The 288,358-nt window shown below is 43.9% G+C and overlaps 2 protein-coding genes across 9 annotated transcripts; one reads left to right on the top strand and one right to left on the bottom strand.

Annotated features, from left to right (window-relative positions):
* Nucleotides 1-44,335: 44,335 nt before the first annotated feature.
* Nucleotides 44,336-73,457, top strand: TLE5 (TLE family member 5, transcriptional modulator). 2 transcript variants are annotated; one of them, XM_056518057.1, is made up of 7 exons: nucleotides 44,336-44,654; nucleotides 45,890-45,987; nucleotides 51,761-51,824; nucleotides 63,454-63,498; nucleotides 66,710-66,772; nucleotides 67,957-68,031; nucleotides 72,046-73,457. In XM_056518057.1, the coding sequence occupies exons 1-7, from the start codon at nucleotides 44,622-44,624 to the stop codon at nucleotides 72,262-72,264; spliced, it is 597 nt and encodes a 198-aa protein (XP_056374032.1). In that variant the 5' UTR covers nucleotides 44,336-44,621; the 3' UTR covers nucleotides 72,265-73,457. The 2 variants fall into 2 exon arrangements, with proteins under 2 accessions (XP_056374032.1, XP_056374033.1); XM_056518058.1 differs by having other exon boundaries at nucleotides 44,337-44,654; nucleotides 72,049-73,456.
* A 72,904-nt stretch (nucleotides 73,458-146,361) lies between these two features.
* Nucleotides 146,362-270,483, bottom strand: LOC130268744 (transducin-like enhancer protein 1). Of its 7 annotated transcripts, none has more exons than XM_056518055.1 (21): nucleotides 270,419-270,483; nucleotides 192,611-192,683; nucleotides 172,200-172,327; nucleotides 169,765-169,828; nucleotides 167,496-167,540; nucleotides 165,518-165,580; nucleotides 164,980-165,054; nucleotides 164,541-164,730; nucleotides 160,476-160,492; nucleotides 159,654-159,758; nucleotides 157,890-157,934; nucleotides 157,640-157,795; nucleotides 157,074-157,212; nucleotides 156,811-156,980; nucleotides 156,596-156,666; nucleotides 154,030-154,279; nucleotides 152,002-152,249; nucleotides 150,683-150,830; nucleotides 150,417-150,567; nucleotides 148,213-148,289; nucleotides 146,362-146,615 (listed from the first exon to the last, which is right to left on the bottom strand). In XM_056518055.1, the coding sequence occupies exons 2-21, from the start codon at nucleotides 192,632-192,634 to the stop codon at nucleotides 146,508-146,510; spliced, it is 2,274 nt and encodes a 757-aa protein (XP_056374030.1). In that variant the 5' UTR covers nucleotides 192,635-192,683; nucleotides 270,419-270,483; the 3' UTR covers nucleotides 146,362-146,507. The 7 variants fall into 7 exon arrangements, with proteins under 7 accessions (XP_056374030.1, XP_056374029.1, XP_056374031.1 ...); XM_056518054.1 differs by lacking the exon at nucleotides 270,419-270,483 and adding an exon at nucleotides 207,609-207,732; XM_056518056.1 differs by lacking the exon at nucleotides 270,419-270,483 and adding an exon at nucleotides 207,681-207,702.
* Between the last annotated feature and the right edge of the window lie 17,875 nt (nucleotides 270,484-288,358).

Here is a 288,358-nt window from a genome sequence, read left to right as displayed (position 1 = left end):
GAGTAATGAACTACAGCGAACGACGGGCCTTCTCACCCTGATCATGCCTGCAGACTCGACAGATCTCCGTAATAATTAAGGCTAAGGACTATCCTGCCTACAGACAGGCATCAACAGAACCACTGTGTCCGCAGACCTGACCGACCTCACTGTGACTATTGTACCTGTAGACTTTGACATTTCTCACCTGCCCTCGTGCCTGTGGATGTGACAGGCCTCTATGTGACTATCGTACCTGTAGATTCTGACAGGTCCCACATACCCTCGTGCCTGTGGATGTGACAGGTTTTTACGTGACCGCTGTGCCTGGAATGTAAATCTGACTCGAACCTCGTACCTGTAGACGGGACAGGTCTTTGAGTAGCCCTCGTGCCTGTGGAAGTGATAGCTGTTAGCGTGACGTTGACATAAGTGGACAAGACAGCTTAGTGAATGAAACAACCACCTATGAGTCGTGAAATTGTAACTCTATGACCTGTGTTAGGGAAACATTGACTAAGCCGTGAATCTCCCTGCAGGCGTTGCCGGTGGAGATGGAGTGCAACCCCTGAGACCATTTCTTTGTTATGGCAATGCGGGAGCGACTGGCAGCTGAGTGCCTGACATAATGTATGCATGGAGAAATGAGATGAGGCTAAGCGTATGCTGCTGCGCTGAAGAAGAGACAGAGCAGCACACGCAGGGCCCCCCACTGAAGAAGTGTCAGCCGGACAGTTGACCCACTGCCTGTGTGTATCGAGTCCTATTGCACTGAAGCAGAGTCAGGAACAACAGACTTTACCAAGACCCCGACTGAAGCGAGTCAGGCCTGAGGAACTTGGTGGGTGAGGGACGCGCGAGGCTCTGAAGACATGCCAGTAGCAGCATCAGTGTGTGAAGTGAGTGACTGTAGTAAGCTAACGAGAGTGGTGAAAGTAACATGGATCAGTTGATACGTGTTGAGAAGTACATACCTTGAGTGTACAGGCGCCCCCACTGAAGAAGTGTCAGCCAGACGGTTGACCTACTGCCTGTGTGTATCGAGTCATATTGCACTGAAGCGGAGTCAGGAACAACAGACTTTACCAAGACCCCGACTGAAGCGAGTCAGGACTGAGGAACTTGGTGGGTGAGGGACGTGCGAGGCTCTGAAGACATGTCAGTAGCAGCGTCAGTGTGTGGAGCGAGTAACTGTAGTAAGCTAACAAGAGTGGTGAAAGTAACATGGGTCAGTGGGTACATGTTGAGAAGTACATACATTTGAGTGTACAGGGGCCCCCACTGAAGAAGTGTCAGCCAGACGGTTGACCCACTGCCTATGTGTATCGAGTCATGTTGCAATGAAGCAGAGTCAGGAACAACAGACTTTACCAAGACCCCGACTGAAGCGAGTCAGGACTGAGGAATTTGGTGGGTGAGGGACGCGCGAGGCTCTGAGACATGTCAGTAGCAGCGTCAGTATGTGAAGCGGGTAACTGTAGTAAGCAAACAAGAGTGGTGAACGTCACATGGATCAGTGGGTACTTGTTGAGAAGTACATACATATGAGAGTCAGTAACAGCAACTACGCAGTGCTGCCTGCCTGCAGACATGGCAGGCATGGTGGGGAAACAACCACCTATGTGTCGTGGTGTTGTTATTCAGAAGACACGTCAGTAACGACAAATAGTAGCGCGTCTCCCTGCAGAATGTGGCAGGTGAAGTGGGTGTACGCCACCTGTGTCGCGGTATGCATGTGCAGAGTAACGTGTCAGCGACAACGACTTAGTGCATGCTGTAGGACGAGTTAGAAGATGATTGGTGAGCGTATAACAAGACACGGATGCTCAACCTCTGACTCCGCATTTACTATGGTAACGTGAGTGTGGTATGTCAGCTACGGGGACCAATAGCTGGTACCGAAGTGTGTGCAGGGTAACTACTCGTGATTGTGCCGTACAAGCTGAGAGTATCTGTACAGTAGAGCGTGTGTGTGGTATTCCGAGTAAGGTTATGCGTGTGACCAGTACTAGCTATAAGCATGTGTGCGGTAACACGGTGAGGAGCTAGATGCTACAACAGTTGAGAGCGTACGCTCAGTGCAACCCATATGCGCACATGTACGGATGCGGCGGCACACGTGAGTGCAGTATGACCAAGACGGGCACGGACGCGGAGCTAAAGGTATGAGCGTTCGGCACTATGACTGTACTCCCAGTATGTGGCGTGATGAGCGTACGCACTGTGTGCAAAATGGAACTGTACCCACTGCATGGAAACTATTGTCATATGAACTTTGCACAGTACTATAGCTAAATTCACTGCATACAACATTGTGAGCGAATGAGCTGTATATAGCAAATGACTAAACTACCTGTATGTAGGAGTATGAGTGTGTGTTCTGTGTGTGATACTGTAACTGTACCTACTGTGTGCAACACTGAGCGTGTGTATAGAACGCAGCGGCGAGCTGTACCCACCGTGAGTGACGCCAAGAGCGCACTTGCCGTGCACAATATCACAGCTGTGTCTACTATATGTGACACTGTGAGCGTGTATTCTATACAATGGCGTGACTGTGCTTGCTGTATGTGACCCTAAACATGTGTGTACTGTAAACGACGTGCTGAACCCACTGCACAAAACACCATGACGTGTGTACTCTATACAACACTGTAACTGTATGCCCGGCATGTGCCACTAAGAGCGTCTGTTATGCAGGATAAATATTATGAATGTTTATCGTGGTGTAAATGCTTGAGCGTGTGTGCAACATGGAGTGGTGAGCGGTATGGAACTGACATAATCGTAAGAGCAGTAAACGTTTAAGAGTGTATGTACCATATACGTGTTGCGTGCGGTGTGGAAGCCATGATCGTATGTATCGTGTGAAGCTACGTGTGGAATGCATACAATGAGTGACTGCATGGTATGAGTGCTAAGAGTAGCTGCATGGTGTGAACACTAGGAGAGTACACCGTATAGTGGTATGGGTGGCTGCACGGTGTCAGTGCCGAGCGACAGCACAGTACAAATTATATGAGTGACTGCGCAGTACGATGCTATGAGTGAGTATAATGCCTGGTATAATTGCTACGCGTTACTGCATGGTATAAATGCTGTGGGTGGCTGACGATATAAATGCTATGAGTGACTGCACGGCGTGAAGCTAAGAGTGGCTGCACAGTATGAACGTTATGGGTGACTGTATGGCACGAACGCTACTGGCTGTGAAATATGAACGCTGTGAGTGACTGCGCATTGTGAATGCTATGAGTGACTGCACAGTGAAGCTACAAGTGACTGCACTGTATGAAGCTAAGAGTGACTGCACGGTTTGAAACCTATGCGTGACCGCACGGTATGAAAGCTATGAGTGGCTGCACGGTATGAAAGCTATGCGTGACTGCACGGTATGAAAGCCATAAGTGACTGCATGGTGTAACGTTGTGGGTGACAGTATGGTATAATGCTGCGGGTGACTGCATGATATGAAAGCTATCATAGACTGTACGGTATGAAATGCTGTGCTGAGTGACTGTACGGTATAAATTCTGAATGACTGTGCAGTGTAAATGCTGCGTGACTGCACGGTATGAACGCCAAAATGACAGCACGGACTGACTAATGCATGAATTAACGCATGATATGAAATGTTCTGAACGACATCAGGAAACGCAGCAGGCAGTATAAGCTTGCCCTGTGCAGAGAGCGAGGCACAGCTGCAGGCAGAGCATGGACCTTGATGGTCCGAACACAGCTGGGGAGCTTGTTGCAGTGTGTCAGAACAGGAGTGAGGGAGTGTACTGCACATGGGGGAGGGGCGTGCCAGGTTGAGGCGAGCTACCCCCTGTGGTAATGTACCTGGCAACTACTAGTTAAACCCCACCAACCTGGGGCTTAGGGGCGGCATGCTAGGCGCCTGACAGTGTGCCTAGCCAGAAGTGTTTTTTTTTTGCTGCGGCTTCCTGTGCCTCCGTGCGTGTCATGTGACCCGGCGGCGCTGCCTCGGCCGCCGCGAGAGTGACGGGAAGCCGATGGGGAGGCCAGGAGACCACGTCCTCAGGAACCAGGGTGGGTTTGAGAGACCCGTGCCGCATCAGAGGCTAGGGAGCCCGGCCGCAAGTCCCGGTGCCTCACCTGGCCGGCTCGAGGAGCGGAGCCCGCGGGAGCCATTCGGTGAGTAACTCTGCCCCCAAGACAAATGATAAGAATACCTACTGCGGGGACCGGGTAGCGGCCGCAGATGCCGGCGGGACCCGTGTAACAGTGCACGGTAATATACCGGGATAACTCGGGCCTACCGTAAATCAAGCTGCTGCTGCTGCTGCTGCTACACGCCGTCCTCCTGAAACCACGCGCGCCACCTGTAAACCCCGTACGCCCCGCCTGTATGTAGCGGGGGCGTTTTATAGCGATGCCCCATGCATGGCCCTGCCTGTAGGTGCGGGGGGCCATGGGAATTCCCGCCCCCTCGCATAAATGCAGCCTGATAGGCTTCCCACGTGTACCAGCATGTAGCACCTTATCTTTATATGCACTTGATGCATGTACATTACCTGTATTGTGATCAACTTTGTTTTGACCGGTGCTTATGCATATTTATTCTGATTCCGAGAATGTTTTTTCGTGATATCTTAGAATATGTCACGAAAAAACATTCTCGGAATCAGAATGATAACTAAAAGCATTCCAGTGTTATTAATGTTTAAAGGGACAGTGGTCAGATGTGCAAAAACGCTCTGGTCCTAAGGTGTAAAATGGCCTGGTCCTTAAGGGGTTAATATCATTGAGGTGCTCCAGCGCTCTGACTTTCAGTTTGCAGGTAGTACAACCCACGTATTTAAGTTGGCACTGGACGCATTCAATGATGTATATCAGATTGGAGTGATTACAATTGATGTATTGTTTGATACCATAATTTTGGTTACCTGCTGCATTGGTAAAGGTAATGCATTCTTTGGCATGGGTACACGTACGACAAATCCTGCTGCCACATTTAAAAAATCCTTTCTAATTTAGCCAGCCTTGCTCAGTTTTGGATTTGGACAAGACTAAGCTGGGCGACAATATGTCACCCGAAGTTTTGGCCTTTAACATAGTGGTAAAATTTTGTGGTAACTTGCATCCTTTTGATGAAAAATTTTAAAATTTTGCATTTTTCTAACTTTGAAGCTCTCTGCTTGTAAGGAAAATGGATATTCAAAAAAAAAATTTTTTTATTCACATTTCCAATATGTCTACTTTATGTTTAAATCATAAAATTGACGTGTTTTTACTTTTGGAAGACATCAGAGGGCTTCAAAGTTCAGCAGCAATTTTCCAATTTTTCACAAAATTTTCAAACTCACTATTTTTCAGGGACCAGTTCAGGTTTGAAGTGGATTTGAAGGGTCTTCATATTAGAAATACCCCACAAATGACCCCATTATAAAAACTGCACCCCCCAAAGTATTCAAAATGACATTTAGTAAGTGTTTTAACCCTTTAGGTGTTTCACAGGAATAGCAGCAACATGAAGGAGAAAATTCACAATCTTCATTTTTTACACTTGCATGTTCTTGTAGACCCAATTTTTGCATTTTTATAAGGGGTAAAAGGAGAAAATGTATACTTATATTTGTAGCCCAATTTCTCTCGAGTAAGCATATACCTCATATGTCTATGTAAATTGTTCGGCGGGTGCAGTAGAGGGCTCAGAAGCGAAGGAGCGACAAGGGGATTTTGAAGAGTACCTTTTTCAGAAATGGTTTTTGGGGGGCATGTTGCATTTAGGAAGCCCCTATGGTGCCAGAACAGCAAAAAAAAACACATGGCATAGCATTTTGGAAACTAGACCCCTTGAGGAACGTAACAAGAAATAAAGTGAGCCTTCATACCCCACAGGTGTTTCACGACTTTTGCATATGTAAATTTGTTTTATTTTTTTCACTAAAATGTGTTTCCCCCCAAATTTCACATTTTTGCAAGGGTTAATAGCAGAAAATAGCCCCCAAAATGTGTAACCCCATCTCTTCTGAGTATGAAGGTACCCCATAAGTTGGCCTGAAGTGCACTATGGACGAACTACAATGCTCAGAAGAGAAGGAGTCATATTTGGCTTTTTGAGAGCAAATTTTGCTTGGGGGGCATGCCACATTTAGGAAGCCCCTATGGTGCCAGAACAGCAAAAAAAAACACATGGCATACCATTTTGGAAACTAGACCCCTTGAGGAACGTAACAAGGAATAAAGTGAGCCTTAATACCCCACAGGGGTTTCACGACTTTTGCATATGTAAAAAAAAAAAAAAATTTCACTTAAATGTGTTTCCCCCCAAATTTCACATTTTTGCAAGGGTTAATAGCAGAAAATACCCCCCCCCCAAATTTGTAACCCCCATCTCTTCTGAGTATGGAAATACCCCATAAGTTGACCTGAAGTGCACTATGGGCGAACTACAATGCTCAGAAGAGGAGGAGCACCATTGAGCTTTTGGAAAGAGAATTCATTTGGAATGGTAGTCAGGGGCCATGTGCATTTACAAAGCCCCCTGTGGTGCCAGAACAGTGGACCCCCCCACATGTGACCCTATTTTGGAAACTACACCCCTCACAGAATTTAATAAGTGGTGCAGTGAGCATTTACACCCCACTGGCATTTGACTGATCTTTGGAACAGTGGGCTGTGCAAATGGAAAATTAAATTTTTCATTTTCACGGATCACTGTTCCAAAAATCTGTCAGACACCTGTGGGGCATAAATGCTCACTGTACCCCTTATTACATTACATGAGGGGTTTAGTTTCCAAAATGGGGTCACATGTGGGGGGTATCCATTGTTCTGGTACCATGGGGCCTTTGTAAACACAAGTGGCCTTCAATTACGGACAAATTTTCTCTTCAAAATCCCAATGGCGCTCTTTCTCTTCTGAGCATTGTAGTGCACCCATAGAGCACTTTACATCCACATATGAGGAATGTTCTTACTCAAAAGAAATGGGGTTACAAATTTGGGGGGGCTTTTTTTTATTTTCCCTTGTGAAAATGAAAAATTTAGGGTGACACCAGCATTTTAGTGAAAAAACTTTTTTTTTTTTTCATTTTCCCATCCAACTTAAATGAAAATTTGTCAAACACCTGTGGGGTGTAAAGGCTCACTATACCCCTTTTCACGTTCCGTGAGGGGTGTGGTTTGCAAAATGGGGTCACATGTGGGTATTTATTTTTTTGGGTTTATGTCAGAACCGCTGTAAAATCAGCCACCCCTGTGCAAATCACCAATTTAGGCCTCAAATGTACATGGTGCACTCTCACTCCTGAGCCTTGTTGTGCGTCCGCAGAACATTTTACGCCCACATATGGGGTATTTCACGAAACTCAGGAGAAATTGCGTTACAAATTTTGGGGGTCTTTTTTTCCTTTTACCTCTCGTGAAAATAAAAAGTAAAGGACAACACCAGCATGTTAGTGTAAAAAAATTTTTTTTTTACACTAACAGGCTGGTGTAGACCCCAACTTTTCTTTTTCATAAGGGGTAAAATGTAAGAAAGCCCCCAATATTAGTAGTGCAATTTCTCCCGAGTACGGAGATACCCCATATGTGGCACTAAACTGTTTCCTTGAAATACGACAGGGCTCCGAAGTGAGAGAGCGCCATGCGCATTTGAGGACTAGATTAGGGATTGCACAGGGGTGGACATAGGGGTATTCTACGCCAGTGATTTCCAAACAGGGTGCCTCCAGCTGTTGCTAAACTCCCAGCATGCCTGGACAGTCAGTGGCTGTCCGGAAATGCTGTGAGTTGTTGTTTTGCTGGAGGCTCCGTTTTGGAAACACTGCCGTACAAAGCGTTTTTTATTTTTATTGGGGGGACAGTGTAAGGGGGTGTAAATGTAGTGTTTTACCCTTTATTATGTGTTAGTGTAGTGTAGTGTAGTGTTTTTAGGGTACGTTCACACTGGCAGAGGTTTGCAGTAAATTTACCGCTAGGAGTTTGCGCTGCGGCGAAAAATTTGCCGCAGCTCATACGTGAAGTAGTAAACTTACTGTAATCCCGCCAGTGTGAATGTACCCTGTACATTCACATGGGGGGGCAAACCTCCAACTGTTTCAAAACTACAACTCCCAGAATGTACTGACAGATCGTGCATGCTGGGAGTTGTACTTTTGGAACAGCTGAGGCACACTGGTTGGAAAACCTTCAGTTAGGTTCTGTTACCTAACTCAGTATTTTCCAACCAGTGTGCCTCCAGCTGTTCCAAAACTTCAACTCCCAGCATGTACTGATCGCTGAAAGGCATGCTGGGAGATGTAGTTATGCAACAGCTGGAGGTACACAACTACAACTCCCAGCATGCAGAGACAGCTGTTTGCGGTGTAGGCATGCTGGGAGTTGCAGTTTTGCAACATCTGGAGAGCTATAGTTTAGAGACCATTGCACAGTGGTCTCCAAACTGTGGACCTCCAGATGTTGCAAAACTACAACTCCCAGCATGCCCAGACAGCAAACTGCTGTGTGGGCATGCTATCAGTTGTAGTTTTGCAAGATCTGGAGATGCACAGTATAGAGATCACTGTGCAGTGGTCTCATACTGTAGACCTCCAGCTGTTGCAAACCTGCAACTCCCAGCATGCCTAAACAGCTCTCTGGGCATGCTGGGAGTTGTAGTTTTGCAACATCTGGAGGGTTACAGTTTAGAGACCACTATAGTGGTCTCAGACTGTAGCCCTCCAGATGTTGCTAAGTAACTCACCGACTTCCGTCGGATCCAGGGAGCTGCGTCGCCATCCTCTTCTTCTGCCGATCGTCGCCCGCTGCCGCCGCCGATCGTCGCCCGCTGCCGTCGCCGATGGGTAAGTGGATCTTCGGCGCCAGTCCCTGTCGGTTTCCCCGTCCTGTCCCGCCTATTGTGGGTGGGCAGAACGGGGAAACCGAAAGTAAACCCCTCCGCCCCCGATCTGCTATTGCTGGTCGCGTCTAGACCACCAATAGCAGAGATAGGAGGGGTGGCACCTCTGCCACCTCACTCCTATTGCTTCAAAGGGATCGTGGGTGTCTAGGACATCCGCGATCCCCTTTATTTTTCGGGTCACCGGGTCACTATAGACCCGTATGACCCAGAATAGCCGCAAATCGCATGTGTGAATTCACTTGCGATTTGCGGCGATCGCCGACATGGGGGGGTCTGATGACCCCCCTGGGCATTTGCGCAAGGTGTCTGCTGATAGATATCAGCAGTCACCCCGGCCCGGTCCCCGCCCGGCGTGCGGCGGGGAGCGAAATTCTCAAGGGCGTACAGGTACGCCCTTGGTCCTTAAGTACCAGGGAGCAAAGGCGTACCTGTACACCCTTGGTCCTTAAGGGGTTAAAAGCAATACTATACGTAATAGATCCGCTGCATCAATGCACTTTAAAACTGTACACAAAAATAACATCAGAAACTTCTGTATTTATGGAAACGAATGTGTTTTCATGGGGCCACACGGAGGATGCTTACAGAGAAAATTACTGGAACGTGAAGCTTTCTGGCAATTTAACCTAGACACTTGTTCACCACTGGGTTTAAACCTGCGTCATGAACTTTTGTTTCACTATTAATTTCATTGTAATATTCCTCCCCTTTTTATCCTTGCCTCCTCCCATCTTTTCTTTTCCCTCCATAGTGTAAATTCTTGTACGTTTATATTATTATGCAATATTTGACGCTTTAGCACATTTACTATAGGAGGATGTACAACAATTGTTAGCCATGGCATTAACATCATTGAATATGTGTCATTGTTTTAGCATTGCTTTACTTATCCTTACTTTCCATGTGTATTAAATAGTATCTGTACTGCCCCCTGCAGTCCTATGTATAATCCCTGGGAGTGCTGGAAGTGAGTATTCACCCCTCCCATCCCAGGCATTATTTAATGGACACCTGCACAGGGGGCAGGTATCACTGACGAAGGGCGTGCATGTGCCTGAAATGCGTTTGATGATATGCTGAAGGTTGCTGTACCTGATTTTACTGTGTCTTTAATAAAGCTGGATATCGTTTCTACATTGCTGGATTGATTTCTCTTTTCTTCTGAAAACATTGCATTGGGCGGAGTGCAGATCCGTGCAAGTTCATGCGGTGTGGTGAGCTGGACAACAGGACTTGAGGGCCACTGTTTGGACATCACTGCTCTATGGAGAGGCACTGCTCCTTAAACCATAAATGGAATGTTGGTAGCATATGTGTGGGGTGTTGTGTATAGTAATGGGAGAATAGGGGCATGTCTGGGGTCTGTGGTTAGGGGCATGGCTGTGCTAAGGGTTCTAGTCCCAGGTCTTTTGGAGACCTAGCAACACCCCTGGTTAAGATGCTAATCACTTTGCGCAGTGTGAAGTGAAACATCTGAGGCGTCCCGGTACCGTACTGCATACCGTACCTTGGTTAGGGGTCCCCAAAGTCAGAGTTCCTAGGAACTGTGGGGTTCCGCTTCTTTAGTCATCCCCTAGTCACCCCTCAAATAGTTAATATATTTCTAAAATAAATGTAAATACTATACAGAAAGAGTATACTTATCTTGCATAGCGTCACAGGACCTGCGGGTCATGTGACTGTGGTTTAGTCTCTATGGTAGGTAAAAGGAGCTTTGGAGGTTCTGGGTGATGTAATACCCACAATGCCTTGTAAAGCTGATTGATGGTGTGGACCAATCCTAAAACAGCCAGCCCCTGCCCATATAAGGGAGCTCCAGCCAATAGACGCTCTCTAGTTCCTGAAGCTGCAAAGCAAGCAGCCTGTCTCTTTGCTTGTGTGCTCTTGCTCCTGCACTGCCAAGCAAGCAGCATCTCTTCTGCTCTTGGGTTGCTGTCACTTCATGAGGAAAGACCTCCGCAACTTACAACGACTGCTACTAGGCCAAAGCCTGCCGGCCTCGGCCTGAAGCTAATCAGTGAGTTCTTACAAACATCCCCGCTTATGCTGGCGAGACCTCTGGACCTAAACATACCCCTAAATCCAGCGGATCTGCGCATACTAAATCCTACTAAGCTAAAGAACTTACAAAAGTCCAAACCATACGTCAATCTCAGCTAAGCTGTATATAGACTCTGTTATAAAGACTGTTCCTGTATTCGCATGTTACAGAAAATCTTCAGTAAAATTTACGCAAGTTTTCAGCAAAGCTCTGGTTGTGGACAATACTTTATTCTGCATTTACCAATCGTTCTTGGGAAGGGTGGCGATAGGCCAAGCCATACAGCATTTAACCCTCACCCTGGCGTCACGACTGACAAGAGTTAATTATAACCGTGATATACCTCACAGCAACACCCCAGCTGCCATCCACCCCCCCCCCCCACCCAAGGCACCACACATCATTTTAATCTGGTTCACCTGCACTTAAACCCTTTGCATTAGCTGAGGGTGAACCAGTTTCCCTTTTAATGCTGTGATCAATAGTGATTAGTGTTTTTCAACAGTTTTTGACATGCATCCCATGTGTCTATTGGTTTACTAGGCCTTGGTGATTGGCGTGACTTGGCTATTGATAGCAATAGAGCTCTGATCTAATAGATCAATGTAATAGATATGCTTTATATTGATTGATATGTGTTAAAAAAAAAAAAGGTTAAAAAAAAGGTTTTTAAAAGTATTAAAAAAAAATCTGTGCTTATAAAAATTCAAATCACCCCAATGAAATTTTTTTTTACATAGTAACATAGTTAATAAGGTGGAAAAAAGGACAAAAGTCCATTAAGTTCAACCTATATCCTTACTGTGTTGATTCAGAGGAAGGCAAAAAACCCTTATGAGGCTGATGCCTATTGCCCAATACAGGAATGGGGGTATATTTCTGTAAAAGAATAACATAGACATATTTGGTATTGCTGGGATCAGAATTGTCCAAACTATTTAATCCTCACATTCCTGCTCCTGCGTGGTCAACAGTGCAAACACCAAATTTCAAATGCCAAAAGTGTTAGTCACATCCCAGAAAAAAATACAATAAAAAGTCATTAAAACACAAAAGTGGTAAATACGAATGTTACGCCGAGCGCTCCGGGTCCCCGCTCCTCCCCGGAGCGCTCGCTACACTTCCCTCACTGCAGCGCCCCGGTCGGTTCCACGGACCCGGGGCGCTGCGTTACCACCTCCGGCCGGGATGCGATTCGCGATGCGGGTAGCGCCCGCTCGCGATGCGCACCCCGGCTCCCGTACCTTACTCGCTCCCCGTCAGTTCTGTCCCGGCGCGCGCGGCCCCGCTCCCTAGGGCGCGCGCGCGCCGGGTCTTTGCGATTTAAAGGGCCACTGCACCGCTGATTGGTGCAGTGGTTCCAATTAGTGTTTACACCTGTGCACTTCCCTATATCACCTCACTTCCCCTTCACTCCCTCGCCGGATCTTGTTGCCCTAGTGCCAGTGAAAGCGTTCCTTGTGTGTTCCTTGCCTGTGATTCCAGACCTTCTGCCGTTGCCCCTGACTACGATCCTTGCTGCCTGCCCCGACCTTCTGCTACGTCCGACCTTGCTTCTGTCTACTCCCTTGTACCGCGCCTATCTTCAGCAGCCAGAGAGGTTGAGCCGTTGCTAGGGGATACGACCTGGTCACTACCGCCGCAGCAAGACCATCCCGCTTTGCGGCGGGCTCTGGTGAAAACCAGTAGTGACTTAGAACCGATCCTCTAGCACGGTCCACGCCAATCCCTCTCTGGCACAGAGGATCCACCACCTGCCAGCCGGCATCGTGACAGTAGATCCGGCCATGGATCCCGCTGAAGTTCCTCTGCCAGTTGTCGCTGACCTCACCACGGTGGTCGCCCAGCAGTCACAACAGATTGCGCAACAAGGCCAACAGCTGTCTCAACTGACTGTTATGCTACAACAGTTACTACCACAGCTCCAGCAATCATCTCCTCCGCCAGCTCCTGTACCTCCTCCGCAGCGAGTGGCCGCTTCTGGAATACGACTATCCTTGCCGGATAAATTTGATGGGGACTCTAAGTTTTGCCGTGGCTTTCTTTCCCAATGTTCATTACACTTGGAGATGATGTCGGACCAGTTCCCCACTGAAAGGTCTAAGGTGGCTTTCGTAGTCAGCCTGCTGTCTGGAAAAGCCCTGGCTTGGGCCACACCGCTCTGGGACCGCAATGACCCCGTCACTGCCTCTGTACACTCCTTCTTCTCGGAAATTCGAAGTGTCTTTGAGGAACCTGCCCGAGCCTCTTCTGCTGAGACTGCCCTGTTGAACCTGGTCCAGGGTAATTCTTCCGTTGGCGAGTATGCCGTACAGTTCCGTACCCTTGCTTCAGAATTATCCTGGAATAATGAGGCACTCTGCGCGACCTTTAAAAAAGGCCTATCCAGCAACATTAAAGATGTTCTGGCCGCACGAGAAATCCCTGCTAACCTACATGAACTCATCCATCTTGCCACTCGCATTGACATGCGTTTTTCCGAACGGCGTCAGGAGCTCCGCCAGGATATGGACTCTGTTCGCACGAGGCGTTTCTTCTCCCCGGCTCCTCTCTCCTCTGGTCCCCTGCAATCTGTTCCTGTGCCTCCCGCCGTGGAGGCTATGCAGGTCGACCGGTCTCGCCTGACACCCCAAGAGAGGACACGACGCCGCATGGAGAATCTCTGCCTGTACTGTGCTAGTACCGAACACTTCCTGAAGGATTGTCCTATCCGTCCTCCCCGCCTGGAAAGACGTCCGCTGACTCCGCACAAAGGTGAGACAGTCCTTGATGTCTACTCTGCTTCTCCACGTCTTACTGTGCCTGTGCGGATGTCTGCCTCTGCCTTCTCCTTCTCTGCTGTGGCCTTCTTGGACTCTGGATCTGCAGGAAATTTTATCTTAGCCTCTCTCGTCAACAGGTTCAACATCCCGGTGACCAGTCTCGCCAGACCCCTCTACATCAATTGTGTAAACAATGAAAGATTGGACTGTACTATACGTTTCCGCACGGAGCCCCTTCTAATGTGCATCGGATCTCATCACGAGAGGATTGAACTGTTGGTCCTCCCCAATTGCACTTCTGAAATCCTTCTTGGACTTCCCTGGCTTCAACTCCATTCCCCAATCCTGGATTGGTCCACTGGGGAGATCAAGAGTTGGGGGCCCTCTTGTTCCAAGGACTGCCTAAAACCGGTTCCCAGTAAACCTTGCCGTGTCCCTGTGCTTCCTCATGTAACCGGTCTCCCTAAGGCCTATATGGACTTTGCGGACGTTTTTTGCAAAAAACAAGCTGAGACTCTACCTCCTCACAGGCCTTATGATTGTCCCATTGACCTCCTCCCGGGCACTACTCCACCCCGGGGCAGAATCTATCCTCTGTCCGTCCCAGAGACTCTTGCCATGTCTGAATACGTCCAAGAAAATTTAAAAAAGGGCTTTATCCGTAAATCCTCCTCTCCTGCCGGAGCCGGATTTTTCTTTGTGTCCAAAAAAGATGGCTCTCTACGTCCTTGCATTGACTACCGCGGTCTTAATAAAATCACGGTTAAGAACCGCTACCCCCTACCCCTCATCTCTGAACTCTTTGATCGTCTCCAAGGTGCCCATATTTTTACCAAACTGGACTTAAGAGGTGCTTATAATCTCATCCGCATCAGAGAGGGGGATGAATGGAAAACGGCATTTAACACCAGAGATGGACACTTTGAGTATCTGGTCATGCCCTTTGGTCTATGCAACGCCCCTGCCGTCTTCCAAGACTTTGTTAATGAAATTTTTCGTGATCTCCTATACTCCTGTGTTGTTGTATATCTGGACGATATCCTGATTTTTTCTGCCAATCTTGAAGAACACCGCCAGCATGTCCGTATGGTTCTTCAGAGACTTCGTGATAATCAACTCTATGCCAAAATAGAGAAATGTCTGTTTGAATGCCAATCTCTTCCTTTTCTAGGATACTTGGTCTCTGGCCAGGGACTACAAATGGACCCAGATAAACTCTCTGCCGTCTTAGATTGGCCACGCCCCTCCGGACTCCGTGCCATCCAACGTTTTTTGGGGTTCGCCAATTATTACAGGCAATTTATTCCACATTTTTCTACCATTGTGGCTCCTATTGTGGCTTTAACAAAAAAAAATGCCGATCCCAAGTCTTGGCCTCCTCAAGCGGAAGACGCCTTTAAACGACTCAAGTCTGCCTTTTCTTCGGCTCCCGTGCTCTCCAGACCTGACCCATCTAAACCCTTCCTATTGGAGGTTGATGCCTCCTCAGTGGGAGCTGGAGCTGTCCTTCTACAAAAAAACTCTTCCGGGCATGCTGTTACTTGTGGTTTTTTTTCCAGGACCTTCTCTCCGGCGGAGAGGAACTACTCCATCGGGGATCGAGAGCTTCTAGCCATTAAATTAGCACTTGAGGAATGGAGGCATCTGCTGGAGGGATCAAGATTTCCAGTTATTATTTACACCGATCACAAGAACCTCTCCTACCTCCAGTCTGCCCAACGGCTGAATCCTCGTCAGGCCAGGTGGTCTCTGTTCTTTGCCCGATTTAATTTTGAAATTCACTTTCGGCCTGCTGATAAGAACATTAGGGCCGATGCTCTCTCTCGTTCCTCAGATGCCTCTGAAATTGAACTCTCTCCTCAACACATCATTCCTCCTGACTGCCTGATTTCCACTTCTCCAGCCTCCATCAGGCAAACTCCTCCAGGAAAGACCTTTGTTTCTCCACGCCTACGCCTTGGGATCCTCAAATGGGGTCACTCCTCCCATCTCGCAGGTCATGCGGGCATCAAGAAATCTGTGCAACTCATCTCTCGCTTCTATTGGTGGCCGACTCTAGAGACTGATGTGGTGGACTTTGTGCGAGCCTGCACTATCTGTGCCCGGGATAAGACTCCTCGCCAGAAGCCCGCTGGTTTTCTTCATCCTCTACCTGTCCCCGAACAACCTTGGTCTCTGATTGGTATGGATTTTATTACTGACTTACCCCCATCCCATGGCAACACTGTTATTTGGGTGGTCGTTGATCGATTCTCCAAAATGGCACATTTCATCCCTCTTCCTGGTCTTCCTTCAGCGCCTCAGTTGGCTAAACAATTTTTTGTACACATTTTTCGTCTTCACGGGTTGCCTACACAGATCGTCTCGGATAGAGGCGTCCAATTTGTGTCTAAATTCTGGAGGGCTCTCTGTAAACAACTCAAGATTAAATTAAATTTTTCTTCTGCATACCATCCTCAATCCAATGGACAAGTAGAGAGAATTAACCAGATCTTGGGTGACTATTTGCGACATTTTGTTTCCTCCCGCCAGGATGACTGGGCAGATCTTCTACCTTGGGCCGAATTCTCGTATAATTTCAGAATCTCTGAATCTTCCTCCAAATCTCCGTTTTTCGTGGTGTACGGCCGTCACCCTCTTCCCCCCCTCCCTACCCCCTTGCCCTCTGGTCTGCCCGCTGTGGATGAAATTTCTCGTGATCTTTCCACCATATGGAAAGAGACCCAAAATTCTCTCTTACAGGCTTCTTCTCGCATGAAGAGATTCGCAGATAAGAAAAGAAGAGCTCCTCCCATTTTTTCCCCTGGAGACAAGGTATGGCTCTCCGCTAAATATGTCCGTTTCCGTGTCCCGAGCTATAAGTTGGGACCACGCTATCTTGGTCCTTTTAAAGTTTTGTGTCAAATTAATCCTGTCTCTTACAAACTTCTTCTTCCTCCTTCTCTTCGTATCCCTAATGCCTTTCACGTCTCTCTTCTTAAACCTCTCATCCTCAACCGTTTTTCTCCTAAATCTGTTCCTCCCACTCCTGTTTCCGGCTCCTCGGACATCTTCTCTGTCAAAGAGATCTTGGCCTCTAAAAAGGTCAGGGGAAGAACTTTTTTTTTAGTGGATTGGGAGGGTTGTGGTCCAGAAGAGAGGTCCTGGGAACCTGAGGACAATATCCTGGACAAAAGTCTGATCCTCAGGTTCTCAGGCCCCAAGAAGAGGGGGAGACCCAAGGGGGGGGGTACTGTTACGCCGAGCGCTCCGGGTCCCCGCTCCTCCCCGGAGCGCTCGCTACACTTCCCTCACTGCAGCGCCCCGGTCGGTTCCACGGACCCGGGGCGCTGCGTTACCACCTCCGGCCGGGATGCGATTCGCGATGCGGGTAGCGCCCGCTCGCGATGCGCACCCCGGCTCCCGTACCTTACTCGCTCCCCGTCAGTTCTGTCCCGGCGCGCGCGGCCCCGCTCCCTAGGGCGCGCGCGCGCCGGGTCTTTGCGATTTAAAGGGCCACTGCACCGCTGATTGGTGCAGTGGTTCCAATTAGTGTTTACACCTGTGCACTTCCCTATATCACCTCACTTCCCCTTCACTCCCTCGCCGGATCTTGTTGCCCTAGTGCCAGTGAAAGCGTTCCTTGTGTGTTCCTTGCCTGTGATTCCAGACCTTCTGCCGTTGCCCCTGACTACGATCCTTGCTGCCTGCCCCGACCTTCTGCTACGTCCGACCTTGCTTCTGTCTACTCCCTTGTACCGCGCCTATCTTCAGCAGCCAGAGAGGTTGAGCCGTTGCTAGGGGATACGACCTGGTCACTACCGCCGCAGCAAGACCATCCCGCTTTGCGGCGGGCTCTGGTGAAAACCAGTAGTGACTTAGAACCGATCCTCTAGCACGGTCCACGCCAATCCCTCTCTGGCACAGAGGATCCACCACCTGCCAGCCGGCATCGTGACAACGAAACAATGGTGATTCACAGTTTTTTTTTTTCAGTTTAACAAAACAAAAATTATCCAAATTTGTTTGTTAAAGTTTGAATTGTACTGACCCATAGAATAGTTGTATAATTATAGGAGGGCGGGAAACAGCGGCGGGAATGAAGGTAGGCGGGCTGACCCTGAATCACATGTGAGATGCGGCCTATCAGTGTTCACTGACCCCTGTGATGTCACAGCCCCTATATAATCGGCGGCCATCTTGCCTCTCTTCATTTCATCTATGCACTCAGATGGAGAGGACAGGACTGCGTGTGTGTGAATAGCTCATACCACAGCGTTACACTGCAACTGCTAGTCACATCAGCATTAGGGAAAGACAGGAGTGCAGAGTGCTGTGCTGTTACTCTGAGAAGGATCATTGGGGGACATTTACTAATCTAGTCTATTCTGGGTATGCTTATAGACCAGCGTATGTGGTAGTCTCCTGTCTATTGTGCTCCTAATTTATCAAAGGTCTCACAGTCCTTGATAAATTCTGTGCTCAGACTTCAGGGTCTACAGCTTAAACTGCATTTAGACCTGCTCCAACATGGTCTGACATTTCAGCGTATTTTGGGCAGATGCGACTTGTCGCACAAAAGTCGCATTTGATACATTCAGCACCAATGCATTTTCCAATGCATTTCCATCTAAAATAGAATTGCATGCATCATGTTCTAAAAATCCTCTACAGCAAAAGTCGCAGGAAAGTCGCACATATTTAGACTGCGACTTTCTGTGCGACAAATTTAGACAGGAAAAACCAGTCTAAATCCTTTGATAAATCTCCCCCATTGATAGCTAAACCTCCTATTCACGTTATTGAGCATTGCAGCAGAGAGGGGCAGATAGCTGTCAGCTGCCTCATACAGATCTCCAAGCTGCCTGAACTTTCTGAAGCATCTTATCTCCTCATTTTTCAGCCCAATTGCGTATATTTGTTTTGCTCCACAAATCTTCTGTTGCTCAGAATTGTGTGACAGAGTGCAATTTAGGGTTTAATCCCTGTATTTTTTTTTTGTGGTGCTGCACTGTTGGGTCCTCCTGCTGTTCAGAAATATGTGATTGTTCAGTGGACTGTAGTGCATTTGTACCATTTTGTACCTGTTAATCTGTCAAGGGGCTACATACTGTGCAAGTCCAAAAAATACTATTCACCGGCTGTTTTTTTTAAATAGTTTTTTCTGCGTATAGTTACGCATATATTACTGCCCTCATCAGTGCATACCGCATAGGTACATCCAAGTATTGTACCATTTAGTACCTGTTAAGCTGTCAAGGTGCTCCATACCGTCAAAGTCCAAACAATAGTATCCACCGGCTGGTGTTTTACAAAAATACAGATTTTTTCTGCGTATAGTTAGGCATATTACTACCCTCATCAGTGCATACTGCATACGTACATCCAAGTATTGTACCATTTAGTACCTGTTGAGCTGTCAAGGTGCTCCATACCATCAAAGTCCAAACAATAAAAAAAAATAGCTAGAGCAGAAAAAGGGGGTGGAAGTACGCAATCTATCGAGAGGAGTCCGAGAAATTAGCCAGAAGGTAGTATCCTCTGACCACAGTAGTAAATGATAAAAGTAGATAATTTGGCTGGTTCTCAAGGACTCTAAATCAGCAGTGAGAGAAACTGTATCTGATCTAGAAATGAAAATAAGGAAGCTAAGATAATGCAGACACAGTGTTATAGATGTATCAAGGAAAACAGTGTGGTGAATAATAATAATAGTATAGGTTTGTCGGTTATGTGTGGGAATGGTTAAGAATATGGTAGTAAAATATGTTGCAGATTGGATCAACTGTTGTATTGTTAAGTGTTGCAGGATAAGTATGGATACAATGTAATCAATGTATCAAGAAGAATGTGGTGAGTGATTGTAGCAGTATGAGTTTGTCAGTTGTAAGGGAGAATGGTTATCAGTGTGGTAGTATGATATGATGCAAAGTGATCTGTTACAATGATTAATGATGTAAAATAAATGGTCTAAATTCTATGTCCAAGGTATAACACTATTTTAATTGGTATAAATTAAATTAAAACATAAGTACAACAGTTTAAAATAGGAGTGCTGGATCCTAGCACTCCCCTATATTCTGCTGGTACCAAGATAATGTATAAAGTATACAAAATGTAAATGTAAATGAAATAAAATAAATAATAGCAGGTTGAGACTGATAGAGTGGGTGGGGGCGCCTGCAGTACACTTGCAGGCGCTGGAGACTCCCAGTTACGAGCCCACTCTTGATCCAAAAAAAGTTTAGATTACATGCAGAGGGCACCGGATTAGCCATTCTTATTCTGTATAGTTAATAGATCTTCGGCTATAGAAGACTGCCTCGGCGGCCATGTATCCCGGAGCAGCGTGGCGGCTGTCCGGGGGTAAAAGGAACAGCACGGCGGCTGTGACGAGATGCAAGGCACGGCGGCCGTTAAGAACAACAGAGTCCCGCTGGTACTGTGTACCTCTTACCCGGCAGTGGAGGATATGGCAGTCCTTTCCCACGGCAGAAGTAGATTCCTCTACGGTGGAGGGTATGGCAGCCATCTTCCTACGTGGTAGGTGAATCCTTTACAGTGTCCGGGTCTGCAGCGGTCCGGTCATGTTTAGCCAGAGATCGGGTATGGCGGCCTCCGGGATGTGGTGCGCACTGAAGTTGTGTGCGGTGGTACAGCGGTGATGGTCTCGGATGCTGGTCCAGAGATGGTCGGCATTGGTTCCGGAGATCAATACTATTTGTAGGGGTACAGTTCAGTCTAATTGTCTGCTACACAATGGATCAAATATGTTTCGGTCCACCTGGGACCTTCCTCAGTGATCCTCAGAGATCACTGAGGAAGGTCCCAGGTGGACGAAACGCGTCTCGAAACGCATCCTGTCACAGCCGCCGTGCTGTTCCTTTTACCCCGGACAGCCGCCACGCTGCTTAGGGATACACGGCCGCCGAGCCGTCTCCTACAGCCGAATATCTATTAACTATACAGAATAAGAACGGCTAATCCGGTGCCCTCTGCATGTAATCTAAACTTTTTTGCATCAAGAGTGGGCTCGTAACTGGGAGTCTCCAGCGCCTGCAAGTGTACTGCAGGCGCCCCCACCCACTCTATCAGTCTCAACCTGCTATTATTTATTTTATTTCATTTACATTTACATTTTGTATACTTTATACATTATCTTGGTACCAGCAGAATAAAGGGGAGTGCTAGGATCCAGCACTCCTAATTTAAACTGTTGTACTTATGTTTTAATTTAATTTATACCAATTAAAATAGTGTTATACCTTGGACATAGAATTTAGACCATTTATTTTACATCATTAATCATTGTAACAGATCACTTTGCATCATATCATACTACCACACTGATAACCATTCTCCCTTACAACTGACAAACTCATACTGCTACAATCACTCACCACATTCTTCTTGATACATTGATTACATTGTATCCATACTTATCCTGCAACACTTTACAATACAACAGTTGATCCAATCTGCAACATATTTTACTACCATATTCATAATCATTCCCACACATAACCGACAAACCTATACTATTATTATTCACCACACTTTTTTCCTTGATACATCTATAACACTGTGTCTGCATTATCTTAGCTTCCTTATTTTCATTTCTAGATCAGATACAGTTTCTCTCACTGCTGATTTAGAGTCCTTGAGAACCAGCCAAATTATCTACTTTTAAAGTCCAAACAATAGTATCCACCGGCTGATGTTTTTAAAAAATACAGAGTTTTTTCTGCCTATAGTTGCGCATATTACTGCCCTCATAAGTGCATACCACATAGGTACATCCAAGTATTGTACCATTTAGTGTGAATTCGAGTAAAAAAACAGACATGGTGCACATCTACAATCTTGTATAATGATCTGATTGCTTCTCAGCATAATATCAAAAACTAACAGGTTGTTAGTATACATTTTTGATCAAAATGTACCATTTAGTACCTGTTAAGCTGTCAAGGGCCTACAAACTGTGAAAGGACAGCCGTAAGTAATCACATGCTGCTGTTCTAGACAAATACTGTTTAAAGAGTAGTGTAGCGTATTGTAATACCCTCATAAGCGCACTATGTCAGGCAGAGAAGTGCCAGGACGTTCACAAAGGAGTGGCAGAGGCCTAAATACTTCAGGCAGAGTTGGCAGAAGACTTGGGGCTAGTGGCAGCAGGAGTCGCAGCTCCCATTATCAGCCAGCAGTTGTGTCTCCACCAGCAACCCATCTGCCGTCGTCGATTGGTTAACACGCTCATCCACATCATCATAAATGACATCTGACACCCCCAGTCAACAGTCGGTGGGTTCCTCAGACACAACCCTCAGTTGGCATGGCCTGGGAGCAGTCCCTGTCCTCCCATTGCCTTTGTCCTATGCTGTTCCCTCTCCTAAAGAAGTATCTTATGCTGTGGGTTCAGCTCCACTATTTACTGAGGACAATCTAATAGAGGACAGTCAGCAGCTACTGGACAGCCAAGAAGGGGAGGAGACATACGCCACTTGCTCCGCTAGACGTGGGTGGCGGTGTTGCAAGGGTTCAGGGTCCTGAAACAGACACTGTTAGGGAACCTGAGGAGGACATCAGTGACGTGCACACACCTGTGGATGAAGCCGATCGCAATTGGGAGCCGGGTGCAGAAGGGGCTTCATCATCATCAGGAGAAGAGAGTTGCAGGTTGCTCTTGAGGCAGCAAGGCGGTAGCATGGTTGGCAGTCAGCGTGGTGGCAGTAGTGGAAATTCAGGAGCCAAACGTGCCCGGGGGAGACCACCTGCTTCGCGGCAGCCTACCTTTCCGGGAGGTAGTGGAACAGGGGTTCCTGGAGATGGCGCCAGAAGCAGTCAACTAGTGCGGACTGCGGGTGGGAAAATCAGCTACTCGGCGGTGTGGAAGTTTTTCATAAGGCATCTGGAGGAGGTTCATGTAGCCACATGCAAGATCTGTCGGCAGAAGGGTCCCAATGTCGGGACCACGGCCCTGCGTCAACATATGCTTCGCCACCATAAAGCGGCCTGGGATAACCGTGGCTCCGATGTAGTGGTCCAGCCTGCTGCATCACCGAGTGGCCATCCGCTCCCTCCTTCATCCAGCCAAGGCTCCACCACCTCAGACGAAGGGAGCTGTGTGTCAAACCCTCCTTCTGTCACTCCTGCTTCTCCCGCTTTTAGTCAGCCATTCCGCCAACAATCCACCGGCGAAGCCATGTCCAAGAGACAACAGTATGCGCCCACTCATCCAACGGCACAGAAGTTGAATGTGCTCCTGTCCAAGTTGCTGGTGCTGCAGTCCCTCCCTTTTCAAGTGGTGGACTCTGCACCTTTCAGAGAATTGATGGCTTGTGCCGAGCCGAGGTGGAGAGTCCCAAGCCGTCATTTCTTTGCGAACAAGGCAGTACCAGCCCTGCATAAGTTTGTACAAGAGAAGGTGGGCCAGTCCTTGAGCCTGTTGGTGTGTTCAAAAGTGCACGGCAGCGCCGACGTGTGGAGCTGTAACTATGGACAGGGACAATACTTGTCTTTTACGGCCCACTGGGTAAATGTGGTTCCTGCACAGCCACAACAGCAACTTGGACAGGTCACACCGCTTCCTCCTCCACGCTCTCGCTCCCAGGCAGTTGGTCCTGTTACAGTGTGCAACGCCACCTCCTCATCCTCCACCGTGTCCTCGGCCTCCACTGCACGTCCAAATCTCGGTGGCCCTTCATCGTACCATGTGTGTAGGGCACGGTGGTGTCAAGCTGTTCTTCACATGGTTTGCCTTGGCGAACGGAGTCACACAGGGGAGGAACTGCTAAAGTTAATTCGTAAAGAAATCCGAGTATGGCTTACTCCATGAAATCTGGAAATGGGAACCATGGTGACCGACAACAGAAAGAACATTGTGTCCGCGCTGCGACAAGGAAGTGTGAAACATGCACCCTGCATGGCACATGTGTTGAATCTGGTTGTCAAGCACTTCCTCAAGTCTTCACCCCATTTGCAAAACATCCTGAAAATGACAAGGAAACTGTGCATGCACTTCAGCCACTCGTACACCGCCAAGAACACCTTCCTTGAGCTGCAGCGTAAGAACAGTATCCCACAACATAGTCTTATTTGTGACTTTGCCACATGTTGGAATTCCACCCTCCATATGTTGGACAGACTATATGAACAAGGAAAAGCCATCACCGATTTCTTGATGATCCAAGCAGATAGGAGTACTCCCCTGTGTAACTTCAATGTGAACCAGTGGCAGCTCATACGTGACACCTGCCGTTTGCTGAGGCCCTTTGAGGAAGCCACATTATTTGTGAGTCACCTGGATTACGCCATGAACGACGTAATTCCACTCCTACATTTCCTACAACAAATGATTGAAACCATGGCTGGTCACGGCAATGGAGACGTTGCGCCTACATCTCAAGGCTACATGAGCCCTGTGGGGGCTGAACTGGAGGAGGAGGATGATGAGGGGCAGAGCGGAGCACAATTTAGGTTGGATGAGATGGCCGGTGTTTCTAGTCATCGGACAGGAGAGGAGGAACAGGAGCAGGCAGAGGAGCTGGAGGGTTATGAGGAAGTTGAGACAGAGGACCCAGACACACCGTGGCAGTATGCAGTAGAGATGGAGGCAGGTAGTCCCTCCGAGTCACTAGTGCAAATGGCACGATGCATGCTCAGTTGCTTGCGTAGTGACCCCCGAATTGTCAAAATTCGTCAGCAGGATGACTTCTGGATCTCCACCTTATTAGACCCTCGCTACCGTCCCAAAATGGTGGCCATTATTACACCCACTGAGAGGGAGGACAAACTGACCTACTACAGAGAGATTCTACGTAGTCAGTTGGCTGATGCAGTACGGCCACATGGTCCATCCACTGGCAGGTCTGACTCGGGGGGCCCTCTGTGCTCACCTTCCACTGCCATGGCTGCTGGGGAGGGGAGGGGTGGCAGGAGCAGTACCAGCTCAATCAGCAGCAGCCTTAGTCTACAGACGCTGATGAGTAGCTTTCTTCACCCGCATAGTGAAGCAACTCCTCAGCAGTAGGTAGACATGGAGCAGGACCTGAACCAGCAGGTGGTGGCATACCTTTACATGGCCATGCCAACAACCATTGAAGATCCGCTGGACTTCTGGGCAGCCAAACTTGATTTATGGCCACAACGAGCAGAGTTTGCCCTGGAAAAGCTGTCCTGCCGGGCCAGTAGTGTGTCATCAGAGCGGGTGTTTAGTGCGGCCGGAGGCCATAGTCACCCCAAGGCGAACTCGTCTGTCCACTGAAAATGTGGAAAGACTGATGTTTGTGAAGATGAATCAGGGATGGATCAGCCAGGATTTCTAGCCACCAATGCCAGATGCCTCAGAGTAGATTGACTATGCTGCTACACAACATTTCCCAATTATGGTTGGTTATGAAACCCTCTTGGGTTATCAATTAGGGTTATGAAACCCTCTTTGGTACTGTGATTGCCTGCTCCTGGCTCATCCTGTGTCTTTCAGGAACCACTTGCCTCACTGACGCTTCTGGCCTTGGGCCTTTAATTTTTGGATTTTTAGCAGTAGCTAAATATATGCTTAATGCAAATGTCAACATTGATCTTTAAATGTAAGGGGTTATGAAACCCTCTTGGGTACTGCGAATGCCTGCTCCTGACTCATTCTGTGTCTTTCAGGAACTTCTTGCTTCCCTGATGCCTCAGGCCTTGGGCCTTTAATTTTTGGATGTTTAGCAGTAGCTAAATACATGCTTAATGCTAATTTCAACATTCATCTTTAAATGTAAGGGGTTGGTTATGAAACCCTCTTGGGTACTGCGAATGACTGCTCCTGACTCATTCTGTGTCTTTCAGGAACTACTTGCCTCCCTGATGCCTCAGGCCTTGGGCCTTCAATTTTTGGATGTTTAGCAGTAGCTAAATACATGCTTAATGCAAATTTCAACATTGATCTTTAAATGTAAGGGGTTGGTTATGAAACCCTCTTGGGTACTGCGAATGACTGCTCCTGACTCATTCTGTGTCTATCAGGAAATAATTGCCTCCCTGATGCCTCAGGCAGGGACTTAATGAACCCGAGCTTATGACCCGCGCTTTGTTGTGATTCTTCTTTCCTGGCAAATAATTGCAATCCCTGATCCCTATCGTGAACGGGGTTGAGCGGGTTACCCACACCTGTCGGTGAAAGATAGACACACGCTGGTCCGTTCAGTGTAGCGCGCGTGCAGCCCCGGACCTCTGAGGGCATAACACACCTGTTATTGCTCGATCTCGCCATTACACCATTACACCATTGATCAATTGTTGCGTGTGATTTTTTAAGTAAAATTTCCCAAAAAATACGCAGAGGGATGAACTCTGCTTCTTTATTTCATAAAAAATTATTTTATAGAAGAATGTCTTTTGGTGGTCCACCGTCCTGCATTATAGAGTCTTCTGGACTCTTGGATATGCGTTTGTTCTTAAACAAAGGTACAAAAACCAAAAATGGCCGGTCAGGGCTATGGAGACGTTGTGCCTACATCTTACGGCCACATGAGCCCTGTGGGTGCTTGTGAGATTAGGTCCTTTGTACCCACACAGCGGGGTCCGGGATACAAATTTGATTTAAATTTCAAATAAAAAAATCACACATTTCAATGGTCTTCTCATGCTGCAGCCAACTCCAGGCTGCGTCATTCTGGTAATATATAGAGAGCACTCGCTGTCCTAAATTTTCGTTAAAATTTTTCGTCAAAAATGTTTGTCTTTTTTATTAGGGAGTGTGAAGCTTTGGTGCATACTCATGCATCAGCCAACTACAGCCTGTGTCATTCAGCTGGGCCTGGGAATTTCAAATTTTCTCATAGGTAGCACCCGCTATCCAAAAGTCTTCTTCATAAATTTCTACAATTGTTGTGTTTTTTTGGAGGGATTGTGAAGCCCTAGTGTGTACTCATGCATCAGCCAACTCTAGGCTGTGTCATTCAGGCAATATATAGGTAGCACCCGCTGTCCTAAATATTCTTAAAATTTTTTTTTTAAATGGTTGTTTTTTCTTTAGGATTCTGAAGTCTTGGTGTGTACTCAATGCTGCTTCCTGCTACACTCTGTCAGCCCGTTGGTCCTGTGACAGTGTGCTACTCTGCCTCCACATCCTCCACTGTGTCTTAAGCCTCCACTGCCCGGACAAGTCTCAGTGGCCCTTCAGCATACCATGTGTGCAGGTCATGGCGGTGTCACGCTGTTCTTTACATGGTTTGCCTTGGCGAGAAGTCTTGGAAACAATGGCCGGTCAGGGCAATGGAGACGTTGCGCCTAAATCTCACGGCCACATGAGCCCTGTGGGGGCTTGTTGGATTTGGTCCTTCGTGCCCACACGCTGGGGTCCGGGACACGCAAAGGTTGTTTTAAATTTAAAATAAAAAAATGATGGAGCTGCTGGGCCTGGGTCTGGGAATTTCAAATTTTCTCATAGGTAGCACCCGCTATCCAAAATCTTTTTCAAAAATTTCTAAAATTGTGGTGTTTTTTGGGGGGGATTGTGAAGCCCTGGTGTGAACTCGTGCATCAGCCAACTCCAGGCTGTGTCATTCAGGCAATATATGGGTTACTAATGCCGCTGTGGGGCCTGGGTCTGGGAATTTCAAATTTTCTCATAGGCAGCACCCCGCTATCCAAAATCTTTTTCAACATTTTCTAAAATTGTGGTGTTTTTTGGGGTGGATTGTGAAGCCCTGCTGTGTACTCATGCATCAGCCAACTCCAGGCTGTGTCATTCAGGCAATATATGGGTTACCGATGCCGCTGTGGGGCCTGGGTCTGGGAATTTCAAATTTTCTCATAGGTAGCACCCGCTATCCAAAATCTTTTTCAAAAATTTCTAAAATTGTGGTGTTTTTTGGGGGGGATTGTGAAGCCCTGCTATGTACTCGTGCATCAGCCAACTCCAGGCTGTGTCATTCAGCCACTATATGGTGTCCTCATGCTTCAGCCTCAACCAAGCTGTGTCATTCAGCCACTATATGGTGTCCTCATGCTGCCAACGCCTCCACACTGTGCCATTCAGCCACTATATGGTGTCCTCATGCTGCCAACACCTCCACGCTGTGTCATTCAGCCACTATATTGTGTCCTCATGCTTTAGCCTCATCCAAGCTGTGTCATTCTGCCACTATATGGTGTCCTCGTGCTGCCAACACCTCCACACTGTGCCATTCAGCCACTAAATGGTCTCCTCATGCTGCCAACACCTCCACGCTATGTCATTCAGTCAATATATGGTCTCCTGACACTGATGCCACCACCAGGCTCTGTAATTGTGCTGCTGTGCAGCAGTGATTCTAAAAGTGATGCCGGTAATCTCCATGCTATTCTAAATAACAGTATTATTTCACTAACCCAGCACACTCCATATGCGTTTTAGAACACAGCAAAGTGTGCTATACCCCTATAGAGGCTGTATGTAGGCTATGTAGCCTTTTTTAATATAGATTAGCCGCGAAAAAATTTGGATCGAAACTAACTTTTTCGGAAAATTCGGCGAATCGGCCAAATCGAATTTTTGAAAAGTTCGCTCATCTCTAGTACTCACCCATATAATATTTGTAATAGTACTGAACCGTAGAATAAATGTAGCAACACAATATTGTGCAATTCCATTTTTCAATTTTCCCAACATATGCGTTTTTTTATGGCTCACAGGACAGGCGGAGGTCCCGTACCTAGCTCTATCCCATCTGACTGGTGCTCCAACAGTGCAGGCAGCTTTAGCAGCCTGTAGTAATGAAGCTCAGATAACACTGATCAGTGCTGTGCTATGGCATAGCTTTGTTTAGTGTATACAATTGAAAAAAAAGTAATAGTCCTCTATGGTAACTATAAAAAAAGTAATTAAACTGTAAAACAAAAAAGAAAAGTTAATAAATGTAAATTTACCCCATCCCTGATAAAATTTTGAATCCCCCCCCCTTCCCCCCCAATTTCTCATATTTTAAATAAATAATTTAAACGAAAATATAAATATATGTGATATTGCCACGTGCGGAAATGTCCAAACTAATAAATATAATGGTAAAATAAACTGCATAGTGAATGGCCTAAAAATAACAAAACAATTACCAAAGTCAGATTTTTGGTCACTTCATATACTATAAAAAATTTAGAAGAGATCATCAAATCTCATCAAAATAAAAATGGTACCAATAGATACTATAGATCACGGTGCAAAAAAGTGAACCCTCATACATCCCCGCATAGGGAAAAATAAAAGTTATAGGAATCAAAAGAGGCCAATTTTAACCCCTTAAGGACCAGGCCATTTTACACTTTAGGACCACAGCGTTTTTTGAACATCTGACCACTGTCACTTTAAACATTAATAACTCTGGAATGCGTTTAGTAATCATTCTGATTCCGAAATTGTTTTTTCGTGACATATTCTACTTTAACATGGTGGTAAATTTTTGTGGTAACTTGCATCCTTTCTTGGTGAAAAATCCCCAAATTTTATGAAAAAATTGAAAATTTTGCATTTTTCTAACTTTGAAGCTCTCTGCTTGTAAGGAAAATGGATATTCCAAATAATTTTTTTGATTCACATATACAATATGTCTACTTTATATTTGCATCATAAAATTGACAAGTTTTTACTTTTGGAAGACACCAGAGGGCTTCAAAGTTCAGCAGCAATTTTCCAATTTTTCACAAAATTTTCAAACTCACTATTTTTCAGGGACCAGTTCAAGTTTGAAGTGGATTTGAAGGGTCTTCATATTAGAAATACCCCACAAATGACCCCATTATAAAAAATGCATCCCCCAAAGTATTCAAAATGACATTCAGTCAGCGTTTTAACCCTTTAGGTGTTTCACAGGAATAGCAGCAAAGTGAAGGAGAAAATTCACAATCTTCATTTTTTACACTTGCATGTTCTTGTAGACCCAATTTTTGAATTTTTACAAGGGGTAAAAGGAGAAAATGTATACTTGTATTTGTAGCACAATTTCTCTCGAGTAAGCACATATCTCATATGTCTATGTAAAGTGTTCGGCGGGCGCAGTAGAGGGCTCGGAAGCAAAGGAGCGACAAGGGGATTTTGGAGAGTACGTTTTTCTGAAATGGTTTTTGGGGGGCATGTTGCATTTAGGAAGCCCCTATGGTGCCAGAACAGCAAAAAAAAAAAAAAAAACACATAGCATACTATTTTGGAAACTAGACCCCTTGAGGAATGTAATAAGGAATTAAGTGAGCCTTAATATCCCACAGGTGTTTCACGACTTTTGCATATGTAAAAAAAAATTTAAGAAATCACTAAAATGTGTGTTTCCCCCCAAATTTCACATTTTTGAAATGGTTAATAGCAGAAAATACCCCCCAAAATTTGTAACCCCATCTCTTCTGAATAAGGAGGTACCCCATAAGTTGACCTGAAGTGCACTACGGGCGAACTACAATGCTCAGAAGAGAAGGAGTCATATTTGGCTTTTTGAGAGCAAATTTTGGTCGGGGGGGCATGTCGCATTTAGGAAGCCCCTATGGTGCCAGAAAAGCAAAAAAAACACCACATGGCATACCCTTTTGGAAACTATATGAGAGGAAGAGAAAAAAAAGAGAGGTGCGCTCCTTGTGTAGGGATCTCAGATAAAGGTATGCCCCCAAAAGACAAATGCAGGCTTACCGAACGGTGTTGTGCTAAGAGCTCAACCTGTGCTGGCACGTAGAATCACTTGGCGGTCCGAGGTCAGCTGCTCCAGACTCCTTCCTGAACGATCTGGTCGATCAGCGGTGAGTAGGATAAGGGTATGGCGTATGGCTGCGCAAAAGGTGGACTTATCCAGGCGCTTCCCCCTCCAGGTGAATAATGATGACAATCCCGTTGAATGAGGATTCTTGGATTTTATTGCAACATAAAAGTTTTGAGTCCATCTGCCGGGCTCTTCATCAGGCATATAAAAACATACAATACAGCTCTATTTAAAAAGACCCGGTAATGAACTACCACCGGGTAAAAGGTTAACATGACGTCATACATTAAGTCGTGCATACATAATTAAACAAAATAAAACAACCGCTAAAACAATAGTATTGCACATATATATAACTACGATTGATGAACCTCAAACCATACTTTATAGGGGTCCCGGTTTTGCTACTCAGGCAGCGCTCAAACAGCGCTTTGATCAAAGTTAACCTTTTACCCGGTGGTAGTTCATTCCCGGGTCTTTTTAAATAGAGCTGTATTGTATATTTTTATATGCCTGATGAAGAGCCCGGCAAATGGGCTCAAAACTTTTATGTTGCAATAAAATCCAAGAATCCTCATTCAACCGGATTGTCAGCATTATTCACCTGGAAGGTAAGCTCCTGGATAAGTCCACCTTTTGCGTAGCCATACGCCATACGGATTTTGGAAACTATACCCCTTGAGGAATGTAACAAGGAATAAAGTGAGCCTTAATACCCCAGAGGGATTTCACGACTTTTGCATATGTAAAAAAAATTTTTTTTCAACTAAAATGTGTTTCCCCCCAAAATTCACATAAAATACCCCCAAAATTTGTAACGCCATCTCTTCTGAGTATGGAGGTACCCCATAAGTTGACCTGAAGTGCACTACGGGCGAACTACAATGCTCAGAAGAGAAGGAGTCTTATTTGGCTTTTTGAGAGCAAATTGTGGTCGGGGGGCATGTCGCATTTAAGAAGCCCCTATGGTGCCAGAACAGCAGAAACCCCCCCACATGGCATACCATTTTGGAAACTAGACCCCTTGAGGAACGTAACAAGGAATAAAGTGAGCCTTAATACCCCACAGGGGTTTCACGACTTTTGCATATGTAAAAAAAAAAAAAAAAACATTAAATGTGTTTCCCCCCAAATTTCACATTCCCCCCAAATAACCAAATTTCTTCTGAGTATGGAAAGACCCCATGTGTGGACGTCAAGTGCCCTGTGGTCGAACTACAATGCTAAGAAGAGGAGGAGAGCCATTGAGCTTTTGAAGAGTGAATTTGTTTGGAATGGTAGTCAGGGGCCATGTGCGTTTACAAAGCCCCCCGTGGTGCCAGAACTGTGGACCCCCCCACATGTGACACCATTTTGGAAACTACACCCCTCACAGAATTTAATAAGGGGTGCAGTGAGTATTTACACCACACTGGCATTTGACAGATCTTTGGAACAGTGGGCTGAGCAAATGAAAAAAAAAATTTTTCATTTTCACAGACCACTGTTCCAAAAATCTGTCAGACACCTGTGGGGTGTAAATGCTCACTGTACCCCTTATTACATTACATGAGGGGTGTAGTTTCCAAAATGGGGTCACATGTTGGGGGGTCCTTTGTTCTGGCACTATGGGGGCTTTGTAAACACACGTGGCCTTCAATTCCGGACACATTTTCTCTTCAAAATCCCAATGGCACTCCCTTTCTTCTGAGCATTGTAGTTCTCCCGCCGAGCACTTTACATCCACATTTGGGGTATTTTCTTACTCAGAAGAAATGGGGTTACAAATTTTGGGGGGCTTTTTTCCAATTTTCCCTTGTGAAAATGAAAAATTTATGGTAACACCAGCATTTTAGTGAAAATATTTTTTTTTTTCATTTTCCCATCCAACTTTAACGAAAATTTGTCAAACACCTGTGGGGTGTTAAGGCTCACTATACCCCTTGTCACGTTCCGTGAGGGGTGTAGTTTCCAAAATGGGTTCACAAGTCGGTATTTATTTTTTTGTGTTTATGTCAGAACCGCTGTAAAATTAGCCACCCCTGTGCAAATCACCAATTTAGGCTTCAAATGTACATGGTGCGCTCTCACTCCTGAGCCTTGTTGTACGTCCTCAGAGCATTTTACGCCCACATATGGGGTATTTCCATACTCAGGAGAAATTGCGTTACAAATTTTGTGGGTCTTTTTTTCCTTTTACCTCTTGTGAAAATAAAAAGTAAAGGGCAACACCAGCATGTTAGTGTAAAAATATGTATTTTTTTACACTAACAGGCTGGTGTAGACCCCAACTTTTCATTTTCATAAGGGGTAAAAGGAGAAAAAGCCACCCAAAATTTGTAGTGCAATTTCTCCCGAGTACGGAGATACCCCATATGTGGCCCTAAACTGTTTCCAGTGAAATACGACAGGGCTCCGAAGTGAGAGAGCGCCATGCGCATTTGAGGACTAAATTAGGGATTGCACAGGGTAGGACATACGGGTATTCTACGCCAGTGATTCCCAAACAGGGTGCCTCCAGCTGTTGCTAAACTCCCAGCATGCCTGGACAGTCAGTGGCTGTCCAGAAATGCTGGGAGTTGTTGTTTTGCAACAGCTGGATGCTCCATTTCGGAAACACTGCCGTACAATACGTTTTTAATTTTTATTGGGGGAGGGGGGGGGAACAGTGTAAGGGGGTGCATATGTAGTGTTTTACCCTTTATTATGTGTTAGTGTAGTGTAGTGTTTTTAGGGTACATTCACACTGGCAGAGGTTTACAGCGAGTTCCCTGCTAGGAGTTTGCGCTGCGGTGAAAAATTTGCCGCAGCTCATACTTGAAGCAGAAAACTTACTGTAAGCCTGCCCGTGTGAATGTACCCTGTACGTTCACATGGGAGGGGGGCAAACCTCCAGCTGTTTCAAAACTACAACTCCCAGCATGTACTGACAGACCATGCAGGCTGGGAGTTGTACTTTTGCAACAGCTGGAGGCACACTGGTTGGAAAACCTTCAGTTAGGTTCTGTTATCTAACTCAATATTTTTCAACCAGCGTGCCTCCAGCTGTTGCAAAACTACAACTCCCAGCATGTACTGATCACCGAAGGGCATGCTGGGAGATGTAGTTATGCAACAGCTGGAGGGATCGCAACCACAACTCCCAGCATGCTGGGATTTGCAGTTTTACAACATCTGGAGAGCTACAGTATAGAGACCACTGCAAACTGTGGCCCTCCAGATTCTGCAAAACTACAAATCCCAGCTTGCCCAGACAGCAAACAGTTGTGTGGGCATGCTAGGAATTGTAGTTTTGCAAGATCTGGAGGGCTATAGTTCAGAGACTACCATATAGTGGTCTCAAACTGTAGCCCTCCAGCTGTTGCAAAACTACAACTCCCAGCATGCCCAAATAGCTGTCTGGGCATGCTGGGAGTTGTAGTTTTGCAACATCTGGAGTGCTACAGTATAGAGACCACTATATAGTGGTCTCGGACTGCAGCCCTCCAGATGTTGCTAGGCAACTTACCGGTTTCCGTCGGATCCAGGGAGCCTGCTGCACGACATCGCCGCCCGCCGATCTCCGACCCCGATCGTCGCCTGCAGCCTCCGGATCGGTAAATGGGTCTTCGGCGCCGGTCCCTGTCGGGTTTCCCCGTCCTGCCCCGCCTGTTGAGGGTGGGACGGGGAAAACGAAAGTTAACCCCCCCCGCCCCCGATAGCAGGGATAGGAGGGGTGGCACCCCTGCCACCTCACTCCTATCTCTTCAGGGGGATCGTGGGTGTCTTAGACACCCGCGTTCCCCCTTATATTCCGGGTCAACGGGTCACCATAGACCCGTAATGACCCGGAATCGTGCAAATCCCAAGTGTGATGACCCCCTGGGCATTTGCGCGGGGTGCCTGCTGATAGATATCAGCAGTCGCACCGGTCCAGTGCCCGCCTGGCGCGCGGCGGGGACCGAAATTCCAACGGACGTATGAGTACGTGCCTAGTCCTTAAAGGGGTAGTCCAGTGGTGAAAAACTTATCCCCTATCCTAAGGATAGGGGATAAGTTTGAGATCGCGGGGAGTCCGACCGCTGGGGCCCCCTGCGATCTCTCTGTACGGGGCCCCGGCTCTCCGCCAAGATAGCGGGTGTCGACCCCCGCACGAGGCGGCGGCCGACACGCCCCCTCAATACATCTCTATGGCAGAGCCGGAGATAGCCGAAGGCAGCGCTTCGGCTCTGCCATAGAGTTGTATTGGAGGGGCGTGTCGACCGCCGCCTCGTGCGGAGGTCGACACGCCCCCTTCCCGCGGGCTGTCGGGGCTCCGTACAGGAGATCGCAGGGGGCCCCAGCGGTTGGACCCCCCGCGATCTGCAACTTATCCCCTATCCTTAGGATAGGGGATAAGTTGCTCACCACTGAATCACCACTGGACTACTCCTTTAAGATCCATGGTGCAGGGACATATTCATACGTGCCTGGTCCTTAAGAGGTTAAGCATACTTATTTTTGTACAAAGAGTTATAATTTTTTTTTAAGTTGGGTTTCGTTTTAATAATATGGACCTACAGAATAAAGATAAGGTGTCATTTGTACTGAAAAGTGCACGGTATAGAATCGGAAGCCCCCAAAATTTACAAAATGGCGTTTTGATTTGTTTGAATTTTGCCCCACAAATAGTTATTGATTTGTTTCACTGTAGACTTTGTGGTAAAATGATTGATGTCATTACAAAGATCAATTGATGGCGCAAAAAACAAGCCCTCATATGGGTCAGTAGATAAAAAACTGAAAGTGTTAGGCTAGAATTCCACTGAGGTTTTTTCCCCCCAGCAAAAACACCAGGAAAAACTGCCAGGAAAACTGCCACAGAGTTTTCCTGCATTTTGGCAGTTTTTCTGGCGTTTTTTCTGGCCACTCTGTGGGTCAGATGCTGAGCACCCGGTCCACAGAGTGTAAGGAGATGAGGAGTAATGTACAGCATCACTACTCACCTCCCCGGCTGTATAGCATACAGGGGGCATAGTGCACCCGTGTATACTATACAGGAGCCGGGAATCCTTTCACTATACTGACAGTACTCCCTGCTCCTATAGCCCTTTTGGCGGTATACAGCTATCTATAGATAGCTGTATATACTGTATACAGAACAGGAGGTCCACCTACCTTCCTCACTCCCTGTCCCCACCGGGTCCGTGTAGCTCCTCCCCTAGTGATTACGTGAGCCAGGCTAGTAAGACTGATGTCCATTTTGTATAATGTGAACAGACCCTTCTGGCAGTGTCTACCCAGACAGGGAGACTCCAGCTGTTGCTAAACTACAACTCCCAGCATGCCCATACAGCCAAAGGCATGTTGGGCATGTTGGGAGTTGTAGTTTTGCACCAATTGGAGGCTCCCTGTTTAGGAAGACATTGCATTATGGGTGCTCTCCCCAGTGGAGAGTGGCAAAAATGTACTAACCAATTTTTTGTGTTTTTTTTTGTCTTCTTGTTTCAGATCCGTGTATGCAGAGGATTACGACGGATCTGATGAATCATGGCGGATGAACTGTATTTTTTTCTTTTAATAAAATGGTTAACGAGGGCTGTGGGGGAGTGTTTTTTAAAATAAAATAATTTTTCCAATGTGTTTTTTTTTTTGAATTTTCAGGCTTAGTAGTGGAAGCCGGTCTTATTGACGGAATCCATTACTAAGCCAGGGCTTATCTTTAGCCACAAAAACAGCTAGCGCTAACCCCCAATTATTACCCCGGTACCCACCGCCACAGGGGTGCCGGGAAGAGCAGGTACCAACAGGCCTGGAGCATCAAAAATGGCGCTCCTGGGCCTAGGCGGTAACAGGCTGGTGTTATTTAGGCTGGGGAGGGCCAGTAACAATGGTCCTCGCCCACCCTGGTAACGTCAAGCTGTTGCTGCTTGGTTGGTATTGTGCTGAGAATGAAAATACGTGGAAACCTATGTGTTCTTTATTTTATTTATTTATAAAAAAAACGCATAGGATTCCCCGTATTTCCATTCTCAACACAATACCAACCAAGCAGCAACAGCCTGATGTTACTAGGGTGGGAAAGGACCATTGTTACTGGCCCTCCCCAGCCTAAATAACACCAGCCTGTTACCGCATAGGCCCAGGAGTGCCATTTTTGACGCTCTGGGCCTGTTGGTATCGGCTCTTCTCGGCACCCCTGTGGTGGTGGATGCCGGGGTAATAATTGGGGGTAAGCGCTAGCTGTTTTTGGGGCTAACGCTAAGCCCCGGCTTAGTAATTGTTTTCGTCTATTAGACAGCTTCCACTACTAAGCCTGAAAATTCAATAAAAAAAAAAAAACAGGACACATTGGAAAAATTCTTTTATTTTAAAAAACACTCCCACACAGCCCTCGTTAACCATTTTATTGAAATTTTAAAAAATCCAGTTCATCCGTCGTAATCCATCGAATCCACCGTAATCCTCTGCATACACGGATCTGAAATGAGAAGAAAAAAAATACACAAAAAAATGGGTTAGGACATTTTTTGCGCTCTCTGCAGGGGAGGCTTCCCAAACAGGGAGCCTCCAATTTGTGCAAAACTACAACTCCCAGCATGCCCAGACAGCCTTTGGCTGTCTGGGCATGCTGGGAGTTTAGTTTAGCAACAGCTGATGTCTCCCTGTCTGGTAAGACACTGGCAGAAGGGTCTGTTCACATTATCCAAAACGGACAATTTTAACAGAGCCTTATACCCTTACCAGCCTGGATCCCGTCTGTAGCTCCGCCCCTAATTATGTCATCACTAGGGGTGGAGCTACACGGACCCGTGGGGACTGGAGGGAGGTAAGGGGACTTCTTCATCTTCTGTATACACTATATACAGCTATGTATAGATAGCTGTATATATTGTACACTGCCCAAAGAGTTAACCTACACTGCCCAGCAGTGTAAGTTAACTCTTTCCTTGCCGGGCTGGCTTAGCGCACATCTCAGCAAGGGGTTAAGTGAGCCAGCAATGTGTATACTGTATACACATTGCAGGCTCTTTGTAAGTTCTTGCTGGGCAGTAGATATACGATGTATATATACTGCTCAGCATCAGCTGTTCTCCTCTGTAGCCTTGAGAACAGCTGATCCCGGCAGTTACTTCAGGAGGATCGCAGCAGGTGTCAGGAGGAGTAACATCCGCTGTGATCTGTCCCTTACTGCAGGTACTACTGTAGTACCTGCATTAATAGACAGATCGAATCGAGTGTAACTTCTGACACCCACTGTGATCCTCCTGTATAATGTATAGATGCGGGCGGATGCTCTTCTATGGTCCCCTGCACTGACGTATATATACACCTATTCATATTTCCCACAGAGTTGTGATTGGCTGGAACCATCTGACCAATCACAGCTCTCTGCGGGAAATATGAATAGATGTATAAATCCGGCAGTGCAGGAACCGTAGAAGAGCGGCCGCATCTATACATTATACAGGAGGATCGCAAAGGAGCGATCTGTCTATTAGTACAGGTAACTACTACTGCCATCATGGAACAGTGTGTTGTTCCATGCTGTGAGTAGTAGTACTACCTAAAAAAAAATGTAAAAAATAGTTAAAAACACACACACACACACACTACATTTTTATTATTGTCTGGTACATTTTTTATGTTCTGCCCACCCACATAAATTGATCCCTGTTTAAAAATTAATAAAAATGTTGTTCTAAAAAAGAAAAATTTCATTAAATACAATTTTTTCCATCACTACTATATCTACTCCCTGCTGCATCGGGCATTCATTTAGAGCGTCGGTTGCAGCACCAGAGGGTCGTGATGTCATGGCCACGCCCCCTCAATGCAAGTCTATGGGAGGGGGCGTGATGGATGTCACGCCCCCTCCGATAGACTTGCATTGAGGGTGCGTGGCCGTGACGTCATGGGCGGGGTGTGGCCGTGACATCACGAGCCTCCGCCCCGCATCAGCAGTCATCTGGCACCGGATGTCTGGGGTGCCGCAGCCGAGATCGCGGGGGTCACCAGCGGCGGGACCCTAGCAATCAAACATCTTATCCCCTATCTTTTGGATAGGGGATAAGATGTCTATGGGGGGAGTACACCTTTAAGGCTAGGTTCAAATAGCTGTCTGGCTCCGCTAAAGGGAGCTCAGTCAGTAAATCCGTCAAAACAATGGAAGTTTTTTTTTTTTTTTTGCTAAACTCCGGTGAACTACCAGATCCCTGTCAGACCCCATTCAAGTCAATAAGATCCGTTGGGACCTGGCCCCTTTCACACTACAGTTATGTTCCTGCATTCTGACATCTGTTATTCAGCAATAACGGGTCATAAAAAAAATTGATAAAATAACTGAATACAAAGGATGATAACTGATGACCAATTTAACGGACATTCTGTAAAAAAAAAGGACATGTGCCATATGTTATCACCCGTTATAGTCTGTTATTTTATGTCCGTTATTTTATTTCCTTGTGACTTCCTGGTTGTTATGCTGTACTGAGCATGCTCAGTACAAAAAACAGATCATAAAAAACGGACAATAACGGATAGTAATGTATGTTTTTTGTGAACATCCGTTTCCCATAGACTTCAATGTTAAATTTTAACGGGCGTTATTTCACCTTTATTATTGCCAGAACAAAAATTAGCGCATGCACAGTCTTTTGTGCTAACAAAAAAAAAGGAGATTAGTAAAAACTGACATACCTGATGCAAAATGATACGAGCATGTAGAAAGTGGTTCCTCTGAATGAAGGCGCCTCTCCCAGTAGATGTATGGTTAATATTTTATTGCAAAGCGTTTCAATCCCGAACCGGGATCTTCATCAGGAGCCTGATGAAGATCCAGTTCGGGATTGAAATGCGTTGCAGTAAAATATCAACCATACATCTACTGGGAGAGGCGCCTTCATTCAGAGGAACCACTTTCTACATGCTCGTATCATTTCCCTACACACCCCCGGGAGTTCCTCATGGCAGCCTTCCCGCATCTTTCTCTCCAGACGCTACTGTAGATGTTGTGCCCTGAGCACAACACCTAGGGGTAAGGACCCTATAGTTTCTTACGCTATTTCACTTTCATAACGGTCCTCACTAGGGGCGCACCCCGTGTTGTTGTTTCTTACTCCATTTATACCTGATTCAAAAGGATGGTCAAAAAATCCCATTCACATGAATTCAGGACTAATTGATGGGAGTAATGACGGAGGTTTTTACAGGATGATACCTGTAGTGTGAAAGGGGCCTTAGTTGTGCTTCATTCAGCCGTTCAGCGCAAAAAAAAAAGAGAGCCATAATAGGACAGAGCTCAACTGACTTCATTGGTACCGGCAGTAAAGTGAACCTAGTCTAAGGTTCTAAACATTTCTAAAAAGGCCTCTGAAAAATTAAAGAACTGATCTGATGGGTTGCTCTGGGCAACTGGTCCAATTTTCTCAAAACCTGACTAAATTGTATCAAAACATGTGAACAAATTTTAATCCGTATACGGTGGAAAGCCGTGTACGGTTTTAAAAATGATGTCCGGTTGCATCCGTTTTTTAAGAGAAAAAACTTACAAATGTTTAACTTTTCACTCCATTATGAATAAAGTTTCACTTGTTTGATTGAAATTCTAAGAAAAAAACTGTGCAAAGTCAAAAACCGTATGGTGAAAACCGGATGGAACCGTACACACATACGGTTCTGTACGATTTCCATTGACTCCCATGTTAAAAAAAAGTGTACAGTTCAAAAAAAAATAATTTTCACCTGGACTAAAAACCGTAGTTGGCTACGGATTTGGGAATGGGGAAAAAACTGACAGAACCGTACAGGATACAAAACGGACATATCTGGATGCATCTTTTGGCATACGGTTTTCTTATTTTTTTTTTTTTTTTTTTGGGGGGGGGAGATTTATCACTGTGTGTGGGTTTTTTTTATATATAATTTAACACTTTATTGTAATAGTAAAATTTCCAAAACTACAGTATACAATTCAGATATACATAGCAGCACCAGTCAAAAAGACCATATAACCAACTTATACTTGTTTACATCTAAAAAGTATACCAATTCATTATTATCACCCCCCCCCCCCTCCCCCCCACCCCACTCCCAGCTTCAGGCACAGAGGGAAGAAGAGAATAATAAAAAATAAAAATAAAAAATTAAAATAAGAATAAATTTAAGTCTACCATGCATTCCAGATCTTACTACATTCTCTTCGACCCTTCTTGCTCCTCATCCATCTAAACTCCTTATCTTTCATGATTTTTAACCCTTCTTTCCATTGCTCTACCTGCAGTTCTTTCGGGGATATCCAATTCCTTAGTATGGTCAATCTAGCAATACGGTTTTCAATGGAGAGTCAATGCATATGGTTTTCAATACGGTTACGTACAGTTTTCAAATTGAAAACATATATGGGAACTGTGTTGCAAAAACGTGGTGTGAACCCAGCCTTATTACAATTCTCCCTCATAGGCTGCATTCACATCTTGTTTTTGCAATACGATTCCCGTATCAGGTTTTTTAGTTAAAAAAAACGTATGTCTCAAAACTGGACCGAACCGTATACAACCGTGTACAACCGTATATACCTCTGTACGGTATTAAACCATATACGGTTTGAAAACGGATGTCCGGTTGCATACGGTTTAACACGTTTTTATGTTTGTCCGTAATTAAATACCGTAGTCAACCATGGTTTGAGGTCCGGTGGAAAACCGCATACTGGGCAAAAAATTAGCCGACCGGAGTCAACGTTTCACTCCGGTTGGCTCATTGAAATGAATTACATACAGGCCACATACGGCAGGGATATGGGAGCGGAAGGTTTTAGCTCCCCCCCAGCCGTATGCGGTCCCGTATTGGTAATAACGTGAGATGAACCCAGTGAATGCAGTCATTGTCAGGGTGCATGCACGCCACGTTTTTTGATATACAGTTCCTGTATACGGTTTCAAGTTAAAAACCGTACAGAACCGTATAGAAAACCATATGCATTGTAAACGTTGCAATGTGCGTTGAAATTTGTACAGACGTTTTGATACAGTTTAGGCTCCATTCACACTTCGTTTTTACATTACGGGTGCTGGATCAGGCTGGGGGAGGGGCAAACCGGGCTCTCCCGTACCCCAGCTGGACCAGTGCTGAACTCCATTTATTTTAATCAGCCGACCGGAGTCAAACGGTGACTCCAGTTGGCTAATTTTTGACCCGTATGCGGTTTCCTGACCTAAAACCGTAGTATACCGTAGTCACAAAACCAGATACGGGTCAAAAATGAGCCGAGCGGAGTCACCGTTTGATGGACTTCAGCCCTGGTCCAGCCGGATCCGGCACCCGTAATGTAAAAACGAAGAGTGAATGCAGCCTTAGGCTGCATTCACATCTCGTTTTTGCAACACGGTTCCTGTATCAGGTTTTTTGTAAAAAACGTATGTCTCAAAACTGGACCGAACCGTATACAACAGTGTACAACCGTATAGACCTCCCTATGGTTTTAAACCGTATATGCTTTGAAAACAGATGCCCGGTTGCACACGGTTTAATACATTTTTGGGAGAAAAAAAACGGATACGGTTTTATGTTTGTCGTTAATTAAATAAAGATCTTCTTGTTCTATTTGTGGGAAGAACTTTCGGCGTGCACTGCGCATGTGCAAACTGCAAAACCGTATTGTGCAAACCGGATGGAACCATATGCACATACAGTTCACTACGGTTCCCATAAACCACCATTTAAAAAAAAAAACGTATATGGGTTGTACCTGGTTTTTCACCCGGACATAAAACCGTAGTAGACTACGGTTTTGGAGATGGGAAAAAAACGGATAAAACCGTAAATGGTGCAAAACGTACACAACCAGATGCTACGGTTGGCATACGGTTTTCTATGAAATGTTTATACATAAGGTTTGCAATACATTCCATACGTTTTTTTCACTGAAACCGGACACGGGAACCGTATTGCAAAAACGACATGTGAATGCAGCCTTAGGGTGGGTTCACACCATGATTTTACTATACGGTTTCAGCATATGGTTTCGTAAAAAAAAATGTATGCAACCGTACAGAAAACCGTGCCCATAGACTTCCCATTCAAAACCGTATGCACCATAATGTATACGGTTGTCTCCGTTTTTCAAACCATTCGGTTTTTTCCTCTTTTTTTTACGGACAGAAAACCGTGGTCTACCACGGTTTTTGGTCCGGGTGAAAAACGGTATCAAACTGTATACTTTTTTTTTTTAACATGGGAGTCAATGGGAATCGTACAGAACCGTACGTGAGTACGCTTCCATCTGGTTTTAACCATACGGTTTTTGGCTTTGCACAGTTTTTTTCTTAGAATTTCAATCAAACAAATAAAACTTTATTCATAATGGAGTGAAAAGTTAAAAACGTATACGTTTTTTTCTTAAAACACGGATGCAACCAGACATCATTTTTCAAACCATATACAGATAAAAATTTGTACATACGTTTTGATACAATTAAGGGTGCATTCACACCACGTTTTTGCAACACAGTTCCCATATACGTTTTCAATGTGAAAACCGTACGGAACCATATTGGCAAACGTATGCATTGACTCTTCATTGAAAACCGTATGCCAAAAGATGCATCAGGTTGTGTCCGTTTTGCATCCTGTACGGTTTTGTCAGTTTTTTTCCTGTACCCAAAACTGTAGTCTACCACGGTTTTTGGTCCGAGTGAAAAACTGTATTAAACCGTATCCGTTTTTTTTTAAAATATGAGAGTCAATGGGAACTGTACAGAACTGTGTGTGCGTACGGTTCCATACGGTTTTCACCATACGGTTTTTGACTTTGCACAGTTTTTTTTCTTGGAATTTCAATCAAACAAGTGAAACTTTTTTCAAAATGGAGTGAAAAGTTAAAAACGTATACGTTTTTTTCTTACAAAACGGATGCAACTGGATATCATTTTGCAAACCGTATACGGTTTTTAACTGTATACAGGTTGAACTTTGTACACACGTTTTGATACAGTTTAGGGTGCTTTCACACCACGTTTTGTACTTACGGTTCCCAAATACGGCTGGGAGGAAGGGGGCGGGGCTTAATCGCGGCGCCCGCACTCAGCCGTATTCGGGAACCGTATTTAATGCATGTCTATTAGCCGACAAGAGTGAACCGCAGTCTCCGGTCGGCTGCGTTTTCGGCCGTATGCGGTTTCCCGACCGCAAGCAAAAACGTGGTCGACCACGTTTTTGCTTGCGGTCGGGAAACCGCATACGGCTGAAAAAGCAGCCGACCGGAGGCTTAGGTTCACTCCGGTCGGCTCGCGGGTGCCGCGATTAAGCCCCGCCCACCCCTCCTCCCAGCCGTATACGGAAACCATAATTACAAACCGTAGTGTGAACCCAGCCTTAGGCTGGGTTCACACTACGTTTTCTCCCATACGGGAGCGCATACGGCAGGGGGGAGCTGAAACCTTGCGCTCCCGTATGCCTTCGTATGCGCTCCCGTGTGTCCTTCATTTCAATGAGCCGGCCGGAGTGAAGCGTTCGGTCCAGTCGGCTCATTTTTGCGCCGTATGCGCTTTTCCCCCGGACCTAAAACTGTGGTCAACCACGGTTTGAGGTCCGGTCGTAAAAGCGCATACGGCGCAAAAATGAGCCGACCGGACCGAACGTTTCACTCCGGCCGGCTCATTGAAATGAATGACACACGGGAGCGCATACGGTTACATACGGGAGCGCAAGGTTTCAGCTCCCCCCTGCCGTATGCGCTCCCGTATGGGAGAAAACGTAGTGTGAACCCAGCCTTAGTCAGGTTTTGAGGAATCTGTTTTTCATCAAAAACCTGATACGGGAACAGTATTGCAAAAACGTGGTGTGAATGCACCCTGTCAGGTTTTGAGGAATCCGTTTTTCTTCAAAAACCTGATACGGAAACTGTATTGCAAAAACGTGGTGGACATTGGATTCACATCAGTACTCACAGACATCACTTGCTGTTTTTGGTAAAGTTTAGAAACACCAAATTGATGCCCGCAGTTCTGCGGCTGACCGGCAGAGGACGCCAGAGAACCATAAAGCTGCGGCCGCCATTAAACAAAAGGATCCTGATTAGATTGAGAGCTGGGATCAAGGCGCAGTACTGGGACAGGCCGGGGCCTGAGGGGAGGGGGTGAACCGGGTGAAAGAGCAGGGCAAAGCATCGGGGAGGTCGGGGGAAGCCATAAACCGTGCACGGCTGACCGAGTGGGAGACAAAGGGGAAGTGAGCTTCTGAAAGCCTACGCTGAGGACACTGATCCTTGGCAGACCAGCAGGAGAGGCTGGTGCTGGAGGCTCTGACACTGGGTGCAAGATCAACACAGACCGGGGCCACAGGGGGACATGATGTTTCCTCAAAGCAGCAGCCGCCACTCGGTGAGGATGGGCCATTGTATGCGAGCATGTGCGTGTGTGTGGCGACTGCATGTATGTGCTGTGTATGTGGAGCAGTGCCATGTTATTCTGTTCAGGGCCCAGGCAGGCTTCTCTGTAAGCTCTTACATTGAGCACCTTCTCTTCATGGCTGATGTTCTTCCTGTGTTTCCCTCAGGCACTGGTGTGCTCCTTAGCCCGATAACCTAAAGCTAGGAACCCTGGTTATTCATTGGTAGATTGTGGTGGTACGTGTAGCCAGAATGTGCGCCTACGGGGGCGGTGTGTCGTGAGAAATCATTGCTTTTGTATTTGGGATTCTTCTAGGATTGGGATACGTATGGATATGCCCTATGGGTAGAGTACGGAGGCACGCTGATGGCTTCCAGCTCCGTCATCTCACTTCTGGAGACTCCATGTGCTGCTGGCCAGGCTTCGCCGTGCCTATAGGCCTTAGACGGAGCTGAGCGCTTTGGCCCTATAGATGTCACTGTTGTAGTTAATAGTGGATGGTGCGATATTCATATACCTGCCTGGTTCACCATCCCAATGTATAAGGGAATCCTTGGAGCAATTCTTACGGAAAAATACAATATTTTCCGTCGTCGTTGCGCCAAAATAGCATGGGGATGACTGATTTCGTAACCTTTTTATGTATAGGCAGATTTGCTGAGTTTACCGTTCAGGAGAATGCATCTTGGCATTTCAGTTGACTGATGCCAGGAAGGATGCCATTGGCAACAGTGGGTTCAGTTCCGGTATCTGTTTCCCTTCAGGCTTTTTCTGTTACACCAGAGGGAAGCTTTGCCAGATAGATGGGACGTTATGTTAGATCAGTGGTCTCCAATCTGCGGAGCTCTAGCTGCTGCAAAACTACAACTCCCAGCATGCCCGGACAGCCGTTGGCTGTCCGGGCATGCTGGGAGTTGTAGTTTTGCAGCAGCTGGAGACCCCTGTATTAGGTTGTGTCATATGACAGCTCAGATCTACTGGGATATTCTGGTCTAAATAGGTAGTGATCCTGGTAACATTTAGAGAACTGCTATGTATGCATGATATTGATCGGGGGCTTCCATTCCCCCCCAATACCCATATTTATAGCATATGAGACGTATGTACCTAAATCTAGAGCGGTCCCCTGTGTGCAGTAGTCCCTGTTCCTGACAGTAAACCGTGCATCCTTGTGAAGACAGGGCTAGGACAATCCTTGACTGATGTTTTCTCTCTCTTATTCCCAGAGCTCCTCTCACCTGCCCCAGCAACTCAAGTTTACCACCTCGGATTCCTGTGATCGCATTAAAGATGAGTTCCAGTTGCTGCAGGCGCAGTATCACAGGTAGGTGAAAACCATGTTTCTTTGCTAGCTTGCTGTGCCACTCCTGCCCACATACTCGCCAGTCCCCTAGTCCTTCCTGTCAGCCGGCTTGTATAGTCCTCCAGTGCACATCCCACCCGCTTAGGCTGGGATTACATGTATCCGGCATACATAAACCCAGCCGAAATCTTGACGCAACTGATGACGACATGCATCTGTTGTGTAGTATCCGGCATCCATTGATTCTGGACATTGTACAGAGGAACGCAGAAAGATGCGTTCACCTGTGCGGTGCCTGTCCAAACTGAGATGCCGGTTGAATGTGGAATGAATGGGATCATTTTCCCGCCGGCGCATTTTCTACAGCACAGGAAGGAAAAGATGCCGAACATATGTAAAGTAGGCATTACCCAGGGCTGGGCGGTATGACCAAACATGTGTATCACGGTATTTTATTTTATTTTTTTTACTTACGGCGGTTCCACGGTATATAATGGTATTTTCACCCCCCCCCCCCCAAATCATGTGACCTGCCAACGCTGTTCTACCCCGCCCCAATCATGTGACCTGCCAGCACTGTTCTGCTCCCCCCAATTAATGATCAGCCCAACGGGGTACTACTCACAGATGTCACCTTCGAGCACTGCCCTCCTCCTCTTTGTTGGGGGCCGCCGGCAATGGAACTCACTGTACGCCAGTGGTCTCCAACCTGTGGACCTCCAGTTGTTGCAAAACTACAACTCCCAGCATGCCTGGACAGCCAATGGCTGTCCGGGCATGCTGGGAGTTGTAGATTTGCAACAGATGGAGGTCTGCAGGCTTGAGACCACTGCTGTACGCTGTGTCCCTATGCCCGGGCTGCAAAAGATACAGAAAATAGACTTTAACTCACCTACGTCGGCCACACGCTGTTCCTTAGGCTGACGGCTGTCCGACGTTCCAGTCCCATCACCGGCCGCAGCGATGTCCCTCCCCGGCCAGTGATAGGCTTAGCGTGCTGTCATGTAAGAAGCTGGCCAGAGCTCCTTACATGACAGTGGGCTCAGCCTATCACTGGCCGGGGCGGGACATCGCTCCGGACGGTGATAGGCTGATGGCTGTCCTATGTTCACATCCCCAGCGTGTGGCCGACGTGGGTGAGTTACAGTTTATTTTCTTTATCTTTTGCAGCCCGGGCATAGGGATACAGCGTACAGCAGTGGTCTCAAACCTGCGGACCTCCAGCTGTTGCAAAACTACAACTCCCAGCATGCCCGGACAGCCGTTTGCTGTCAATGCCTATGCACAGCATTCGGTATGAACCCGTATACCTCCCAGCCCTACCCAGGGTGATGGTGATGAACATATAGTCAGGGGAGAAATTACTATATTTCAGGCCTTTTTAGCCCTTTAAGGGCAAAGCCCATTTTGCCCTTAGATGGCAGCTGAATTCCTTTTTTTTGTGGTTTTTTTTTTCTTCCTTGCCAAAGAATAACTTTATTTTTCCATCCACATTCCAATATGAGGGCTTGTGCTTTCGTTTTTACCATTCAATATACGGTGCAACCCAAAAAAATATTTAATATCTGTTTTGTGTGGGTCGATATGATTAAAGGGGTAGTCCAGTGCTGAAAAACGTATCCCCTATCCTAAAGATACGGGATAAGTTTCAGATCGCGGGGGGTCCGACCGCTGGGGCCCCACGCGATCTCCTGTACGGGGCCCTGGCTCGCTGGCCAGATAGCGGGTGTTGACCACCGCACAAAGCGGTGGCTGAGACGCCCCTCAATACATCGCTATGGCAGAGTCGGAGATTGCCGAAAGCAGTGCTCCGGCTCTGCCATAGAGTTGTATTGAGGGGGCATGTCAGCCGCTACTTCGTGCGGTGGTCAACACCTGCTATCTGGCCAGCGAGCCGGGGCCCCGTACAGGAGATCGCGTGGGGCCCCAGCAGTCGGACCCCCCGCGATCTAAAACTTATCCCCTATCTTTGGGATAGGGGATACGTTTTTCAGCACTGGATATCTCCTTAATAGAGTAGCTCCCACCATCCTCTTTTTTTTTATTTTTTATTTTTTTTTCTGTCCCTGCCTATTGCCCATCTATCCCTAACCCCCTCCCTACCTTAAATTTTTTTTTTTACCATATTAAAAATGCCTTTTTGTCTGCCTGGTAGTGTGCTCACTTACCAGGCAGACTTCCGCAGCAGGCACGATGTCCCTGATGCCTGCTGGGGGGGCCAACTTCCACCCTTAGTTCACCTATACAGTGTACCTCCAGCTGTTTCACCACTACAACTCTGCTGCCGCACAACCCGTTTTTACAGTGTACTGCTCCTTTTTTTTATTATTATTTTTTTTCTCACATTTTTAGCAAAATAAGTATGTTTAAAATTGCACTATTCTGACCCCATTTATTTCTCATTTTTCCTCTAACTTCATGATTCTTTTTTCTCGGCCTTTTTTATTTTTTATTTTGAGCATTCACAATATATTTCAATAGTTTGTACATTTACACATTCGGCGATATCAAATATGTTTTACATTTTTTTTGTGTAAATTGGGAAAAATGGTGCAATTTAAATATCATTATTGGGGAGGGGCATATTAATAAAAAAAAAAAAACCTTCTTAATATTTTTTTAAGTCCCCATAGGGGACTATTTTTATAGCAATCTTTGGGTTGATTTTACTGTTCAGTGCTATGCATAGGCATTGATATCGATGATCTATTTGTATAGTCTTCCTCAGTGGACAGGCTATACACGAAGATACTGGGAGTGGTATGAAGCAGCTAAGCAAAGCTGAGGATGCGTTTTTTTTACTCATCAGACCCCTGCAATCATGCTGCAGGTGGTCCGATAAGTGAATAAACGCACTGAAACTACTTTTGATGCTGTGATCAGTATTGATCACTATACCCAATGTGTCAATGGCAGGTTTCTGCATGATCACTGATGTCTACCATTAGCGGCAAGGTCCTGGCTGCTTCATAGACCTACTGTCTATGATGTGTACACAGCTTCTGTGCTTTCTTCATAGTCGTAATGCCCTCTAGGACCTAAATGTCCTTCCTGGTATGTTAAGTAACAGGGCACCAGGACATACATTTATGTCTGACATTAAGGGGTTAAAGAAGTTCTGAAGGGTTTTGTAAATTACAGTATAGGTCATCCAGTCTTGATATTTTAGAATTAATTTATACAGCTTAATATGGCCCCATCCACATGGGGGGAGATTTATCAAAACCTGTCTAGAGGAAGTGTGGTGCAGTTTCACAGGTTTCTTTAAAAATGAAAGAAGCCATTTGATAGGTTGCCATGGGCAACTGCACCACTCTTCCGCTGCACAGTTTTTGATAAATCTCCTCACTAAAACTTTGTATGGGCTATGCTCTAGACATGTACAACATGGAGATCGTACAGAGGTGAAATCCTCATTTTGGTAAAATCTCTTTAATTCCATGAAAAGATTGTCCCCCTGATCATAGGTTATAACAGGGTATCCCAATTTACTGGTGCCATAAAGTCATACAGAATTGTATATTCTTAATACGTCAAAAGTAGAAAAGGGTGAACTTGCACTCGCCGTTCGCATAGTTCATTCCTTGACGGGACCTCCGTGTAGCAGGGAGACGTATAGATGAGAGTGCTCAGAGGCTAACAGCCGTTTTCGCACATTACTGTGCGCTTCTTCTGGCCTTGAAGCGCACAGTATTCTACTTTTGATGTATTAAGAAATTTTCTTCACTTTCTTTGGAACTTGGCACCCCGTTAGTAGCATCTTTATGGCAGTTTCGGTCACTGAACACTGAGACTGTGATTTACATGCTTATTGAATCTAGTCGCTATTTTAGACTGTGCTCTGTTTTTTTTCTATTTTTAGAATTGGAAATTACTTCTGTTTAAAAGTCTTAATCCTTCCATTACTTATCAGCGGCTGTATACTACAGAGGAAGTTCTTTTCTTTTTGAATTTCCTTTCTGTCTGACCACAGTGCTCTCTGCTGACACCTCTGTCCATGTCAGGAACTGTCTGGAGCAGGAGAGGTTTGTTATGGTTAATTGCTCATGCTCTGTAGTTTCTCTGTCCATGTCAGGAACTTTCCACAGCTTCCTCCAGGACATACAGCAGCTGATAGGTACTGGAAGAATTTATTATTTTTTAAATAGCTTTCCAGTTAATTTGACATTTGTTTTCCCTCTTTAAGCAAAATGTGTATTTAAAGGTTTTCCATAATTGGAGGAAATGGCATAATATAACATATATATTATGAGTCTACCACCTGGCTCCCCTCTGCTGGGTGGTGGTGGTGGTTTACCTAGATCTACCTGTACCCATGTCACCACTGCAGCCAGTCATTGGTGCAGCCCACATTAGGTGATATTTGTCAATTAATTTTATTATTTAAACCCTTTTAAAGGGAACCTGTCACATTGAAGACTCAGTAGAGTCTGCAGGCAGCATGGCATTAAGCAGCATGAGCTGATATAGTTTTGTGGGAACTTGTCACTTATTCATTAAATCTCTGCTCGTTCTGGGCTAGGTAGCCAGTCAGTCACTGAGCAGGACCATCTATTTGACTGCTTACTGCACAATAAGCAGAGATTTCCATGAATAAAAAGTTATCCTGAAACTATATATGGATCTATTCAGTTCCTTCTGGCCTATGCCATTATGACTGCACTGTGTTATCAGTGTTAAATATATCACAAAATGATATGTTCTTATTGATATAGTTTTGACTCTTGTAGTAATGCCATCCCTAGTGCCATTTATGCATACCAGGGCCTGCATCTGCCATTGGCTGAAGAGACCTATGCAAGGTGCAGAGACATGTTAATTGGTGGACACTGCTTTACACACTGATCGCTGTGGTTAGACATCTGACTGAAAAAATAAATGCATGTTTTATTACATCTGCTAAATGAAGTAATTAAGTTCTTTTTAATCTATGGTTTATCACAATCTGATGATCTCATTTGCATCCTAGTTCAAGGCTTGACAAATCTTGTTTTAAATCTAGAAACCAGCAAAATGTCAGCATGTCATGCAGCATGACGTAATATGATCAGTCAGTGTCTGCTCATCTTCTGTGTCCGCCATTAGTGTCCCCTTATCTCCCCCTGCCTCTGTTTCTGTGCTGATTTACCCCATCTAGCCGCGGAGTACCCCTTTAAGCTCAGATGCCATGACTTTGGTCAGAAGGCTGACCTCATGGAAGCCATGATCCTGAAAATGAAGTAACCACAGTGCTCGTTTACAGCTAACCCAGTTCACTTAAATGGTTGCTGTCATGGAAAAACTTTTGATCTTCATAGAGACATCTCTATAGTGGTGATCATTCGGGTGCTCTGTTCCATAGGCAGAACATCGAGAGAGAAGCACTTGGCTGCATGCTTCTCTCCCTGCTCGTTTTAGCGATTGGTTGGAGTCTAAACATTTTGACTGAGCAATAAAAACATTTGACATGACAGTTTAAATGGATCCATGCTGCAGTTCTCTGCCCCCCCATGTGGTCATGGTACCAATCGGTAGGGTAAATCAATGTACTGAATGTAGCAATAAAGTGGCGCTGCATCTCCTTTTAGTTTCAGGATCAATGGGCGTTCCAGATGTTCCTTACAGTCAGTTATAGCATGTCCTAGTAATGGCAATAAGCCTTTACATTAATATTTTAGTGTTTTTGTAAAGGCAGACCACAATTCATTTTATTAAGAGGTCCAACATTCTACATAAATGTCATCATGCAGCACTCGTAACGTCAATGTGACATATCAGCCTTATGTGATTCTAACAGATTATTTCTGTATTTTAGCCTTAAACTGGAATGTGACAAGTTGGCCAGTGAGAAATCGGAGATGCAGAGACACTACGTCATGGTGAGTAGTTAGAAGAAAGTACTGGACATTATGTTTGTATCATATGCCTTACATACAAAGAATATAAAGCATTGCAAAGGAAAGAAATTCAGCTGTGGCTTTTATGTCTGGCGTGCAGCAGCCTTAAAGAGAGCAAGTCAACTAAAAAGAAAAGATGTCTCCTTTTATGGGGCCTGCTTCTCTGATTGAATACCCGGCAGATTCTTGTGTAAGATCCCCCAATGTCATAAGTACAGGAGGGTTTTGCATCAGGGGTGCCCACACTGCCTCCAGTTGTAGCCCCTATCCTCCTGAACAGACAAGCAGCCAGTTTTATCCACTGTACGCCAGGCTATGCAAGAAGAATAAATATGTATCTTCTTAGTAAAGAAGGGCTCCTAGCTCACTGCTTTAAGCTGAAACTGTGTGACACATTTCAATAAATATCTACTGAGTACTACAGAGGAAACCCTCATTGGTTAATACAGGTGCCTGTTACACAGTCAGTCTGCTGTGGGAGAAGTTCTTGGAGCCTGCCTAAAGAGCAGAAAGGTCTCTAGTAAGCGACAGGCGCAGCATGAAGAGCTCTATTCAATTCTATGGGAGTCTGAACTTTCTCTTTTTGTTTTTTATGGGTGGAGGGGAGGTCATAGAGATCCTGATGCTGATGCCTGTTTTCTGTGCAGGCTGTGGCTCCAGTTGAGCACTTTTTATTTTAATGGCTCCTCTCGGCTCTTTCTTGTAGCCATTTTGTTTCTCCAGAGCTTCTGAAACTTACTCAGCCCTCACTAAGCGCCTACAAGTTGTTCCTACCGACCCACAGAGCTCCTGCCATCTTATATCACCCCCCCAATCTCTTACCTTGTTTCCTCTGTGCACCCCAAGAAAGCATGTGACATCTTGTCTATAGCCACATACTTCCCATTATTGAAACGAACCAGTCATATCATAGAAAAAAAATGCTTACATGTGTTACTCACTAGTTCATGCAGAAGCTTTACATTTGTGTCCAGCCTCTGTATTTGGCTCACACATCCCCATCACACATTTGTTCTGCTGCTCACTTATTCTGACATCCACTGCTCAGGAAGGGGCAGGTCCGAGGAAAGCACTGAGCTTGACCTCACTCACCATACATTCACTTTCTCCCTGCATGTGCTGTGCTGTATGTTTTTATCCAAACATTGCAGGCTGCTCTGTAACCCCCTCTCTGTTTTTAGACTGGAGTCTAATAGACAGGACAGGAGAGAGCACCGAAGAGAACTAGTCCCAGCCTGTGCATCAGCTGGGACAAAGATGATGATGTAGAACTACAGCATTATGTTCTGGATGGTTTGCAGACGCCTAGTTTTTTTCTTGCCAGCATTTATATAAAAATAAGAAACCTTTTTTTATGGAGTATACTAGAAAGATCAATGTTTTGCTAAGATGTACAACATATAAAAGTGTTTTGATTCTAACATTGCCTATTTAAAAGGATATTCTGATATCAATTTTTTTTTCTTTTTTTTGAATAAAACAATCACCCTTCGAATATAATTATTATATTTCTGGATCTTGTTTCTAAACTGCAGCTCTGCCCCTGAGGGATGTTATCTCTGACCTGCTCCTCAGCCTACGCCACCATATCCATGATAGAGATAGATATCTTTCTCTTTTATTGAGACCTTGAGGGAAGAATGAGGTGTGTTTACAGCATGGAGAGGAGCAGACCAAAAATCCTATTGTAGAATCAGCTGCAGAAATTCATTGTAAGCCACGTGTTTGTCAGGCCCAAGGCCTGATTATTAAAATCCTATATGTGTATTATAATTATAACTGTGTGATGTATTATCCAAGCCATGGGTGAGAGGTCATTCAGACTGTGGGTTTGTGTATTGCATTTTATTGGGGGTCTGGCTGTTTGTTTACATCTCTTTATGAAGTCAAAGGCTTTTTTGAAGTCATGCACTCTGGTCCCATCCTATAATCAAACAGATAAGGGGCCAGGAAGAGAGAAGACCCCCAGGGGGGGTGGAGTCTCCCTCCCAAGAAAGCAGATATGATATTTAAAACAATGCTAGACTCAGGGTGTTCAAGGCTGTGCCCAAAGCTGACAAGACCATCCTAAGAACAGCTGGACTCTCACTCTCATGGACTGATACCATCATGCTGTAAGAACTTCATCTTTTGTTTTCTGAACTGGTCTTGCAAAACTCTTTTATATATTTTTGTAACTGTATGTCATTTGTTTCTGTATTTTTATATAGTTAGCACTGTGATACCTTTTATCAGATTAAATGTTTAATTAATCAGCTCTGGTCTTTGATCTCTAAATATATGAGCTCACCTTTCTTAAGGCAGCTCTGGTGGAAACACGTTTATCTAAGGGTTAATTTGGTGACTTGCTGGGACTAGTAGTGGATACCCAGAGGTCTGGCGGCTTTAACCCTTGCACAATCACACTCTCTCTAGCGTCGTAGCTGGACCGATAGGGTGTGATCGTGACAACTAGTGGCAGCGTCGGGATATATTTAGAGATTTTTAGTGCTTGCTGGATTTTACCTGTAAGGAAATCTTAGCACTAAAAAAGAAAATGCATACATATTCTTGTGTGTAAATTCCAAAGACAGAGCTCAGTGCTGGTTTAAAAGACATACAAAAAGAGTGCAAGACAGTTGTCTTCCCCATCTCCTGTTTTACCTCCTCTGTCTCATCTCGGAAATATGGAGGCATATTGCAAGCAGTCCAAGCCTGCACTGGAGCTAATGTGCCAAGAAAAGGACATCCCTACTGCAGGAAAGAACAAGGAACAACTTATTGCTGATCTTGTGGAGTATGATGCCCGTGCAGAAGAGCTGAGTGACATGAGACAAAGTCCTACAGCTGGAACTGCCATCCAAGGACTGATATCTCCTGGGGAATACAACATTACTCCCAATCAGGACAGTACTCCACATGAGGCCTTGGACTCTTATATGCGGACTGCCTTACAACACTTTGGGAGTGTGGATGCCAATATGAAACTCCAACTGCTTCTCCAGTACCAAACTGCAGAGAGAGAGAGAGGGAGGCACATGCACGGGCTGCAGAGAGAGGCACAGATACGAGCTGCAGAGAGAGAGGCCCAGATAAGAGCTGCAGAGAGAGAGGCCGCAGAAAGAGAGGCCCAGCGAAGGCATGAACTGGAGATTCTGAAGCTGAGAGGGGATGCTTCATCCGCACGCAGTGATGTGCAGGATCAAGGAGACCACAAACCTCGCCTAGAACATTTCCCCATGTTGGAGAAAGATGGTGATCTGGATGTGTTCCTGAGGGGATTTGAAAAGGTTTGCCGGCAGTTCCATCTACCTAAGGAACAGTGGGGACGATATCTAACCCCACGGCTGCGAGGGAAAGCTCTGGATGTGTTTGCTTCGCTTCCCTCTGAAAGTGACCAGGACTATGAGGCAATAAAATCTGCCCTGCTAAAAAGTTTTAATCTGACTCCAGAGGCTTATCGGAAAAGATTTAGGACTTTGCAACAAAGCGCCACAGAAAGCTGCACTGAACATGCAGGTCAGCTAAGGACTGCATTCAGGCAATGGACTGGGGGCCTACAAGTCACTACCTATGAGGCCTTGGAGGACTTGATGGTCCTGGATCAGTTTCTCCAAACAGGGAGCTTCGAAGCCAGAGAGTGGATTTTGGACCGCAAGCCCAAGACAGCAATGGAAGCAGCAGAACTAGGAAATGACTGCCAATAACCGGGCGCCAGCAGCAAAGCGTGGATCTGCACAAGCTGGAGCAAGTACCTGGAGGGGAGCCACACACCCACAGAGCACCACCAGGTCAGCCAGGAAATTCTTGCCATCATCCCCAAAAGCAACAGGAGCCACATTGGGTCAGGGGGACACCCGCCGATGTTACAGATGCAACAATATTGGGCACCTGAGTGCCACTTGCCCTAACAAGAAGAATTCTCCACCGGCAGCTGGAGGTCACACAGCCGTTCTTCTGGTGTCTGGAGCGGTGGAGAAAAGAGGGGATAACCTACAGAGTGTAACTGTGGGTGACCGGGTGACAGTGGGGTTAAGAGATTCTGGAGCCTCATTTACCTTGGTGCGGCCTGAAGTGGTGGATACAGAGGACATCATCCCTGGAAGAACCATGGCCTTAAAAGGAATTGGAGGTGTGCGGCCTGCTGTGCCCATGGCCCGTGTATACCTGGATTGGGGTACAGGCAAAGGTTTGCAGGAGGTGGGGGTCTCTGAGGACATCCCTGTTAATGTTCTGCTGGGGAATGATTTGGGTTGGATGCTCTGTCATTATGCTCCAGAGGACACTACCTGCACACCGGATGGGCTAGGAGAGAGCCCTGTTCATTCTGAGGTACTGTGTGAGACTTTGGGAGACACTGTGAAATGGGAAAACTGGGAGGGAGTGCAGGGGATTGATAAATGTTTACCTGTGACTGAACCAGTAATGTTTTCCAAAAGTGAAATGGGGTGTATTGTAAAATGTGGTGACAATGAATTGCCAATGCCAAATCCTAGTGGAGATGGGCTAGGGGGAGGGGTTGGTGTGCCCCTGGTGACATGTAAGGATGAGGGACCAGCAGTGAGTGATATGTCCCAATCCTGTGAGCCTGAGGAGGAGGGAAGGAGTGATAGCCCTGTGTATGATGCCTGTATTGTTATGTCTGGAACTGAGAGAGAGGAAGGTAAACCCCAGGGTGGCATACCAATGGTGGCAGTGGTAACGCGTCAGCAGCATGCCAGGGCTGCAGCTTTAAAAAAGGGAGGATGGTGATGCAAGGGGCAAGCTGTGTGACATGCAAGCCACAGCAGAGGAAGATGGAGATGCTAGTTCACCTGGGGGAAATGTGCTCCCTGATACCACGAGATGGGGGGGAGGGAAATGAGCATTTCCGGGAAGCTCTGCGCAGTGACCCTTCCCTTGAAGGGGTGAGACAACGTGCTGAACATACAGGTGTTGACACAGATGGGCATCGGGTATATTGGGAAAACAATATCTTGTACTGGGAGTCCCTTTCCAAAGGCATGCTATGGGCCCAGGAGAGAGAAAGGCAGTTAGTGGTTCCTAGGCAGTACAGGAAAGAGCTGCTGAGGTTAGCCCATGAGACCCCCCCCCCCCCCCCCCCCCCGGCAGGACATTTGGGAGTGGCCAAGACAAAGTCCAGGTTGGCACACAATTTCTATTGGCCAGGTATGGGTTCTGCTGTTGCAAATTACTGTAGATCCTGTCATGTCTGACAAAGGGTGGGTAAGTCTGGGGATGTAACTCGTGTTCCCCTAGTGCCCCTACCAGTCATATCTGTACCTTTTGAACGAGTGGCAGTGAATATTGTGGGGCCTCTGGTTATACCCAGCAGCACAGGGAAACAATTTATTCTTACTGTTGTAGATTATGCAACCAGGTACCCTGAGGCTGTTGCCTCATCCTCCGTCCGAGCAGATAAGGTAGCAGATGCTCTGATCAGTATTTTCTGCAGGGTAGGGTTCCCCAGAGAAATGCTCACTGATCAGGGCACACAGTTCATGTCCAATCTCATGCAAAGTCTCTCTAAGAAGGTGAATATACAGCACTTGGTAGCAAGCCCATACCACCCCCAAACAAATGGTCTTTGTGAGAGGTTCAATGGGACCTTGAAACAAATGCTGAAAACCTTTGTAGAATCAGAGGGCAGAGACTGGGAAAAGTATTTACCCCATCTGTTATTCGCTTACAGGGAGGTGCCCCAAGAGTCTACAGGTTTCTCGCCCTTTGAATTATTGTATGGTCGCAAAGTGCGGGGACCCCTAGATTTAGTAAGAGGGGAATGGGAAGGGGGGCTACATGCCCCTGAGACTTCTGTGGTGGAGTATGTTCTGAGATTCAGGGAGAGGATGCAGACATTGACTGGGCTGGTACAGGACAACCTCACAGCAGCACAGTCCAGGCAGAAGTACTGGTATGATCGCAATGCAAGGGACTGGGTCTATGAAGTGGGACAGAAGGTAATGGTTCTGAACCCCATTAGGCAGAATAAGTTGCAGGCCACCTGGGAGGGTCCCTTCCCCATTCTGCAGCGCCTAGAACCCACCACATATGTAGTTGCTCTTGATGAGAAAGGTCAAAAAGCAGAGACAGTACCACATTAATATGCTAAAGGCATACTATGACCCTGAGGAGGTGGTACTCAGTGTATGCAGTGCACCAGAGGAAGGGCTGGGTAGTGATCCACTACTGGACCTAGTGGAGGAAGCTAAGAGCCATGGATCCCTTCAGGATGTGGAGATCAATCCATAGCTCTCAGAGGAAAGAAAGAGGTAGCTAAGTCAGGTACTAGGCCGCTTCAGTGCCACCTTTACTGGGAAGCCAGGGCGAACTACTCTAGCCACCCATCATGTTGATACGGGGGACCAGCCACCACTAAGACAGGTAGCCTACCGGGTATCCCCAGAGGTAAAGTCCCATATACACAAGGAGATTGAAGACATGTTGAAGTTAGGGGTAATTAAGAAGTCAAAAAGCCCTTGGGCCTCCCCAGTAGTTCTGGTGCCTAAAAAAGACAAATCTACTAGGTTCTGTGTGGATTACAGAAGGTTAAATGCTGTGACTACCTTTTGATGCTTACCCTATGCCCAGAATAGATGAACTACTTGATCAGCTAGCAGGTTCCCAATATGTGACTATCATGGATTTAAGCCGAGGGTACTGGCAGATCCCTATGACCCCAGAGGCCCAGGAGCGGTCAACCTTTATCACTCCCTTTGGGTTGTTTGAGTGCTGTCATGCTTTTTGGGATGAAAAATGCCCCAGCCACTTTCCAACGACTGGTCGATCAGCTGCTAGAGGGCCACAGGGAATACGCCGTGGCATACTTAGATGATATTGCCATATTCAGCAGGACCTGGGAGGAGCACCTGATTCACCTGGGCAAGGTGGTAAAGCAAATAGCTGAGGCAGGGCTTACCATAAAACCAGAAAAGTGTCAAGTTGGCATGACAGAAGTGCAGTATCTAGGACATAGGGAAGGAGGGGGGTCCCTACACCCTGAGCCCAGTAAGGTGGAGTCTATTATGGCCTGGCCAATTCCTAAGACCAAAAAACAGGTCATGTCCTTTTTGCAGGGTATTATCGTAGATTTGTCCCAGATTATAGTAAGATAGCAAAACCTCTCACAGACTTGACAAAAAAGGTGTCCAAGCAAATTACCTGGACTGAGGATTGTGATAAGTCCTTCATTGCCCTCAAGACTGCATTGTCCAACTCTCCGGTCCTCCAGGCCCCAGATTTCAGTAGGAGGTTTGTGGTACAAACAGATGCTTCCAATTTTGGTCTGGGGGCTGTTCTTAGCCAAGTAAACTCCAATGGAGAAGAACACCCCATTCTCTACCTGAGTAGGAAGCTATTGCCTAGAGAAGTGGCCTATGCGGTCATAGAGAAGGAATGTCTAGCTGTGGTCTGGGCTTTGCAAAAATTACAGCCATACCTGTATAGCAGGGATTTTGCTGTCATAACTGATCACAACCCTCTACATTGGTTGGACAATGGAGTGTCAGGTAACAATGGCAAACTGCTTCGCTGGAGTCTTATCCTCCAGCAATATAATTTCACTGTCCAACACAGAAAAGGAAGCCTGCATCAAAATGCAGATGGATTATCGCGTCAGGGAGAAATAGAGGAGTAATGGAGACAGATCGATTAGCCTGGAAAGGCAAGATCTCTCTGTCCCCATCTTAAGGGGGAGGTGTCAGGCCCAAGGCCTCATTATTAAAATCCTATATGTGTATTATAATTATAACTGTGTGATGTATTATCCAAGCCATGGGTGAGAGGTCATTCAGACTGTGGGTTTGTGTATTGCATTTTATTGGGGGTCTGGCTGTTTGTTTACATCTCTTTATGAAGTCAAAGGCTTTTTTGAAGTCATGCACTCTGGTCCCATCCTATAATCAAACAGATAAGGGGCCAGGAAGAGAGAAGACCCCCTCATGGGATCAGAGGGGAGGGGGGAATGGAGTCTCCCTCCCAAGAAAGCAGATATGATATTTAAAACAATGCTAGACTCAGGGTGTTCAAGGCTGTGCCCAAAGCTGACAAGACCATCCTAAGAACAGCTGGACTCTCATGGACTGATACCATCATGCTGTAAGAACTTCATCTTTTGTTTTCTGAACTTGTCTTGCAAAACTCTTTTATATATTTTTGTACCTGTATGTCATTTGTTCCTGTATCTTTATATAGTCAGCACTGTGATACCTTTTATCAGATTAAATGTTTAATCAGCTCTGGTCTTTGATCTCTAAATATGAGCTCACCTTTCTGAAGGCAGCTCTAGTGGAAACACGTTTATCTAAGGGTTAATTTGGTGACTTGCTGGGACTAGTAGTGGATACCCAGAGGTCTGGCGGCTTTAACCCTTGCACCATCACATTCTCTCTAGCGTCATAGCTGGACCGATAGGGTGTGATCGTGACAGTGTTTTTCACCACACTGTTCCTGGCACCTTGTCGCATGGCACTGCAACTGATGTCTTTGATGGTAGTCTAAGCGCAACCATTTGTCCATGTGCCCTATTACAGACACCCATAGAGGGGGTTCCTCCTTCTATTAAGCCTAGCAGAGGACTGGAAAGATACTCTATAGTACAATACACCCAGCCCCAAAAACTGGCACCAATCCTATGACAAAAATAATCTTTATTAGCATGTATTAAAATATGGTACAAAGTAGCAAAAAAGACAAACATGGTTAAAAAAATAAAAAATGCTCAAACCTACTAAATATGAGGGGGCAAATACTTCCATCCTTGAGCCTGCCCAGCCCATGTACGTATACATGAGGTAACATCTGCAACCATTTCATTGTACACTTTTCTGCTTTTATAAGAATTTTTGAATGGTTGCCATAGATAAATATTTTTTGCATGTGGGTTTGAGGCTTGGGACAGAGAGAGTACTATGTATTTTGTGTACATTTGCTCTCTTGAGGTTGGAAGTATTTGCCCCCTCATATTTAGTAGGAGATTGCTCAGGTTCGACCATTTTAATTGTTTTAACTCTGTCTTTTTTGTACCAGATTTTTGGCATATATTATTGTCATTTTTTAAAGGGTGTGCATTGTACTATAGAGTATCTGCTTTGTCTCATTGCTTGGAACTAGTTTCTCTGGATGCACAGCTTTGCACCGTATACATATAAATAGAACAGTTTGTTGATCTGTATTAGTTGAGCCCCCTTTCTTCTTTGTTTGGTTACATGGCTTCCCCTTGCAATCGATTTGGGGGTGGGGAAGTTTATTTAGGGATGGGGAATATCCTCTCAGGGAATGTGTGTAGAACCGTGACCCCCCCCCCAACCTATCCAGCTATTGTACCATGACAACTCCTTATTTCAGTTTTGCCACAGGTTGGGAAACGCTGTGACAGAAGGTTCGTGTAAAATGGACTTATATATAATTAAGATACAACAGATTTCAAGCTGCTTTTGGGTGGTCATTCCGGCAGACAGAACCCCCCCCCCCTGCTTTTACACTTCAGGGGGCTCCTTATACCCAGTAGAGCACAGCCTCTGTGTTTTACAAATGTATTTGACACAATTTGCATAATTTTATTCCCACTTAAGAGGCCAGCTTTGCATTCAAGGGTCCTTGCTAACGCCAAGTTTTTGTGACCAATTTCGGAGGCCTCCCTTATTCTCTCCCCTCGGAGAAGCTCTTTACTCTCTCAGTTCAGGGCAATTAAGTCTTTAATTATGTCTGCCAAGATGGAGCTGCAGATGTTCCAGCAGCCAGCAGCACTCCTGCTCTGCATTAACCCCTGAGGGCAATTACAGGAACCTTCCTGTTTTTATATGGGGTAATGATCCTTGCCTCCTAAAATCCACCTCAAGGGACCATAATACCTAGAAGTGTAAACAAACGGAGCTGTACCGTTGCATTCTAGTGTTTCTAGTTACCAAAACTGGGTTGTTGTTTCACTCCTGTGCTGGGAATGAAGGGGTTATATTGGATAGCCTGGACTTGGAAGCAGGACAAACCAGAGTTTGAGTAGTTTAGAGCTGGCTGCCAAAAACTAAATCCACCTCCCTCCTGACCCCCCTACTCTTCCCCTCTCAGCAGGTCTTCTGGCTTATCCCTCTCTTGTGGGGTTATGCCATTCATTCACTCTTCCAGACAGCTGCTTGTTACAGGACGGGGAGGGGAGAGGGCCAGGGCACAGTGTAAATCTGCCTAAAAATCTTTCTGGGACTTGTAAGACAAAGAGGTCAGACTTTGGAGAGGAGGTGAAGGGGGGCAGCTTCCCAGACAGATTTTTTATTTTATTTTTTTTTTAACTATTTCAAACCTTTATGTTCCCATTTGTAAACAATAACATGTCTGCATCTGTAAATCATTGCTCCTCCCAAAGTAGAAACATTTAGTCATATGACTAAACTGGCACCGTAATTATACACTCTGTTGCTAAACTAGCAGTGCCCGTCTGTATTAATCTACTAGGCATTCTTCCAATATCTACCTATGGATTAGGATGAACTCAAAGTGCAAATACTCACAGACCACTTTTAAATATCCAAAACTGCAAGTCTTCAGGAGCACTAAGAATGATCACTGTATGCCAGCAAACCTATGGGTCTAAAAGCAGTCAATTGGAATTGAATAGGAGGTTGCCATGCAAGACAGTATAGTAGTCAACAACATTTGGACTTTTCTTAAAGGGGTACTCCACTTGCCAGCATTCGAAAGTAAATGTTCCGAATGCTGTTTTTGCGCTGCAGCGGTCGTCCACGCCTCTTGTGACATCACTGCCACGCCCCCTCAATGCAAGTCTATAGGAGGGGGCGTGAATAGCTTGAATTATAACAATCTGGTTGGCTTCACATGTTGCGACTGTGCGGTGGTAGTGTATCATACACAAATGCACCGCAAAACTACACGCAATTATCTGCTTCACTTGTTCGTGTGAAAGCATGACAATTCACATGGGGGGCACATCAATTTATGTACGGACTCCTCAGAAAGAATAGACATGTCTATTCATTCTGCAGACTCCGGAATTAGGATTTCTGCCGTAGAAATTCTGCAGCATACACAGTGCAGCAGAATTCCAATGAAATCAATGGGACTCAGCTGCAGCAGAATGTCCGTGTGGAATTCTGCACAGAAATACCTTCGTGTGGACATGGCCTTACTGATCCTCTGGTGGAGCTGTATATAAAGGTTAATCTATGGTTACCTAGTCTAACATCTCAATCAATCATTTACAGAGATACTTTATAGTCTAAACCGGATTAGTGACAAACGCTTTAAAGCAAAAGGAGTCCTTGCTATTCCCCACAATAGATTAGCGGTTTATAGATTGTATTTTCTACTCTTAAGGGTCTATTCACACATACAGTATTCTTCACAGATTTGATGCGCAGGATTTCAAACTGTGTTCAGTTTACATTGAAATCTGCTGCAGAAAATCCTGCTCATCAAATCTGCGCAGAATACTGTACGTGTGAATAGACCATAAAGTGGTGTGTCATCACTAATGTGTATAAGGGGCTTCATATGGAGTCTAAACGGACATATGGAGTCTGACTGATATGCCCCCTATATATAAGCATCTTCTTTTCTTGTGACACAATTGTATTTATGTACATGTATATCCATGATGATTAAACAATTTTTCTCTTCTCAGTACTACGAAATGTCTTATGGATTGAACATTGAAATGCACAAACAGGTGAGTGCTTGTCCTAAGGGTTCTCGTGTCCCAAGTGAAGTAAATAATTTGCTCAGGACATGGTTTGGGTACTATACCTCGTTGCCCATGTGGTACCTTTACCCTAAAACCACAGCCAAAGCACCTCCAACAACCTATTACCATGTGTAAAAGTGCTTTATTTTCACATTGTGCAGCTTGGTGTGCACTACCCATGTCCTATCACTTTCCTGTAACAACCAGTGCTCACCATCACCTCCCCTGTTCACCACCCACATCAGAGTGTACACTTCTCCAAAAGAATATCCTCCCATCTGATTGGCCGGCAAAGCTCTTACCACACAAGTGCGGTTGTTATGCAGTCTGGAGTCAGCTAGGATCAACACGTTGCCCATGCTTACATAGCGCTCATTGGGAAACAATGTTCATAGCCAAGCCACCCCCCTGGGATGAAGGAACACCTGAAAATGAGCATTGGGGCATCTATGTGACAAATGGAGCACCTGAATGTTACTACTCAATAATACTGTACCTCACATAGGCTCCCCCTGTTTAATGTGGAGCTGTACTGCAGTCCATGCACTGTACAGGTCTTTGTCCTGCTGTATCCAGGAGCACTAATGCTAAGTTTCCACTTGGTATTTTTCTGGCAGTTTTTGGAAAACTGCCCCTTCAGTTTTAGAGCCAAAGCCAGAAATCGACCGATATCGTTTTTTTTTAGGGCCGATACCGATAATCGGTGGAGGTTAGGGCCGATAGCCTATAACTTATACCGATATTACGGTATAAGTTATCAGCTATTTATCCCCCCGTGACACCGCTGCAGATCATTGATTTAAAGCGGGCACTTTAAATCAATGAACTGCAGTGGCTTTTGCGGTGCCATTGACCGCCGCCGCTACCCGCTTCTCTCCCCCTGCCTGTCTCGGGGTCCTGAGTCCTATCACCGCCGCACCGCTCCCCTCCCACCGCCGCACCACTTCGCTCCGCGCCCCCTACCGCGCCGCATCGCACACCCCACTGCACCGCCCCGGACCCATTGCCTACCCCATCCCTGGTTTTATAATTACCTGTTCCCGGGGTCCACTCTATATCTGGCTCCGATGGCGTCCTCCTGAGCGGTCACTGTGCGCACTGACGTTGACGTCACTCGTCATTGCGCACTGCGTAACGCAGGACGCAGCAGGAGCCAGAAGTAGCGTGGGCCCCGGGAACAGGTAATTATAAAACCGGGGATGGGGGAGGCAATTGAGCCGAGGCGGGGGGGGGGGGGGCGATTGCGGTGCGGTGGGGGCGGTGTGGAGGGCGGGGCATTATCGGCTTATCGGCAGGGTAATTGCCGATAAAGCCCAAAATCGTGATTATCAGCCGATAATATCGGCCAAACCGATAATTGGTCAATCCCTACCAGAAATGTATTCAAAAGGAATGGGACATATAAAGGAAGGACTTACACTTCTCCTCCATTATGGATCCACTTCTGACTTTGGCTTAGAAACTGCAGTGGAAGTTTTCCAAAAAACTGCCAGAAAAAAAAAAGTGGAAACTTAACCTAAGACTTGCTCATTTTCTACTTTAATTCCCTAGTTTGTACTTTACCATTATTATTTTTCTTTTTGTTTAATTTTGTAGACCTATGTTGGACCTAGTGCTTTTATTTATATAATTTACTGTAATTTATACTCCTATTACAGGCATGTACGCCCAAATACACATTCTGTGGCCAGTTCCATGGGAAGCCAATAAACCTGCCAGAATGTTTGATGTCTGTGGGATAAACCACGAGACTCAACCCCTTGGCAGTAGCATTGTCAGTCAGTAGTGCTAACCTTGTCCATAAGGATGGCTTTCCACCCTATGTTTAGTAATGCAATGTCTGCCCTTAGTGCAGTGTTTCCCAACCAGGGTGCCTCCAGGTGTTGCAAAACTACAACTCCCAGCATGCCTGGACAGCCAAAGGCTGTCCAGGCATGCTGGGAGTCGTAGTTTTGCAACACCTGGTGGTTGGGAAACACTGCCTTAGTGTCTAGATCTTAATATAACCATCCCTGAAGTCTGAAGAGTTGTGAGCCGAGCACAAGCGCTAGCCACTGACTTCCCCACTAATAACAGGATAAGACCATACACTTCAGACTTGTTCTGTATTTCATATTAGAACACGTCTGTGCCAGCAGTCACTTGGTCGCTCACATCTGCAGTAAGCTGCTGTCTTAAGACCATTTGCTCTAAGTAAAGCAATGTATTAAAATAATGATATGCAGACGCCTTCATTCAGCCTAGGATTTGGCAAAAATCCTCCTTCATGTCTGTTGAATTTCGATTCGGTGCAGTTTGAGGCTGAATTACATGGAAAAGGTCTGCTAAAGTCTAAGGCCCAGCTTTATCAAACTGTGAGAGAAAATATAGATTGGTTTTTCCCTCAGCAACCAATCACAGCTCAGCTAACGAGCTGAGGTAAAGTGAAAGCTGAGCTGTGATTGGTGGTTGTGGGAAAATCACTCCATTTTTTTTCTCACACAGTTTGATAAATCTGGGCCTAAGTGTCTTATTTGAGCCTAACAGCACACTGTGCCTGAGAGCACCAACCCTCCTGGTCTTTATAAAGAACATACCGGTTTATAGTTTACTGATGTACTATAAGGGTGCGTTCAAACTGCGAAATCTCAGCTCGCTGAATTCCGTGAGCGCAGATTCCGCCTGGCAGCCACCACGGCCGTGGGTACTTCGGCGCTAGGGCCGCGGGGCACTGAGCCGTCACCATTGACGGCTATGCAGTGCTCGCGTAATCCGCGCAAAGAATGAACATGTTCTTTCTTTGTGCGGAACAATTTCAGCGGCTTAATTGTCCGCCGCTGAAATTCCGCAGTGTGAACGGGTCTCGCGGAGACCAATTCACACTAATGTTAAGTTCACACCGTTGAATTCCGCTCGTGGAATTCCACAGGAATTCCTTATTGTGAATGCACCCTAAGGAGCATGGGATGTGAATACAGGAGCTACAAGCCTATGATAGACCGATCTGCACAGCTCTGTATTTAGCCAACACAAGTCAGTCATTAAGAAGAAAAGCGCCGCACCGTGTTATTTAGGACTTGTGCTCACATGGTAGCCTGGTAATGCCACGGCGTGCTGAATTTATCTGCTTACATTGAGTTCTCTCTGTGGAATTGATCATTCTTGCTTTTTTTAGAAGTTAATCCATCTGTGGTGTCTCTTCTTTTCCTGTCTACAGGCTGAAATAGTCAAGAGGTTGAATGGAATCTGTGCACAGGTGTTGCCTTATCTCTCTCAGGAGGTATGTTTCTCCACCGTGGTGACACTAAATGTATAACCCTTTCCAGGCTCTGGATAGAAGACATTGTTGTGTCGTTTTAAAGGGGTATTCCAGGGAAAAACACTTTTCTTTTTAGATCAACTGGCTCCAGAAAGTTAAACAGATATGTAAATTACTTCTATTAAAAAATCTTAATCCTTTCAATAATGATCAGCTGCTGAAGTTGAGTTGTTCTTTTCTGTCTGGCAACAGTGCTCTCTGCTGACATCTCTGCTTGTCTCGGGAACTGCACAGAGTAGAGGAGGTTTGCTATGGGGATTTGCTTCTAAACTGGGCGGTTCCCGAGACAGGTGTCATCAGAGAACACTTAGAAAATAACAACTCAACTTCAGCAGCTCATTAGTACTGAAAGGATTTAGATTTTTTAATAGAAGTAATTCACAAATCTGTTTAACTTTCTGGAGCCAGTTGATATATAAAAAACATTTTTATATCCCCTTTAAGCCCCTTATTGCATTTGCATGTAATGCTATCATGGATACCTTTATTAGAAAGCTGCAATGTATTGCTTCTATCATTAATAAAAGGGGTAGTGTAGTAATCTCTGGCAACAAGCTGAAAGTAACCGTTCTGTAATGTCTAGTTATGTGGCTTCCTAGAATATAGCCAATGCAGATACCAGCATCTATAGTGAATAAATTGTTAAAAAGGAGAAGTTTTTCAGTGTTTTTCAGCCCAGTAGCCTAACATTAAATAAATTACCACCATGGCTTTTACAAGAAAAAGAGAGATTTTATATTTGGTAAAATAAAGTTAAATCTAATAAGAAGCTACCCCTATCAGCCTCTGCAACTGGCCATACACTAAAAGCACAGCATGAAGACCTTGCAAGCCCCCCCCAAAAAAAACATATAACAATATTTTTTTTAAGTTCCCAGAAAAAGTCCAGATTAGTCTTACATGATAGCGTGTTCATATGTTGACATTTTCCCTGTTGTATGTAGTACTCTTAAACATAAGTTGGTAGGCAGCAGTTAGCACCCCCCTTCCTCCCTTTTTGGGGGAATTAATTGATTAGTAGCAGTAAACAGTAGAAAAATAAAAGGAATAATATAATGTTTTTCTTATTCCAACGTTTTACCTGTATTGTACATACCTGGTTTACTTATGATGCATCTATCTAATTGTGAAAACTCTGCTTGCAGCACCAGCAACAGGTCCTTGGAGCTATTGAGCGGGCAAAGCAAGTGACTGCGCCAGAGTTGAACTCCATCATTCGTGTACGTCAAAATATGCTAAATTGTTAGAATGGTTGCTATATAAATAAATAAAGTGTGTGTATGTAATAATAAATATATATATACATACACACACACTCACTCTTTTTTTATTTATTTATTTTTATCAGGGGCAAGCTGTACAAAGTTTAATATATATATATATATATATATATATATATATATATATATATATATATATATATATATATATATATATACACATATACATGCACACATTTTTATATTTTTTTTTATAGAGTTTTGCCTTTAGTCTTGTTCTCTTTATTCTTCTGAGGCCCCATTCACACAATGGAATTTCCATGTATACACTCATGATAATATGTTGCAGTTTTGCGGGTTCTGCTCTGAATTTCTTGCACTCACAGATTCCAGATGGAATTTAGAGTCTCATTGACTCTGCTGCAGAATTCAGGAAAAAAGTATTGACATGTTCACTTTCCGCACAGCAATTCCGCCATGTGAATGGGGCCTTGTCTATCTCTGACAGTAGAGGATCTGACCTGCTCCTACTGTACATATACATACATACATACATTTACAGTGCATGGTCTCACACAAGTCCAGGTATTGTTGGCAACCTAGACAAGGCTTGATTTGCCAGGTTGGGTTGTAATCTCACCACCTCCCTTAACATTGAAGTAAAGTGTGCATTCAGGCATGTCAAATATTTAATAGGAGATTGATGCTTAGGAATGTTTGATATATATGGTCATCTTACGGCACTAAAGATGTTTCCACCCAAAATGTAAAACAGGGCGTATATGGATACCTAACTTCTAATATATGTATTGCTGACAAGAGTGCAGCCATATTGTTTATCATCCGTTTCTCAGACTCCAAAAATGAGTTATTTTGTGGACATTCATGCATTGCGACAATTTGTTGTGGTGAAAAAAAAATCGAAAAGGCTGCACTTCCTGTTGACAGTTTTTCATAAATGGCCATTACAACAGTGTAGAAAATTACCCATCCAATATCTCTTCAAGTGGAACAAATATTATACCCATACTGGCTTTAATTCTTCCTTCTGAAAGTGTGGGCATATTAACGTATGGGTGGCATTTTCTTTTAAATGTATCAGTTCTTAAAAAAAACTTGTCTCGAAATATTATTGTATTAAATATCAAAACCTGTGTAGAGGATGAATCGTGCATTTGCCTGTAGCACCCAATCATAGGGTGTATTTAAATTCGCAAAATGAAAGTAGCAATCTGTTGGGGACCTTTTTATTTATTTTTTTCCACCAAGTGAAGAGGAATTCCAAACTCTGTGAAAGCAACAGTTAACTCGGGAGACAACAAAAATGACCAGCTTTACATGCAATAACTATAGAAGAGGAGTTGAGATTATCATTGTTATTTTAAGGGCTGAAACAACTAATTGATTATGAAAATAGTTGTCAGCTAATCATTAGTTGATTAATCGGTTGGTGAATTAGTTGGTCAGACAATTTCTAAAGTTCACATACACTCAGCGATTATCACTATGTAAATAGGCACCTGTGGTCCTCGGCAGCCTGCTTAGTGAAGAGGGGACCAGCACACACCATCTTCTGCTTACTGTAGATCCTTACTGCAGCTATCGTGAGTCCCCGGTAGGGATGTCCCGATACTGGACACTGGATACCTAATTCGATACTTGCCGGTGGGACCCCCACCAGCAGGTATCACGGAGGTGCTGAACTATTCAGTGTGCCCAGCAGCTGAGCGCTTGTCATAGCCGGGAATTGAGGCTAATGTCGAACATCACCGATCACAGTGATGTCCGGCATTAAACTTTTCAACGCTGCAATCAAAGTTGATTGCGGCGTCTAAGAGTCCTGAAGTTAACTGCCGGTTAGCTCAGGGATGCTGATCGGGATCACCGCGGTGTTGTTGCTCCTTTACTGCTGCTAGCCATGGCAGGCAGTGGTAATGGAGCGCCGATAACACTGATCAATGCTATTAATAAAATTGATCAGTGTATGCAATTTACAGATTGCATGTAATAGAGCCCTCTGGGTACTAAAGAAAAAGTGTAAAAAAAAAAAAAAAAAAAATTATTATAATAATAATAAATGAATTAACCCCTTCCCTAATAAAAGTTTGAATCCCCCTCCCCTTTAAATAAAATATTTTTTTTAAATATAAAAAAAAAACTTTTTTCCATTAAAAGAAAAAAACCCTGTCACATAACATAGAAAAAGGTATCAGTAATTAGTATCGGAGAGCACTCGTTCTTAAAAAAAAATGGTATTGGGACATCCCTAGTCCCCTGCTAAAGGCCAGATTTACAATAGTTGCAGAGAGAAGATGCTGGAAGTGGAGGATTGTGTGTGTTGGCCCCCTCTTCACTAAGTAGGATAGAGAACCAGGGAATGTGTTGCCCCTCCAATCTGGCCCCAGGTAAGAAACGGGGGGGTGGAGGTATAGCAATTACAAGGAAAAAAGAAAGAAAATGATATTTGAAAAAATTATTTAACGTATTTAAATATAAAAAGCTACTTCACTCAGCCTCTGCAAAGTTCAACATCTAGCGAACCCACAAACTATCAACACACAATGCATCCCTTACCTAAAACACACAGAAGACCAGTCCCCTCCTGGCATGAACTCCCTCCCTAATAACTCACAAAGTATCACTATGGTTATTTTTATCAGATTAGTCGATTTAATCTAAACAATAATTGGTCAACTGATTCATTATGAAAATAATCGTTAGTTGCAGCCCTAGTTTTTATACTCCTCAGTATATGGTTACATTCTGTGTCAGAAAGTTCTTGCTAACTCTTATCTATTGAAAAACAATAACATTGCAATAAAAAGTGTTCTTCTCTCATGGTCTGTTTTGACCTCCGGCTTATCATTTGGCAATTTGCCTTTATTGCAAGGCATCCTGAGGCTGACATTCTAAAAAGCATAGAGGAGCAACATGGAGGATACAAAATTCCGGATTTACCAGAAAATGACTCTAACACAATCTGGTTGTCATGGGCATCTGCACCATTTAACCTATCCATAGGTTTTGATAAATCTCCCCTAAAAACTGCCAAATGTGTATAACTGTTCTGTTGGTGAGGCTTGTAGTTTTAAAGGGTGTTCAGTAATAGCCACAGTTTGACAGCAGATTGATGTGCAACGCCGCCTTTTCTGTAATGGGTTGGCAAAGTGTGTGCAATACAGGTAGTCACCAGGAACTATAGTAATATAATGGGAGCAGCATGCCATTGCAAACTGACTGTTTATGACGGGCTTTATAGCATCATAGCATTCAATGTGCCTGCCTCTGGCATAGAATGCAAAGTAGACATGATGGGTTTCTTCCCTGTATTTAAACGCTATGAACAATGATCTTATTGGAAGCCGTAGAAGATCTACGACTAGTTACATTAAGATTGTCTTAAGGTTTCCACACACTTTCTGTAGCTGTTGGCCACATACACATAAGCTTCAGCTTTGTCAAACATTCAGCTGAAATCCAACACCCTGATCCTTCTCTCCCCTTATGTCATCTGTCAGGGACAATAGGGAGGTCTTCATACTTTGGCCCACTTTTGACAAAGGATTATGTGGCAGACCCATAATGTCGACCATCAGGGTTAACCCAAAGGTTGGACTGTTACCGATCCTATTGTATCATTCCAAGTAAACATTACAGTGGTGTCTGGCAGCCAGTTATCGCTTTCTGTTTGGCATAACACACACATTCAGGAACAAATTTCCTGTTCCAATATGCGCCTTTCCTTGTGTACTCCAGCTTCATGTAGTGGATATGTTTTATAGTTCGTTTTTATAGACTGTGTCACCAAATCTGTATCAAAAAGGGCAGGTCAGTACTAAACCTCCTCTTTATCCCAAACAAATGTATGTTTTGAGAGCTAAAACTACAGTGTAGTTCTTATGTATAAACTGAGAATCTACAGCTTAGAAAAACATATTGGAGGTTTGTTGCTCTCTGGCAGTGAAGACTGTCCAGGCTGACATGTTTTTTTTAATTGGTTTTCCTTTCGTACAGCAGCAGCTTCAAGTCCATCAGCTGTCCCAACTTCAGGCACTTGCCCTCCCGCTCACACCACTACCTGTTGGACTACAGGGTCCCTCTCTGCCTGTCAGTGCCAGCAGTGGGCTTCTCTCCTTGTCTGCACTGGGCTCCCAAGGACACCTTCCCAAGGAAGACAAGAATGGTCACGACGGGGATCCTCGGCCTGATGATGACGGTGACAAATCAGATTAAATACATGGATGAAAATTAGATGGATAAAGGTGCAGCGCAGTAGTAACTCTAACACTGCCAGGCAGAGTTACATTGTAGAGCCTTATCCCATCATGCACTGGAACAGCTTCTTGTGTCCAAGGGTTTAGGAAAAGCAGGACACTGGCAGCCAAGGGGGTTAATGCATTTCTTGACACTGTATATGTATGTACATATATAGAATGTACTGCGAACTGTATTGTAAATTGGCTGATTTTACTTCTACTAAAAGCACAACCCCCATCTTTTCTACAGAGTTTACCTTTCCACGTTGATACATTAGTGTAGTGCTTATTTTAAATGCAGCTCTGGAGCACAACTCTTTGGAGGCTATTGTGAGGCTCCCTCCCAGAGGATTTCTTATAGATTGTGTGGAGAAGAGTTTAGCTGGCCCCTTTATTTACTGCTGTGTAATCGGCTTTCTTTCAACTTCACCCTTGTCGCATGGCATCAGAATGTAATCCACTATAGAAAGTATGGAGGCCATTTTAAAGTGCATCCATCCACTGCTCACAATATAGGAGGCTGTTCTTTGTGCTCTAAGTATTTTGGAAAATGCATTGAATTTATGAGAAGAAAATACCATCAGCAGTCCCTTGTTCTTCAAGGTTCGGGACAGACACACACAATCGTTTTTACTCATTTTTTAAATTAGATTATTAAATAAAAGAAGTTAATTTGGTTTTAATACAAAGTAGGACAACAAGTCAGCCATTGTTCTGGGGGAAGGCTATTTCCTCTGGACGTTGTATGTTCTTGTTTAGTTCTATTGGTTTTCTGCGCTTTTCTAACTTTTGGGTGACGGGAGCTTTTCAGATAGTCCTCCACCTTTTACTAAGTATTGCTCTTACTTCTACTGTTGGAAGATATTTTTGTAATTGCTGAAAGGTAGGATTATTTATTTTTATGGGAATAAAAACTGTCATTGTTTTAGTTTTCAGTGACTTGTTAAATGAAGAGAAATTATTGATGTTATCGACTCGTACATCCATAAGACATACATTTAATGTCAGACTAAAGCTGCTTCCAGCAGAGGCATGAAATGGCCAACTTTAAAGTCTATAGTGCCGACTAGAGATGAGCGAACTTACAGTAAATTCGATTCGTCAAAAACTTCTCGGCTCGGCAGTTGATTACTTATCCTGCATAAATTAGTTCAGCTTTCAGGTGCTCCGGTGGGCTGGAAAAGGTGGATACAGTCCTAGGAAAGATTCTCCTATGACTGTATCCACCTTTTCCAGCCCACGGGAGCACCTGAAAGCTGAACTCATTTATGCAGGATAAGTCAACTGCCGAGCCGAGAAGTTCGCGACGAATCGAATTTACGGTAAGTTCGCTCATCTCTAGTGCCGACAGGTTCAGTAATTCTGGGCTAGTAAGGGATGTTGTTTCCAATAAATCGAAGTAGGATGTCCGGTATTCTAAAACTGCTCATAACCCTGCTGGAACTTTATTTCCATTATGTAACAATTTGGTCTCCAAACTGAGCTCTCAAGGACCCTTTTTGTACAGACATGTTTATTTTCTATACCCTCTGGCATCCATACAGTAGCTGCTGTGGAAACCTACACACATGGTGAACTCTGTATACTAGTGCATCCTTATCCTTTACAATACTGAGGAGCAAACATGCCCGTACAACTGCAGTCCCCAGGATCTCTACACGGGGACCAAACGTTGACTGTAATGTAAATGACAGATTCAGCATTAGGCATTCACACCACGATTTGTGCCTTGAAGGCACAGATTTGTTGGAAAGATACGGACCCCTTTCAATTCAATGATCTGATCGTAGTCAGTCACTACAGTCGGGTCATTTTCCGAGCATATACAAGTTTTGCCTTGGACTGAGAAGCTTTTCAGTCCAAGGCAAAACCCTTAAGGCCTGGTTCACAATACAGAATCCATGGCCAGGAAATTTCTGGCTGGAGATTGAGTGCGGCCAGCACCCAATAGATGGCAATGTCTGTGGCGCAGGTTCAGTGTTCTTGTGGAATGTTTTTGATCAGGATTTTCTGACAGAAATTCAGCAGTGTGAATGGGTTAACAGAAAACACCTTCACCTGCATGTTACCTTCAAGCAGTGGAATTCTGATTGGAAATTCTGTATTGTGAACCTGGCCTAATACCTTTTGGAAAATGACCTGAGCATAGTCACTATGTTCAGCCATTGAATGGGGCCTATGCCTCTTCGTGCATGGATAAAGGTGTCATTTTTTTTACAGTATCCCGACATATTTGTGCTTTGGAGGAGAAATCGTGATGTGAACCTAGCCTTACTTTGATGCCATTGAGTAATATCAGAAAGAGCCTTAAGCTTTAAGTAACCCCCATTAGTAAATGAAAATTGTCAATTCTTTACCGTAGAAAGCATTACAAACTCACTCTGCAATACAGCGCTGCATCTTTAATCCCAATACAGGGAGGAGTAGAAGGAAGAGTTTAACTAAAACAACAATCACCCTCTGTTTGCCAAGAAATTGCATGGCATTGTAAGAGGTTACAAGTAATTAAAATAAAGAGTATATAACACCCTTCCATATATTTGTAAGGTAGCGTGTACCCAGACCAGGTGTGTGCTCTGTACATAGTCCTGTAGAAATGATCAAGCGCCTCCTTTATATTTTCTTATTTTCTGTAATTTTTTTCTTTTTTTTTTTATTATTCTTTGTGTCTGATCACTGACCATGTTGATATTCTGTGTGGAGGGTGTGACTGTGCCTTTTTCAATAAATTGTTTCAATGCCTGCTCAGATTGTATGCCTTTTATTACTTGTTGGGTTGAAGTATCTGAATAAATGAAGGAGTCCAATAAAAACAGTACATGGTTTAGAATGTTTCCCAGCATGCAGCTCTCCAGCTGTTGAAAAATGATGTCCGCTGTGAGATGCAGTTTTGCGACAGGTAGAAAGCCCCATGTTGGGAAACACTGGTCTAGAACATCTGCCATTGGTAAATTAGGAAGTGGCACTTAGATATGTGTGCATTGTACTGTAGTATGTAGAATCAGTGGACATTTAGATGATCATTACTAAGTTGCTTATAAGTATATAGAAATTCTGTTCTATAATAAAGCAGATGTAGGTGCCTCTTGGTGTTGAAGAAAAAAAAACAGGTTGACAATACCAGTGTGCCATCGGATTACCATATTGACTGTCGCTCGGCATACTTTATTTGTGTTGGAAACAGAAATAACTAAAAAAAAAAAAAAAAATAACAGTTCTAGGACTTCAGTTTTCAAAAAAAAACTACATACAGCTATCCGTGGCGATTTCTTTTCCATACATTTTTCCAACACTCTAGAGAGGCAAGCATGTGCATATTTAGACAATGTCCAGACTTCTAAAGCATGAGCCCAAACCTGGATCTTTCCTTGAAAATCTTCATACTGGATTCTACCTCTGGTGAATACAATCTTAGTTTCGGTCCATTTTTCTGATGTACTTCCATGAAGACCCTTTCCAGTACTGACACATTTAATAATTTCTATAAAATGTCCCTTTTCTCTGTTTTTAAAGGTAATCTGTCAGCTCTAGATCATGCTCAGGCTATAGACATGTGCAGATAGCTGATGGGGAGATAATACAAATTATACCTGTCTCAGCTAATGGATGTTTGCAAAAATGTTTTCCTTCTAAGCTAAAGTGTCATAGAGGCTGGGGCTGAACTGAAGCATGCATGCCTCCCCTACACCCTCTTCTTGGTTTTCAGTGCTGAACCTTGTACATCAGTCATCAAGGGAGAGGGAGGAGGCATTTATAATCCAGCTCAACAACACCGTTACAACTCTTGAACTTATAAGAAACATAATTTTATTACTTTGCAAACATTGGTCAGTTAAGACGAGTATCATTTGTTTTACCTCCCTTTCTGCCCATGCCTGCAGCATGATATAAAGCTGATAGATTCCCTTTTAAAGGGGTATTCTGGCCAAAGACTTCCTATTCAAAGCATAGGGGATAAGATGTCTGATCGCGGGGGTCCCGCCGCTGGGACCCTGGTGATCTTTGTGCAGTACCCGCATTCTATGTCGGGCTGCTGTTCCAGTTTCTGAAGCCTGTGTTCATGGGACTGGAGACTTAACGTCACGCCACACCCCCTCACACGGGTTTCCGAGACTGGAGCAGCAGCCCAGCATAGAATGGGGGAATCCCGCGAGCTGACATCTTATCTCCTATCCTTTGCATAGGGGATAAGATGTCTTTGGCTGGAATACTCCTTTAAAGACCTAAATCTATTTCCTATGAAAAATGTCTATTAACTCCTTGGGGACGGAGCCCATTATGACCCTAAGGACAGGAGTATTTTTTTCAAATCTGACCTCTATCACTTTAGGCATTAATAACTCTGGGATGCTTTTACTTATAAATTTGATTCCGAGATTTTTTTTCCCGGTACATATTCTACTCTGTTAGTGTAAAATTTTCGTTGATACTTGCATCATTTCTTCTTTCAGGAAAATTTTTAAGTTTTTTGCATTTTTCTAACTTTGAAGCTCTCTGCTTGTAAGGAAAAGGGACATGTCAAATAAATTACATATTGATTCACATATACAATATGTCTACTTTTGTGTTTGCATCATAAAGTTTACATGTTTTTACTTTTGAAGACATCAGAGGGTTTCAAATTTCCGCAGCAATTTTCCAATTTTTCCCTTAAATTTCAAAATCAGAATTTTTCAGGGACCAGTTAAGTTTAAGTGAATGAGTGTCTTTATGTTGGAAATCCCCTATAATGGGCCCCATTATGAAAACTGCACCCCTCAAAGTATTCAAAATTACATTAAAAAAGTTTGTTAGCCCTTTAGGTATTTCACAGGAATAGCAGCAAAATGGAGGAGAAAAATCAAAATCTCCATTTTTTTTTTACACTAACATGTTCTTGAAGCCCCATTGTTTTCATTTTTGCAAGGGGTAAAAGGAGAGAAATCTCCCCAAAACTTGTAACCAATTTTCTCTCGAGTAAGGAAATACCCCATATGTGGATGTAAAGTGCTCTGTGGGTGCACTAGAGGGCTCAGAAGGGAAACAAATTTAGCTGAAATGTTTTTTTTTTTTTTTTTTTTTGGGGGGGGGGGGCAGGGGGGGCATGTCACATTTAGGAAGCCCCCATGATGCCAGCAAAACAGCGAAAAAAAACGAAAAAAAACACATGATACACTATTGTGGAAACTACACCCCTCAAGGCACGTAACAAGGGGTACAGTGAGCCTTAACACCCCACAGGTGATTGACAAACTTTCGATAGAGTGGGACATGAAAATGAAAAAATTGATTTTTAACACTAAATTGCTGGTGTTACCCCAAACTTTTCATTTTCACTAGGAGTAATAGGAAAAAAATGCCCTCCAAAATTTGTAACCCCATTTCTCTCAAATAAAGAAATACTTCATATGTGGATGTAAAGGGCTCTGTGGGTGCACTAGAGGGCTCAGAAGGGAAGGAGCGACATTGGGCTTTTGGAAAGCGAATATTGCTGAAATGTTTTTGTTTGTTTTTTTTTTTTGGGGGGGGGGGCGTGTCACATTTAGGAAGCACCCATGATGCCAGAACAGTAAAAAAAAAAAAAAAAAAAAAAAACACATGGCCCATTATTTTGGAAACTACACCCCTCAAGGAATGTAACAAGGGGTAAAGTGAGCCTTTACACCCCACTGGTGACTTTCGTTAAAGTGGGACATAAAAATAAAAAAATAAAATGTTTTCAATAAAATGCTGGTCTTACCCCAAATTTTTCATTTTCACAAGGGGTAACAGAAGAAATGGGGTTACAAATTTTGGGGGGCTTTTTTTCTCCTGGGTATAGAAATACCTCATGTGGCTGTAAAGGGCTCTGCGGGCGAACTACAATGCTTTTGGAGATAGAATGGAAGTTGGGGGCCATGTGCGTTTACAACCCACACACACACACACGCACACACCCCCCCACACACACACACACGTGACCCCATTTTGGAAACTACACCCCTCACAGAATATAATAAGGGGTGCAGTGAGCATTTACACCCCACTGGTGTTTGACAGATCTTTGGAACAATGGACTGTGCAAATTAAGAAAAATGCAATCTTAAATTTTTACGAACTGTTCAAAAAATCCGTCAGACTCCTGTGGGGTGTAAATGCTCACTGTACCCCTGATAACTTTCCGTGAGTGGTGTAGTTTCCAAAATGGGGTCATGGGGGGGTCCACTGTTCTGGCTTTGTAAACCCACATGGCCTTCAATTCCACCCAATCTCTCTCTCTTCAAAAGCCCAATGGCGCTCCTTCTCTTCTAAGCCCTGTAGTGCACCAGCAGAGCAATTTACATCCAGATATGGGGTATTTCCTTACTCAGAAGAGATGGGGCTACAAATTTGGGGGGGGGGGGGGATTTTTTCCTATTATCCCTGGTTAAAATGAAAAAATTTGGGTAACAACCAGCATTTAATTACCTCCAACCAAGTCCAAATTTAACGAAAATTCGTCAAAGACCTGTGGGGTGTTAAGGCTCACTATACCCCTTGTTACATTCCCTGAGGGGTGTAGTTTCCCAAACTGGGTCACGTGGGTGGGTGTTTTTTTTTTTTTTTTGCGTTCATGTCAGAACTGCGGTAACGATCAGCCACCCCTGTGCAAATCACCAATTTGGGCCTCAAATGTACATGGCACTCTCTCTCACTCCTGAGCCATGTAGTTCGTCTGCAGAGCATTTAACGTCCACATATGGGGTATTTCCGTACTCAGAAGAAATTGCGTTAGAAATTTTGGGGGGATTTTTCTCCTTTTTACCTCTTGTGAAAATGAAAAGTATGGGGCAACACCAGCATGTTAGTGTAAAAATGTTAATTTTTTACACTAACATGCTGGTGTAGCCCCTAACTTTTCCTTTTTCATAAGGGGTAAAAGGAGAAAAATTCCCCCAAAATTTGTAACCCAAGTTCTCCTGAGTACAGAAATATCCCATATGTGATGCGCATTTGAGGCTTAAATGAGGAATTTGCTATAGGGGCGGACCCAGTTACAAGGATGGGGCTTGTCTCCACCAAAATCCTATGGCAGTGTTTCCCAAACAGGGTGCCTCTAGCTTTTGCAAAACTCCCAGCATGGCTGTCCGGCAATACTGGGAGTTGTTGTTTTGCAACAGCTGGAGGCTCAGTTTAGGAAACACTGCCGTATGAGACATTTTTCATTTTTATTGGGGGGGGAGAAGAGAGAGGCCTGGGCATGCTAGGAATTGTAGTTTTGCTACATCTGGAGGGCTACAGTTTGAAGACCACCGTATAGTGGTCTCCAAACTGTGCCACTTCAGATGTTGCAAAACAAACTCCCAGCATGCCCAGAGAGTCAGTGCATGGTGAAAGTTGTAGTTTTGCAACATCTGGAGGACCACAGTTTGGAGACCACTACACAGCCTTTGGTGCTCTGGGTATGCTGGGAGTTGTAGTTTTGCAACTTTTAGAAGGCCACAGTGAAGATCACTTACCAGCGATCTTCACTGTAGCCTCCTCCACCGCCGCACTTACCGGCTTTCCTCCTCCTGCCTCCTGATGTCCCTGCTGCCGCTCCGATGCCACCTGGTAAGCCGGCCAGGCTCAATTCCCCCCACCCCGCCTGGATTTCAATCGGTGGGTAGAGCGGGGGAAATGAACTTTAACACCCTGCCCCCATCTGCCATTGGTTGGTCAGTCTTGATCGACCAATGGCAGGGGATAGGAGAAGGCTCGTCTGCCACATCGCTCCTATCCTTTAGGATGATTGGAGCTGTCTGACAGCTCCGATCATTCTTATTTTCCGGAATCGCCATAACTCATTGGACTGAATTGACTGGCGACATCAGCAGTCATCCCGGTCCAATCACCACCCAGCGAGCGGTGGTGATCGTAAATATGGAGGGCAAACAGGTACCCCCTCCGTCCTTAAGTACCAGGACGTGAGGACATACCTGTACACCCCGTCCCCAACAGGTTAATGGTGTTTTGTAAGCCTTATGATTTACGCACAGCACTGGTACTGTATCTGTTGGTGAGTATATGCTGTGTATTTGATGCCAACTTATTGTCCTTTGTCTTCCCATATCAATCCCTACCTCTCTTCCTCTTCTCATCAGGTTCACAATTTTTTGGAGGGAGGAATTTAAATCCTGCCCAACTCACAGCCTTTGCTGGCAGAGTAGAACCATTATACTGTAAGATTGTGCCAAGGAATCCTCATAGGGCTGGCAGTGCCTTCCCAGACCGCCTGATTAAGCTTTGGCAGGAAGAGACAAATACCTTTAACCCTATAACTACTAAATGAAGGAAAGAAATTCTATCTTTACCGTCAATGCTTTTGGAGAATATTTTTGTATATTATATGCAGGAAATGCCCTTTTAAGAAATTGCACATAGAACTATTACATACTCTAGCCTACAGGAAAGCTCCACCCAGAACAGGCTTTCATATCAGCTGTATTAAATAATTATATGTAAAATTAGTGTAATTATTTCATCATAAAAGGACAACTGCATATGAAGTTGCTGTGTTGTCCCTTTTTGTTTATATTGCCACGCAGGTCACTGTGAATAGGACTTTAGTTGAACATGTTTTCCGCCCTATGGCTAGGTTCACACTACAGAATTCAGAGTGCGGCAAGCTAGGAACACGCAGACATTGCTGACCCCAAAGACTGTAATGTCTGCAGCGCGGATTCTGCCTAAACAATTGACAAGACCATTCCTTTGTGATGAAACATCTGCCGCTGAAATTCCGTAATGTGCACTGTGCAGCAGAATCCCATTACCAGCAATGGTCGGAAATTCAGTAGTGCCACCTACTCTTCTAATATTTATGGCCTATCCTGAACATAGGCCCTTAATAGTATATCAGTGGAGGGCCAACTCCTGGCACTCACACCAATCAGCTATTTAAGGGGGCTGTGGGGTGTTCATGGGGGTACCTCTGCCTTTTCAGTGTTAACTTCGACTTGACTTTGCATCAGGAAACAGAGTTGCCCTGCTCGTTTAAATAGGGCAGTGCTGTGTCCACTTTTAATAGCTAAATGCAATAACAAAATATAAAATAAATTCACTCAGTACCCAATAATAAGAATGTGAAAATAGAATTTTAGAAATTTGTGTAAATTAATAAGAAAATCTCGAACTAAAATTTTGCATAGACAAAATTATTCATACTCTTTCCAATGACACTTGAAATTTTTTTCTACACCTTGAGTGAAGTCACCTGTAGGAAATTCAATTGATTGGACATGATTCGGAAAAACACACCTCTTCTTTATAAGGTCTTTCAGCTGACAATGCATATCAGAGTGAAAATTAAGCCTTTTGGAGGAACTATACAACTTCCTGTGGGGAAAAAACATTTTTTAATCAACTGATGGCAGAAAGTTAAACAGATTTGTAAATTACTTCTATTTAAAAATCTTAATCCTTCCACTACTTATCAGCTGCTGTATGCTCCACAGGAAGTTGTATAGTTATTTTCTCTCACAACAGTGCTCTCTACTGACACCTCTGTCCATGTCAGGAACTGTCCAGAGAAGGATAGGTTTGCTATGGGGATTTTCTCCTGCTCTGGACAGTTCCTGACATGGACAGAGGTGTCAGCATCGAGCACTGTGGTCAGACAGAAAAGAACAACTCAACTTCCTCTGTAGCATACAGCAGCTGATAAGTACTGGATGAATTAATATTTTGAAATAGAAGTAATTTATAAATCACTTTAACTTTCTTGCACCAGTAGATAAAATAAAAAAAATAAAAAATGTTTTCCACCAGAGTACCCCTTTAAAGCTCAGACACAATTGTGTGGAGGTACAGATCTGGAAAAAGATACAAAAACATTTTTGCTGCATTGAAAGTTCCCAAGAGCACCTGACCTCCATAACTCTTAAATAAAAGAATAACCAGGACTCCTAGATCTTTCCACTCACCAAATTAAGTAGTTGGGGGTGAAGGGCCTCGGTAAGAGAGGGGACTAAGAACCCAGAGATCACTCTGGCTGAGCTCCAAAGACACATTAAAGCCTGCCTGAAGTTTGCAAGAAAAGAACAATCAAAACACCTAAAGGACTCCCAATTCGAGAAACAAGATTCTTTGGTCTGATAAAACCAAGATTAAACTTTTTGGCCTTAATTTTTTACAGTCATATTTGGAGGAAACCAGGCACTGCTCATCCCTTCACCTGCCCAATACCGGCCCTACAGTGAAGCATAGTGGTGGCAGCAGCATCATGCTGTGGCAGTGTTTTTCAGGGGCTGGGGCAGGGAGACTGGGCAGGGTTAAGAGAAAGCTGGAAGGGGAAAAGTACAAAGCCCTGATTTGAACCCAATCAAACATCTTTGGAGTGACCTGAAAATGGCTGTACATTGCCAGAGCTTGAGAGGGTCTGCAGAGAAGAATTACAGAAAATAACCAAATCCAGGTGTGTAAACCATGTGGCATCATACCCAAGAAGACTGGAGGCTGTAATCGCGGCCAAAGGTGCTTCAACTAAGTAGAGTGGTTTCCCAAAATACAATATTAATTTGTTCCGGATGTTGAATCCGTAACTCTATGAAAAACAGACAATTGGTTCTGGAGCCCCCGAAATGTTACCCCAAACATGGAGAATGAAAAATATGAGCACAAAAATAGTTCAGATAAACTGTCCTATTCTGCAAGGGGTATTCCAACACTCATAGAGCTGTCATTAGATTTGAGGGGAAGGGCCAGGGAAGTGTCATTGCACAGAGCTCTGAGCACATATAAAGGTTCCACCTCAAAGGCAATGCGATAGGGGTGCCCAAAACTCTACAAGATGCTTTTCTCTGTCATGCAGGTGGAACTGTAGGAATGATTTAACTCTTTTCATTGTCATCTCTCTGAAACTCTCTATATGAGGGATCAATCCTTCTTATAGATTCCCTTTAAAGGAAACCTGTCATCACTTTTCTATGCTGCCAGAGTTGTCAGGGTGGCTCTCGGCAGCTTCTCCCCATCCCACCAGCCTTGATTGATTCATCTCCCCCGTTGGGTATAAGGAGAGATTTATCAGACAGGGTTCCTTTACAGCATTCTATCAACATCCTTAATGTGGCCATGTTTTAGCATCCCTAGACTTACATGTGGAGAGATAACGAGTTAATCTACCTACTGTATTCTAAAAGACCCAAGCTTGTTTCCAGTTACAGGGAGAGCGGGCAGTGCGTGTAGAATCTGTGTTGAAATGAGTGGGAGAAACTAACAAATGGTGTCCGTAACCACCCCTAATTCTAATGGACAGCTACTGTACATGCTCGCCTATTTCCCTGGAAACAGCTTTGGCCCTTGTTTGGGATTGGTGGGGGTCCCAGTTGTCAGACTCCTGCTGATTTTGGAAATTCCATGTGAGGGCCATGCAGCCTTGTTGTATATTAGATAAGTAGGGTATATTGTGCAAAATAGACCACTGAGCATTCTGGGATCAGCCACATCTGCTGTTGACTAGTTATTTGCTTCTCCAAAATACGTTTCTTTACAGGCCACCTTACATGTTGACACTTTTCACACAGTACTCAATATGAACAATTTTCTTCAAATTTTATTTGATCAAAAAACAGTCAATTCCATAATGCCAATATGCTTCTACTGGCCAAAATTTGTGGAGACAGTCCTTGGTACATGGATCATATATTGACATGTAGCCATTCAATATGCAAGACTTCTTGATCATTCCCTTTCTTTTCTTTTTTTTCTATGTTGTAAATTACAACAGTTTAGAATCTGACTCCTAGGGTGTTCCCGGTGCTTTGGGATTCTACAGAGTTCCCTAGTGTGATAAGATGATACCTCTAATTACAACAATAATTACATGTAACACTAACAGATTAGACCTGTAGAACAAAGCACATATACGCCAATTACCTATCACAGAAAAACCACTGCTTAAAGGGGTTGTGCGCTGCCCTGACTTTCGGAGCTCCGCTCACAGCATCCGGAAGTTCATTACTCCGAACGCTGTGTGCGGGCTTCCGTGTTCGCGGCCGCCGGGCGTGACGTCATGCCCGGCCCCTCGCGACGTCTCGCCCGCCCCCTCAACGAAAGTCTATAGACTTTGGTAGAGGGGGCGGGCGGGCGAGACGTCACGAGGGGCCGGGCGTGATGTCACGCCCGGCGGCCGCGAACACGGAAGCCCGCACACAGCATTCGGAGTAATGAACTTCCAGACGCTGTGAGCGGAGCTCCGAAAGTTAGGGCAGCGCACAACCCCTTTAAAGGGGTACTCCATTGGAAAACTTTTTTTTTTTTTTTAAATCAACTGGTGCCAGAAAGTTAAACAGATTTGTAAATTACTTCTATTAAAAAAAATCTTAATCTTTCCAGTACTTTTTAGGGTCTGTATACTACAAAGGAAAAGTTTTTCTTTTTGGAACACAGAGTTCTCTGCTGACATCATGACCACAGTGCTCTCTGCTGACATCTCTGTCCATTTTAGGAACTGTCCAGAGCAGCATATGTTTGCTATGGGGATTTTCTCCTACTCTGGACAGTTCTTAAAATGGACAGAGATTTCAGCAGAGAGCTCTGTGTTCCAAAAAGAAAACCATTTCCTCTGTAGTATTCATCAGCTGATAAGTACTGGAAGGATTATGATTTTTTGATAGATTAATTTACAAATCTGTTTAACTTTCTGGCACCAGTTGATTTAAAAAAAAAAAAAAGTTTTCCACGGGAGTACCCCTTTAATATACTATAGATCCTCATTTGTGCCACCAAAACAGCTTTAACCCATCAGGCTCCAAGCGCTCTGAGGGTGTCCTTTTGTTATCTGGTATATCGTTGTTAGCAGCAAATTGATCTTTGTTAGTCCCATAGCTGTGAAAAGAATGGTGCCCACACAATCGCACTACAGCTCTATTCACATGGATACTTAGGGACTGCCAGGATTGTTGGGAATCCTCTTGTATCCTGTAAATAGGTGATAAATTATACTACTAGGAACATCCCTTTTAAAGGGGTATAGTGACTGTGTTTAAAGGGGTACTCCGGTGAAAACCTTTTTTCTTTTAAATCAACTGGTGGCAGAAAGTTACACATATTAGTAAATTACTTCTATTAAAAAATCTTAATCCTTCCTGTACTTATTAGCTGCTGAATACTACAGAGGAAATTCTTTTCTTTTTGGAATGCTCTCTGATGACATCACGAGCACAGTTCTCTCTGCTTACGTTATTATAATAATAACACTTTATTTATTGTGTTGATCTATTTACGTAGGGAGCATGAGTCCACAAAATTACATAAATGCCAGGACTCTGAACAGTCTAACTACACACCTACACCTTGGTATTATTATGCAAATTATATTTTTCTCATTTACCTAAATAATTGATGTAAATAACAGTCAGCATAATTCTTATGTTATCAAGTATTAAGAGTACAATTCAAATTTTATTGAACAAACCTCCTAATGATAAGAGTATTTTTTTTAAACACAAACTTACAATTCACTGTTCCAAATTATTACGCACAGTGGCCCAGATTTAGCAAAGAATGTCTACGGTAGAGCTATTTTCCCACGTTTATTTGGGAGGTGGGTTTGACTAGCGTGCATCTTATTTATCAAGAAGGTGCAGCAGGATGATGAATTTTGCGCAGCTCTGCTGTCGTGGGAAAAGCTCTACCACATACACTTTTTCTAGACACTTGTGAGGGAGGGAAGTAGACACTTTCCCGGGTCCTGAATTAGGCAAATTAGGTGTTTTTACTTACTTTCACAGAGCTGCCGAGACATTTTTACTTGCATTTTAGACGCTTCAATCAATTTTGATTGCGGTGTCTAAGGGGTTAAAGCCAGGCATCACCGTGGTCGGTGATGTCTGGCATTAGATATGACCCATACTCAGCTCCTGAGCTCGTGTCATACAAGGGGAGTGGGACGCTGTCGTCAACAAGAGTATAAAGGTTGAATTGTGTAAGGTAGAAGTGATTCTCACGCCTACTGGTAGGTAGTGTAGCTTTCCGCCTAAAAAAAGTACCAAATGTCGCAAATGACAAATACGTGACCACTGTATAGTCAAAAGGAAAAAGTTCTATGGGTAGGCAAAAAGAGTGAAACTGTCTATATCAAAAGACGCAAAAAAGTTGCTTAATATGCTGCTTGCGCCTGAACTGCGCCAAAACATAGGCAAAAAAATGCTCTAAAACAATGATAAATCTCCCCCAGTAAGTTTCAAAACACTATAGGTTATAAAGAACTGAAAATTGTCATTTGTTGTGTTTGCAGCATATTTACTGAAATCAAAAGCTATTTCAATCAAACTTTTAACAATATTTTTACTTTTTAAACATTTTAACAGGTCACGTTACATTTTAAAATTGGGCCCCTTATTTGATAGCAGCTTCACAAGTCTTGCATACATTGAACTTGTGAGTTTTTTGGACAGTTTCTGCTTGAATTTGTTTGCAAGATGTCAGAATAGCCTCCCAGAGCTGCTGTTTGGATGTAAACTGCCTCCCACCCTCATAGATCTTTTGCTTGAGGATGCTCCAAAGGTTCTTAATAGGATTGAGGTCAGGGGAGGATGGAGGCCACACCATGACTTTCTCTCCTTTTAACCCAATTGCATCCATTGATGCAGAGGTATTCTTTGCAGCATGAGATGGTGCATTGTCATGCATGAAGATGATTTTATTACGGAAAGTACAGTTCTTCCTTCTGTACCAGGAAAGAAGCTTCTTCCTTCTGTACCAGGCATCCAGGGTTGCACAGCACTCATCAGTGAACAGGACTGTTTGATAATTAGTCTTCATATATTTTTCTGCCCAATGCAGCCGTTTCTGCTTGTGAGCATTGGTTAGTGGTGGCCGAATAGGTTTATGCACAGTTGTAAGACTCTGGAGGACTATACACCTTGATGTCCGTGGGACTCCAGAGGCACCAGCAGCTTCAAATATCTGTTTTCTGCTATGTAATGGTATTTTAGCAGCTGTTCTCTTGATCTGATGCATGGATCTGGCAGAAATCTTCCTCAATGTGCCTTTATCTGCACGAACCTGTCTGTGCTCTGAATCAGCCACAAATCTCTTAACCCCTTAAGGACCAAGGACTTACCGGTACGTCCTTGGTCCTGCTCTTCCGATATAACGCGGGGTTACACAGTAACCCCGCGTCATATCATGGCGGGCCCGGCGTCATAGTGAAGCCGGGACCCGCCTCTAATAGCGCGCAGCGCCGATTGCGGCGCCGCGCGATATTAACCCTTTAGCCGCGCGCTCAAAGCTGAGCCGCGCGGCTAAAAGTGAAAGTGAAAGTTCCCGGCTAGCTCAGTCGAGCTGTTCGGGATAGCCGCGGCTAATCGCGGCATCCCGAACAGCTGACAGGACAGCGGGAGGGCCCCTTCCTGACTCCTCGCTGTCCGATCGCCGAATGACTGCTCAGTGCCTGAGATCCAGGCATGAGCAGTCATCCGGCAGATTCGTCGATCACTGGTTTCCTATGAGAAACCAGTGATCAACATAGAAGATCAGTGTGTGCAGTGTTATAGGTCCCTATGGGACCTATAACACTGCAAAAAAAAGTGAAAAAAAAAAGTGAATAAAGATCATTTAACTCCTCCCCTATTAAAAGTTTGAATCACCCCCCTTTTCCAATAAAAAAAAAAAACACAGTGTAAATAAAAATAAACATATGTGGTATCACCGCGTGCGGAAATGTCCGAATTATAAAAATATATCATTAATTAAACCGCTCGGTCAATGGCGTGCGCGCAAAAAAATTCCAAAGTCCAAAATAGTGCATTTTTGGTCACTTTTTATATCATTTAAAAATGAATAAAAAGTGATCAATAAGTCCTATCAATGCAAAAATGGTACCGTTAAAAACTTCAGATCACGGCGCAAAAAATGAGCCCCATACCGCCCCATACACGGAAAAATAAAAAAGTTATAGGGGTCAGAAGATGACAATTTTAAACGTATTAATTTTCCTGCATGTAGTTATGATTTTTTCCAGAAGTCCGACAAAATCAAACCTATATAAGTAGGGTATCATTTTAATCGTATGGACCTACAGAATACATATCAGGTGTCATTTTTACCGAAAAATGTACTACGTAGAAACGGAAGCCCCCAAAAGTTACAAAACAGCGTTTTTTTTTTCAATTTTGTCGCACAATGATTTTTTTTCCCGCTTCACCATAGATTTTTGGGCAAAATGACTGATGTCATTACAAAGTAGAATTGGTGGCGCAAAAAATAAGCCATCATATGGATTTTTAGGTGTAAATTTGAAAGAGTTATGATTTTTTAAAGGCAAGGAGCAAAAAACGAAAATGCAAAAACGGAAAAACCTCCGGTCCTTAAGGGGTTAATAGTGCGATGATCACGCTTAAGTTTTCGTGAAATATCTGATGTTTTCATACCTCGTCCAAGGCATTGAACTATTTCACTCTTTTCGGCAGCAGAGATATCCTTTTTCTTCCCCATATTGCTTAAAAATGGTGCTCTGAGGAATAAAGTGGAACACCCACCTTTAGTAGTTTTTTCTTAAATTGGGCTCACCTGGAAATCTAATTATCTCAGGTGTTTTCAGTGATCAAAAGAGCCCTGAGACACAATGCCATCCATGAGTTAAACTGAAAAACAAAATATTTAATCTTTGTGACACTTAAATACAATTTGCATAATAATTTGGAACAGGCTGTATATGGAGCAAGCTGTGATGTACTGTTTTGACACATTTCTACCTTTCATGGGATTGGATTAGACAGGTTAGCCTTTGCTCCCCACATGCATCAATAGCCATTGGGTGCCAATAACACTTAAATAGACAATATATCAGTTGTTCTCTCTTAGGGTCTTTTCACACAGGTGGAATTTCCGCAACAATTTCGCTTCCTTGGTTGTTTTCTGGCTTGTGAGGATCTTGTGTGGAATTTGTGCAGATATTCAGAAATGTGGAATCCCTTAGAAGTCTATTGGTTATTAGTTTATCCCAGCGTTTTTGTTTTTTTTAAAAAAAATTGGTGCTCAAGTACTTTTATTATTCAAAACATATGTAAACATTTTCATTCCAAAGATCTGTCATAAATATCCCCACCACCCCACCCTATCCCCCTTCCCCTATCCCCATATTATCTTCTTCTATTTGGGTGACAGGTACTCAGGGGGTCACAAAATTATTTTATTTTTATAATTTATATATTACATTTTATATTGTTGTTTTATACATTTATAACATATATCCATTCCATCACTCTCCAACCTCTTGCTATTAATCCAGGACCCCACATCATTTATATTTATATCTCGTGTCCCCCTGGTTTCCAGCCCCCTCACATTACCGAATTACCAACAAATACAGATAAACCCTCCCCCTGTCCCCTCCTCTCCAAAAAAAAACTAAATTTACATTATACCAAATCGGTGCCATATCTAGCACACCCTGCACCTTTATTTCCCCTTTACATTTTTCCCATGTCTTACAAAGTCCTCTAACCATAGTATTTTTTTCCCATTCTCTTCCTTTTAATTGTCCCGACTCTAGAACCTGAAATATGTTTTCATAATTTCCCTTAGTTTTCCCTATGATGTTTTTAAAAATACCAAATTTCCTCCACTCCACCAGATAATACTTCTGACTTGCCAGAAAGAATCCTTGGATATCAGGGAACTTTATTCCTCCCTCTCTTGACAGAGATAATCTATTTGTATCTGTGTTCTTTTCCTCCCCCATATGAGAGCATTGAACATGGCTATAATTTTACTGAAAACACCCCTCTCGCACCATGTTGGAGATGCCCCAAACACATACAAAAATTTTGGTAAGGTAACTGATCTAATAATGACTATCCTGTCTGCCCTTGATAATGTCAACTCATTCCAAACCCTCACCTTGTTTTCCATCTTTTTTTATCAGTGGCTTAGTGTTTATATTTGGATACCTAGATAAGTAAATTTTCCCCTCTTTCCAACACTTTTAGGTCCTGAACTGGATCAATCTCTCCTTTTCCAATGGGTAGTAGTGTTGATTTTGTCCAATTTATTGCTAAACCAGCAAATGCCCCGTATTCACCAATCACCTCCATCACCCTAAATAGTGATTTTCCAGGGTCTTCCAAGAAGACCAGGATATCATCTGCATATAAAGATATTTTGTCCCCTCTTCCCCTGCTTCAAAACCCTTTATCGACTCATCAGCTCTTATACGCGCCGCTAAGGGACCCCCTGTGATTTTTAATTACAAGTCATTTCATTCTTTCCCCATGTGACTCAAGGATTCTGATTGAGGAATTGGGGGAAAACACCAAAATACATGCACACATGGCATAGAAATCTAAGGGAAGAAGAAAAACGCCACAATGTCTGCAAATTTTTTTTTTAAATTCCATACCTATGATGCTGTGATTTTGAAAACCTACATCTAAACCTAGAAATGCCATGTGGGTTTTTGACTCCATCTGAGTGCAGCGTTTTTGCCCCCCCCCCCCCCCCCAAAAAAAAAAAGGCATGTGACAAATGTGGCATATACAAACGTAATGTGTCCGTTTTCAGCCTTTGACCACTTTTAGAAGGTACTGACCACTGCATACTGGAAAATCTCTACATTATTTGCTATTTAGGTCATCGAGCCATCATGATTTGATTTGCCCATCAAACTTGCCCATTTTTCCTACTTCTACCATTGACTGAGAATTGACTGTTTACTTGCTGCTTCATGTATCCCAACGTCTGAAAGATTCTTTTGCCACAGGATAATCCATGTTATTCATTTCCGCTGGTGTTAATGTTATGAGTGATCATTATATGACTTAATACATAGTGTTGAGCGGCATAGGCCATATTCGAATTCGCGAATATTCGCGAATATATGGACGAATATTCGTCATATATTCGCGAATATTCGCATATTCGTTATATTCTCGCTTTATTTTCGCATATACGAAAATTCGCGTATGCGAAAATTAACATATGTGAATCAACATGCGCGAAAATTCGCATATGCGGAAAGTTGCATATGCTAAATATTCGCATATGCGAATTTTCGCACGCCAGTCTCACACAGTAGTATTACAGCCTTCTTTACACCACACAAGCTGGAAGCAGAGAGGGGTGATCACTGTGATGTGTACTGTGAAAAAAAAAAAAAAAAAAAACGAATATTCGTAATTACGAATATATAGCGCTATATTCGCGAAATTCGCGAATATGCTATATTCGCGAATAATATTCGAATTGCGAATATTCATGAGCAACACTATTAATACACCCCTACTGTGTAATATCAATATAATAGTCACATAACCGATATAAAAGCTGTGGGCCTAGTGTGCATCTTTATTGCTATATCATACAGATAAAAGTACTAATTAAAAATATAGTGAATTGATATCAGTAATGATGCATAATGGATTATCATAAAGAAAGGGATATAATAATCTGAAGGGTTAATACACAGAGCAACATTTTAAACATGAACAGCAACTATAGACCTTACAGAGCCACATAAGTAACATGTAGAATGATTTAATAACATGCAGAGAGGTCCAGGCTCCTGCCATCTTTATTCCGCCCACGCTCTGCCCTTGCATCCGGCAGTAAACACGTTCATTCATAAAAGATGAGGCTGCATGAAATATTCAAAAGCTGCATCTCCAGGGAAAATCCTTGCCAGACAGCTCAGTGACTTAACCCTGTCAGAGCACATGCATGCAAGGGAATGTCTGCAGAGGCATCAGACCTATTTACAGCACAAAGGCCTCAATCATATATATATATATATATATATATTTCCTAGGTTTTATCTTTCATCATTTGGATCCTAAGAAGGTAGGGAAGGTAAGCAGCCACCTAGGGTGCCACAGTATTTATTGGGTAACAAATATTGAAATCAATTGTTGTGGCCCTGTGCCACTTATTCCTGCTGCTTCCACCCTTTATTATCACCAGTCACCACTTACTGACACTGTAGACATGACCGCCTGCCTGAGACAGTAGGGAATACCCGAAGAGGAGCCAGTGCTGCTGAAACTAGCCTGCGCCCCATCATCTTCCCGCTGACTGAAAATTATTATTTACAGTTCAATTTTTAGAAAACACATTTTAGACATTTTTTTGTAGAAAATTGTCCTATAGCTATAATGTGATAAAAATATACTTAATTATTATTGTTGTTTTTTTAATGTTTTTTCTTTAATTTAATCAAAACCTTAAGGGATATTTCAGCCAATCATGCATATCTCCTAACCACAGGATAGGGAATAAGTATATGTTTATAGGGGGTCTGACCGCTAGAAACCCATCACCCCTGGAATCTCAAGAACTGGGTCCTGAGTCTCCAGGAGGAGCAGTAGTTTCACATGTGTACTGCCACTTCAGTGATTGCCTATGGGAGCTGCCAAAATAAGCAAACACTGTATTGGGCATGACCACCACACCATTCCCTCAGAAGCCTCGGGACCCCTTTCTCATAATTGGAACTCCCAGAAATCATACACTTATCAACTATGGTGTGGGGTATTTCAGGCAATATCCCGTATCCCCTATGATAAGTGATATTGGCTGAAATACCCCTTAAATGGTTGTATGTAGGATATGGCTGGCTGTACATCACCAGTATACAAAAAGGTATTTTGTGGCAGGTTTACATTTGGGAAATGGACTACACACAGTCTCTAGAACGTTACTCTATTAATGTAAATGGACACGTTTACTTTATATGTATATGTCCTCATAACTCTTTTTGCCAGTATAACTCATAACTTTTTGCCAGTATCCTAAAATTTACTAGTGACATACTGCCTCAATTTGTTGTGAACCCAACCTTCAGATTCTTTACAGAGGCAAATCTCCACACAGACCTAACACTTCTCACAGCTGAGAGTTTGCTTCAGTTACATCTATGGTGAGCATCTCTCTTTGAGCTAAACAGCTTAGAGGGGTACTCCACTGGAAAACATTTTCTTTTAAATCAACTAGTGCCGGAAAGTTAAACAAATTTGTAAATTACTTTTATTTAAAAAAAAAAAAAAACAATCCTTCCAGTACTTATCAGCTGCTGTATAATACACAGGAAATTATTTTTGAATTTCTTTTCTGTCTGATCACAGTGCTCTCTGCTGACACCTCTGTCCATGTCAGGAACTGTCCAGAGTAGGAGCAAATCCCCATAGCAAACCTATCCTGCTCCGGACACTTCCTGACATGGACAGAGGTGTCAGCAGAGAGCACTGTGGTCAGACAGAAAGGAAATTTCAAAAAGAAAATAACTGTGTATTATACAGCAGCTGATAAGTACTGGAAGGATTTGAATTTTTTAATAGAAGTAATTAGCAAATTTGTTTAACTTTCTGGCACCAGTTGATCTAAAAGAAAATGTTTTCCATTGGAGTTACCCTTTAAAGTCAAGACAGGATATCTTTAATATATATATATATATATATATATATATATATATTCAGGGCACTCACTATACACCCCCATTAGGCCAGGTTCCCATGTGCGGAACTTCCGCACGGACATTCCGCTGCAGCATAGTCCCATTGATTTGTCTGCAAGGAAATGCATTGCCTTCTATGAGACAGCACATTTCCGAGTGGTTCTAGTGCCTGCTAGATGGGGCACATTTTCTGAACATGTGGACATGGCCTTAGGGTGATTCCACAAATGTCAGAATTTTTTCATGCATGTTATAAATATGAGCAAAAATAAGTTTGATGCCAATTTTGTTGCAGATTCAGGGTATGTTCACACATACTGCAGATTAGAAGCTGTGCTCAGTCATTTAGGCTAAGTTTCCGCTTGTTTTTTTCTGGCAGTTTTTGGATATCTGTCACTGCAGTTTTTGAGCCAAAATCAGAAGTGGATCCATAACGGAGGAGAAGTGTAAGTTCTTCCTTTATATGTCCTATTCCTTTTGAATACACTTCTGGCTTTGGCTCAAAAACTGCAGTGGCCGTATTCCAAAAACTGCCAGAAAAAAAAAATAATAAGTGGAAACTTAGCCTTAGTTTGCATTGACATCTGCAGCAGAAAATCCTGCGCATGAAATCTGCATACGTGTGAACGTACCTGTTACGCCGAGCGCTCCGGGTCCCCGCTCCTCCCCGGAGCGCTCGCTACACCTTCCTCACTGCAGCGCTCCGGTCGGTTCCACGGACCCGGGGCGCTGCGATACTGTCTCCGGCCGGGATGCGATCCGCGATGCGGGTAGCGCCCGCTCGCGATGCGCACCCCGGCTCCCGTACCTGACCCGCTCTCCGTCAGTTCTGTCCCGGCGCGCGCGGCCCCGCTCCCTAGGGCGCGCGCGCGCCGGGTCTTTGCGATTTAAAGGGCCACTGCGCCGCTGATTGGCGCAGTGGTTCCAATTAGTGTTTGCACCTGTGCACTTCCCTATATCACCTCACTTCCCCTTCACTCCCTCGCCGGATCTTGTTGCCTTAGTGCCAGTGAAAGCGTTCCTTGTGTGTTCCTTGCCTGTGATTCCAGACCTTCTGCCGTTGCCCCTGACTACGATCCTTGCTGCCTGCCCCGACCTTCTGCTACGTCCGACCTTGCTTTTGCCTACTCCCTTGTACCGCGCCTATCTTCAGCAGCCAGAGAGGTGAGCCGTTGCTAGTGGATACGACCTGGTCACTACCGCCGCAGCAAGACCATCCCGCTTTGCGGCGGGCTCTGGTGAAAACCAGTAGTGGCTTAGAACCGGTCCACTAGCACGGTCCACGCCAATCCCTCTCTGGCACAGAGGATCCACTACCTGCCAGCCGGCATCGTGACAGTAGATCCGGCCATGGATCCCGCTGAAGTTCCTCTGCCAGTTGTCGCTGACCTCACCACGGTGGTCGCCCAGCAGTCACAACAGATAGCGCAACAAGGCCAACAGCTGTCTCAACTGACCGTTATGCTACAACAGTTACTACCACAGCTTCAGCAGTCATCTCCTCCGCCAGCTCCTGCACCTCCTCCGCAGCGAGTGGCCGCTCCTGGGATACGCTTATCCTTGCCGGATAAATTTGATGGGGACTCTAAGTTTTGCCGTGGCTTTCTTTCCCAATGTTCCCTGCATCTGGAGATGATGTCGGACCTGTTTCCCACTGAAAGGTCTAAGGTGGCTTTCGTAGTCAGCCTTCTGTCCGGAAAAGCCCTGTCATGGGCCACACCGCTCTGGGACCGCAATGACCCCGTCACTGCCTCTGTACACTCCTTCTTCTCGGAAATCCGAAGTGTCTTTGAGGAACCTGCCCGAGCCTCTTCTGCTGAGACTGCCTTGTTGAACCTGGTCCAGGGTAATTCTTCCGTTGGCGAGTATGCCGTACAATTCCGTACTCTTGCTTCAGAATTGTCCTGGAATAATGAGGCCCTCTGCGCGACCTTCAAAAAAGGCCTATCCAGCAACATTAAAGATGTTCTGGCCGCACGAGAAATTCCTGCTAATCTACATGAACTTATTCACCTAGCCACTCGCATTGACATGCGTTTTTCCGAATGGCGTCAGGAACTCCGCCAAGATATGGACTCTGTTCGCACCAGGCGTTTCTTCTCCTCGGCTCCTCTCTCCTCTGGTCCCCTGCAATCTGTTCCTGTGCCTCCCGCCGTGGAGGCTATGCAGGTCGACCGGTCTCGCCTGACACCTCAAGAGAGGACACGACGCCGTATGGAGAACCTCTGCCTGTACTGTGCTAGTACCGAACACTTCCTGAGAGATTGTCCTATCCGTCCTCCCCGCCTGGAAAGACGTACGCTGACTCCGCACAAAGGTGAGACAGGCCTTGATGTCTACTCTGCTTCTCCACGTCTTACTGTGCCTGTGCGGATGTCTGCCTCTGCCTTCTCCTTCTCTACAGTGGCCTTCTTGGACTCTGGATCTGCAGGAAATTTTATTTTGGCCTCCCTCGTCAACAGGTTCAACATCCCGGTGACCAGTCTCGCCAGACCCCTCTACATCAATTGTGTAAATAATGAAAGATTGGACTGTACCATACGTTTCCGCACGGAGCCCCTTCTTATGAGCATCGGATCTCATCATGAGAGGATTGAACTTTTGGTCCTCCCCAATTGCACCTCGGAAATTCTCCTTGGACTTCCCTGGCTTCAACTTCATTCCCCTACCCTGGATTGGTCCACTGGGGAGATCAAGAGTTGGGGGTCCTCTTGTTCCAAGAACTGTCTAAAACCGGTTCCCAGTAACCCTTGCCGTAACCCTGTGGTTCCTCCAGTAACCGGTCTCCCTAAGGCCTATATGGACTTCGCGGATGTTTTCTGCAAAAAACAAGCTGAGACTCTACCTCCTCACAGGCCTTATGATTGCCCTATCGACCTTCTCCCGGGCACTACTCCACCCCGGGGCAGAATTTATCCTCTCTCTGCCCCAGAGACTCTTGCCATGTCCGAATACGTCCAGGAGAATCTAAAAAAGGGCTTTATCCGTAAATCCTCCTCTCCTGCCGGAGCCGGATTTTTCTTTGTGTCCAAAAAAGATGGCTCCCTACGTCCTTGCATTGACTACCGCGGTCTTAATAAAATCACGGTTAAGAACCGCTACCCCTTACCCCTCATCTCTGAACTCTTTGATCGCCTCCAAGGTGCCCACATCTTCACTAAATTGGACTTAAGAGGCGCCTATAACCTCATCCGCATCAGAGAGGGGGACGAGTGGAAAACGGCATTTAACACCAGAGATGGACACTTTGAGTATCTGGTCATGCCCTTTGGACTGTGCAACGCCCCTGCCGTCTTCCAAGACTTTGTCAATGAAATTTTTCGTGATCTGTTAAACTCCTGTGTTGTTGTATATCTGGACGATATCCTAATTTTTTCTGCCAATCTAGAAGAACACCGCCAGCATGTCCGTATGGTTCTTCAGAGACTTCGTGACAACCAACTCTATGCCAAAATTGAGAAATGTCTGTTTGAATGCCAATCTCTTCCTTTTCTAGGATATTTGGTCTCTGGCCAGGGACTACAGATGGATCCAGACAAACTCTCTGCCGTCTTAGATTGGCCACGCCCCTCCGGACTCCGTGCTATCCAACGCTTTTTGGGGTTCGCCAATTATTACAGGCAATTTATTCCACATTTTTCTACCATTGTGGCTCCTATCGTGGCTTTAACCAAAAAAAATGCTGATCCCAAGTCCTGGCCTCCTCAAGCAGAAGACGCCTTTAAACGACTCAAGTCTGCCTTTTCTTCGGCTCCCGTCCTCTCCAGACCTGACCCTTCCAAACCCTTCCTATTGGAGGTTGATGCCTCCTCAGTGGGAGCTGGAGCTGTTCTTCTACAAAAAAACTCTTCCGGGCATGCTGTCACTTGTGGTTTTTTCTCTAGGACCTTCTCTCCAGCGGAGAGGAACTACTCCATCGGGGATCGAGAGCTTCTAGCCATTAAATTAGCACTTGAGGAATGGAGGCATCTGCTGGAGGGATCAAGTTCTCCTGTTATTATCTACACCGACCACAAGAACCTCTCCTACCTCCAGTCTGCCCAACGGCTGAATCCTCGCCAGGCCCGGTGGTCTCTGTTCTTTGCCCGATTTAATTTTGAGATTCACTTTCGTCCTGCCGATAAGAACATTAGGGCCGATGCTCTCTCTCGTTCCTCGGATGCCTCAGAAGTTGAACTCTCTCCGCAACACATCATTCCACCTGACTGCCTGATCTCCACTTCTCCTGCCTCCATCAGGCAGACTCCTCCAGGAAAGACCTTTGTTTCTCCTCGCCAACGCCTCGGAATCCTCAAATGGGGTCACTCCTCCCATCTCGCAGGTCATGCGGGTATCAAGAAATCTGTGCAACTCATCTCCCGCTTCTATTGGTGGCCGACTCTGGAGACGGATGTTGTGGACTTTGTGCGAGCCTGCACTATCTGTGCCCGGGATAAGACTCCTCGCCAGAAGCCCGCTGGTTTTCTTCATCCTCTGCCTGTCCCCGATCAGCCTTGGTCTCTGATTGGTATGGATTTTATTACTGATTTACCCCCTTCCCGTGGCAACACTGTTATTTGGGTGGTCGTTGATCGATTCTCCAAAATGGCACATTTCATCCCTCTTCCTGGTCTTCCTTCTGCGCCTCAGTTGGCTAAACAATTTTTTGTACACATTTTTCGTCTTCACGGGTTGCCTACGCAGATTGTCTCGGATAGAGGCGTCCAATTCGTGTCTAAATTCTGGAGGGCTCTCTGTAAACAACTCAAGATTAAATTAAATTTTTCTTCTGCATATCATCCCCAGTCCAATGGACAAGTAGAAAGGATTAACCAGATCTTGGGTGATTATTTGCGACATTTTGTTTCCTCCCGCCAGGATGACTGGGCAGATCTCCTCCCATGGGCCGAATTCTCGTATAACTTCAGGGTCTCTGAGTCTTCCTCCAAATCCCCATTTTTCGTGGTGTACGGCCGTCACCCTCTTCCCCCCCTCCCTACTCCCTTGCCCTCTGGTCTGCCCGCTGTGGATGAAATTTCTCGTGACCTTTCCATCATATGGAGAGAGACCCAAAATTCTCTCTTACAGGCTTCTTCACGCATGAAGAAGTTCGCGGATAAGAAAAGAAGAGCTCCCCCCGTTTTTTCCCCTGGAGACAAGGTATGGCTCTCCGCTAAATATGTCCGCTTCCGTGTCCCTAGCTACAAGTTGGGACCACGCTATCTTGGTCCTTTCAAAATTTTGTGTCAAATTAATCCTGTCTCTTATAAACTTCTTCTTCCTCCCTCTCTTCGTATCCCTAATGCCTTTCACGTCTCTCTTCTCAAACCACTCATCCTCAACCGTTTTTCTCCCAAATCTGTTCCTCCCTCTCCTGTTTCCGGCTCCTCGGACATCTTCTCCGTCAAAGAAATTCTAGCATCTAAAAAGGTCAGAGGGAAAACCTTCTTTTTAGTGGATTGGGAGGGTTGTGGTCCAGAAGAGAGGTCCTGGGAACCTGAGGACAATATCCTGGACAAAAGTCTGATCCTCAGGTTCTCAGGCTCCAAGAAGAGGGGGAGACCCAAGGGGGGGGGTACTGTTACGCCGAGCGCTCCGGGTCCCCGCTCCTCCCCGGAGCGCTCGCTACACCTTCCTCACTGCAGCGCTCCGGTCGGTTCCACGGACCCGGGGCGCTGCGATACTGTCTCCGGCCGGGATGCGATCCGCGATGCGGGTAGCGCCCGCTCGCGATGCGCACCCCGGCTCCCGTACCTGACCCGCTCTCCGTCAGTTCTGTCCCGGCGCGCGCGGCCCCGCTCCCTAGGGCGCGCGCGCGCCGGGTCTTTGCGATTTAAAGGGCCACTGCGCCGCTGATTGGCGCAGTGGTTCCAATTAGTGTTTGCACCTGTGCACTTCCCTATATCACCTCACTTCCCCTTCACTCCCTCGCCGGATCTTGTTGCCTTAGTGCCAGTGAAAGCGTTCCTTGTGTGTTCCTTGCCTGTGATTCCAGACCTTCTGCCGTTGCCCCTGACTACGATCCTTGCTGCCTGCCCCGACCTTCTGCTACGTCCGACCTTGCTTTTGCCTACTCCCTTGTACCGCGCCTATCTTCAGCAGCCAGAGAGGTGAGCCGTTGCTAGTGGATACGACCTGGTCACTACCGCCGCAGCAAGACCATCCCGCTTTGCGGCGGGCTCTGGTGAAAACCAGTAGTGGCTTAGAACCGGTCCACTAGCACGGTCCACGCCAATCCCTCTCTGGCACAGAGGATCCACTACCTGCCAGCCGGCATCGTGACAGTACCCTCACTGTGGGTTGCACCCCCATGCACATAAAGTGGTCACATCAATCATAAATTTACAACATAATGAACTGCTGTGGCTGAAAATCTGCAGGTATATTTTGTAGCTATTCTGACCCATGTGGATTCAACCAAAGTGAGAAATGTCTTTTTCTTCAGGCCACAACATGGCAGCAGCAGCTACATCAAAAGTATTTATGTTTTTTTCTACTCACTGAAGTGCTGCCCCTACTCAACAGGTGCCCAATGGCAAATCCAGCTCAGTATAGAGTGATGCAACAACCCTGCAGGAGCGATTTGTGTGGTCTCTGCTTTGTATTTTGTGTATGGCAAAATGACTCACATAGAGAAAAAGCAACTATACACCGAATTCTCCATTACTGCCAGTGGGAAAACATATATATGTGTATATATGAGGCTCACTACAGGCTGTCATTAATGGTCTGTCTTTCCTGCTGTAAGTACAGACTGCACCTTTGCATACTACGGAAATTCTGCTCTGAATTATTCTAGGCGTAATTTAGCTTGCTGCAGAATTCAGTAGCGCAACTTCCAAGGTGGATCTGTATTATGTAGTGTAAAGAATATTTTGGTGGAATTCCGCCCTTTACTGTTTTACAGTCATAGAAACATAGAATGTGTCGGCAGATAAGAACCATTTGGCCCATCTAGTCTGCCCAATAATCTGAATCCTATCAATAGTCCCTGGCCCTATCTTATATGAAGGATAGTGTTATGCCTATCTCTATCTTATATGAAGGATAGCCTTATGCCTATCCCTATCTTATATGAAGGATAACCTTATGCCTATCTCTATCTTATATGAAGGATAGCCTTATGCCTATCTCTATCTTATATGAAGGATAGCCTTATGCCTATCCCTATCTTATATGAAGGATAGCCTTATGCCTATGCTTATCTTATATGAAGGATAGCTTTATACCTATCTTATATGAAGGATAGCCTTATGCCTATCTCTATCTTATATGAAGGATAGTCTTATGCCTATCCCTATCTTATATGAAGAATAGCCTTATGCCTATGCTTATCTTATATGAAGGATAGCTTTATACCTATCTTATATGAAGGATAGCCTTATGCCTATCTCTATCTTATATGAAGGATAGTCTTATGCCTATCCCTATCTTATATGAAGGATAGCCTTATGCCCATCTCTATCTTATATGAAGGATAGCCTTATGCCTATCTCTATCTTATATGAAGGATAGTCTTATGCCTATCCCTATCTTATATGAAGAATAGCCTTATGCCTATCCCTATCTTAGATGAAGGATAGCCTTATACCTATGCCTATCTTATATGAAGGATAGCCTTATGCCTATCCCTATCTTATATGAAGGATAGCCTTATGCCTATCTCTATCTTATATGAAGGATAGCCTTATACCTATCTCTATCTTATATGAAGGATAGCCTTATGCCTATCCCTCTCTTATATGAAGGATAGCCTTATGCCTATCCCTCTCTTATATGAAGGATAGCCTTATGCCTTTCCCTCTCTTATATGAAGGATAGCCTTATGCCTATCTCTATCTTATATAAAGGATAGCCTTATGCTTATCCCTATCTTATATGAAGGATAGCCTTATGCCTATCTTTATCTTATATGAAGGATAGCCTTATACCTATCTCTATCTTATATGAAGGATAGCCTTATGCCTATCCCTCTCTTATATGAAGGATAGCCTTATGCCTATCCCTCTCTTATATGAAGGATAGCCTTATGCCTTTCCCTCTCTTATATGAAGGATAGCCTTATGCCTATCTCTATCTTATATAAAGGATAGCCTTATGCTTATCCCTATCTTAGATGAAGGATAGCCTTATACCTATGCCTATCTTATATGAAGGATAGCCTTATGCCTATCCCTATCTTATATGAAGGATAGCCTTATGTCTATCTCTATCTTATATGAAGGATAGCCTTATACCTATCTCTATCTTATATGAAGGATAGCCTTATGCCTATCCCTCTCTTATATGAAGGATAGCCTTATGCCTATCCCTCTCTTATATGAAGGATAGCCTTATGCCTATCCCTCTCTTATATGAAGGATAGCCTTATGCCTTTCCCTCTCTTATATGAAGGATAGCCTTATGCCTATCCCTCTCTTATATGAAGGATAGCCTTATGCCTTTCCCTCTCTTATATGAAGGATAGCCTTATGCCTATCTCTATCTTATATAAAGGATAGCCTTATGCTTATCCCTATCTTATATGAAGGATAGCCTTATGCCTATCTTTATCTTATATGAAGGATAGCCTTATACCTATCTCTATCTTATATGAAGGATAGCCTTATGCCTATCCCTCTCTTATATGAAGGATAGCCTTATGCCTATCCCTCTCTTATATGAAGGATAGCCTTATGCCTTTCCCTCTCTTATATGAAGGATAGCCTTATGCCTATCTCTATCTTATATAAAGGATAGCCTTATGCTTATCCCTATCTTAGATGAAGGATAGCCTTATACCTATGCCTATCTTATATGAAGGATAGCCTTATGCCTATCCCTATCTTATATGAAGGATAGCCTTATGCCTATCTCTATCTTATATGAAGGATAGCCTTATACCTATCTCTATCTTATATGAAGGATAGCCTTATGCCTATCCCTCTCTTATATGAAGGATAGCCTTATGCCTATCCCTCTCTTATATGAAGGATAGCCTTATGCCTTTCCCTCTCTTATATGAAGGATAGCCTTATGCCTATCTCTATCTTATATAAAGGATAGCCTTATGCTTATCCCTATCTTATATGAAGGATAGCCTTATGCCTTTCCCTATCATATATGAAGGATAGCCTTATGCCTATCCCTATCTTATATGAAGGATAGCCTTATACCTATGCCTATCTTATATGAAGGATAGCCTTATGCCTATCCCTATCTTATATGAAGGATAGCCTTATGCCTATCTCTATCTTATATGAAGGATAGCCTTATGCCTATCCCTATCTTATATGAAGGATAGCCTTATGCCTATCTCTATCTTATATGAAGGATAGCCTTATGCCTATCTCTATCTTATATGAAGGATAGCCTTATGCCTATCCCTCTCTTATATGAAGGATAGCCTTATGCCTATCCCTCTCTTATATGAAGGATAGCCTTATGCCTTTCCCTCTCTTATATGAAGGATAGCCTTATGCCTTTCCCTCTCTTATATGAAAGATAGCCTTATGCCTGTCCCTATCTTATATGAAGGATAGCCTTATGCCTATCTCTATCTTATATGAAGGATAGCCTTATGCCTTTCCCTATCTTATATGAAGGATAGCCTTATGCTTAACCCATGCATGTTTAAACTCCTTCACTGTATTTGCAGCGACCACTTCTGCAGGAAGGCTATTCCATGCATCCACTACTCTCTCAGTAAAGTAATACTTTCTGATATTACTTTTAAACCTTTGCCCCTCTAATTTAAAACTATGTCCTCTTGTAGTAGTTTTTCTTCTTTTAAATATGCTCTCCTCCTTTACCATGTTGATTCCCTTTATGTATATAAAAGTCTCTATCATATCCCCTCTGTCTCTTCTTTCTTCCAAGCTATACATGTTAAGGTCCTTTAACCTTTCCTGGTAAGTTTTATCCTGCAATCCATGTACTAGTTTAGTATCTTCTCTGAACTCTCTCTAGAGTATCTATATCCTTCTGGAGATACGGCCTCCAGTACTGCGCACAATACTACAAGTGAGGCCTCACCAGTGTTCTGTACAGCAGCATGAGCACTTCTCTCTTTCTACTGCTTATACCTCTCCCTATACATCCAAGCATTCTGCTAGCGTTTCCTGTTGCTCTATTACATTGTCTTCCTACCTTTAAGTCTTCTGAAATAATTACTCCTAAATCCCTGATACTGAGGTCAGGACTGTGTCAAATATTCTATACTCTGCCCGAGGGTTTTTACGCCCCAGGTGCATTAACTTGCACTTATCCACATTAAATTTCAGTTGCCAGAGTTCTGACCATTCTTCTAGTTTTCCGATATCCTTTTCCATTTGGCGTATGTGACGGTGCTTAGTTGCCACATGGCCATTAAGCACAGATTCTGCTGTAGGCTGCTGCAAGTGGAGATTCAGAGCCCTAAGGCCGAATTCACACTACAGAATTTTTGACCAGAATTCCGCTCAGGAATTATGGTCGTAAATTCGTTGCATAAAGCTTAACATGCAGGCATTCACACTGTGGAATTTTGTGGTCGGAATTTCCGACAGAAAAGTCAGACCAAAATATTGATCAGATACGTGTCATCGGCAATTCCAATGTGTTTCTTTCAAAGACTCTACAGCAGAAATCTGAGGCTGACACCACTGTGCATATGCACTAAAATTATTTATATGTTCATGTTGATCTTTTACAGCACAGTGCAGAGATTGCCAATACTCATTCACCCTCACAATCTAATGCCCCTATGTAAAACACAGACACTAGGGCTAGTTTCATAGTTATCCAGTGAACCTATCAGGTTGTTTTTGGAGAGTTGTTGGAAACCAGGGTACCCAAAAAAAAAAAAAAGATAAACAATCAGACTCAAGACATGTGAATTTAATTCCACCGTGTAAACATAGCCTTAGAGGTTTGTTTAATATATAGGGGGAATGCCATGGTGGAGATCAGGGCCAGTGTCAGATGAGAGTAAAATGACCTATTTCTGCATCCATATTACAGCCATAAGTCCCAGTTCAACTGCAGGTCCAGTGTTTTGAACTGGCAGCATCATAGAATTCTAGACCTTGCAAGCTTAAAGGGGTATTTGTTTTTATTTGACTATGCAACAGGGGCTGTAAAGTTAGTTTAGTTCATAACATAGTGTCTGTACCTGTGTGTGATGGTGGTCTCGCAATTCTTCTGTGATTTTTGCCCCAAGGTTTATTTTTAACAGCATAAAAAATTACTGTCGTCTCAGGTTTTCCCAGGTTGCAGTGCAGTCCAAGACATGATATCACCAGTCAGGTGTTCAGAGGGAGCCTGTCCTTGCTTCAATGGGGGGAGCAGAATTGTATTTCTGCAACAGCTGTAGGCACATTGGTCAGAAAACACTGGTCTATTGCATTGAAGGGAGCACAGGGGTGTTTCAATGAGTGGGGTGGCTGATGTGTGGGAGGGAGAAAAGTGACCTTACAAATAAGGAATCATGGGATTTGTAGTTTAAGGCAATAAACTCTAACAGGAAATTGCCAGTTCACAAAAGCTAGGCACAGTATAATGGTAATCTCACACCATAGCCATTTAGCCCCAAGACAAGCACAGATCCTTCCTAAGCATGTCCATTACTGTCTGCCAGGTACTTACTAAAATCACCTTGTGGCGGAGAACCCCTTTAATAAAGTTCCAATAATGTGACCATATTACATTTATCTGAAACATGCTTATAAAAGACAGCTACCTCAAACCAAAGTACCTCCAATCTGGAAGTACACTTTATCAGATCAGCTGTAGTGGAGATCACATTTTTATACCAGGGTTGCTTACACGCATCCATGTTATATGTAAGAACGACACCAGCAAATTCAACACACTATGGCTCCAGTATTATAAACAGAACCAGTACTATTAATGGTTTATTTTTCTTCTTCCAGTGCAATGGTCTAGAGATGTCGCGAATTGTTCACCGGCGAACTTAGCATGTTCGCATCGCCGGGCGAACATATGTGAAGTTCGATTTGCCCCCTATACTTTAACATTGCGGTAAACTTTGACCCTGTGAGTCAGAGTCAGCAGACACATTACAGCCAATCAGCAGCAGTCCCTCCCTTCCAGACCCTCCTACCTCCTGCATGGACGCCATTTTACCTTCATTCGGCATGCTGCAGGCTTAGAAAATGGAGGGACAGAGAAGCTGCTCCTGCTGTAATAGGGAAAGCGATAGCTAGGTTGCTGCTAGGTGGTGTATTCAGGGTCCAGTTTACTCCTAAAGCACTAGTGTAACATCTGCTTTAAGGACAGCACCCAAAAAAGCCCTTTTTAGGGCTCAAATATCAGTCCGTGTGTCTTGCAACAGCTTGAGGCACCCTGGTTGGGAGGGAACCGCTGGTTAAAAGTGGTACTCCAGTGTAAAACTTAAGTTCCTTCAAGCAACTAACTACAGTATTAAAAGGGCTATAAGTTCAGTCCGTATGTCTTGCAACTGCTGGAGGCACCCTGGTTGGGGACCTCTGCTTAAAAGGGGAACTCCGCTGGCAACCTTTTTTGCTCATTGTCACACTAGTGCAAATCACATTTGGTGTGACAGTTGTTCAAATAAAAAAAAAAAAAAAAAAAACTTTTTTGGCTGTGAAATAAAACCAGTGCTGCCTAAAGGGGGGCTCTAACTATGTGCTGCCTAACATGGGGGAATCTATGTGCTGCCTAAAGGGGGGATCTAACTATGTGCTGCCTAAAGGGGGGATCTAAATATGTGCTGCCTAAAGGGGGGGATCTAACTATGTGCTGCCTAACATGGGGGGAATCTATGTGCTGCCTAAAGGGGGGGATCTAACTATGTGATGCCTAAAGGGGAATCTAACTATGTGCTGCCTAAAGGGGGAACTAAATATGTGCTGCCTAAAGGGGGGCTCTATGTGCTGCCTAAAGGGGGGCTCTAACTATGTGCTGCCTAAAGGGGGGCTCTAACTATGTGCTGCCTAATATGGGGGAATCTATGTGCTGCCTAAAGGGGGGAACTAACTATGTGATGCCTAAAGGGGGGCTCTATGTGCTGCCTAAAGGGGGCTAAAGCACGTTATTCCAAAGAATTTAGGAATAATAGGTGATTTATGCCCTTTATGAATTAAAACCAGACTCTGCATCAACTATGTAATTTTCCATGGGAGTTTTGCCATGGATTCCCCTCCGGCACGCCACAGTCCAGGTATTAGTCCCCTTGAAACAACTTTTAAATCACTATTGTGGCAAGAAAGAGTCCCTGTGGGTTTTAAAATTGGCCTGCCCATTGAAGTCAATGGCGGTTCGCCCGGTTCGCGAACATTTGCGGAAGTTCGTGTTCGCCGTTCGCGAACCGAAAATTTTATGTTCGCGACATCACTACAGTGGTCCTTGCAAAACATCGCTTTACTTCCTATTTAGGCCTTAGGAAACTGGAAGGCAATTGGCAGCCAGTGGATGCTCACCCTGATGCTCCTGGAACTGCTCTAGTTTGTGTACTGTCTGTGAATTATATCATTTTCCGACCCTAGAGTCACAAATTCCATAAGGTCAAAAGTTTTATTGATCCAGCTTATGACATCCAGACGTGTTCTTTGCTGCAGGCATCATCAGCACTCCTAAAGGTTTTCCCATTATGGATATTAATTATAATTCGGACATACATGTGACAGGTGAGTGCATGCTGTTTATAATGTATAGAAGCAGGGAGAGCCTGTGTATGAGCAGCCACCTTTTCACTGTAGACAAAGGGGAACAGACATAACGTCATGTGTGGCCCTGTGATGAAGTCATGGATCACATCTAAAGCCCCCATCATGTGCTAGGTTGACCACAACAATACAAGGGCCTCATTAACCCCTTAAAGGGGTACTCCGGTGGAAAACAATTTTTTTCACATCAACAGGCTCCAGAAAGTTAAACAGATTTGTAAATGACTTCTATTAAAAAATCTTAATCCTTTCAGTACTTATCAGCTGATGTATGTTTTAGAGAAAGTTGAGTTGTTCTTTTCAGTCTGACCACAGTGCTCTTTGCTGACACCTCTGTCCATGTCAGGAACTGTCTAGAGCAGTAGATGTTTGCTATGGGAATTTGCTCCTGCTCTGGACAGTTCCTGACATGGACAGAGGTGTCAGCAGAGAGCATTGTGCTCGGACAGAAATTACATTTAAAAAGAAAAGAACTTCCTGTGGAGTATACAGCAGCTGAAAAGTACTGGAAGGGTTAAGACTTTTTAATCAAAGTAATTTAAAAATCTGTTTAACTTTCTGGATCCAGTTTAATTTTCATAATTCAAAAAATTTTGCACCTACAGACCCATATGAGGGCTTGTTTTTTGTATCACCAATTGTACTTTTTAATGACAGCACTGTATGACAGTATGACAGCATCCATGATGGGAGTTATAGTCCTAAAAGTCCTGAAGCCAGGGGATGTGCAAGTGCCATCCCTCAGTGCTGCGGTACTACAACTACTCCCATCATGGGACAGACTCTGTCCCATGATGGGAGTAGTAGTCCAAGGGCAGAGGGACAGATCGAAAGGGGGTCTCACTCCTTAGACCCCCTGCGACCTTAACTGCTCCGCCCCTAGTGATGATGTAATTAGGGGCAGAGCTACACTGTCCAGTCCTGACTCTGTTCTCATTATGCGTTTTGCATAATGGGAACAGAGCATTTCTGGCAGTGTGTTTCCAAACAGGGAGACTCCAGCTGCTGCTTAACTACAGCCCCCATGATGGGAGTTGTAGTTTAGCAACAATTGGAGTCTCCCTGTTTAGGAACACTCTGCATTATGTGAGCTCTCACCAGGAGTACTAACCCATATTTCTTGTTTTTCTTTTATTCTCATTGCAGATACCTGAATGCAGAGGTCTACGTCAGATTCAGTGGACTGTGATGATGACCAGCGTTTTTTTTATTACAATAAAATGGTTACCAAGGGCTGTGGGAGAGTTTTTAAATAAAAAAAATTTTTCAATGTGTCGTGCTTTTTATAATTGAATTTTCAGGCTTAGTAATGGAAGCCAGTCTTATAGACGGAATCCATTACTAAGCCGGAGATTAGCGTTAGCCCCAAAATTAGCTAGCGCTAAACTCCTATTATTACTTCGGTACCCACCACCACAGGGGTGCCGGGAAGAGCCAGTATCAACAGGCCTAGAGCATCAAAAATGGCGCTCCTGGGCCTAGGCGGTAACAGGCTGGCGTTATTTAGGCTGGGGAGGGCCAGTAACAATGGTCCTCGCCCACCCTGGTAATGTCAGGCTGTTGGTATCTGGCTGATACTGAAAATAGGGGGAATCCTATGTGTTTTTTTTAAATAAATAAATAAAAAACGTGTGTGATTCTCCCATTTTTCAGTATCAGCCAGATACCAACCAAGCAGCAACAGCAACGTTACCATGCTGGGCGAGTTTTAAAAAAAACGTTCATCATCGCAATCTGACGTAGTCTTCTGCATTCACGTAGCTAAAATGAGAAGGAAAAAAAACAATAAAGCTGCGGTACTACAACTACTCCCATCATGGGACAGACTCTGCCCATGATGGGAGTTATAGTACAGGGGCTGAGGGGCAGATCGCAGCAGGTCATTCTCCAGAGACCCACTGCGATCCGCATTTATTAACTGTAAAAGCAGATGGAACATGCGGCTTCACTATAAACTGCTCATAATTCATAATCCCCCCCCCCCCCCCGCCGGGAGATGGCAGCTCTGATTGGTGAATAGCTATTCACCAATCAGAGCTCCCATCTCCCGGGCTGGGATTATGAAATGTGACAGCTGAATACAGGAGCCGGCGGGCAGCGCACTGTAGCCGCATGTTCCGCCGGCTTGTTAACTTAATAAATGAGGATCGCTGTGGGTCTCTGGAGAATGACCTGCTGCGATCTGCACCTCAGCCCCTAGACTATACCTCCCATCATGGATGGATTATATCCATGATGGGAGTAGTAGTGCTAAAAGTCCCACAGCCAGGGGATGTGCAAGTGCCAGCTCTCAGCGCTGCGGTACTACAACTATTCCCATCATGGGACAGACTCTGTCCATGATGGGAGTTATAGTGCAGGGGCTGAGGGGCAGGTCACAGCAGGTCATTGTCCAGAGACCCGCTGCGATCTGCATTTATTAACTGTACAAGCCGGCGGCACATGCGGCTACACTGGGCTCCCCGCCGGCTCCTGTATAGAACTCTCATAATTCATAATCCCCGCTGCTGGGAGCTCTGATTGGTGAATAGCTTTTCACCAATCAGAGCTCCTATCTCCCGGCAGCGGGGATTATGAATGATGACAGCGTATACAGTATTCCCCACCGGGAGCGCAGTGTAGCCGCATGTGCCGCTGGCTTTTACAGTTAATAAATGCGTATCGCAGCGGGTCTCTGGAGAATGAGCCGTGCAATCTGCCCCTCAGCCCCTGGACTATAACTCTCATCATGGGCAGAGTCTGTCCACGATGGAAGTAGTAGTCCTAACTGTCCCAAAATAGTTAATATATTATGTTTCCAAAATGCAAAGGGGAACACAAGTATTACATTCTCATGTAATTATGTCCTCCGAGGTGGTGTGTATTTGCGCAAGAAAAGTGCTTTTGCAAATTTTTTTGCATTTAGAAAAAAAAACACAGTTAATAAATTCGATTCTACAGTAGAAAGTGCTCTATGGTAAACTTAACCGTAGACATGGCTATGAAGAATTCATCAGATTTTGCACAGAAAACTAAAAAAAACACTTACAAAATACACAACAAAAAAAAGCTCTAAATACAATGATAAATTCCCCTCATTGACCTCATTAGCAATTCTTGATCCATGCACATCATCTTTTAGCAAAATTTCTATTCTTTTCACTTTTCGTGGTATTACAGGATCTTCATGTCACAAGGGGCACAAAGTGCCGTCATATGTGCACCCGGGTCCCCCGGTAAGGCCGGCCCAGTGTTTTAGGGGGCTCGTCGCCTTTTCAAAGGATTCTGACTGATTGACTGTATGTAGTCAGTCAATCAGTCAGCGCAGTGTACAGTGGCGGGCCCCCAGCTGTCACAGTCACTTACTGACAAGCTTAATAAAAATAAAATAGACAGGGACGGCCAGGCCTCCCTGAAGCTCCGGTCCCCTTACAGGTGTATGGGTTGTACCCCCCTGATGGTGGCCCTGATTACAATATGTACCTTCAGTCCGGAGATATGTCCCTCTGAAGATCCGCTTCCATCTTCTCTGAATTGCGTGCTGGACTTGGACCGCCAGTTCAATTTGAATATTCGTTGTTGCTGGTCACCTGAGCACTCAACTCAGTAGGCGCAAGAGCTCCCGTGACAATGAATATTCAATCTGAGCCGGCGGGCCTGCCCCCAGCGCACAATTCAGAGAAGATCGAAACAGATCTTTGGATGGACATGTCTCTGGATCGAAGGTATGTATTGTAGTCAGTGACCCCCTCATCGGTCTCCTGTTCACCCACATTATAACCCACTGTGTTATAGCCCCTGCCAATATCACAGCACCCCTTATCTTGTTGGGGCATTTAATAGTTGCCCTAATTTAAGGAGATAAGATTGAGGCCCGATTCTCTTTGATCCCCCTCTTAAGACAATGAGCCAGAGTGGTGAACCTAGACCTGGCCATCCATGCATTAGATGAACGACCATTCATTTGAATAGGCCCATATAATTCTACTTGAGAAATGAGTGGGAAAATGAGTCTTTACCTAGTGATAACAGTTTATTGCTGGAGGTTAGAGGATAGGTCTTTGACATGGGTAGTTGAAATAGCACAGTGTTTTGAAATGTCCTTCGTCACGTTTTAGAAAATTTCTTTTTGTAAGAGGTGTCTAAAAGCAGTCTTTAAAAAAAAAAAAAAAAGTATGCAGTCTTTAAAAATAAAAAAAAAAGTATATAAAAACCTACAAAAAAAAAACCCAACAACCTGATAAAACAATTCTAAATCCAGGCCACCATTTTCCTCCCCTGAAGCCAAAGTAATATATATATATATATATATATATATATATATATATATATATAAAAATCCATAGCTCACTTAAGCCATAGCTCACTTAAAGCATACCTGACAGATCCCCCCCCCCCCAAAAAAAATAAACTGTTGTATGTTGCTCAGAACCTCATCCTGATCATGTACATCAGGACATTTGTATGTGTCTACAGCCTATATTTCTCTCAGAATGAAGTTTATTTAATTGCAGTCCATGCTCAGTGAATTTTCTGTTCACTCTTCTCCTCACTGTGATGACTCCTCCCCCTCCCTAACTCTGCTCTGACTCACAGAGGGCTGAAAGCAAGCACAGCAGCTCTGGACCTACCTGCAGCCCTGTCAATCACTCATGGTGTCCATGTTGTGTCGATTACCACTGGACACTGCAGGTCTGGTATGTGTCCCAGGAGGCAGGGGGGGGGACCCCTAGTAGCCACTTTTTTGACTGTCTTTTTCAGTATGAAATACTGAAAATTTTCTGATGAAAGCTATTACAAAACATATTGTTTTTGCATGCTTTATAACATATCAAAAATTATTGTATCTGACAGTGCCCATTTAAAGTGTACATGTTATTGTAAGAAAAACAAAGAACTATTGGGGAGATTTATCAAAACCTGTGCAGGGGAAAAGTTGACCAGTTGCCCATACAACCAAATAGATCGCTTCTTTCATTCTTAACAAGACCTCTGAAAAATCAAAGAAGCGATCTGATTGGTTGTTATAGACAACTGGTCAACTTTTCCTGTCCACAGGTTTTGATAAATCTCCCCATATGTACTGGGGTCCTTTGCACATTCTCTCCTGGCTTTGTGCCATGTGGCCAGTATGGACTCATAATGTAAGTTTATGAGACTGTCTTGCTCAAATAGACTCAGTGTGGGGAAAGAAACGTGTGGCACCGTTGTTTTTTCCCTGCTTGTTTTACTGACCAGTCAGGGTTGAACACTCCCTAGGAAATGTCAAAAGTTTTTACTGCCACCACTGCCCTTCCAGTGCCATCCTGTGCCCACTCCAGGTCACTGCTGCAGCTTGTAATTGGCTGAGTAGGAATTTGTTGGAATTGAGACCAGGAATCGCTTATCAGTGAGGTCAGAATGGCACCTGTGGGGATCAGCAGTAGTTGATTACATGCTTTTTTACACCCTCCCCCACCCTGAGTACTTTCAAATATAAGAAAATATATCCAACCAACACCTTTAACACATCAATAACTTTATCCCTAAGGGTGGGTGATAGGATTATTCAGTCAACGATAGTGTCTGGTTGTGAAGGGGACATGCAAGAAATATTTACAGTTCGTGTAGAAATGATGTGATTTTGTGATTCGAGCCCCTCACCATAACATGGCTCAGCAGGTGGGGGGACATCTAAGGAGAGACGGTTTTCACAGTATGGCAATCCTTGTCAAGATCAATGAGTGATTGGATGTACACGCTACAATTATTAGATCCTAAAATCGAAATTTTTATTACGGCAGAAGATTTGCGATCATAGTTTGAGTATCAGAACCAGTCACATGGGAATGTTTACAGACAGCGATTTGTGAAAGTGATGACCGTAATAACTAGAATTGCATACCCTAAGGGCTACTTCACACAGTGTTCTTTTCTGGCGCTCTTTTATTGTAACAGGTGGGGATTTTTATTTAGAGTCATTCTGTACATGAATTTTTCCAGGAATTCTGCAAGTCCTACAGTCTATATATATATATATATATTTTTTTTTTTTTTTTGGTGTTTTGTTTTTTAAACTGACCAAAAGAAGCCACCAAACACCTTACGTGGTCCTGTGTGTGGCATCCATACCTGACCATGCTGCATTTTTAAAAACAAAAAATAAAGATTGCATTCCACTTCAGAGGTGAGTGTCCCTCATATATCCTTCTTTGATGTTTATACAGTCATTGGCCGTAAATGTTGGCACTAGGGATGTCCCGATTCTGGTATCGGTATCGGGGTCGATACTAGCCATTTGCATGGTAACGGGGACTCGTTTAATGTCCCTGATACCATGTCCGATACCTGCTGCCGTTCCACTGTCCCGTTCTCCCATCCGCATCAGAGTGTTCCATGGAGGAGCATGTGACACACACGTCACTCCACTTCCTCCCCTGCGCCCAGCGTAACGCTACGGAGGAAGCAGAGTGACATATATGTCACATGCTCCTCCATAGGACGCCATCAGGAGGACGGGTGAACGGGGCAGTGGAGCGGCAGCACCCGACATAGGACAGCCACAGGTGAGCTGTCTGCAAGGAGTGGGGCTGCTACTAATGTCTTCAGGGGGGGCTACTGTCTACAGGGGGCCTTGCTGTCTACAGGGGGAGGAGGGGGGCTGCTGTTTACAGGGGGGAGAGGGGCTGTTGTATACAGGGGGGGGCCCTGCTGTCTACGGGGGGGGGGCTGTTGTCTAAACGGGGGGCCCTGCTGCTGTCTAAATGGGGGCCCTGTTGTCTACAGGGGGGAGGGGGGGCTGCTGTGCAAACGGGGGGCCCTGCTGCTGTCTAAAGGGGAGCTCTTCTGTCTACAGGGGGGGGAGGGAGGGGGGCTGCTGTCTAAACGGGAGCCCTGCTGCTGCTTCTTTCTAAATGGGGGGCCCTGCAGCTGCTGTCTAAACAGGGGGCCCTGCTGCTGCTGTCTAAGGGGGGGGCCTGCTGCTGTCTAAAGGGGGGGGGCCCTGCTGTTGCTGTCTAAAGGGGCCCTGCTGCTGCTGTCTAAAGGGGGGCCCTGTTGCTGCTGTCTAAAGGGGGGCCCTGTTGCTGTCTAAAGGGGAGGCCCTGCTGCTGTCTAAAGGGGGGCCCTTCTGCTGCGGTCTAAAGGGGGGCCCTGCTGCTGCTGTCTAAAGGGGGAGCCCTGCTGCTGCTGTCTAAAGGGGGGGGCCTGCTGCTGCTGTCCAAAGGGGGGCCCTGCTGCCGCTGCTGTCTAAAGGGGGGGCCTGCTGTTGTTTAAATGGGGGCCCACTGTCTAAAGGGGGGCTGTGGTCTACAGGGGGGCTGCTACTAATGTCTACAAGGGGGGGCTGCAGTCTACAGGGGGGCTGCTGTTTACAAGGGGGGCTGCTGTCTACAGAGGGGGCTGCTACTAATAACTGCCGGGGGTCTGCTGCTAATGTCTGCAAGGAGATACTACCTACTATTAAAGGCATGTTGTCATCGGTCTCGCCGCCAATGCAAATTCCCTGTTCTGTCCAATGGAGAAGATCTTGGCTCATACTACAGCAGCCGCTTCCATTGTACACAACAAGGACCCACATATACGGTAAGCAGCACCAAAGACCGCGTCACCCTGGTGTCAGATTCCCTTTAAAATATGTGTACTCGTACATGGTATCGGCGAGTACTAGAATTAAAGTATCGGTACTCATACTCTGTCTTAAAAAAATGGTATCGGGACATCCCTAGTTGGCACCCCTGAAATTTTTCAAAAAAAATTAAGTATTTCTCACGGAAAAGGATTGCAGTAACACATGTTTTGCTATTCACATGTTTATTCCCTTTGTGAGTATTGGAACTAAACCAAAAAAGGGAGGATAAAAAGCAAATTGGACATAATGTCACACCAAACTCCAAAAATGGTCTGGACACAATTATTGGCACCCTTTCAAAATTGTGGAAAAATAAGATTGTTTCAAGCATGTGATGCTCCTTTAAACTTACCTGGGGCAAGTAACAGGTGTGGGCAATATAAAAATCTCACCTGAAAGCAGATAAAAAGGAGAGAAGTTCACTTAGTCTTTGCATTTTGTGTCAACAATCTCAAGGTTACAAGTCCATCTCCAGAGATCTAGATTTGCCTTTGTCCACTGTGCGCAACATTATCATAAAGTTTGCAACTCATGGCACTGTAGCTAATCTCCCTGGGCGTGGACAGAAGAGAAAAATTGATGAACGGTGTCAACGCAGGATAGTCCGGGTGGTGGCTAAGCAGCCCCAAACAAGTTCCAAAGATGTTCAAGCTGTCCTGCAGGCTCAGGGAGCTTGAGTGTCAGTGCGAGCTATCCATTGACATTTAAATGCAATGAAACTCTATGGCAGGAGACCCAGGAGGACCCCACTGCTGACACACAGACATAAAAAAGCAAGACTACATTTTGCCAAAATGAACTTGAGTAAGTCAAAATCCTTCTGGGAAAATATCTTGTGGACAGATGAGACCAAGATAGAGCTTTTTGATAAAGCACATCATTCTACTGTTTACTGAAAACGGAATGAGGCCTACAAAGAAAAGAACACAGTACCTACAGTGAAATATGATGGAGGTTCAATGATGTTTTGGGGTTGTTTTGCTGCCTCTGGCACTGGGTGCCTTGAATGTGTCCAGGATTACCAATGGATTTTGGTTCACACTGTACAACACAGTGTCAGAAAGCTGGGTTTGCGTCCGAGACCTTGGGTCTTCCAGCAGGACAATGACCCCAAACATAAGATAAAAAGCACCCAGAAATGGATAGCAACAAATCGCTGGAGAGTTCTGAAGTGGCCAGCAATGAGTCCAGATCTAAATCCCATTGAAAACCTGTGGAGAGATCTTGTTGGGAAAAGGTGCCTGTAGCAGTTTGCAAAGGAAGAGTGGTCCAACATTCCGGCAGAGAGGTGTAAGAAGCTTATTGATGGTTATAGGAAGTGACTGATTTCAGTTATTTTTTTCAAAGGGTGTGCAACCAAATATTAAGTTAAGGGGGCCAATAATTTTGTCCAGCCCATTTTTGGAGTTTGTGTGTATTGGAACTAAACCAAAAGAGGGAGGAAAAAAAAAAAATTGGACATAATGTCACACCAAAGGGAATAAACATGTGTATAGCAAAACATATGTTAGGCTGGGTCCACACTATGTTTTGTCCCATACGGGAGCGCATACGGCAGGGGGGAGCTAAAACCTCGCGCTCCCGTATGTGACCGTATGCGCTCCCGTATGTCATTCACTTCAATGAGCCGACCGGAGTGAAACGTTCGGTCCGGTCGGCTCATTTTTGCGCCGTATGCGCTTTTACAACCGGACCTAAAACCGTGGTCAACCACGGTTTTAGGTCCGGTTGTAAAAGCGCATACGGCGCAAAAATGAGCCGACCGGACCGAACGTTTCACTCCGGTCGGCTCATTGAAGTGAATGGCATACGGGAGCGCATACGGTCACATACGGGAGCGCGAGCTTTTAGCTCCCTCCTGCCGTATGCGCTCCCGTATGGGACAAAACGTAGTGTGGACCCAGCCTAACTGCAATCCTTTTCTGTGAGAAATACTTTATTTTCTTGAAAAAAATTCAGGGGTGCCAACATTTACGGCCACGACTGTATACATTGAGTTTTATATTGCACCTCAGGAAATGTAACTATCAGGGGCGTAACTATAGGTGGGGCAAAGGGAGAAGTTGTATTGGGGAGCCCTGGTGCCTAAGGACACCTTTGCCCTATAAGAAAACACCAGTATTACAAACGGCACACAGAAAACACAGGGCCCTGTTACAGATTTTGCATTGGGGCCCCAAAACTACAAGTTGCACCTCTAGTAACTGTCATTCTCTATGATGCGGTTTTTGGGGTCTTCTTTCCTAAAACAGTAGGGGAGATTTATCATTGCTTATACAGCACTTTTTTTTGCCTACATTGGGCGCTTAAAATGTCACACCTGCGCATTAGCACTTTTATCTGCAGCTTTTTGCAGTAAGCAGAAACCTGCAAATGACATTACAAAAGTCAATATCAGTTTTCACTTTGCAGTGGAAGCGAATTTATCGAGAGCAAATATCACACAAAAAGTAGTAAACCCCTTTCAAAAAACAGCAAATCTATCCTTTGGATAGGGGATAAGATGTGTAAGCACCGGAGAACCCCTTTATGCATTAATAACTCTGGGATGTTTTTACCTTTCATTCTGATTCTGAGATTGTTTTTTTCGTGACATATTCTACTTTATGGTAGTGGTAAATTTTCGTCCATACTTGCATCATTTCTTGGTGAAAAAATCCAAAATTTGATGAAAAAGTAGAAAATTTAGCATTTTTCGAACTTTGAAGCTCTCTGCTTGTAAGGAAATTAGACATTCCAAATAAATGATATATTGATTCACAAATACAATATGTCTACTTAATGTTTGCATCATAAAGTTGACATGTTTTTACTTTTGGAAGATATCAGAGGGCCTCAAAGTATAGCAGAAATTTTCAAATTTTTCACAAAATTTTCTAAATCTGAATTTTTCAGGGACCAGTTCAGTTTTGAAGTGGATTTGAAGGGCTTTCTTATTAGAAATACCCCATAAATTACCCCATTATAAAAACTGCACCCCTCAAAGTATTCAAAATGACATTCAGAAAGTTTGTTAACCCTTTAGGTGTTTCACAGGAATAGCAGCAAAGTGAAGGAGAAAATTCTAAATCTTCATTTTTTACACTGGCATGTTCTTGTAGACCCAGTTTTTGAATTTTTACAAGGGGTAATAGGAGAAAAAGCTCCCCAAAATGTGTAACTACATTTTTCTCTCGAGTAAGGAAATACCTCATATGTGTATGTCAAGTGTTCGGCGAGCGCAGTAGAGGGCTCAGAAGGGAAGGAGCAACAATGGGATTTTGGAGAGTGAATTTTTCTGAAATGGTTTTTGAGGGGCATGTCCCATTTAGAAACCCCCTATGTTCCTGAACAGCAATAAAAAGAAAAAAACACATGGCATACTATTTTGGAAACTACACCCCTCAAGGCACGTAACAAGGGGTCCAGGGAGCCTTAACACCTCACAGGTGTTTGACGACTTTTCATTAAAGTCGGATATGTAAATGAAAAAAAATTTTTTTTCACTAAAGTGCATTTTTTTCCCCAAAATTTACAATTTTTACAAAAGGTAATGGAAGAATATGCCCCCCAAAATTTGTAACCCCATCTCTTCCGAGTATGGAAATACCCCATGTTAGGGCGTAAAATGCTCTTCGGGCGAACTACAATGCTCAGAATTTTTTTTTTGCTTTCATGTCAGAACCGCTGTAATGATCAGCCACCCCTGTGCAAATCACCAATTTAGGCCTCAAATGTACATGGCGCTCTCTCACTTCTGAGCCATGTAGTTTGTCCGCAGAGCATTTTACGTACACATATGGGGTATTTCCGTACACGAAATTGTGTTACAAATTTTGGGGGTCATTTTCTCCTTTTACCTCTTGTGAAAATGAAAAGTATGGGGCAACACCAGCATGTTAGTGTAAAATTTTTTAATTTGTAGTGCAATTTCTCCCGAGAACGGAAATACCCCATATGTGGCCCTAAACTGTTGCCTTGAAATACGACAGGGCTCTGAAGTGAGAGAGCGCCATGCGCATTTGAGGCCTAAATAAGGAATTTGCAATAGGGGCGGACCCGGTTACCTACAGTAAAACCCTACAGCAGTGTTTCCCAAACAGGGTGCCTCCAGCTGTTGCAAGACTCCCAGCCTGCCAGGACAGTCAAAGGCTGTCTGGGCATGCGGGGAGTTGTAGTTTTGCAACATCTGGAGGGTCACAGTTTGGAGACCACTGTGTAGTGGTCTCTAAACTGTGAACCTCCAGATGTTGCAAAACTACAACTTTCAGCATGCACTGACTGTCTGGGCATGCTGGGGGTTGTAGTTTTGCAACATCTGAAGAGGCACAGTTTGGAGACCACTATAAGGTGGTCTCTAAACTGTAGCCCTCCAGATGTTGCAAAACTACAAAACTTCTGCAATATCTGGCCCTTCAGATGTGTGACCCCACTTTAAACACCGGGGCCCGGCGCAGGGCGTACAGGTACGCCCTGCGTCCTTAAGAGGTTAAAATCGCATCATGTTTTGGCTTTTTTTATTTTTTTAAAACACCATAAAAACTACAGGTGTACATTTGTGTTGGCATTTTTTCTGCCATTGAGGGAGATTCATCAAAACTTGTGCAGAGGAAAAGTCGACCAGTTGCCCATAGCAACCAATCAGATTGCTTATTTTATTTTTTAAAAGGCCTCTGAAAAATATAAGAAGCAATCTGATTGGTTGATATGGGCAACTGGTCAACTTTTCCTCCACACAGGTCTTGATGAATCTCCCCTTTGTCTCAATTTCTCAATAGAAAATCCTTGAGTCACATGATAAAATAATTACTTGTAATGAGGAAAAACAACAAATAAAAAAAAACGCCTGTACAATACATTAATTTCTACAAAAAACACTGCAAAAACTGCACCATGGAAGAAAAAAATGGCAGTTTTCTTGTATTTTGAGCCTCCAGAGGGGAGATAAAACGCCACAAACAAATCTCCATGTGGGTATGGCGTTTAATATCTCCCTTCTGACTCCCAACTCCGGCCTCAGCATTTTTAGACTCCAAAAAGTGTGTACGGATCTATCCTTACATATATATATCATATATATATATATATATATATATATATATATATATATATATATATATATATATACATATATAGACAGCTGCAAAACATTCCAATCTTTAGTCTCAGCACATAATAAAAAGGTGAAAATCAGGTCTGTCAGGGGGAGGAAAGGGTTAAGTATGGCGCTCATCGGCTGCGCACGGGTTAATGACGCCGAGAAGCTTCCCAGTAGAGCCGCGCGCCTCATTTAGAGCAGGGGGCGGAGAAAACCCCACGTTACTTTGATTGACAGCTCCAGGGAAATCCGCTCGCAAGGCGTTGTGGGATTCCTAATGTGACCAATTGCGGTCTCGTTATGCGGTTGGTAAATTAACCCCTTCGAAGCAGCGAGCTGGTAAGGCATACTGAGGACTGTGAGGTGTCTCGTGTTGGTCCTCAGCATATGTCCTTCGTCTGGTATATATATCATCGGCTCGTATCTCTGAATGAGCACGATTCATTTGCTCCATTCCTTATGGCCTTTTTTTTTTTAAGTTCCGTGTCCGTCAAGGAAGCGCAGGGGTTAACAGAACACGCCTGGCAGCAGTGTGCAATTGCAACTCCCATCAGCCCCTGCCGTGCTGTGGAAGCTTCAGCGCTGACGGCGCCTGATTGGCTCCCTCAATAATTGCGTCATTACCCCACGTGGGATGCTCACATATCATAGGTTCCTTAGCTTTGGCAGCTGCAACCAATTGTGCAGTGATTGAGGGGGAGATTTCTCACAGTAGTCCTGAGGTGGGGGTGAAGGGGGACCCGGGTGACTGTCAGGGTGTCACTAATTGTATAGATCGGCGATGGGAGGGGGCATGTGATGCCTGCAGATGAGGAGATGCTTCTGCTTAGTATATCTCAGGAGGGGGAGCTGGGTCCTGTATGTATGGAGCTCCTACAACCAGGCCCATGTTCAGCCCCTATGGCCCTTTGCCACAAGTCCTCTTCATGAGGAGTTTTCCATCTTATAAAGCGATAGTAAAAGCTAAGCCTATATGCACACACTGGGATTTTGGACTCTAAAACAGACCAAAATGGCTCTAAAACAGCAAATAACAATTCAGTGTTTTTCCATTGAGTTCTATTATCTTGGTAACAGAACACCCCCTAGTGCCCACACATAAAATGTAAGGGGTATTCTGGTATTAGAAAATGATATTAAAATGACACTATCACCCCAAGATGTATAATTCACTGACATAGTGTTATCACTGGTTGTACGATTCACTATGTGTTTGCTTGACTCCCCCTGACAGGAAGGCGCAGTCTTATTTTTAATGTGGCATTTTTTATAATTCCCTCCTTCTCTTCCAAGAAAAGACATCATCCTCTGCTGTTTCAGGAGCTCTAGCCCTGCCCCTTAAGTGATGTCATCACCTCTGACCAGTGATTATATACAGGACCATATAGAGGTGTATACCAGCTGTACACAGGATCTGTATACCATAAGTGATAAAGGGTATGATTGGATCAGACCACCATGATGACTTCTTCCAGCCAAAACTTCATCTCTTTGGCATCTACAGGACAAACATGTTAGACTCTACATTTTTCCAATGCCCTCCTCTACACAATCTCCCCATCCATAGGCCCCCACACTATAAAAGTGCCCCCTTGGTGTACCGCTCAGTAAAACTCCCAGAATACCTGGAAAGCCTCTGGCTATCTCGGCATGCTGGGAGTTGTTGTGTGGAGGCACATTGGTTCTGGAACACTTCCTTAGAAGCTACAGGCGGAGTAAAGATACCTGCGTTAAGTCCCAGATGGCAAAGGCATACCTGTACCTCCTCACCGCCATGTTTACTATAGAGAGGGAGCAGCTCCCAGTATAAGGGGACGTTCACACGTGCGCAGATTTGCTGCATAGGATTTTCTGCTACAGATTTCAATGTAAACTAAATGACTGAGCACAGCTTCTAATCTGCAGTTACAAATCCTGCACATAAAATCTGCGCAGGATCCTGTACATGTGAATGTACCCCCTAAGGCAGTGTTCCCCAACCAATGTACTTCAAGCTGTTACAAAAGTACAACTCTCAGCATGCCCAGGCCGCCTTTAGTAGTTTTGCAACATCTGCCTCAAGTCTTCCAAGGCAGTGTTCCCCAACCAAGGTGCCTCCAACTATTGCAAAACTACAACTCCCAGCAGGCCCAGTCTGGGCATGCTGAGAGCAGGCCCAGCGCTTCCATAAGGCAGACCAAGCGGTCGCTTAAGGGTGCACGGACCAGAGGGCGGAAAAATCAAGGACTTTTTTTTTATTTTTATTTTTTTAAAGCTGTGTTGCACCCCGCCACCCGCTGGGCTGTGTTGTTCGTGCCGTGTGTGTCGCTCGCTCATAGCCCACGGCAGCAGAACAGCTCAGGGCCGTCTTTAACATGGGGCAAAAGGGGCAGCTTCCCTGGGCCCTGTCATTCCTGGGGGCCCAAAGCAGATGCCCCTTTTGCCTTTCGTTAAAGACACCCACGAGGTTGTTCTTGCAGGAGGTGCGGGGTCCTGATGAAATGCAGGGAGCAGTGCGGGCTTTGAGGGGTCCAATTGGAGGAGGCCGTGATGGGGAGAGCCGTGTGCTAGTTTTGCAACATCTACAGAGGGACATAAGATGGTGGTGGGGAGATGGGGTCGTGGTGAGGCCCACACCTCTACCCCATCTCCTTACTGTAGGCAGTTAGTCTCCCCCAGGGCAAAGGCCTCTCCTCCAGGTGATGCTGCCGAACATATATGGAGGCCTCGCTCCCCCAGGCCAGCTCGCGTTGGATCCCGATACCTTCAGCTGCAGAAATGGCGACCGCATAATGACGTACAACATAGTGATGATGGCACTGTGATTGTGGGAATGTCATTACATGGCCACCGTATCTGTATGGCATCTGCAGCACTCGTTATCTGGGGGAGGTATCTGGTCTGCTACGTTTACTGCCTGGCATTTTAATAAATGAGATCCGGAGGCTCCGGCCCTGCTTCTCGGCAGTGCCAAACGGGAGCGGACCATCGTCTTCTGGCGTGCCACACGAAAGTGCAAAAATGGGAAAACCCTGAGTCCTTATGGGGTTAAAAAACTGAGGGTAAATGAGCAAAAAAGGACCTGCACCATACAAATAAGTAAAAAATAAGACAGGCAGAAACACTTTTTAACATTAAATGGCCACTCATTAAAACTAATTTTTTGCTATTGCAAAAAGTACTTTGTTTAAATAAATAAAGTTTTATATGTGTTTAAAAAAGCTGCCACTAGGTGTGTCCCTACTTGTACAGAGCACATTTCCTATCTTTTGCGCAGACTTTGGACTCCTGCTGGCCTAGCAGAAGTCCAAAAGCAGGAAATGCTGAGGGGGGGGGGGGGTGCAGCCTTTTACAATCATAGCTCATCTCACACTGAACTGCTCTGGGCTGTGTGCAGCAGAGTGAGGGAGGAAGTTCTCCCCTGTATGGCTTCAGATGATGTCACTCCTGCTGGGTAATGCCCCTTCCCAGTCTGTGAATCTGACTGAGACTGAGCAGAAAATACAGAACAATATCAATGTAGAAAACTAACAAATAGTAAAAATAAAGGCAAGGGGTGGATTATCATTATGGGGGCAGTGAACTGGGAGGATTCTAAAATTTAACAATCATGACAGGTACTCTTTAACCCCTTAACCTGTTCAGGCCGCCGCCCGTATGCATACGCCCTGCATCCCGAGTCCTTAAGGACATGGGGTGTATGCATACGCCCATGGGAATTCCGGTCCCCGCCGTTAGCCGGTTGGGGACCAGACCGGACCGGAATGCCTGCTGAAATCATTCAGCAGGCATCCCGGCACATCACCCAGGGGGGGGGGGGGGGGTCCCCCCCCCCCATGTCGGCGATCGCAGAAAATCGCATGTCAATTCAGACATGCGATTTTCTGCTATTCCGGGCTGATCGGGTCTCTGGTGACCCGATCAATCGGAAAATAGGGATGATCGGAGCTGTGAGTGACAGCCCCGATCATCCTGAGGGCTAGGAGTGAGGTTGCAGTGCTGCGATCTCCTCCTATCCCCTGCCATTGGTCAGAACTGATTCTGACCAATGGCAGAGCAGGACAGTGGGTTGCCATGGCAACCCCCCATTCTGCCCACCCCTGGATGTCGAGGGGAACATGGGGAGAAGATCGAGGCCGGTACCTGGAGGAGAAGATTCCCGGGGACCCCCGATCTTCGCTGGAGACAGGAGCAGGTAGGGAAACCACGTTTTTTTTTGGGGAGGGGGGGGGGGGGGGAATGAAAGTGAAAGTAAAGTGATCTTTACTGTGGCAACCACTAGGAAGGCCAAACTGCAACTCCTAGCAGTCTGGGCATGCTGGGAGTTGTAGTTTTGCAGCATCTGGAGGGTCACAGTTTGGAGACCACTGTTACCGTGGTGCCCAAATGGTAGCCCTCCAGTTATTGCCAAACTACAACTCTCAGCTTGCCTAGACTGCCCAGGCATGCTGGGAGTTGTAGTTCTGTAACATCTGTCCCTTTAGATTTTGCAATTTTCATGAAATGTTTGAAAATTGCTGCTCTACTTTGAAGCCCTCTAATTTTTTCAAAAAGCAAAAATATGTCCATTTTATGATGCCAACATAAAGTGGACATATTGTATTTGTGAAGAAAAATAAGATTTATTTGGAATATCCATTTTCCTTACAAGTAGAGAGCTTCAAATTTAGAAAAATGCTAAATGTTCAAAATTATCATGAAATTTTGGGATTTTTCACCAAGAAAGGATGCAAGTAATGCCGAAAATTTACCACCAAAATAAAGTAGAATATGTCACGAAAAAACAATCTCAGAATCAGAATATTGGGTAAAAGCGTTTTCGAGTTATTAATTCGTAAAGCGACGGTGGTCAGAATTGGGAAAAGGGCTCAGTCCTTAAGGTGAAAAAGGGCTGCGTCCTTAAGGGGTTAAGGACCGGGCCATTTGTCATTTTTGCATTTTTGTTTTTTCCTTATCACCTTCTAAAAATCACTTTACATTTTCCACCTACAGACCCATATGAGGGCTCTTTTTTTGCGCTACCAATTTTACTTTGTAATGACATCAATCATTTCACCACAAAATCTACAGCGAAACAAAAAATAATAATATTTTCCTCTGGACAGGTTTTGATAAATTTCCCCAAATATCATATTCTGTAGGTCCATACAGTCACAAGGAAACCTAATTTATGTAGGTTTTATTTTATTTTACTACTTTAAAAAAATTATAACTACATGCACCAAAATTAGTAAGTTTAAAATTGTCATTTTCTGACCCCTATAACTTTTTAATTTTTCCTCATATGGGGCTCATTTTTTGCGCTGTGATCTAAAGTTTTTATCAGTACCCTTTTTGTTTTGATGGGACTTTTTGAGCGCTTTTTGTAATTTTTTTTAGGGTATACAAAGTGACCAGAAATATGCAATTTTGGACTTTGGAATTGACCGTGCAGTTCAATTAACACTATATTTTTATAGTTCGGACATTTACACACACGGCGATACCACATATGTTTATTTTTGTTTACATTTTTTTATGGGGAAAGGGGGGTGATTGAAACTTTTATTAGGGAAGGGGTTCAATCACATTCATTAGCTTTTTTTTCCTTCTTTTCTACACTGATTCTGATTGCATACACTGTTCAATGCTATGTCATAGCATAGCATTGATCAGTGTTATCAGCGCTTTGCTGCTCCAGCCTGCTGAGCAGGCATGGAGCAGCAGATCGCAGATTGGACGGAGATGGAGGCAGGTAGGGACCCCCCCCCCCCCCCCCATCCTCTCAGCTGTTCGGGACACTGGAATTTCACTGCGGCGGTCCCAAACAGCCCAACTGAGCTGCCGGGAACGGTTTTAGACGCGGCAATCAACTTTGTTCGCTGCATCTCAGGGGTTAATGCCGGGCATCACCGTGATAGATGATGTCCAGCATTAGACACGGGTCCTGGCGGTTATCAGCCTGTGACCCCACGTCACTTGGTCCTTAAAGTGCCCTTGGTCCTTAAAGTGTTAAACACTTACAAGTAGGGCAACCTGCTATGACAGCACCTTCTGTGCCGAGCATACAGGTCTCCGGAGCACAGGCAACTCAGTCTGAGGGAAAACTAAAGTAAACTTCAAATTTGGTGGCTCACAGCCGTTTGTGAGGTGAATTTGCGCAATATTTATTAAAGTTTTGATAAATTCAGCACGTCAACAAAAAACTGTGCAAAAAAACCCAGTTTTTATAACGTTTGCATAATATTTTTTAGGCCTGCACGATATATCGCAATGTCTATATATATAGATATATAGCCATGTCTAAAAAAGTGCGATTATATACCTACTCCCCGGCCACTGCGGCTCTGTGACGGAGGCCCGACGGCAGGAGCTCTGGTGATGGCAGCAGGGGCTCATGTAGCGGGGCATGGGCTCCTGTGGTGGCGGCGAGGATTGGTGCAGCAGAAGCGCCTCACTGCACTCCCCTACCTTCATTGGCGGCGAGGATTGGCCCAGCAGTCCACGTGACTGCGCTCTCCTCCTTTGATTGGTGGCGTACATCAGGTGAGGAGGTTAACCCCACCATGGTCTGCCGCCATAAATAAATGGCGCAGCCGTGCAGCAAGTAAATGAAGCGAGCTCTAAGTTGATTGTGGCGTCCAAAATGCTGAAATGTTCAAAGTGCCGGTAGTTCAGTGGAGCTGATCGGGACACCCGCGGTAAAACCTGTGGTGTTCCAATCAGTTGAGAGGACGGGCAAGGTTCCCTACCTGCCTCCGGCTTGTCCGATCGGCGCTCTAATAATGCTGGAAGTGTCATCAGCCAGTAGTAATGGAGCGCTGATAACACTGATGAATGCTGTGCTATGGGCTCCTATGGCACAACATTATCCAGTGTCTGCAATCACAAGATTGCATCTAATAGTGCCCACGGCAGTGTTTTCCAAACACTGTGCCTCCAGCTGTTGCAAAACTACAACTCCCAGCATGCTGGACAGCCTTTGGCTGTCCTGGCATGCTGGGAGTGGTAGTTATGTAACAACTGGAGACACCCCTGGTTGGGAAACACTGCCCTATGGGGACTAATAAAATTATGAGAAAAAAAATGTAAAAACAAAAAGGTATTAAATGTTAATAAGCCCCTCCCATAATGTGAATCGCCCCCCTTTTCCCCCATTTTGAAATAAATTAATGTAAACAAAAATAAACATAACCATACGTGGTATTGCTGCGTGCGTAAATGTCAGAACTATTAAAATATAACCAAATTAAACTGCACGGTCATTGGCGTAAACGTAAAAAAAAACAAGAAAAAAAAACAGGATTGCAAATTTTTGGTCGCTTCATATACCAGAAAAAAATTACATGTATTAAAAAGTGACCAAAAAGTCAAAGCAATAATGGTACCGATAAAAACTACAGATCACAACGGAAAAAATTAGCCTCATACAGCCCGGTATATGGAAAAATAAGAGATATAGGGGTCAGAAGAGGACAATATTAATCATAGAAAGAAAAAACAAAAACCCCTCCTGACAACCCCCCTCTCGGTCCTTAAAGTGTAGCTCCCACCATCCATTTTTTCTTTCTTTCTGTCCCTGCCTATTGCCCATCTCTCCCTAACCCCCTCCCTCCCTTTACATTTTTTTTTTACTATATTAAAATCCCTTTTTGTCTGCCTGGTAGTGTGCTCACTACCAGGCAGACTTCCCCAGCAGGCACCACGTCACTGATGCCTGCTGGAGCCGGCACTTCCGCCCTTAGCTCACTATACAGGGTGCCTCCAGCTGTTTCACCACTACAACTCCCAGCTTGCCCTAACATCTACTGGCTGTCAGGGCATTCTGGGAGTTGTAGTGGTGAAAAAGCTGGAGGCACCCTGTGGTGAAAACAATAACTTTATTAGCGCAGCAGTGCTACTTCGGGAGCAGCAGCAGCGGCGGCGGTGGCGCTCTCCCTAACCCCGCTCCCCACCCCCATACCTCTAGTGCTGAGCGGCGGCACTCCCCCGAACCCCGCTTCCCCCACCCCATTCCTCCAGTGAGGAAGACTTACCAGAGGATCAATGAGCTGCCTCCGAACAGGGTAACGGCCTCCGGACAGGGTAACGGCCTCCGGACAGGGTAAGGGGGGGGGGCGGGGCCGCGGCCGCGCGCGAGGCCAGTGGAGCTGGCCAATGCGCGCAGCCCCAGCTATCAGCGTGCTCGCTCTCGCCTGTCTGATTGACAGGCGCGAGCGAGCACCGCAGTGACTGGATTTCGACTCATTTGCCAGGCTGAAATGAGTCGAAATCCAGTAGTGACGTCACTGCAGAATGCATTCGGCCACTAGGAGGGCGACCCCTAGTGGCCGAATTTCAAAGTGATTTTAAACTTGTTTAAAATCACTTTTTTTAATTAAAGTATATTAGAGATATGTTGTAGTACTTAAGTACTACAACATATCAATTTTTAGATTTCATGACAGTGCCCATTTAAGGGAATACACATACTCTCAGTGTTCCCTTCCCTGTGGCTACGCTGCACAATAGAGCAACACAACAACGCTGGAGAGGGTGGAGACTACACTATACCAGGCCAGGAGAGTGTGCGGACTACACTATAACAGGCCAGGAGAGTATGCGGACTACACTATACTAGGCCAGGAGAGTGTGCGGACTACACTATACTAGGCCAGGAGAGTGTGCGGACTACAGTATATCAGGCCAGGAGAGTATGCGGACTACACTATACTAGGCCAGGAGAGTGTGCGGACTACACTAAACCAAGCCAGGAGATTGTGCGGACTACATTATACCAGGCTAAGAGAATGTGCGGACTACACTATACCAGGCCAGGAGAGTACAGGGACTACACTATACCAGGCCAGGAGAGTACAGGGACTACACTACACCAGGCCAGGAGAGTGTGTGGACTACAGTATATCAGGCCAGGAGAGTATGCGGACTACATTATACCAGGCCAGGAGAGTATGCGGAATAAACTATACTAGGCCAGGAGAGTGTGCGGACTACACTATACCAGGCCAGGAGAGTGTGCGGACTACATTATACCAGGCCAGGAAAGTGTGCAGACTAGATTATAACAGGCCAGGAGAGTATGCGGACTACACTATACCAGGCCAGGAGAGTGTGCGGACAACATTATACCAGGCCAGGAGAGTGTGTGGACTACACTATACCAGGCTAGGAGAGTATGCGGACTACACTATACCAGGCTAGGAGAGTGTGCGGACTACACTATACCAGGCCAGGAGAGTACAGGGACTACACTTTACCAGGCCAGGAGAGTACAGGGACTACACTATACCAGGCCAGGAGAGTGTGCGGACTACACTTTACCAGGCCAGGTGAGTACGTGGACTACACTATACCAGGCCAGAAGAGTGTGCGGACTACACTATACTAGGCTTGGAGAGTATGCGGACTACACTATACCAGGCCAGGAGAGTATGCGGACTACACTATACCAGGCCAGGAGAGTATGCGGACTACATTATACCAGGCCAGGAGAGTATGCGGACTACATTATACCAGGCCAGGAGAGTATGCGGACTACACTATACCAGGCCAGGAGAGTATGCGGACTACACTATACCAGGCCAGGAGAGTACAGGGACTACACTATACCAGGCCAGGAGAGTGTGCGGACTACACTTTACCAGGCCAGGTGAGTACGTGGACTACACTATACCAGGCCAGAAGAGTGTGCGGACTACACTATACTAGGCTTGGAGAGTATGCGGACTACACTATACCAGGCCAGGAGAGTATGCGGACTACACTATACCAGGCCAGGAGAGTATGCGGACTACATTATACCAGGCCAGGAGAGTATGCGGACTACATTATACCAGGCCAGGAGAGTATGCGGACTACACTATACCAGGCCAGGAGAGTATGCGGACTACACTATACCAGGCCAGGAGAGTATGTGGACTACACTATACTAGGCCAGGAGAGTGTGCGGACTACACTATACCAGGCCAGGAGAGTATGCGGACTACACTATACTAGGTCAGGCACATGAAATGCGGAGGAGGAATTAAGCTAATTTCTCCCCATTTCATATCCAATCCCCTCCATTTTGTAGATAGGGGATAAGATGTCTGATTACAGGGGTGTAGCCGCTGGGGACCCCACAATCTCTAATGCAGACAACAACCTGTGTGAGCTGCACGCAGCGCTGGAGGCTCCGAGTCTGAAGCCTCACAACTACAGGGCCGGAGTATCGTGACATCACGACTCTGCCCACGTGTGCCAACACGTCCCGCCCCCTCAATGCAAATCTATAGAAGGGGGAGTGACGGCCGTCATGCCTCCTCCCATAGACTTGCCTTGAGGGGGCTGGGTATGACATCATACAGGGGCGGAGTTGTGACATCACGATACTCTGGCCCCATAGTCGTGAGGCTTCAGACTCGGAGCCTCCAGCGCTGCGTGCAGCTCACACAGGTGGGTGTCTGCATTAGAGATTGCGGGGGTCCCCAGCGGTGACACCCCTGTGATCAGACATCTTATCCCCTATCTATCTATCTATCTATCTAGTTATTACTATTCGGTGTATCAGTGTTTTTATCTGTTCTGTTTTCTGAGTTTCTAAGTTTTAAAGGATTCCTAATAATTGGGTAACTGTATGACATTATACAGTATATTGGTGATAGCAAATGACCTTTGTCAAAACCTGTCCAGAGGAAAAGTTGCTCAGAGCAACCAATCAGATCGCTTTCATTTCTCAGAGGCAGTTTGAAAAATGAAAGAAGTGATCTGATTGGTTGCTATGGGTAACTCAGCAACTTTTCCTCTAACCAGGTTTTGATAAATCTCCTCCAGAGAGCCCACTTTCCATTTAAGAACGTGTTGTGATCTAGACTGGGGGCTGTTTATCTTGTTTAAAAAAAAAAAAAGACGAAACGTTCTGTTCTTACAGTCTGATAATGTATTGGCGTGCAGGCCAAGAACTGACAACTATAGTACTGTTTACAGGATACTGCAAGTAGTAAATACATTGCAGAAGATTCATAAAGGTGTGGAATACTGCGCCTGCTGCTTTTATTGGCTATGTTGTCAATTCCTTATGCTAACACAATGGTAAAGGAGAGCGATCCCAAGTGGTGAAATGGGTCCCGGCCTCAACCACCTTGATGCCGGGATCCATTTTCCAGAACATTACATTGTTTCTGGTTTCATGCCTTTAATTGAAGTGCCATAGTGTAATTTCTTCTTCAGGTAAGTGACGTACAGGCATTCATCCTTCTACCTGGTGAAACATTATTAACCATATCAGGTCGCCTTTTTTTTTATTTTATTTTTTTTTTGTTATTGTTCCATGGTCCAATTTTAAAGCTTATGTGCCAAAAGTAGGCACTTTAAAGCTTACCAATTGTTTCCGGTTATTTTCCAGGATAAGCTGCTCTGTGTGTACATAAGGCACAGTTTCTGGACATTATATAATTTGTATATAGCATTTTTGGCTGTTTTTTGCTCTGCAAGACTTCTATAATTTTTATCTCCCAGAGCTGGTGAGTGGAGCCTAACCATGCATTTTACCATATAATGCCAATACAGCGGAGATTCTGCACTTCTATGTTTCTATACACAGCTTAACCCCTTAAGGACCCGGGCTTTTTCCGTTTTTTCATTTTCAATTTTTCCTCCTTAACTTTAAAAAATCATAACTCTTAAAAATTTTCACCTAAAATTATATATAATGGCTTAATTTTTGCATCACTAATTCTACTTTGTAATGACATTAGTCATTTTACCCAAAAATCTACGGTGAAACGGGAAAAAAAATCAATGTGCGACAAAATTGATGAAAAAAACACTATTTTGTAAGTTTTGGGGGCTTCTATTTTTACGCAGTACATTTTTTTGTCAAAAATGATACCTTATCTTTATTCTGTAGGTCCATACGGTTAAAATGATACCCTACTTGTATAGGTTTGAATTTGTATCACTTCCGAAAAAAATCATGAATACATGCAGGAAAATTTATACGTTTAAAATGGTCATCTTTTGACCCCTATAACTTTTTTATTTTTCTGTGTTCAGGGCGCTTTGAGGACTCATTTTTTGCGCCGTCATCTGAAGTTTTTAGCGGTACCATTTTTGTTCTGATCAGACTTTTTGATCACTTTTTATTAACTTTTTTGTGGTATAAAAAGTGATCAAAAATGCGCTATTTTGGACTTTGGAATTTTTTTGCGCGTACGCCATTGAACGAGCGGTTTAAAAAGCGGTATATTTTTATAAATCGGACATTTCCGCACGCGGCGATACCACATATGTTTATTTTTATTATTATTTACATAATGTTTTTTTTATTTTTGGAAATGCCGGGTGATTTAAACTTTTATTAGGGGAAGGGATAATTGAAAGGGTTAATGATTTTTTGACACTTTTCTTATGCAATATTATAGCTCCTATAGGGGGCTATAACATTGCATTTACTGATCTTTTACACTGATTGATCCATCTCCATAGGAATGGATCAATCAGTGTTTTCGGCGATTGAATGCTCAAGCCTGGATCTCAGGCTTGAAGCATTCATTCGGCGATCGGACAGCACAGGAGAAGGTAAGAAGACCTCCTCCTGTGCTACAGCTGTTCGGGATGCCGCGATTATACCACGGCGATCCCGAACAGCTCCCTGAGCTAGCCGGGCACTTTTACTTTCGTTTTTAGCCGCGCGGCTCAGCTTTGAGCGCACGGCTAAAGGGTTAATAGCGCGCGGCACAGCGATCAGTGCCGCGCGCTATTAGAGGCGGGTCCCGGCTTCACTATGACGCCGGGCCCGCCGCGATATGATGCGGGGTCACCGTGTGACCCCGCGTTATATCGCAGGACCGGGACCCATGACGTATGCATACGTCATGGGTCCTTAAGAGGTTAAGAGCAGCAGCAGGGATGTATAGTAGCAGTGAGCAGTCTAAATTGTGTTTAACCCCTTAAGGACTCAGGGTTTTTCAGTTTTTGCACTTTCGTTTTTTCCTCCTTACCTTTTAAAAATCATAACCCTTTCAATTTTCCACCTAAAAATCCATATTATGGCTTATTTTTTGTGTCACCAATTCTACTTTGCAGTGACATTAGTCATTTTACCCAAAAATTCACGGCAAAACGAAAAAAAAAATCATTGTGAGACAAAATCTAAGACAAAACGCCATTTTGTTACTTTTGGGGGCTTCCGTTTCTACGCAGTGCATATTTTGGTAAAAATGACACCTTATTATTCTGTAGGTCCATACGGTTAAAATGATACCCTACTTATATAGGTTTGATTTTGTCGCACTTCTGAAAAAAAATCATAACTACATGCAGGAAAATTTATACGTTTAAAAATGTCATCTTCTGACCCCTATAACTTTTTTATTTTTCCACGTACAGGGCGGTATGAGGACTAATTTTTTGCACCGTGATCTGAAGTTTTTATCGGTATGATTTTTGTTTTGATCGGACTTTTTGATCACTTTTTATTCATTTTTTAATGGTATAAAAAGTGACCAAAAATACGCTTTTTTTGCATGTACGCCATTGACCGTGCGGTTTAATTAATGATATATTTTTATAGTTCGGACATTTACGCACGTGGCGATACCACATGTTTTTTTGTTTTTTTTACACTGTTATTTTTTTTATGGGAAAAGGGGGGTGATTCAAACTTTTATTAGGGAAGGGGTTAAATGACCTTTATTAACACTTTTTTAAACCTTTTTTTGCAGTGTTATAGCTCCCATAGGGACCTATAACACTGCACACACTGATCTCTAATGCTGATCACTGGCGTGTATTAACACGCCTGTGATCAGCATTATCGGCGCTTGACTGCTCCTGTCTGGATCTCAGGCACGGAGCAGTCATTCGTCGATCGGACACCGAGGAGGCAGGTAAGGGTCCTCCCGGTATCCTGTAAGCTGTTCGGGACGCCGCGATTTCACTGCGGCAGTCCCGAACAGCCCGACTGAGCAGCCGGGTCACTTTCACTTTAGAAGCAGCGGTCAGCTTTGACCGCCGCTTCTAAAGGGTTAATACCGCACATCGCCGCGATCGGCGATGTGTGGTATTAGCCGCGGGTCCCGGCCGTTGATGAGTGCCGGGACCGACGCGATATGATGCGGGATCGCGGTGCAATCCCGCTTCATATCGCGGGAGCCAGCGCAGGATGTATATATACGTCCTGCGTTGTTAAGGGGTTAAACCCCTGGGTGAGAATTGTCTCTACTGTCTTTCTGTGTACTGTGTGTTCCCAGGCACTTTCCCCTCCCATCTCCCTCCTCCATAGACTTGTATTACTTGTTATTTGGTCCCTGAGTGCAATGGAATCCTCTATCACTTCTATATTCGGAGGGGTCTGGGAGCTGGCTTCATGGACTGGGGGGACCTGCCAGTAATGACGGACATCAGCGATTACAATTATAAGCAATATATAAGACCCTTCTTATTCAAGACTTCTTGGCCAAATCCTGACTGATTACAACCGATTCCTGCCTAACCAGTGCTTGGAGTTTATCACAATTTCAGTTTTTTTTGTATGTCCACCCAGTATTTGAGGATTGACCACAGGTTCTCAACAGGATTGAGATCTGGGGATTTTCAAGGCCATGGACCCAAAACTTCAATATTTTGTTTTCAGAGCCACTTCGTTATCACTTTTGCCTTGTAACGTGGTCTCCAGCAGCTGGAAAAAGCATTGTTCATCACCAAAGTACTCTTGCTGGGAGACGTTGCTCATGTAGGATGTTTAGATACCGTCAGTGTGGTGGAGCCCACTCCCTTGTGTGGGGTTTCTTTTCATCCATGAATGGTCTCAGGATTTGTTACTGTTAGCATGACAAGGCCCGTGGTAACACTTACTTTTTCTTCTTTCATTTTTCCAGATGTTCCAAACAGTGTGAAAACAATAAAAGAATATAACTTTAACAGAGTTTGCAGTGAAATCTGTCTTAGATGTTTTTCCCAGAGAGAAGTGGCTTTTTGCTGCCCTTCTTCACCCAGGCCAGCATCCCTGTGCACGCAGATGCACTGAAACTATCCTGCTGAAATTTAAGGTTCACGGCCTTGAAACTCCCCTGACCTTAAAGGGGCATTCCAGCCTTAGACATCTTATCCCCTATCCAAAGGGGGGAAAGATAAGAGAAAGGAGCCAAATGTTAGAGGGCTGGAATACCTCAGTGTTTCCCCTCCCATTCCTGTTTGATTGACAGTCAGGGCTCAGCTTCCAGCACTAGTTTCTTAAAGGGGTACTCCACCCCTAAACATATCCTATGGACAAGGGATAAGATGTCTGATCGCAGGGCTCCCGCAGCTGGGGACCCCCACGATCTCTGTGCAGCACCCGGCGTTCGTGGCGTCACGACCACGCCCCCTTGACATTATGCCACGCCCCATCAATGCAAGTCTATGGGAGGGGGTGTGGCGTGACGTCACGACCCCTGCCACCTGCTCCAAGCATTCTGAACAAAATGTTCCCAGCACTGGGGCAGCGAAGTACCTCTTTAATCTCACACTTGCGCAAAATTGGTATGCACAACACTGGGAACTGAGCCCTGACTGTCAATCAAACAGGGATGGGAAGGAAGCAAGGAAGTGTTCTAGTCCCCAGCAATTTAGGGACTTGGGTATGTCCCCGACACCTTCCGCCAGAGAATAAAAGCATTTTTCAACTTTATAGAAGTGCAAAAACATATGAATCTCCTTGCCCTATAACATATCTAACAAAGTCAGCAGTTTGGAACGGCATATGCAGCTGACCGATCCCCTTTGAATGTCTTGTGAAACTGACCTAAAATTGGTCTAAAGTTGCCATAAGCTTGAAAGGTCCTTGACTGGATTAGGTAGTACTATTATGTGAGCAAAGTGGGCTTGGATACACCATTACCTCATGTTTCCTTTTCCGTCCTCTCAATTAACAGTATAAAAGTAATAGACTGAACTAGATGGACATAAGTTTTTTTCAGCCTTTCCAGGCTTTGTTCACATGCCAAAATTTCTGTATGGAATTCTGCATTAATTTAGAGTCAATACACTTCAATGGGATTTTGCTGTCCCATTCACACAGCAGAATTTCCACTGCAGGAATTTCATTGAAGTGAAGGGAACAGACAAACCGCCCCTGGGTCACTGTTCTGGATTTCGATTGGTGCCTCAACCTTGGACCTCCACAGATCCAACACAATTACATAGTTACATAGTTACATAGTTAGTACGGTCGAAAAAAGACATATGTCCATCAAGTTCAACCAGGGAATTAAGGGGTAGGGGTGTGGCGCGATATTGGGGAAGGGATGGGATTTTATATTTCTTCATAAGCATTAATGTTATTTTGTTCCATAAATGTATCTAATCCTGTTTTAAAGCTGTTAATTGTTCCTACTGTGACCAGTTCCTGAGGTAGACCGTTCCATAAATTCACAGTCCTCACGGTAAAGAAGGCGTGTCGCCCCTTGAGACTAAACTTTTTCTTCTCCAGACGGAGGGAGTGTCCCCTCGTCCTTTGGGGGGGTTTAACCTGGAACAGTTTTTCTCCATATTTTTTGTATGGGCCATTAATATACTTATATACGTTTATCATATCCCCCCTTAAACGTCTCTTCTCAAGACTAAACAATTGTAACTCCTTTAATCGCTCCTCATAGCTAAGATGTTCCATGCCCCATATTAGTTTAGTCGCACGTCTCTGCACCATTTCCAACTCCGCAGTGTCCCTTTTATGGACAGGTGCCCAAAACTGAACAGCATATTCCAGGTGAGGCCGTACCAATGCTTTATAAAGGGGGAGTATTATGTCCCTGTCCCTTGAGTCCATGCCTCTTTTGATACATGACAATATCCTGCCGGCTTTGGAAGCAGCAGCCTGACATTGCATGCTATTCTGTAGTCTGTGATCTACAAGTACACCCAGATCCTTCTCTACCAGTGACTCTGCCAGTTTAATCCCCCCTAAGACATACGACGCATGCAGGTTATTAGTACCCAGATGCATAACTTTACATTTATCCACATTGAACCTCATTTGCCAAGTGGATGCCCAGACACTTAGTCTATCCAAGTCATCTTGTAACTTATGCACATCCTCTATAGACTGTACCGTGCTACAAAGCTTGGTGTCATCTGCAAAGATAGAAACAGAGCTGTTAATACCATCCACCATATCATAGATAAATAAATTAAACAACAGCGGGCCCAGTACTGAACCTTGGGGTACACCACTAATTACCGGGGACCAATCAGAGTACGAATCATTGACCACCACTCTCTGGGTACGATCCATGAGCCAGTGTTCAATCCAGTTGCAAACTAAAGTTTCCAAACCCAAAGACCTTAACTTACCTGTCAGACGTCTATGAGGGACAGTATCAAACACTTTAGCAAAATCCAGAAACACTATATCCACAGCCATTCCTCTGTCAAGGCTTCTACTCACCTCTTCATAAAAGCAAATTAGATTGGTTTGACAACTTCTATCCTTAGTAAACCCATGCTGGCTATCACTTATAATACAATTATCCCCTATGTATTCCTGTATGTAATCCCTTATAAGTCCTTCAAACAATTTACCCACAATGCACGTTAAACTTACCGGTCTATAGTTTCCTGGGGAAGACCTAGAGCCCTTTTTGAAGATTGGCACCACATTCGCCTTGCGCCAGTCCCTTGGCACAATACCAGACACCATAGAATCTCTAAATATCATGAACAGGGGTACAGATATTACTGAACTTACCTCTCTAAGAACTCTTGGGTGTAGTCCATCCGGCCCTGGGGATTTGCTTACATTTATATCACTTAACTTACCTTGTACCATCTCTACATTAAGCCAGTTCAGTACATTACATGATGTGTTACCAGCACTGACCTGGCCAATGTCAGCTCCTTCTTCCATAGTGTATACAGAACTAAAGAACCCATTCAGTAGCTCCGCCTTCTCTTGATTGCCCGTGACAACCTCCCCATTATCATTATTAAGGGGTCCTACATGCTCTGTCCTTTTTTTTTTTGCATTTATATATCTAAAAAAATATTTAGGATTAGTTTTGCTTTCTTTGGCCACCTGTCTCTCATTTTGAATTTTTGCTGTTTTTATTACATTTTTACAGATTTTATTAAGCTCTTTGTACTGTTTAAATGTTATCGCTGACCCATCAGATTTGTATTTTTTTAAGGCAATTTTTTTTGTTGTTTATTGCTCTTTTAACATCATGTGTCAGCCATGTAGGATTTAGTTTTAATCGTTTATATTTGTTCCCCTTTGGTATATATTTAGCTGTATAGTTATGTAGAGTTGATTTAAAGATGTCCCATTTACCTTCTGTATCAGTATTTGAGAACACCTCCCCCCAGTCTATGTCCTGTAGTGCAGCCCTCAGCCCAGGGAAGTTTGCCTTTTTAAAGTTATATGTTTTTGCCTTCCCCGTCTGTCTTTGTTTTCTACATTTTAAGTCAAAAGTAACTATATTGTGGTCGCTATTACCAAGGTTTTCCCGCACAGTTACATTACCAACCAGCTCTGCGTTGTTGGAAATGATCAGATCCAACAAGGCATCACTTCTTGTTGGGTCCTCCACAAACTGGCCCATAAAATTATCCTGCAATAAATTTAGGAATTGTCGCCCCTTTGTAGTTTTAGCCAACCCCGGACCCCAATCTATATCTGGATAGTTAAAATCTCCCATTATTACCACTGTACCTGCCCGGGCGGCCCTCTCTATTTGTTTATGAAGCCGAACATCTATCTCTTCAGTGATATTAGGGGGTCTGTAGATTACCCCAAATATTATTTTTTCAGTATTTCCCTCCTTTTGTAATTCTACCCACAGTGATTCCACCTCCTCAGAATCATCACACACTATGGCATCGTTCACACTGACTTTCATACCACTTCTTACATACAGACAGACTCCACCACCTTTTCTGTTCATTCTATCCTTGCGAAACAATGTAAACCCCTGCAGATTGACAGCCCAGTCATGCGAGGAGTCCAGCCATGTCTCAGTGACCCCAACTATATCAATATGTTCCTCCAGTATAAAGGCCTCAAGCTCCCCCATTTTATTTGCTAGGCTTCTGGCATTTGTGAACATACACTTTACATTTCCATCCTTTATGTTATTGGGGTTAATGGGATTCAAGGGTGTAAGTTTTATTTTCCTATGAAGCCTATTCCTATTAACTATTCTAACCCCTCCCTCCGCTCCACCCCCAGGTACATTTATAATTCCCACCTCTCTATCTACACTATCTTCCCCCTCTTTGCTGTAGGTTCCCTCCCCCCAAGTCCCTAGCCATCTTCTCCCTCCACCCTTCTAGCCATCTTCTCCCCAAGCAAAGCTGCACCCTCCCCATTGAGGTGCAGCCCGTCCCTACGGTAGAGCCGGTAACCGACAGCGAAGTCAGCCCAGTTCTCCATGAACCCAAACCCTTCCTTCCTACACCAGCTTCTGAGCCACTTGTTTACCTCCCTGATCTCCCGCTGCCTCTCTGGTGTGGCTCATGGTACAGGCAATATTTCAGAAAATATTACCTTGGAGGTCCTTGCCTTAAGCTTGCGGCCTAAGTCCCTGAAATCATTTTTAAAGGAGTAGTCCAGTGGTGATTCAGTGGTGAGCAACTTATCCCCTATCCTAAGGATAGGGGATAAGTTGCAGATCGCGGGGGGTCCGACCGTTGGGGCCCCCCGAGATCTCCTGTATGGAGCCCCGACAGCCGGCGGGAAGGGGGCGTGTCGACCTCCGCACGAGGCGGCGGCCGACACGCCCCCTCAATACAACTCTATGGCAGAGCCGAAGCGCTGCCTTCGGCAATCTCCGGCTCTGCCATAGAGATGTATTGAGGGGGCGTGTCGGCCGCCGCTTCGTGCGGGGGTCGACACCCGCTATCTCGGCGGAGAGCCGGGGCCCCGTACAGAGAGATCGCAGGGGGCCCCAGCGGTCGGACCCCCCGCGATCTCAAACTTATCCCCTATCCTTACGATAGGGGATAAGTTTTTCACCACTGGACTACCCCTTTAAGGACACTCCACCTACCTCTTACTTTGTCATTGGTGCCAATATGTACCATGACTGCTGGGTCCTCTCCAGCCCCGCCCAGCAACCTGTCAACCCGATCCGCGATGTGCCGAACTCGTGCGCCAGGCAGACAACACACTGTTCGGCGATCCCGGTCTTTGTGACAGATTGCCCTGTCTGTCCCCCTAATAATTGAGTCCCCCACCACTAGTACCTGTCTGGCCTGCCCTGTACTCCTCCCTCCCTCCTTACTGGAGCAGACACCCCCCTGGCGGTCAGAGGCGGTATCCTGCTGCAGTTCTGCTAGCTCTGTAATGGCATCCCCCTCATCTGCCAAGCGGGCAAACTTGTTGGGGTGTGCCAGTTCAGGACTAGCCTCCCTGACACTTTTTCCCCTACCCCTCTTTCTAACTGTAACCCAGCTAACTGCCTGACTGTCCTGCAACTCCGTCCCACTGTCCTCCCCCACCTCTATTCCCGAGAGTGCCTGCTCAGTGAGCACGAGACTCCTCTCCATGTTGTTAATGCTTCTCATTGTTGCCAGTCGCCCCTCTAGATCCAGGATCTGGGCTTCCAAACGGACAACTAGCACACATCTCGCACAACAATTTGCACCCTCAAACTGTTGTTCAAGGATTGCATACATTGAACAGGATGTACATTGGACTGCATTTTCCAACATGGAGGCCATCTAGTTATGGGGATTTCACAAATGTATAGGAAAAAACAGACAGTCAAAATTACACTTAACATTTTTTGTAGACCTTGTGGGTTCAGAAATTAACACTCACAGCGATCTCAACCTCCTGCTTTCAAACTCCTGTTTTTGTAACTCCTCTTTCACGCCCCCTCTTACACAGCAACACTCAGAAGAGCAATTACTTTTAAATGGAATACATGTGAGAGGGTACTTCTATGGTTGGGCTCTTACACTGTAGCTGCCACATTTGGTCTAAGCCATACACACGTAGCGGCCAATGGCCTCATGGCTTAACCAGTAACACCGCAGTGAGAAATCCCAGCATAAAACCAAAACATCAGATTCAGTCAACTTCTTTAGTCTCCTCTTTTTAATACGAGCTCCATGGGCAACAAAGACACACTTCAAATACCCCCACTGTATTGTAGGTCCTGTGGAATCTTGGCCATGGTGTCAGAACTCAAAGATAGCTTTGAAGAGGTCTGCCGCATAAGCCACAACATTCAGCAAATTGTCACTGGGCCTTCATTGTTCTCTAGGAAGAGATTAATAGCTTCCCAATGCCCCTAATGCTGAAACATGATCAAACCACAGAAATATGTGCATGGAACACTTTGGGGTCATGTCCAGCAGATGGTAGAAGTGAAATAGATGATCTATTCTAGAGTGGATGTTATGCACTGCTAAGTAAAAGCTGAGGTAAGCCTTCTTGGACAAGGTCCTCTGTACCAGCCTGTCACTCACAAAGTTCATGTTTATTGTACTTTCATGTACAGGCCTTGGAATTTATGGCCTCTTAAAAATGAAGAAGGGGGTGCACCAAGCACTCCTGTCAGAAGCTGGAAGACAAGGGGGGGGAGGGGGCTTATTGGTAAGTGAGGTTTTGTCTACCCCCCCCCCCCCCAACTACTAAAAAACCCTTTAACCCCTTCCTGCTATGGGACATATTCCTGCAGCTCATACATTCCCACAAGAGGACATACCCTAATGTTCAGATGTTCCACCTACACGAGTGTTACTTGATAGAATCAGAGAAGGCAGATGGAATATCTCTCGGCCATCATAGAAAACAAGTTACTCCTCTTCCAGAAGGTGTGGCAACCGTGGGACTTGTTTGACGATAGTCTGGCCTCAACATAGTTCTTGTGGGTTGAAGTGGGGCCATGCAGGCTCATGCTTTATCTTTCGTTCTCATATTTTTTTTTTTAATTTTTTTTTTACCTTTTTCTTGTTTCTATTTTTCTAAATATCTGTTTTATCTTAAGATCCAAGACAACCCATCTGACCCCGGAAGGTTAATTACTCATGTTAACTGATGGATGAGGCCAGCATGTACATAGGCGTGCGCAGCGTATTGCATTAGGGTGTGCACCTTAAAGCACAAACTCAAGCCGCACTTGTGCATAATATATATATACATACACACAAAGCAGTTTGCTCCCCCCTTTCCCCATAGGTATAGAGTCCAGCCCCCCCCCCTTTTCCCCATAGGTATAGAGTCCAGTCCCCCCCCTTCCCCATTAGGTATAGGCAGAGTTACCGCCCCCCTTCCCCATTAGGTATCGGTAGAGTTACCCACCCCCCCCCCTTCCCCATTACGTATAGGTTTCCGAAACTGGGGACGCAGCTCTGCATAGATTGCAGGCGGCTGCAGGGAGATCACAGGGGGATAAGATGTTTTTGCCCGGAATACCCCTTTAACCTATTTATTTAAGAAAAGTTCTCCAACACTTATTATGTAATAAGCTTAGAAATCTGCTTGAATATCCTGTCATGATTGTCCTCTACCAAAGGAATTCTTTTGTTGTGTTCGCTAAGGACACTACCTTGCTTAATTGTTTGGATGTTCATTTGTTTTATTAGCTTTCTTTTACTTTTCTACTGAATGTTTATTTCCGATTTCAGATGTGTATTAAACAGGTTTCCTCGTTTGTTGTATATTCTTGGAAAAAGAACTGGTAATTTTGGTCACCTTGCCTCCAAAAAAAAAAAAAAAAAAAAGCAGAATAAAAAATGTGTAGTTCTTTCTAGTCTGACCACAGTGCTCTCTGCTGCCACTTTGGGTCATGTCAGAAACTGTCCAGAGTAGGAGTAAATCCCCATAGGAAACCTCTCCTGCTGTGGACAGTTCCAGACAGAGACAGAGGTAGCAGCAGAGAGCACTGTGGTCAGACTGGAAAGAACTACAAAACCTTCTATGTAGTATACAGCAGCTAATAAGTACTGGAAAGATTAAGATTTTTAAATAGAAAGTAATTTACAAATCTGTATAACTTTCTGGCACCAGTTGATTTGAAAACATTTTTTTTCCCACCGGAGTACCCCTTTAATAATGTATGCCATCAGTCTGTTAAGCCAGCCAAAAGGTAGCATAAGAGAAGTGTCTGAATTTTACTAGAAATGTTAGACTGCAGTGATCCTTTATGTCAACTGCAGCCATTTATAATAGCAAAAATTACGTGATTAGTGCAGTGCAGACTTGTACCACACCAGTGCTGATACATGTACAACAAGACCTTAACTGGGCACTGTCAGATACAAAAACTTTTTATATGTTGTACATCTTGGCAAAACATTAAAGCGTACCCATAAGATCCAACAAGAACATTTTTTTTTAAATATATCACTCAGTACCTAATCCTGACCATGTACATCTAATTTTTATGTGTCTAGCACCTTTATTTTTTTATTACACTTTTAATTTAGCTCACTAGTCTGAATTCCTCTCAAAGGGAGGGGGCGTGGCCTCACTGTGTCTGTTCACATCTCCTCTGGCATTAGCAAAACTACAACTCCCAGCTTGTCCTCACTGACAGTAACGGGACACAAGCTGACAGTGGGAGGATTTTTCCTCTAGTTGTGAGCCCTGCACTCACAGCTGTCAATCAAGGAATTGTGTCCATGACATAGTTGATGACGCATGGACACAGCACAACTAGTATGTGTTCAAGCAGGCAGGGGGTGGCAGTAGCTTGACTGGCTTTTTCAGCATGAAATACTGAAAATTTTCTAATTAAAGCAATTGTGAAACCTATTGGTTCTGCATGCTTTACAACATATCAAGCATTTTTGTACCTGACAGTGCCCATTTAAACTTTCTAATATACTTCATAAAAGATGTTGACTTCCTTTTTATAGAAATGGCTTTTATTTTTTTATAAAACACTGAGGGCCGGGTCCCTAACAATCTAGAACATGATACGGTCCGGCTGCAGCAACATCTTTGTCCCAGCTGAAGCACAGGCTGGGACAAAGTCCAGTAAGTGAGGTCAGGACTAGCACTCCTCTGCACTCACTCCTGTCCTATCAGACTCCTGTCTGAACACAGAGCAGCGATTGAATGAAGAGACACAGCACAGCTGAGGAAGTGAATGCATGAGTGAGGGCAGGCTTAGTGCTTGCCTTGGACGCGCACCTTTCCTGAGCAGTGGATGTCAGAATGAGTGAGTAGCAGAGGGATTTGTGGGCCAAATACAGAAGTTATACACAAAAAAGACATGTAAATCATCTGCATGACCTAGTAATGAGTGACATATATATGAATTATTGTTTTCTGTGATTTGACGTACACTTTAAAACTCATGGTGTTCAAAACACCATGAGTTTTAAATGTGAATAAACATTCTTCTACCTGAGAACAGGACCTCATTTTGTCAAAGGAAAATTGTTCCCAAAAAATGTTTGAAAAATGCTTTTCTGCAATAATTAATAGATTCCAATCAATCTCTTTTGAAATGTCCAGCTCTAGAATGGAGCCACACTAGCATCAGCATTTGGAATCCAAAGCCAGAAGTGGGCCCATAACTCAGAAGATGTACAAGTCTTTATACCGTAGTTCATGTTCTGCTCCTAGTTCTTGCTTACAAACACTCATCAAGCCCCTTTCAATGCCAAGCTGCCTAATGATATTATAAAGTGGTTGGATAATAAATAATATATGTATGTATGAAGGAGTAAAGAAAACTAGTGGAGTTGCAAATCAGGTTTCTCGACAATTTGTGGAATTTGCTGAGATGAACAACAGCAAAAGTAATAAATCTACACGTCTCCTTGAACAACAATTTAGTACTGAGGCTGAGTAGGTTAGCACCTAAGGCCAAGTACATAAGTTAACACCTGTAACTGCATCCGATAAATCCTCGAGCACTTTTCACTCGTACTTTTTGGGGGGGGTTTACATGTAGATTTAAAATAATTGTGGATCAATATCCTTGGTCCAGTTATGTAAAGTCTAAACAGACATGGATGTGATGTTGTGTTCTGGTTCTTTTGGCTAACAGGTATAATATTAATTTTATTACTATGCATTTAGGAAAACTATTTCGAATCCTGTTTTTATTGTGTGCAAACATGGTTTGTCATACCACCTTATAGGGTCCTGTTATGGGCATACCCACATCCCAAAGTAGAAAGCTTTAGAAGTGAAGTGTCAAGCAACTGCAAGAGACGGAACCATGGACATAGCTTGTTTACAGATTTTTGTGATCTACCTGGCAATAGAAAGAGTTCAAACTGAAAACCAAATACAATGCAGTTTACCAGTGTTTGCTAGGCACTGAAGGCACGACTGGATGGGCAGTAGATTTGAACCCATTTTCTCCACTAGTGCTACTGCACTGATCTGCATAGAGTACAGCTATGATGTATTTTCATTGAGAAGAAAAAAAAAAAAGCCAAAGCCCGACAACTTTAGCAGCACAACATAGTAAGGCCATGCATGCTTCCAGAGACACCCAAAGATCACCCTATGAATGAGTGTACAATCTGTGGCTCCAAAGAATAGGCTCCTGTAGACCCACCAGTGAGCTCATTCACAAGCACTGATGGATATTGACTGGCTGCTGCAGGAACAAAAGCATTGCTACATGCTGCCCACTGGAGCGTCCAGCATTTAAAGCATACCAAGAAATTTACATACATATGTGGTGTCCCTCTACAATATAATTGTCCTTGTCGTGCATCTATAGAAAGGTTTGTGTTCTAATGACACTGGATGAATTATGTATGAAATAGTTTTAGTGGTCCCCGGAATATCTCACTGCAGTTTTACTAGGTTTGAGACATTTTCTGTTATAATCCCTTGTTGAAAATATATTTAAATTGTCTTGATGATGATTTTATAGAAACTTAAAAATTATGGATAGTAATCTAAAGGTCGTTTTAAATAAATCATAAGTAAAATACATCTGGATACCAGGAGATGGAACACATCTGAATGTCCCTTTTAACATCATTTGAACTAATTATGGTGCAAAAAATTTCTAATATTTTTTATTATTTTTTTTTACTTTTGCTTCTTCAACCCCTGCAACTTACTGTGAGGGGTCTATTTTTCTCTGTACTCGTTTCTCCGCTGCAGACTACCCTTTGCTCTTCTCTTTTCCTTCAGCCTTAACACCGCAGTATACCACGGTTTTAAAGCCCAGTCACAAAATGGATACAGGGCAAAAATGGGCCGACCTAAGCCACTATTTGACTTTGGCCGACTCATTTTAATGAATGAGATTTGTCGCCGGTCCGGCTGGGATAAGGAAGTGCCCAGTCATAGTGGCAAAACGTGATGTAAATGCAGCCTTACACTCAGCAGGCAGAAAATCTGGTTGACTTTCCATACATTGACTTTTTCAGAGTAGCAGCTAAATGGTAAGAAATTTTTTATGTAGATTATTTAGAAAGTCGCTTAATTAAAAAAAAAAAAAGAAAGCATATGGCCTTTAGAAATGCAGACCAACATGCATGAGAGACAACAAGCATTATTTTCTCCAGTTTTATTATTAAATACACGCTGGCCGATACTGATAAAATATACACCTAAAAACAGAACTAACCCAAAGGACAGATGATAACCCTTTGTGGGTTCTTGCAGTAGAAGGGGAATCCATATTGAAGCCTGAGGCCATCAGTAAATAACCTCATAAACTGTGGCTTTCTTGTCACCGGAACCTGTGACAATGAACTGGTCATCAGTGGAAACATCACAGCTCAAAACAGATGAAGATTCTTTCGACTGCAAAAAAACAAACAGTTATGGAAAACCAGAAAAAGACAAATGCCTAAGCAAACCCAGATGGGTTGTCTACATTTTCCTTAAAGTGGTACTCTGGGATATAAAAATTTAGGATTGGGGGATAAGTGTCAGATTGCGTACAGGGCCCCGGCGTGTATACCACCGTACAAAGCGGCGGCAGACGCGCCCCCTCAATGCAGCTCTATGGGAGAGTCGGTGATTGCTGATTGCAGCACTCCGGCTCTTCCATAGAGCTGCATTGAGAAGGGCTTTGTGCAGTGATCAAACGCCCCATTCAGGAGTAGTACCGGAGTGCCGTGCAGGAGACTGCAAGGGAGGAGGGGGCTAGATGCGGGTTAGACCACCTGCAATCTGACATCTATTCCCTACCCTTTGGATGGGGGATACGTTTTTGTACTCCTTTAATATGATATAAGAATTAGTGATACACCTTGATAGAATCCCCCCCAAAATCTGAAGTGAGCAATGTATCCATATAAGTTACATTCCTGCATCTGAATTGTCAAAGTTGGTTCATTAGTAAGAGAAGTGCCACCACATTTTAGCTACTTTACAAGTCAAACACGTATTTTACTTTATTACTTCTCCATTTATTTTCCTCTTTTACAAAAGATACACACAATTTCCCTCAAATCCCTACAAACCGTATAAAATCGATCTTTTATATCTAATAATGAAAAGTAAAGGTGTATGACCAGAGATTCCAAAGGACAAGTCATTCTCAAAATGAAGCTGTTCTGGTGTCAGCTGACCGCTTTGGTTTCTTTAAAACCATGGCAATTAGTTGATAACATTGGGGATGTGCAATACGTCTGCTCTTTTCCTTTAGAGGAGATATAGTGATAAAGGGATAGATAGCCCGGCAAAAAAAAAAAAAAATTTATCCCCTACAGAATCCCATTGTGGTACTAAAACAAGAAATTGATCTACAATTAGGTTTTTCCATTTTCTTCAGCGACTCAATCTGATGTTCATACAAAAACCGTTTAAGGGTACATGCACACCACGTTTTTGCTATACAGGTCCCGTATACGGTTTCAAGTTAAAAACCGTACGGAACAGTATAGAAAACCATATGCATTGACTTAACATTATAAACCGTATGTCAAACGCATCGTCCGGTTTAGTCCGTTTTATGTCTTATACGGTTTTGTCCGTTTTTTTTTTTACCCGTACCCCAAACTGTAATCTACCACGGTTTTTGGTCCAGGTGAAAAACCGTATTAAACCGTAAACGTTTTTTTTTTTTTAAACATGGGAGTGAATGGGAACCGTACAGAACCGTATGTGCATATGGTTCCATCCGGTTTTCGACTTTGCACAGTTTTATTTTCTTGGAAGTTCAATCAAACAAGTGAAACTTTATTTAAAATGGAATGAAAAGGACATCATTTTTCAAACCGTATACGGGTTGAAATTTGTACACGTTTTGAAACAGTTTGGTCAGGTTTTGAGGAAAGCGTTCTTCATCAAAAACCTGATACAGGAACTGTATTGCAAAAACGTGGTGTGGAAGCACCCTAACCCATACTGAATCCTTCTAAAGCAGTGTATTAAGCCATTACAGAACACTCACCTGGAATATGCTTGCTCCATAAGGTGTCCGCCAAGCATTTAACAAATTGTCCTTGCCAGTACTTACAAACCATTTACCTGCAGAGACATAAGCGCCTATTTTAAGTCACCCATGTAAACTAGAGTGCTTAGGCTATTGTGTAGAGATAAAAAAATAAAGCAGACGCTAATAAGGAATATTTCTTTAGTATACATTATCATCGTTTCTCGCCACTATCATCTCTCTTGGAGGACATGTCTAACAAGAGAAAACGGGGAAACCTTCATAATGTTGGGCCACTATGCATCCCTAGCTCTTCTATGCCGCACTGACATACAGTGTTCGTTAAAATCATTATGTGTACAAAGTTCAGGAACAAATGACACTGATAAGAAACTCTGACTGGCTGTTTCAGCTGGGATAGCGCTACAATTTGTTTCCATACCATAATAGAAAGCATGCCACTTCACTGCTCACTGTCCTTTAGGCCTTTAGGCATTGAACCTTGCTTATTTCGCAAAACGGCCTGTGACCGCTAGAACATTTATAAAAAGGACACAATGGCCTCCAACCCATTAAAAGGAATACATCATGAGATAATTACCTTAAAATGGTCAACATGTTTTCATACATTTATTTATATTCTAAAATATTCCTAAATTATTGCACTGCACTGTTCAGCCTGGCTACTAAGCTGAGACTTGCTGTTATGTACTGGTCTCCTCCTCATCATAGACAGGATTACAGTAAAAAGCAACACCAGTATACAGACACTTACAATAGGAGCCATCATAAAGGCTTGGCTTCACCCGCCAGCTCAGGCACAACTCAAAAGCGATAGACTTCAGAGGAAAAATCTAATAGCCAATACCACTTCAAGTTATATAATGGTCAGAAGAGCTATATGACTAAATGTACACACATCTTAGCCTAAAGAGTTACCGGGAACAAAAGCTACCCTTTACGTTTATTAGACTAAACCATTGAGAGCCATTGCTGCATTTATATGTCAGATCTTACGCCTTGAGATACAAAGCCATGTATATAGAAGATATAATCTGACTACAACAATCATTCTCCCAGTAACTTTCCTGCATGATAACTAAAGCTATCCATACACATATAAGATTGACTGTCAACCGCATATATATGGCTGAACCTTCCTACCCGACATGCCCATAAAGGGGTACTCCGGTGGAAAACTTTTTTTTAAATTAACTGGTGCCAGAAAGTTAAAGCGGTACTCCGCCACTAGATATCTTAGCCCCTATTCAAGGATAGGGGATAAGATGTCTGATCGCAGGGGTCCCGCTGCCGAGGACCCCCACGATCTCTCCTGCAGCCCCCCAAGTCATCAGCTCTCCGGAGCTACGTTTGCTCCGTGGGTGATGACTCACGATACAGGGAATGGAGGTTCCTGACGTCACGGCTCCACCCCTTCATGACGTCACACCTGGCCCCTTAATGCAAGTCTATGGGAGGAGGCGTGACTGTTTCCACGCCCCCCCCCCCCCCGTAGACTTGCATTAAGGGGCAGGGCGTGACGTCATGAAGGGGCAGAGCCATGACGTCACAAACTGCTGGCCCCTGTCATCAACCACGGAGCAAACCTAGCTCTGGAGAGCTGATGACTCTGGGGGCTGCAGGAGAGATCGCAGGGGTCCTTGGATAGGGGATAAGATGTCTAGGGGCAGAGTACCCCTTTAAACAGATTTGTAAATCACTTGTATTAAAAAATCTTTATCCTTCAGTACTTAGCAGCTGTATGCTACAGAGGAAATTCTTTGCTTTTTGAATTTCTTTTTTTGTCTTGTCCACAGTGCTCTCTGCTGACACTTCTGTCTGTGTCAGGAACTGTCCAGAGTAACATAGGTTTGCTATGAGGATTTTCTCCTGCTCTGGACGGTTCCTGATACGGGCATCAGGTGTCAGCAGAGGGCACTGTGGACAAGACATATAATTTCCTCTGTAGCATACAGCTGCTAAAAAGTACTGGAAGGATAAAGATTTTTTAATAGAAGTAATTTACAAATCTGTTTAACTTTCTGGCACCAGTTGATTTAAAAAAAAAAAAAAAGTGTTTTCCACCGGAGTACCCCTTTAAGCTGAATGTCCTTTTGTTTCAATAGGAAGGAGGAGAGAAAACACTTGCAGACACTACTGGCAACAGCCATGTTGAGTTAACGAGTGTTGTAACAAAAACCTGTATGTATCACAATACTCACCACAGGAAGCAAACTGTAAAGACAGGACACAACTTTCATGAAGATGCAGCTGGTACTTATCAGGCTTGGAAACATGTAATACTTCCACATTGCTGCTCTCCATCCCGACAGCCAGCCACTCGCCTGTAGGGCAGTAACCCAAGGAAAAGATCTATATAATGAGGGGAAAAAAGTAAAAGCTGTGCATCACTGTTGTAAGACCATGCACATAATGCTCTTTTCCTATAGACCCTCAGTTACTCATTTCTATTGCCTCCCTTCGGTACCTGAGAGTTGAAGTCATGCTGCTGGAGCTGTCTCCCTTCCCTTAGATCCCAACAACGAACTGTATTGTCCAGACCACCAGTCCATAGTTTGGTGCCATCATGAGAAATGTCTATACAGCTGGCACCATCTGTGTGTCCTTGGAACTGCCTATGAGAAGTAAACCAAACAGATGTTAATAAATTTAAGAGGTTTACTTCTATAATAAAAATTATCATCAAGCCTTCCAATACTTATCAGCTGCTGTAGAGGAAGTTATGTAGTCTTTCCAATCAGACCACAGTGCCACATGCCATTTAAGGAGAGGCCCTTTAACCACTTAACGACCAAGCAAATTTTGAAATTAGCATTTTTGTTTTTTCCTCCTCACTTTCTAAGAGCTATAACTTCTATTTCCATCCTCAGACCCAAATAAAAGAGCTTAATTTTTGCGCAACCAATTGTACTTTGTAATAACATCACTAAGTTTTACCATAAAATGTACAGCAAAACCAAACAATATTGTTTTTGTGGGGAAATTGAAAAGAATTGCAAAATTTTGGAGGGTTTGTTTTCACGCTGTTCTTTATCCTAAGGGACAATACGATAACACAAAAAAATACCCATGTTTACATGCTTTCCTATGATTGTACTGCTTTTAGGAGATCTCAAACTTTTTTTTTTTTTTACAAAAAATTATGTTAAAAATACCCTATTCTGACCCTATACCTTTCTCATTTTTTGCACCACTTTTCTGACTTTTTAATCGGTTTTTGATGATTTTTTTTTTTTTTTTAATGTTTCCGTCATTCACCGCACATGTTCATTAACATTATTTTTTGATAGTTCAGGCATTTATGCTCACGCCAATACCAAATTGTTTACTAATTTTTATTGTTTTATTTTTATTTATTGTAATTTATTTTTTTTAACACTATTTTGGGGTAGGGGCTTATTAACATTTCTTTAAAACTTTTTATAACCATTGCACAATTTGTATGTCCCCATAGGGGACTTTTTGTAGCAATCATTAGATTGCCAATACTGTTCAGTGCTATGTATAGGTATAGTTCTGATCAGTATTATCGGCGACTTGCTTCTTTGGTATGCTAAAATGCAGACCAGAGAAGAAGATCCCGTAAGAGCAGCCGGAGGCAGGCATGGAGACCCCTGTTTGCCATCATGGCTGTTCTGATCCCCGCAGTTGTGCTGCGAGTTATCAAATCGGCCATCAGAATTGCCACATTGCTGCAGATGCAGTGATCAGTACTGAAGAGTTAATGGCAGGATTCAGTGCAATCACTGATGTCCACAAATGATCACTGCTGGTAACATGTCTTACCTAACAAGTGTCTGGTTCTGTAAGTCCCACACTACAATGTTGCCATCAGAGCAGCAAGAGAAACAGACTTTGGCATCTGGACTAATGGCAAGAGCATAGCAAGCAGGAGCAGAAGAGGTGAGCTCTGCTTTTATCCTTGGAGTGGGTGATGCCAAGTCCCATATAGACAAAGTGCTGGCCTCTCCCCCAACAATAAGACTGCGACCATCTGGAAGGAGTTTGCAGGAGCGAATATAGTTATCCCGATTCTGTACAGGAGTAAAACAAAAATTATTAAGAAACGTTCAGTACAACACTTGGCTCATGCTGCAAAAAAAAAATTTTTTTTCTTTAATGGGTCTAACAAATGCAGTTTCAATGGGTAAACTACATCCATGTGACTTCTGTTTTTATGTGACATGGATTTCAAATTACTTGCCATGGATTGCTACAGAATATTAAACAAACCCGTGTGAATATGTCCTAAAGGCCATCACAAGACCTGGTGGATCCGCAATATGCACACCACACATTTTCAGAACAAATTTTTTTTTATAAAAAAACATGAACAAATCAACAACAAATGAGAAGGGTGAGTTTTCTCACAAAACATAAAAGTAAAAAAAAAAAAAAAAAAAAAAAGCCGAATTGTACTATGGCTATATAGGAATAAAGACAAGGGTCCCAAATTTTAAGAGAAACAGTCTAGTTAAGAAAAGGCAGTATATGTTGTTTAGGCTGTGTTCACAAGTTGCAGTACTGCAGCATTTGTACTGTGAATATGCAGTCCTGTGACTGTACTGCAATAACACTGTAATGTGTGAACAAAACCTTAATAGTAATACCTGGATTTGCATATCCCCAACATGTCTGGCAGCTGTGCAAATTCACATATAGTAGGTTGGCCCATGTCTACCAAATGAAGCCAATGAGTAATCGAGGGTTTCTTACACCTAGTACAAGTGTTACTAGTAAGTTTGTGTAACAGCCTCACCAGTGTCCGATATACTGTATGTATATCTACGTATGTAATTTTGTATAAGCTGATCTCGGATAACTCTATTTCCTTGCCAACCACTTAAAGGGGTACTCCGCCCCTAGACATCTTATCCCCTATCCAAAGGATAGGGGATAAGATGTCAGATTGCCGGGGTCCCGCTGCTGGGGACCCCGGGGATCGCTGCTGCAGCACCCGCTATCATTACTGCGCAGAGCGAGTTCACTATGCACGTAATGACGAGCAATACAGGGGCCGGAGCATCGTTACGTCATGGCTCCGCCCCTCGTGACATCACGGCCCGCCCCCGTCAATACAAGTCTATGGGAGGGGGCGTGGCGGTTGTCACACCCCCTGCCATAGACTTGCATTAAGGGGATGGGCCGTTATGTCATGAGGGGCGGAGCCATGACGTAACGATGCTGCGGCCCCTGTATCGCCCCCGTCATTACGTGCAGAGTGAACTCGCTCTGTGCAGTAATGATGGCGGGGTGCCGCAGCGGCGATCCCCGGGGTCCCCAGCAGCGGGGCCTCGGCAATCTAACATCTTATCCCCTATCCTTTGGATAGGGGATAAGATGCCAGGGGCGGAGTACCCCTTTAAGTGTACCTGTTATGTTTTTAGGATTATTGTACACAGAAATTTGAACAAGACACATCATATTGTAACGGACATTGTGGAGAGTAGAAAGCCTCTTCACCTACTGCGCGGCATGGAGTGGGGACAACAATGTCTCCGTGAAGGGTTATTGGTTAAAGTTATTGGACTTTTCTTCATCCTGACCAACTATTAGCAATCACATGCCACAATACTATCCTGCATCTCACTGTCAAGTATGCCTTTATGTGGATTTTTACTCATGTAACATACAGCTGCAAAAAATTCTAAATATACAGATATAGGACAGTATTCAGCTGCACAAATCAGTGTTTTCACCTTATTTAGTACCCCACTGATGAACAGGGTTCAACTTGTAATAAACTGACTGCTCAGAAGTCTTAACTATACAAGATATTTTCAGAAGAACAAGCATGATACAGCAGAGCCTTACCAAGCAATCAAGTTGTGCCACAGGAGTCTTAGTGCCAGGCTGCCCAACATCCCACACTTTTACACAGCCTTTGCCTCCAGTGTAGACATGACGTGTGGAGTTACTTATAGTCACTGCACAGACTACTTCTCCATGGTTTAATGTATGGAGTTGGCGAGCATGACGGGGAATTCCAGAACCTATTAGAGCATCTGGAGGAAATGGGACTGGCTGCATCTGCCCATCTGCACTGACATGGAAGGAGTAAGCTCTGCAAAGGAAATCATGAATACCTCAATACAACTGTCAAAAATAAAGAAAATAAATAGGTTTTGTAAAAAAAAAAAAAAAATTCACATAAATCATATGACATCACTTTAAAATATACACATTGTGGCATACTTAAAAGAAAAACTTGAATTTACTGTAGGGAGGACCAAATTCTGTAATAAGTCACCCCTTAAGTGTCTGTGGCTTATGAGTCATTTAGTGCATAGATAAGACGAGAAACTGTGGCATCATCAAAAACCTACTCATCTGAAATACACTGCTCAAAAAAAAATAAAGGGAACACTAACATAACACATCCTAGATCTGAATGAATGAACTAATCATATGAAATACTTTCGTCTTTACATAGCTGAATGTACTGACAACAAAATCACACACAAATTATCAATGGAAATCAAATTTATCAACCCATGGAGGTCTGGATATGGAGTCTCACTCAAAATCAAAGTGGAAAACCACACTGCAGGGTGATCCAACTTTGATGTAATGTCCTTAAAACAAGTCAAAATGAGACTCAGTAGTGTGTGGCCTCCACGTGCCCGTATGATCTCCCTACAACGCCTGGGCATGCTCCTGATGAGGTGGCAGATGGTCTCCTGAGGGATGTCCTCCCAGACCTGGACTAAAGCATCCGCCAACTCCTGGACAGTCTGTGTTGCAAAGTGACGTTGGTGGATGGAGTGAGACATGATGTCCCAGATGTGCTCACTCGGTTTCAGGTCTGCGGGCCAGTCCATAGCATCAATGTCTTCCTCTTACTGGAACTGCTGACACACTCCAGCCACACGAGGTCTAGCATTGTCTTGCATTAGGAGGAACCCAGGGCCAACCGCACCAGCATATGGTCTCACAAGGGGTCTAAGGATCTCATCTTGGTACCTAATGGCAGTCAGGCAAGCTTTTGGCAAGCACATGGAGGGCTTTACGGCCCAACAAAGAAATGCCACCCCACACCATTACTAACCCACCACCAAACCGGTCATGCTGGAAGATGTTGCAGGCAGCAGAACGTTCTCCACGGCATCTCCAGACTCTTTCACGTCTGTCACATGTGCTCAGTGTGAACCTGCTTTCATCTGGCGAATTTTGCTATCTGTGTTCTCTGGCAGATGCCAAACGTCCTGCATGGTGTTTGGCTGTAAGCACAACCCCCACATGTGGACTTCGGGCCCTGATACCACCTTCATGGAGTCTATTTCTGTCCGTTTGAGTGGACACATGCACATTTGTGGCCTGCTGGAGGTCATTTTCAGGGCTCTGGCAGTGCTCCTCCTTGCACAAATGCTGCTGGGTTGTTGCCCTCCTACGGCCTCCTCCACATCTCCTGATGTACTGTCCTGCCTCCTGGCAGCGCCTTCCATGCTCTGGACAATATGCTGACAGACACAGCAAACCTTCTTGCCACAGCTCGCATTGATGTGCCATCCTGGATGAGCTGGACTACCTGAGCCACTGGTGTGGGTTGTGGACTCCGTCTCATGCTACCACTAGAGCGAAAGCACCGCCGGCATTCAAAAGTGACCAAAACATCAGTCAGGAAGCATAGGAACTGAGAAGTGGTCTGTGGTCACTACCTACAGAACCACTCCTTTATTGTGGGTGTCTTGCTAATTGCCTACAATTTCCACCTGTTTGTTCCATTTGCACAACAGCATGTGAAATTGATTGTCAATCAGTGTTGCTTCCTGATTGGACAGTGTGATTTCACAGAAGTGTGATTGACTTGGAGTTACATTGTGTTGTTTAAGTGTTCCCTTAATTTTTTTGAGCAGTGTAGCTGTTTTTGTCTTAAGACCCCAAGAAAGTGATTCTGGAGAAAAAAAAGTGTGAATTTTCGGAACAATTTTATCGATATCTTCCTCCCTCGTCTAGACCTAGTCATTATGCTGCCCACACAGCACTATGTATTCAACACACTTAATCCAGGAGAGCATGTTGCTAAGCTGACACAAGTATAGCACAATGGTATGAAAGCTGCATGTATAAACAATAGGGATGTAATGTAATTTGTGTACTATTAAAGCACCTTTTATTACATTAAGAAACTGCATTATGTCATGTCCTTATACATTCTATGGAGGTTTAAAAAAAAATAATAATTTAAAAGTATAAATAAATATTCAAATACTAATATAATGCAATATAAATATGAAGTATTTCATACAAGCTACTGTCTGGCCACATTACAACCCTGCATGATTGGTCAGCATCTGGTCCCAGTGTATTGTGCAGTATTGAAAAACCGAAAAAGAAAAAAGAAGGGGAATAGAACAATCCAGAAATCCCTAGCACTCACGGTTTTCCAGATGCAGCTCCTGGAATAGTAGCCCCCAAACCTCGCATGTGTGCATGAGGGTCATAACCAACCTACAAGGATATTGGAACAGTGAATAATATTACACAAAGGTCCAAAGTAAGGGGAAATAAACCACTTTAACACGCAATGCAAGAGCAAAAGAGAACAGCAACTCATCTAATGCATAACCAAAGGCCAACAGTTTAGTCACTTACTAAAGAGGATCTGCCATACGTTCCAGCAGCAGCTGCCCCATTGATCTGGGGAGACATGAGGTGAAGACCAGCATAGGCCCCAGCTGCTTCAGCATTCACAGCAGAATGAGCAATACTAAACGCAGCCGGATAACCACCTTGTGTTCCCAAGGGGGCGCGAAGCCCCAGGGCTGTGAAATAATTTTAGATAAAAATTGCATTAACCACCAAGACAGATAGAGATGACATTAATCTTCCCTACCCAATACCCTCTCTCTACTCACCTAGGGGGTCAATAGCAGGTTTACTGGAGAGAGGTCGGAACTGAGATGCACTAGCCCCACTAGGGCCAGGTGTGCTCATATCACTCTGAGAATTCGGAGTACTAGACTTTAGGCCTGGAGTCCCAGCCTTTTCTACTTGCTGCAAAAAAAAAAAAAAATAAATATCATCTACAGAACACAAAGAGCTTATCTACCATGGACTTCATCAACGGCCCAAATTTAGTAAAATGGTTTCATTCCTATTGTGTACTTCATCAAAGAATGCACCATATTAATCACAGTGGCCCAGGCTGCTTGATAAATTTGGAGCATTTTAGGATTGTTTTTTACTATACTACTAAGAATTTGGTTGGTGTACCTTCCACTATTTTTTGCGCCACATTTCACAATACGCCACTTTTCAACTAAGCCACACCCCTTGTCAGGCAAGGAGCAAAAACACATAAATGGGGCACAAGGCAGCTTGTTAGTGTGTTAACAATATCTGGGACACTGTATTTATGTGCTTGTTGCAAAACACTAAACATATGCTACCCCTTGTACAACAGGTGTGAGAATTAAAATACCGTTGGAAGATCTTTGCTTCTGGAGGGGGATACGCTGCTAGATGAAGTCATAGAGTTTGGACTTGCTGGAGGAGGATCCTTTCTTTGTAGGTTGGTTTTATCAACACCATTTTCTCTCGAGGAGTAGGAGTGGACACTGTGAGGTGAAGCAGGATCCTGGGACGACAAATCACACTTACTGGAACTTATGTCCAATTCGCATCAATTTGTTCAGTGATGCTGGAGGATTTTTAGAACAAAAGTAACTTACCTCATCCACCACAAGATTGTCTTCACTACGGTCTGCATCGCTACCCTAAAAAACAGCAAATTTTTTTCTAAATCTAATGGGTCACCAGAAAAGCTACAGAATTCCTTTTTTGGGAACAAGCTAGTCTTCTCATTTCATGACATACATTCATATAAATCAAAACCATAAATTAATACCTCCTTACACAGGGCCCTTGTGGGGAGGTAATATGAAATAATAAAACAATAAAAACATTAAAATCCGCTTATATAGGGAAATCTTCCGCTAATCCAGCATTGTGTAAACCGGCATAGTTCACTTTTTATAAAGTGATATATGTTGTGGAATTTCAAGATTTTAAAATCTTGAAATTCCACAACATATATGAATACAGAGTGCACTTTATAAAAAGTGAACTATGCCGGTTTACACAATGCTGGATTAGCGGAAGATTTCCCTATATAAGCGGATTTTAATGTTTTTATTGTTTTATATTATTTCATATTACCTCCCCACAAGGGCCGGTGTAAGGAGGTATTAATTTACAGTTTTGATTTATATGAATGTCTCATTTAATTATTTTATAATAAATTATTTTTCATCATTTAAAGTGAAGCACAGTCCGACTCAATTTTTCTGTAACTAACCATCATGTACCATTTATGGTATTAGTGTAGAGGCTTTTTGGTACCTTTTTCTTTTTACAAATTAATTTATATTTGTACTTTTTTGGTGTAAGTACATTCCATATAGCCTCGACTAATTTATTCTGTGAGCTGCACATACCCCAATTTTTCTATTTAGTTCCAAAGATATTCAAGCTGTCCTGCAGGCTCAGGGAGCATAAGTGTCAGCGCGAACTATCCATTGACATTTAAATGAAATGAAACGTTATGGCAGGAGACCCAGGAGGACCCCACTGCTGACACAGAGACATATAAAAGCAAGACTACATTTTACCAAAATGAACTTGTGTAAGCCAAAATCCTTCTGGGAAAACATCTTGTGGACAGATGAGACCAAGATAGAACTTTTTGGTAAAGCACATCCTTCTACTGTTTACCAAAAACAGAATGAGGCCTACATAGAAAATAACAGTACCTACAGTGAAATATGGTGGAGGTTCAATGATGTTTTGGGGTTGTTTTGCTGCCTCTGGCACTGGGTGCTGTGAATGTGTGCAAGGCATCATGAACTCTGAGGATTACCAATTGATTTTGGGTCGTACAGCCCAGTGTCAGAAAGCTGGGTTTGCGTCCGAGATCTTGGGTCTTCCATAAGGACAATTACCCCAAACATTCGTCAAAAAGCACCCAGAAATAAATGGCAACAAAACACTGGAGAGTTCTGAAGTTACCAGCAATGAGACCTGGAGCAGTTTGCAAAGGAAGAATGGTCCAACATTCCGGCTGAGAGGTGTAAGAAGCTTATTGATGGTTATAGGAAGCGACTGATTTCAGTAATTTTTTTTGCCAAAGGGTGTGCAACCAAATATTAAGTTAAGGGTAACAATTTTGTCCAGCCTATTTTTGTGGTTTGGTGTGACATTATGTCAAACTTGCTTTTTCCTCCCTTTTTTGGTTTAGTTCCAATACACACAAAGGGAATAAACATGTGTATAGCAAAACATGTTACTGCAATTCTTTTCTGTGAGAAATATTTCATTTTCTAGAAAAATCTCAGGGGTGCCAACATTTACAGCCATGACTAACATCTAAGCTACCATCAGCATTGTGGGTTTTCCTGTAGACCTTATAGGACCTACAATGAAGAATAAGGACTTACATAATCTGTTCCAAAGTCTTTTTCCTCTGTTTTGCGTTTTTTGTTGCTGTTCAGGTAATCTGCTAAAGTTCGCACCCGCTCCCCATTTGGAAGAGTAAGACAGCTCTGTTATGGGCAAAAGGAAGAAATAGGCTGAAGGAAAGCAAGCACGATCTCACCAAAAACATTACTGGTGGTAACTGAAGACATCTGAAAGAATCTGCCGTATTACAATATATTCTTTTTGGAGTATGCAGACAAATGACAGGGGCTTTTTCTATCCATTAAGTAGACTGCATTTTGCATTTATGTGGTGGAGCTTGTAAACTTGTTCAGCAAGGACTGTGCTAACCACATCCACCGTATTATTTCTCTAAACGCTAAGGAAGCTGAAAAAGTAGCCAGATACCCAATTCATGACATTTCAATGACATTCACCAAGGTCTGCAATGTCCGTAAACTACAGAGAATAACCTTGCCATAGTACAACTGCATATTTTATCATTCATCAAGGACAGGATTAAATGTAGAAAACTAAATTCTGGTGACAGATGCTCTTGAACATCACCAGTAGACTGGCAGAGTGACCGGCACAAGTAATCACATATACCATGCAGAGATCTACAGATAAAGCCAGTAAAGGGCTCTAACCTGTGCCCTCCACTATTCAGAATTGCCATTTATTCCACATAAACCTCATCCCTTGTGCAGTCACAGCTTAATAAGAAGCCTAAAATTCAGCACCATGTGCTCAGGGTGAGGATTCAGATCTAAGGAAGACAATATTCTCCACATCCCCTCACACAGACACAAGAAGCCCACACAGTACACAGTTATACTTACAGGCCCTGGGTCTCTGTCTGTCTCCATGGAAACACACAAGAAGAGAAAAGGGAAAGATCTGGTTAATTTTAGTCAAGATTATTAATTTATCATCTTTTTTTCCCCACTGAGAAATCTCACTCTTCCTTACAGATCTAGATCTCCCCATTTCTCCTGCAGTCAACCCCCAGCCCCCTCTGCAATAAACTGTACCAGTCAAAAAAAATCCCCCTCTGCATCTACAGATTCTTTTGTGTTGTGTTTTCCTGACAGAAATTTCTGCACTGTACATTAACATTTCACTATCTGATTTGAAGGTCCATGGTGCTTGATCTGTATACATGCAATGGCACTAAGGTTATATACTTTCTATAGAGGGGGGAGGGGTCAGGATTATAAGCATAGGTATGTCTTCTGCTTAGAAACAGTGCCATTCTTGTCCAAATCCATAAAAGGGGTTATCCCAAGGTTACAACTTATCACCTATCCACAAGAAAGGTGATAAGTTCCTGACTGATGGGGAGGTCCAACCTCTGGAACCCCTACTAATCACGAGAATGCGTATCCCAGGTCTCTCCATTTGAATGAAAGGATGGTTATGCATGTGCACTGCCATTCCATTCACTCACCAAAACCAGTCACTAGTCAAGATAGGTTAGACTAACTAGACGTACATCATAGAAGGAGCTAAGGGCATGTTTTCAGTAGTACAAGAGGACAAAGACTAACATTACTGCATGTCAATTTACAAGTTATATTTGACCCAAAACCGGCACACCACAAGAATCTTTAAACAGGCACTGTCATTTGAACAAACTTTGTACAGCTCAACAGTACAAGCAAATATAAGAAACTTTGTAATATATCTGATTAGACAAAAGTGCTTCTTTCTTCTGTTACCTCTCTCCCCCCCCCCCCCCCCAAACTCTTCCACTGAAGGTTTCATCGTGCGTCTGCAAAACAAGCACAAGTCTATAAAGCCAGGAGAAGGGAGCTCTGCCCACCAGCTCTGAGAGAACTGAAAATTAGAGATGAAGCTTGCAGAGGAGAAAACTGCTTCAAATTGTGAAATAGTCCTGGTTCTATGAATCAAACACAGGGCAGCTTATCCTGAAAAGTCACTTGAAAGGACAGGTACTCTTTAACCCCTTACGGACTGTTTTTTCAGTTTTTGCACTTTCATTTTTCCTCCTTACCTATTAAAAATCATAACCCTTACAATTTTGCACCTAAAAATCAATATGATTGTTTATTTTTTGCACCACCAATTCTACGTTGTAAGGATATCAGTCATTTTACCCAAAAATTTACGGCGAAACAGAAAAAAAATGTATTCCGTGACAAAATTGAAGAAAAAACACCATTTTGTAATTTTGGGGGCTTCCGTTCCTACGCAGTACATCTTTCGGTAAAAATTACACCTTATCTTTATTCTCTAGGTCCATATGATTAAAATGATACCCTACTTATATAGGTTTGATTTTGTCGTACTTCTGGAAAAAATCATAACTACATGCAGGATAATGTATACGTTAAAAATTGTCATCTTCTGACCCCCTAGAACTTTTATTTTTCTGCGTACGGGGCGGTGTGAGGGCTCTTTTTTTGCGCTATGATCTGCAGTTTTTATTGGTACCATTTTTGTTTTGATCTTACTTTTTGATTGCCTTTTATACACTTTTATTGTATAAAAAGTGACCAATAATGCGCTATTTTGGACTTTGGAATTTTTCTGCGCGTACGCCATTGACAGTGCGGTTTAACGATATATTTTTATAAATGAATATATGATCTTGGTGCTTCCTTGTCTGTGGGTGTAAACTGCACTAGTTTTGTGATTCTGCTGCCGGGTATACACTATGGGTCCCTGTCTACCATAGATGTGTACCGAGTACTAGTAAAATCAATAAATAAACATATATCAGCACTGAAAAGGTTAAAAACCTGTTGAATGCTGTAATCTGCAGATAGTGGTAATAATCCTCAATGGTCTAGATAAAAATAAAATGAATACGTGTATAATGAGCTGTAGTGCCTGGGTATACCTACAAGTAGATCTACAATGTAATGCACTTACACAACGTTGTGCTCACCTCCATGTATGAATAGATGTGTAACTGTCCCTCATGCGAGGTGGCAGTGTGTGGTAGAGAGCATGATATCCTGGATAAATAAAAGGGTTAAGTATAAAAGCACGAGAATGGGACTTGCATTGCAAGTTATTCGCTTGGTAAATAGTCCGTACCCCTTAAATATTGATGACAGTCGTAGTGCAGGGTAGTTGTAGAGCTATCATTGTTGTGCAATGTGCTGCAGATTCGGACCTACAATAAAGTGCCTGGTGCAATGTTCTGCTGAGAGATTTCTGCTTTACTGGCCCTATTACATATGAGAGAGGTGCGTGCTATTCAATAATTTTTGTGATTCCTTTTGCCTCCTTCGCTGGTGAGTGATGTCACTACAGGACACGATTGAGACCAGAAAACTTCAGATGCATTTTGGAAAACACTATTCCCTTCATCTGGGAGTCAGATGAAGGAAATAGTGTTTTCCGAAATAGTGTTTTCCGAAATAGTGTTTTCCGAAATAGTGTTTTCCGAAATAGTGTTTTCCGAAATAGTGTTTTCCGAAATAGTGTTTTCCGAAATAGTGTTTTCCGAAATAGTGTTTTCCGAAATAGTGTTTTCCGAAATAGTGTTTTCCTCTGGTCGAGACACCACCGGCTGGGTTAATCTCCCAGACCGTTCCTAACCACCAAGGACACCGGAATACAGCGAAACAGAGGAGCTGACATAACTGGAATATACTCCCTTCCACCGATAAGGTACGGTCTAGCTTTAGTGAAGGAGGCAAAAGGAATCACAACTCATTGAACAGCACGCACCTCTCTCCTATGGAATAGAGCCAGTAAAGCAGAAATCTCTCAGCAGAACATTGCACCAAGCACTTTATTGTAGGTCCGAATCTGCAGCACATTGCACTGCAACGATAATTCTACAACTACCCTGCACTGCGACTATCATCAATATTTAAGGGGTACGGACTATTTACCAAGCGAATAACTTGCAAGTCCCATTCTTGGGCTTTTATACTTAACCTTTTCATTTATTTATCCAGGATATCATGCTCTCTACCACACACTGCCACCTCGCATGAGGGACAGTTACACATCTATTCATACATGGAGGTGAGCACAACGTTGTGTAAGTGCATTACATTGTAGATCTACTTGTAGGTATACCCGGGCACTACAGCTCATTATACACGTATTCATTTTATTTTTATCTAGACCATTGACACATTGAGGATTATTACCACTATCTGCAGCTTACATCAGCTTTCAACAATAAAAGTATCTATTTTTTAACCCTTTCAGCGCTGGTATGTTTATTTATTGATATATTTTTATAGTTCGGACATTTCCGCACGCGGAGATACCACATGTTTATTTATTTGTATTTTCACTTTTTTTTTTATGGGAAAAGGGAGGTGAATCTGACTTATTAGGGGAGGGGTTTAAATGATCTTTATTAACTTTTTTACTTCTTTTTATGCAGTGTTATAGCCCCCTCTAGGAGCTATAACACTTCACACACTGATCTCTTACACTGATCATTGTTATCCCATAGAATAATATTGATCAGTGATTCTGCCGCTTGACTGCTCCTGCCTGGATCTCAGGCACGGCGCAGTCATTTGGTGATCGGACATGCAGGAGGCAGGTAAGGGACCCTCCTGATGCATCTAGCTGATCGGGACATCGTGGTTTCCCCAACTGAGCTGCCGGGGTGAATTTTTAAAACTTTAAATGCGGCGATCAACTTTGAATGCCGTGTCTAAAGGGTTAATAGCCCGCGGCACCACTATCAGTGGTATTAGCCGGGCCCAACCCGTTGTGACGTGGGGTCACAGCGTGACCCCGCCATATAGATAGGGAGCGAACTCAGGGCATACATGTACGCCCTTGGTCCTTAAGGGGTTAAAAGTACAACTAAAGTACGTAAAACCAAAGAAGGGCAATTTATGCCAATTAAAGCATGGTGCATATGGTAGTGTACAGGTATTATGGCAGTAAGCTAGAATTACCTCTGTGCTCTGAATCAGTCAGTCCCTCTTTTGCTGCCAGCTGAGACTGCAGGCCAAGGACACCAGAAAGGGCCAGTAGACTGGAGGCACTGGTGGCAGCAGCCAGGTTAGGAGGCTGCAAACTAGATGGGTGAGGCGTTAGTGGAATAGGAGGAGCGTGGTGTGAGAGGTGCTGAGCTTGTAACTGGTGCTGTTATTCAGTCAGTGGTTTGCACATGGATAGAGGAGATAACGTGACACGAAGGGGGAAAAAAACAGGTACAATTAGATCTGGAATTCAATATATACATTAAAATGTTAACATGAGTTAGTTCGGTTCAAAACCCTCCCAACTAAGGTTAAAAACATTTAACTATTGGCCAGTCCCAGGGTAACTGCATCTAACAAGCATGCTCTGAGCCTAGCAGGACAACTATTCAGAAGCAGATATAAAACGTACCCCAATGGCTGCATTCAGCTCCCCCATAGTTACTTGTTTAGCTCGTTCAACTGCCTGGACCACTTGCTGTTGATGCTGAATTTTGATAAAAAAAAGCAAGTATAAGGCTATGTTCCAAATTAGCTTAAACACGGTTTCTTTTTTTGCCGAGACTGAAGAAAAGTCTATTTTACAGGCAAAAAAAGTCGGATTTATTTTTCAGCTATCTTACATTTGCATTGCTTTTTTAACTTTTTTTTTTAAAGGATTTCTTTAATGACTTTAGCCTACAAAAACAATTACAATCATAAATAAATACATACTAAAAATATCCCAAAAATATCCCAGAGTCCATTTTATTTAATTTTACATCCATAACAATTGCGGAACGAAGATATTTTCCCAATGAATTTAAAGACTGCAGGTTTTTGGGCCATTTTATATCTTTAAGGCAACCCAAAAAAAACTGTGAAGCAAACGCAGCCTTAAAGGCCACGTTGACGCCACCACAACTTAAGAACAACTCTGCCCAGTGGAAAAAAAACAAAAAAGAACTCACCTCTTGAGACAGAAATGGTACCAACTGGGCACATATAACATTCAGACGTTTGGCAATTTCAGTCTAGAAAAGAATACAATACTAATCTATAATATTTCATGATCACAGCCTGGATAAAACAAGAATTGTAAGGCTGGTGGAGAAACCATAAGCATAATAAATAATACACTTTGCAACAAGAATATTAAAACAATTACAGAAATTTCAAAATACCACCTCACTACTACAAACCAATCGCTTTAGATACAGTCAATACATGCACCTAGATGCAAATACGTTGCTTTTATGCACAAGTATATACTTCATAGGGAACACGTTTGTGAAGTCATTCTTATTCCTCTAAGGTTGGGTTCACACCACGTTTTTGCAACACAGTTCCCGTATATGTTTTCAATGTGAAAACCGTACGGAACCGTATTGAAAACCGTATGCATTGACTCTCCATTGAAAACCGTATGCCAAAAGATGCATCCGGTTGTGTCCATTTTGCATCCTGTACGGTTTTGTCAGTTTTTTCCCCAAAACCGTAGTCTACCACGGTTTTTTGGTACGGGTGAAAAACTGTATTGAAAAGTATACTTTTATTTATTTATTTTTAACAAGGGAGTCAATGGGAACCCTACAGAACTGTATGTAGAACTGTATGTGCGTACGGTTCCATCAGGTTTTCTAACAAGTGAAACTTTATTCATAATGGAGTAAAAAGTTCAAGACATACTTTAAAAAAAAAAAAAATAACTAAAACGGATGCAACCGGACATCATTTTTCAAACCGTTTATGGTTTTTAACCGTATACGGATTAGAATTTGTACACACGTTTTGATACAGTTTGGTCAGGTTTTGAGGAATCTGTTTTTTTTTTAATCAAAAACCTGATACGGGAACTGTATTGCAAAAATGTGGTGTGAACCCAGCCTTAATCTATGGCTGCTCAACATAAGATCTGCACATAGCTTCCCTTTTTTTGTTGGTGTGAGCAGCCACTGGTTAGTCGATTTATGTAGTAAGGTCAGTGCAGTGAAAAGAGCAAGATATTTTTTTTTTTCAAAATACAGATATTAGAATAAAGAAATCCAAAAAGGGGAGGGAGTGGGAGCAGCGATATAGGGTATATACGATTGACGTCTGTTGCACAAGACATTAGAGGTCAAACTGATTTAGGGTACGTTCACACATACAGAATCATGCGCAGATTTGATGCGCAGGATTTGTAACTGCAGATTAGAAGCTGTGCTCAATCATTCAGGTTACATTGAAATCTGCAGCAGAAAATCCTGTGCAGCAAATTCTGCACATTAAATCTGCATACGTGTGAACGTACCCTTATACAACATGATGCTATTAGTCTGTAGGAATCGAAGTTATACAGTGATATCAGACAAAGCTGCACATATTAGGTCAAGCATGTGCCCATTCTACGCATATTAATCTCCACATTAGGGTACTAATCACACAGACTCATTCAGATCACAGCAGAATTTTCATTTGAGAAAGGGGGGGGGGGGAATAAGGAGGGGTGGAGGGACACATAGCCGAGTGAGCGATGAATTATGCGAAGGACATAGGAGAGGACACCACAAGACACAAACGTCTTTCCCTGTTGTCTTAATGGTACCGCTGCCAGAACTGAGTGAGTACGGCAGGGAAGAAGCTGCCTCGAGGGGATGTGATGGATTGTACTTCCTTGCAGAGAGAGGAGGGCCGCGCTCATTAATGTGCAATTTACTGCTACTTTAACTCACCCAGCATGAGGAATGAGTAAGCCGCTACCACAGCGAGGAAAGGACATGAAGTAGGAAAAGTGGGCGGAAAAGACAACACAAACAAACAGGTGTGGTTCACAGTAAGGGGAAACGGCAGGTACAAAAGAAACAAACCAGTGGAGGATTGCAGAATAAAACAGTCAAGAAAAATGGCTTAAAGCCAGAGTTGAGGCATCAAGTAACACTGAAGTCATAAGGGTGATCTGGGATTTACCTGTTTGTGCATTTCAATATTCAGCCCATAGGACATTTCATAATACTGTGGGAAATAAGTGGGAAATATCAATAGAAAAGTAACAAGACATAGCTCAGTGCTGTCCAGCATTTCAGCTTTAGGCTAGGGCTACATGGCAATACTAGTCCCATGACAGCAAAGTGCATCAAGTTGGGTGATCAAAACGTGACTCTCTTTGATTTGTGATTTGGCTATTTAAAATAAATAAATAAAATCACAAAAAAGTCGCACATGACATTGAGTTTAATGAAAAAACAGGTTTGGCTTATTTATGACTGGACCATCGTGATGGCATCAGGCCAGGTCAACCACATTAACAGCAGACATCTTTGAGTGCTTAGAAAGTTGCTATGTAGCCCTAGCCTAAAAAAACACATGCAACAATCTAATGGTACACATCTTCACGGCATACAATCTCACAAAGCTAATCTAGTGGGTAACTAAGATGTCTATCGGCAGCCCAGTGCTGGCCACAATTCCCAAGAGACTGGACACTTTTTTCACAGTAGCCAGGGCTTTGGGGTAGTGTGCCATCTGGCAGTTCATCCAGCCTTCAAGAATGGCCAAAAGAGGTCTGAGAGAGAAGGGGCTTACACTGTTAGCAGTTGCCAACATTTTGGGTAGCTATTTTGAGGGTAGAATTGTTCCTACAAAGTCATCATACTGAGAAAATAGAGACAGGCTCCATTTAACAAACTCAAAGGGGAAGGGGGGGTGCGGTGGGCTGTAAAACTGCAAGTGTAGAGAAGCCATGCTGGGATTTGCTTTCTCGTCCCCAGTCATAATAAGCAGCTTAGTCATTCCTAGAGAACTGTGGCCTGTGCTTCTCAATACAGCCTGTAGTGCAAAGTCAAGAGAACAAGCAGTACACACTCATGCACTCTATAGTAAAATCACAGAAGGAGATTTATCATTCTTTTCAAAACATATGGCTTTTATATGACAATTTTTATTTTTTACTTACTTTTGCTTACATGCGATCTATTTATCAAATAGTCACACGACTTTGATAAATAAATTGCACATAAGCAAAACCCGGGAAACCGTTTACAAAAGCATTTATTAAAGCACAAAAGTTTTCCCTTATGTTAATAGCCAAAGTTCTTTATCTACCCTTTATTACCAGTAGTGTTGCTAGAGAGTGACGGGGAGGGGGAGGGGGCGTACCGCATCGGGTGACACCCTGACTGGCCTGCCTGGCACTAAATAGCTGCACTCCAACTATCCTGCAGCAACCAATTCACCCTCCTCAGAAATAAAAAAATATTAAAAACATACTGTGCCGCACCATGAATATCCGTACTCTGGAGGAGTCTTTGTTTAATTTTGAGCCCGCATTTTGTGACGTTGGGGGGCGGAGTCTTGCGTCGCTGCGCTGAGGCCGGAGTTTATGTCAGGAAGGAAGACAGCGCAGCACCAACAGGCACATAAACAATAGTGAAGCCACAAAAAAATAAAATAAAAATTGCTCGGTACGTTACCCACCCCAAAATATGCATGAAGCTGTATTACTATGGATGTTTCTTTTTTAAGGAAAAATTTTAGTGCCACATATAGGTTATTTACGTAGTCTTTAAAAATCATTTTGTGCCTTATTCTATTTTAACACAACATTTATTTTAAAATTTAGTGGGTACGCCAGCATGTACGTGTCCTAAAATTAACCAGGTGTGCAGTGTACATTTTCAACCTTAAAATTAAAAGTTGTTATATAATTATTTTTTTCTATCATTAATATTAGCATTAATGTAGTAGCTTTGTTTCATGATGCAGAACAAGAACAGTTGTTATAGTGGGTGTAAATGTCCTATTCTGCAGATGTATGCACTTTCTGTAAGCCAGGTTGGACCTGGAATACAGATGCAACTTAAATGGAGAGGAGACTTTTTTTCTTCATAAATCGCGACTATCGCATGTGATAAATACATTACCACTGCTAAGTAAAAAGATAAATAAATAAATTATAATTACGTGAGCAGATTTCAGAAATGTGCTTTGGAATAAGCAAAAATCAAAAATTCGCAGCATGTATAGAAAAGTTGCATGTGTGCAAGTACGTGCAACTTTTTTACGCAAAAAAAAAAATCTACTACAGAGCTTGATAAATCTCCTTCACAGTGGTTGTGTTCAGAAAAATGTCATAGTCCTGCTGTTGTGCGTTCAATCTATAGACCAGGGCACTACCTACCTATTATACTGAGACAGCACCTATAAGAGGTGTGTGTTACACCTTCTCATGATAACTCACCATGACGTAGTGCCTCTGGATCTCTGTCTTCTCTGTTGCTAGCTTCTCACACTCCATCTTTAAACTTCAGAAAATAAGAGAAGACCCATCAGTGAAGAGCATTTATAGCTTGATTTCAGAGAAATGGTAATAAAATTACGAAGTGTTACAGTAAGATCCTCTTCTAAGTTCTACTTTGCCTAGCTTGGGTGACCAAACTGCTCTATAGTAATCTATGTAGAACTGGCTGTGTAGGCCATAGCCCAGAGTATTTAAAGGGGTATTCGGACTATATATATTAGATAGATTGCGGGGGTCCCCAGCGGCGGGACCCCTGCGAATATATGTAATAATCACAGGGGTCCCGCCGCTGGGGACCCCCGCAATCTCGGTGCAGCCCCCGGCATTCTGTGCCGGGTGCTGTATCAGAGATGGGGACAAGATGTCACGTCCATGCCCACTAGTGACACTCCGCCCCCTCCATGTCATCACGCCCCCTCTCATAGACCTGAATGGAGGGGATGTGGCATGACGTCACTAGGGGGTGTGGCTGTGACATCACTTCCTCGTCTCGGAGGCAGCACCCAGCACAGAATGCCAGGGTCTACACAGAGATCCCAGGGGTCCCCAGTGGCAGGACCCCTGCGAACATGCATCTTATCCCCTATTCTTTGGATAGGGGATAAGATGTATAAAGTCGGAATATCCCTTTTAATGCAGCTAAAAGTACTGCAGTGTAAAGCCTGTCTAATACACAAAGATTTTCTTCTAAGCAAGGCTCTTATCAAACCACATTTTCTGGAGTCCAGCAGGTACCGTATATACTCGAGTATAAGCCGACCCGAGTATAAGCCGAGACCCCTAATTTCAACCCAAAATCCCAGGAAAAAAAGTTATTGACTTGAGTATAAGCCTAGGGTGGGAAATACATCATCCCCCCCTGTCATCATCCAGACCCGTCATTAACATCCTCATCATCATCACCGCCTGTCATCATCCAGACCCTCATCATCATCACCTGTCATCATCCCCTTATCATCCCACACATCCCCCCTTCATCATCCCCTTGTCATCATCCCCACCCCCCTTCATCATCCCCTTGTAATCATCCCACACCCCCCCCCTTCATCATCCCCTTGTCATCATCCCTACCCCCCTTCATCATCCCACACCCCCCTTCATCATCCTCTTGTCATCATCCCACACACCCCCTTCATCATCCTCCGCCCTCAGTGGTCTTCAACCTGCGGACCTCCAGAGGTTTCAAAACTACAACTCCCAGCAAGCCCGGGCAGCCATCGGCTGTCCGGGCTTGCTGGGAGTTGTAGTTTTGAAACCTCCGGAGGTCCGCAGGTTGAAGACCACTGCGGCCTTCGACATCATCCAGCCCCCTCATACCCCCCTTTAGTTCTGTACAGTACTCACCTCCGCTCGGCGCTGGTCCGGTGCTGCAGGGCTGTCCGGTGAGTAGGTCGTCCGGTGGGATAGTGGTTCCGGGCTGCTATCTTCACTGGGGGCGCCTCTTCTCCGCGCTTCCGGCCCGGAATAGAGGCGTTGCCTTGACAATGACGCAGCAGTACGTTGGTAATGAACGTACCTCTGCGTCGTTGTCAAGGCAACGTGACTATTCTGGGGCCGGGCCAGAAGCGCTTAGAAGAGGCCTCCCCGGTGAAGATAGCAGCCGGGAAACCACTATCCCACCGGACGACCTACTCACCGGACAGTCCTGCAGCACCGGACCAGCGCCGAGCGGAGGAGAGTACTGTACAGAACTAAAGGGGGGTGAGAGGGGGCTGGATGATGTCGAAGGCCGCAGTGGTCTTCAACCTGCGGACCTCCGGAGGTTTCAAAACTACAACTCCCAGCAAGCCCGGACAGCCGATGGCTGCCCGGGCTTGCTGGGAGTTGTAGTTTTGAAACCTCTGGAGGTCCGCAGGTTGAAGACCACTGCGGGTGGAGAGTTCACTCGAGTATAAGCCGAGGGGGGTGTTTTCAGCACAAAAAATCGTGCTGAAAAACTCGGCTTATACTCGAGTATATACGGTATATGTGTTGAGGGATTCCCTGACACATCTCAGCAACATATCTAGATACAAGGTGGTAACCATTATTTTTATTTATTTTTCTTTACTGGATTTTGCTCTATGGAACAGCGCTGGGAGATTTCCCAACACATATGGAAAACTGACACCAAAAACTCAATGGAGTCATTTTGACAAGGTATTCAGAACACAGAATCTTCTCAATAATATACAACATTCTATGGCTAAAACCCAGTAACTTTATACATTTTAAATACATTAAAAGTATTCTACACCTATGTCTAACCCTGGATTCAGAAGTCTAATAGTTTCCAGTTACTATTGTAGGAGTTGACAGGTAGAGAGAACCGTAAAACTGGAGTTGGCACTGTGCTTTAGGAACATTAAAGACAATATTTGAATGCAGTAACTCACCTGTGGTACTGACTTTGCAGGAACTGAAACTCCTCCTTGATCCGATCCAATGTCTCAGGATAAGTGAGTTTGAGGCTTTGAGGAGGGCCTGATGCTGCTGCAGCTGCCACTGATGCTTGTAGGTGTGTCTGGAGAAAAGAAAGAACAGGTTCTATACACACTGCTTACAGTTAGAAGTCTAACAACCAGAAAAGCCCAACTTACTGCACCCTTTAGAAGTTAGTATCCTGCTCTAGATGCCAGACAATATAAACTTCCATCGATGGCAACAGAAAACACAAAATAATATGTGCCAGCAGAACTTAAAAGCTTAAATTACCAGTCTTTAGGTCTGCTTGCTGACAATGTACCAACAATTTTCTAAGGCTGGGTTTACACTAAAAAGGAACCTACCACTTGTTGAATATGTCGGAAAACCAGTTGGCTAGTATGCTGATTCATACCACACAACGTACAGGCGCGGAATCTATTTCGATGTGCCGATATAGACTAAAAGACTAATAGACTGCTCTCCACACTTAAGTTCTGCAAGAAAACATTATCTACTCACAAGTGTGGTGGAACAATAAAATAGGCCTGCAAAGAGACAGTATACACTCCCAATCGTGAGAAAATGTGTAAACTACTATATGTACACCAAGATGCAGAATGTGCATGTTTGTGACAGACTTTTGAACAGAAATGTACTGTAAACCTTGCATAGACCAATGTAATGTTATTATGGGGTGCTCTGTGTGGTAAAGCAAAGAAGTTCTATTAAAGAAAGTTCCACATGAATGGGTCAGAGAGTTCTTTAGTGTCTTTTGCCTCTAAAGGACTCTGTTCTTCATGAAGAAGGTTGTTGAACAAGTGGACTTTGATTAAATGTCCCCATATACCTTAGGCATGTTTCGGCCCAAACTGCTGATTTTGGTTGGACTAGTTAGCCATCTAATGTGTATGCCAGCCTACAGACATATAATGCTGGGAGACAGGTGGGATGGGGGTTTATGAATCCCTTGGTTCTTCAGAAGATAAGCCACCACCAGAGGAACCCAGTAGGTGCTTACCTACCTCTGTCAATCTCCATTCAGAACACATGAATGCATGGCTGAGCCTTCCTTCGTATGAGGGTGGGGGGAATCGGAAGAGAGACATTGCCCCAAAAAGCTTTCAATGACAGCTATCATAGATGTTAGGCTAGCTTTAGGGTTTGTTCACACATTCAAGCTTTTAGTGGCAATTATTGACCACAAAGCCAAGAATGGATTTTAAAAGGGGGGGGGGGGGGGTTATGGACGAATCCATCAATGATTTGTTCCTGCATTCAGATGTAAGAAAAAGCTAACTTTTAAAGACTTTTGGAGATTTCTATACTGCGCTCACCAACTTTAAAACAAATAGAATGGGCTTACCTAAAAGGGGGGTAGAGCCTTTCACACCCACCAGATTAAATGGTGTAAATGGAAATTTATGTCAACTCAGAGAAGGCATCGATTTCAGAGCCTGCTGCAAGGAATAGCCACAGCAGCAATGTATTAATTGCGAGTAGAGTCCCTCTTAATAAATCTGATGCTGCTTACAGGGGCAGGATTTTACATAAGACTGGTGTATGTAATGCCAGGCTTAGTACATTTCCCCCCTTTGTCTTTCCTCTATAGGGGTCCTCCATTTATGATCCATTCCTGGTTTTGTATTTAATAATTGTAATTAAAAACCTGAATGTGTGAACACACCTTTTCATTGTAACAAAAATGTATACAAAATGTACAGCCAGGAACTTACGGTTCCGATGCGGGCATCTGAGGAGTGCTGAGCTGGAGCTCCCGCACCCTGGAGCCCATAGCCGCGCCGTACAGAGCACACGGAGGGTTTCTTACCTGCCCACCCAGCTGACTGAGGCTCCGGAGCACACAGGAGGAGCGGAGATCCTGATTTTCCTGCACCAGCAGCTGCAGAGACTGCAACCTCCAGCTGAGTCCGTGCAGACTGCAGGACAGGGCCGCCCTCTTCTTCTGGCCAGCAGAGTGAGGCGGAGGAAGTTCCTGTGCGCCCATCCGCACCATTCAGGTATATAGCAGAGCAGCTGCAGGAGACCGCATCAGCACTCAGGACTAAAGCAGCCCCGGGACCTATAAGGGGCTACCACCCTGCCTTGACCTGCTACCTAAGTAAAGGGGCCACATGTGTGGGGTCACCAAGTGGCACCTCCCTCTATAACTGCTCAGATGTTTGCTACTTTATCTGACCCAGCAACCTCCAAGAGCACACAGCCCAAACAGGTTGCCATGGACGTTGCAGACAGCCAGCCGCTGTTCACATCTAAAGAGGGGGCACAGGTGCCTCCTGTACCCCTGCAAACACACCCCCCCCTTAGTGGGGCCTTAGAGGTCTCCTTTTTCTTCTCCCATCGATCTCCAGACATTGACGGCAACCTTGGTTAAGCTTGGTTACTCCCATGCGCTCATGCTCTCCACATTAACACAGCTACAGACTGATCTGGGTGCTCAATCAGGCCATCTGGATGAGGCGCAACAATGCATTATCGCTCTGTAAGACAAAAATAGTGGACTTGCTACCAGACATCGCCAAACTGAAACGGATCTTATAAGCGAAAAATTGGAAGACCTGGAAAACAAATAACGTCGTAATAACTTGCATATTGTGGGGGTCAGTGAATCCCTCCTTCCTTCTGATCTCCAGGACTTTTGCAAAAGTGATCTGCCAAAAGCTCTGGGACTCATGCACAAACAAATGCCGGTTGGAGAGGGCCCATCGAGTTGGATGGCCACAGACGTCACCTTCTCATTCTCGGCAGTCCAAAGAAACCCGTCCCCGACAAGTTATCTTCAAATTATTGGATTACAATGACAAAGTGTAACTCCTGAGGGCTTATAGAAAGCGCTCTTCCCCGCTTACTTTCTGCAACAAGAAGCTGTTGATCTTTGAGGACTTCTCTGCTGATGTTTCTAAGCGGCGGAGGGCTTATGGTAAAGTCTGCACTGAACTGTTCAAAGCGAAGAAACATTTCCAGCTCCAGTATCTAGCTTCTTTGAAAGTGTTCTGTCCGGATGGATCCTTCTCTTCCCATCAGACTCCGGGCATGGCGGATGTTGCCCTGCAGGAACTCCTGAGAGACTCATCTCGCCTTACCGCTCTCCCTCTCATCACTCTCCACCACCCAGAGACTGGGGTGACATCTCATCTCTCTTCATGACCCAGAAGCAGCCGTACGAGATCTCCGGGCAACTCCAGGAAAAAGCGGAAGTCAGCGGGAAAGTGTGGCAGAAGCAGACGATCATCCTCTCCAGACTGAGTATCGTTTTGGCTTTTTCTCCATGTCTTCCTTCATCTCATGCAGTCATTTATTACTATGTTCTTAATATCATGAGGGAGGGTGCCGTTTTATACCTAGAAGGATTACGGTCATCTGCTGTTTAGTATAATGACCCTTTACTGTTCTGCTGCTATACTGTTGCACTGTTCTTGTGTACAATTTAACCTAATGTTACTCCGTTTCTGCTTTCTTTTCTTCAACGATGCGATTGCAGATTTCATGTCAAACACCACACAGCATAGCTCACATGTCTCTCTATATTACTGGTCGAGCTTTCTCAACACGTCAGGTGGGGTGTGGTCCAGCTGCTTTTCCTTTGCCAGCAGTCTCCCAGCGGCTCTCACAGGGTTCCTTTCACACCTTTTGCTGTCCTGCTCTTGTTATTGTATTAGTTACTGTTTCCCTCTGACAGCCCTTTTTTCCTTTATCTTTTTACTGCACTAAACCCTGGCCTGTTGGACAGTCCGGGGTGGAACTTCTGGCTACCCACATGCCTGAAAAAAGTGGAGTCCATCACCCAATTCACAACTACCCTTATTCTAATTCTGGGGATCGGTCTATCTAGGGGTTTTTCTGTTTCTGTTCTATTTTTGGTTACCTGTATTGCCCCCCCCCCCCCTCCCCACAGCTCTCTCATGGCCTATGGTCCGCTTTTGTTCTAGTCCTCTGGGAATGACCGGTCGCCTCGGCTGGCTCTTCCTATTCTTGCTTTCCCTGTTCTTATACCAATTCCATCCCCTCCTCAACATTTTTTTTGTCTACCCCTTGTCTGGCCTGCTCCTCCTCTCTACCCTTGGGAGGGTTTTTCTTTCAACATTGTAAGATTGTGACGTGGAATGTTAAGGGCCTGTGCTCTCCACAGAAGCGCATGAAAATTCAGCGTTTTCTGAAACGCCTGCGTCCGGATATAGTTCTCCAGGAGACTCATCTAATGGAACAGGATTTTCAGAGAATGCAGAAGTTGTGGGTGGGTAAGGTAATGGGCAGTCCAGCGATAGAAGGCAAATCTGGAGTGTTAACGTTGATTAATAAGTCCTACCCTCACCACATACTCTCACATGACAGATTATGAAGGGCGCTTCTCACATATGCAACTAGTTCATAATGGTACCAATGTACCACATTTATCATGTCTATGCTCCTAATTGTGATAATCTTCCTTCTTCCACTCTTTAGCAACCACTGTTAACAGCACTAATGGACCGCTCACCATCCAGGGAGGGGAGTTGAACACAGTAGTTGACCCGCTAGTGGATCGTAGACTATAAGTTCACACATCTACAGCTCCCCTACACTCTACACCCAGATGGTCGTGAGTACACACACTTCTCACATATACATGGCTCGTGGTCTCGCATTGATCATTTCATGGTTAGTCCGCTGCTATGCTCTCGTTTGGGAGTGGTGGATAAGGAATCTGGTAATTTCAGATCATGCACCGGTGACTGGAGCTCCTGCCATCATGCCCCAAAGGTTCTGATTTCTTGTGGCAGTTTCCGTTTAACCCCTTAAGGACTCAGGGTTTTTCCGTTTTTGCACTTTAGTTTTTTCCTCCTTACCTTTTAAAAATCAACCTTTCAATTTTCCACCTAAAAATCCATATTATGGCTTATTTTTTGCGTCGCCAATTCTACTTTGCAGTGAGTCATTTTACCCAAAAATGCACGGCGAAACGGAAAAAAAAATCATTGTGCGACAAAATCGAGAAAAAAACGCCATTTTGTAACTTTTGGGGGCTTCAGTTTCTACGCAGTGCATATTTCGGTAAAAATTACACCTTATTATTCTGTAGGTCCATATGGTTAAAATGATACCCTACTTATATAGGTTTGATTTTGTCGCACTTCTGGAAAAAATCATAACTACATGCAGGAAAATTTATACGTTTAAAAATGGTCATCTTCTGACCCCTATAACTTTTTTATTTTTCCACATACAGGGCGGTATGAGGACTCATTTTTTGCGCCGTGATCTGAAGTTTTTATCGGTATGATTTTTGTTTTGATTGGACTTTTTGATCACTTTTTATTCATTTTTTAATGGTATAAAAAGTGACCAAAATACGCTTTTTTGGACTTTGGAATTTTTTTGCGCGTACGCCATTGACCGTGCGGTTTAATTAATGATATATTTTTATAGTTTGGACATTTACGCACGCGGCGATACCACATATGTTTATTTTTTTATTTTTTTACACTGTTATTTTTTTTATGGGAAAAGGGGGGTGATTCAAACTTTTATTAGGGAAGGGGTTAAATGACCTTTAACAACACTTTTTTTTAACATTTTTTTTTGCAGTGTTATAGGTCCCATAGGGACCTATAACACTGCACACACTGATCTCTCATCCTGATCACAGGCGTGTATTAACACGCCTGTGATCAGTGTTATCGGCGCTTGACTGCTCCTGCCTGGATCTCAGGCACGGAGCAGTCATTCGTCGATCGGACACCGAGGAGGCAGGTAAGGGCCCTCCCGGTGTCCGGTCAGCTGTTCGGGACGCCGCAATTTCACCGCGGCGGTCCCGAACAGCCCGACTGAGCGCCGGGTCACTTTCACTTTAGAAGCGGCGGTCAGCTTTGACCGCCGCTTCTAAAGGGTTAATACCGCACATCGCCGCGATCGGCAATGTGTGGTATTAGCCGCGGGTCCCGGCCGTTGATGAGCGCCGGGACCGACGCGATATGATGCGGGATCGCGGCGCGATCCCGCTTCATATCGCGGGAGCCGGCGCAGGACGTAAATATACGTCCTGCGTCGTTAAGGGTTTAATCTAATGAAAGATGAATCCTTCCTGGGCCTTAAGAGGTGGTGGCTGGAATTCCAGATGGACAGCACATCCCATGTAGACAATCCCTCCCTTTACTGGGAAACAGCAAAAGTTGTGCTTCGGGGTAAGATTATGTCTTATAGCAACACAGTTAAATGTAAAGCCTTTCGCGGAGGCGTATTCCCATTTCCTAGAGTCTCCCACCGCAGAACACAAACTCAAATGTCTTCGTATGTGCTCTAGTTAGATAGGAAAGAGGGTCTATCAGTCTCACTTCAAGGCTGATCTCTTTAGACAGGGTAATAAAGCAGGACGTCTACTGGCGCAAATAGCGAAAGGATCCCAAGCGCTAGCACACGTTCTAGCCTTGCACGATCCCACAGAAAACATAACGGACGACCCACATTCCATTAACAATATCTTGGGCTCCTATTACGCTGCTTTTTACACTGCTTTTTATTCCTTTCCTCCCACTCCTACTGATCAGGGAACGAGGTTCTTGGAGGGATCATCATTACCGTCCCTATCTGATGAACAGCATAAGGAACTCCATGCAGATGTAACTTCGGAGGAAGTAGCAAATTGTATACGCTCCCGGGCAGACAGAAAGGCACCGGGACCTGATGGCTATCCTGGCGAATTCTACAAGCACCTTAACTGTGGGACTTCCCTTAACTGCATATTTTACCAAAGTATTACGCACAGGCGTATTCTCGCCAGCTGCGAAATTGGCTTACATAAAAGTACTCCCCAAACCTGACAAGGACCCCATGGAGCCGGGTTCCTATCGCCCCATCTCTTTGATAAACCAGGATGTGAAGTTGCTTACCAAAATCATGGCTGATCGCCTGGCCGGGTTTTTACCCTCTCTTGTTGGTGACCATCAGGTGGAATTTGTGAAAACCCGCTCGACATTCACGAATATTAGAAAAGTGCTGGCAGTGATGGATAATGTTCGGGGCCAGTCCCGGACAGCCACCCAACCAGCTTTTCTCACTTTAGATGCCGAAAAGGCTATTGATAATGTGCGTTAGGACTGGCTGAGACTGTTCCTGTCCAAATTTGGGATTGCGGGACGGTTTAGCTCCTTCACAGATGGCCTTTATGAGGATGGTCTTACAGGTGCATACGCCTGGAATCCTGTCCATCCCCCTTAAATTAGCACTTCATATGCTAAGCTTCCGGCGGGGGATCAAGGGATCAGCGCTCCTACGTGTTACAGTAGTGACTTGGAAGGAGGGGCGGAAGGTCTTTGGCCTCCAGTTTCTTTTATCCAAAGAATGCCTCTGCTCGTCCATCCAGAATTCCCACAGGTTAGATCCCCCCTTGGCTGCGTCTGTGGGTTTCTAAAGGGGTCCTGATGGTGCTACGACTGTTCCATAGCGATGACTGTAGGTGACTCACACCGGCAGAGATGCTGAACACGTTTGATCTTCCCCGGTCACACACACTATATGCCAATCAGGTCCACGCATTCTGCTCCTCTATATTATGTGACCAGTCGAGGAAAGCCCCGATCCACATTTTGGACAACGTTATAGGTAGAGAGCCACAGAGATGTTCAATATCCGACTTATATGCAGTGTTCCGTAACTGTTTTCTAAAACTTTATCCCTAACGTGTGTTCCATACATGGGAGCGGTGGACTGGAGACCCTGACATTATTGACATAATTCTACATGGGTGCACAGCTGTTTTGAAATTTTTTTATCAATGAGCGGTGGAGGGAAACTTATTTCAAGGTCGCCCAAGCAGCTTTATATGGTTTTAACATATTGCCCTATCCTTCCTTCCCAGATAGGATAGTTCACCGGCCAAAGTGCAAGACACCGCTCACTAACATGCATCATGGGGTCTGGTAGTGCCCTCACACAGTTGACTACTGGCACCTCATACAGTCGTACATATGGGACCATTGGAGTGTGGGTCCGTTTACACCACAATCCTTATTTCACCAATTGGGCCCACCTGAGGGAGGAGGGGAGGAGAGGTTCCAGCGGTTTATTCATGTAATCCTTGTTGTGGCACTACATTGCCTTTTTGCCAAATGGTTGGATCCCATCACTCCATATTTTCCAATGCTAATCGCCCAATTGAAATGCTTCTTAGAGATTGATCGATTAGATGCCGAATGACACTCTGAATAAGGCACCAAATGCTTTTTTCTGAAATGGAAATCCTTTATTGTTACTCACTGACCCTCAGGGGATTGCCGAGATTGTACGACAAGATACACCACTTGGTATAGTGTGGAATTCCTGAAAGGTTCCCTAGGTTACCGGATACTTAATCTAGCCCACGTATTCTTTGTCGAACACGATTGTTCCTCTTTTAGATCCCCTGGCCTGGGAGTCAGAAGAGCGGCCGCTGGAACCGACAGCGGCTCCCTGTGTGTGGGGGGTGTCGGGGAAGCGTTCGGTATTCATTTACCTCATATGGGGCCTAGATGGCACTATTAAAATATCTCCTACTCTTCGTTGACCATGAGTAGGTTTCTCTGACTGCTTATTTTGAGGCGATCACAGACATTGACTTTTCAAGCACCGCCTCTTGCTTTACATGGTTGATAAGTGACTGCTTTCTTATTGAGGGGGGAGGGGGTTTGTTACCGTTACAGTATTGGGCCCATTGACTGTTGGAGGATATATTTTGCACTATTTGCATGGTAATCGTTTGTACTTTTGTCCTCACGGATCTTGCCTTTCTGTATTATTATCTTATTTTTTTGTTTATTGCAAAAATGTTTAATAATATATATAAAAAAATGTACAGCCAGACACTTCCTAAATATTAAAAATAATGGAAAAAAAATATCAAGTATGGCATATTTCTTCATCGTACCAATTTGTAGTCTTATGACAGACGCCCTACTACACATCCACATCTCTAGAGAAACAGAAGTCTTAATGTTGTCTAAGAGACCATCAACCATCTCATGTGTCATCACTCAGTCACTGGCTGCCTGCCAAGCCATGTCAGGCAATGCTTCACTAGGGACAGTGAACTATGACCAGTCACCCAGAACCACTGCTGCACCAGCACTTGATATTCTGCTCCACTTTCTGTAATGGCTAGCCCCCTCTGGGGACAGCTATACTAGCTGTTATCAAGCTAGATAAAGTAGTTGATCGGTCAAAGGGACAGCAGTTGTATAGAGAGGGGTCATGGTTTAAAGGAGCTGGAGAAAAAGAAGAAAGCCCATCATTAAAGTTGGATCCCCTTTCTTAATAGATATGACCCCTAAACTATAATTTATACTCCCAATACAACAAACTTCACGTGGAAAAAAAAAAACCGAGAAGGGCAAGCATTCATAGTCACTGGTCTTAAAGGCGTATTCCCATCTAAGAATGATGGCACCCTGGCACCGTCCAGCCTGCTGGAGGTGGTCATGAAACTATAAAAAAATAAAAATAAATCGCTGAGCAAGCTTAAAATGGATTTTCTATGGAAAAATAAAATTTTGTTATATGCCTCCTTGGGCCCACACACTTATCTGCTGCTGTAGTAAAGTCTCTCTCTTTCCAGTGTTTTGTGCCTCCTAAGCTAAACACTGGGCTGAGTGAACAGTTCTGAAATACCCTTGGAAAGAGGAAGAAGAGGCCTGCAGCAAAGACAGAGAGAGTGGGGGAGGAGAGTATGTGGTTTTTTTTTTATCTTGAGTGCACAGGGAGGCAAATAAATATGTTTCAGTGAAAGAAAGTATGGGATGCAGTTACAACTTCTTTTATTCACAGAAAATCCAAGGGGACACGTCCAGCATAATGGAAGACAGGGAGTGCAGGACGCTGCAGACGATGAGGGGTTACAACCATTTCACCCACGCATGTGGACTTCATCAGACCACACCTGTCTGTGATACTATAGAGCGATTTGTGCACTACCTTGGGATGGCACCACTATACATACAGTAATCCACGCTGGAAATTGTATGCAATCCAGAGTTATTGGGCAGCCATAAACAGGAAGGCAAACAAGATGTTGTACAGCGGCAGTGCCAAACGTACCTGTTTCTATGATGTTGTAAATATATTTATTGTTTTTTTGTGTGTGTTTTCTGGCCACACCCAGCCACTGAAGGCAGGCTAGAGGGGTCGGGGTGCTCTCAATTTTGGGCCAGGGGTCAGTCCTTAAAGTGGGACCTACATCTATTAGACATTCAAGCCATAGCCTGTGGATATGCCCTAAATATTGAGATGGGAATACCCCTTTATATAGGGCCATATTGTAGTTTCCTGCTTAGGAGGGTGGCTGGGTAGCAGTTTTGCTGTAAAAACACAGTGAAAGGAACACAGCACAACAGTCACCTTCAATCTACTAATTAGTGGTGATCCAAAAGATCCTAGGAAAACATAACACTCAGCATAAAAATAAAGGGGGATTCCACTTCATTTGTAAATATTCAAAAGGAATTTGTATTGGTTCTATTGGCCCTATTTTTTTTTTTTAAACCTAGCATTGGTTCACATTGGCAAAAAGCATCCATGTGAAGCACCATGGGAACATATCCTTAATCCCTTAAGGACTCAGCCCATTTTGGCCTTAAGGACTCAGACAATTTAAATTTTTACGTTTTCATTTTTTCCTCTTCGCCTTCTAAAAATCATAACTTATATTTTCATCCACAGACTAGTATGAGGGCTTGTTTTTTGCGCGACCAGTTGTCCTTTGTAATGACATCACTCATTATATCATAAAATGTATGGCGCAACCAAAAAACACTATTTTTGTGGGGAAATTAAAACGAAAAATGCAATTTTGCTAATTTTGGAAGGTTTCGTTTTCACGCCGTACAATTTATGGAAAAAATGACGTGTGTTCTTTATTCTGAGGGTCAATACGATTAAAATGATACCCATTATTACATACTTTTATATTATTGTTGCGCTTAAAAAAAAATCACAAACTTTTTAACCAAATTAGTACGTTTATAATCCCTTTATTTTGATGACCTCTAACTTTTTTATTTTTCCGTATAAGCGGCGGTATGGGGGCTCATTTTTTGCGCCATGATCTGTACTTTTTTTTTATACCACATTTGCATATAAAAAACTTAATACATTTTTTTTATATATTTTTTTTAAATAAAATGTATTAAAAAAGTAGGAATTTTGGACTTTTTTTTTTTTCGTTCACGCCGTTCACCGTACGGGATCATTAACATTTTATTTTAATAGTTCGGACATTTACGCACGCGGCGATACCAAATATGTCTATAACAAAAAAAATTGCGCTTTTTGGGGGTAAAATAGGAAAAACGGACGTTTTACTTTTTTATTGGGGGAGGGGATTTTTCACTTTTTTTTACTTTTACTTTTTTTTACACTTGAATAGTCCCCATAGGGGACTGTTCATAGCAATACCATGATTGCTAATACTGATCTGTTCTATGTATAGGACATAGAACAGATCAGTGTTTTCGGTCATCTTCTGCTCTGGTCTGCTCGATCACAGACCAGAGCAGGAGACGCCGGGAGCCGGACGGAGGAAGGAGAGGGGACCTCCGTGCGGCGTTATGAATGATCGGATCCACGCAGCAGTGCTGCGGGCGATCCGATCATTCATTCAAATCGCGCACTGCCGCAGATGCCGGGATCTGTATTGATCCCGGCACCTGAGGGGTTAATGGCGGACGCCCGCGAGATCGCGGGCGTCTGCCATTGCCGGCGGGTCCCTGGCTGCGATCAGCCGCGCATGACACGGGCATCGCTCCGATGCCCGCGGTTATGCACAGGACGTAAATGTACGTCCTGGTGCGTTAAGTACCACCTCACCAGGACGTACATTTACGTCCTGCGTCGTTAAGGGGTTAAAGGGGTACTCCGGTGGAATTTTTTTTAAACTAACTCGTGCCACAAAGTTAAACAGATTTGTAAATGAGAGAAAAAGGGGCTTGAGTGCAGCTCACAATAAATTAGCTGAGGTTCAATATGCTTGAACACCTACACCTTAGGTGTAAAATATATTTGAAAAAGAATAACCATAACCTCAAGGCCAAAATCAGATTGCCTGATACATGATAAAAAATGTATGATTAAAAATTAAAAAGGAACCGTGCTTCAAATGTATGATGAAAGCATTATAAATTTATAAAAAAATATATGTAACATAAATTGTATTGTAGAACCTCCTTTCACACGGCCCTTGTGAGGAGGAAAATAATAAATACATTTTAAAACATAAAACAGCACCACTGTGTGCATATATTGAAAATACAGTCCAATAGTCCGGCATTTGTTAGTTCAAAATGCAAGTTTTTCTCAGTCCGCAAATATAGATGTTAATATGTGTAGACTCTAGTCCATATGTTGGACAGGAATATAGTATAATTACTTCTACTGAGGAAAGGGTCATCATTATAGAGTACCCTGAAACTAACGCACCACTGGCATTTGAATCATCCATCAGCGAACTTCATCGCTACAGCAAACGGTCACAGCCTCTATCCATTCAGCCCAGCCCACCTACCTGGCTGACGTCAGACGCAAAGTTCTTCCATGAGGTTCGTCCATCGGATGTCTACACTGTGCTCCATTCCACCATCACTAGTGGCTTCCATCACATCGGGTCTGTGGCAGGCAGACCAGCCGCAGGAGCGCACGCCAGCGCCCGTATCCAGCACACTCAGACCCCGCTCCGGACGGGTGCTTGCCGGCACCAACCCTTTGGTAAGTCTCATCTGGCTGGTAAATATATTCTATATTGCTGTCCAACATATGGACTAGAGTCTACACATATTAACATCTATGTTTGCGGACTAAGAAAAACTTGCATTTTGAACTAACAAATGCTGGACTAACGGACTTTACTTTCAATATATGCACAGTGGTGCTGTTTTAGGTTTTAACATTTATTTATTATTTTCCTCCTCACAAGGGCCCTGTGAAAAGAGGTTCTACAATACAATTTATTTGTTACATGTATTTTTAATAAATGTATAATGCTTTCATCATACATTTAAAGCACGGTTCCTTTTTAATGTTTCATAATTCATCAGGCCATCTGATTTTGGCCTTGAGGTTATGGTTATAATTTTTTTTTTGGGGGATTTGTAAATTACTTATTAGCTGTATACTACAGAGGAAATTCTCTTTTTTGGATTACTTTTCTGTCATGACCACTGCTCTCTGATAACACCTCTGTCCATTTTAGGAACTGTCCAGAGCAGCTTATGTTTGCTATGGGGATTTTATCCTGCTCTGGACAGTTCCTGACATGGACAGAGGTGTCAGCAGAGAGCACTATGGTCGTGACAAAAGAAATCCCAAAAGAAAATAATTTCCTCTGTAGTATACAGCCGCTAATAAGTACTGGAAGGATTAATTTTTTTTTTTATAGAAGTAATTTACAAATCTGTTGATTTAAAGGGGTATTCCGAAAGGATAGGGGATAAGATGTCTGATCGCGGGGGGCCCGCCGCTGGGACCCCCCCGCGATCTCCCTGCAGCAGCCCACATTCTATGCGTAGCTGCGTCTGAAGTTTTGGAAACCTCCGGGCTTCCGAGACGGGGACGTGACGTCACGCCCCCTCCATTCATGTCTATGGGAGAGGGCGTTGCGGCCGTTACGCCTCCTCCCATAGAAATGAATGGAGGGGGCAGGACGTGGCGTGACATCACGTCCCCGTCTCAGAAGCCCGGAGGTTTCCGAAACTTCAGACGCAGCTATGCATAGAATGCGGGCTACTGCAGGGAGATGGCGGGGGGTCCCAGCGGTGGGGCCCCCGCGATCAGACATCTTATACCCTATCCTTTCGATGGGGGATAAGGTGTTTTTGCCCAGAATACCACTTTAAATAAAAAATAAAGTTTTCCACCGGAGTACCCTTTTAAAAGCATGTTGATTTAGAACAAGGTTGTATCGAAACCATGTAAAAATCTGACATGTTTCATAACCAAGGAGAATCAGTTCCACGTGGAGAAAAAGGTTTTCCTATAGCTATGCAATTAAGCTAGACATACACAACATGTACTTAAGTGTGTCCTGGGAAATTCAACCCCAATCTAAGGGACCATGGACATCACTGTACTCCAGCTCCACACAACCATGAAGCCATTTAAAAAATAAATAAATAAATTCTAATATTATATATATATATATATATATATATATATATATATATATATATATTGCTGTGCTATAGAAATATTCCCCCCCCAGAAGGGCAAATTATATCTGTAACATTGTATCATACAAAAGGTTCTATATGGCGGCACAGAGTATAGATATATGGCTCTGAAGTATAGATACTCAGGGTCTGCGCACCCCCATCTAATAGGGTGTGCTGTCAGCATGATGTCTAATTTGCCAGAACCCAGCTAAGTTAGATTTGGCTAGATCAGTGTTTCCCAACCAGGGTGCCTCCAGGTGTTTCCAAACTACAACTCCCAGAATGACTGGACAAAGGCAGCCAAAGGCTGTCCAGGCTTGCTGGGAGTTGCAGTTTTGCAACATCTGGAGTCACCCTGGTTGGGAAACACAGTGCTAGATTTTAACCTATTAAGTCCCTGATGTGTCAGAATTATCTCCCCGATGTTTATTTCTAGAGATGAACGAACTTACAGTAAATTCGATTCATCACGAACTTCTCGGCTCGGCAGTTGATGACTTATCCTGCGTCAATTAGTTCAGCCTTCAGGTGCTCCGGTGGGCTGGAAAAGGTGGATACATTCCTAGGAAAGTCTCCTAGGACTGTATCCACCTTTTCCAGCCCACCGGAGCACCTGAAAGCTGAACTAATTTATGCAGGAAAAGTTATCAACTGCCGAGCCGAGAAGTTCGTGACTAATCGAATTTACTCTAAGTTCGCTCATCTCTATTTATTTCCCTACTTTTACAGGGAATTATCTCTGTACAGCCAGCATAGTGATAAACCTATGAAATGCACTTTATGGGACAGAACTGGCAAATCTTAACCAATTCAAAAAAGGCTACATATATTAAAAAGGGTATCAATACTAAGGAAAATTGCAGGTTCAAGATATGAGCATATTGTACCCTAAGCAGCATACAAATGCTAGGGCTCTCCTATATTGAATTTTCCATGAACTCCTGCCAGTATTAATCTGGCAGCCATTAATGCCTTTAAATTGACACAACTAAGATTTCAATGCAGTTTGGGAAAATGTACATTTCATGTGCTATTAGCTGTAGAGATCCTGAATAACTACTACTGAAAGTTACATCTATTGCTCTCTCCACACACACATCCAACACATGATAAGGTCAGGTTATCACTATATTTAGGGTCAGAAATATCACATAGTTGTGATGCATTGCCAAAACAACAGGTCACAGGAATAATGGGAACCATCCATTAGTTGCACAACTCAAAAGGGAGAGTGTAAAAAAACATTCAGATGACATGGGAATGTTACAATGTTACATAGTAAGCACAACAAAGATTTGTTGCAAGATTAAAGCAAACAAAAGCAAACAGCCAAAGTATGTGGCATCCTCTCCATAGTAGGTAGTACCCTACAGAACATTGTGACCCCCTACTCCGTTATCTCCAGAACTATGATGACAGTCTGTGTCTCACACTAAAGGCAAAGAGAGACCTGGCATTTAACCAAATTGGAATCAAGACATGGTAGCCCAGGCTAAAGAGTACATAATGCCCATGTTCTGGATCACTCAACTACACAACCACTGCAGTCAGCCTGTATCTGAACACTGGCATCACCATCATGGGACCATTTGATCATCACAAAATCCAAAAGGGGATGATAGCCCTAGGCACACTGCAGAGCCACCTACACAAAGCTTGTGTGACAAAAAATAAATAAAAAAAGAAGCCTTTTCTGTCCCATGAAAATTCATTTTGCCTGCCCCCATTTGGCACTGCACTATAGATGTATTTTCTCACACAAGCAATGGCTTTCAATTTCCGTATATACAGCATCTGTAGATTTTTGTTACAATTTTTTTCTCTCAAATTTTGTATTTAAGATGAAAACAACAAACCTGCTGGGAGAAACCAAAAGCACACAGAGGTATAGCATTATCCTATACACCCCTTTTATTATGGTCCTGCAAAACTCTACACTTGTACATAGCTGTAATGCAGACCTGTAAATGAGGTATTAACATTTTGATTGCATTATAGTGGTATTCCAGCGTTAGTGAAAAAGTCATATACTGCTGGGGCCGTGCAAAATCAGAAAACAAAAGCTATATTTACCTAGTCTTGGGCCCCTGCTGCTCCCCCCGCAGCTCCGGTTTGGCACCATCTAGTCCCGTCTTATTCCTGCTTTGGAAAGGAGAGCAATGGAGTAGAACCTGCCGGCTAAGCCAATCAGAAAACTGCTGCAGTCAGTCATTAGCAGGATCTACTCTGTGCTCTAGCCTTAGAAGCAGGTAGACTGAAGCTGGGGGACCGGACGCAGCTGACCAGACTAGGTAAGTATAGCTTTTTATTCTATTTTTGCATGACCACAGCAGCATAGGAATTTTTCCTAAATGCTGGAATATCCCTTTAAATTGTGCAAACTGTAAGACCCAACGCATTCTAATGTGCACTTCGGAGTAAAACTGGCATGACAGAAATACTATAAATTCAGCCAGAAGCTGGTGTAAATGCTACCAGAAATCAATTAAATATGTGGATAACAGACTGTAAAAATTTGCTTAACATTTATTAAGAGGCGAGTGTTTTAAATTTGGCACATCTTGTTGGGCACTTTCCCTGTAGAACAGCTTAGGACCCCTGCCGCAGGAACCCAACGTTCTAGAAATACTGTTTAGAATGCCGGGTGCTTCAAGCCGCTGGGACCCCGCAATCAGACATCTTATCCCCTATTCTTTGGATATGGGATAAGATGTTTAGGGACAGAGAACCCCTTTAAGGTGCTTTCTGAATAGCTAGTGGTAGCTAGTCTGCCAATCCTAAATCTTAAATAAATAAGAGTAACTGTATACTATAGGTGTTATCAACAGTACCACTCCCAGTTTTTGTATATTTCTCCTCCACAAGGAACAGAGAAGTTGGGCCTCAATCTATACCTAGAGAAGAGATGTTATACCAAAAGCATAAGGCCTACTTCACATCTGCGTAGGAGGCTCCATTTGGGGAGTTTTTTTTTTTAACCTACCCATGTCCTTCTAATCAAATGGGTTCTATGATAGAGCTCCAACACTGATGTCAACATAGCCCAAGACATGGTGGTCATTACACTATAGCAACAGAAGCGTTGATATACCACGTGTATGACATACATGGTCAACGAATTCCATCCCAATAGAAAAGCTGATCTATCGCATGTATAAGAAGTGATGGTCCTTACACTAAAGCTATAGAAGAGCTGATATACAGCGGGGATCAAAAGTTTGGGCACCCCAGGTAAAAATTTGTATTAATGTGCATAAAGAAGCCAAGGAAAGATGGAAAAATCTCCAAAAGGCATCAAATTACAGATTAGACATTCTTATAATATGTCAACAAAAGTTAGATTTTATTTCCATCATTTACACTTTCAAAATAACAGAAAACAAAAAAATGGCGTCTGCAAAAGTTCTGGCACCCGGCAGAGATAATATCTTGTACTGCCCCCTTTGGCAAGTATCACCGCTTTCTAAATGCTTTTTGTAGCCAGCCAAGAGTCTTTCAATTCTTGTTTGAGGTATCTTTGCCCATTCTTCCTAACAAAAGTCTTCCAGTTCTTTGAGACTTCTGGGCTGTCTGTCACACACTGCTCTTTTAAAGGTCTATCCATAGTTTTTCAATTATGTTGAGGTCAGGAGATTGTGAATGCCATGGCAAAACCTTCAGTTTACGCCTCTTGATGTAATCCCCCATGGATTTCGAGGTGTGTTTAGAATCATTATCCATTTGCAGAAGCCATACTCTCTAACTTCAGCTTTTTCACAGATCACATCAAGTTAGCATCTAAAATTTGCTGAAATTTTATTGAATACATTTTTTCCTTCTACTTGTGAGATGTTCCCTGTGCCACTGGCTGCAATACTACCCCAAAGCATGATTGATCCACCCCCATGCTTAACAGTTGGACAGAGGTTCTTTTCATTAAATTCTGTTCCCCTTCTCCAAACGTACCTTTGTTCATTCCGGCCAAAAAATTCAATTTTAACCTCATCGGTCCACAGAACTTGTTTCCAAAATGCAACAGCCTTGTCTATATGTTCATTTGCAAAGTTCAAACACTGATTTTTGTGGTGAGGACATAGAAGAGGTTTTCTTCTGATGACTCTTCCATGAAGACCATATTTGTACAAGTATCTCTTTATAGTGGAATAGTGTACCACAACTCCAGTGTCTGCCAGATCTTTCTGGAAGGATTATGCAATCAAATGCGGGTTTTGAATAGTTTTTCTCACAATCCTTGGAGCTGTTCTGTCTGATATTTTTCTTGGTCTTCCAGATCTTGTTTTAACTTCTACTTTTCCCGATGACTGCCATTTCTTAATTACATTCCGAACAGAGGATATTGACAGTTGAAAACGTTTTGCTATCTTCTTATAGCCTTCTCCAGTTTTGTGAGCATCAACTATTTTCAGTTTCAGATTTCTAGACAACTGCTTAGAAGAACCCATGGTGCTGATTGTTGGGGCAAGGTCAGATGAGTCTGGGCATTTAAAACCTTTGAGATTGACATCACCTGATCTTCCCAGATGATAGAGAATAATCCATGACACTGGCAGGTCTCAGCTTTGCAAAGGGGGCAGTGCATGCTATAAATTCTGCAGGGTGTCCAAACTTTTGCAGACGCCATTTTTTTGTTTTCTGTTATTTTGAAAGTGTAAATGATGGAAATAAAATCTAACTTTTGTTGACATATTATAAGAATGTCTAATCTGTAATTTAATGCCTTTGGAGATTTTTCCATCTTTCCTTGGCTTCTTTATGCACATTAATGCATATTTTTACCTGGGGTGCCCAAACCCACTGTACAACATGCATAAGAAGTGATGTGCCTACACTAAAGCTATAGAAGAGCTGATATACAACATGTATAAGATGTGATGGTCCTTAGACTAAAAGCTATAGAAGAGATGATATATACTGCATGTATAATATATATCCTATCCAGTCCTTGATGTGTCAGAATGATGTCCTAGATGTTTATTTCCCTACTGTTTACAGGGAAGATTATTTCTGTACAGCCAGCATAGTGGTAATCCTATCAAATACACTTTATGAGAAAGAGCTGGACAATATTAACAGATTTAACAAGAGGCTTCATATATTAATAAGGGTTTCAATACTGATATTCTATACCTACAGAAGAGCTGATATACAACATGTATAATAAACAGTGGTCGCACCTGTCAAGTAAACAGTATAATACCAGATAAATTGTACCAAGAATATGAAGTTTACAGATATGCATCCAAGGCAGATGGAGAATTCAATACAGAATACAGAAAAAGGTTTCATGGAGATTTCGATACATTAAAGGGGTACTCTGCTAGAAATTTTTTTTTGCTGGTGCTAGAACATTATACAGATTTGTTAATTACTTCTATTTATAATCTTAGCATTTCTTTTCTGTCTGACCACAGTGCTCTCTGCTGACACCTCTGTCCGTGTCAGGAACTGTCCAGAGTAGGAGCAAATCCCCATAACAAACCTCTCCTGCTCTGGACAGTTCCTGACATGGACAGAGGTGTATATGCAGTTTGAATTTAGAGGTTCAGTTGCATCAGTTATTGTCATAGAAAACTTACACTTTTTTGGTTAACACTTTAGTGCAATAAAGTTCCAATTGTTTTATTGAAATTCCAAGGAAAGTAGGTGTGGCTAGCCATGTACAAGAAAAAAAAATAAAAATACATATCCCAAAAACCGTATGGCACTGTAAACACATCTGTTTTTCATTGACTTCAAGATTTAAAAACCCTATACATTTATTTTTTTTTTTTTAACAGGACACAACACCGTAGTAGACAGCAGTTTTGTGTATGGTCAAAAAAAAATTAAAAAAGGATGCATCTTGTTGCATGGGATGTCTATATATACAGTTTTCCTATACAAAACAGTATATGAAAACTATATAGCAAAATCGCGATGTGAATGCACCCTAACTTTCTAGCACCATAAAAAAATCGTTTTCCATCGAAGTACCCCTCTAAGAACTTCCATATAATTTGTGACTAAACCTGTTATTCTGAACTCTTTTTAGGTATTTTTTTCTAGTGACCGCTGTGTCATTGCTCTGCTGTCACTCAAATGACCTTTGGCCAAAAGAGTTCTACCAAGCACACATCAGGATTTGGGGATAACATGCAAGCAGCACCCTCCACAGAGTAGCTACCAAACATCATCTATTCCTTCACGAATAACTGGAGCACCACAAAAGAACTTACCGGTGGTCTGTTCTGTGGAAACATCTTCACAGGAGGTAGTAGAACTTGTCTCAGACTGAATGAAGGACCTCTCCTGCAAAAGAAAAGAAAGACTTTCAGAACATACATTCAGCTACTGAGACATGAAGAATGCAGCAACACATGCAGAAAAACGCTGCCTGACTACATCAATGAATGTGCACATTTAAAGGGGTGCTCCGCTGCTCAGCGCCGGGAGCTCATGATGTCACACCCTGCCCCCCTCAATGCAAGTCTATGGGAGGGGGCGTGACGGCAGTCACGCCCCCTCCCATAGACTTGCATTGAGGGGGGCGGGACGTGATGTAATGAGGGGGCGGGGCTATGACGTTACGAGCTCCCGGCTCCAGCATTCGGAACAGTTTGTTATACATACTGAGCAGCAGAGTACCCCTTTAAGCTATTCAGGTGATAGGTATGGAAACAAAGGGTGGGGTGCACATGTGCAGGTACACAGGTATATGTACAAGGAGGAAGGTGCTTACACCCTGGGGAGTAAAGGGGGAAGACCTATCAGGCCATCCTCTGGTAGAAGGATTGTCATGACAGGTTTTGGGAGAAGTTCAGACAGATCTGTTGGGAATGATACATTAGAGCCTGGCACCAATGCAAATCCATGGTGGCAGCAGCCCAGAGAGAGTGCAAAGCCATGGTGGCAAGTATCCAGAAGCAAAATCATCATGAAATATACAACTACTGAATATATTCACTCTATAGGATTGGGATACATAAGTTGTGTATACATGATACATTTATAGTACAGTAGTTTGGGGACACTCCCTCAGTAGCAGACTGTGGCCATCCTAGAACGCATACTCATGTAAAGTATTCTGTACATTACAAGACCCCCCATCTTATTCTGCTTATAATACATGACCCCCCCCCCACCTTACATGACGATACTACGCCTATAATACATGACCCCCCCACCTTACATGACGATACTACGCCTATAATACATGACCCCCCCACCTTACATGACGATACTACGCCTATAATACATGACCCCCATCTTACACAATGATAGTATGCCTCCAACATCATTATGTAACTCATTATAAACTTCAGTGGGTCAGAAGTTTACATACACCATGTTGATTGTGCCTTTAAATAGCTTGAGAAATTCCAAAAATGTTGTCATGGCTTTGGAAGCATCTGATAGGCTAAATGACATAATATGAGTTCATTTGTGGGATTTTAAGGCCTACTTTAAGTTTAACATGCCGCTCTGCTAGAGGCGCTCCACAAGTCTGGTACCGTCTTAGGAGAAATTCCGAAAACACCAGATTTCTCGGTTCAAATGACAATATGCAATGGGACTTCAGAGCTATCATACTTTTCAGGAAGGAGACTACTTGTGGCTTTTAAAGATGAATGAACTTTGGTACAAAAAAAAAAAATAATAATAATCAAATCAAGTTAAGAACAGCAATAGACCTTGGAAGATGCTGGATGCGACAGATACAAAAGTGTCTATATCTACAGTAAAACAAGGAAGATGCCTCTACTCCAAAACACAAAAAAACATACTGGGTTGGGTCTGATGAAACTCTTTGGCCAAAATGACAATGGTTAGGTATGGAGAGAGAAAAAAAAAAAAAGGAGGAGTCTTGCAAGCCAATGGAAGCCATGCCACTATAAAACAGGTGAGTGGAAGCATCATGTTAGGGGTTCACATGACTAATTCACTTTTCATGATAGATTATCAACATGAGGTACAAAATTATGAGGAGGAAACTAAGTTAAAGGGTTAAAGGGGTACTCCGGTGTGAAAATGTTTCAAAATCAACTGGTGCCAGAAATTAAACAGATTTGTAAATTACTTCTATTAAAAAATCTTAATCCTTCTAGTACTTAGCTGCTATATGCTCCAGAGGACGTTGTATAGTTCTTTTCTGTCTGACCACAGTGCTCTCTGCTGACACCTCTGTCCATGTCAGGAATTGTCCAGAGCAGGAGCAAATCCACACAGCAAACCTATCTTGCTCTGTCCAGAGGTGTCAGTAGAGTGCACTGTGGTCAGACAGAAGCAGCTGAAAAGTACTAGAAGGATTAAGATTTTTAAATAGAAGTAATTTACAAATCTGTTTAATTTCTAGCACCAGGTGATTTAAAAAAACAAATTCCACCGAAGTTCCCCTTTAAAGCTTCAGCAAAATGACAGTCACCCCAAGCATACTACATATCTAATGGGCACTGTCGTAACAGTCAGGAGAAATGAATCAAAATCCCAGCAACTTACAGTAAGAAAGGTGACCCATAACGTGTGACCCAAGTTCTAATGCTACCAGATACTAGCCATGTGTAAGTAAACTTCAGAGAAACTGGGAATGTGATGAAAGGAATTGCCTCTAGTATTATTCTGACATTTCACATTCTTGAAATATAGTAGTGATCTGAAACGACCTAAGAGTGGGAGAGTGCACGTCAGGGATGGTGAAAAATGGAGCTTTAATGAACGTGACCAATGTGCATGCAAACTTATGACCACCTGTATGATAAACAGAGAATTGATACGTAGTCATGTATGATATGCAGAATATATCAGTGAGGCTGGGTTCACATATGTCCGGCTAAGTGAAGGAAACCTAAAGCTCCCTGCAACTGATGCCACAACTGATGACATAGGTGCATCAGTTGTCCAGCATCAGGCGGCTATTAATTGCGCAGGCTGGACAGGGGAAAGCAGCAAGATACGTTCCTCAGGCTGGCATGTTCAACCATCTGGCAACAAACTTGAGATGCTGGTCGAATGTGAACTGTCCCATTCAAATGAATTGGACCAGTTCTATCAATAGTTTCCCTCTGGCGATCTGATGTAATCTCCTCCCCCCGTAGGGATCACGCGTGAGGGCATCTCCTCCCATCTCCTCGCCCCCCCCCCCGGTAGGGATCACGCGTGAGGGCATCTCCTCCCATCTCCTCGCCCCCCCCCCGGTAGGGATCATGCACGAGGGCATCTCCTCGCCCCCCCCCCCCGTAGGGATCACGCACGAGGGCATCTCCTCCTCGCCCCCCCCGTAGGGATCACGCACGAGGGCATCTCCTCCTCGCCCCCCCCCCCCCCCCGTAGGGATCACGCACGAGGGCATCTCCTCCTCGCCCCCCCCCCCCCCGTAGGGATCACGCACGAGGGCATCTCCTCCTCGCCCCCCCCCCCCCGTAGGGATCACGCACGAGGGCATCTCCTCGCCCCCCCCCCCGTAGGGATCACGCACGAGGGCATCTCCTCCTCGCCCCCCCCCCCCGTAGGGATCACGCACGAGGGCATCTCCTCCTCGCCCCCCCCCCCCGTAGGGATCACGCACGAGGGCATCTCCTCCTCGCCCCCCCCCCCCGTAGGGATCACGCACGAGGGCATCTCCTCCTCGCCCCCCCCCCCCGTAGGGATCACGCACGAGGGCATCTCCTCCCCCCCCGTAGGGATCAGGCACGAGGGCATCTCCTCCCCCCCCCCGTAGGGATCAGGCACGAGGGCATCTCCTCCCCCCCCCCGTAGGGATCAGGCACGAGGGCATCTCCTCCCCCCCCCCGTAGGGATCAGGCACGAGGGCATCTCCTCCCCCCCCCGTAGGGATCAGGCACGAGGGCATCTCCTCCCCCCCCCCGTAGGGATCAGGCACGAGGGCATCTCCTCCCCCCCCCCGTAGGGATCACGCACGAGGGCATCTCCTCCCCCCCCCCCCCCGTAGGGATCACGCACGAGGGCATCTCCTCCCCCCCCCCCGTAGGGATCACGCACGAGGGCATCTCCTCCCCCCCCCCGTAGGGATCACGCACGAGGGCATCTCCTCCCCCCCCCCCGTAGGGATCAGGCATGAGGGCATCTCCTTCCCCCTTAGGGATCAGGCATGAGGGCATCTCCTCCCCCCCGTAGGGATCAGGCATGAGGGCATCTCCTCCCTCCCGTAGGGATCAGGCAGGAGGGCATCTCCTCCACTAGGGAACACACACACACACACACACACACACACACGAGAATCCATACAGCTCCCCAATAATACAGTCAGCCCCCCTCACCCATGATGGCCAGATCCCATCCCCACACATTGCCCTGTAAGGACAGGATGCGTTTCCCCAGGATCCCAGGCACCAGACATGTGTCGTCCTTTCCAGCCCCGGCCTCCTAGCCCCCTCCCCCTCCCGGTGTTTACCCCAGCCTCCCTACTCTCCTCCCGCAAGCTCCCCAATGGACTCCCCTCCTGATGCCTCCATGGCCCTCTCCCCAGCCCCCATAGAGACCACCTCACCCCTATCTCCCCACATTACCTTTCATCCCATTCCCTGCGTCCTCCTCTCCAGCAGAGCCCTCCCTCGACCACCACAGGCCTCTCTTTCCCTATGTATCCCAGCCACACACCAAGAGCGAACCCTCAGCCCCAGATGCCCCCCCGTTCTCACCGGGCCCCGAGGTAGGAGGAGCCAGTGTCCGGTCGGGCCCAGTCTCCCGGTGCTCGGTGCAGCCCCTCCCTCCAGCTCAATCAGCAGCCGCCAGCTCCACGTGGGTCCAGGCTCCTGCAGGCTGCCCAAGCCACCTCCAACCAATCATAGTTCGCCTCACCCCACGTGGGCCTCGCTTCTTTTTCTTCAATTGGCTACCTGTAACAGACCTGCCAATCAAGCAAACCACAGAATCTTAGATGCTTAACTCTTGAGGTTCCTGAGCAAATCGAATGCTTTCAGGTTTTAACCCCTTACTATTCTCGATCCTACCGCTGGGGACATTTTTTATCCGACTTTGGTCTTAGTCTCCAAAAACAAAGAATAGAAATACATTTCATATACAGAGCAACATTGCAGGAGAACTATTTTATCATCATCACCATGTGATCACTGTCTGAAGAACTACATGATATATTAAAGGGGAACTCTGTATTTCACTCCAAATGTTGCACCACTACATAGGGGTGATGAATAACTAATTCTCAGGACAGTGTATAGTTGATATGTCATAATCATTAGATACTATGTATTATGGACGATAGATAGATATTAGAAAGATGGATAGATAGATAGATATTAGAAAGATAGATAGATAAATAGATAGATAGATATGAGAGAGATAGATATGAGAGAGATAGATATGATATAGATATTAGATAGATAGATATGAGAAAGATAGATAGATATGAGATAGATATGAGGAAGATAGATAAATAGATAGATACTGTAGATAGATAGATATATACAATAGATACTGTAGGTAGATATATAGGATAGATAGATACTGTAGGTAGATATATAGGATATATAGATACTGTAGATAGATATATACGACAGATACTGTAGGTAGATATATAGGATAGATTGATACTGTAGGTATATATATATACACGATAGAAAGATACTGTAGGTAGATATATAGGATAGATAGATACTGTAGGTATATATATATACGATAGATAGATACTGTAGGTAGATATATAGGATAGATAGATACTGTAGGTAGATATATAGGATAGATAGATACTGTAGATAGATAGATACGACATACTGTAGGTAGATATATAGGATAGATAGATACTGTAGGTATATATATATACGATAGATAGATAGATACTGTGGGTAGATATATAGGATAGATAGATACTGTAGGTAGATATATACGGTAGATAGATACTGTAGGTAGATATATACGCTAAATAGATACTGTAGGTAGATATATACTGTCGGTAGATATAAAGGATAGATAGATACTGTAGGTAGATATATGCGATAGATAGATACTGTAGGTAGATATATACGATAGATACTGTAGGTAGATATATAGGATAGATAGATACTGTAGGCAGATATATAGGATAGATAAATACTGTAGGTAGATATATACGATAGATAGATACTGTAGGTAGATATATACGATAGATACTGTAGGTATATATGCAATAGATAGTTATATATATAGATAGATAGATACTGTAGGTAGATATATACGATAGATAAATACTGTAGGTAGATATATACGATAGATAGATACTGTAGGTAAATATATACAATAGATAAATACTGTAGGTAGATATATATGATAGATAGATAGATACTGTAGGTAGATATATACGATAGATAGATACTGTAGATAGACAGACAGCTAGACAGACAGACAGCTAAATATGGGATAGACCGATAGATAGGAAAGGTATATAGATATAACATAAGTAGATAATAAATTGTAGGAGATAGATAGATAGATTGATAAATATACAAAAAAGAAGCTCTCCCACTATCTTATAAGGTGCTGGATGTTCCAGACCTTACAAGCCTGGTAACTGATTGCACAGAGGCACATTCACAGTGTAGGGTCCATCCCAATGAGGTCACCTTATCGGGGTGGGATGGTCCAAGCTATTTGCCCAAATGGTGAGCAAAGTACCTAAATGTTTTCATTTTTGCATTGTAGCAATATAGCATTTCATGTTTTATCTGTATTTTTGTGCTAGCAGTGTGCTGCTGTATTCTCCTGTTTGTAAATAGATAGATAGATAGATAGGCAGACAGATAGTAATGGTGTACCATATAGTGATCCCAACATATAGATATATACATATGAGATAGATAGATAGATAGATAGATAGATATGAGATAGATAGATATGAGATAGATATGAGAAAGATAGATAGATAGACATGAAATAAATAGATAGATATGATATAGATATATATGAGATAGATAGATATGATAGATAGATAGATAGATAGATATGAGATAGATAGATAGACATGAAATATATATATATAGATAGATATGATATAGATAGATATGAGATAGATAGATAGATATGAGATAGATAAATAGATATGAGATAGATAGATATGATATAGATAGATATGAGATAGATAGATATTAGATAGATAAATAGATATGAGATAGATACATATGAGATAGATAGATATGAGATAGATAGATAGATAGATAATGAGATAGATATATAGATAGATAGATAGATATGAGATAGATAAATAGATATGAGATAGATAGATATGATATAGATAGATATGAGATAGATAAATAGATATGAGATAGATACATATGAGATAGATAGATATGAGATAGATAGATAGATAATGAGATAGATATATAGATAGATAGATAGATATGAGATATAGATAGATAGATAAATAGATAGATAGATATGAGATATAGATAGATAGATATGAGATAGATAGATAAATAGATAGATAATGAGATAGATAGATAGATATGAGATAGATAGATAACTAGATAGATATGCGATAGATAGATAGATAGATATATAGATAGATAGATATGAGATAGATAGATAAATAGATAGATAGATAATGAGATAGATATATAGATAGATATGAGATAGATAGATAGATAGATAACTAGATAGATATACGATAGATAGATATATAGATAGATAATGATAGATCTATAGACAGATAGATAGATATGAGATATAGATAGATAGATAGATAGATAGATATGAGATATAGATAGATAGATATGAGATAGATAGATAAATAGATAGATAATGAGATAGATAGATAGATAGATAGATATGAGATAGATAGATAGATAATGAGAGATATATAGATAGATAGTAATGGTATACCACCTAGTGATCCCAACAAAGTGGGAAAATCCTATGACAGATTTGGCCTCCACTTTAATTTGTAAGAAATGTATGAAATCTTCTAAAACCAATCTAAGAAATGTCCCAGAAGCCCACTGCAATGAGAAGCATGGGGTAGTAAACGAGATGCTATTGATATGTGACCCCCTATGTCTCTATTTGGTAGCCGCCTGTCCCTGAATGTCTTACTCAGAGGCTTGGCTGGTGGTAGCAGCGGCTGGCTAGATGGGTCAGTGAGTGTTCTATGGAGAGGGGAGGTGCTGGTACCCAGGCAGGGTGGTGAGGATGCTGCATCTCCTGTATCCAGACCTGGTATCTCCAGCCCCCCTCCTATACTCTGGAGACTGCTAACAGGAGAGAGAGAAAGGGGGGCTGTTCTTTTTATTGCTCTCCCCTAATCCTTCATCTCTCCTCCTCTCATCCATCTTTTCCTGAATCTGCTCATCTCCCCTCCCCTCACATACCTTCTTGTTTGCATGGAATGCTCATGGGGATGGGGGTTAACCCTGAAGAAGGATAAACAAGATTAATACAATAGAGACCCTCCCTCCCCTCCCTCTGCCTATTCTAGCCACCTTCCCCCTCCTCCCTTCCCTCTATCCCCCCCTTTCCTTCCTTTTCTCTTCCCTTTTGTTTCCTTTTTCTTGGCCTCTGCCCCCCTCCTCCTCTTTATAACAAGGTCCCTCTAATTACATCCTAAGGGTGCCTTGCTGTTAACCCTTTCCTCAGATCTCTGCCTCCTGTGAGATCACTCTGCATACTCCATTTGGCTCCATGGATCAGCAGAGGTTTTTCCTACCATACTAGAAAGCTAAATGTCTGCTGACTTATCTGGATCACACACTTGTCAGGTTCTTAATTGTGAGGCAATTCCTTCTTTCTGTTATATTTACGCACCATAAGACAGCTGTCATATTCCTCCTGAAAAGCACATCTGCTCTGGAGAGCAACATTTCTTTGGATAGAATATTGGCCTATAATATTAATATGTCAACACCATATACCAGTGGTCTTCAACCTGCGGACCGCCAGATGTTGCAAAACTACAACTCCTAGCATGCCCGGACAGCCAACGGCTGTCCGGGCATGCTGGGAGTTGTAGTTTTGCAACATCTGGAGGTCCGCAGGTTGGAGACCACTGCCATATACCATAACATACATGAAGAGAAGGTGTGTGTGTGTGTGTGTGTGTGTGTGGGGGGGGGGGGGGGTTCTTCCACTTCTTATATGTTTTGATGTCTTTTTTCTTACTTCCTTTAATACCTAGAGTCTTCTGTCTTAGGCCCCGTTCACACTACGGAATTCCCACGGAATTTCAGGGCGGAATTCTGCGGTGTGAAGTTTAACATTAGTGTGAACGGGTTTCCGCGAGACCCGTTCACACTGCGGAATTTCAGCAGCGGAAATGTCCGCGCACAGAAAGAACATGTTCATTCTTTGCGCGGATTCCGTGAGCACTGCATAGCCGTCAATGGTGACGGCTCAGTGCCCCGCGGCCCTAGCGCCGAAACACCATCAGCGGCGGCCGCCAGGCGGAAGCTCCGCTCGCGGAATTCATCCGCGAGAATTCCGACGTTTGAACGCACCCTTACTGAAGCCTTGAGACAGTGGGGCCCCTGCCAGTGGTGTAATGTTCCAAATCTTTAACCAGACCCCTGAACATCATGTGGCGTCTTTCTAATACTGGTGTTCTCTTATGTCAGTGGGATTTAGATGGATGAAGGGGGGACTCCAACCTTTGCCCCCTCTGGAGTGACATGCCTGGCTCTGGTAAGATTGGTCCTTTCTGTTTTTTCTATAACACTTGAACAGGGCTCATCCTCTTCATGGATAAACCAAGACAATGGAGGGAGGAGATACGCAATCATTTCTAGTGACTAGGGATAAGGGTCTATGGAGACATCAACCAGCAACATTATTATTTGTTAGACCCCAGTCCGAAATATTGGGAGGTTTAGGCCAAAGTTCACAAAATGTCCTCATGTTGTCCTATGTTCCATTCTATAAGACAGCCCGATCAGTTGTTTCATAAATTTATAAAGTTACCCATACATTGCCCAATACTGATCTGATGGCACAGTCCAAAATTGGGCCTTTTAACACTACTGACCACCACAAGTGCAATATAACAATGGCACGTGGGCAGGCATCACATGCTGCGCTTGTTTCTAGTTCTGTGCCTTGTACACGTATCCTGAGCTGTTTCCCTGATTTATGTATAGTGTTTGTTTATTTGTATTGAACATTGTTACGCCCTGCACTTTTTTTTAGTAATTAGGTAATTAGGGACTGGCATCATGGTTGGGCCATCCTATTTAGGAAGGTCATATAATCCATCCTCTCTGTCCATATATGTGCAACAATACCTTACTACTACTTACAGGTTTTACCTTTACGTTTTTGTTAGGGTTAATCTGTTGAGGCAACGGAGTGGGTTAATTAGTGTGGACTTTGTCCTGACTCCTCCTTTCCCCTGATAGATGCCCGTATATAACCTGTCTTTGTAGTGAATTACAATGTGCTGAGACAAAGGGTGTATACCCGAAACGCGTCCATACTGAATATTGGTTGTTGTTTGCCTGGCTGAGGCCCGCTTGCATGCGATTTTATGGGATCCGAATAAACAGTTTTTTCATCGTACCACTGGCTACCTATTTCTGTTCCTTTGTTTATTTGTATTGAACATTGTTACGCCCTGCACTTTTTTTTTAGTAATTAGGTAATTAGGGACTGGCATCATGGTTGGGCCATCCTATTTAGGAAGGTCATATAATCCTCCTCTCTGTCCATATGGGTGCTCTGTGTCCCAAAGGCTAGCCTTATCCACAACATGCGCCCAAGGTAAAGAGGCGGCACCCCAAATCATCCATCTAGTATACAAGCACACCTGTATCCTTTATGGGTGGATAAAAAGACAGAGGTGGTACCCCAAAAGGCAGGGATAGAGGTCTAGGCACTTATCCCTGCCCAACAAGACATGCAAGTTGTGAAAAACCAAAAATGTAAACATATTGAGTGATGCAACTGATTTTTCCATCTCGACAAAAAAGCGGGATGGTGCATGGACCCTTTTAGATGGACTGACATTAACCCAGTATCCATTCTTTAAATCAACTCTCATCTAAGAGTCCATGGCTTGACTATGGTGGGGGCAGGGCCACATGAAAGGGGTCACTATTATATGGAGAGATGTGCAGGATTTCCTAACCTGCTAAAAGAATACAATCAGTCATCGAATTAGTGTTTTCTGGGCCTACTTCACAGACGGGTCGGCTGATAATTGCCCCATGTAATAGGGCTATGTCAGCCTTTTGGATCTGCCCTGTACAGCTTAGCAGGTCTAGAAAACCTTGAGAAAAAAAGCATAGTGGGCTCTCAAGTTCCAATATTAATTGGGTGCAAAACAACCATTGTAAGTCCAAAACGTCACCCCAAAATAAGGAAAAAATATATAGGCAAAACAGATTGGAAAGAAGAGGCACTTCTTCAGAATCCTGTGCAGAACACACACTGTACCAGAACATGAAGCAGCTCATCCCAGCACAGGTAAAAACTAGTACAGTACTGGACTGGACTGTAGGGAGGCGCTACTAGGCATCCAATGAGTGCATGCCCTTCAGTAATTCAGAGATTTGTCAGTCAAATGCCGACTGTGACTGGTCAGTTTTCAATGGTCCAGGAAAGACTATTTTATATTATGTGAATAGACAAATTATTCAAATGAATTTCTACGTTTAGCATAGTACATCCATTAGTAATATATTCTGAACCATATGGGGATCAGAAATGAAATGTGTCATCAGAAAATGACCGATTGTTTAACTCCTTAAAGGGGGACTCCAGTGGAAACAAGTAGAAAACAAAGGTTTTCAAATCAACTGGTGCCTAAAAGTTAAACAGATTTGTAAATTAATTCTATTAAAAAATCTTAATCCTTCCAGTACTTATCAGATGGTGAATAAAACAGAGACATTTGTGAATTTCTTTTCTGTCTGACAACAGTGCTCTCTGCTGACACCTGTCCAGATTAGAATCATATCCCCATGGAAAACCTCTCCTGCTCTGGACAGTCCCTGACACGGACAGAGGTGTCAGCAGAGAGCACTGTTGTTAGGCTGGAAAGAACTTCACATATTTCTCTGTAGTATATTTGTAGTATACAGCAGCTGATAAGTACTAGAAGGGTTAAAGGGTACCTCTCATCAAAAAAACGTTTGATATATTATTGATTAATGTATGCAGAATAACTTTACAATTGCATGTTATTAAAAAATATGCTTCTTTCTATTTAATTTTCCACTTTGAAGAAATGACCACTAGGGGTCTCCCTACCCGTCCTGGCAGCAAGCATTTCAGACTCATGCTGGAGTCCTAAACACTATGAGCTGCCAGTCTGCTTTGTTTACAAAGGAGAACACTCAGAGCTGCCAGCCTGCTTTGTTCACAGCCTGTTTGTCTGTGAACAAAGCAGGCTGGCAGCTCTGAGTGTTTAGGACTCCAGCATGAGTCAGAAATGCTTGCTGACAGGACTGATCGGGAAAAATACAATAGAAAGAAGAGTATTTTTCATTAACATGCTATTGGAAAGTTATTCAACATTCATTAATCTAAAATATATCAAAAGTTTATTTGATGAGAGGTACCCTTTAAGATTTTTAAATAGAATTTATTTACAAATCTGTTTAACTTTCTTGCACCAGTTGATTTTTTTTCACTGGCGTTCCCCTTTAAGGACAATAGACATAAATGTACATCCTGATGTGCTGGTACTTCGCTCACCAGGACGTACATTTACGTCCTGTACATGACCTGAGCACCGGAGTGGTAATTGCGTAATGCACGGCAGGACCCGGCTGCTAAAAGCAGCCTCGGACTCACCGGTAATGGCAGACAACATCGCACTGATATCCGCCATTAACCCCTCAGATGCCGTGATCTATACAGATCACAGCATCTGCGGCAGTGCGGCTATTGTAATGGCTGATCTGATCGCCCATGGTGCCCGGGGATCAGATCAGCCAAGGTGGCAGACATATACACAAAAGGGATACTAAAATAAAACTACAGGTCATGGCACAAAAATCAGCCCTCATAGAGCCCGTATGAGGAAAAATGTGAAAGTTATAGGTGGTTAAAATATGGCAATTTTAAACATACTGATTTTGTAAAAAGAAGTTTGAGATTTTTTAAAAACAATACAATAATAGAAAAGTATAGAAACTTGTTTTAACCATTTTGACTGACAGAATAAAGAACACATGTCATTTTTACCGTAAAGCGTACAGTGTGAAAAAAAAAAACCTCCAAAATTTGCTAAATTTGGGTTTTTATTTAAATTTCCTCACACAAATAATTTTTTGGGGGGTTTGCCGTACATTTTATGGTATAATAAGAGGGGATGATTACGAATAACAATTGGTGACAGAAAAAACAAGCCCTCATATGGGTCTGTGGATGGAAATAGAGCTATGGATTTTAGAAGGCGAGGAGGAAAAAACGAAAATGTAAAAATAAAATTGTCCTGGTCCTTAACCCCTTAAGGACCAAGGACGTACTGGTACGTCCTTGGTCCTGCTCTCCTGATATAACGCGGGGCTACACAGTAACCCCGCGTCATATCACGGCGGGCCCGGCGTCATAGTGAAGCCGGGACCCGCCTCTAATAGTGCGCAGCGCCGATCGCGGCGCCCCGCGCTATTAACCCTTTAGCCACGTGCTCAGAGCTGAGCCGCGTGGCTAAAAGTGAAAGTTGCCGGCTAGCTCAGTCGGGCTGTTCGGGATAGCCTCAGCTAATCGCGGCATCCCGAACAGCTTACAGGACAGAGACGGTGATCGGACAGAGACTACCTGCCTCCTCGCTGTCCGATCACTGAATGACTGCTCAGTGCCTGAGATCCAGGCATGAGCAGTCATGCGGCAGAATCATCGATCACTGGTTTCCTATGAGAAACCAGTGATCAATGATGAAGATCAGTGTGTGCAGTGTTATAGGTCCCTATGGGAGCTATAACACTGCAAAAAAAAAGGGAAAAAAAAAAGTGAATAAAGATCATTTAACTCCTCCCCTATTAAAAGTTTGAATCACCCCCATTTTCCAATAAAAAAAAAACACAGTGTAAATAAAAATAAACATATATGGTATCACCGCATGCGGAAATGTCTGAATTATAAAAATATATCATTAATTAAACCGCACGGTCAATGGCTTGCGCGCAAAAAGATTCCAAAGTCCAAAATAGTGCATTTTTGGTCACTTTTCATATCATTTAAAAATGAATAAAAAGCGATCAATAAGTCCTATCAATGCAAAAATGGTACCGTTAAAAACTTCAGATCACGGCGCAAAAATGACCCCTCATACCGCCCCATACACGGAAAAATAAAAAAGTTATAGGGGTCAGAAGATGACAATTTTAAACGTATTAATTTTCCTGCATGTAGTTATGATTTTTTCCAGAAGTCCGAAAAAATCAAACCTATATAAGTAGGGTATCATTTTAATCGTATGGACCTACAGAATAAAAATAAGGTGGCATTTTTACAGAAAAATGTACTGCGTAGAAACGGAAGCCCCCAAAATTTACAAAACTGCGTTTTTTTTTTTCAATTTTGTCGCACAATGATTTATTTTTTTTGTTTCACTGTAGATTTTTTGGCAAAATGACTGACGTCATTACAAAGTAGAATTGGTGGCGCAAAAAATAAGCCATCATATGGATTTTTAGGTGCAAAATTGAAAGAGTTATGATTTTTTAAAGGCAAGGAGCAAAAAACGAAAATGCAAAAACGGAAAAAACCCCGGTCCTTAAGGGGTTAAGTGGTTAAATCAAGTTTTATGTTGACCAATTTTTTTTAAAGAACTGTCAACTGTCAACCAGCCAGCCGAGTATCCTTAGCATACAAGTCCACATTATACTGAAACCTCTGCCTACCACATCAGCATCCCCCTCCCTGTAGAATGGTCACAGAGAATGCCCAATAGACAATAAATAATGGGAGGCTGCTGCAGTGGAATTTATGAACAGAATTTCTCAGCTTGGAAATTCTTCCATGTGGATGGGCCCTAAGAGTTTTACCTGGGGAAAGTCCACACAGTAATATACACTAGATGTGTGGTCTGTCACAGAGGGAGATTTATCAAAACCTGTCCAGAGGAAAAGTTGCTGAGTTGCCCATAGCAACCAATCAGATCGCTTCTTTCATTTCTCAGAGGCCTTTCCAGAAATGAAAGAAGCGATCTGATTGGTTGCTATGGGCAACTTAGTGACTTTTCCTCTAGACAAGTTTTGATAAATCTTCCCCTGTCTGTTCAGGGATCTAAACTTGGCTCTAGGTGCTCTGTTTTCTCTCTACAGGAGTCAATGTGATTCTCCTCCACAAACTGACCTTTGTGTGCTTTCCCCAGCTACAGCCTATGTTGGCTGCCCTCTGTGGATGCAACCACCCCCCATCACTCACTATCTGATGATAGATGTATGCTAGGTGAAGGAGTTACATAGGGGGAGCTTCATCAAAACCTGCGCAGAGGAAGAGTGGTGCAGTTACCCATAGCAACCAATCAGATGGCTTCTTTCATTTTTAAAGAGGCCTGTGAAAAAGTAAAGAAGTGATTTGATTGGTTGCTTTGGGCAACTGCACCACTTTCCCTCTGCACAGGTTTTAATACATTTTCCCCATAGACTCCACAACAACAAAATGGTAGAAAAGCTTGCCCTAGTGGCATGTTAGTTTATTATACTAATAGTATAGTGTTCTTCATATTCCTCAATATTCTACACACTGGAGGAATACAGTTAAGGCTTAAAGAAACACAAACCTTAGAAATAAAAATAAGTGATGATATAGGGGGAGATTTATCAAAACCTGTGCAGAGGAAAACTTGCCCAGTTGCCCATAGCAACCAATCAGATTGCTTCTTTCATTTTTCACAGGCCTTCATAAAAATGAAAGAAGCAAGCTGATTGGTTGCTATGGGCAACTGGGCAAGTTTTCCTCTGCACAGGTTTTGATAAATCTCCCCCATAATGTTTAGTAGCATGCACAGTTTTCTGCAAGTTCCTGAAACAGTCTTCTTGCTGATCTCTTTCAATTTTTTTCAACTGGCAGCTTCTCCACTCACACTAAACCCAATACATTGGGTTATAGTGTGGGTGAACAGGAGTCCAACGATGGGTCACTTACATATGTCCAGAAGGCCCTGAGATATGCCCCCCAGAAGATGCTAAATTCGGTGAATTGCACAGAGGGGTGGGGCTTTGCCAGCTCAATTTACATATTTATTCTCTTTGACTCCACTTCACTAGGATGAGAAGTCAGAAAATGAACATGTAAATTGAGTGGGCGGAGCCCTGCCCCCCCCCCCCCCCCCCCCCCCCCCCCGTGGGTTTAGTGTGGGTGAACAGGCTGACAGTTTTCCTTTAAAGTGGGGTTGCCCTAGCAGCTTACAGCTTTCTCTTCTCCTCTGCCTGTTTGCAGTGGCCAGAGGTGGTTGGGAAAGCCAAAAGTGGGGGGACTCCCACAATGGGGGGAATTCAACAATCCTGTGTATGTTTTTAACCTTTAGTTTTGGGCTTCCTTTTTGGTTGTCCAGGTTCAAATTCATCATAAGGTGTACGTTCTTTGATGAATCTGGTATCATGTGGTATAATGCGTTCATCCATATCTTTTTTTTTTCCCACCTGGTATTCCATCAACCAAACAGCTGTCTGGGCATGCTGGGATTTATAGTTTAGCAAAATCTGGAGGGCCACAGTTGGGATATCACTGTATAGTGATCTCCAAACTGCGACCGACATGTGGACTAACATGACCGCTGCCACCGCTACACGACTCACATGACCACCACCGCTACAGGACTCACATGACCACCACCACTACAGGACTCACATGACCACCACCGCTACAGGACTCACATGACCACCACCGCTACAGGACTCACATGACCACCACCACTACAGGACTCACATGACCACCACCGCTACAGGACTCACATGACCACCACCGCTACAGGACTCACATGACCACCACCGCTACAGGACTCACATGACCACCACCGTTACAGGACTCACATGACCACCACCGCTACAGGACTCACATGACCACCACCGCTACAGGACTCACATGACCACCACCACTACAGGACTCACATGACCGCCACTGCTACAGGACTCACATGACCACCACCGCTACAGGACTCACATGACCACCACCACTACAGGACTCACATGACCGCCACTGCTACAGGACTCACATGACCGCCACTGCTACAGGACTCACATGACCACCACCGCTACAGGACTCACATGACCGCCACCGCTACAGGACTCACATGACCACCACCGCTACAGGACTCACATGACCACCACCGCTACAGGACTCACATGACCACTACCACTACAGGACTCACATGACCGCCACTGCTACAGGACTCACATGACCACCACCGCTACAGGACTCACATGACCACCACCACTACAGGACTCACATGACCGCCACTGCTACAGGACTCACATGACCACCACCGCTACAGGACTCACATGACCACCACCACTACAGGGCTCACATGACCGCCATTGCTACAGGACTCACATGACTGCCGCTGCTGCTGCTACAGGACTCACATAACCTCCGCTAGAGGATTCACATAACCACCACTGCTACAGGACTCACATGACCACCATGACCACCACTGCTACAGGACTCACATGACTGCCGCCGCTGCCGCTATAGGACTCACATGACCGCCGCTACAGGACTCACATGACCACCACCGCTACAGGACTCACATGACCACCACCGCTACAGGACTCACATGACCACCACCACTACAGGACTCACATGACCGCCACTGCTACAGGACTCACATGACCACCACCGCTACAGGACTCACATGACCGCCACTACAGGACTCACGTGACCGCCACCTCCACTTCAGGACTCACATGACCGCCACCGCTAAAGGAGTCACATGATCGCCGCTGCTATAGGACTCACATGACCTCCGCCACTGCTACAGGATTCACATGACCGCTGCTGCTACAGGACTCACACTATCACCGCTGCCAGACCCGCCCCGCACCAACAGGTTAATAGATCAAATAACGAAAATTTAGAAAGTAGCCATGGACAGCGTTTTTTATACACCAGAAAAGACCTGGTGTATAATTGCGCCTAATTAATGTAGGATGCGACATAACATGCAACCTGTCGCACGTGAGGAATTTGTGACCACTGCAAATAATAACAAATAGTAAAGTCGGGAACGGAAAACTGTATAAATGTGTCGCAGTCAGGGACAAGCGACAATAAAAGCGACAAATATAGACTAAAAAAAAGAGGGTAAACACCTTGATGAATTCCCCCCAATATGTATAACTCCTGTAGACTTTAATAGGAGTTGCGACAGTGGCGTCGCCCAGCAGGATACCTAACTCCAGGATTTATTAAATTATTTTGTACATTATTATGGGGGCAGCTATCTTGCCTGAGCCTTTTTTTTAATATGCATTTAGAGATATGCTTTACAGCAAGCCCCGTGGACATAAGCAACAATAAAGTGGAGCTGATCCATGGCATTAATGCCTAAAGAGAAGGACAGCACATTGGCCGGCATTTATCATTATAGGTGTAAGTGGAGCATTATTTTTAACACCCTTTTTTTTTTGGTATGCTGGTAATGTGAAGGAGCACTGTCACGATGTCGGCTGGCAGGTAGTGGATCCTCTGTGCCAGAGAGGGATTGGCGTGGACCGTGCTAGTGGACCGGTTCTAAGCCACTACTGGTTTTCACCAGAGCCCGCCGCAAAGCGGGATGGTCTTGCTGCGGCGGTAGTGACCAGGTCGTATCCACTAGCAACGGCTCACCTCTCTGGCTGCTGAAGATAGGCGCGGTACAAGGGAGTAGGCAAAAGCAAGGTCGGACGTAGCAGAAGGTCGGGGCAGGCAGCAAGGATCGTAGTCAGGGGCAACGGCAGAAGGTCTGGAAACACAGGCAAGGAACACACAAGGAACGCTTTCACTGGCACTAAGGCAACAAGATCCGGCAAGGGAGTGCAGGGGAAGTGAGGTGATATAGGGAAGTGCACAGGTGAACACACTGATTGGAACCACTGCGCCAATCAGCGGCGCAGTGGCCCTTTAAATCGCAGAGACCCGGCGCGCACGTGCCCTAGGGAGCGGGGCCGCGCGTGCCGGGACAGAACAGACGGAGAGCGAGTCAGGTAGGGGAGCCGGGGTGCGCATCGCGAGCGGGCGCTACCCGCATCGCGAATCGCATCCCGGCTGGCAGCGGAATCGCAGCGCCCCGGGTCAGAGGACGTGACCGGAGCGCTGCCGCGGGGAGAGTGAAGCGAGCGCTCCGGGGAGGAGCGGGGACCCGGAGCGCTCGGCGTAACAGTACCCCCCCCTTGGGTCTCCCCCTCTTCTTAGAGCCTGAGAACCTGAGGAGCAGACTTTTGTCTAGGATGTTGTCCTCAGGTTCCCAGGATCTCTCTTCAGGACCACAACCCTCCCAGTCCACTAAAAAAAAATTTTTTCCTCTGACCTTTTTGGCAGCTAAAATTTCTTTGACCGAGAAGATGTCCGAGGAGCCGGAAACAGGAGTGGGAGGAACAGATTTGGGAGAAAAACGGTTGAGGATGAGTGGTTTGAGAAGAGAGACGTGAAAGGCATTAGGGATACGAAGAGAGGGAGGAAGAAGAAGTTTATAAGAGACAGGATTAATTTGACACAAAATTTTGAAAGGACCAAGATAGCGTGGTCCCAACTTGTAGCTCGGGACACGGAAGCGGACATATTTAGCGGAGAGCCATACCTTGTCTCCAGGGGAAAAAACGGGGGGGGCTCTTCTTTTCTTATCCGCGAACTTCTTCATGCGTGATGAAGCCTGTAAGAGAGAATTTTGGGTCTCTCTCCATATGATGGAAAGGTCACGAGAAATTTCATCCACAGCGGGCAGACCAGAGGGCAAGGGAGTAGGGAGGGGGGGAAGAAGGTGACGGCCGTACACCACGAAAAATGGGAATTTGGAGGAAGACTCAGAGACCCTGAAGTTATACGAGAATTCGGCCCATGGGAGGAGATCTGCCCAGTCATCCTGGCGGGAGGAAACAAAATGTCGCAAATAATCACCCAAGATCTGGTTAATCCTTTCTACTTGTCCATTGGACTGGGGATGATATGCAGAAGAAAAATTTAATTTAATCTTGAGTTGTTTACAGAGAGCCCTCCAGAATTTAGACACGAATTGGACGCCTCTATCCGAGACAATCTGCGTAGGCAACCCGTGAAGACGAAAAATGTGTACAAAAAATTGTTTAGCCAACTGAGGCGCAGAAGGAAGACCAGGAAGAGGGATGAAATGTGCCATTTTGGAGAATCGATCAACGACCACCCAAATAACAGTGTTGCCACGGGAAGGGGGTAAATCAGTAATAAAATCCATACCAATCAGAGACCAAGGCTGTTCGGGGACAGGCAGAGGATGAAGAAAACCAGCGGGCTTCTGGCGAGGAGTCTTATCCCGGGCACAGATAGTGCAGGCTCGTACAAAGTCCACAACATCCGTCTCCAGAGTCGGCCACCAATAGAAGCGGGAGATGAGTTGCACAGATTTCTTGATACCCGCATGACCTGCAAGATGGGAGGAGTGACCCCATTTGAGGATTCCGAGGCGTTGGCGAGGAGAAACAAAGGTCTTTCCTGGAGGAGTCTGCCTGATGGAGGCAGGAGAAGTGGAGATCAGGCAGTCAGGTGGAATGATGTGTTGCGGAGAGAGTTCAATTTCTGAGGCATCCGAGGAACGAGAGAGAGCATCGGCCCTAATGTTCTTATCGGCAGGACGAAAGTGAATCTCAAAATTAAATCGGGCAAAGAACAGAGACCACCGGGCCTGGCGAGGATTCAGCCGTTGGGCAGACTGGAGGTAGGAGAGGTTCTTGTGGTCGGTGTAGATAATAACAGGAGAACTTGATCCCTCCAGCAGATGCCTCCATTCCTCTAGTGCTAATTTAATGGCTAGAAGCTCTCGATCCCCGATGGAGTAGTTCCTCTCCGCTGGAGAGAAGGTCCTAGAGAAAAAACCACAAGTGACAGCATGCCCGGAAGAATTTTTTTGTAGAAGAACAGCTCCAGCTCCCACTGAGGAGGCATCAACCTCCAATAGGAAGGGTTTGGAAGGGTCAGGTCTGGAGAGGACGGGAGCCGAAGAAAAGGCAGACTTGAGTCGTTTAAAGGCGTCTTCTGCTTGAGGGGGCCAGGACTTGGGATCAGCATTTTTTTTGGTTAAAGCCACGATAGGAGCCACAATGGTAGAAAAATGTGGAATAAATTGCCTGTAATAATTGGCGAACCCCAAAAAGCGTTGGATAGCACGGAGTCCGGAGGGGCGTGGCCAATCTAAGACGGCAGAGAGTTTGTCTGGATCCATCTGTAGTCCCTGGCCAGAGACCAAATATCCTAGAAAAGGAAGAGATTGGCATTCAAACAGACATTTCTCAATTTTGGCATAGAGTTGGTTGTCACGAAGCCTCTGAAGAACCATACGGACATGCTGGCGGTGTTCTTCTAGATTGGCAGAAAAAATTAGGATATCGTCCAGATATACAACAACACAGGAGTATAACAGATCACGAAAAATTTCATTGACAAAGTCTTGGAAGACGGCAGGGGCGTTGCACAGTCCAAAGGGCATGACCAGATACTCAAAGTGTCCATCTCTGGTGTTAAATGCCGTTTTCCACTCGTCCCCCTCTCTGATGCGGATGAGGTTATAGGCGCCTCTTAAGTCCAATTTAGTGAAGATGTGGGCACCTTGGAGGCGATCAAAGAGTTCAGAGATGAGGGGTAAGGGGTAGCGGTTCTTAACCGTGATTTTATTAAGACCGCGGTAGTCAATGCATGGACGTAGGGAGCCATCTTTTTTGGACACAAAGAAAAATCCGGCTCCGGCAGGAGAGGAGGATTTACGGATAAAGCCCTTTTTTAGATTCTCCTGGACGTATTCGGACATGGCAAGAGTCTCTGGGGCAGAGAGAGGATAAATTCTGCCCCGGGGTGGAGTAGTGCCCGGGAGGAGGTCGATAGGGCAATCATAAGGCCTGTGAGGAGGTAGAGTCTCAGCTTGTTTTTTGCAGAAAACATCCGCGAAGTCCATATAGGCCTTAGGGAGACCGGTTACTGGAGGAACCACAGAGTTACGGCAAGGGTTACTGGGAACCGGTTTTAGACAGTTCTTGGAACAAGAGGACCCCCAACTCTTGATCTCCCCAGTGGACCAATCCAGGGTAGGGGAATGAAGTTGAAGCCAGGGAAGTCCAAGGAGAATTTCCGAGGTGCAATTGGGGAGGACCAAAAGTTCAATCCTCTCATGATGAGATCCGATGCTCATAAGAAGGGGCTCCGTGCGGAAACGTATGGTACAGTCCAATCTTTCATTATTTACACAATTGATGTAGAGGGGTCTGGCGAGACTGGTCACCGGAATGTTGAACCTGTTGACGAGAGAGGCCAAAATAAAATTTCCTGCAGATCCAGAGTCCAAGAAGGCCACTGTAGAGAAGGAGAAGGCAGAGGCAGACATCCGCACAGGCACAGTAAGACGTGGAGAAGCAGAGTAGACATCAAGGACTGTCTCATCTTTGTGCGGAGTCAGCGTACGTCTTTCCAGGCGGGGAGGACGGATAGGACAATCTCTCAGGAAGTGTTCGGTACTAGCACAGTACAGGCAGAGGTTCTCCATACGGCGTTGTGTCCTCTCTTGAGGTGTCAGGCGAGACCGGTCGACCTGCATAGCCTCCACGGCGGGAGGCACAGGAACAGATTGCAGGGGACCAGAGGAGAGAGGAGCCGAGGAGAAGAAACGCCTCGTGCGAACAGAGTCCATATCTTGGCGGAGTTCCTGACGCCTTTCGGAAAAACGCATGTCAATGCGAGTGGCTAGGTGAATAAGTTCATGTAGATTAGCAGGAATTTCTCGTGCGGCCAGAACATCTTTAATGTTGCTGGATAGGCCTTTTTTGAAGGTCGCGCAGAGGGCCTCATTATTCCAGGACAATTCTGAAGCAAGAGTACGGAATTGTACGGCATACTCGCCAACGGAAGAATTACCCTGGACCAGGTTCAGCAGGGCAGTCTCAGCAGAAGAGGCTCGGGCAGGTTCCTCAAAGACACTTCGGATTTCCGAGAAGAAGGAGTGTACAGAGGCAGTGACGGGGTCATTGCGGTCCCAGAGCGGTGTGGCCCATGACAGGGCTTTTCCGGACAGAAGGCTGACTACGAAAGCCACCTTAGACCTTTCAGTGGGAAACAGGTCCGACATCATCTCCAGATGCAGGGAACATTGGGAAAGAAAGCCACGGCAAAACTTAGAGTCCCCATCAAATTTATCCGGCAAGGATAAGCGTATCCCAGGAGCGGCCACTCGCTGCGGAGGAGGTGCAGGAGCTGGCGGAGGAGATGACTGCTGAAGCTGTGGTAGTAACTGTTGTAGCATAACGGTCAGTTGAGACAGCTGTTGGCCTTGTTGCGCTATCTGTTGTGACTGCTGGGCGACCACCGTGGTGAGGTCAGCGACAACTGGCAGAGGAACTTCAGCGGGATCCATGGCCGGATCTACTGTCACGATGCCGGCTGGCAGGTAGTGGATCCTCTGTGCCAGAGAGGGATTGGCGTGGACCGTGCTAGTGGACCGGTTCTAAGCCACTACTGGTTTTCACCAGAGCCCGCCGCAAAGCGGGATGGTCTTGCTGCGGCGGTAGTGACCAGGTCGTATCCACTAGCAACGGCTCACCTCTCTGGCTGCTGAAGATAGGCGCGGTACAAGGGAGTAGGCAAAAGCAAGGTCGGACGTAGCAGAAGGTCGGGGCAGGCAGCAAGGATCGTAGTCAGGGGCAACGGCAGAAGGTCTGGAAACACAGGCAAGGAACACACAAGGAACGCTTTCACTGGCACTAAGGCAACAAGATCCGGCAAGGGAGTGCAGGGGAAGTGAGGTGATATAGGGAAGTGCACAGGTGAACACACTGATTGGAACCACTGCGCCAATCAGCGGCGCAGTGGCCCTTTAAATCGCAGAGACCCGGCGCGCGCGCGCCCTAGGGAGCGGGGCCGCGCGCGCCGGGACAGAACAGACGGAGAGCGAGTCAGGTAGGGGAGCCGGGGTGCGCATCGCGAGCGGGCGCTACCCGCATCGCGAATCGCATCCCGGCTGGCAGCGGAATCGCAGCGCCCCGGGTCAGAGGACGTGACCGGAGCGCTGCCGCGGGGAGAGTGAAGCGAGCGCTCCGGGGAGGAGCGGGGACCCGGAGCGCTCGGCGTAACAAGCACCACATTTCTTAAATGGTCACAGAGCATTTGATAAATTTAGTGCAGGTCACATTTTCAGAAATTTCTCTCTTCACATACACCAAAAAGCTAAGTTTGGGCTGGTGTAGTTTAGAGAATTTTCAGTGGCTTTGCGCCTTTTTTGCGCCTTTTCACAAAAAGGTGCAGTTCATAAAACCCTTCCACATCATGTGTATTGTAAAAATCTGAGGATTACAACTCAAAATCATCAGAAATGTGTAAACCAAAAGGCACAAATAAACCCTGCTTGCACCTTTTTTTGCACCTTTTGTAGACACAAAAAACAGCCTAAAGACAATGATAAATGTCAGCCATTGTGTAATAACTTTAGTGAATGGAGAGCAACCCTTTAGTTGGGACGTCTCAAATGTCTAGCAGCTCATCTTAGAGTGTTAATAATATGCATATCATCCTCCTTGATGTTATGGATGACCCCAGGAGATAGGTGCTGCCAGGTGGTTCCTGTATGAAGAGTTCCAGTGGACCTGTGATGAATCTGTAGTGTACATTCATGGCCGTAAATGTTGGCACCCCTGAAATTTTTCAAGAAAAATAAGTATTTCTCACAGAAAAAAAAAATGTCTCACATAAAAGGATTGCAATTACATGCTTTGCTATACACGTTTATTCCCTTTGTGTGTATTGGAACTAAACCAAAAAAGGGAGGAGAAAAGGAAAATTGGCCATAATGTCACACCAAACTCCAAAAATGGGTGGACAAAATTATTGGCACCCTTAACTTAATATTTGGTTGCACACCCTTTGGAAAAAATTACTGAAATCAGTCGCTTCCTATAACCATCAATAAGCTTCTTACACCTCTCAGCCGGAATGTTGGACCACTTTTCCTTTGCAAACTGCTCCAGGTCTCTCTTATTGGAAGGCGCCTTTTCCCAACAGCAATTTTAGGATCTCTCCACAGGTGTACAATGGGATTTAGATCTGGACTCATTGCTGCCACTTCAGAACTCTCCAGCGCTTTGTTGCCATCCATTTCTGGGTGCTTTTTGACGTATGTTTGGGGTCATTGTCCTGCTGGAAGACCCAAGATCTCGGACACAAACCCAGCTTTCTGAGACTGGGCTGTACAGTGCGACCCAAAATCCTTTGGTAATCCTCAGATTTCATGATGCCTTGCACACATTCAAGGCACCCAGTGATAGAGGCAGCAAAACAACCCAAAAACATCATTGGACCTCCACCATATTTCACTGTAAGTACTGTGTTCTTTTGTTTGTAGGCCTCATTCTGTTTTCAGTAAACAGTAGAATGATGTGCTTTACCAAAAAGCTCTATCTTGGTCTCATCTGTCCACAAGACGTTTTCTCAGAAGGTTTTTGGCTTACTCAAGTTCATTTTGGCAAAATGTAGTCTTGCTTTTTTATGTCTCTGTGTCAGCAATGGGGTCCTCCTGGGTCTCCTGCCATAGCGTTTCATTTCATTTAAATGTTGACGGATAGTTTGCACTGACACTGATGCTCCCTGAGCCTACAGGACAGCTTGAATTTCTTTGGAACTTGTTTGGGGCTGCTTATCCACCATCCGGACTATCCTGCGTTTTCTCTACCTTGCCCAGTGAGATTAGCTACAGTGTCATGGGTTGCAAACTTCTTGATAATGTTGCGCACTGTGGACAAAGGCAAATCTAGATCTCTGGAGATGGACTTGTAACCTTCAGATTGTTGATATTTTTCCACAATTTTGGTTCTCAAGTTCTCTTCTCCTCTTTCTGTTGTCCATGCTTAGTGTGGCACACACAGACATACAATGCAAATACTAAGTGAACTTCTCTCCTTTTTATTGGCTTTCAGGTGTGATTTTTATATTGCCCACACCTGTTACTTGCCCCAGGTGAGTTTAAAGGAGCATCACATGCTTGAAACAATCTTATTTTTCCACAATTTTGAAAGGGTGCCAATAATTTATCCCGACAATTTTTGGGGTTTGGTGTGACATGTGTTATATGTCCAATTCGCTTTTTCCCTCCCTTTTTTGGTTTAGTTCCAATACACACAAAGGGAATAAACATGTGTATAGCAAAACATGTGTTACTGCAATCCTTTTCTGTGAGACATTTACGGCCATGACTGTATATCAAAACACACTGTGGAATTCCAGCGGAATTCCGAGAGCAAAATTCCGCAAATGGAATTCCGCGCAGTGAACAGTACCATCAGTGTGAATGGGTCTTCCGCGAGACCCGTTCACACTGCGGAATTTCAGTGGCGGAATTGTCCGCCGCTGAAATTGTTCTGCGCAAAGAAAGAACATGTTCCTTCTTTGCGCTGAATTCCGCGAGTACTGCCTAGCCGTCAATGATGACGGCGTAGTGCCCTGCGGTCCTACCTCAAAGTATTTTCGCCAACGGCCACCTGACTGAATCTCCACAGCGTGAATGTACCCTTAGTGGCGCTCTACTCCTGAAAAAGAAGTTTAAGGCACTATGGAATTTCCGCCTGCAATTCCGCTTTGAAATTGCAGGCGGAAATTCCGCTTACTTAAATGTATAGTATAGTGAATGGGTTTCCGTTCACAAATTCACACTTTGGAATTTGTGAAGCGGAATTTGTGAACGGAAAATCCGCTTGAAATTTCCGCCTGAAGAATGGCGTTGCTTATTCTTCAGGCGGAAATACTCGCGGAACACATTGCAGAAATTTTTCTAGACTTTACATTTTCTGCTCGTACGATAAATAGTAATATTGCACCAAATTAATGATTAATTCACATCTTCAATATGTCTACTTTATGTTCCCATCATTTGATAAACATTCTTTAAGGGTACGTTCCCACACGGCGTATTTTGCTGCGTATTTGCTGCGTATTTGGTGCTGCGTATTTTCCTACCCATTGACTTCAACACAGAAAATAAAATACGCAGCAGCAAATACGCAGCAAATACGCCGTGTGGGAATGTACCCTTAGGGTGCATTCCCACCTGGCGTATTTTGCTGCGTATTTGCTGCCTATTTGCTACTGCGTATTTTATTTCCCATTGAAGTCAATGGGTTAAAAAATATGCAGCAGCAAATACGCAGCAAAATACGCCAGGTGGGAACGTACCCTTACATTTTTAGTATGTTTGAAGGTTTATAAGTTTAGCAGCAATTTTTCAGATTTTCAAGAAAATGTCAAAATCAGATTTTTCAGGGACCAGTTCAGTTCTGAAGTAGAATTGAGGGGCCTCTATGTTACCCTCCATAAATCACCCCATTTTATAAACTGCACCCCTTAAAGTAGTCAGAATGTCATTAAAGAAGTTTATTAACCCTTTAGGCGTTCCACAGAAATGAAAGCAAAGTGGAGGCTGAATAAAAAAATTTTGCAGATTTTTCATTTTAACCCCTTCCCGATATAGGACGTATGCATACGTTCGAGCATCCGTGTCGGAACTGGACGTATGCATACGTCCTAGCGATCTCCGGCACTGCCGCGGGCAGCGCAGGAGATTAAGGAAGGGACCCGGCTGTTAATCACAGCCGGAGTCCCGCTGCAGCTACCGGAGCCGCGATGGCGCCGGTCCCGGCAGCATTAACCCCCTAGATGCCATGATCAATACTGATCATGGCATCTATGGTGTTGACAGGGGGAGCGCTCTCCCCCTGTTCACCAACGCTGGCGCCACGATACGATTGCGGGTCACCGTTGGTTGCTATGGCAGCAGGAGGTCAAATCAGGACCTCCTGTCTGTCTGCTACGGAAGCCTGTGAGATCGCACAGGCTGTAGTGTGTGCAGCTCATCAGGTCATACTGTGTTGCAGTAGAGATGTATTGCAGCCTAGTATAACCTGTAAAAAGTGTAAAAAAATTAAATAAAAAGTTCTTCAATAAAAGTATGAAGTGTAAAAAAAGTTAATAAAAAAATGCCCCTTTCCCAATAAAAGCCCTGTATTATCACCAAAAAAGATCACAAACACAAATCATATACATAATAGGTATTGCCACGTCCGTAATGACATGTACTATAAAACTATAATATAATAAATTCACCAATTTTGGTACAAATGGCGGAATAAAAATGATCAAAAGGTAGAACGTAGTACAAAAATGATACCAATAAAAAGTACAGCTCATCCCGCTAAAAATAAGCCCTTACTCAATGGTGTTGAACGAAAAATAAAAAAGTTACGGCAGTTGGAAAATGAATGGCAGAAAAATAATTTTGTTCAGAAAAGGAAAAAGAACATAGAAAGCTATATAAAATGGGTATCGCCATAAGCGTACGGACCCACAGAATAAATATAACATCACTTTTACCACACAGTGTACACCATAAAAAAAAACTCCAGAAATTTTCCAGTTTTTCACAATATTTTGAAGTTTTTCACAAAAAATGCTGCATGTGTCAACAAAAATGCACCACTTATATAAAGTACAATATGACATGAAAAAACAATCTCAGAATCATTCTGCTCAGAAAAAGCGTTCTAAAGTTATTACCGTTTAAAGAGATACATGTCAAATAAAAAAAAGAGCCTGGTCATTGAGGTTAAAAAATTGGTCCGTCCTTAAGGGGTTAATCCATTTTTTTTTTTTCTGAAACACAGTAGGCGTTGACAAAGAAATACAAATCAAGATTTATTCCCTGAATTCTGACGTATTTAGAAATATCCCATATATGGCCTTATGCGCTACGTATTTCTCACACAGGCCTCAGAGTCATGCTGTATGGATTTTAGGGTGTCCTTTTAGTTTTGAATATTTTGTTAGCATCATATAAAGTCTCAGAGGCCTTGGGGTGCAAAAATATTTTTGGGAGACAAGTTGACGCTTTCATTGGTACCATTCTGGGGTACATGTGACACTCTGATCGTTTTTTATTTTATTTTTTATGAGGCAGTATACATAAAAGATCCATTCTGCGGTTGTTTTTTATAAAAAAATGTTTAGGTCCTACGTCATGCGGCATAATTGACATGTTAACTTTACTCTGCAGGTTGATACGGTTATGGCGATACCAAATTTCTATACTTTTATTTATATTTTAGTTAATTTATAGCATAAAAACTATTTTTGTAAAAAAAAATCACGTTTGTAAGTCGCCGTATTCTGTGAGCCATAACTTTTTTTTTTTCACTGACGCAATTGAGGACTCTTTTTTTGCGGGACATGTTGATGTTTTTGGGTGGACTAATTTTGGGTGTGTTTTGGGGTGTATTATATATATATATATATATATATATAGTAGAAAGCAGAAGCGGCACTCCAAAGTATCAATAAAGCGTGGATTTATTCACACATCTGTGCAAAAAGCTTTCTACTTGGGAATTGGTCTGTTCCTGAAGCCGAGCACCCAGACGGATATGGAATCCTTGAGCACGGTGCTCCCCTTTATCTACATTGCTTATATATATATATATATATATATATAATGTATTTTATTATATTTTCACTTTCTTAATTTTTTTTCAAATTTATTTTCAAATTTTAATTTTTTTCACTTTTTTAAATAAAATTTTCACTTTTTTCACATTTTTTTTTTTTTTTTTACTATTATACACATTCAATGGAGGTAAAGAGTGATCTGTTGCCATGACAACAAAGGCCACTGTCAGTCCTCCGGTTGCCATGGCAACAATCAGCGCTCTGCTTTCACATTGCAGAGCACCGATCGGTGACAGAGGGAGCTCCCTCCCTCTGTTACCCTAATAGACGCTGCGGTCACAATGACCACAGCGTCTACAGGGTTAACTCAGGTTCGGAACTGCGTTCCGATCCTGAGTGCTGCTGGTGGCCCCCCCCAGATGGGGCCCCCCTCACCACCGATCGCTTCACTGTGTGAAGCAACGGAGGAGAGGAGGAAGTAGGAGACCCCCGCCAGATCCCTGCTATTGGTCCGTCTGCACTGACGGACCAATAGGAGCGTTCGCCGGCGGGGGACCACTGCGATTGGTCCCTGGCCGGCTTCAGGGAGGCCCAACTATACAGCACAGCCGAGCTCAATAAACTGTCACAGCGCGCGGCGGTGCTGTGACAGTTTATTTCCATCAAGAACATGCACCTGATGTTATGGGAAGTCACTGCTAATCATCAGGTACATGTACCTGATTTAGCATAAACAGGTTAAGAGATGTCTTGTGCATGTGCCCCCTACAGGGTGTGCCAGCAACTGTAGCCGCCTGTGACTGTACAGAGGAGGTTGTTTGTAGCTTCCGTGGGAAGAGAGGGCTGAGCATGCTTGGCTAAGGTAAGCAGCGGAATGTGCCACATGCAGGTTGCTGCTATAAGCTGGTGTAACACTTCTACCTGCCTTGGAACCTCTTTGTCTGGAGTGCAGAGCCAAAAAAGGTGTTTCTATGTACTATGGATTGACATGCTCTGTGACCTTTGCATAGCTCATTCCTCAGGGAGAGGAAGGCTGAGCTCTGAACATCATCTATTGTCTTATCTATCTATTGGTGTTGCCTTTTACTGTAATCCTTTATGTGATGATAAAGAGGAGCCTGCTTATTAGGCTTAGAGATCAGTATAAAAACTGCAAGATAGTACAACAGAAAATTAGAAAAAAAACACCAAAAATTCAAAAATGTTTAACATTAAAGGGGTACTCTGCCCCTAGACATCTTATTCTCTATCCAAAGGATAGGGGATAAGATGTCAGATTGCCACGGTCCCGCTGCTGGGGACCCCCGGGATTGCCGCTGCAGCACTTCGCTGTCATTACTGCACAGAGCGAGTTCGCTCTGCACGTAATGACGGGCAGTACAGGGGCCGGAGCATCATTACTACACGGCCCCGCCCCTCGTGACGTCACGGCCCGCCCCCCTCAATACGAGTCTATGGGAGGTGCCGCAGCGGCAATCCCGGGGGTCCCCAGCAGCGGGACCGCAGCGATCTGACATCTTATCCCCTATTCTTTGGATAGAGGATAAGATGTCTAGGGGCGGAGTACCCCTTTAATTCTTGATTTAAACAAAAGGTCATTTTCTATGGACACATTCCATATAGGATGTGGCCTTAGCTAAGAATAATGTTGGGGGACAGGTCTTCTAGTCCCCTGGAGGCTGAAAGATATAGAAGAGATTTTCATGGATAAGTAAACATATTTTTTACTTGGTAATAGTGACCAAAGCATAATGTGTTTTTATGTATCCTATAAGAGGATGTCTTCTAGTGGAGCTACATTGTTAAAAGCATCCTAAATATATCTTGTCAACAATATATACTCTACAGGAATAAATGTGTTAAAAATAGAAGAAAAAAAAAACTATTTGGCTAACCAAGACTGTAAGGGATGGGAAAAATGATAAGAGAAAAGCATTTAGGCTACTGAAACAAGGAGGTAGTGGGGAGGCCTTAAAAATTATAAAGAAAATAATACATTCTGTAAACAAGAAATTAAATTAGCAAAAAGTGTAGCAGAGAGAAGTATTGCCAAAGAAAGTAAAATATTCTTCACCTACATAAAAAATAAGGAATTTAAAACGGAAAATGTTGGTACCCTGAGAAATAATCTGGGTGTAATAGCGAGGGATGATGAGGAAAAGGCCCATCAACTTAATGCCATCTTCTCTACTGTAGTTACACCGGAAAATCCAATGTCAGATAACAGAGGAAGGGAGAAGGTAAATTCTCAAGAAAATCTCGCCTGTTTAACCCAACACGAAGTGCAGTGCAGCCTTATTAATGTTAAGGGCAGGGTGAAACATGCCGTATTTTGCTGTATATTTCTCTTCCATATTTTTCATTAAAGTCAATGGTTAGCAAAATCTGCGCAGCAAAATACACAACAAAATATGGCACATGTGAACCTACCCTAAAACACACAAATCCATGGGCCCAGATGGCATCCATCCCAGGGATTTGCGGGAATTAAGTACAGTGCAAGACAGACCCTTATTTCTTACATTTAAAGATTCTTTAATGACAGGGATTGTTCCACAGGACTGGCGCTTAGCAAATGTGGTACCAATATTCAAAAAAGGGTCAAAAAGGGATCCTTGGAACTATAGGCCTGTAAGTTTAACATCTGTAGTGGGTAAGATTTTTTAGGGATTTCTGAGAGATGCTATTCGGGAGTATCTCAATGAAAGTAACCTAATAACAAAGCAACAACATGGGTTTATGCGGACGCGGTCCTGTCAGACTAATCTGATCAGCTTCTAAAAGGAGGTCAGCTATAAATTGGACCGGGGTGAAGCTGTGGATGTTATATATCTGGGCTTTTCTAAGAAGTTTGATACTGTGTCGCATAAAAGGTTAGTACATAAAATGAGGAGGCTAGGACTAGGAGAGAATATATGTAAATGGGTAAGCAACTGGCTCATTGATAGGAAGCAGAGGGTGGGTATCAATGGAACTTACTCTGGTTGGGTACCAGCTACTTGGGTACCACGGGGTAAGTACTGGGTCCACTTCTTTTCAATCTTTATTAATGACCTTGTTGATTTCAGAGTAGAATTTCAATATTAGCAAATTACACTAAACTGGATAAGGTGATCACTATAGAGGATGATAACATAATATTACAGAGGGATCTGGAAAAGCTGGAGGCTTGGGCACAGACATGGCAAATTAAGTTTAATGTGCATAAATGTAAGGTTATCACCTTAAAGGAAAACTGTGAGATTGCTCCCCCCGCACTAACCACAGTCTGTTCCATGTTGGGAGTAGTAGTACAGAGGCTGAGGGACTGATCACACTGGGTCTTACTCCTGAGACCCGCTGCGATCCTAACTTATAGGTCGGTGAAGCAGGTGGTATGCTCTGCATCCCAGCTGGCCGGTGATGTGAAGAATAGAAAATCTGTGTACTGTAACTTCATGTTCTCCGCCGGGAGTTCTGATTGGCTGGCGCCATCTCTGTTCCAGTAGTGTGAGTAGTAGTAGGAGGGGCGGCTACTTCCGGGGAAGTGGGCGGCATCGCACTCTGCTCCCCGGCTGACCGGCTCCCAATAATATGAAATCACATCACTGTAACTTCATATTCCCAGCCGGGAGCTCTGATTGGTTGGCAATGACTCTGTTCCATGATGTGAGTAGTAGTAGGATGGGTGACTCCTACCGGGGAAGCGGGCGGCATTGCGCTCTGCTCCCTGGCTGACCAGCTCCCAGTAATATGAAATCACATCAGTGTAACTTCATATTCCCCGCCGAGACCCATGATTGGCTAACTGGTGCCGGCCAATCGGGGTCCCAACGGGGAATATGAAGTGGCAGTGCAGAGATTTTCTATTCCTTACATCACCAGCATGCCGCTGCTTTACGAGCTAATAAGTTAGGATCACACCGGTTCTCAGGAGTGAGGCAAAGTGCAATTGGTCCCTCAGCCCCATCTACTACTACTCCCATCATGGAAACAACTCTGTTCCATGATGGGAGTACTAGTACAAGTGCTTAGCTGCAGCAGTCCCATATGGCTGTGGAGGAAGTTTAAAAAATAGGACAGAACCGTGCACAAAACAGTGGTTGACCACCGTTTTGTGCACGGGAAAAAAAGCACAAAACCATACAAGTACAAGAACTTACATTAACAAATACATATAGTTGTGTAAGTTTCTGTATTGGTGGTAAATGAATACAGTTTACTATACGGTTGTATATGGTTTCCAAAAACATGATGTGAATGCACCCTTATCTGCTATCCCCTCCTCTGATCTGCCAGAATGCAGTCCAGAGGAGAACATCGCAGAAGCCAGCAGGGACCAGGTATGCAGAGCTCTGGTGGCCATCTTTATTCATCAGACCCCAGCATTCGCACTGCTGGTGGTCTAATGAATACCCGCGAGCCCCATAGATGCTTCAGATGCCATGATGCAGTACTTATCACGGCATCTGAAGGGTTAATGGTGGACATCAGTGTGATTGATGTCCACCATTATTCATCAGATATGAGTCCGGGCAGCCGCAGAGGCTTATGTAAACACAGAGGTGTACCTAGTGGCCCTTGCACCCCTAGCAAGGTGCTGTGTCAGCAACTTTGACAGTGGCATCTAAGCAGTTAATAGCCGTGAGTGACGATTGCCACATGAATACTACAAGCATTGGCCTCTGGCTGCTAAAATCAGCCGGGGGCCACCAGGTATGGAGCAGACTTAAGTCCTAAACCTTAAAGGGGTACTCCAGTGGAAAACTATTTTTTTTTTTTATCAACTAGTGCCAGAAAGATAAACAGATTTGTAAATTACGTCTATTTAAAAATCTTTAAGAAGTAATTTATAAATCTTTTTAACTTTCTGACACCAGTTGATTTAAAAAATTGTTTTTGCACCAGAGTACCCCTTTAATGGCCCCATGACACATCAGATCCATCAAGGGGTCATTTAATCATCATGGGTTGAGAAGGGGTTATGTAACAGAAATGAGGGTTATCAAACCAGGCTGTGGAAATAGATGTCAGCCATATCACACAGCTGACACCCACTGCACATTAAGTATGTTAGTATGTTCACACTAATTGTCACTAATTGGTGAAGAATTGACTAGAAACATTTTGGTCAAGAAATTCTGCAATCTGCTGCTTGGAGCAGAATTAGAGCAGAATTGGCACAGAATTAAATGGGCACTCTCATTAAAACTAATTTTTGCTATTGCACTCCTTATGGTAAATAAAAAATATTTCTAATATACTTTGGTTAAAAATAAATGAAGTTTTCTATGTTTTATTTGGGCTTAAAAAAGCTCAATAGCACGTTTTCCCCCATCTTATACACAGACTTTGGACCGGGGGTGTCCAACTAACAGCATATGGCAGTTAAGTGTGAGAGGAGCTATGATTGGATGAGGTTGGACACACCCCCCTCAGCACTCCAGGCTGCACTTTCTGTGTTTGGACTTTGGTCCCAAGTCTGTGTATGAGATGGGGAAAATGTGCTCTTGAGCTTTTTTAAGCACAAATAAAACATAGAAAACTAAATTTTTTTTAAACAAAGTATATTAGAAATATTTTTTATTTACCATAAGGAGTGCAATAGCAAAAATTAGTTTTAATGAGAGTTACCCTTTAATGTGGAATTAGAAGAGGAATTTGACACAGAATTTTTAAGAGGAAATCTGGAGGAGGATCATTACTGCAACCACCAATGGGCTGGGCCCCAATTCTCCTTTAAAAATTTGGCACTAAAATTCTGCTTTAATTCCTGGTCAATTCCTCATTAAACTTATTTCCCCAGGAAAAATAAAGTCCCATAGACTTTGATGGATTTTTACCCGCGATTCCGCCAGAAGAATGAACATGTTCAGTTTTCTGGCATAGTACAATTCAGCGTCGGAGAGTGCTGGAAATTGTCCAAAGTGCTAGAAAGACTGTTAAAGTCTATAGAACTTTAAGTCAAGGCAGAATTGGAGCTGCCAATGACTGAGACTATCCCCTTTTTGCCTCAGTGTCGTGGCACAGAGCCAGGAGATAACTTGCTAAGTGCGCACTTTTCCTGGCTTGGTGAAGGTCTGCACACAGATCTTGATTTTTAAAGGTCTGTATGACATGTCAAATATTTGTGTAAAATGACAGTGCCGTTTAAATTGATAGAAACACCTGTATGCTACATACACTTCGAAACAAAATTAACCCCTTAAGGATGCAGGGTTTTTCATTTTTTGCATTTTCGTTTTTTTCCTCATCACTTTCTAAAAATCATAACACTTTAAATTTTGCACCTACAGACCCATATTAGGGCTTATTTTTTGCGCCACCAATTGTACTTTATAATGACATCAATCATTTCACCACAAAATTTATGGCGAAACCAGAAAAAAAATATTTGCTGGGAAAAATTGAAAAAAACATACAAACGCCATTTTGTAAATTTTGGGGGCTTCTGATTCTATGCAGTGCACTTTTCGGTAAAAATTATACCATATCTTTATTCTGTAGTTCCATACGGTTACAAGGATACCTAATTTATATAGGTTTTATTTTATTTTAATACTTACATTTATTTATTTATTCATTATTTTATTACTAATATGCACCAAAATTAGTATGTGTAAAATTGTCATCTTTTGGCCCCTATAACTTTTTATATTTCTATATACGGGGATATATGAGGGCTAATTTTTCGCGCCATGATCTGAAGTTTTTATCAGTACAATTTTCGTTTTGATGGGACTTTTTGATTGCCTTTTATACATTTTTTTAAGGTATACAAAGTGACCAAAAATACGCAATTTTGTACTTTGGATTTTTTTTACATGTACGCCATTAACCATGCAGTTTAATTAACCTTATATTTTCAAAGTTTGGACATTTATGCACGCGGCGATACCACAAATGTTTATATTTATTTACATTTTTTTTAAATGGGAAAAGGGGGGTGATTCGCTTTTAACCTCTTAAGGACCAAGGACGTATGAGTACGTCCTTGGTCCCGCTCCCGTGATATAACGTGGGGTCCCACGGTGACCCCGCATCATATCACGGTGGGCCCGGCGTCATAGTGAAGCCGGGACCCGCCGCTAATAGCGCGCGGCACTGATCGCGTTGCCGCGTGCTATTAACCCTTTAGCCGCACACTCAAAGCTGAGCCACACGGCTAAAAGTGAAAGTAAAAAGTGCCGGTTAGCTCAGTGGGCTGTTCGGGATAACAGCGGCGAAATCGCGGCATCCCGAACAGCTTACAGGACAGCCGGAGGGTCCCTACCTGCCTCCTCGCTGTCCAATCGCTGAATGACTGCTCAGTGCCTGAGATCCAGGCATGAGCAGTCAAGCGGCAGAATCATCGATCACTGGTTTCCTATGAGAAACCAGTGATCAATGTAAAAGATCAGTGTGTGCAGTGTTATAGGTCCCTATGGGAGCTATAACATTGAAAAAAAAAAGTGAAAAAAAAAAGTGAATAAAGATCATTTAACCCCTCCCCTATTAAAAGTTTGAATCCCCCCCCCCTTTTCCCATAAAAAAAAAACACAGTGTAAATAAAAAAAAAACATTTATGGTATCGCCGCGTGCGGAAATGTCCAAATTATAACAATATATCATTAATTAAACCACACGGTCAATGGCGTATGCGCAAAAGAATTCCAAAGTACAAAATAGTGCATTTTTGGTCACTTTTTATATAATGAATATAACGATCAATAAGGCCTATCAATGCAAAAATGGTACCGTTAAAAACTTCAGATCACGGCGTAAAAAATGAGCCCTCATACTGCCCCATACGCGGAAAAATAAAAAAGTTATAGGGGTCAGAAGATGACAATTTTAAACATATTAATTTTCCTGCATGAAGTTATGATTTTTTCCAGAAGTACGACAAAATCAAACCTATATAAGTAGGGTAACATTTTAATCGTATGAACCTACAGAATAAAGATAAGGTGTCATTTTTACTGAAAAATGTACTACGTAGAAACGGAAGCCCCCAAAATTGACAAAACTGCGTTTTTTTTTTCAATTTTGTCTCACAATGATTTTTTTTTTTCCGTTTCACCGTAGATTTTTGGGCAAAATCACTGATGTCATTACAAAGAAGAATTGGTGGCACAAAAAATAAGCCATCATATGGATTTTTAGGTGCAAAATTGAAAGAGTTTTTTGCAAAAGAGGAGCAAAAAACGAAAGTGCAAAAACGGAACCCCCCGGTCCTTAATGGGTTAATAGTGAAGGGGTTAAATCGCACTTTTTTTTTTTTACAATTTTTTTTGCAATGTTATAGCCCCCATAAGGGAATATAACATGCAATACCTTGATTGCAGACACTGATCAATTCAAAGCCATGACATTGCATTGATCAGTGTTATCGGTGCTCCGCTACTCCAGCCTGGATCTCAGGCACGGAGCAGCAGAGTGACGATCGGACAGTGGGAGACAAGGTAAGAAGCCTCCCGCTGTCCTCTCAGCTGTTCGGGACACTGCGATTTCACTGAGCTAACGGGCAACAATTTTCTCCCATTTTAGATGCCGCGGTCAACTTTGATCGCAGTGTCTAAAGGATTAATACCAGACATTAGCCCGATCGGCGATGTCCAGTATTAGCCGTGGGTCCTGGCTTCTGATAGAAACTGGGACCTGCCGGGTATGATGTGCACTCAGCTCCTGAGCGTGCTTCACATAACGGGAGCCCGCCACAAGCGTAAGTTTATGCTCATGGTCGTTAAGGGGTTAAAGAGTACCTCTCATTAACTTGATAAATGTTATAATCCTCCCAGGTCACTGCCCCATCATGATAAACCCCATCCTGACTTTATTTTTATTTTTTTTAAGTGTTCTACCTTGATATTGTTCTGCATTTTCTGCTCAGCCTCTCGTTCAGGTTCCCAGACTGGGAAGGGGCATTACCCAGCAAGTGTGACATAATCTGAAAGCAGCATACTCAAGAAGGCAAGCGGCACACCGGGGTAGCTTGAAAGTAAAATCAAGGGCTTTATTCAGTGTATATGAACACATGGCAAGGGGAGGACACAAATGCAGCGGGCCAAATTAAAATGGGTAACAATTGTTTTGCACAAGTCGCGTGCTTCTACTGGCCCCTGTGTGAAAGTTGCCTAAAGAAGGTGTATTTATGTGGGAGAGGTTTCAGCCTCTAATCACCAGCCAGGTCCATCCACCTAGATCACCTGAATTACAACATCAAAGACACCTAACAATACAAATGCTGATCACAAAAATTCTAAATGCTAAAGCATTTGATACTGTCCCTCATAGACGTCTGACAGGTAAGTTAAGGTCTTTGGGTTTGGAAATTTTAGTTTGTAACTGGATTGAACACTGGCTCATGGATCGTACCCAGAGAGTGGTGGTCAATGATTCGTACTCTGATTGGTCCCCGGTTATTAGTGGTGTACCCCAAGGTTCAGTACTGGGACCGCTGTTGTTTAATTTATTTATCAATGATATAGAGGATGGTATTAACAGCTCTGTTTCTATCTTTGCAGATGACACCAAGCTTTGTAGCACAGTACAGTCTATAGAGGATGTGCATAAGTTACAAGATGACTTAGATAGACTAAGTGTCTGGGCATCCACTTGGCAAATGAGGTTCAATGTGGATAAATGTAAAGTTATGCATCTGGGTACTAATAACCTGCATGCATCGTATGTCTTAGGGGGGATTAAACTGGCAGAGTCACTGGTAGAGAAGGATCTGGGTGTACTTGTAGATCACAGACTACAGAATAGCATGCAATGTCAGGCTGCTGCTTCCAAAGCCGGCAGGATATTGTCATGTATCAAAAGAGGCATGGACTCAAGGGACAGGGACATAATACTCCCCCTTTATAAAGCATTGGTACGGCCTCACCTGGAATATGCTGTTCAGTTTTGGTCACCTGTCCATAAAAGGGACACTGCGGAGTTGGAAAGGGTGCAGAGACGCGCGACTAAACTAATATGGGGCATGGAACATCTTAGCTATGAGGAGCGATTAAAGGAGTTACAATTGTTTAGTCTTGAGAAGAGACGTTTAAGGGGGGATATGATAAACGTATATAAGTATATTAATGGCCCATACAAAAAATATGGAGAAAAACTGTTCCAGGTTAAACCCCCCCAAAGGACGAGGGGGCACTCCCTCCGTCTGGAGAAAAAAAAGTTTAGTCTCAAGGGGCGACACGCCTTCTTTACCGTGAGGACTGTGAATTTATGGAACGGTCTACCTCAGGAACTGGTCACAGCAGGAACAATTAACAGCTTTAAAACAGGATTAGATACATTCCTGGAACAAAATAAGATTAATGCTTATGAAGAAATATAAAATCTCATCCCTTCCCCAATATCGCGCCACACCCCTACCCCTTAATTCCCTGGTTGAACTTGATGGACATATGTCTTTTTTCGACCGTACTAACTATGTAACTATGTAACTATGTAACACAAATATAAAAATACAAGAAGTTTTATAGACCAATTGGGCCCAGTGCATTTAAACACAAAATCCATTTTTCTTCGGCCTCAAGCAACAATTGGTCACGGTCTCCATCTGACCTAGGAGGTCTTTCTATAGCAGCAAGTTTCAATACAGAGGTGTTACCTCCATGCGCTTCTACTATGTGGGATATTAATCTCTGGGCTTTTTTCCCAGTACGGATAGAGTATAGATGTTCTCTTACCTTCACAAACAATTTGCGTCTAGTTTTTCCTACGTAGTAGAAACTGCATGTGCAAAAGAGTACATACACAACAAAAGATGTCTTACAATTAAAAAAAATATTTTCTACTACTAACCCCTTTGTTAAGTATATCAAACTCTACCTCCGTTTCGTTGACGATGTGCTTATTGTCTGGAGTGGATTGGCAGATCTGTTTAGTGAAGTCATCCAGCATTTGAATACTAGAAATGACATGAATGTTATTTACCTCACAATTTGGAGGTGGAGAACTTGATTTCTTAGATGTCAAAATTTTAGTGAGAAACAACAGGTTGGTAACTAGTAGTTATAGGAAGTCAATTGCAAAAATCTTTTTATTGCACTATGGAAGTTCACACCCCCAGCATGTAAAATCTGGTATCCCTTATGGACAGTTTATAAGACTTAAAAGAATAAATAGTGAGGAGGAAACATATGAACAACAAACTGCGGAATTAAAAATAAGATTATTAGAGAAAGGCTATCCAAGTTCAGTCATAGAAGAAGGCTATCAAAAGGCAGTTAAGAGGGACAGAAGAGATCTGTTACGGAAAAAATATAAAAACAATACTTCGTAGACAAAATGTTTTACTTTTGCTTTGGAAAATACCCCACAGAACAGTGTGATAAATAGGGCAATAAGGAAATTCTAAGGAAGAAAATGCCGGGTGCTGGAAGTGCAGTTAAAACTTGCTTTATTTGTTTGCTTGGCAAGAAGCCACAATACAGGGAAATTTTGCCTGCCATCATTGTTCTTTTTGCTCATTTAACGCAGGTTTAAAAGTGTTGCAATTAGGGGGTATTACTCATCATTTAAAAGATTTTTTTACTTGTAAGACATCTTTTGTTGTGTATGTACTCTTTTGCACATGCGGTTTCTACCATGTGGCAAAAACTAGACGAAAATTGTTTGGCAGGGTGAGAGAACATCTATACTCTATCCGCACTGGGAAAGGAGCCCCGAAATTAATATTCCACCTAGAAGAAACGCATGGTCAGGTGGAGACCATGACCAATTGTTGCTTCAGACCAAAGAAAAATGGATTTTACGTTTAAATGCACTGGGTCCAATTGGTCTAAATGACCATCATGGTCTGAGTTCTCTTCTATAAAACTTCTTGTATTTTTATATATGTGTTAGAATTTTTGTGATCAGCATTTGTATTGTTAGGTGTCTTTGACGTTGCAATTCAGGTGATCTAGGTGGGTGGACCTGGCTAGTCATTAGAGGCTGAAACCTCTCCCACATAAATACACCTTCTTTAGGCAACTTTCAGACAGGGGCCAGTAGAAGCACGCGACTCGTGCAAAACAATTGTTGCCCATTTTAATTTGGCCTGCTGCATTTGTGTCCACCCCCCTTGCAGTGTGTTCATATACACTGAATAAAGCCCTTGATTTTACTTTCAAGCTACCCCGGTGTGCCGCTTACCTTCTTGTGTATGCTGCTTTCAAATGGATTGATTTTCTCGAGTTTTGCACCCGTGAGTGTGAAAGGAAGACTCCACGCCTATTACCAAGATGTCAGGCTCCTACTACAGGAACATTTACCATTTACCGTATAGTTGCTTTGTTTGGTGTGCCGCATTCTTTCTTCTACATTGTATGGTGACATCATCTGAAGCCATACAGAGGAGAACTTCCTCCCTCACTCTGCTACCAACTGCCAGTGTACAGTTTAGTGTGAGATGAGCTATGATTGGATAAAGCTGGACACACACACACACACACCCCTCAGCATTTCCTGTGTTTGGACTTCTGCCAGGCCAGCAGGAGTCCAAAGTCTGTTGAAAAGATGTGGGAAAATGTGCTCTTGACAAGTAGAGAGACACCTAGTGGCAGCTTTTTTAAACACAAAGAAAACATAGAAAACTTCATTTTAATGTAACAAATTACATTAGAAAGATTTTTAATTTACCATAAGGAGTGCAATAGCAAAAATTAGTTTTAATGAAAGTGCCCATTTAATATATGTTTTGTTTATTTTTGTTTTGTTTTATATACAGATAAACTACGTTCTGCCAGGAAATCATCTACTACTATATTACAACAAAAGTGAACAAAAGTATTTACTATAAACTGGTTGCCCTTCACCAGTGCCTACTGGGTGGAGTGACTAGATGACTAATAGGGAGAATAGCCTGCCTACTGGTGGGGCCACCTGGCTAATATGAGGATTACCTACCTAATTGGAGAACAGCCTGCTTACTGTGGGGACTGTTTGCCTTCTAGAGGGGATACATGACTACTGAGCTGACTACCTGAATACTGCCGAGACATACCTGACTTATGGGGGACTATAGCTGCCAACTGGGGAGACATATATGCCTAATGGGGGAACCAGTGGCGTAACTATAGAGGTCGCTATAGAGGTGGCATAGCTATAGAGGTCACAAGGGCTGCAATTGCAGGTGTGGCGTCCAATTATGGGGGTATTGTATGCAGGGTTTTTGGATATGATTGTGATGCCAAGGCACCGTTAACCTACACGGTCTGAGGTTAGGACAGCTTCTCCTGGGCCAGGCACAGGATAATCAATACACCGATGCCAGGTTATGGATAACTGTCTATACTGAGGCAGGAGTAGATGTTACATTCCTCACAACACAGATTAGAGTAGAGGAGATGCAAAGTAATCCATGGGAGCCCTGTAGACTTACTGTGACTTGTACTATTTTACACCCACTTGACTTTACTTGTTGCAGGCTTAGGACTTTAGACTTAATTCTGAGGCCTCCCACGCTGACTAGGGTTCTGATAATGTCCAATTAAAGCTACACTGCCAGGGTATGAGCTAGCACTGTGTGGCCAGTCAACTCACCGGGTATTGTGCTCACAATTATGAATTTACAACTCCTCCTGGGCGGGTAACACTTGCAGAATAGCGTGGTTGCTTGCTTGAAGATTTACTTTAGGCTTCCCTTGAATCACCTTACACTCCAAATGTCTGTTCTCCACACTGCAGCTCACACTAAGCTCTGCACTAGTCACAACTGGACTCAACTGAACAACTCCTCCCCCCCTACACTATAGATAGACTAGCTAGGGGCGCCTCTCATTGGACGATCAGGGTCACATGGGTACTCTGCATCATTCCTCCTTACAGATATCCGGTACATTCCTTAAAGGCACAGTGCAAAACAATGTAAAAGACAAAGACCACAACAAATATTAAAGCATCACCTGAGCAGCAGGGCCTATCCCAGGCACCTGAAGCAATGTTTACCAGACAGGATGCACTTCAGTAATGGGACACCACACAGGGCCCCCCTGCCACTACACTATACCCTGCCTCCTCTTTGCTGTACATAGCTGCTTCGTTGGGTCACACAGATCCATCTATGCAGCTCTGGACTGCCTGCCCACAAGGAGGTGAAGTGCTGGAGGTTGAAGGTGAGAGCCTGAGGTGTGCTGGGATCATTCACCCGTGCTAAGGTTCCACCCCCGACATCCAATGGCCCCACTCCCTGTCTTATGACTGTAGTGCGAGTCTAGGAGGAGAAGAGAGGAAGGGGCTGGGCACAAAAGGTCCAGGAAAAGGAAAAGCTTCCTGCACCTCCTCTTCTGGTCTACGTCCAGGATGCTAGATTTGGACCTGAAAGATTTTCTTTTATAAATGGGGATATGTTAAGTAGAAGAAAGAGGGGACACTGTGTGGAGTATAGCCCTGTGCAGGACTGTTTTCTTAATCCTGCTGATTTCTAACCATTACCGGCCACTCTCGCAAGGTGTGTGTTCTACTTCCGCCCCCTCCTGCAACATGTGTCCAATTCTGCCTCTCCCACAAACATTTTATCACAGCTTTTTCAGACAGCACCCCCCCCAAATGCCATTTCATAACCCCTTGTACTATTTCTTCAGCCCCCTGTGACATTTCAAAGGTTTGAGGGACTGGTTGGATTTTGCGAGACTCACTCTATGTTCTGTAACCAACTGCTCCCTTGGCAACAACCTCAGCACTGCCCGCGGCTGAAAGTTTTTTATTGGGTCCTGCAGAACCTGCAGGACCTAAATCCTGATGCAGTGCTCTAGTGAGAAGCAATTTTTCCCCACCAGGTTGCTTCAAGTAGTGAGCCTAGGTACTGCTAATGTCAGGCTTACATACTACAAATAGGCCAAACAAGTCAATGGTCCTATCTGCACTAAAGTTGTTCCCAAGCCTAACCCAAGTCATGTTACAAGAATATTCTATGTTTTATATAGAGTTTAGTAAGGATGGAGCCGAACAAGGGCCTTGCTTGGTTTCCCTAGATCTTTAATTTCGCCTCTAGTTGGACCGGCGCCAGCCTGTCATGAAGGACTTCCCCTGGATATACTTCTCCAATATACATCTTGTCACAGATTATCACAAGAGTAAGGTGTAAGGTGGAGTACTTAGTTTGCATTTCCCCATGGTCACCTCCAATGAGATCCTTGTCCAGTAGATTCTGTAATCTGCATACTCAGCTAGTGCACCAGACAGCTGTAACATCTACAAAAATGTCCAATGAGTTTAGTTTCACATTCACAACTCACTCTACTCAGAAGGTGGTGTAAAAATGGCAAAAAAGGTGTTGAGAAATTAAAAAATATATATATTTATAATACATCACACATTTTTATACATTTTGTGCAGTTAAATGGGTATTCTGAGATTTTTTATTTATTTAACTATGCTACAGGGACTGTAAAGTTAGTGTTCATTATATAGTGTCAGTACCTGTGTTTCATGGTGGTCTTGCAATTCTTATGTGATCTGTGCCACAATGTTAATTTTTAACTGCATAGAAAATCACTGTAGTTCCAGGTCTTCCCAGGTTGCAGTGTAGCCCAAGACATTACATCACTAGTCAGGCACTCAGAGGAAACCTGTCTTTGCTTCAATGGGTGGAGCGACCGCTGGGTGGGAGGAAGATCATTCTGTTTTTGCAACAGCTGGAGGTACTTTGGTCAGAAAACACTGGTATATTGCATTGAAGGGATCACAGGTGCGTTTCAATAGGTGAGGTAACTGATGTGTGGGTGGGAGAAAAGTGACCTTACACTTACCATCACGAAATCATGGGATTAGTAGTTTAAGGGGGAAAAAACAGGAAATAGCAAGTTCACAAAAAGATTACCATAAAGCCTCAGCTTTATGGTAATCTCACAACATTTAGCCCAAAGACAAGCGCAGGTCCTTCCTAAGCATGTCCATTACTGTCTGGCAGGTACGTACTAAAATCACCTTATGGTGGATAACCCCCTTTAAAACTGTCAGAAAGGAGAAAGTGTAAGCTTGAAAAAAGTCTCTATCATATCCCCTCTGTCTCTTCTTTCTTCCAAGCTATACATGTTAAGGTCCTGTAACCTTTTCTGGTAAGTTTTATCCTGCAATCCATGTACTAGTTTGGTAGCTCTTCTCTGAACTCTCTCTAGAGTATCTATATCCTTCTGGAGATACGGCGCACAATACTCCAAATGAGGTCTCACCAGTGTTCTGTACAGCGGCATGAGCACTTCTCTCTTTCTACTGCTAATACCTCTCCCTATACATCCAAGCATTGTGAGACAAGAAAACAGGACAAGCCTAAGAGCCTATTCATTCTACGTAATTTCCGAGCAGAATTCCGCTCTGCAGTTTCACTGTGGAAAATAAAGTGCAGCAGTTTGCCAATGTTCCGCAAATAAATATTTCACGGCTATAGCTAACCACACACCTTAGATAGTTGTTGGCCACAACTGTGTGTGTATTTTCAATGGGGAGTGGGAAATAATCTGCTGCAAGGGATAACACACCAGATCCTTTTTTCACCAACAACTGTTGTTGGTGGAGTAAGGACACCCCTGTAAAAATTTGGTGTGTTCATACAAACTATATCTAATGTACATGGGCTCCTTATGAATAGCGTAAAGGGTTATTCCAGAGGGTATTTTTAATGAAGATCAAGCTCAGGCCCCTGTAGAGTGAGAGAAGTATGCATAAGATGTTTTTCTACTTTACAGGGGCCTGAGTCTGAATTCTCATAAAAAATGGCCCCTGGATTATTCCTCCTCCCTCTGTAAACCACAAGGATACCTGGATCATCCTTAAAGGGTAACTTTCATTAAAACTAATTTTTGCTATTGCACTCTTTATGGTAAATACAAAATATTTCTAATATACTTTATTTAATAAAAAAAAGAAGTTTTCTATGATTTATTTGTGCTTAAAGAAGCTCAAGAGCACATTTTCCCCTATCTCATACAGACTTTGGACTGCAGCCCAAACACAGGAAGTGCAGCCTGGAGTGCTGAGGGGTGTGTGTCCAGCCTCATCCAATCATAGTTCCTCTCACACTTTACTGCCATATGCTGTTGGTTGGACACCCCCCCCCTCCCTCAGCACTCCAGGCTGCACTTCCTGTGTTTGGGCTTCGGTCCAAAGTCTGTGGATGAGATGGGGGAAAATGTGCTCTTGAGCTTTTTTAAGCACAAATACAACATAGAAAACTTCATTTAAAAAAAAAAAACAAAGCATATTAGAAATACTTTTTATTTACCATAAGAAGTGCAATAGCAAAAATTAGTTTCAATGAGAGTGCCTGTTGCTTGTAAAAACCTTTTCTGTAATGTAGATAATACCATTATACCATGTATATTTATGATATGCATTAGTTAAAAAATGTGTATATTTTTGAGTGAAAAAATGCTGTCCCTGCAGCTATTGCTTGTGAGTCTGTGAGGAGTCCAAACACAGAAAGCGAGGGCAGGACAAGCATGTCACAGAGTCTCAGTGCACAGAACCTTGCTTGTCCTCCTGGCACAGAGCCCTGCTTGCCTGCCCAAACTTCCTGTATTTGGACTCCTCATAGAGAGACACAGGCAACAGCTGCAGGGACAAAAATATACACATTTTTTAACCAATGTATATTACAAATATACATATAATGTTATTATCTACATTATACACTGCTCAAAAATAAAGGGAACACTAAGATAACACATCCTAGATCTGAATGAATGAACTAATCCTGTGTAATACTTTCGTCTTTACATTGTTGAATGTGCTGTTAACAAAATCACACAAAAATTATCAATGGAAATCAAATTTATCAACCCATGGAGGTCTGGATATGGAGTCACACTCAAAATCAAAATGGAAAACCACACTACAGGCTGATCCAACTTTGATGTAATGTCCTTAAAACAAGTCAAAATGAGGCTCAGTAGTGTGTGTGGCCTCCACGTGACCTCCCTACAATGCCTGGGCATGCTCCTGATGAGGTGGTAGATGGTCTCCTGATGGATGTCCCCCCAGACCTAGACTAAAGCCAACTCCTAGACAGTCTGTGGATGAAGCGAGACATGATGTCCCAGATGTGCTCAATCGGATTCAGGTTTGGGGAATGGGCGGGCCAGTCCATAGCATCAATGCCTTCCTCTTGCAGGAACTGCTGACACACTCCAGCCCCATGAGGTCTAGCATTGTCTTGCATTAGAAGGAACCTTCACAAGGGGTCTGAGTATCTCATCTCGGTACCTAATGGCAGTCAGGCTACCTCTGGCAAGCACATGGAGGGCTGTGCGGCCCCCAAAGAAATGCCAACCCACACCATTACTGACCCACTGCCAAATCGGTCATGCTGGAGGATGTTGCAGGCAGCAGAACGTTCTCCACAGCGTCTCCTGACTCTGTCACGTCTGTCACATGTGCCCAGTGTGAACCTGCTTACATCTGTGAAGAGCACAAGGCGCCAGTGGCAAGTTTGCCAATCTTAGTGTTCTTTGGCAAATGCCAAACGTCCTGCACGGTGTTGGGCTGTAAGCACAACCCCCACCTGTGGACGTCGGGCCCTCATATCACCCTTATGGAGTCTGATTCTGACTGTTTGAGTGGACACATGCACATTTGTGGCCTGCTGGAGGTCATTTTGCAGGGCTCTGGCAGTGTTCCTCCTTCTCCTCCTTGCATAAAGGCGAAGGTAGCGTCCTGCTGCTGGGTTGTTTCCCTACTATGGCCTCCTCCACATCTCCTTATATACTGGCCTGTCTCCTGGTAGCGCCTCCATTCTCTGGACACTATGCTGACAGACACAGCAAACCTTCTTGCCACAGCTAGCATTGATGTGCCATCCTGGATGAGCTGCACTACCTGAGCCACTTGTGTGGGTTGTAGACTCCGTCTCATGCTACCACTAGAGTGAAAGCACCGCCAGCATTCAAAAGTGACCATAACATCAGCCAGGAAGCATAGGAATTGAGAAGTGGTCTGTGGTCACCACCTGCAGAACCACTCCTTTATTGGGGGTGCCTTGCTAATTGCCTATAATTTCCACCTGTTGTCTGTTCCATTTGCACAACAGCATGTGAAATTGATTGTCAATCAGTGTTGCTTCCTGAGTGGACAGTGTGATTTCACAGAAGTGTGATTGACTTGGAATTACACTGTGTTGTTTGAGTGTTCCCTTTATTTTTTTTGAGCAGTGTATAAAAAGTTTTAGATAACTATGGGCACACTTTAAGATCTGTGAGTTTTCATGTCACCGTCTATGCATTTTGATGTCATTCTTCACTATCCATGAATAATGTTACTGCTTGTAACCTATGTTTTATGATGTCAATGCCTATGATTTATAAATTCACTTCACTTATTATGATCTGTATGGTCTTAACCTTTCACAATCTATGCTCAATGTTGTCAGTGAGTTATGATGTCACTGATTATGATCTTTGCATTATGATGTCACTGATTATGATCTTTGCATTATGATGTCACTGCTTGTGATCTGCCGGTCCAGATGTTACTGTTTATAGTTAGTGAATATGTACAGTATTCCACAGCTGTACATTCAAGAGATCATGACCATGTCTGATTTCTCTATTAATCTGTGCATTAGGCTCAGTTGTTGCATACTATTCCCAAATACTTCTATCTGCCAAATACTTCTGGTGCTCCCCTATTACAGTAGTTTAGGGGGAACAACTAAAAACATCAAACAGAGTAGATCAAACTTTCTCCTGACAGCAACTTCGAAGAATCTGTAAGGGTACGTTCACACTACGGAATTCCCACGAAATTCCACGGGCGGAATTACGTGAGCGTAATTCCGCAGTGTGAACTTAACATTAGTGTGAATGGGTCTTCCGCGAGACCCATTCACACTGCGGAATTTCAGTGGTGGACAATTCCGCCGCTGAAATTGTTCCGCGCAAAGAATGAACATGTTCATTCTTTGCACGGATTCCACCAGCACTGCATAGCCGTCAATGATGACGGCTCAGTGCCCCGCGGCCCTAGCGCCAAAGTATTTTCGGCAGCGGCCGCCAGACGAAATCTCCGCTTGCTGAATTCAGCGAGTGGAGATTCCACCGTGTGAACGCACCTAAGACTCACACATTGTACAATTTCCGGTATCTGTTAAAAATGGTGGATCTGGCATCAGTAAAGGATTGCTGGAAAAAAAGAGCCCTTAAACCGTACAGTACCGTCATTACATAAATAAATGGCAGTGACGCTTGACAATGTTTCTAGCCAGAAGTGAAAACATTTGGCGAAATGAGATTTTACAACACCACTGAGAGAGTTCAGCATGTATTTATCAGCACATTAATAATAATAACAAGGGTGGTGAAAGATTAAAGTAGTAGGCCAGGACTCCTCGCCTCTGTGTAAATACTTGAGGTAGGTGTGGTTGGCTTGTGTCGGCCAGTGCCAGGATGTGTCTGATCACCTGTCTAAGGCATGTGCTGGGAGAGAGAGAGGAGAAGCAGTCATAACAGGAATGTGACCCCCTCTCTGCCGGAAGTGATGTGTGTCTTGTTTGTATCTATGTTTGTACTTTACTAAATGAATGTAGAATGCACTGATTTGCTGCCATCTGGTGGCAGATATTAGCACAACAGTAAACTATAATATTTTAACAATACTGTGGTCCCTCAAGTTACAATATGAATTGGTTCCAGGACGGCCATTGTATGTTGAAACCATTGTATGTTGAGACCAGAACTCTATGGAAACCTGGTAATTGGTTCTGAAGCCCCAAAATGTCATCCAGAAATAGGAAAAAGCGAGGATTAAAGAAAAATAAGTAGATAACTAATACAGATAAAGCAAATCCTTACATATAAAAGTAAGAAAGATCTGCTGGGAGCTGTAAATCACTGTCTGTTTCAGTGTTTTGCTGTCCAGGCATGCTGGGAGTTGTAGTTTTGCAACAGCTGGAGGCACCCTGGTTGGAAAACACTGGTCTATATAAAGGACAAGAGTTTCTTCAGGGTCCTGTACAGTCCACGAAATGTCCTAAAAAAAGGAAAATGGAGCCGCCCTTACTTGGTGTCCAAAGGAGCAGCTAACCCTGGCATAGGTTAAAAGTAGTACAGAACATGTAATACCTCCCTATACTGTAGGGGGCGCTACCAGACACCAGTCAGTGCATGCACTTTAGGGATACAGGGGTTTTACCAGTGAATGCCCATTCTGATTGGTCGGTTCTTCCAGCCATTGACGTTTTGCAGATTCCATAGCATTGTATGTTGAGTCTGGTTTCAAGTTACAATGGTCCAGAAAAGACCATTGTATTTTGAAACTATTGTATGTTGAGGCCATTGTAAGTTGATGGATCACTGTATAGTGGTCCCTCAAGTTACAATATTAATTGGTTCCAGGACGACCATTGTATGTTGAAACCATTGTATGTTGAGACCAGAATTGGTTCTGAAGCCACCAAAATGTCATCCAAAAATAGGAAAAAGTGAAAATTAAAGAAAAATAAGTAGATAACTAATACAGATAAAGCAAATCCTTACATATAAAAGTAAGAAAGGGCTGCTGGGAGCTGTAAATCACTGTCTATGTCAGTGTTTCCCAAGCAGAGAGCCTCCAGCTGTTGCAAAACTACAACTCCCAGCATGCTGGGAGTTGTAGTTTTGCAACAGCTGGGGGCACCCTGCTTGGGAAACACTGGTCTATGTTGAGAACAGGATCTTCTTCGGGGTCCTGTACAGTCCAGGCAATGTCCTAAAAAAGTAACATGGAGCCGCCCTCACCTGGTATCCAAAGGAGCAGCTAACCCTGGTACAGGTAAAGAGTAGTACAGAACATGTAAAACTTACCTGTACTGTAGGGGTGATACCAGATATCAGTCAGTGCATACGCTTCAGTAATACAGGGGTTTTACCAGTAAAATGGCCATTCTGATTGGTCGGTTTTTCCAGCCATTGATATGTTTCACACATCTGGACTGTCCATTGCATTGTATGTTGAGTCTGGTTTCAACTTACAATGGTCCAGAAAAGACCATTGTATGTTGAAACTATTGTATGTTGAGGCCATTGTAAGTAGAGGGATCACTGTACTTTTTTCTGAAAGTTTTACAAATCCAAAATTATTATTATTTTTATAGTCCCCTTGGTTCCAGGGTGCTTTACATTTAAGTTAAAAATCCTAAAACAAATAAAAGTATAGTGAACATGACACAAAGTAAATGACAGACTGATATAGAGGGAAAGAGAGCTCTGCCAGTGTGAGCTGACATTCTATAGGATGTTACATTTTGATTCTATTTCTTGGCACAGTGTATATTGCAAGTTGTTAGGAGTATATAAAACTAGACAAATTCAGGAACTGTAATAGAGAATACAGTGATATGGAACGCAATGCCTCATAAAAGCGTCACATTTACAAACAAGTGAGATTCAATGTGTAGCCTCGTATCACTGCCCTGAGGCATCATTACACTATACTTCTTTATGATGATGACTGATGGCATTCATAATACAAGATCACAACCCTACCATGTAACTCATTCTCAGAGGCAGGAACAATCACTCTCATTTTCAGGTGTCTTGGTGCCCACAATGGAGGCAGAAAAATACCCCCAATTAAATGTTCTTTGTGTCATACTCCTTGTGGTCTAGCAGGTGATAACTAATACTTCTGTCGGCCTAAGATGATGGAGCACTGAGAAAGGTTATATAGTGGGAATGTATAATATCCTAGAAGGTCTATGGTGTCTTAACCCCTTAAGGACCAGGGGTTTTTCCGTTTTTGCACTTTCGTTTTTTCCTCCTTACCTTAATAAATGATAACTCTTTCAATTTGGCACCTAAAAATCCATATGATGGCTTATTTTTTGCACCACCAATTCTACTTTGTAGTGACGTCAGTCATTTTACCCAAAAATCTACGGTGAAACGGAAAAATCATTGCGTGACAAAATTAAAGAAAAATCGCCATTTTGTAACTTTTGGGGGCTTCTGATTCTACGCAGTAAATTTTTCGGTAAAAATGACACATTCCCTTTATTCTGTAGGTCCATACGATTAAAATGATACCCTACTTATATAGGTTTGATTTTTTCGTACTTCTGAAAATAATCATAACTACATGCAGGAAAATGTATACATTTAAAATTGTCATTTTCTGCCCCCTATAACTTTATTATTTTACCACGTATGGGTCGGTATGAGGGCTCATTTTTTGTACCGTGATCTGAAATTTTTAGCGGTACCATTTTTGTATTGATCGGACTTGTTGATCGCTTTTTATTCATTTTTTCAAGATATAAAAAGTGACCAAAAATACACAATTTTGGACTTTGGAATTTTTTTGCATGTACGCCATTGACTGTGCGGTTTAATTAATGATATATTTTTATAATTCGGACATTTCCGCACGCGGCGATTTCACATATATTTATTTTTATTTACACTGTTTTTTTTTTAAATGGGAAAGGGGGAGTGATTCAAACTTTTATTAGGGAAGGGGTTAAATGATCTTTATTCACTTTTTTTTGCAATGTTATAGCTCCCATAGGGACCTATAACACTGCACACACTGATCTATTACATTGATCAATGGTTTCTCATAGGAAACCAGTGATCGATGATTCTGCCGCTTGACTGCTCATGCCTGGATCTCAGGCACTGAGCAGTCATTCGGCGATCGGACACCAGGAGGCAAGGTAGGAGACCCTCCTTGTGTCCTACAGCTGTTCGGGACTCTGCGATTTCGCTGCAGTGATTTTGCTGCAGTGATTTACTTACACTTTAAACGCGGCGTTCAACTTTGAATGCAGCATTTAAAGGGTTAATAGCGTGCAGCACCGCGATTAGTGCTGCGCGCTATTAGCCATGGGTCCCTGCTGTTATTAGAGCCGGGCCCGACCCGCTATGACGCAGGGCCACGTCATGGCCCCGCGTTATAGAAAGGGAAAGGACTCAGGACATACCGGTACGTCCTTGGTCCTTAAGAGGTTAAAGGGGTACTCTGGCCCTAATACATCCTATCCCCTATCCAAAGGATAGGGGATAAGATGTCTGATCGCTGGGGTCTCGTCGCTGGGTACCCTTGCAATCTGTCATACGCAACCCACCTTTGCGAGCTCTTCGCAGTGCTGGAGGCTCTGAGTGTGCAGTGTGATGACCACGGGGCCGGAGTATCGTGACGTCACAACTCCGCCCCCATGTTATGTCATGCCCCCTCAATGCAAATCTATGGGAGGGGCCGTGATGGCTTAAGAGTGTGGTGGGTGTCAGCTGAGCAGCTGCTAGGATTTGACTTCAGCAGAAGCATCTAGGTGGGTAGATGACAGGTTTCAGTCCTGCCTAGTCTCCAATTGCCTCCCTTTCACTCCTTAGTGACACAATTGTGGGGGGTTGATTGGTTCCTATGAGAGGCAGGGGCTTTCTAAAGTCTTCTGTGGATGCCATGACAGATCTTCTATTACACTTTTGCCATAGGCTGAGAGTAATAGAAATTGACAGTTTGACGGTTCACTGGAATATAAAGGTAATGCAGTGTACAGTACATACAACATGTCATTGCATGTTTAAGTCTCCCATACTATAAAAAGAAACTACAAAAAAATTCAGAAAAAAATGTATTTCCACAAATGTCTGAACTGTTAAATATATAACATTATGTGTCCTGCACATTAAATGCAGTAAATGAAAGAAAAAATATCAAATGCCAGAATTGTTACCTCACATTTCCCAAAACATGAAATAAAAAAGCCATCAAAAATTCCCATCTATCTCATAATGGTACCCATAAAAACTATAGCACAAAGAGGTCCTCACACTGCTCTGTAGATATATAAAATAAAACATTAAAGAATTTATTTAACCTTTCTGTTGAAAAATTACAATATGGAAAGATGCCAAAAAAGGTTTCATAAATCATTCAGATTGTGAAAAAAATGAAAACTAGCTAAAAACAGTGAACAGGGTGAAAAATAGGGAAATTACCAGAAATAACATTAATAAATAGTTCCATATACTGTAAAAGATAAAACAACAGCAAAGTGAGAGCGAGATAATGAGATACCATTGAAGAACAATGGCTGGAAGTAGAGATGAGCAAACTTACAGTAAATTCGATTCGTCACAAACTTCTCGGCTCAGCAGTTAATGACTTTTCCTGCATAAATTAGTTCAGCTTTCAGGTGCTCCCGTGGGCTGGAAAAGGTGGATACATTCCTAGGAGATTCTTTCCTAGGACTGTATCCACCTTTTCCAGCCCACGGGAGCACCTGAAAGCTGAACTAATTTATGCAGGATAAGTCATCAACTGCCGGGCCGAGAAGTTCGTGATGAATCGAATTTACTGTAAGTTCGCTCATCTCTAGCTGGAAGATACAACCAAGTGTATTGTATGCCAAGGGAGTGTAGGCCTGACAGTAAGAGAAGGTGATCAATACTGTAAATGATGATACCAGTGATATTGGTGGATATGACGCATGTTAAGATTTGGATGCCATCTTGGATACATACTGTAGGTGTTAGGGTGGAGCAGGCAAATGTCTGGGGACTGGCAACCCCCCCCCCCTCCCCCACACACACACACTCTGGTGAGTAACTTACACAGAATCCCTATAAATAAAGTTGTCCAGGAACAATTGGGAAGCACGAGTTGGTCACTTTGCTTTTTGTTGGTTGTATTTGACAATACTGTAAATGAGTCACATACAAAATGAGGGCCTCTTTTGTGCACTCTTTACCTTCTGTCTTGTTAGTTATGTTGCTACAGTTAAAGGGGTAGTCCAGTGGTGAAAAACTTATCCCCTATCCTAAGGATAGGGGATAAGTTTGAGATCGCGGGAGTCCGACCGCTGGGGCCCCCTGCGATCTCTCTGTACGGGGCCCCGGCTCTCCGCCGAGATAGCGGGTGTCGACCCCCGCACGAAGCAGCGGCTGACACGCCCCCTCAATACATCTCTATGGCAGAGCCGGAGATTGCCGAAGGCAGCGCTCCGGCTCTGCCATAGAGTTGTATTGAGGGGGCGTGTCGGCCGCCGCTTCGTGCAGAGGTCGACACACCACTTCGCGCGGGCTGCCGGGGCCCCGTACAGGAGATCGCAGGGGGCCCCAGCGGTCGGACCCCAGCGATCTGCAACTTATTCCCTATCCTTAGGATAGGGGATAAGTTGTTCACCACTTGTTCACTACTGGACTACTCCTTTAAAAGTCTCAGAGACAGCCGGTATGATACTAAGTATTGCATGGAAAAGAGGTATGATGAAAACTGACCAAACCCACCAAGCCTCCAGAATCTCACCCAGACAGATCTGGCATGTTTTTTTTTTTTTTTTTTTTTTTTTTAACAAGCCAAAGCTTTGTTCCCACAGCAGATAAGACACTGCCAGATGAGTCAGGAAGTGGCCCATTCCTCCCTCCCCATTGAAATGAACATGTTCAGCTCTGTTTATGGTGTTAGAAGGAATTTCTGTGTATGCTTTAGGCCCAGAATCCTCTCCTGAACCCTACACTATATTGTATTCCCACACTGAATAGCCTGAATTTACATCATTATTATAGGGATGTTATACTTCAACAGCTGACAAAAGTATACGGAGAAGCAAATGCACTGAATAATACAACAGGAGCATGGTATAAAAGTACAAAGACTTTCAGAATAGATGACTGATTAATATTCGCCAGGATGATGGCAGGCCTGAACATGTAATAATGGAAGCCATACACATTATTTACCTGTCAGCTGAATCTGCACTTAGCTCACAACTATTGCTTCTGATCTTCCCGTACACATGCACGCTCAGTACAGACAAGCATACATGTGTTCTCAGTTAAGAGAGAGGAAAAAAACAATGTCTGAGAAAACTATTAAGCATGTAGAACTTTAACTGCCCAATGCCTCCTCCTGAAACATCTGCCATTGGGAGTTCATTTGGACACCCCATTCACATTAGATCACCTGCTGTCTGGCCAAAATCAATGGGTTCAGTTAACATTCATCTACTATGGTACATTAAAACACTGCCCTGGGGGATGTGCGCACATAGACATAAAAGGGGCTAGAGCCCCTGCCCATTTTCTCCACTGGACCTTTAATGCCATATTGACAGGCATATTATTGGATTTTTATCATGATTTGTGTATTGTGCCTGTACTGTGACATCACTTTGTGTATTGTCCCTGTACTGTGACATCACTGTGTGTATTATCCCTGTACTGTGACATCACTGTATATTTTCCCTGTACTGTGACATCACTGTGTATTATCCCTTTACTGTGACATTACTGTGTGTATTATCCTTGTACTGTGACATCACTGTATATTGTCCCTGTACTGTGACATCACTGTGTGCATTATCCCTGTACTGTGACATCACTGTATATTGTCCCTGTACTGTGACATCACTGTGTATTATCCCTGTACTGTGACCTCACTCTGTGTATTGTCCCTGTACTGTGACATCACTGTGTATTATCCCTGTACTGTGACATCGCTGTGTGTATTATCCCTGTACTGTGACATCACTGTGTATTATCCCTGTACTGTGACATCACTGTGTGTATTATCCCTGTACTGTGACATCACTGTGTGTATTGTCCCTGTATTGTGACATCACTGTGTGCATTATCCCTGTACTGTGACATCACTGTGTATTATCCCTGTACTGTGACATCACTGTTTGTATTATCCCTGCACTGTGACATCACTGTGTGTATTATCCCTGTACTGTGACATCACTGTGTGTATTATCCCTGTACTGTGACATCACCGTGTGTATTATCCCTGTACTGTGACATCACTGTGTATTATCCCTGTACTGTGAAATCACTGTGTGTATTATCCCTGTACTGTGACATCACTGTGTGTATTTTCCCTGTACTGTGACATCACTGTGTGTTATCCCTGTACTGTGACATCACTGTGTGTATTATCCCTGTACTGTGACATCACTGTGAATTATCCCTGTACTGTGACATCACTGTGTGTATTATCCCTGGACTGTGACATCACTGTGTATTATCCCTGTACTGTGACATCACTGTGTATTATCCCTGTAAGGTGACATCACTGTGTGTATTATCCCTGTGAGGTGACATCACTGTGTGTATTAAACCTGTATTGTGATGTCACTATGCATATTAACCCTGTACTCTATTGTCACTGTGCATGTACAATACAGGCATTATACACACAGTGACATTAGAGTACAGGGGTAACACACACAGAGATGTCACAGTACAGGGATAATACACACAGATGTCACGGTACAAGCATAATATACAGTAATGTCAAAGTACAGGGATAATACACACAGAGATGTCACAGTACAGGGATAATACACAGTGATGTCACAGTACAGGGATAATACACAGTGATGTCACAGTACAGAGACAATACACACAGTGATGTCACAGTACAGGGACACTACACACAGAGATGGCACAGTACAAGCATAATACACAGTAATGTCAAAGTACAGGGATAATGCATACAGTGATGTCAGGGTGCATGGATAATACACACAGTAAAGTGCCCTTTTTTACTTGAGCCCCTGCCCTTCAAAATGCCTGATCACATCCCTGTTTAAAATACATAGGGCCCTGGAGCCCTGATTTTCCACAAGATGTCTTATGAAAACATTATCTATCTCATTTTCCACCTTTGGATCCTTGGGATCAGTTCAACATCCAGAGGGTTACTCAAACAGTCAAGGATGAATAATTCTGACTAGCTCTGCACTGACATGGCACCTGCTAGTCTTGGAAGCTGTTGACCATTAAAATGGCACTTTAAAGGGATTTAATCCACTGTAGATTGGGATTTCCATTCTTCTATGCATGCTGGTTTAATAACACAAACTATGCTAACAAGACACTTCCTAAAGTCTGCTAAATGCAACATTGAAAAGAAATCCAAGTTGATGTTCCAACTCAACTATATGGGTCTGTGGGGGGGGGGGGGGAATAAAAGAGTTATGGATTTTAAAAGGAGAGGAGGAAAAAACAAAAATGCAAAAATGAAAAATGGGCTTTGTCCTCAAGGGATTAAAAAGCCAGCTACACAGGTGCGATCTCAGCATGGTCAGCTGACCAGCCCAGATAGCTAGGCCATAGCCAGCAACCAAACCAAATCAAAACTCAAGAAAGTGTAACCCTTCGGGTTAGACACGGACGAGTCATTACAATAAGATTGCTAGTCATATCATGCTAGTCATATACTGCTGCAGCACTCCTGCACAAAACAGGATGAACAGGCACCAGATCGAGGGTACTCACTACAGCCATGATACCCTTTGTTTTTATTTACACTCACGGTGCAGCCTCTCTTTCAGTTAGTACTGCCTGTTTATTTGGCACCCAGCAGTACGTGACCTCAGTCTTCTGTTCTGTTTGCCTTATATTGATTGCACATTATATTTTATATTTCCAGTGTACCACCTGTACTGAATTTTAAATATTTGTTTTAACCCCTTAAGGACTCAGGGTTTTTCCGTTTTTGCACTTTCGTTTTTTCCTCCTTAACTTTTAAAAATCATAACCCTTTCAATTTTCCACCTAAAAATCCATATTATGGCTTATTTTTTGCGTCACCAATTCTACTTTGCAGTGACATTAATCATTTTACCCAAAAATGCACGGCGAAACGGAAAAAAAAATCATCGTGCGACAAAATCGAAGAAAAAACGCAGTGCATATTTCGGTAAAAATGACACCTTATCATTATTCTGTAGGTCCATACGGTTAAAATGATACCCTACTTATATAGGTTTGATTTTGTTGCACTTCTTAAAAAAATCATAACTACATGCAGGAAAATGTATACGTTTAAAAATGTCATCTTCTGACCCCTATAACTTTTTATTTTTCCACGTACAGGGCGGTATGAGGGCTCATTTTTTGCGCCGTGATCTGAAGTTTTCATCGGTATGATTTTTGTTTTGATCGGACTTTTTGATCACTTTTTATTCATTTTTTAATGGTATAAAAAGTGACCAAAATACGCTTTTTTGGACTTTGGAATTTTTTTGCGTGTACGCCATTGACCGTGCAGTTTAATTAATGATATATTTTTATAGTTCGGACATTTACGCACGCGGCGATACCACATATGTTTATTTTTCTTTTTTTTTACACTGTTTTATTTTTTTTTATGGGAAAAGGGGGGTGATTCAAACTTTTATTAGGGAAGGGGTTAAATGGCCTTTATTAACACTTTTTTTTTAAATTTTTTTTTGCAGTGTTATAGGTCCCATAGGGACCTATAACACTGCACACACTGATCTCTTGCACAGATCACTGGCGTGTATTAACACGCCTGTGATCAGTGTTATCGGCGCTTGACTGCTCCTGCCTGCTCCTGCAGTCATTCGCCGATCGGACACCGAGGAGGCAGGTAAGGGCCCTCCCGGTGTCCTGTCAGCTGTTCGGGATGCCGCGGCGGTCCCGAACAGCCCGACTGAGCAGCCGGGTCACTTTCACTTTCACTTTAGAAGCGGCGGTCAGCTTTGACCGCTGCTTATAAAGGGTTAATACCGCACATCGCCGCGATCGGCCATGTGTGGTATTAGCCGCGGGTCCCGGCCGTTGATGAGCGCCGGGACTGACGCGATATGATGCGGGATCGCGGCGCGATCTCGCTTCATATCGCGGGAGCCGGTGCAGGACGTAAATATACGTCCTGAGTCGTTAAGGGGTTAATGAATGTATGTATTATGTGCTTTTTCTGTGATCCTACTAGCACATGTGTGATGGCTTGTGACTCCACCCACCAAAGAATTGGAGCCATCCATAATGTTTGTGTATATAATACAGACTGTCACAAATTATATTTATGACAATCTGAAGAAGAGGGGTTCACCCTTGGAAACCGTCATTGCTATTTTATGTACTCTTTTTTTTTGTTTTATTATGGTGTCAATAAAATATATTGATACTTTTTACAGTAGCCACGTTTCCTGTGAGCTTCTCTGGGAATCCAGCTGTACCAGCGCCATATTCAATGCACCATGCTCCTTGTCTTCTATGTGACATGGTAAATGAGACTATGTCCCCCATCGCTATTACGATTACTGGGGTCCTTAGGGTCATTCTGACAGTTACTAAATAAGGAGTGCCTAGCACTCTGGAACCATTGGCTATGCTTTAAATGGCTACTATCACCAAAACTATATTTTTTAAAACAATAGAGCCATTGAAAATAAGTATATCTCTAATACTATTTCATTATTTTTTTCCCACAGTTTCCCTTAGAAAACTGCTCCTATAAAAGTGGCCACTAGAGGTCCTCATAAAATGTCTCACACCTGTTACTATGGTCTTTCTGACATTAGCAACATCAGCGTCTCAGTCGTCGGAATACAGGAAGTGAGGGGGAGGCTTTATAAGCCTGTGTGCGCTCCCTGTGTGAAAATCTCCAACTCAGAGAGAGTGTACCCAGTAGTAAGGAGATGGGGAGGGGGTTTGTAACAGTGTGTCATCAGGAGCAGGCTGGAGCAGGATAAAAAAAAACAGTCCTGTGCAGGGCTCTACTACATAGTGTACAAGGAGAACAGCAGGCAAACTACAGTAATCCTTCTTCCTCTCTGTGTAACATGTGCAGCATAAAAGCAGAGAGGAAAGGGTTACAGAGCAGAGTGCAGTGATTGGCTGACAGCTCAGTGACACACAGTGAGGGAGGAAGTTTAGTCATGTACAGTGAGGGTAAGAGAGGGACACGCCCCCTGCATGAGAGAAGATGGAAATTCCGTGTGATCTGATATAAGCTGATTTTACAAGAAATACAGAAGCTACACACATAAAAGTTTATATGTACATGATCAGAATGAGGTACTGAGTAAAAAATGATGAGGAAGAAATTATAAACGGGGATCAGGAAAAAACAAATATATTAACCCCTTTAGGACGGAGCCCATTTTCACCTCTAGGACGAAGCCCTTTTTTGCAAATCTGACCACTGTCACTTTAAACATTAATAACTCTGGAATGCTTTTACTTATCATTCTGATTCTGAGATAGTTTTTTCGTGACATAATCTACTTTAACACAGTGGTAAATTTTTGTGGTAACTTGCATCCTTTCTTGGTGAAAAATCCCCAAATTTGATGAAAAAATTTAAAATTTAGCATTTTTCTAACTTTGAAGCTCTCTGCTTGTAAGGAAAATGGATATTCCAAATAATTTTTTTTTTGATTCACATATACAATATGTCTACTTTATGTTTTCATAAAAAAATTGACGAGTCTTTACTTTTGGAAGACACCAGAGGGCTTCAAAGTTCAGCAGCAATTTTCCAATTTTTCACAAAATTTTCAAACAATTTTTCAGGGACCAGTTTAGGTTTGAAGTGGATTTGAAGGGTCTTCATATTAGAAATACCCCACAAATGACCCCATTATAAAAACTGCACCCCCAAAGTATTCAAAATGACATTCAGTAAATGTTTTAACCCTTTAGGTGTTTCACAGGAAAAGCAGCAAAGTGAAGGAGAAAATTCAAAATCTTCATTTTTTACACTCGCATGTTCTTGTAGACCCAATTTTTGAATTTTTACAAGGGGTAAAAGGAGAAAATGTATACTTGTATGTGTAACCCAATTTCTCTCAAGTAAGCACATACCTCATATGTCTATGTAAAGTGTTCGGCGGGCGCAGTAGAGGGCTCAGAAGGGAAGGAGCGACAAGGGGATTTTGGAGAGTACGTTTTCTGAAATGGTTTTTGGGGGGCATGTCGCATTTAGGAAGCCCCTATGGTGCCAGAACAGCAATAAAAAAAACACATGGCATACCATTTTGGAAACTAGACCCCTTGAGGAACATAACAAGCAATAAAGTGAGCCTTAATACCCCACAGGTGTTTCACGACTTTTGCATATGTAAAAAAAAAAAAAAAAATTTTTCACTAAAATGTTGGTTTTCCCCCAAATTTCACATTTTTAAAGGGTTAATAGCAGAAAAGACCCCCAAAATTTGTAACCCCATCTCTTCTGAGTATGGAGGTACCCCATAAGTGGACCTGAAGTGCACTGCGGACTAACTACAATGCTCAGAAGAGAAGGAGTCATATTTGGCTTTTTGAGAGCTAATTTTGCTCGGGGGGCATGCTGCATTTAGGGTGCCAGGACAGCAAAAAAAAAACACATGGCATACTATTTTGGAAACTAAACCCCTCACAGAATGTGAGGGGTACAGTGAGCATTTACCCCCACTGGTGTCTGACAGATCTTTGGAACAGTGGGCTGTGCAAAGTTTTTCATTTTCACGGACCACTGTTCCAAAGATCCGTCAGACACCTGTGGGGTGTAAATTCTCACTGCACCCCTTATTACATTCCTTGAGGGGTGTAGTTTCCAAAATGGGGTCACATGTGGGTGTGTTTTTTTTTTTTTGCGTTTGTCAGAACCGCTGTAACAATCAGCCACCCCTGTGCAAATCACCTCAAATGTACATGGCGCACTCTCCCTTTTGGGCCTTGTTATGCGCCCCCAGAGCACTTTGCACCCACATATGGGGTATCTCCGTACTCGGGAAAAATTGCGTTAGAAATTTTGGGGGGCGTTTTTCCCTTTTACCTCTTGTGAAAATGAAAAGTATAGGGCAACACCAGCATGTTAGTGTAAAAATGTTTATTTTTTTACACTAACATGCTGGTGTAGACCCCAACTGTTCCTTTTCATAAGGGGTAAAAGGAGAAAAAGCCCCCCAAAATTTCTTAGGCAATTTCTCCTGAGTACAGCGATACCCCATAAGTAAACCTATTCTGTTGCCTTGAAATACGACAGGGCTCCAAAGTGAGAGTGCCATGCGCATTTAAGGCCTGAATTAGGGACTTGCATAGGGGTGGACATAGGGGTATTCTAGGCCAGTGATTCCCAAACAGGGTGCCTCCAGCTGTTGCAAAACTCCCAGCATGCTTGGACAGTCAATTCCTGTCCAGAAATGCTGGGAGTTTTTGTTTTGCAACAGCTGGAGGCTCCATCTTAGAAACACTGCCGTACAATAAGTTTTTCATTTTTATTGGGGAAGGGGGGTGGTAGGGGGGCAGTGTATATGTGTATATGTAGTGTTTTGCTCTTTATTTTATGTTAATGTAGTGTAGTGTTTTTAGGTCTTGTCTATGTGGCCCCAGACAAGAATTCTCCACACCCGTGAGGCAGGGGTATCCCCAATAGACTGGCCATATTCAGGGGTGACCCCGGAACCCTGGGAACCCCAGTTAGAAGCACCAGCAGTGGGGGTGACCACCACTACGGTGGAAGAGGAGGTGTCGTCTCCACTGAGTGTTATTGTAGGAGATGTGGAGGAACTGCCATCAGGGCCAGAGTTGGCAGACCTTAATGTTTCGGGAGAAAATTTTGGTACAGCACCAGGACCCGACTCTATCTCGGGCCTGGGAAAATTTATTAATTGTAAAAGGTGCACCACAACAACCGGAGGCTGAGACTGTATACCCCCGTTTTGTGGTCCACCAAGGGATGCTTTGCCGGGTAAACCAGGTTCAGGTGACAATGTGGAACAATTGGTGGTGCCTAAAGCATATCGGAGGCTGGTCTTAGAGTTAGCCCATCAACATGTTCTAGGGGGGCACCTGGACCAGCAGAAGACGCAGGACCGAATTTTGCTGCGCTTTTACTGGCCCAATGTATATAAAGAGGTCGAAAGGTATGGTGAGTCCTGACGAACATGCCAAATAACTAGCCCCCAGCCACATTACCGTAGTCCCGTGGTCCCCCTCCCTATTATTGAGGTCCCATTTGAACAGATCGCTATGGATCTGGTAGGCCCATTGCCAAAATCCGCTAGGGGGCACCAACACATCCTGGTAGTCCTGGACTATGCGACTCGGTATCCCGAGGCACTACCTCCTGTGAGATTCCTCGGCCAAACTTACAGCTAAGGAGATAATGGAGATGTTTTCCCGAGTGGGCTTACCTAAAGAGGTATTGACTGACCAGGGCACCCCGTTTATGTCAAAAGTAATGAAAGAGCTCAGTAAGTTACTACAGGTAAAACCGCTACGGATCTCCGTGTACCACCAACAGACGGACGGCCTGGTAGAAAGGTTTAACCAAACATTAAAAATATGTTAAAGCGGGTGCTGGCTAGAGATGGAAAGAATTGGGATCTTTTGCTGCCCTATCTTATGTTCGCAGTGCGAGAAGTGCCCCAGGCCTCTACTGGGTTCTCGCCCTTTGAACTGCTGTACGGCAGACATCCACGTGGTCTATTAGACATAGCCAAAGAGGCGTGGGAACAACAGCCCATGCCGCACAAAAGTGTAGTTTAGTATGTCACTCATTTGCAGGAACGGATGGAAACAGTGTTGCCCTTGGTTAGGGAACATATGGAGGCAGCTCAGCGAGCCCAGAGCCAGGCTCGGGTTCAGAATTTTAAACCGGGAGATCGGGTTCTGGTAGCAACGGTCGACAGTAAATTTCTGGCTAGGTGGCAAGGTCCCTACGAAGTGATCGAAAAAGTAGGGGAGGTGATGTTCAGGGTACACCAGCCCGGGCAGAGGAAGCCAGATCAAGTGTACCATGTAAACTTGTTGAAACCCTGGAGAGATAGGCAGACTAGTGCGGATGACAGCCCCCGGCCAGGTTTGCTAGAGGTAGAGTTTTCTGTCCCTCAGTCTGGTGCGAGGGAAGCAGTTGCCACAGTAATGGTTGCTGAAAGCCTTTCCTCTGCACAGAATCAGGAGGCCAGGGAGTTCGTTAGTAGGAACACCAATGTTTTCTCAGACCTTCCTGGACGTACTTCTGTCCTCCACCATGACATTGTCACTGAACTCCAGGTAAAAATATGGTTGAAACCATACCGGGTATGTCATGGAGTCATGGCGACAAGCCATTTCGGAAGAAGTGGAACAAATGTTAAAGCTGGATGTCATCAAAGAATTGAAAAGTGAGTGGGACAGTTCGATAGTCTTAATACCCAAACCTGACGGCACTGGCAGGTACCCTTGATGGAGGCTGCCAAAGAGAAAACCGAATTCATCACATCAGAAGGCTTGTTTCACTACAAGGTGTTACCCTTTGGTGTACATGGCGCCCCTGCTACATTCCAAAGGCTAATGGACATTGTGCTACGGCCACATCATCGGTATGCTTCAGCCTATCTAGACGATATCATCATTCACCGTACAGACTGGGAAAGTCACCTACCAAAAGTGCAGGCCGTTGTAGACTCCCTCAGGAAGGCTGGGTTAACTGCTAACCCCCAAAAATGTGCAATTGGGTTAGAAGAGACCAAATACCTTGGGTATGTCATTGGGTGTGGAGTTGTCAAACCCCAGGTAAACAAGGTAGAGGCCATTCGGAATTGGCCACAACCTGTCACTACACAAGTGAAGTCGTTCCTGGGGATGGTGGGTTACTATATGAGGTTTATCCCCCACTTTGCTACAGTAGCTGCACAGACCTCTTAAAGGGACGCAAGTCGGTAATGGTGACTTAGAATGAGCAAGCAGAGCAGGCTTTCTCCGCTTTAAAGTCGGCCCTATGCGGGTCTCCGGTTTTGGTGACACCCTACTTCAAAAAGGAGTTTGCAGTACAGTCAGATGCCTCTGAGGTAGGCCTCGGTGCTGTACTCTCACAGGAAGTCGACGGGGAGGAGCATCCCGTTGTCTTTCTCAGCTGCAAACTTACCCCGGCCGAGACCAGGTATAGTATAGTGCCGAGAGAGTACCTGGCCATTAAGTGGGCACTCGAGTCTCTCCGCTATTATTTGTTGGGGAAGAAGTTTCGTCTCATGACTGATCATTCCCCTCTCAAGTGGATGTGCCAGGCTAAGGACAAAAAATGCCAGGGTCACCCGGTGTTTTTTTTCCTTACAAGACTTTAAGTTCACGGTTGAACACAGGGCTGGTTGTTTGTCCACTGTTGCGCATGTGTCCACCCCCTCAGGGTTGAAAAAAAGGGGGGGGGGTGTATGTGAGAAGTTGAAAGGGATACTGGCTCCAGATCAACTGGCTCCAGAAAGTAAAAAATATTTGGAAATTACTTCTATTAAAAAATCTTAATCCTTTCAGTACTTATGAGCTGATGAAGTTGAGTTGTTCTCTTATGTCTAAGTGCTCTCTAATGACACGTGTCTTGGGAACCGCCCAGTTTAGAAGCAAATCCCCATAGCAAACCTCTTCTACTCTGTGCAGTTACCGAGACAAGCAGATATGTCAGCAGAGAGCACAGTTGCCAGACAGAAAACATCAACTCAATTTCAGCAGTTGATAATTATTGAAAGGATTAAGATTTTTTAATATAAGTAATTTACATATCTGTTTAACCCCTTAAGGACTCAGGGTTTTTCCGTTTTTGCACTTTCGTTTTTTCCTCCTTACCTTTTAAAAATCATAACCCTTTCAATTTTCCACCTAAAAATCCATATTATGGGACCTATAACACTGCACACACTGATCTCTTACACAGATCACTGGCCTGTATTAACACGCCTGTGATCAGTGTTATCGGCGCTTGACTGCTCCTGCCTGGATCTCAGGCACGGAGCAGTCATTCGTCGATCGGACACTGAGGAGGCAGGTAAGGGCCCTCCCGATGTCCTGTAAGCTGTTTGGGACACCGCGATTTCACCACGGCGGTCCCAAACAGCCCGACTGACTAGCCGGGATACTTTCACATTCACTTTAGAAGCGGCGGTCAGCTTTGACCCCGCTTCATATCGCGGGAGCCGGCGTCGTTAAGGGGTTAACTTTCTGGAGCCAGTTGATATAAAAAAAAAGTTTTTTTTTCCTGGAATACTCCTCTAAAGGCAGCTTACTTCACCAGCTGGGGGGGGGGGGGGGGGGGGGGGGGTTGCTAGTTGCAGCTTACACTGCCGGAGAGAGCTGAGTGTAAAGATCTTCCCTGAGAGTGTGAAAGCTGGTGAGCAAAGTGCCTGGAGACTTGGAAAAAACTTGCTTGATGCTGCATGGTATGGACTCAGGTGTGAACAAACACCTAAGGAATACAGGTGGACTTTTGTTTCTTTTTCCTTTCTTCGGCATTCAAAGACTGTTTGCTCTTTGCCAAGTGTGAAACACTGAACTTTGATTTGAAAAGCTGTATGTTAGGGCTAGACGCGTTTCTAGATCTGCTCAATCTCTTTTTCAATAGCACTGCATTCTCCTAACCAATTTTTTCTTTTAAACCTGTGTTTTTCTAAAACTTTGGTTAATTTGTAGGTTTGGGTTATCTTTAAATTTTTCATATAAGCTATTTGGGAACTGGGAATTGTTTGTGTGTATCCATGTTTGGATTGGTGGCAGTGTTACTGAACTTAAAGACGTGGGTGATGTATAAGTGAGATTTGTAATTATTATTTCCTGTCTAGTGCGAACAAATACTGATTTTAGATCCTCTTACCATCAAAATAAGTTATGTGCCCACTGTGAGTAGGGCGAATTTATGAAAAACTGGAGGCACAGAAATGGGATACTTTCATCGGATGATAGTATATTAGATTTGCGAACCCAGCCACTAAAAAAAATAGCTTTCTTCTTATTTCCAAAAGCGGATCTCAATTCAGTTAACTGATATAGTTACACATCAAACAACCCCACCCCCTTGTTTTTCTATCTTGACTGGTTTGCAAAATGGCATACCAGTTACTATCTGGAGCAAAAAATTGGAAAAATGTATCCCCATCCATAAAAAAAAACAAAAGATATACTGATTCATGTGCTTGTGGATTATGATGTGCAATAAGCAGTGCAGAATGGATTATTAAAAACAAAAGAAGAGATACACAGAAAAGATACCCTGCAACTGGGGTCAATGGCCCAGCAAACTCTGGAGATGCCCTTAACTCTTCTTTATAAATTGTTTTAAAACAGGGGTCTCAAACTCCCGACCCGCATAACGAAAGTTTGTGGCCCGCACCAGGGATGTGTGATTTGTATTGCCCAACGCCCGGGATATGCAGTTCCGGGTGCCGGGCAGGGGGTTTCTTCAGGCATTTAGCCCTGCTTCGGGCAAGCAGCGCTAAATGTCTGAAGGCTTCACTAACCCCGCCCTCCTCCTCCCCATCTCCGGTTGGCTGGCTGGCCCGAGTCTGATGAGGGACGTCACGCATGTGACGTCCCTCCGCAGACCCGCACAGGAGTACGTCAGTGACATCACTCATCAGGCCGCTGCAGAAGCGCAGCGCAGGACAGGTAAGTGTGTCTATGTGTGTGTGCATGTGTGTCTGTCTGTCTGTGTGTTTGCATGTGTGGGTGTCTGTCTGTGTGTGCATGTGTGGGTGTCTGTCTGTCTGTGTCTGTGAGAGTCGGGGGGGGGGACGACGACAATGCTACCTAATGTGGGGAACCTGTTACTACCTAATGTGCGGAACCTGCTACTACCTAATGTGGGGAACCTGCTACCAACTAATGTGGGGAACCTGTTACCACCTAATGTGGGGAACCTGCTACCACCTAATGTGGGGATCATTATATGTAAGGGACGCATGTGGCCCAGCCTCACCCAGCTACTACCTCCAGTGGCCCCCGGATAATTTGAGTTTGAGACCCGTTTTAAAACCTGTGGATGCAGAAGATACCAACATACAGCTGCAACTAATTCTAAAATACCAGGAGAAGGAGGCTGCAGATCGCCAGGCATAAAGAGAAAGAGAGAAATTCAAGGCCGAGAGAGAGAGTACCAACTAGCCCTGGCTAGGTTAGAAAGATTCCCTTTGTCACCTGTGAGTAACAATTCTACAGACTCCTCTGCACCCAGACACTGTGGTGAAAATTTCTCCACTTTGGATAATGAAGAGGATCTGGATGTGTTCTTGGGTATCTTTAAAAAGACTTGTAGGCAGTTTCAATCGCCAAAAGACCTATGTGTCCAGGTATGAAAGGGCTAGCACCGAAGGCATTCACAGAACAGCTGAAGGACTCTAATGAGGACTATCATGCTGTCAGGGTTTCACTGTAGTAAAGAAACAATCTCATGCCCAAGGTGTACTTAAAGAAGTTTGGGACAACACAGAAAGGTGCCCTGCAGTCTTCAGGCGGCAGATGATAAGGTAGTTGAATCAACAAATCTGTTTCTTTTCCTCTTGAGAAGGCAAGCCACTGCCAGGGGTGTCTTAGCTGAATGTGCATGCTAATGGGGTATTTGGCAAGATAGTATTCAGCAAACAGGTACCTGAAGTGTATAGCCAACTTAAAGGAAATCTGTCATAACTTTGATGCTTCATACACTACAAGTCATTGGGACAGTCCCCATCAGCTTATCCTGCCCCATCAGCCTTAAATGGGTACTGTCACTTAAAAAACTTTTAAAATGTTCTAGAGACATGCCACATGCCAAAAGTTGTAATGACTCAGTGTCATGAATGGGGGGGGGGGGGGGTTAGGGAGAAGTGAGCCCTTAAGCTGTCCCTAAGACCACTCTCCCTGCCTACTCCCTGCCCATCCACCCTTAACGATGGATCAACAACTGGGCAGGAACCTAACAGGAGTACAATAACCAACAAACAGATAAACCAGGCAGGATATAGCAAACTAACATTTACAGTTCAGAAAATCAAGAGCAATGTTCACACTGGACTCAAAACAAGGAACACACTAGACACCCCACTCCAATCAGGGAGCCAAATAGGCTCCTAGCCAGCGGGCACTGTCCTCCGAGTGATCAGGATACTGGCCTAGGAGGAAACAAAAATCCTAAATACAAGCAAACACAAGACTCACTCACTTCTAGATAGACAGATTAGCCGAAGGCTCAGAGCAGGATTCAATCCTCAAAGTAGCAGGATAAAATAAGGTCAAAACAGGACTGACAAAATGCACAGTGTGAATACAGACTAAGGCAACACAAAGCAAATTCAGAACGAACATACACAAATACTAAAACCCAACAAATGTACTAAAACAAAGCAGGCTAAAATCTATATTTCAAATTTCAGATAAGCATGGTTAAAGGGGTACTCCGGTGGAAAACTTTTTTTCTTAAATCAACTGGTGCCAGAAAGTTAAACAGATTTGTAAATTACTTCTATTAAAAAATCTTAATCCTTCCAGTACTTATGTTTTCTATGGGGATTTTCTCCTACTGGATAGTTCTTAAAAAGGACAGAGATGTCAGTAGAGAGCACCGTGGTCATGATATCAGCAGAGAGCACTGTGTTCCAAAAAGAAAATTATTTCCTATGTAGTATTCAGCAGCTAATAAGTACTGGAAGGATTAAGATTTTTTAATAGAAGTCATTTACAAATCTGTTTAACTTTCTGGCACAAGTTGATTAAAAAAAAAAAGTTTTCCACCGGAGTACCCCTTTAAAATTTAGGATATGTGCTCAAACAGACAAAAGATAAAGTGCATAATAAACCAGACATGATCAGAGTATAGATCTAATTACCACCACCCGAGAGTTTCAGCAAAGCTAGGGTCGAAATAACCACATCCGAGATGCCATAGGCTGGAAGCATTAACTCTTCCCAAACCAGGGAGAATTAACACAGAATCTGTTCAGACATAAACCTAATGTGTGAACAGGACCCAAAGAATAAAATACAAAATACATGGAAACAGACATTACAGTCAGGGTCTGAGTGTTCAAATCCCCAGCGATCAGGAGAAGGAGCCAGAAGTTTCGAGCAAAGAGCATTTACTCCAGGCTCTGTGCCCCATGACCGAGACACACTTACAATGCAAGTCAGTGAGGTCACAGAAAGCAAAGAGAGGAGCGCTCATTTGCACGCTTCTCTCCCTGTACGTTCTACCGATTGGTCATGGTCTGAACACTCAGATGCAATCAAAACTTTTCAAATCTCTCTGGGACATTTAAAAGTTTTTTCAAGTGACAGGTACACTTTAAGTATAGAGAGAAAGATGTCAATCAAAGCAGATACAAGTCACTTGGGACCACTCTGATGGCTTGTAGTTCAGAGAAGTCACCGAAATAAACACTAATACTTAACTTTTAATAATTTGCGCTAAAAAATCTGGGGACTGCAACCCCGAGGCCAAAAAAACCATCATAATAAAAGAGAAGATATCTTACTATGAAGTGACAATAGGGACCCAATAAGGGTCAGAGTCAACTCATAGATGATAATATTTTTACAAAATATATTGATGTCCCTGTCAACAGCCACAATCGGTCAATAATTAGAGTATAAACCACAATTCTGGTGAGAGCTCGACCAGGGGCTCCCATCTCATTTCATATTGAATGTAATACCTGATTGTCATAACTCCAGTTCTTATCTGCACATGATAGTGCCTTTCCAAACTGCATCCTATTGTTCGACAGTGGTCAATATTTAATCATGGATGTGAAGTGGTATACAGGTTATGTTCTAAATACCAGTCCACCTCACCAACCAAAACAGATCCGGTGTTGATTTAGCCGGATCTATTAATATACATGCTTGTAAATCTAGGAGCAGTGTAGCATATGGGTTGTTAACTATTCTGCAGACAACCATTACTTACCATGTTCACTCGTTCTAAACACCCTCTCCTTTAAATATGTACAGCTGTGCCCTTTAAATTAAACAATTTAAAATCACTTTAAAATCACTGTGGAATATATACAACAATCAGTGTTTGGTACCCGAACCAGCAATCCTCTGCGCTATAGCGCATTATGCCCATATCCATGGAGACTGATATATACATCTATGCAACTGCGCTAACAGCGTATCACGCCCGTGTCCATGGAGACTGACATACGTACCGGTGCTGATGACGGAATGCAGGTTTCGGAATGACAGCGGCCATGTGATCATCACTGGTCATTTGATAGATTCTGGTCACATGGCTTTGTTTACCTCTGTCTAGGGGTGTGAATCGCCAAGAATTTGGCGATTCGATTCGAATCGCGATACCAGTGTGGCGATTCGATATATCCCGATATATCGCGATACCGTCTAGGTGACGATACATTGCGATATATCGCGATATATCGCGATATATCGCCCACCTGGGAGCATTCATAGATCCCAATAGACGCTGCTGTCAGCTTTGACAGCGGCGATCTAGTACTCCGGTGCTCACTTTTCTCATGTTATCCCGTCCGGGCTGCAAAATAAAATAAAACGCACTTTATCTTACCTGCCAACGAGCCCCCGGAGCTCCGGTACACTACGGTACAGGTGTTCGGTCCCCGGGCTGTATTCTTCTTACTTCCTGTTAGTCCGGCACGTCACATGGAGCTTCAGCCTATCACCAGCGGAGGCGGGACATCGCTGCGGCCGGTGATAGGCTGAAGCTCCATGTGACGTGCCGGACTAACAGGAAGTAAGAAGAATACAGCCCGGGGACCGAACACCTGTACCGGAGCTCCGGGGGCTCGTTGGCAGGTAAGATAAAGTGCGTTTTATTTTGCAGCCTGGATAGGATAAAATGAGAAAAGTGCGCACCGGATACTCCTTTAATAGCCAGCCGCGGCGATTGCCGCATGCTGGCTATTAGCGGCGGCCCCCGGCTACTGAAATCAGCCGGGGGTCGCATAGTAGGGAGTGGGCACGAGTCGGAGCCCGCTCCATAGCCGTGTCAGATCCGGCCTGCCCGGCTCCACAAATGTGGAACTTTTATCTCCTGATGCCCAGGACAGGACATGCTGTTCCGGGCGTCCGCAGATAAAAATTCCACATCCCTAAAAGAATCGATTCAAAAATATTTTGAATCGATTCTGTATCGGCAAATGAAAAATCGCGATTATCGCGAGAATCGATTTTTTCTTACATCCCTACCTCTGTCTATACCAGTCGCTCTGGTGCGTCACTAAGGACGCTTCAGACTTGTAATCCGGAACGAGGCTATACAGCGGTCATGTGATGTATGCGTCATACGGATCACGTGACCGACACGGAATGACTGTCTGACCCGGAGGCCGCGTGTATATGGCGTCTGACGCCAGTTCCGGATAAACAGGTAGGAAGTTTACTAGATATATTTATCCAATACCTGCTTATCATATGCTCGGGTCTATGCAGGATTGGCTGTACTTTTAGGAGGGAGGTGTCTCCTTTGAAGATAAAAACCGGGAACTGCCCGGTAAGGGACATGGTCCTTTTGCAGTTACCATCTATACTGCTCCTCCATCGGCCATCATCTCTGACTATGCATATAGCCCCCAATTGTCCCCTGATGAACGGGGGGGCGTGAAACGCGTTGGGACATCCCTAATCAACATCCACATCGTATAAGTACAACCTTGACCTACATTTATATTTAATTGTGATTCTCCATATATTTACACCTATATTTTAGGTTTGTTTTTGGACTCTATCTCCTGTTTTTCGAGACCTATGTGATTTGGGCAGGGATGTGGAATTTCTATCGCCCGACGCCCGGGACTAGCAGTTTTGGGCGCCGGGCAGGTGAATTTGTTCGGTCCTTAGCCCGGCTTCGGGCAAGCAGGGCCGGACCTGACAAGTGCGGCGGATCTGCAGTCTGTATGGAGCGGGATCCCGACTCCTGCCCGCCCCATACTCTGCAGCCTGTGTCCTCGGAAGCATAGCAGGGGAGATGAGAAGCTGTGTATGTGTCTTCTCTCCCCTGCTCTGCAGACGTGCGGGGGGAGATGAGGGGCGTGGCTTACTTCTCCCCGTGCAGACCTGCGTCCTCTGCCTTCACTCCCCCCAGCTGTAGCTTCGGAGAGCTGTGGGGAGGAGGCGTCTGCACGGGGAGACTGTATGCGGCGCTCTGCAGTATGTATGGAGCGGGCTCGGGATTCCTGCCCGCTCCATACTCTGCAGCCCCCGGCTGTTCTCAGTAGCCGGGGGCCGCCGCTAATAGCCAGCATGCAGTGATCGCCGCGGCTGGCTATTAACCCTATAGATCACCGCTGTCAAAGCTGACAGCGGCGTCTAAAGCCTGGGTTCTCAACCTGGGGTACGCGAAAACGCTGACAAATACCGGCCATGCATTGGCCAGTATTTGTCAGCGCATAGCCGCGGCAGCTCACTGTACAGTAGCGCGGCCAGAGATGCGGCCAGAGATGCGGCCGGGGCTACTGTAAGTGAGCTGCGTGGTTGCCAGGGAGACGTGTGGCCTCCCCTGACGTTGCGCGGAGTTGCCGCACAGCGCAGGGGGACGTCACACGTCAGTGCGGCCCTGTGGAACATCCCGTGAAGCAGCAGGCAACGGGACCACAGGACGCCATGTAAACAGCTGTATGGTAAAGAGGGGGGGGGGGGCTGGACTGTATGGGATGGAGCACAAGGCATTAGGATGGAGGGGGAGAGGGATAATGGCGGAGGGGGGGGGGGGTAATAAAGCACAAGGCATTGAAATTTTATGTCTTGTGCTTTATTACTCCCCTCTCCCCTTCCATCTTAATCCCCTTGCACCATTCCCCCCCTTCCTCTGATCCCCCTTTTGCCATATCCGATAATAATGGCACAAGGGGATTAATATGGAGGGGGGAAAATGACAAAAGGGGATCAGAGGGAGGGGGGAATAATGACACAAGGGGATTAATATGGAGGAGGGGGGGGGGTTGATTATCCCCCCCCCTCCATCTTAATCCCCTTGTGCTATTATTATCCGATATGGCAAAAGGGGATCAGAGGGAGGGGGGAATTATCAAACCCCCCCCCCCTCCATATTAATCCCCCTGTATCATTATTCCCCCTCCTCCATCTTAATCCCCTTGTTCCATATTGGATAATAATGGCACAAGGGGATAAAGATGGAGGAGGGGGAATAATGGTAAAAGGGAATCAGAGGGAGGTGGGAATTGTGGGACAGGGGGAGTAAGACGGAGGGGGAATAATAGCACAGGGGGATTAAGATGGAGATGGGATGCATTAGTATAAAGGTAAGAACACGCCTTTTGTCTGCGGGTACCCCTCGCTCGCAAGTTCCGCGTGAGGGGGTACCCGTGGACATACTTTCAGGCCTTGGGGGTACGGTCGCCGAAAAGGTTGAGAACCACTGGTCTAAAGGGACATGTGAATGCTTCCTGGTGGGCTAGTGGGGTGGATCCCCCCCCCCCCCCACAACGCGATCGCAGGGGGGCGATCCACTATGGAGGTAGCCGGAGGACTTACCTCTGCTTCTTCCTGTCCCGGCTCTGTCATTGATAGATCCTGGCTGGACCAGGCTCTATCAATGGATCACAGATCTCACAGATCAATGAGTTCAATAGAATCTATTCATCTGTCTGAGGAATCTAATGATTCCTCATAAGTCTAATAAAGTGTAAAAGAAAGAAAAAAGTTTTAATAAAAGTTTGAAAGACACATTAACCCAGTGGTCTTCAAACGGTGCCCCTCCAGATGTTACAAAACTACAATTCCCAGCATGCCAGGACAGCCGTTGGCTGTCCGAACATGCTGGGAGTTGTAGTTTTGCAACATCTGGAGGGCCACAGTTTGAAGACCGCTGCATTAACCCCTTCCATGTTAAAAGTTCAAATCACCCCCTTTTCCTATATAAAAACATGCAAACATAATAAAAATAAACATATTTGGTATCGCTTCATGCGTAATTGTACAACCTATTAAAATATAACATTATGTATCTCGTACGGTAAATGTAATAAAAATACCAAACCACAGATTTGCAATTTTTATAATATCCCAGAAAAAAAAGTTAAAAAGCGATTAAAAAGTCAGATCAATGCCAAGATGGTACCGATACAAAAAACAGATTATGGCGCAAAAAATGAGCCCTCATACAGCCTGGTATGCGGAAAAAAAATAAAGCTACAGGGATTAAAAAATGGCAATTAAAAAAATTTGAAAAAGTTCAGAATTAGTAAAACCTGACGTAAACGATACAAATCTGGTATTACTGTAATCAGGCGCCTAAAGTATACCGCTGCATTAACCCCTTCCATGTTAAAAGTTCAAATCACCCCCTTTTCCTGTATAAAAACATGTAAACACAATAAAAATAAACATATTTGGTATTGCTTCGTGCGTAATTGTACAACCTATGAAAATATTACATTATGTATCCCGTACGGTAAATGTAAAAAAATACCAAACCACAGATTTGCAATTTTTATAATATCCCAGAAAAAAAAGTTAAAAAGCGATTAAAAAGTCAGATCAATGCCAAGATGGTACCGATACAAAAAACAGATTATGGCGCAAAAAATGAGCCCTCATACAGCCTGGTATGCGGAAAAAAAATAAAGCTACAGGGGTTAAAAAATGGCAATTAAAAAAATTAGAAAAAGTTCAGAATTAGTAAAACCTGACGTAAACGATACAAATCTGGTATTACTGTAATCAGGCGCCTAAAGTATAAAACTAACATGTTACCTCAACCACAAGGTAAATGGCGCAGAAAAGAAAAACCACCAAATCTGCTAAATTATCTTTTACTATTTCAATTTTACTTCCCTAAATATATATATTTTTTGTTTCAGAGAATACGTTATTGAAAAGTGAAAAGGTATCATTATAGTAGGTAGTTATGGCTATTATAGGGCAAGGAGGAAAAAATCAGAGTGTAAAAGCGAAAATTGGCCGGACAAGTGGATCGTCATAAGGGACAAGTAGATTTTGCTCCATTTTAGTCCCGTGGACAAGTAGTTTTTTATAAAATTTCCATACCCCTGTTTGGGTATCTGGGCTTTTAAGTTGCTTTATCTATAATTGGCCCAGACTGTACCTGCCAGTTTGTAATATTACAGGTTACTATATAGGTGATGTGACGGTACTTTGGCTGTTCATTTTACAATGGTCATGACTGGTAGGAACACTCTACAATTATGTGTAGCCCTCTGTTTTGATCTTGACTGCCAGTAACACCTTGTTAATATACAATATTTTTCTGCATTGTTCACACTATTTCTCCAGTATCATAATTTGATTCCTCCCATGAGAAGGCAGGAGTGTGATTTTTGGTCAGACAGGGTCTCAGTTGGAGATATAGATATTTATTCATCAGGGCATCCAACATTTTATGGAGATCACAATTTCCAACACTGTACCTAGTCTGTTATAAGATTGATAGAACTAATCTATCTTTTTCACCCAAGGGTGAAGTCTCACATCATCAGCCTGGTAATATATCTAGATAGGGGCATCTATCCCTGTCCCTCTAGCTATGCAGGGCACCCCAGTGAGACAGAGAGTTTTTTCCTAATTGTTCATATTGTAGGGCATCTAGGTGACTTAACAGGCTAGGTTCCGGTGCGGGGCCGCCCTTATCAGGGCGTCTACTCCGCCTAGGATTAGGTATAGAGTAGGGGATTTACAGGGAAAGTGATAGGTAGCGGCCTATCATCTCCATCGGCCTATTACCTTCCTAGGTCCTTTCCCCCATCTACCCCCACCTATATCCCCTCCTTTATTTTAGGAATTGTGGTTTATACTCTAATTATTGACCGATTGTGGCTGTTGACAGGGACATCAATATATTTTGTAAAAATATTATCATCTATGAGCTGACTCTGACCCTTATTGGGTCCCTATTGTCACTTCATAGTAAGATATCTCCTCTTTTATTATGATGGTTTTTTTGGCCTCGGGGTTGCAGTCCCCAGATTTTTAGCGCAAATTATTAAAAGTTAAGTATTAGTGTTTATTTCGGTGACTTCTCTTTTGTGCGCTTGTAGTTCAGGCAGCATGAAACTGATGACAGGTTTGCTTTAATATTGTCCCCAGGAAGTGAAAGATAACAAGTCTTCTCCTCAGAGATCAAGGAGTGGCAGAGAGATGCCTTATCTGTGTTTATCTAGGCCTTCAGGAATACAACCGAGCTGTTACCTGTCATTAAACGCCCGGCCCTCTAATAATGACTCTGCAAAGCTGCCGAGACCAGGAAATGTCAGCCTATTCTGTCTTCTCTAGTGGAAAGTGTAAAAACTGGAATATTTCTAATTTTTTTTATTTATATGTGTATAAAAACTTTATTCATAATTATACATTTTTCACAGCCCTGTTAATACTGCAGGACTTCCTGACAGTTTTGATCTGTGATTGGTAAAAAAATAACTATCTAAAGTAAATCTACTAAAATGAATGTTCATTAACAGTGCCCTTTGATATTAAAGAATATACCCAGCAGCTGTCCAGTGCTGAACACCATGGAATACAGACATTTCATGCATCAGCTTAGGGTTTGTTCACATCTCTGCTACAATTTCTGTTGTTCTGTCTCAGTAGCATGACAAATAATGGCTATAATGGCGTCTTGGTGACCAGCATTTTACAAGACAAAATAATTTGACATGCTATGCTATTTTTGTCTAGATTTTTATACAGACCTATACAATATTAGGTGTAGGTAATAATACTTAAAACCAGCCTGCACCACTACCTAAGGCAAACGTCTCACCTAGACTTATAGATGTTGTACCTAGTAAGTTATAACTGGTAACCCACAACATCTCAGTGATGTCATGGATCTCTATGATCCCTGTCCATGTAGAATGTGCATTTGTCGTGTCCCAGCACCAAAGTCTGTCCTGTGGGATAAAGATTGCCTCGGGCATCCCTCTTGTCTCTATGTTGGGCCCATGGCTCCATGGTCTAATTTACTATACTGTGTTATATTCCTATGTGATATTATTCTTAAATGATGTACTGTACCCTTATGGGATTATTATGGGAGCCCTCCAACATTGGCCTTTATGCAGTGTAGGGGGAGGAGCTGGTCAGAGAGTGTTCAGTTCCAGTTAGGAGTTGCAGTCGAGGAGAGAGTTGGAATGTGAGAGGAGTCTCAGAGTTGAAGAGCTGAGGAACAGAGTGAGGAGACCAGAAGGAAAAGTCGGCAGCCATGCCAATCTCAGAAAAACCCCAGCACACAGCTGAAAGTCAAAGCCTGACGATAAGTAGTCTTCAGTCAGTCAGCATAAAGTGTCTATATTCAACGTGGGCAGTTATAATCACTAATCTGCAGTTTCCCCTACTACCATTCTCAGCAAGGTGACAGGCTTCCCGGTTTACACTCTGCACATCCATCTACACTAAAGTTTGTACTGTCAAGGATTTGATAACTCCTGCCACAGTAAAGATAGTTATCCATAACCTTGCATCAGTGTCATCCTTGTCCCCGATCTTGGCCCAGGAGAAGCTATCTCATCCTCTGACCATGAAGGTGAACACTGCCCTGGCATCACAAACTGTATCCTACACCCAATGTTCAAGTGCCGCACACCACACATTTACCCTGGATAAACTACTGTTTAGTGGCTCAGAAAAACTGTGCCTGTCACTGAGCCATTAATCTCCATGACTTCTATCCCTGTACTGTATACAGACTGCATCTCAACTAATGCTATGGATTAGCCAGTAAATATAATAGGATTATTTCATTACACCAAATGAGCTTTATGACTTAAATCATTTTATTTTCAACATCTAACATTGCCCTAAGTGAATGAGAACAGACAGGGATATGGTGTGTTTTGGAGGACTAGATAAAAAAAACAAGTATTCTATTAAGTATCTATAGATTCAAGCAATAAAGCCTTACACATGTTTTCACGTCACAGACATCAGAGTGTGTGAATGTATTCTCGTGGTAATTCACTTTGATCACAACTAAGAGTGATCATACAAGCTAAAAAGTTTGCTAGACAGGACAGGATTGTGAGAACCCTTTAACAGTTGGCTTTAAGAAACCATGCACCACAGCTGAAGAATGAAAAGAGGACTCATCAAGAAAAAGTATACTCAGTTATTTTACAGTAGGAGGAGGTAAATATCACCAAACATGAAATAAAACACCTTTGGAAGCATTGATGCTGCCATTACAAAAAAACTACCATGGAAACAGCTCATGAGAACGGCCATATTGAGGGTGGCAGCTAGAGATGAGCGAATCGAAACTGACGAACCCGAATTCATTACGAATTTCAGGAAAAATCCGATTCTGATCAAAAACGAACTTCGCCGCGATTCGATCGCACAAATCGATTTAATAAACTCCATTTTCCTGCGTTCTAGGCTGTTTTAGACCTAAGATGGCGGCTGCACATGTCAGTACATGGGGCAAGGCACGAGAATCAAGGTAGGCGGGCTGACCCTGAATCACATGTGAAATGCAGCGTATCAGTGTTCACTGACCCGTGATGTCACAGCCCTATATAATTGGCGGCCATCTTCCCTCTGGTCATTTCTTCTATGCACGAGATAGGGAAAGGAAGTGACTGCACGTCTGTGTGCTGATCGCATACAACGGCATTCTACAGCATCCGACCGCTACGAGTAGCGGTCACATCAGCATTAGGGAAAGACACAGGGCACAGTGTTTCTGCTGTTCTGACCGAGAACAATTCTAACAAAACCTAGTATTCTCGTTACTCAATATAGCAGGCATAGAGGTGCTGCATAGCAGTCACCTGCGTCATAGATCTCACAGCTGTTTTACCTGTATGGAGCATTTAATCTCCTCTTTTTTCAGCCCAATTGAGTTTTTTCTGTTGCTCCACAAATCTGATTCTCACAATTGTGGGTTTAATCCCTGTAAAAAAAAAAAATTCTGTGGTGCTGCCCAGTTGGGTACTACTGCTGTTCAGAAATAAGTCATATTAGTGTGGACTTTTGTGCCTTTTTACCATTTTTCACCTGTTACTCTGTCTCTGTGCTAAATTCAGTGTTATACCACACGTTATACACCTGCCGGTGTATGAAAAAAAAAAAAAGTTTTTCCTGCGTAGAAATACGCTTAACAGTGTCCTTATCATTGCAAAGGGCCTACATACAACCAAGTAGTGTACTATATACTACCTTTTTTTCTGTCTCTGTGCTAAATTCAGTGTTATACCACACGTTATACACCTGCCGGTGTATGAAAAAAAAAAAAAGTTTTTCCTGCGTAGAAATACGCTTAACAGTGTCCTTATCATTGCAAAGGGCCTACATACAACCAAGTAGTGTACTATATACTACCTTTTTTTCTGTCTCTGTGCTAAATTCAGTGTTATACCACACGTTATACACCTGCTGGTGTATGAAAGAAAAAAAAAAGGTTTTCCTGCGTAGAAATACGCTTAACAGTGGCCTTATCATTGCAAAGGGCCTACACATAACCAAATAGGGTACTATATACCACCTTTTTTTCTGTCGCTGTGCTAAATTCAGTGTTATACCACACGTTATATACCTGCTGGTGTATTAAAGAAAAAAAAAAGTTTTTTCTGCATATACCGTATTTATCGGCGTATAACACGCACTTTTTAGGCTATAATTTTTTGCCTAAAGTCTAGGTGCGTGTTATACGCCGATACACCCCCAGGAAAGGCAGGGGGAGAGAGGCCGTCGCTGGCCGCTTCTCTCCCCCTGCCTTTCCTGGGGTCTAGAGCCCTGCTCCCGGCCCTTCTCTCCCACTGGCTATCGGCGCCGCTGCCCGTTCTGTCCCCCTGACTATCGGTGCCGGCACCCCATTGCCGACGCCAATAGCCAGGGGGAGAGAAGCGGCGCCGACAGCCAGGGGGAGAGAAGGGGCAGCGCCACCCATTGCCGGCGCCGCTGCCCCGTTGCCTCCCCCCATCCCCGGTGGCATAATCACCTGTTGCCGGGGTCGGGTCCGCGCTGCTGCAGGCCTCCGGCATGCGTCCCCTGCGTCGTTGCTATGCGCTGCACGGCGCGGTGCATGACGTCAGTGCGCCGCGCCGTGCAGCGTATAGCAACGACGCAGGGGACGCACACCGGAGGCCTGCAGCAGCGCGGAACTGACCCCGGCAACAGGTGATTATGCCACCGGGGATGGGGGAGGCAACGGGGCAGCGGCGCTGGCAATGGGTGCCGCTGCCTCTTCTCTCCCCCTGGCTGTCGGCGCCGCTTCTCTCCCCCTGGCTATCGGCGCCGGCAATGGGGCGCCGGCACCGATAGTCAGGGGGACAGAACGGGCAGCGGCGCCGATAGCTAGGGGGAGAGAAGGGCCGGCAGCAGGGCTCTAGACCCCAGGAAAGGCAGGGGGAGAGAAGCGGGCAGCGACGGCCTCTCTCCCCCTGCCTTTCCTGGGGGTGTATCGGGGTAAACACGCGCACACACGCACCCTCATTTTACCATGGATATTTGGGTAAAAAACTTTTTTTACCCAAATATCCTTGGTAAAATGAGGGTGCGTGTTATAGGCCGGTGCGTGGTATACCCCGATAAATACGGTAAATATGCTTAACAGTGCGCTCATCATTGCATAGGGCCTACATACAACCAAATAGTGAACCATATACTACCTTTTTTTCCTGTCTCTGTGCTAAATTCAGTGTTATACCACACGTTATATACCTGCTGGTGTATGAAAGAAAAAAAAAGTTTTTTCTGCATATAAATACGCTTAACAGTGCCCTCATCATTGCAAAGGGTGTACATACAACCAAATAGTGTACTATATACTACCTTTTTTTCTGTCTCTGTGCTAAATTCAGTGTTATACCACACGTTATACACCTGCTGGTGTATGAAAAAAAAAAAGTTTTTTCTGCTTATAAATACGCTTAACAGTGCGCTCATCATTGCAAAGTGCATACATACAACAAAGGAGTGTACTATTTACTACCTGTTTTTCTGTCTCTGTGCTAAATTCAGTGCTATTTCACACATTAGTATACACCTGCTGGTGTATTAAACAAAAAAAACACCTTTTTTTCTGCGTAGAAATACGCATACCAGTGCGCTCATCATTGCAAAGGGCATACATACAACATAGGAGTGTACTATTTAGTAACTGTTATTCTGTCTAGGGCCTACATACTGTGAAAGGACAGCCGTAAGTAATCGCCTGCTGCTGTTCTATACCCTCATAAACGCACTAAGTATGTCAGGCAGGGAAGTGCCAGGACGTGCACAGAGAAGGGGCAGAGGCCTACATACATCAGGCAGAGTTGGCAGCAGACTTGGGGGCGAGTAGCAGCAGGAGTCGCAGCAATAGGCCTGAGCTCCCGTTAACACCCAGCGGTCGTGTCGTCGACCCATCTCTCCTCGTCAATTGGTCTGCACACTCATCCCCATCATCACAAGCGACATCTGACAATCCCAGTCATGAGTCGGTGGGTTCCTCAGACACAACCCTCAGTTGGCATGGCCCGGGAGCAGTCCCCGTAATCCCATTGCCTTTGTCCTATTCTGTTCCCTCTCCCAAAGAAGTATCTCATGCTTTGCGTTCAGCTCCACTTTTTAGTGAGGATGATGTAATAGAGGACAGTCAGCAGCTAATGGGCAGCCAAGAATGTGAGGAGACATGCGTCGCTTGCTCCGCAAAGCGGCCAAGTAGTGATGCGGAGAGTGACGTGGGAGGCGGTGTTGCAATTGTTCAGGGTCTTGAAGCAGACACTGTTGTGGAACCTGAGGAGGACATCAGTGACGTGCACACATCTTTTGAGGATGATGAAGCCAATTGCAATTGGGAGCCGGGCGCAGAAGCCGGGGCTTCATCATCATCATCATCATCATCATCATCATCATCAGGAGAAGAGATTTGCTCTATGAGGCAGCAAGGCGGTAGCACGGTTGGCAATCAGCGTGGTGGTGGCTGTAGTGGAAATTCAGGAGCCAAACGTGCCAGGGAAGACCACCTGCTTCGCGGCAAGCTACCATTCTGGGAGGTAGTGGAACAGGGGTTCCTGGAGACGGCGCCAATAGAAGTCGAATAGTGCGGACTGGGGGTGGGAAAATCAGCTACTCTGCGGTGTGGTTGTTCTTCATAAAGAATCTGGAGGACCTTAGTGTAGCCACATGCAAAATCTGTCGGCAGAAAGTGAACGCGTGGCCAGGGTCCCAATCTCGGCACCACAGCCCTGCGTCAACACATGATTCGCCACCATAAAGCGGCCTGGGATAACCGTGGCTCCGATGTAGTGGTCCAGCCTGCCACATCACCCAGTAGCCATCCGCTCCCTCCGTCATCCAGCCAAGGCTCCACCACCTCAGCCGAAGGGAGCATTGTGTCAAACCCTCCTTCTGGCGCTCCTGCTTCTTCCGCTTTTACAATATACGCCCACTCATCCAATGGCGCAGAAGTTGAATGTGCTCCTGTCCAAGTTGCTGGTGTTGCAGTCCCTCCCTTTCCAACTGGTGGACTCTACAGCTTTCAGGGAATTGATGGCTTGTGCCGAGCCCAGGTGGAGAGTCCCAAGCACACACACACACACGCATATATATATATATATATATATTTATTTATATATATATTGTCATATACATTAACTTGTCTTTTCCTGCTTTTGTGCATGTATATTCAGGGTGACCATTTATGTGGGATATCACCACATTGTAAGATGAACTTATTCCTACGCTAACAAATTACACATCTTTCGTGGATCACATGGGTAGTTGCTAATAATGTTAAGCCGTTGTTTCTACAGGGTGGGCAATTTATATGGATGATTACAACTTAATAAAATGGGAATGGTTGGTGATATTAACTTCCTGTTTGTGGAACATTAGTATATGTGAGGGGGGAAACTTTTCAAGATGGGTGGTGACCATGGCGGACATTTTTAATCCAACTTTTGTTTTTTCAATAGGAAGAGGGTCATGTGACACATCAAACATATTGGGAATTTCACAAGAAAAACAATGATCCACTTGGTCTTAATGTAACTTTATTCTTTCATGAGTTATTTACAAGTTTCTGACCACTTATAAAATGTGTTCAATGTGCTGCCCATTGGGTTGGATTGTCAATGCAACCCTCTTCTCCCACTCTTCACACACTGATAGCAACACCGCAGAAGAAATGCTAGCACAGGCTTCCAGTATCCGTAGTTTCAGGTAGTGTTGAGCGGCATAGGCCATATTCGAATTCGCGAATATTCGCGAATATATGGACGAATATTCGTCATATATTCGCGAATATTCGCATATTCGTTATATTCTCGTTTTATTTTCGCGTATGCGAAAATACGCGCATGCGAAAATTATCATATGTGGAAATTCGCATATGCGAAAATTAGCATATGCGAATTTTCGTATATGCGAATTTTCGCGCGCCAGTCTCACACAGTAGTATTACAGCCTTCTTTACACCACACAAGCTGGAAGCAGAGAGGGATGATCACTGTGATGTGTACTGTGAAGAAAAAAAAAAAAAAAAAAAACGAATATTCGTAATTACGAATATATAGCGCTATATTCGCGAAATTCGCGAATTCGCGAATATGCGATATTCGCGAATAATATTCGAATTGCGAATATTCGCGAGCAACACTAGTTTCAGGTGCTGCAGAATGGGCAAAACTAAAATTGGAACAGGACCCTCAGTTTACGCAGAAGATTTTGTTCAGGGATGAGGCAAGCTTTTATGTGAATGGTGAAGTTAACAAACAAAACCACCGCTATTGGTCTGACACTAACCCACATTGGATAGATCCCTTTAAGTCTGTTGGAACACAAAAATTGATGGTATGGTGTGGTATATGGGGTACAAAGATAGTGGGGCCATTCTTCATCAATGTAAACCTCAAGGCCACTGGATATGCGAAATTGCTACATGATGATGTGTTTCCCTCTTTATGCACTGAAGCTGGCACGTTCCCTGAGTTTTGCCAGCAAGATGGTGCACCACCACATTATGGGTGTCAGGTCCGAGCATTCCTAGATGAACAGTTTCCTGGAAAGTGGATTGGTCGTCATGGGCCAGTTGAATGGCCCCCAAGGTCTCCCAATCTGATCCCCTTAGACTTTTATCTTTGGGGTCATCTGAAGGCAATTGTCTATGCTGTGAGGATACGAGATGTGCAGCACCTGAAACTATGGATACTGGAAGCCTGTGCTAGCATTTCTACTGCAGTGTTGCGATCAGTGTGTGAAGAGTGGGAGAAGAGGGTTGCATTGACAATCCAACACAATGGGCAGCACATTGAACACATTTTATACGTGGTCAGAAACTTATAAATAACTCATGAAAGAATAAAGTTACGTTAAATCAAGCACATCATTGTTTTTCTTGTGAAATTCCCAATCAGTTTGATGTGTCACATAACCCTCTTCCTATTGAAAAAACAAAAGTTGAATTAAAAATGGCCGCCGTGGTCACCACCCATCTTGAAAAGTTTCCCCCCTCACATATACTAATATGCCACAAAGAGAACGTTAATATCACCAACCATTCCCATTTTATTAAGGTGTATCCATATAAATGGCCCACCCTGTACTACAAAAATGAAGGTGAAACTCTTCATAAAGTGTATTCTGCAGAACTGCCACAAGATGGTGCTAGTCTTCATCATTTAAGTTGTGTCACCTACACAGATGACAGTAAATAGCCTGGAAACTATAATCTACCCAAAATGAAAAAATCAGGTTTAGTAGGTTTGGAGGGAATGAAACTGATGCAAATCTGAAACTGATGCAAAGCCCAGTTTTTTAAGGTTCTGTCCATAATATATATGTATATTTGAGATGAAATAAAAAAAATACATAAATAAACTGATGTCAGTTTATTATCAGTCTTTCAATCACTTTAGATCAGTTTGAGAGGAAATAAATAAAACTATTGTGTTTAAAAAAAAATATATGAGCCTTGCCTTACCATGTTATCTATTCAACCAGAAGGGGAGGGAAAAATGTAAAATATTCTCTTAAAGGAAATCTGTCATCAGTGTCCCCTGCACTCACTTGTCGGTACAGAAAGGTAGTGCAGGTGACACTGATGACAATGATACTTCTCTGCTCCCATTCTGTGGTGTGATTCTCTGGCTATCTTCTTCCGTACCTTCCGCTCCGAGCCTGACTTGAAGCATGGGCGTAGTAACATCACCGCTGCTGTTCTCTGCTGGGTCCTGTTGCAGTGATGTCACTAAGCTCCGCCCATGCTCCAAGTTGGGCCTGGAGCGGATTCATGTGTATGGTAGCATGCAGAAACCTCTGGCATTGGGGAAAACAATAGGTTGACCTGTTACCTAAGGAACCTTTGCCTTTTCCAGTGACAAATAGTTTACATATAGTTACAAAGTTTACATATAGTTCACCACACAGTTGCGGATCCGGAGGGGGGGCGGGGGGGGGGGCAACAGGGCAATTGCCCCCCCCCCCCCCCCCGAGATTGCTGCGCCCCCCCCCCCCCCCCGCTCCCTAGCATGGTGGAGCCGAAGCTGTAAGCTCCGGCTCCACCATTCACTAACCTTACACACACGCTGTGCGTACACAGCGTGTGAGCTGCGGGGACGAGATCCACTAAAGGCCGGCGCGATGACGTCACATCATCGCGCCGGCGCCTGGAGGACCCGTCCCCGCGGCCTGCATACTGGAAGTAAAGGTATGCTCAGGGATTAGGGATATGCGCCATTGATAGGAGGGGGGGTCAGAGAAAAGGGAATATTTCATGAGGGTCTGCAGGGCAAAGCATAGGGGGCATTATATGTGAAAAGCACATGACAGGGGGGCCCCCTGTCCTGTGCCCTTCACATATAATGTCCCTTGTGCTGTGCCCCACATAATGCCCCCTGTGCTGTGCCACACATATAAATTATATGTGTGGGGCACACAGCACAGGGGATATTATATGTGTGGGGCACAGCACAGGGGGGCATTATATGATATAATGCCCCCCTGTCCTGTGCCCCTCACATATAATGCCCCCTGTGCTGTTCCCCTCACATATAATGCCCCCTGTGCTGTGCCACACATATATATTATATGTGTGGGGCACAGCACAAGGGGCATTATATGTGTGGGGCACAGCACAGGGGGCATTATATGTGTGGGGCACAGGACAGGGGGGCATTATATCATATAATGCCCCCTGTTCTGTGCCCCACACTTATAATGCCCCCCTGTCCTTTGCCCTTCACATATAATGTCCCCTGTGCTGTGCCCCTCACATAATGCCCCCTGTGCTGTGCCACACATATAAATTATATGTGTGGGGCACACAGCACAGGGGTCATTATTTGTGTGGGGCACAGCACAGGGGGGGCATTATATGATATAATGCCTCCCTGTCCTGTGCCCCTCACATATAATGCCCCCTGTGCTGTTCCCCTCACATATAATGCCCCCTGTGCTGTGCCACACATATATATTATATGTGTGGGGCACAGCACAGGGGGCATTATATGTGTGGGGCACAGCACAGGGGGCATTATATGTGTGGGAGACAGGACAGGGGGCATTATATCATATAATGCCCCCTGTTCTGTGCCCCACACTTATAATGCCCCCTGTGCTGTGCCCCTCACATATATTGCCCCCTGTGCTGTTCCCCTCACATATATTGCCCCCTGTGCTGTGTCCCACACATATAATGCCCCCTGTGCTGTGCCCCTCACATATAATTCCCCATCATGCGCCCCCCATATATAATGCCCCCATCATGCGCCCCTCACATATAATGTTCCCTGTGCTGTGCCCCTCACATATAATGCCCCCATCATGTGCCCCTCACATATAATGCCCCCATTCTTTGCCCCTCACATATAATGCCCCCATCATGCGCCCCTCACATATAATGCCCCCTGTGCTGGGCCCCTCACATATAATGTTCCTGTCATGTGCTCCAAACATATAATGCCCCCTGTGCTGTGCCCCTCACATATAATGCACCCTGAGGGGACAGGACATGGGGCTTTATATGTGAAGGGCACAGCACAGGGGGCATTATATGTGAGGGGCGCATGATGGGGGCATTATATGTGAGGGGCACAGCACAGGGGGCATTATATGTGCGGGACGCATGATGGGGGCATTATATGTGCGGGACGCATGATGGGGGGTTTATATATGAGGGGCACATGATGGAGGCATTATATGTGAGGGGCAAAGAATGGGGGCATTATATGTGAAGGGCACAGGGGGCATTAAATGTGTGGGGCACATGACAGGAGCATTATATGTGAGGGACACAGCACAGAGGGCATTATTATGTGGGGGGAACAGGACGGGTCATAATTATTATATGTAGGGGTACAAGATGGGGCATTATTACTATATGTGAAGGCACAGAGTGTTTTGCCTTTCAGAAGTATAGTGTATATTATGAGGAATTTCTGGGGTGGTACATTTTTTAGGGGCCACAATACATTACGGTATTTTACTCAGAGGGTGCACTGCACAGCAAGTTATATTCAGAGAGTGCAGTGTGTGGTAGTATTAGATTTAGAGGGCACAGTATGTGTTAGTATTATATTCAGTGGGTACAGTGTGTGATAGTATTATATTTAGAGGGTGCAGTGTGTGATAGTATTATATTTAGAGGGTGCAGTGTGTGATAGTATTATATTTAGAAGGTGCAGTGTGTGATAGTATTATATTTAGAGGGTGCAGTGTGTGATAGTATTATATTCAGAGGGTGCAGTGTTTGGTAGTATTAAATTTAGAGGGCACAGTGTGTGGTAGTATTATATTCAGAGGGTGCAGTGTGTGGTAGTATTATATTCAGAGAGTGCAGTGTGTGGTAGTATATTTAGAGGGCACAGTGTATGATAGTATTATATTCAGAGGGTGCAGTGTGTGATAGTATTATATTCAGAGGGTACAGTGTATGGCAGTATTATATTCAGAGGGTACAGTGTGTTGTATATTCAGGGGGTACAGTGTGTCAGAATTATATTCAGAGGGTGTGTGCCAGTATTATATTCAAAGAATACAGTGTTTGGCAGTATTATAATAATTATTGTTTTCATATAGAGGATCAGAATCCGCTGACATAGTGAGGAGACGTCTGGGCATCAAGTTCTGCAGAGAGAAGATTTAGCTGGAACAAATCCTGGCGGTATGTACCAGCTGAATTAGATAAGGAAAGACTATGGAGAAGACGTCACCTGTAATCACTGATATCATTGTGTATTCTCCTCACTATAGAGAAGACGTCACCTGTAATCACTGATCTCTATAGTGAGGAGAATACACAATGATATCAGTGATTACAGGTGACGTCTTCTCTGTAGTGAGGAGAATACACAATGATATCAGTGATTACAGGCGACGTCTTCTCTATAGTGATAATACACAATGATATCAGTGACAGAGACATTGACGATGTGGTTTAATTAACATTATATTTTTATGGTTCAGACATTTACGCACGTGGCGATACCACATATGTTTATATTTATTTTTGTTTTCATATTTTTTATGGGAAAAGTGAGGTGATTCAAACTTTTATTAGGGAAGGGGTTAAATCACATTTATTAACTTTTTTTTTTTTACACATTTATAGCCCCCATAAGAGACCATTACAAGCGATCTTCTGATTGCATATACTGATCAATGCTATGTCATAGAAGTGTTATCGGCGCTCCATTGCTCCAGCCTGGATCGTAGTCATGGAGCAATTGAGCGACTATCGGACTCCAAGGAAGAAGGTAGGGAGCCTACTCGTGTGTCCTCAGCTGATCGGGACACCGCGGTTTTACCATGGTGATCCCAATCAGCCCGGCTGAGCTGCTGGGAAGCATTTTCTTTACATTTTAGATGTGTCTAAAGAGTTAATGCCAGACATTGGCCTGAACAGTGAACGGCGATGTCTGGCATTAGCCACGGGTCCTGGCTGCTCATAGCAGCCGGGACAGTGCGGGTATGATGCAAGATCAGCTCCTGAGCTCGCTTGATAACACTGCCATGCCGCAGTGCAGTTTATAAACGGCATTCTGCGGCAAGAGGTTAATCTATTAATGTGCACAATGAAAGTCTATAGAAAAGTGGCTGTCAATACACACATTGTTTGAAAATATGGCCATAATTCCAATTTCACTTTTCCATAGACTTTCATTGTACACATTAGATTAGATTAAAAATACATATTTTATCCCTATTTTACGTCAATCTGTTGCAATTAATTTTACAATGTGCAGACATAGCCCACTTCATGGGAAACTCACTGCAGTCAGTGATGTTAAGTAATAACACAAATAGAGAAACATAGCCGCACATCCACAATTTGTATTTCAATCTACTTGCTTCTCAGCCTAATTAAAAAAACTAACAGGTTGTTAATATACATTTTGATCAAAAAGTACAAGCCCACTCGCCACGTCAAGGCCACCTAGTCAGAGTGGGTCCCTAACCTAACACTGGTGTAGCGCTGGGTGGCGACCACTGCCTCCGAGACACCATGCCCACAGGGGGAACGACCCAGTAGCCAGGCTGCCCGACCAAGCCCCTGGCTCTGAGCCGCACAACTCCACAGACAAAGCATCACAGAAACAATGGCCGCCACAGAGAACCACACCAGTATGAACACCTACAGTGTGCTCCCTGCCAGAAGATGAATGAGAGGAGGAAACCCTTATGCAGTCTCCTGCTAATTCAAAATGCCTGGGCCGAATGGGTGGAGTGGAGTGTTGGCCATGGAAGAGGGGAGAGACTACAAATGTACAACACAAATAGAGAAACATGGCCACACATCCACCATTTGTAATTTGATCTACTTGCTTCTCAGCATAATTTAAAAAACTAACATGTTAAGTAATAAACCTAGGCTATATTCACACTACAGAATATCAGTACGGAGAATCTCCGTCCGTCCATTCCACAAACTGCTAGGACTGTACAGGAATGCGCTGTCTCATAGACGACTATGCATTCCGTGTGGGGTCTGCAGAAAAAATGAATGTTTCATTCTTTCTGCGGAAACGGAAAATGGAATTACCATGCTGGAAACATCTGGCACAGAAATTCCAATGTGTGCACAGTGCAGCAGAATCCCGCTAAATTTAACAGGACACTACTACAGTGGAATCTCCGTGCCAAATTCCAATGTAGAATCCGGCACGGAAATTCCGTCATGTGAACATGGTCTTATAGTATGTTCACGTGTAGTATTTCTTCTGAGAAATGTTGCCGTTTTTCCGTAAACAACTACAAATATGTGCAAGTGGTAACAAGTAGTAACATGCCTTCAGTGTTATTTGCAGTGGAAATAATAAATTCACCAAAAAAATACTTTTAGACTGGGTTTACATGTTGTGGCCATGAAGTGGTCCACATGGCTTTGAACAGTGTGGAAACTGTGTAGGAAGGTCCGCTTCATAGACTGTCATTGTACTCCAAACTGAACTACATTGAAAATTAAGAATATTTATATGCTTTTTTAATAGCTAAATAAAGCCCTTGCACTGTTCATGCCTCACAATTGGCTGATGTAACTGTCAGGGTTCTTACCCCACTTCTACTCCACTACTTGCTTCTCAGCGAACAGCAACACCTCAGCTGTTACTTACGGTCAGCTCCATGTTTTTGTGATCGCTGCAGCCACCTATTAAGCCTTTAGATCAACGCTGTCAAAGCTCCCTGGTGGTCTACCTGGGTGGATCTCCCCCCCGCAGCACTCTCGTGGTGGGGGAGTTGGCGAGGTTCGCCGGAGAGAGGGCTTACCTCTCCTTCTGTCCCTGTCCTGGCTCTGCATTTCATAGAGCCTGACTGGACCAAGCTCTACCAAATTCCTCTAAAAGTCAACTAAGGGACCAATAAAGTGTAAAAAAAAAAAAATAAATAAAAAAAAAAAAAAAAAAAGGGTTTAATAATGGTTTAAAAAAACAAACAAAAAAAACAAAAAACATTAACCCCTTCCATTCTGGCCTGGCTGGTTCCTGACCTTGGTTCTGACTTCTGGCTATACCCACTTTGGCTCTTAAACTCTGTGTTTGACCAAGTCCCTGGATTCCTCTATTGTTTTTTTATTTTTTATTATTTTAATAAAGGTGTGATTTGTACTGCACTATGGTCTATTAGATTTTGTGGTTACTGATATTATGTAAGGGCCATGAATCCATGCAGACAATCTAGACCACATTGCCACGCATGAGTTTACTACATTTGCCCTGCTTCCCCAGCATTATGGGGTGATCCTTTTCACTGTAAAGGCTTCATGAACTAAGTGGGTATTTATCTGGAAATGGTCCCTCAGTCCTTTCCTAATCATAGAAGTAAGGTAGGATTTCTAATCTTTCTCCTTACTGATAAAGCTCTAGCCTGGTGAAATCCACCTTGGGAAATTGATAAATATATTATCTACGACTACAGAGAGTTTGTTGTGTCCTTTAACCCTTAGAGGAAATACAACTTACATATATGTCGCTGTGCGAAGTACATATATGTCATTGGGTTTGGCAATCAGCATGTCTTCCGACATGTTGATTGGAACGATCTGGCTGCTGTTGTCAGCAGCTGAAACCTCATGGATAATGGCAGATATCGGCAATCCTGGGGGACTCATTGGACCACCCACAGCATGATTGTGGGGGTCTGATGAGTTCAGATAGTGTCCGAAACTTTGCTCACCTATTTCACGGTCAGATCTGGTGATCTTCTATGGTCAGCTTTCTGGCATATATAGCACAGAACAGTTAATAGCAATCAATAGTCCCTGTTTTATTACTTAAAAGAAAAAAAAATAGGAATAAAATGCTTTAAACCCTTAAGGATCAAGCCCCTTTTATTTTTGCATTTCTGTTTTTTCCTCCTCGCCTTCTAAATATCATCATTTTAAAATTTTCATCCACAGACCCATATGAGGGCTTGTTTTGTGTGACCAATTTTACTTTGTACTGACATCACTCATTTTACCATAAAATGTATGGCGCAACCATATTATATATTGAAAAGAAAACCGTAATTTAGTAAATTTTGGAAGGTTTTGTTTTCACACTGTACACTTTACGGTAAAAATGACATTTTCCTTATTCTGTGGGTAAATACTATTAAAATGATACCACTTATATGCTTTTCTATAATTGTACCGCTTTAAAAAAAATCGCAAACTATTTTAACAAAAGGTGCATGCTTCAAATTGCCCTATTTTGACCACCTATAACTTTCTAATTTTTCTGTATACAGGGCAGTATGAGGGCAAATTTTTTCCACTGTGATCTGTAGATTTTATCAGTACCATTTTTTTCTTTTTATAAAATGTGATGTAGTTGATTGCTAATAATGTTCAATGCTAGAGCATAGCACTGATTAGTGTTATTGGCAATCTTCTATTCTGGTATGCTCGATCTCAGAGCAAAGCAGAAGACCCCAGGAGATGGACGAAGGAAGGTGAGGGGACCTCCATCAGCCATTATAGATGATCTGATCCCCTCGGATCCCTGTGGCGATTGCTGATGTCCGCCATTACCACCGGGTCCCTGGCTGCTGACAGCAGCCGGGACCTGCCATGCATGTTGCGAGCTCCGGTCCGGAGTTTGCGGTCATGTACATGACGTATATGTACGTCATGGTGCGTTAAGTCCCACCGCACCATGACATACATTTACATCCAATATCGTTAAGGGGTTAAAAAGGGAATAATCTCCCAATAAAAATTAAAACTTTTCCCATTTTCTCCGTTTACTAATAAAAAATGTAAAAGAACATAAATAAATAAACATATTTTGTATTGCCGCTTGTGGAAATAATGATTGATCTATTAAAATATAATGTTAGTCATCCTGTAAAGTGAACTACGTAAATTTTAAGTCCAAATTTGCTGATTTTTTGTCACATCACATCCCAGAAAAAAAGTTATAAAAAGTGACCAAAAAGTCACATATATGCAAAAGGGATACCGATAAAAAGTACAGATCACAGTGCAAACTGAACCCTATACAGCCGTGTATATGGAAAAATAAGTAAATTATAGGGGTCAGAGGAGAAAAATTAAAAAAAAAACTTTTTTTGCTTGACTTTTTTTTTATTATTAAAAGCAGTACAATAATAGAAAAGCATGTAACCATGAGTATTGTTTTAATTGTTTTGATCCACAGAATAAGGAGAACATGCTAGTTTTATATAAAGTGCAATGCATAAAATGAAATCTCCCAAAAGTTGCATTTTCAATTTTCTGCCACAAATAATTATTTTTTCCTTGTACCATACAAGTTATGAGTGTCACAACAAGCACAACCAAGTACAATTGGTTTAGCAAAAAACAAGCCCTCATATGGGTCTGAGGATGGAAATATAAAAGAGTTATAGCTCTTAAAAGGCGAGGAGGAAAAAAAACAAAAACACAAAAATGAAAATTGGCTGTGTCTTCAAGGGTTAAACTGATATTTAGTCTTCCTGTCTGTTCTACCTCTGCTACAAAGAAACCTATGTCCTTTAAACAGGGTACAGAACTGTGGCTGAGTATTCAGTTGAGTTCTGTACTCTACCAGCTGAGGTGGGCTGGAATACTGGTGACCGCATTCTCCCATGAACTCTCTGATACTATAAAAGTTGAAATTGCGTCCAGAGATATGCCGACCGACTTTGAGGAACTAGTGTCTTTCACCATCTTAAATGACACTAGGCTCTGAGAGAGAACAAGACCAAGAGAGTCTCCATCTGGTTTTGTGGTTTCTGATAGGAAAATGAGTGATAAGGAAGCGGAGGATCAGAGAGAGTGAAAAATGTTACCTTCATTGCTTTGACTTAAGGGCGTAACTCATGACCCGGTATACTAGAAGATAAGTTATGGGAATAATCTAGTCATAGCTGTAATAAACAGCGCTCCGGCCGGAAATACCGGCCGTGAGCGCATTTCTCTACCCGTATGTCGGCTCCCGGCGGGGCTGGGATTTGCATTGCGGGACGCGCCCGCATGTGAGTCCCAGCCCGTCACTCACCTCCGTCCCCGGCCTCTGTCTCTCAGCTCCGACGCATGTGCCCCCGCCTTCCGTGACCCGACCGCGTTTCTAGCCGCCAGCCTATTGACCTTCTGCTACCCTATTGACTACGCTCCTGTGCCGCCTGCCCTGACCTCTAGCCAGCCTGACTACGTCATGCCTATTCCTTCGGTGCCACGCATCACCTCAGCCGCCTGTGTGGTCGAGTCATGCCAGAGGTAGCGACCTC

This window comes from Hyla sarda, chromosome 1 (assembly GCF_029499605.1).
Source record: "Hyla sarda isolate aHylSar1 chromosome 1, aHylSar1.hap1, whole genome shotgun sequence".
Taxonomy (NCBI): Eukaryota; Metazoa; Chordata; class Amphibia; order Anura; family Hylidae; genus Hyla; species Hyla sarda.
This window is presented reverse-complemented; position numbering and strand designations above follow the sequence as displayed.

Bases quoted from the DNA above. Each gene is read 5' to 3' on its own strand.
- LOC130268744 (XM_056518050.1), bottom strand. From the start codon at position 196,728: ATGTCTGGTGCCTGGGATCCTGGGGAAACGCATCCTGTCCTTACAGGG. The intron at 150,831-152,001 runs GTAAGACATGTT...TACTTCTCATAG, and splicing joins CAGAACCAGACACTTGTTAG to GCAGTTCCAAGGACACACAG. The intron at 150,568-150,682 runs GTACCGAAGGGA...CTCATTATATAG, and splicing joins AGCATGACTTCAACTCTCAG to ATCTTTTCCTTGGGTTACTG.
- TLE5 (XM_056518057.1), top strand. From the start codon at position 44,622: ATGATGTTTCCTCAAAGCAGCAGCCGCCACTCG. The intron at 51,825-63,453 runs GTGAGTAGTTAG...TTCTCTTCTCAG, and splicing joins TGCAGAGACACTACGTCATG to TACTACGAAATGTCTTATGG. The intron at 66,773-67,956 runs GTATGTTTCTCC...CTCTGCTTGCAG, and splicing joins TGCCTTATCTCTCTCAGGAG to CACCAGCAACAGGTCCTTGG.